General features: G+C 38.3%; 1 protein-coding gene across 1 annotated transcript; it reads left to right on the top strand.

Annotated features, from left to right (window-relative positions):
* The first annotated feature begins 72,756 nt into the window (after nucleotides 1–72,756).
* Nucleotides 72,757–189,706, top strand: PRR16 (proline rich 16). Its single transcript, XM_075727164.1, has 2 exons — nucleotides 72,757–72,918; nucleotides 188,948–189,706. The coding sequence occupies exons 1-2, from the start codon at nucleotides 72,757–72,759 to the stop codon at nucleotides 189,704–189,706; spliced, it is 921 nt and encodes a 306-aa protein (XP_075583279.1).
* Nucleotides 189,707–288,358: the final 98,652 nt, after the last annotated feature.

Here is a 288,358-nt window from a genome sequence, read left to right as displayed (position 1 = left end):
ACCTACAGTTTTGAGTCCTGTAAGTTGGACTTTTTTGGGATGAAATTGATAACACTGCCTTACCTGCAGTTACTGGTGAGCAAAATTCAGATCACTTGAGAGAAGGGCAAAACCTCAGAAAGTACAGTCCTGCTTTTGTGATGCATGCACCCTGTAAAAGAAGCTGCAGTGGTAGAAAGCAACATACGCTTCATGTCTTGGCTGTCCCACAAACTAGTATCACCTTCAATAAAATCAGTACTAACTAAAAAGGAACAAGAACCAACAGATGGCCTGTCATCTTGCCTTTATACCTTCCTCTGAGGCAATGTCTATGGAAATGCTGAAAGGTTTAGAATTGCTGTCTCAAAGTAAAATCTCATGTAAGTAAAAAGTGTAGCAAACAAATGAAGGAGTGAATCTCCCAAGTCCACACAAATAATAAAAGCCTGGGTTCCTTTAGTGTCTGAATATAGGTAAACCATCTTTCCAGTTTTGATTCAACACACTTCTCTTTGAAGCCACCTCTTCTAAAACAAAAATGTACAGACAAATGACTTGTTTGGACTGGTTGGATACTTTTTAGGTAATGTTCCTAAAAAAGGAAGGGATCTGTCCTGGTTTCAGCTGGGATAGAATTAATTTTCTTCCCAGTAGCTGCCACAGTGCTGTGTTTTGGATTTAGTATGAGAAGAATGCTGATAACACACTGATGGTTTAGTTGTTGCTAAGTACTGCTTACACTAGTCAAGGACTTTTCAGCTTCCTGTGCTCTGCCAGGTGCACAAGAAGCTGGGAGGGGGCACAGCCAGGACAGCTGACCCAAACTGACCAAAGGGCTATTCCATACCATATGATGTCATGCTCTGTATAGAAACTGGGGGGAGTTGGCTGGGGGGCAGTGATTGCTGCTTGGAGACTGGCTAGGCATTGGTCAGTGGGTCATGAGCAATTGTGTTGTGCATCACTTGTTTTGCATATTCTTTTATCATTATTATTATTTTCTCTTCCTCTACTGTCCTATTAAACTGCCTTTATCTCAGCCCATGGGTTTTACTTTTTTTTTTCTGATTCTCTGCCCCATCCCACCGGGGAGGGGGAGTGGGGAGAGTGAGTGAGTGGCTGTGTGGTGCTTAGTTGCTGAATGGGGTTAAACCATGAAAGGATCAAAATTTGTATGAGAGAACATGTCTGACTGCTTCAAGAAAGTTTGGATAAACAACTAAATTTAAGGCCTCTACAGTAATTTCTGGAAGTTTCATGCTGAACCTTTTGCATTTTAGTCATTAACTCATGCTTCAGTAGTGGTTATTTGGTTGTTATATTGCATTATCAAGGGGATTATAAAAGCCTTTTGAAACCAGCATGTTCTCCTTTACACTGTAGTAACCTCATCAGTGCTGTACCAATCATCACTAGATTCATTTTTGCCATGGAAACTAATTTAGCTTGTTTGGTGAATTCATAATAACATTTTCCTTTGCTTAGTTTTCTTTCTAAAATGGTGAGTTGCAATGTGACAAACATGAACCCTTGCAAAGGACTTGAGCCTTTAATACGCTGGAGGCTCTAGCTTTATTAGTATTATTATGGGTGTTACAAAAGAACAAATCTTTCCTTTTTTTCAACAGTCACATGAGAGTGAATAATTTTCTCTTCTTGGTGAGGGTTTGTGGAATATGAATATCTGCCTCTATTAAAGGAGCCTCAAGTCACAAAGCTTAGGTTTTAGACAATTCTATATATACACAAAAATATTATTCATTGAGGTTTCTTAGGCAAAAAATCCAAGTGTGAAATTAGAATCTGAGTCTTAATTAGGAACATGAGTCTTCTCTCCAAACATTTGTAAATGTTCAGATTTCTGGGATTGATTTCAGGTTCACTTCTAGATATAAAAATTGTCCCCCCTTAGTAAAGGCTTCTAGATTTGAGACATATGTGTATCTATTTTGCAAGCCCTAGCAGAGATTTTCTTTGTCCAGATGGTTGTCATCACAAAGTACTGGATCAGACAGCAACGCAGCATCTTCTTAGATGATGATGTGCTTTGACCTTCTCTTCAAAGGATATAAAATATTGCTTGATGTTTTATGATACTAATCTATTTCCAGGTCAGAATTTCATATGAGATCCCTTTCTCTTCCATGATAGCAGGACATTTTTGTTCACATAAAGAGCTCATGTTAACAGTTTCAGTCTCTCTTTTTCCAAATGACAAAAAAAGATACTTTAACCAACAGCAATAGTGCACTGTACAAACTTAAATTTAACTGATTTACAAAGAATTAGTGATCTGGCTCTCAGTAAGACGGTATAACAAGCAAAGTGTTCTGTGGAGATCACAATTTATTAAAAGGAAAACATGATCAGTCAAAGACTGCAGCTTCTGTGCCAACCTGTTTTCTAATGAGTCCAGGTAAAAACATGATAAGGTTAAAAAAAGGCTGTGTTTGATGATACCTTCCTTTTGAGGCAGTATACTTGCCATAATTTTGAAAGACTTGAGTAAAACATCATATGTCTTTTAAGAGCAAAATGAAAAGTAGTTTGTGCTTGATAATTACTCTTGCTCTCCAATAATCTGCAGGGCTTGCTCAATCACTTATTTTTAAAAGGCTTGTGGCTAACTTTGGTGTACTTGCAATATATAGAAAATAAGACCTTAGCTCTCTGAGGACCTCAAACTAACCATGGGTTTAGAGATTTTAATTCCCATAGAAAATGGTAAGAGTAAGTGTAGTTAGTTGTATTTCAGATGGAACCTTGATGCCACACAGAATAAGATATTAAAAACCTGTAAACTAACTTTTAGCTAGGTTTTAGGAGTAATGCCTTCCCATAGAAGAAGAAAAAAGTGCCTTCTGTGTCGGTGTTTTGATATCAAGTTTGAAGGAACCTAAGAGAGGAAGTGTCTCCTATCTAGATTGAAGCATTTTCTTACTAATCGCATTGCTGTTTTGGAAACTGTCTTTTTCACCCATTGAGTGAATGGAGCTTCCCAAACCAAGACTCTCCCTCTCCCAGACTACTGTGTATTGGTGTGATTTTTGTGTTGGCAGTAAATGTTAGCTACTGACATGAAATTCATATAGCCCAATGTTGTGCTTCTGTGTGTCCTGTATATCTACCTCACCCATTCCTTTGGCTCACCATTCAGCATCTACAGCGGCATTTCAGTGTATTCCATTCTAGATACATGGTGGGCCCAGTGCAGCTCTTCTGTGATGATTGTTGCTTTACTCCTTGAAAGATCACTGTGCTCCAAAACTTTATTGTTATAAATGTTATTCTGCTATACCATGCACAATATGGCACACAGATGGTGCAGACAAAACCCGTTTAAAAGCTGTATATATCATCAATAACAAGGTGATGTTTCACACACATATAGCAAACTAGATATTGCTGCCACTGTGTAGATGTTTTATTTAGTCTGAAGTTTTCTGGTTTGCTGTTTCCAAACTCTGCCTGTTAATCAGCCCAAAGATGTGCTGCATCTGGTAGTGCATTTTGTGCATTTGGTAGTGTGTGTTGTCAGGCCTTTGTACAAAAGGCTGTCATCTGATGTACCGCTAAGATGACAAAATTATTTGATAGCTTCTGACCATATGTTACTATTTAAACTTTACCTGGTGAAGGCATATCTATCACTTCAGTGTTTTTCCACTGTTCATAATGACTCCTTACCTCTCTAGAACCAAGGTTTCTAAAGCAAAAAATCAGTGACTGCTGGAGCCTCAAGGGCAAAACTTTTACCATATGGCAGCTCACAATTGTCTAGAAAGACTTTTGAGGGTTTCAACACCCATTAAGTTTAAGCAATTTCCACATTATGAAAAATGTATCTAGATCAAGCTCCTTGCTTTCTCTGGGAGTAGCATAGCTGGAGGAGAAAATTATATTGAGTTCTAGGTTTTTTTGTTTGGTTATTTCTTTGCTAAAGGCAATGGGATAAGAATTGGTCTGACTCTATCAAACATGCCATCATGGAACAGTGTTGTTATCAGATGTTATATTATCAGTATATTTTCATCAGACCCAAAATTTCAAGGTAGATAACAAAAGTGAAGTCTACTGACAGCTGTGAATGTGTCTCTCAGATTACCGAAGACAGAGAACACGACAAACCATCTACCCTACTTCTCTCGCAGCTGAAGAGTGCTAAGTATATTTTCACCTGTACCTCTTTTGAGTCTGAAGTTACAGCTGATTGGCAATATACTGTAGCAATCCCTTCTGCCTCTTTTTATAGATGAGAATAATGATGTCTTTAACTTCTGAGACTTACAGAGACACAGGAAGCTTTTTAGTGTATATCTAAACAGTTCTGCCAGTATATTATCAAATTTAGGCCATTTCAGATTTTGATTGCATTTCTGACTTTGTCAAGGAATGGAGATTCCATAGGTTGTTGTTCTGTTAGGAGAATAGTATGAGAGTTAAGAAGTGATTTTTCTTTAAAAATGTTATTATTGACCTCATTTGTTTTTGTTTCATGTTGTTTTGGTTTTTAATAAGTACAAGAGTAGTGTTATAGATTATCACAGTAATTGATTCTTTATCATTATAAATGACAAGATGCCAAATCAATTTTTATAATGTTCGTCATAGCATTTTTTGCAAAGTTGAACTACTATAGCTTCTTCTGCTGAACACCTTAGTTTGTTATTTGACTAGATTTGGTTGTTGATCAAAAAAGCTTCTTTTGTCTCTATGCCAACAGTTCTTAATAGACCAAAGAGAGTCCTGCCAGTATCTGTTCCATCCATGCTCCTGGATCCTTTAGCTTATGCTGCTGAAGTATCACATACTCAGCAAGAGTAAGTGAATCTTAGATGCATCTGATGTTTTTTGCCTTTGTTAGGAGGAATTATTAATTTAACAGGTTGATGCTTTCAATGTTTATTAAATAGCAGGCTATTTTGACTCTCTCTCCAGTTGAAGGATACACAGTAATACATGACCAGTTGCTGAGTTTCCTTTTACACAAATATTGAAGTTTCCCCAGAAGGTTATCTGTTTGATATTTGTGTTGATCTAATGAGTTTATCCAGGTCTCCAAATAAAAAAGCCCTTCTTGTCCCCTGTGTTGTCATGCTTGGTGCAAGAGAATGGATACATGTAGCATAGTCCCTATTTTCAGTACATGCTAGAGAAAGATAACATACACTGCGGGATAGACTTTAGAAATGCTTGACATTGAGTTTCTAATTATGGACTCAAGAAGTGATTGACATAGAATCATAGAATGCTTTGGGTTGGAAGGGACCTTTAGAGAGCATCTAGCTTAAGCCCCCTGCAGTGAGCAGGGACATCTTTAACTAGATCAGGTTGCTCAGAGCCCCATCCAACCTGACCTTGAATGAATTGCACAAAGCTACATCATCATCATCATCATCATCATCATCATCATCATCATCATAACAACAACAACAACAATTTTAAAAAATGGCTGTGATCTGGATGACCACACAGGAAAAAACAAGCTTTCCTTTTTCATTAATTCTGGTTTCATTAACTGCATCAGTGTCTACCCTGTACTCAACCGATGTTAATCTCTTGACATGCGAATTATGAGATCACATTGTAGTTTTATAGTTAAAAAATAATACAAGTTCTTACCACATAAATCTGCCCCAGTCACAATAGTCTCAGCAGATTTCCACTAAAGTGTGCAGTTTAGCACACAGTTTTATTAGCTCTCTAGAACAAACTGTACAGTATAAAAACTACTCAGAGTGCTGATACCTCCCTTGACATTCACCTCTGACCAAGCTTCAGAGTATGCCATCATCATCTGACTATAGAAAGCACCATGGCTGTGATGGTCCAAAACACCATGGTAGTTTTTGACTATCTGCAATCCCTATACCCACCATCCTTCCCACTACAGTCTTCCCCTCTACTGCATGTAGCCACACACTGGAAAAATGAAATTCATGTAGCTGTGACTTTGCCCTGTGGACAGCATCTTCATCTATCCTGCTCTCAGGTTCTGTGCCTTTTGCTGCTACTTCCTTCTTCTCTTTCCCCTCCCCAGGGGGAGCTTAACTGAGGTTGAATTCCTTGAGCTCTGTATCACCTTTTGGAGAGGTTATTCCCAATTGTATCAGGGAAAGGAAAGGCCCTGCACAGGCATTGATTGCAGTGTTTTTTTCACCCAGGCTTGGTTTCAGCTTTAGTCACTTGCATTTACAGCACTTGGAATTATATGCCACATAATTACTAGCTCTTATACAACTATTTATCAGAAATAATTTTATTATACTCTTTGGAATCACAGCAGAGAAAGTGAATGAAGACTAACAGCATATTTTTCTATCCAAATTATTCTCTAGAAGACTCTAAGCAAATAAAAGAAGCAACCTTATTTTGTATAATAATTTTGCCAAACACATACTTGATGTTTCACATATTCCTTACTATTTTCAAATAATACTTACTTTGGTAGATGTGTGCCTCTAACTACCACAGATATAATTAGAAAAAGCATTTAATTATAACAAATCTAATAGTATGCTTTTTTCTTCCCCCTAAAACTGCTTTGCTTGAGGCTATTACTAAAACTGATTAACATTTTCAGTTCTAGAAATTATGTGAATGTCTATTCATTCTTCTGTGTATCATTAGCATGCTCCTTTAGTTCTATATTCTGCTTACTTGAACATTTTTCATCCTCCTGTTTCTGTGGAGTTCTGATTTTGGGACAAGACATCTGAGCACAATGAACAAATTGCAATAATTATTTGTAAGAGTAACAGGAAAATAGCTTGAAACAGCCGTAAAAGGTTCCTCCTTACCCCTGGAAGCAATGGAAAAAGAGTCTGCAGGACTGCAGCTTACACCTAATGGTAAGAGTTGTATCTTGATACATAATTATAGTTTTACAGTCCTCCTCTGGGATAGAGTGCATATCTGCTTGAGGATATAAATTCTGGAGTCTCTTTAGCTGCCTCAGTAGGATGGGGAGAAATGAAAAAGACAGAAACAAACACAAAACTTCAGAGTAAATTCAGCACTACTTGAAATCTTTAAGTCAGGACTGGCTTTTTCTAAAGGAGATACTCCATTTTAATCACGTCATTTGGACCTATAGGGTTGTTCTGTTTTGCTTTGCTTTGTTTTTTGTAAGTGAGGAGTAATTCATTTCATAAGGAAAAAAAAAGAAAGCTAGATACAATAATATGTGTACTCCCCTACTGGCCCAGGAGTAAACACATGAATTCCAGATGTTCAGTGCTGTAACATGCTGATGATTCTGTTTTGTACCATTGTTGTGGTAATATTGATTTTTTTTTCTTTAGAGTGCCCTATTTTGAGTATTGAAAACCTATAATACATTCTTTGCTCCAAACTTAATCTTGGCATATACATTTCAAGTCAGGAATAAGTTAGCTTTTTTCATTTTTTTCCTCTAAATTAGGAAAAGCAATACATAGACATTCAGAAACAAAGCTTTCCATAGCAGAAGTGTTTATTTCCTTTTTTTTCCCTGAAATATATAGGTGAGGTTATATGACAGTACTACTTCCATTTTGTTGCTTAGCTGTGTGAATCCAACTCACTTAACATTTTTGAAACTATAAATCACATTTGTTGAAATCAATGAAATTACTTGCTGGAAAAACTTCATGCAAGTGTGAGGAAAAAAATTCTCCCAGAAAACATATATATGTGCCTCTGTTTCAATTAGCCCATGAGAGCCCTCCCCCAGCACACATTGCTAAATAAGGCATTAGGAATTATTTGCCTGGCTTTATTTGTCTGTATCTTTTTCTTTGTCAATATCACACCTATGGTCACCCAGAAAACTCATGTAAAATTTCAACACTGATGTGTCCTGTTTCCGTGCAGAACGCTATTACAAGGCCACAGGATCCAAGACACCTGATTATCTCAAAGCAGAAACACAGCCATAAATTGGCTTTTTCTACAGTCTGTAAGCCAGTCTGTTGATTTCCTAGATTTCTTAGAAAGTTTCTGAGATGAGCAAGCATGAAGTTTTCAGAAATTTTCTGAGAATATATCATCAGCACAGAATGCTGTACCTATTTTTTAGATAACTTTCTTGGTTAATTAATTTCTTCCAGCAAACTCTTTCCTCCTCTGATTCTGAGTATAATATAGAGATGAGGTCAAATAAAAACACTAGGTTCAAACTTCAGAACAGATTATAACCCAGACATTATGTCTTTATCTCATGTCTACTATAATTAAGCATTTCAGTCCCATAACACAATTTTGGCAAGAAAGCAGCTGAGAACATGTGAAGGCAGTCTTTAGGGAGGCTTTTTCTGCTTCTAAGTTGAGAACTGTGTTAGGACCGTCGCTATCGCAAGTCAGATTATTTGGAAAAGTTGTTTTTAGTTTACAGCTGCTTACAGCTTCTAAATTGCCATACCACCAAGGTGGCAGAGTAATGTAGAGCAGTCTTAATGAAGAGGATAAATCTTGCTCATATAATGTATTTTGTAGCAGATTTTTCTTCTAAGAAGATAATCTTTATGCTGAAATATTACTTAAATTTATGCCTTTTTTTCTGTGTTATACAAGACAACCTTATACAATTTTTTTCTGTATTTAAGGTTCTCAATACTTTACCATATAAATGAAAATCATATACCTTATTTATAAAATCTGCTAATGATATGTTCTAATGGTATTGCTGAGGATGGGTGGTACTTGAGTATATCTGATGTTTCTTGTCATATAATCAAGAGTTCAATGTTGGTAGTTAGACTGAGTTAACATAATGAACAGTTGTTCAAACCGAAACAAATCATATTTGCAAATTATGTAGAACTCCTCATTGCTGTGTTACTTGATTATCTTTCTTTAATATTTGTTCTACTCTTCTCTAATAGAAGTCAAACCACTCCTACTTTCTGGTCTTGGATCTTGGCAATTTTCAAAAATAAACATGAGTTCCAGATGTTCACTAAAACTACAGAAAATGACCGCCAATTCTGTTTGTGACATTGTTGTGTGAGAGCTCTTTTTCTCTTTAGAGACCTCTCCTCTTCCAAGGATTTACAGCATGGTCATAAAATGTTGTTTCAAGCTGCATTTTGCCATATAAATGTCATCTCAGGAACACAATGTGTTTTTCACAAAATATAGGACTATTTGGATTATGTTGCTATCCATTTAAAAGCTTATCTTTTGGATAAATCTTTACTACTTTTTCTTCCCTGAAACAGAGGATAATTTTTCAAAAATACCTAAGTGACTTGTGACTTTCAAGCATCAACCTCTTTTCACTTAAACATTTAGATAGTCTCACAAGTGGCTATTTCAAAATTCTATATATTTTTGTACTTGAAATCAACAGTTACAGAGCATCTAGACTGCTGTCCATTCACAAATATCAGCTAGTATGGTTAACTAGCAAGCAGACAACTTTAGCTAAATTCAAAAGGTTGGAATTTTTGCATTTTACTTCAGCCATGGAAAGATATAAATCTTTCAAGCTAATTTCCTGTATCACTGTAAAGTTAACAGAGCCAAGGGAGGGATAGCGAGAGTAAGAGGAGGAGAGAAAAAGGGGAGGGAGAGACAGAAATCATCCCATCCTAACAGAAACAGAGTGGGTAGTATGAATTTCCTTATGAAGGTGTCTATCTTTACACTGTCTACAGAAGGAGCCAATTTGAATTGTTCAGAACAGATGTGTCTTCCATGTTTCTAATGTCTGTTGGAATGCTGCTTTCTCAACAACAAAACAAGAAATCACACATTTTGAGAATAAAATCAATAGTTAATGAAAAAGTTTGGTAGAAATGAACATTATTAAAAATAGGAGGGGGTTGACTGAACTGATTTTCACAAGTCATCATTTTGATTTGTGAAAATGTTAAGTGTGAACTTTGTTTCTCTTATTGCTAGGTTTCCCCCCCCCCCCCCCCCCCCTTATCCTTTTTTAATCACAGTACAGAAAGTATTTTTTCCAGAAGAACTAGTTTCTAGTTAGAAACACATTTCATCCAGGAAATGGAAGCATCCTCAATCTATTTAGTTCCCATTTTCACAGCATTAGTAGTCAGAAGGAAAAAATTTACTTCAGGCCCCAGCAGATTATACTGTGAATCCTTTAATATGAAAATAACTGTCTCTGGTCACATAGGCATTCCTGGGCTATAGGCACAATGGGCTGGCTACTGTGGGAGTTCCCCATGATAAAAATAGAAATGGAGACCCTAAACTGGTCACATGAGTTTGGCTGACCACACAGCATTTGAAATACATCATATTCTTCTGGCAAGCAACTATTCACCCCACAGACACATTTTTAAAATATATCTGATTCTCTCTTGTTAGGTAATGAGGTCAAACCTCTGCCTGTTTCCACATCCCTAGGTTGAACTACCTCACAGCCTGCTCTTGCATTATTAAACCATCTAAAGATCAAAAGAAAACTCTATTTCTTCTTCTCCTCTACAGTTTTATGGGAAACAAATTTTTGTGTTGAAACACCAACTAGTTCACTTAAAAAGAGCACAACAAAAGGAGTAGATTCTCCCTTATTATTAACTCTTTCTAAAATAGGTACCTACTAATAATACCTGCATATAATTTGAGGTGCACAAAACATGCCTTGACATGCAGAATCCTTGTGTACGCACATCCACCTACTGTGGAATTTCCACTTTTAGGCTACACAGATGGATGGTCTGTCTTTGGACTCAGATGGGTTTTCCTTGTATTTCCACTGGGAAAACTATTGCAATGCATGAGTTAAAAGAGCCCTCTTTTTCAATTTATACTACTTTTTAAGATGACATTTTCACTTCCTCTTGCAAAATGTTGTTAGCTATTTTGGCAGACGCAATAATTTACGAGAGCTGTTGTTGCATAGCTTGTTATCTTTATAATACCAGTGGCCCTATTTTTAGCCTTATTCCAGGGAAGCTGATCAAGATAAGTCATTTACAATTAGTGCCCTTGTGGTCAAGCATGTGAATGACAATCTAATTCTACATGACACCATAGTGTCACAGCTAGAAGATAGTCACTGTAGCTGGGACTTCCAAGTGAAAGGAAGTGGTGAGACTGGAGTCCTCCCGCCTTCCTGTGCTTGTGCACAAGGTTCAGCATAGTGTTGAGGGGCTCCGGGTTACTGCACACTGCGTAGTTACAGTATATGAATGAAACTGTCTAAGTCACCCTATATAAAGGAGAAATCATTAGGGGTAGAAATAATTTATACTGGGTGCATTCAATCTCCTGTAACCATTAATAAAGAGAAATAAGGGAACCTTGCTTCTAGGTGACAGTGACTGGAGGCAGCAACTATGTCTTGCCTGATCTGCATAACTGGGAGAGTGGCACTACCTACTTCCATTGGCATTTGCCAGAGCCATGAGGAACCAAAGAAGCCATAGAAGAAAATGAGAAGAAGAAGTTTTACAAATAAGTCACTCAGCTGTTCAGTTAAACTGACCAAACTGCCATTTTATGTAATTTTTAATATTTTGCTTACTGTTTGAAAATACCTTCATTGGTTTTGAAACATTAGAATTTTGATCTTTTTCCACAGAGATCTCTGCATATTTTCTATTATTTTTTATATAGTCTGAGTTTTCCATCACACTTTCTTAAATTTTTTTAATGACCTTTGTTGGTATTTTAGTTTTTGGTTGGTTTTGTTTGTTTGTTTGTTTTGGGTTTTTTTGCCTACCCTGTTTTGATTGTCAATATAAGCTATGTTGGGCCAGGATCTAATTCAGGATACATTTGTATTTTCATCATATATCAAACATATAACCATTTGAAAAAATCTTCCAATTCAGGTACACCTCTTTGTTTTCATTTATTGCTTAATTGATACTGGGTCCTCATGCTTCTTGAGGTTTGTATTCAGAACAAGTGGGAAAAGAGTTCAATGGAATATGCTAAACTTAGACTGTACTCTTTTATTCTGTGTTGTATGACCTAATTTTTTTTAGCACCTTCCCACACATGAGGATCTGAGGCTCCAGGTGACTCGCCTAAATTCTGATTACCATATAGTATTCTAAGAGAGATATTTAAATTTTCAGTTATAGCTTCCTCCTCCATTAATTAAGGTTCCTAGTCTTTTCTAGTTTCATGAATTTTAAGGAATAATACAGAGTAATCAACATCAATAGTGAAATATTAGTCATACCAAAAAAAAGGATGGCATGAGAATAACCATAAGGCTCGCAGATAGAGCATCATTTAAAAAATGCCACTATATCCCTGTAGCAGCTCCTAAGTGCATAGGTATTTTGTAGAAAAAGGAACATTTCTGAAAGGAACAGTTGAGAGACACAGCCTCTTAAAAGGTGAGAGAAGTGGATTCAATGTTCTTGAGCAGAGAGGTCTGCTTTGAACTTCGGTCATTCTCTTCCATCTTAGGTAGCTATCTTAACCATGATGCTATTGGAAAAATGGGGGTACAACACTAGGTTTGTAGATGAGTGATATGATCTAAAGAGTATACTGCATTAATGAAGAAAAATATACAGAACACTGAATACTTTTATCAAGAATATTTGGTCTTGGGTACCTAACTGTGATATCAACAAACACATGCCTCTGAGAAAGCCCCCAAACTGACATGCAGGTGCTTGGGTAACTTTATTAGCAGAACTTAGATATTTAGGTTCTTTAGGTATCTGAAAGGAAAGCAAAATAGCAATATTGTGGATTTGCCTACAGAATTTTCAAAACCTGCTGTTTGTGCTCCTTGATAGAAAAAAGACTTATTTTGTGAGAAAAATTCATCTAGAAAATAATCAATATCATATGATATTAACTAGCTCATTCTCATAGAGCCTTTCACACTAGTGTGAAAGGACTTGTTGCCAAGAAGCATAAAACTGTTGTTTGTTACCCAGACAACCCTTGTGAGGGAAGATTAAGTTAGTCTTCAAGTCCCCATTAAATTGTCTAAAAAGATTAAAAGTGATTTGTCAAATACATATCTCTGAAATATCTACTAAAGGAGATTTTAAAATATTATAATTGCTGGTAATACCTCACATCCTGCATAGAAATGCCCCTTTTTTTACTTTAGTTGTCATACCAACAAAAATAAAAAAATATCCTACTGCTACTGCAACATGTTCTACTGGATGCTTTCTGGATCTCTTGCTCCCCCATAAAGGACATATGCCAAAAACAGAGAACATGCATGGCAAACATTTATTCCATATGAGAATCCCATTATTTTTAGCCAAGTCATAGGCAACTGCAACTCCAAATTTGTTATTCAAGATCATTTGGCAAATCCTTTACATTGTAAGTTTGTCATGGTAGACAGAGATTTTTCTTATCAGAGTGGCCGAGAATCTCTCTCAATGGTTTTTTTTTCCTCTTTTTGTCACAAACATGCACCTGAGAATGCCAGCTTAAAAAAACTCCAAACCAACAACCAACCCAAAAAAGCTTCAATCATTCTAGAGAGATTTTATGAGGAGTGAGTTTCTTTCCCTTCTTTCTTCTAATGTTCCTTCTAAGATGTTCCCACAATAACACTGACAGTGATATTCCAGAAAATCCATGGGGCCTGAGAAAGCAATTGCAGAATAGAATACAAGAAAGAGTGGATTTAGAAATTAAACCGGTCCAATGGAATACTCTTCTTCATAATTTGTGAATTCATGATTGAAAACCTGGTAGTTTATGAAAACTGCTTGAAGTTACTAGAGAATTACCCTGGCAGCCCAGCTTTTATAGCCCATAGTTTTGCCATATTTACTACTTCTAGTTTTAAGAGGAAGGTTATGTAAAGATGACAAGAGGACTTTTACAAACCAATCAAAACTTTCAGCCAGGTACTCATTCTTCCATTTTTCACTTAATTTCAATTCTCACATATCAAAACTATGCCCATGAAACTGTTTGAGACTGTCATTGCTTGCCTACCATTCTGTTTAAAATGAAAGTGTTACCTTCTATTTTTCTCCTTGAGTATTAAGAGATAAAAACTTGGAAACCCCACAGTTTTGTAACTTAACTAGTTGCAATGCAGCATCAATTTTCTAGAACTTTGTGAATATTTCTGTATATCTGGATATCAGAACTACTTGACAAGTTTGTGGAGAAACTATATTAGAAACATCATGCTATAAAGTGGTATGCTTATTTTCAGGCAGCTAGATCTTTAGATTGTGGACCTCATACCCCACAGGCTGTAGTTTGGCCAGTGCTATGCTGTTTTATACAGTCAATATGATAAATAGTCAAATTGATTGTCCAGAAACAAACTACAGAGACAGTTTCAGGACTGAGTTCAGGGTCCAGAGATATGAGTCCCTAGCCAGTGGTGAACAAAATCATAGAATCATAGAATCATTTAGGCTGGAAAAGACCTTTAAGATCATCCAGTCCAACCATTAGCCTAACATTACCATGTCTACACTAAACCAATTAAGGGTAGACAAATAATTAATTTCATGTTTTCTGTCTTGGTGGCTGCATTATTTTTTAATGAAAGTAAAACTAGAATAGAATCATTAAGGTTGGAAAGGACCTCTAAGATCATCAGTCCAACCATCAACCCAACACCACCATGCCTACTAAGCCATGTCCCAGAGTACCACATCTACACATTTTTTTGAACACTTCCAGGGATGGGGACTCCACCACCTCTCTGGGCAGCCTCTTCCAATGCTTGACCACTCTTTCCATGAAGAAATTTTTCCTAATATCCAATCTAAACCTCTCCTGGTGCAGCTTGAGCCCACTTCCTCTCGTCTTATCACTAACTACATGGGAGAAGAGACCAACATCCACCTCACTACAACCTCCTTTCAGGGAGTTGTAGAGAGCAATAAGGTCTCCCCTCAGCCTCCTCTTCTCCAGGCTAAACAACCCCAGTTCCCTCAGCCACTCCTCATAAGGCCTGTGCTCCAGACCCTTCACCACCTTTGTTGCCCTTCTCTGAACAAGCTCCAGCACCTCAATGTCTTTCTTATAGTGAGGGGCCCAAAACTGGACACAGTATTCCAGGTGCAGCCTCACCAGTGCCAAGTACAAAGGCACAATCACTTCCCTGCTCTATTCCTGATACAAGCCAGGATGCTGTTGGCCTTCTTGGCCACCTGGGCACACTGCTGCCTCATGTTCAGTCCGCTGTCAACCAGCACCCCCAGGTCCTTTTCTGCCATGCAGTTTTCCAGCCACTCTTCCCCAAGCCTGTAGCATTGCATGGGGTTGTTGTGACCCAAGTGCAGGACCCAGCACTTGGCCTTGTTAAACCTCATACAACTGACCGCAGCCTATGGATTCAGCCTGTCCAAATCCCTCTGAAGAGCCTTCCCATCCTCAAGCAGATTGACACTCCTGGCCGTATCTTATAGGAAGATAAGTAAGTCCTATTTTTTTTCTCCTTGATATGGAAACTAATTGAGAGTAGCAATTTGTTTTATGTAAACAATTTTATCATTAACAATAGCAACTTTTGGTTAGTATCAGATTAAGCACAACTAATTTGGTAACTAGTGACATGCTCCCAATTCCCTCACCCATTCATAAATTTGCAGATGTTTGTACAAAATCTCTAGTGTTGGAGCACTTGTGGATCAATTATAGCTACTGTATAGTTATATAGCTCTTATAATTAGCAGTAGGTGCAAGCAATATAGCTATATCTGCTATCATAAGTAATAATAAAAAAGAGATTTCTATAGCTTTTCATGCAATGATCTAAGAATACCTTACAAAAGAGATATCATTGTGCCTGTTTTCTGCAGAAAGGAAAAATAAGTATGTTTACACAGTGTTGCATAGTGCTCTGCTGAGAAAAGGCTCTTAAATTTTGTACATCCAAATACCAGTTTAGACCCCAGAAGCAATGCCATAATACCAGCGCAGAAATCTGCCTAGACTAGTACTTCCAACTCTTCCACAGAACCAATCATTCTGCTGACCTGGTTTAGCCTGCTTCCAGTTATAGAGTTAACTGTTCACAAAGCCCACTGCACCACACAGACTTCTGAAGTTCATGTTTTCTGTAGGTAAAATCAAATGATTTAGTAGGTCTATAAATAGGACTCCTTGTCCATGGCTCCTTCTTTCCTATGTCCCTGTGAAATATGCACAGATGATAGTGAGTCAGCTAAGATTTTACCTTACATTTTCTGAGCTGCCTTTCAGCTTTGTTGATAAAAGCACTGTGGTGGAAGAAGAGAGCGTACCAAAAGCATTCACCTAGTATGAGACTGTAGAGCTTGAATGGCAAAGCACATGAAACTAGTGGAGCATTGTGAAGAGGCTTCTTCAAAGAAACTAACTGAATAATCTGATTTTTGTATTTGGGCTGCATTGACTGAGAAGCCAATGTCTCTGGAATGTACAGAGGATGCTCATTGAGTGTTTGTGACAATCCATAGCTTACGGATCATTATGCAAGCTGTCTGTCAAAAGTCCTTTTAGAATTTTAAGAGTTCTTTTAGTTTCAAAGATTATCATCAGACTGAAACTAAAGCACTAATAGTTCTTCTGAATTTATCAAAGTGAAATAAATCATGTTTATTTTTTCATCTTTGAGCTGTGAATTGTATCTGCACATGTATGTTTCAGTGTCATCTTCTATAGAATCATGATAGAATCATAGAATGCTTTGGGTTGGAAGGGACCTTTAGAGATCATCTAGCCCTGCAGTGTGCATGGACAGCTTTAACTACATCAGGTTGCTCAGAGACCCATCCAACCTGACATTGAATGTTTCTAGGGATGGGGCCTCCACTGCCTCTCTGGGGAACCTGTTCCAGTGTTTCACCACCCTCACTGAAAAAATTTCTTCCTTATATCCAGTCTAAATCTATCCTCCTTTAGTGTAAAACCATTAGTCCTTGTACTGTTACAACAGGTGTTGCTAAAAATATTGTCCCCATCCTTCCTATAGGCCCCCTTTAAGTACTGAAAGGCTGCACTAAGGTCTCCTCTCAGCCTTCTCTTCTCCAGGCTGAACAACCCCAACTCTCTCAGCCTGTGGCTGTGCTCCAGCCCTCGGATCACTTTGGTGGCCCTCTTCTGGACCCACTCCAACAGGTCCATGTCCTTCTTGTGCTGAGGGCCCCAGAGCTGGACACAGTACTCAAGGTGAGGTCTCACCAGAGCAGAGTAGAGGGGCAGAATCACCTCCCTCAACAGGCTGGCCATGCTTCATTTGATGCAACCCAGGGTACGGTTGGCTTTCTGGGCTGCAAGCGCACATTGTTGGCTCATGTCCAGCTTTTCATCTACCAGTACCCAAGTCCTTCTCCGCAGGGCTGCTCTCAATCCCTTCATCCCCCAGCCTGTATTGATATTGGGGGTTGCCACATCCCAGGTGCAGGACCTTGTACTTGGCCTTAGGTGAACCTCATGAGGTTCACACAGGCCCACCTCTCCAGCTTGTCCAGGTCCCTTTGGATGACATCTTGTCCTTCTGGCATGTCAACTGTACCACTCAGCTTGGTGTCATCTGCACACTTGCTGAGGGTGAACTGAATCCCACTGTCTATGTTACTGATGAACATATTAAACAGCACTGGTTCCAGTACGGACCCCTGAGGGACACCACTTGTCACTGGTCTGCATTTGGACATCGAGCCATTGACCACTACCCTCTGGATGCGACCATCCAACCAATTTTTTATCCACCAAACAGTCCACCCATCAAATCCATATCTCCCCAATTTAGAGAGAAGGATGTTGTCGGTGACTGTGTCCATGGCTTTACGGAAGTCCAAATAGATGACATCCATTGCTATGTTTGCCATACTAAACATTAGCTTTGTAGACTGAGTAAGAAGGTCTAACATGATAGGATGTATAGAATAAGTGATTTATTAAGGTTCTTAGATTTCGGCTTAAGGGGTCTCTTATCATGTCAAGTGCAGAATAAGTATTTCAAAGCAACTTGGTTGATTTTTTTGTTTTGTTTTGATTGATATTTCTAGAACACTTTTCTTAAAACAAAATCTCTGCCTTTCTCTGGGTCTGTATTGAAACCTCCTCATCTGAATAAATAACATTTTATTTTGACATCACAACTCTTACCTTTTTTTTTTTTTTAAACTGTCAATATAAGATAGATTAGTATACAACACCTTTCACTATTGAAGCAAATGGATTTCCTGCCAACAGAAAATATGGCATACTACACAAGCAGCATGGGAGTGCTTACACAGCTGTTTACAGGCAGATTCAGCACACAACAACTTGAAAAAGCAGACTGTCCAAACGTAGACCCAACTGCCACCCCTCATTTGAAGATGCTTCTTTTACAGAGATTCTGAAAAGTAGCCCTTCTGGGAATGCTATGAATCCAAGACAAAGCAGAAAAGCTTTGCTTTATCCTTCCCTGTTCCTCAGGATATCTGGTAAATCTTCCATCCTTCCTCTTTTGCACTGCAGTCAGAGCAAGGATTACAGCCTCTGTGTTTGTCTGGTGTTGCTTTTAGTACTAGTCTAGCAGACTGTAAGCTCTTGGGTGGAAAAGGTGGAAAGATGGCAGAGGTGCATGGATTTGTACATGTAAATTGTTCATTCCACTTGGATGTTTGTGGTTTCTATCATTTTTCTGCATTGCAAAACAATGTTTAGTTGTTCATTGTGAACACAAAATCCAATATATATAATATTTATATTTATATTTAGTTTATATTTATATGGCTACTTTAAAGTATTTTTGATCTATGAGGCCAATTCAGGATTCAGTGTTACCAGGTCATGTACCAAAACATCCTGCTGCCTGGTTTCATGGCTCTCATGATCACAGTCTCATTTTCTTTGAGCACTAAATAGGGTGCTCATAAGATAATTATGGTAGGAGCTGACGAGTTTAGTGTTTAATCACTACCTTAGAATTCCACCAGTCAGAGTAAGACTTTAGAGACAGCTGAACTGACTATTCTAGACATACCTAAATCAACATACATACTAAAGGAAAAATGAAATTAATGTCTAGAACAAATCTGTGGATTCAATCTGGAGATGACAGAAAGAAAAATTAATATTTAAAATATGCACAGTTGAATTTAATGAAAACCAGCAGAAAAGTATAGGCAATGGCAAATTCAATCCCATGTTCATTAAGACCAAATATTAACAGTTTTGTGATAAAATATTTTTCCAAAGAGGATGTAGTTAAGAGTCAAATGATCTAACCTTTTCAATAGTATGAACTTTCCATTTGTGTCTAAGTTAGATACTTAAGTTAAAACACCTTTGGAAAATAACAGCATAGGCTAGTTTAACATATCCTCACATGTTTTTGAAAATCACGGCTTATGAGTATTACATATATATTTGTAAAAAGGACTATTAGTGCCACAGAATCTAGAAATAAATCTGGAATACTGAGTAGTAACTCTTCACTATTTTATATCTGCACAAATAGTACCGGGCTTAGATCTCTTTCTCTGAAACCCTGTCAGTTCCTATTACAACAATACAAAGGTCCATGTACATTGTCCAATTGGCTTGTCTTTTCTGCACTTTTATTTGTATGTAATGAATTGCATAACACCTTTGGATAGAATTGTGGTATTTAAATATTCCTGTCCTTTATCTTTTGTGGTTTATTTCTTTTACTTTGAGTTTTTAATTCTATTCTTGAATCCATAATGCTAACTAAGTGTTACTGAACCTGTAATGGTAATATAGACTACAAAACTGAAAAGTCATTTGTCAAAAATCTCCCACCTCAGTAGCATATAGCTTTCTTTTTATGTGTCAGATATTGGTGTTGATTTGCCCTGCAATGTCTTGATGTCAATGCTTATGCTACTGTGAGTAAAGGATTTCAAAAGCTTTTACCCCAGAGAGCCTGCATCATTAGCTTGCACACGCAGCCAAGAATTTGTTGCATCTTCATATTAACATCCTTGCATACATAGGTTATAGTAAGACTAAGATATATAGGTGGACAAGCAAAATTTATAGAGAGTAATGAAAAATATTAGTTAAATTTTAAGATAAATGCCTTTTTCATTTCTTTTTTAATGGATGCAACAGATAAGGGAGGGAAATTGTAGTAGTTCAGTTAAAGGTGGGAGGGATAGGATAAGCTCACTCATTCTTATGTTATGGAGCAACAGTTACAGAAATTGATCAAAGAAACAAACTAAGCAAACGTATGATTGCTGGACTGGAGAAAACACCCTCAGTGGCTAAACACTTTCAAGCGCTGCAAGCACTTCAGACAAGCAAGCACTGGAAGAAAAGCTGGAGCTGGTAGGGAGGGAGATAAGACTCTGATAACCCCTTCATCTTGAACAAGGTTCCTTGTGCAAAGTTGAAAAATCAAACATAATTGCAAAAAATCCTTATAAAATGTCATAACACATTTCCATAGCGTGGATTAATTTTTCACAAACGTCACATTAGAAGAAATTGGTCTATTTCCACAGTTTAGGAATAAATTTCCACTAGAGCACAAATTCCACCACAATTTGGCAGTCATAAACAAGTGCCAAGTTCTGGTCCACCCTTTGCAGATGCATGAGCTAAACACAACTTCAGACAGGAGTAAGAGTCAACACTTACACATCCTGCACAAGGGGGCAAAGAAATATGCCTCTCTCTATAGGATTGTTTAAGTTATATTGAGAATTGTCTTTTAAGGCAGACTCCAGGAGACCTAGCAAAACATTACTTAGTCATTCAGGAGTAAAAAGGAGGTAGGACCTCTTGCCAATCATAGCAAATATGCAAGTAAAGAAAACACTTCATTTTAATTAGTAAAGTTGTATTTGTAACCCTGCAGTTGTTCCAACATGATTAATTCTGGGTCAGATAATTCGAGAATCATCAGTTCACTGCACCATAAAATAAGCCACTTACAAGACAGATTCTTAATGTATTATCAGTTTAACAGACCATAATATAAGAACAACTTCCTCTCCAAAATTATTACTTTGTAATTATTGAGATAACATTGAATACAGCTGAAAATGAATTTTACCACCATTAAGTGAATATTCCCATGGAGTCTTTTTTAATTAATTTACAATTCTTTCTGCTGATGCCTGACTCTGCATTGTCAATTAGTACATACATTACAAAGGCACAAACCAGTTAGTATCAAACTTTGGCAACACTGAATGAATGAAAAATGCTGCTTTGCACTCATAACCTGACCAAAAATGCTAATAAAAATAATGTTATTGTGCATCACTCTTATTCCTAACATTAATCAAAAGAAACCCACAATCATATAGCCTACAAAATTATAGGAAGGATTGGAATTAGTTGGATTTTTGTAATCACTGTACAGGACTGCTCTGTAGGTACAATGTTTTTGTAAGTCCGTTTGTGTCAAGAAAACAATTAAGAATTAAAGGCTATTATTCTTGGTTTTTTCTGCATTTTGATACTTCACAAAGTATACTATCACAGAACCACAACATCAATGTTAACCCTGAAGCTTATTGTCCCCATGGCAATTTTTCTCCTGGTTAAAAATTGCAAAAGACTCTGAATTATGAGATGCCTACTTGTTAATGCACAAGACAGAAGTAACTCATTGTAGGAGTTTCTTTTATGAAGTAGTGAGTGAGGTGCTTTAGCAAGCTACAATATCTCATTCTTAGCAACTATTAAGGATTAGCTTTCATTTCATGTCACATGAATTGTCATAAACTTGGTTGCAACAGAAAAAAAAATTCCATCCCCTACTCTTTCTCCATTTTTAAGTTATCTGGGAGTAAATAATCAAATGACATTCTTTGGAATGTGGGTTACTGAGTGCACAAGTGTTAGCAAGCAAAGATTGTGGATTTTGGCATGTGCCAATATCTCATAATTTATTGTATGGTACCAGTACAATATTGTACCTGTTTCAGTATTGAGTTTTTATTACAAAATTGAGACCTTCTTTAATGAAATAAATAATAAAAAAAAATCAGGCTGAATACAGTTTATGTGCCTTTTAACTATTTTTTATTTTCAAAGATAACTTATTTTCACCTGCTGAAATTCTGGAAACAGGACTAGTTCCAAGCATTATTGATGGTGCCTGTCAAAACCTAGAATCTTTGTCACAATCAGGAAAAGGATATAAAATCCTGTTCCTCAATCTGCTTTCATGTTAGTTTAACAACATTTTCCACTTCTGCTTTCAGTGGTATTGTCTTGGTTTTGGCTGGGATAGAGTTAATTTTCCTCCTAGTAGCTGCCATAGTGCTGTGTTTTGGATTTAGAAGGAGAATAATGCTGATAACACACTGATGGTTTAGTTGTTGCTAAGTACTGCTTATGCTAGTCAAGGACTTTTCAGCTTCCCATGCTCTGCCAGGTGCACAAGAAACTGGGAGGGGGCACAGCCAGAATAGTTGATCCAAACTGACCAAAGGGCTATTCCATACCACATGATGTCATGCTCAGTATAGAAACTGGGGGGGGGTTGGCCGGGGAGCAGAGATTGCTGCTCGGGAACTGTCTGGGTATTGGTCAGTGGGTGGTGGTGAGCAATTGCATTGTGCATCACTTGCTTTGTATATTATTATTACTATTATTATTATATTGTTATTAGTACCATTACTATTTTACTTTATTTCATTTACTAAAATGTTCTTATTTCCACCGAGGAGAGTTTCTCACTCTTACACCTCTAATTCTCTCCCCCATCCCATCGGGGTAGGGAGAGTGAGTGAGCAGCTGCGTGGTGCTTAGTTGCTGGCTGGGGCTAAACCACGACAGGTATGTCAATCAGTCCCAATGTGGAATTAAATATTTCTGAATGAGGATATCTTTCCACACATATCCTTGCACATGCCTCTTTTGATATACCAATGGACCATATGAATTTCATCATATATAATGCATTTACATTTCTGCCTCCCTCAATGTTAGGTTGGTTTTTAGAAAATAATCTTCAAAGACAACAAAGTATCACCAATTTCTTCCAGCCTGAAGGCTACTAGCTCATGCTGAACGATATAGGAAGATTCTGACCGCTTAATTATAAAGCAGAAAGGAGAAGCAGGCTGAGAAAGTACTTTTCTTTAGCTAGATATTGTAAATTCTGCCACACAAGGTTTTCTCGGGATAATCCATACATACCCACATATATTTTACTAATTGCATATATTTAAATTTTTATTTAGTTATAAACATGAGCACAAAATACATTCACCCCTCCTTTTGTTTCTGTAGTAAGGCACAGAGAACTTAGTAGCTATAATAATCTCCTAATGAGTCCATTGAAAATATGTTTGCATTCATGTAAAACAGTAATTAACTTGTTCAAATGTACAGCATTGTTCCCCTAACTTCATCATGACTTTAAGATAAGACATTCACTGCAAATTACAGTGAAATATGTCTGTACATCTGCATATTGTTTTTTTATCTGCTGCCTTTATATTTGTATGACGTTTGGTTATTTTAATGTGTATTGGGAAACTTTTTCTTCCTAAAGAAAGATAAAAGCTCTTTCTAAAATAAGAGCCTCAGAAATGTTCTTCACCACCTCCAAAGCCTGTCATTTTCTTCCCTGACATGTTAGACAAGCCCAAATACATCTCTGATGAAGCTGTCTGGTCAGTGCCACTGGCTTTTAGAATGAATTTGGCCTGATGCTTAAAGAGACATCTTGAAATGGTTTTATTCTGTTCACACGAATGGAAATGAAACAACTAAAAAAAATTATAAACAGATGCCTGGAGTTTAAGAAGAGATTAATTTTGCATAAACTCCTGTGACTTAACATAGGAACCATTCCAACATTTTTAAAGATATAATGATGACATAGGTATAACTCTTTGCATTTAGGAGAGTAAAGGCCTTGCTTTCCATTCAGTAGCTGGCATATCTGCCATTCTCTGGACTGTGTTTACATATACTTTATTTGTCAGGCTAAACCAACTGATGTAACCACCAGGCACACTATATAACACAACAGTGTAAAGAATCAGTATGAGTCCAAAGTTGTCCTTGCTTTTTGGAAAAAAAAAAAAAAAAAAAGGAAGAAAAGAAGAACATTCTAATCTTTTTTATTATCTAGTTTAAATATCAAGTGATTTGACAAGGGCTGGTGGCCACTTAGACGAATAGGAATAGAGGAATACTTTTGCCCCACCATTCAACAAATTTCACTTACACAGTTGTGATGTTACTATTGAGAAGGATGTACAAATGACATGAAGGAGATATGCATATGCTACAGGTACCTAAAAAATTACAGCATATATGCGTAATTCTGTGCATATACAGTTTTTCTATTCTGCCATATTTTGAATGGCACACTTCTAATATTACCAGCCCTGCTCTCTCTGCCTTTTTTGGAATCTTTGAGGACTGTCAGATGTTAAAGATTTCAAAAAGGGCTGGGCAGAACAACGTTTTGACCTTTTCCATAAAAAAGTGTCATCTGATCTTTCTGTTCTTCCTGTTTTGATTTGTAGTAACTGAAGGCCCCTTCAGTTTTGAATTTTCAAGGAATGAAATGACTTCCCCCTCTTAGATGACAGTCAAATAAAAAATACAATTAATTTTTTTCTTCTTTTTCTTATATTTGTGGATAATGTGTTAGCTTTGGGATCTACAAGAAAAAGTCCTAACCTGAATTAGTGGTTATATTGTTAAGAAGAAAAAAATAGATGTTACTGCATTACACTAACTAAGGAGGTGAATTCTGTATGGTATGTCTATGCAGTATTCTGTGGGTAAATACCCACAGTAAGTGTATTAAAACTGACAACTTTATTCAGGCTTGTCTTAGTGTAGCTAACAATAGAATTTGGCCCACAGCAGCAAAGGAAAAGTTGAGAATAGTATTTGTGTGTGACTGTTTACTTTTGGCTTTGAGTAGCTATTATTTTATTGCTGTGCTTTACACCCAAAAGAGGTCTTTAGAAAAGAAAGCTACATACATTGAAGATACATTTTCACAGCAGGCATATTCTGTAAGTATTTATGCAAATGCAGAATAAAGCTGGATATTTTTCTCTTGAATTGGCCCCAAGGGGTTTTTTTTTCACCAGAACCCTGATCACAGTTCATAGCAGCTGCATTAGGAATAAAGCCAAAAACATAGCTGACTGTGGTTTGTAAAGGGTGCATACAGAAATGCTCTCGGCTTTACAATTTCATTCAGTTTAGGATTTGATTCCACATCAGTGACCACTAGCTGGGCACATTGCTTCATTCAAATTGAGCAATGCAAAGTAAATTATAACAGTGCCTCATATCTATTCTGGTACCAAGATATAATAGCCTGATCTGTGAGCAAAAGGAAGACAGTAATATAAGATCGTCCATTTTGATTCGTACTAAAAATCTGCCTAGCAAAGCATTTTGTCTCTGGCAGTCACTTATGCCTTAGGACAGAATATAAAAACTGGGATTATGTACTGTGATATTTCTCCCATCATATGCTTTTAGTAACCAACAATCTCAGGGCTTCCTGGGCCATTCATACATTCATTTCATCATGCTGAGACCCTTCAGGAATTCCTCCCTTGAAATCTGTGTGTTTCTGCTACCCCCTTTCGCTGTGAGCCAAACTGCTCCATTTCACTCCTACCCACTCATTTTTTTAGTAGAATTTGTCCTTCTGGTTGTCCCTTTGATGATTGTGATTATGCAGCTACTGGCAGCACTGCTTCTGGAGGCATAATCTTGTCTATGTTTATTTTTAAGTTAGGGTGGATAGTAGCATGCAGCTAGGAAGATGCATCCTCACAGGTGATCACTGTGGACAGCAGACAAGATTTGGTTTCTTCTATATTGTGAAGGCAAATCACAGCCCATGATGTAAGACGCAACGTGAATTCATAGTTTTTACCTGCTGGAACAACTTATTTAGATCCAAACAAGGATCCAAAGGGTCTGTGTTTCTTGGGTGTCAGGTTTAACTAATGACCCAAGAATGTTACAGCTACCCATCAATTCCAAAAGCCTTAGACAGTGTTTTGCACTTTCTTTACATGTTGGGAAACCAGATAGTATAGTTTTTCCTAATAAATTTTGCAGTGAGTGTGAGGTTGGGTCAAAGGAAAGCAAGGTCATCCTGCAGCCTCCTCCAATCTTCATTTACTTTGTCATTGACAAATAATTAAGTCAGTGATTCTTTCTTCATGAGATAGAAAATTCTAGCTCCTAGAAAGGGTAAATCAGTCCAAGGTATGTGGAAGGAAAAAAACCCAAAAGAATTCCCAAAGAAATGTGGTAACTATGTCAGCTGTCTAGCTATTCTCCACACTCTAATGTATAGAAATATATTTAACAGCAAACATAATATAGTAAAAATTAGTAAGACTACAATAGGATGCAATAGTCAATTCAGAATTCCTGTTGCAGTTGGTGACCATCCGAATAAGGTATCCCACCACTCATGTTCCCCATCTTTTTTTCACTTGTTCTAGAATATGATGTTATCTTTTCTGTGTCATGACGGACGGTAATCAGAGTTTTTTGTCCCTTGTTCTGAATTCTTTTCAGTAGTTAATTCAGATCACTATATTGTAACGGTTTTCTCACCAATGTGAGATTCATTCTGCTGTTTCTCAAAGCGATTTTGTTACCTGGTGTGCAACAATCCAATATGCACACAGAGTCGAGATATGGAAATTTTTTTCCTGTGCTTGATTTATACACAAAACTTACAGAGTTAGTAATTACCATGCTATCTGCTATTGGTCAACTATATTCTAATTAGCCTTACTTGCCATGTTAATTAGCATGCATGAGCCTTACAGGGCGGGGGGGGGAGGAGCAAACCTTTTTGGTCCTAAATTGAGTCAGTGGTCGTGATCCCCCCTGCTGGAATTACCTTTCCTCCAGTTAATGTTTTTTCAACAATCATCCAGTTTTTCCAGCACCTGCTGGGGCAGAATGTTCCCTTTTATCAGTTTCTCAGTAATTCCTCAAGGTCTAGTTGCTCCGGAATGTCTTTGGTTAAAGGATGCTGAATGTTTGTTCTTCTGATTAGGGATGATTAAGTGTCTTTTACTTGCCAGCTCACAAAAACATCTTGGCCTGCAACGATGTTAGCTAAGTTTCGGAGTTAGTTTTCAGCAGTTCCAGTGGGGGTAGGTGATAGATCTTTGATCACAAGCTAAGAGGAGCGACGTTGCTAGGGTTTGGAATAGTAACATGAACACAGCATTTCCGGTTGCTATCCTGAGGGGTGCTACAAAAGAGAGAGAAGAGAAAAAAACCTGTTTTGATGGGGAGAGTTGGAACAGGTTACCCCTTTTATGTTACAGGATAAATCCACCTAGTAGTATAATGTCATGCATAAGTGTTGCCCAGGTGGGGAGATCTCTGTGCCCTAGGACCCCTTCCTGTTCATTAGCAACCTCCCTTATGTTTAATAGGGCATTGAACTTTGTGTTCCTCCTTATCTCATCTCATTTTGCAATGAGGTAGGATTTGAGCATAGCAGGGGCTCCCTTAATTCATGGTTTTAGCATCTCATGATTCATGATTGCTGATATGGGACTGTCAAGAATGCTTGACAGGCAGCTTTTGTAATAGCTGTGGAAAGTTCATTTAGGGATTTAATAGGTATTACTAGAGCTTCTCCTCTCTCCCATACATCAATTCCACCAGCCCAGTATGCCACTCTACTGGTTATGGAACAGGGATCATTCAGAGGCACAGGGCCAGCATTTAAGAAGACACCAGGGCCCCAATATACACTGGCTTGCATAAGCATCATCTCAACCTTTTCTGACAATTTTTGTTTTTCCTCCTTTTCTTTCTGCAACTCTTTCTGTAGTTGTTCAATTTGTAGGGACAGTATTAATTCAGCTGCCTTCCTGCCTTCTATTTCATCCTTTAGATCTTGCTCCCTTTTATTAAACCTTTCTCTGTCTTCGCAGGCAGCTTCTAGGCAGGTCCCTAGCATTTTGCAAATGATTCCCTTTCCTTTACCATTTTTAATATTTCCCTTGTCTACTTTTAGCTGGTTTTCCACAGCTTCCCAATCATTCTAATTTTCATGAGCCCATTCTTCTGAGAATTTGGGACTCAGACTTATTTCATGCATTTTTAAGTAATCAGTGATACTACTTGCCATCCTGCAGACTACGCCAAATTGTCACGAATGCAGGTTTATGAATGCTGCTGATCATGTTAATTTATTGTGAATGAGTGACTTTACACAGTTTAGATTTAGTAGCAGTTTAAAATTTACTTGTAGCGGGATTTGACTGTAATATTTTAATAGCACTCAGTCATCAGTGATTAACAATGTGATTAGACAAAATTGATCAAACCAGTGACTTAGTTACAGATTTGAAGATGGCAAGGTTCACTCTATTACTACATGTAAGTGCATAAAAGAAAATTAAGTTACACTGAGTTGGAATGATTCACAGAGGGATCGTGGGTGCAGGGGATAAGGAGGACCCTCCTGTTGAGTCACAAGGTTCAGAATAGACCCCCTTGCTCTCTAAATTCCTTCTCAGAGAGGAGTCTAGGTGCGGCTAGGTCCAATCTTAGTCTCAGACTTGGTCGATGGTTTATAGGAATAAGGATAATGCAGCACTATAAGACTCACTTTGAAATTAAATCATGCATCTACAGACTACTTAAACTGATTCATACATACATACACACAAACATGAATAGATATATATAAAAATGGTATACCTGTTAAAAATTCCCCTTGAGTTCAGTGAAATACATCTAATGTCTTGGCATTTCTCAATGGGTGAGGGTTGAGCCTTGAGGATTGAAGGGTTTCAGCCCAGGCTCCACTGTCAGTCTTCAGCAATGGACCTCTGGTTGTAGCAACCTTTGAGAGTTTGCTAGCTTTGCTAGCTCTGAGAGGCATCTCGGTCAGAGGGAGATGCTGGTGCAGCCCACAGCAGTCCAGGAGAGCTCAAAGGGCCTCACTTAGGACTGCTGTTTATAGGATTGTGAGATGATTGTCTTTAACCACCAGTAAATTTCCATCTGAGCCACAATTTGGGTCAGTAGTTGTTGGAATTCCAGTAACGATGAAACCGCTCTGTTTCAAGGCTGTTAGGGGTACCTGTCTGTTCTTGCTCCCCTCGTTAGCCATAATACAGAGATTTTAATAAGGACAGGTCTGTTTTCTGCTTCAACCATGTAGGAATTTCTGGTACAGTTAAGGGGTGCTTAATTGACCAACTCATTACACAAAATCTGCGGTCTGAAATTCCTGAGGTCGTAAAGCAGTTGAAGAGAGAGAAAAGGGCGGGTGCGGATGCACCACCACAACAGGATCAGTGTAGTCCAGTTATGATTCAAGCAATGGAGCACACTCTTGAAGACCTTAACTTCTATGCACCTTACATTGTAAGTCTTCATGGCCCTTTGAAAACCAAGAACTGCCAAAGAATCTATTTCATTCTTTCCTTTACTCCTTATTTATGTTTTTTCTCTGGTTTTGCATTCTTTTCAAACCATTTATTTCCAGTGGTGTTCAAGATAATTTCTGTCAAAATATTGTAACATTTGTGATTGGTACCTCAGAATCTAGGGAAAATAATGTAGATGACCAAAAACCAAAGCTCACAGAAATGACAACATTATCTTCTCACTAAACTAACTACATTAGGTCACCAAAAACTGTGTTTAAAACAGTAGAGTGGCTTGTATGGTATTAGCCCTCTTTTCATTAAAGCATCCAGGTCAAATTTACAAATGACAAATTGACAATTTTTAGTCATTTGGGACCAGGTCGTCTCACAAAACTTCACAAAGTGAAGAGATGAAGTGAAGTAGTGGGACTGTCCCTGGTGTAAGGGAGTGCTGGGGCTTTTAACATTGGACCAGAGTCTCTTATGTGATACTGTTTCACACTACTATTTTCATTGCTGGTAAATTTAATATATCTATGTAAAATAATCCTTTTTTTTTCAGGGAACATAAAAAAATTAGAATGTTTCAAGTGTGGTTTTCCTAAACCAATACACAAAGAGAACCTAAGTAAATAGGTAAATTATTATTGCACCTGACTATGCAACTACACAGTGCTTCAGACCTCATTTGGTTGCAAGTAAAGTAATAGAAGAGCTTCCATGCATTTAATTGAACATAAGACCATGATGTTTACTGTACAGCATTACATGTAGGTCTGGACACATTAGGTACCCACCAAATTTTGCTACTAATGGTAGAATTTATTTTCTTTGTTTCTGTTTGTTCAGTCGTTTTTTGTTGTGTACTTTAAAAATTTGGGCTTCATCCTTATGGATATATTGCAAGGTAATCGCTCAAGAGAAGGGGTTGGATTTGGAAACTACAATTTATTGTATCATTATCTGGTGGTTGGTTCCACATAGTGGAGGGTGGTGGTGAAAGTGACATTTTATATATACTAGAAAAAGTTAAAGACTCCATTGCAATTCCTGTACAGGTACAGGATTGTGTTGCAGTCTATTGGCAAATCTACCAAGTCTTGGGAAGTGATTAGCATTCTTGATTCTTGACTCTTTCGTTCAACCAGTTCATTTGTCCTGCAAACCTGCTGTTGTTGCAGACTATATAACACTCTCCTATTTCACTGTCCTCCTTCTCTTTAAGAACTGTGACTTCTTTTGAGGAAAAGACAGTTTGATATGTTTTATATTTTATGGAAAATTACTGCAAAATGATATTCTTGATCCTTCTTGGTCGTGAGCATGGCAGTATTATCACAATGAACATGCTAATCTTTAAGAACTGTGCACTAAAATGGAAAATGAATTATAACTCAAACCAATTTCCATTAGTTAACATTTACTAATTATGGTATTTATTTAGATTTAGGGTGTTTTCTCTTGCTTCTTCATATACAAGGCTATGCAGTGATTCTAGCAGTTCCTCTTTGATCAGTACAATAATCTGCTTGTTTAGACAGTAGAACTGCATATGCTTTGAAATCTATTCCCTTCAATTGCATCACCAGATCCTAGAAGTGCATGAAAAGTTATATAACAGAGGAATAGTATGGATATATTCTAACCTAAACTCTCACTGGTGAAAGGGTAGATAAATAATGTCAACCAAGCAGATTCAGTCAGAATTCAGTTAGAAAATAGAAGTATAAGATAAAAATAAGTAGAAGTAAAATATAAAAATAAGTGTTAGCAAAATTGTTCATTATTTCAGTCACTCTACAGGAATTGTTGCTTATGGCTCCAAGCTTTATTCAGAGCAGTTAACATATCAGTTTTAAAGTGGAACGTCCCACTGAAGACAAATGCTTTCTGTAATTAAGGCCAGAACTGGAACAGAGATATTACATGTGTAGAAACAATAAATTTAGCAAGGTAGCAAATATTTCAATCCTTTAATGCTGCTAAGTATCCTAGTCAATTCATGAACAAAACCTGTTTTCAGCTATTTGGAAGGAACACTTCACACCACTGTATATCAATATGGGTTTAACATTTCAGCTCTGAAAGTTATTCTGTTTTTTCAATGTCAGGACATTAAGTCAGTTCCTATTAAGAATTCTGCAACAATGTAATTACTGTTTTCTTTATTTTGTCTTCTTTGTTTGAAATGGTCTCAAACGCTACAGCAAAATGAAGTAAAGACATAGGATATGAATCAGGTCTTTTGGGGATATGAAACTCTCTGGCTCATGCAGGGAGAAACCCTGTAGCAGAGCCTTGAGAGAATGAATATGAACATGCTGACCTCCTGATGGAATAGAAATTGCATGATTAGAGTCCTTGTGAAATGCAGAGTCTTAGCTAGTTATTCATAACTAAAATCTTCACATTGCCTCCCTTTATACAGTTGCTACTGCACAATTTAGGAAAGTGGTTTCATCTTTTGATTAGGGCATTGGCCCTAATTACCAGCAAAAGAGTCTGAGTGAAACGCTTTGGTTTTATACCACAACTGATGCTTTTGTTCTTGTTGGAGAAGAATTAGGGCTGCTGTGGGTCAGCTGCCAGGTTCCTGTTATTGTTGCATAGACTAGTGGTGCAATTGTTCAGAGATTATAATAAATCTCAGTGTAGACCCAGCTTATGAACCTGGTAGATCAAGAGGATCCTCAGAAGAATCCCCTGTCAAATGAGTCATTGAAAGATGTATAGCTACCTTTCCCTCTGTAATGTGGCAGCAGAGTTTGCCTCTGCTGCTTCCTGTAAATCAATGTTCTTGGCAAGGAGATGGACTTAACATTAATATAGGTCAACATGGAGGAGACGAGCATTGCCGAGTTTACCACAGTCCATTGGAGATCAACATGGCCAAAGTTGGGCATATGTTTGAAAAAGTGATTTAAGTACACCATACAGCTTTGTAACTCAAGGCAATGCATGACCACTGGCCACAGGCCACTCTCTTCCTTTTTATGCATCAGTACAGATGTTCTCTTTTCACCTACTCCTTGTGTTTGTATTTCTTTGTGGACCTTCCACTGAAAAAGATGCTTTATGGTGTTATTGTTTTCTTGCAAATTTCAACAGATGTTGTAGTTCTTACCCTAAAGATACAGACGCTATTAGCAAATGTCCCACTGCCTTGTTCCTGAGAGCCCATAAGGGTAATTTTGTATTTGCTAGGAATCAACATAAATCACAGGTAAATCTATTTTTATAACAAAGCAGCTTTCATTCTATCTTGTATTTACATCCTGATTGTATGTCTTCCACTTATATAATTATTCAAGGTTCTGAATCAAAGAATTCTTTTAGAATTAGCAGTTTCTTCTTCTCCCTTTAAAAAAGGACAGGAAATATTTCTCTCGCATATTGCTTCTGTTGTCAGCCAGCAATCATCACTGAGACCACTTTAATTAAGAAAATCCAACTGTATTAAATTAACTGATGAGCCAGTATCATTTACAACTCTATCTCATGACTAATTCTTTTAGTAAACTTGAAACACAATTAAAATTAAATTTTACAGTGTGTATTGGAAATTACTGTCCAGTATAAACCCTGAATCATAGTTAGAATAAATTAGAATCTGCTTTCCTCATAGGTGGAGATCAATGTAAATTTTACCAATCATAGCTACATTTAATAAGTACTGAGTGACAGCAAACTATACTTCATGGATTTCTACCTCTTATTTGGAATAATTAGCACAGCATGAAATTCTAATGGCTGACTTTGAAAAATTACTACCAGCTGAACAGATGTGTATTTTTACAGTTATATTCTATTGAGAGGGGAGGAGAAAATAAACACACTTCATATAAGTGTATCTGTAAGTTCATAATTATATAGAGTTTTTGAATACTAAAAGTGGTAGGAGTCTGTGCTTTGTTGCTGAAGGTTTGGAGTCAAACTGTGACAATGGACGTAAGAAAGGATTTTGTTGCTTACAAAACCACTTCATTATATATGGGTATAGTAAATACAACTTCTTATAAACCTAACAATTCACGATATTAAATACAAAAATGTCAAACAAGTCAAAGCTAAGTTTGCTATGTTGCCTCACTTTTTCTCCCACTCTATTTTTTTCTTTTCTTTTGCACATACACACTATGAAACTGTCATTAGTTACATCATTGCATAGTCTTCTTTTCCTAAGGGACTTCTACATCCTTCAGAGTAAAGCCTTGATGTGTCAGGGCAGAATGACAGTTGCACCAACATTTTTGCATTAGGTGGTTCAGAGTATTTTAGTAGTAGCTTAGTATTTATTTATTTGATATGCTCAATGTGGAATTTAAATAAATTGGAACCCACAATTTTTCAAGAAATTTTCAGAGAGGTACAAACCTGACAATATGAATGTTAGTCTCTGTTTGGAAAGGTGTTTCAAGAAATCTTCACTGAGTTCTTGAAGGTTAAGAAACTTCTTGAAATGCCTGTTGATATTGCCATGTATGTCTTTGGGAATGAACATGTAGCATTTCTATAATTAATAACCAAACAAAACGTCATTTAACCACCCAGCTAGTTATTTACTATAACAGATTGCACATTTCTTCAGGAAAAAATAAGAAAAAGTCAATTATGTTCCAGAATTTCTTCAGACTAATCAACTGGTAGGATTTTTACATATATCAGGAATGAGAGAATGAAATTTTTAAAATGGCACCCAGTTGAAAAATAGTTTACATTCTATATCCTTCACATTTTCTTGCCAATTAATTGGTTTAAAAACACTTTTGATGTCAGTGTTTATTTTTTCTGGAACACAAGAAGAAGCCCATATATATCTTGCAAATTCACACAGGATCACAGAATTTTTGAGGCTGGAAGAGACCTGTTGAGATCATCCTGTCCAACCCCCCTGCTCAAACAGATTCAGCTACAGCACACATCTCAGGGTCATGTCAGATTTTTAATATCTCCAAGGATGGAAACTCTGTAAGCTCTCTGGTTAAACCTGTTCAATGTTTGGCTATCCTCATGGTAAAAAAGATTTTTCTTACTTTTGAAAAGAATTTCTTGTATTTCAGTTCATGCCTACTGCCCCTTGTCCTGTCACTGGATGCCACTGAGAAGAGTTTGTCTTCCTCTTCACTTTCCTGCACCAGCTACTTATACACACTGGTAACATTCCCCTGAGCCTTCTCTTCTCCATGCTGAACATTCCGGCTCTCTCTGCCTCTCCATCTATGTCAGTTACTCAAAGCCCTTCATTATCTTTATGATCCTTTGTTGGACTTGCTCCAGAACATCCAGGTATGTCACTGTTGAACTTCATCAGACATCTGCCTGCTTATTGTATCTTTAACAACTCAACATCCCCCTGAATGGCAGCACAACCATAAAGTGTGTCAATGATGCTTCAGAGCTTTGTATCAGCAGGCTTGCTGAGAGAGCACACTGTCCCATAATCAAGACCATAATGAACATGTTAAACACTATTGGCTCCCATGTCAACCCCCGGACTACATCGCTAGTGACAGGCCTCCAGCTGGAGATACATTGCCACTAATCACAATCCTTTGAGTCTGGCATTTCAGCCAGTTTTCAGTCCACCTCACTGTCCACTTATGGGGCCAGAACTTTATCAGTCTGTTCATGAGAGTGCAGAAAGACAGTGTTGAAAAACTTGCTAAAGTCAAGATAAACAGCTTCCACTGTTCTCCTTCATCCACTGAGCTGATCATCTTAACATAAAAGTCTATCAGGCTGATTAAGGAGGATTTCCCCTTCACAAATCCATGCTGACTATTCCCAGTAACCTCCTTGTCCTTTGTGTATTTCAGGAGTGGCCTATGAAAAACACTGACCAGCTCACCCAGCACTTGTGGATGCACTCCACCAAGTCCCATGGACCTAAGTATATCCAATTTCTTTAAATGTTCTCTAACCTGCTCCTCCTCCACTGAGGGTAAGTATTCCCTGTTACAGACTTTCCTTCTCGTCTTGGGAACCCTGAATTCAAAAAGGTTGGTCTTACCAGGAGAGACTGAGGCAAAGAAGGTATCAAGGACCTCTTCCATGTCCTTTGCCACTACGATGTAAAATTGCTATTTTGCCATAGCTGATCAGCTAATCTTTTTAATAGTAGCACCTCTGGAAAGTTTTTGGGGTGAAAAAATATGTAAGAGAGAAGAAGAGTATCAGTTAAAAGAATCATCACATAAACCTGTTGGAATCAAATAGAGATTTTGACCCCTTTGGTACAGCAGAGTAATAATTGCTGTTTTAAATGAAGTTGCCTATGGATTTCTACTCTAAACCTTTTCCTAAATATTTCTTTCCATTATTTGATCTTTGCATTTCACTGATTTTTAAAAGCCTAAGGAAGTACCTTTAGAGTATTTCTGAGAGTAAGTGTGGGAAAAAAATAAGGTCTTTGCAACATAAAAAAATGACCTATTTTTGAACACTCCTCTGTGAAGAGCTGAGTCTTGCAAGTGGAAATCTGTCACAAGAATGGCACTTTTTCAAAAAATGGTGGAAGTAATGGGGTTTGGTTTGAATGGGTTATGACGATTTAAATCACATATTGAATTGTGAATCTCTCCCTCCATAGTCTGAGTGCACCAGCAGAATGTGCTGCAGCATCCACCCATGTATGAGTTATATATGGATTAAATTTATCTGTTTTAGCAGTACCAGGAAGGAAAATGCCTGCAAAAGTAGTTTGTGTTTTTGTCAGGAATCAGCAAGAGCAGGAGCTGCACTGTGAGAGGACAGGGAGGTGAGGACCCAAGCAAGGTCATCTGGACAGACCTGGAGGTGGTGGCCAGATCCAACCAGGAGTCCAGATCATAATGCAGTACTACGGTCATGAAGTAGGTGTGAGGTCAAGCTGGGGAGTCAGTGTATAGTGGCAAGACTAAGACCAGATTCAGTGATGCCTGGGCAAGGCCATGGTGACAGGCATGGATGGGATGTCAGTGTTCAGGTGAGGGTCAGGATCAGGATCCCCAGTGAGGGGAACCAGGGTCAGACACAGCCTGTGATGGTCCAGCAGGGCCATGGGGACAGGGACAAGTCAAGGCCGTGCTGGCACATTAGCCTGTGGGTCAGGACTGGCTCAGCAGGGCTCATGGCTGGGCAGGTCAGGGGTGTGGGGAGCTGGAGACCAGCCCTTCTGTGGTGGCACTGGGGCATGGACTGGCAGAACACAAAGGGGATGCTGAGAGGGGGTTCTGGGCCATGGGCAGGGACAAAGGATGTCACAGGGAGGCTGGCAGGGTTGGTAATGCCTGTTGGTACTCTCCGGGCCCTGACTTTTTTCTTCCTTTTTTTGGACTTCTGTAAAACTTGTGATATGTAATATTGGTCACCATCTTCATTAATGACCTGGATGATGGGGCACAGTGCACCCTAAGCATGTTCGCAGACAATAAGAAATTGGGATGATAGATCTGGTGGTCATCCTGCTGTTCAGAGGAAACTTGGCAGGCTGGGGAACGCATCAGATGGAAGTCTGAAGAAGTTCCACGCAGTCCTATCCCCAGGGAGGAATAGCCCTGAGGACCAGAAAGAGGTTTTTACTGAGCTTAGGGACTTCTACTGCTAGGCAGTTGCTAAGTGAGACTTTAGTAGACGGCTACAGTTTGGGTAAAGTCCTAAAGTGCACCTCTGAGGCCCCAAGCAATGTCTAAACATTGCTCCTGCACCAAATCATTTTAATTTTCAGTCAAAAAAAGGCTACTTCCCCACAGGAAGTGGGTAATGAAACGTGTTGTTAGTCAAAGACTGCCTAGGTGCCTTGTCAAGTTTTATTACAGATCGGAATCAGGGAGTCAATTCAATCAGTTCCACAGCAATAAATTATTACAGAATACAGATTTTTAAAGATGCTTAGTTGCCCAGAGACATAACAAGCCCCCAGATACCTTCAAAAGCATCGTCTTTGTATTACCAAAAATACCTCTTTTTGGATCAGCTACTGCTGTCATTATACATAGTGGAATGTGAGTGAAATCCCAGTTGCAATATGTGACATCTGATTGCAATAGCTTGTTTGCTGTAATTAAGAACAGAATTTGTTATATGGCACAAAGAATGATAAGATCATAGTGAGATCCATAAATTTAAGTTTATTAGCCATTCTTTGGGTATTGTTGTAATTTAGATTTTTCATGGAAGTCCAGTTTTAGTAACTCCTGTGAAGGATGTCCTTTTCCAATTGGCAAAGAAGCAAAATCAGAACCATGAGGTATATTTTGCTTGATTCATGTTTGTAAATAGCTGAGATTCATTCTTGGCATAAGAAATAATCAGCAAGAATCTATGTTTTCATCTGAATTATTCAAATTGTTTTCCTTTCAAAAGAGTATTATTTTCTTCTTTCTTCCTTTCTTTTTCTTCTAGGCTGCCACTGCATTTTACAAATCAGGAACAATCAAAACTGATATCACAATAAGCAACACCTGAATATTCCCAGATGATTTTCATTAAAAAGTTTATCTTAAAATTACCAGATATTTTTATTAAATAAAGCTGGTGAATGTTTGTGGCCTATTAGCATTGGATGTTTCATTAGATAATTTCTAGAACTCCATGAAAAATTTAGTATGGCCAGGATGGACAGTGGAAGCACATGTGAACTGCTGGAAGTAGGACATATTGCCTTGTGTCCAAAACCAGCAGATGGTAAGTGATAGGAAGAGGACAGCTATTATTTAGGGCCCAGAAAGGTTTGGCTTCATACTTTGTTTGGGAAAGTCAGGCTATGGTGTGACAAGTAGTGAGCACAGTGTATAAAACTGAAATTTTAAAGAGGTGGTAGCAACATCCAAGCAGATCCAAAATATAGTCACATAAATGTGATAAACAGCTGATGTGATCCACACAGCACCACACATACTGAACTCTTCTCTATGTCCAAAACCAGAAGCCAAATGAATACATGTTATTTGTTTAAAGCTGGGAGTCGATTTCCGGTGAGACAAATGTTTTGCACCACCTTATTCAATGTGCTGTAACCTGTTGAAGAGACTCTCCTAAAAAATACTAGAGGACTGCTAAGGCATACAAATTAGGCATAGGTCAATAGCTTTCCTCTCCATAACCATACTCCTACTCAGATTTTTCCCTGAGTATTGAGCTGAACTGAAGCAGTGCTGCTGGATTCACAAATTAGTCCAGATGGCATTTGTTTTAAAATTCAGAAAGCTGAAAATCTTTCCTCTTTTTACTTATGCATTTCTACAGGCCTCTGTAGAGAATTGCCAACCCCTCACATGCCCAACACCAGAAGCAGGCACAGAGTGCTGTATGTGATTTAGTGCTCTGCGTAATTTAAAAGATTTAAACATACAATGCTATTTTGGTTTTAAGCATTTTAAACTATAGCACTATTTCACACTGTATAAGTTCCTTTCATTTCTTGTTTTTATATCTACAATGTTTTTAAAGAAAAATGTATTCAAATAAAGCATGACTGCCTTTATCAGTTTAGTTTGAGTGCAGCCACTAATATCTACATAAGAATTTTCAGCATAAACTTATGGATATCAAGAGTGAACATTTTCTTTTTGACATAATTTTAAAATCAAATTATAGGTATTTCTATGTAGGTAAGCATGTAAAAATGTATAATATCAGTAAAGTTTATGGCCTGATTTATGGCCTTGACAATCATAATTTCCAAATCACTGGAAAAGAAGATTGTAAAAACCAATCTATTGAATCCTTGACAAAAATGACCAGTAAGGGGGAATAAATAGGTGGTAGAATGAAATTCCTTACAACAGGTGTTCAAATTGAGTTCAAATGTCCTTTGTACATTTAATTAAGGTAGGTCATTAAGAATCAATTGTCAAGGCAATATGGACATGTTTTGGAACTGACAGGTTTCTAGATTTGGAATTACTGTCAGTGGCTTTTTCAAGCTGGAAAAACGAAGCCAAACTAAACCAGATCGAAATATCTTGTGAAAGAGTAAGTACAAAAACCCAACAGAAAACAACCCTTATCTGAGGGTCTTCATTGGTTAAGATTAAAAATCTTTCAGGAATGATTGCTTCCATTTTTGTTTACTAAGGGAATTGTGTAATAAAGTAATCAGAAATGATGTGGCAGTCTCTCTCTAAGTAGTGCTGATGATCACATTTTTGTGTGGTAAGAGCTGTGGAATGAGTTTGTAACAGAAAGGGAGCTTAACAAAGGCCTATTCTGCTAATGTCACTTTGCATACTCCCACCATAAACAACACCACTAGAAACCAAGCCAAGAGGAAGAAGATAGAGTCCAGAAAAGATGAGTCAGGTTATGCTAATGCTGATGTTAATCAGAAATGTTAAAGGATTAGGTATGGGTATTTTTGATATTCACCATGTCAGAAAGAAAAGATGTTGGAGTTGTATAGAAAGCACAGCTAGCACAACAAAAATCTGTCAGTTTGTAGATTTCAGTGATAACATCTGTGTGTGTATGTTTGAAAAATAAAAGCATTATAGACTTGCCCCTCTGGGTAAGTACAGAGATTTAGCTAGACAGTGGCAGTGGGAGGTGCCCTTTAGCAAGATCTCTCAACCCAGGCCATTATCCATGGTCCATAGTACTCACCTCTGCCAATGTCTACAGGCATTGCATTATGGATGTTGGAAGGTACATCCCTTCCTATCTCTTATAGACTTATTTTCCATGAGCTTGTCTAATGCCTGCTTGAATCTGGTGATACTTCCTCTACGACTTTATTTAGGAATAAACTCCAGAAGTTAGGTGCTGTTTGCAAAGTACTTTTCTTTACCTGTTTTAAACTGATTTGCTTCTAGCTTCAATGATTAAACTTTAGTTATTGTAGAATTCGGTGAATGTCACTCACCTTATCTGCTTTCATGATTTTGTACACCTTGATTGTATTCCACATCACAATTCACCTTAAATGAAAAATCCCATTATTTTCAGTCTCAACTCACAAGGCAGTTGTTACATCCTCTCATCATTTTAGTTTTCTCTCTGTACATTTTTAATTGCCCTATGTCCTTCTTGAGATGCAGAAATCAGAACTGCACAGACTACTTAAAATGTGGGTGCCAGAAGGTCTTCTATAGGGCAAAATAATGTGCTCTGTCTTGATGACCTCTAAAGGTCACTTCTAACCCAAAGCATTCTATGATTCTATGAAGCCAAGTATTTCAGAGGTGTGTCAACGTACAGGAACATGACAATTAATGTCCTTTGTACATTTAATTAAGGTAGGTCATTAAGAATCTATTGTCAAGGCAATATGGACATGTTTTGGAACTGACAGGTTTCTAGATTTGGAATTACTGTCAGTGGCTTTAAACTGGAGTTTTGGCAAGGATTACATTATAATTACCTCCTGACTTTTTCTCTTACATTGTACTAGTTTTTTGTATCACTGACTTTGAACCTAATGGGATTTTTTTCCTACTGAGTATATTGCTCTAAAAATGTTCTAAGATTATAACAGCCTACAAAAAAAGTTATATAGTACACTTGTATATTTAAACTAGATATTATGTCCTTACTTTTTTTCACTTAATTCATTTATTTCACCTGGGATAGTGTCATACCAAATGTTTACAACTCTGAGTGCTCAATCAGGGTAGCATATTTTTAGTGGTAGCTGTTATTTGGTATGTTATATGATACTTACATGTTTTAATTCTGACAGGGAACCTCATTGCTAATATTAACAGTTTTGTACAAATAATGTTGTACAAATAATATACAACAAAAGTCTAATTACCTTGCTTTCTCATTTTCATCTACCAGCTAATCTAAAACTCTCACTGATATCTTTGTCAAGTTTCCCATCTGTACTTTAGAACTTCTTCAGTTTAGCTCCCTGTGTTTTTTTGACTTCCCTTGACTTGATTTTTATTAAGACTTCCTCTTTGACAAGTTTCAAAACTACTGTTAATCTTCATCCAAAATCATCTGTGCTCTTCCTTGTAAGATCTTGTCCTTTATTGGCTTACAATATTCTGTCACCTACTGATTTATCTCCAGTCTTTATAGCTGTTCCTTGCACCTGCGCAGCATCAGAAGGCAATTCAATGGTTCTTCAGGCAATTCCTGTAATTTTTCTCTTTAAATTTGATCTAATCTATAAGCCTGAAGTTAGTGAATATCTCTATGACAACAACTTGCGGATCAGCTTCTCTTCTCTCTTCTTATTTAATCTAAACCCTCTATTTGTCTCTCTCACTTTCTCTATTTCTTGATTGGCATTGACAGTACTACCATCCGGCCTATCACTCAAATCTGTAATGTGGTTGTGACATTTCTCTTCAATTTCTAAAGTTTCAAATCTGGAATGTGATTAAAATCCTGATGCTTTTGTGAGTGTAATAACTTAATATGTGGGTGTTATGGATATTTCTTTCCCAAGTAGCCATATGGCTAAAACTCTCCTCCAGACTTTTATCATATTATGTTTCAGTTTTTGCAGCACTCTTTTCTGTGGCTTTGCTTATATGAGTCACAATTCTGCTAGAAGAAGTAATTTCTTAGTTTTTTATTTTCACCCTGTAATCTATGCCTATTTCACTAGTGTTACCTGCTTCTTTTAACTTTTGAGCCCCAAAATCTGTAATTCCTTTCCGTTTTCATCAACTATCACTTTCATGGACTCTGACTTTCACTTGGCTCATAATATCAGTTCATATCATCCCGCTATCTACTTTCTCCCATGCTCAAATGCACCCTTTGGAAACATGCTTAGTACAAAAAGCCACTCAATTAACCCCTCCTAACACTGTGCTTTGTTGTGATAGTTGTAAAATTGCCAGACAACAGTTGAAACCTCTACAGCACTACTACAATACAAACAATATTTTTAACAACAGCATCCTTTAAAAGAATATGCTGAAGATTGGTTTTGTAAGAATGAGCATTTTCTTCTTCTAAAAATAACTAAATTAATTTAGTTTTTCTAATAATTGCCTGTTTTGAGGAAAAAAAAGTATTCTTTCTCTTTAGTTGACTGTTATTTATGTAAATGAACCACTCCTGTTTCAGTATGCACATGAAGTCCCACTTCAAATTAACAGATTACACTGATATAGCTGAGGAAAAAAAATGAGTTCATGAGCCCCTGAATATTTATGAATTCAAAATTGCAACCCCTGTGTGGTGCCTTGTTTGGCTTTTCCCCCATTATTCAGTTCCAAGAATGTTATATTATTGATACTTCTGTCTTGACTTTGAAGCATTTGCAAGTGGAAGAATGTACTTAATTGCACTACTCTGGCACTATACTGTAGCACAAGGAATCTAACTGTATTTGTAGAACAGTGCAGTTAAAAATATGTGTATGGCAGGTCAAAAACAGGAGCTCTAAAAAGAAATCCGTGCAGCCTGGAGGCAAGTGTCTGAAAATGTGATGACACAAAATAAAATAGCCTTGCTCTACACATTAGTGTCCAGTCATTTGTACCTCAGCCTACAGCAAGACCCCAGAAAACATCACATACTTTCTTCAAGTGTTTCGGGAAATGTTTGTGTTTCATTATTTAGAATTATAATCTGATTCTTATTGAACACTAAGATTTATAGTCTGAGATTTATAAATGTGTGCAGTGTGGGGGCTGGGGAGGTTACAATCTCAGCTTCAGCTGAGAATGGTTAAAGAAGGGCCTAATTAGTTCTTCCAGGTGTACATAAAACTGCCGCATGAAACCTTTGCTTATATCTTCTACCTTTACTGCTGACAGTTTGGTTTATCTCTCATTTGTCTAGGTAAAGATGAATGTTGGGTTTATGTTCAATTTTGACCCTGCAGGGCTGGGTGCCTGCTTGCCACTAGAGGTGTATGTCTCCTCTGGAAAATGGCATAGCAACATTCCTACCTAGCCATATGTTTCTAATCTACTGAACAGTCATGTCTGAGATTTTTGCTTATAGAGAAAATTGAATCCTTGCAGAGTACTGGCAAGCTGGTCAGAAACCTTTCCTCTGCCCTGAAAATTTGCTTTCAGGACACTGTACAGGCCATTACTTTGTTATCACCAATCACCACAGCATTTCAGTTTGTATGTAGTCTCTTGAAAGTGAGAAATTTATTCAAGGTTTTTTTTTTTCTTAAAAGGGACTTGTTATCCTTTGCATTACTGCACTGCAAACTTGACCTAGTTTATGGGGATTTGAAGTTAGGTTTCTGGTTTTGTTTAGCTATCAGCCTTTTGTCTAGCACACAGGCAATTTGAAAGGTTTATGTTTCAGACTTGTGATTATCCCAGAAGTTAACCAATTAGCTTTGCAAACTTTGAGAATAGTGCCAAAGATTGGAAAAGTATTCCAGCTCCTACATTTCCTTTCTGGAAGATACTGTAAGAGTAAGGAGTCTAGCAATCTGAAGTCTGCATAAATAAGAGTCTGAAAAATAGCTTTGAATTAAGATTTGATTTAAGAGTCTTGACAAGCTAACAGGAAAAGAAACATCCTACTCTGCCTTATGCAATTACCCTATCAATTGCTGAGTTTTGTCCTAATGGAAATCCATTCTGAAATGGAAGGTGTGAGATGCTGTATCTAGCCTTGACTTTTCTGACCACTGGCATTTGATCATATCCAGCTACAGTGATTCAACCATATCCATCACTGCAAATTTAACCACTGGCTGTTTTTACTTCATCTTGGAATAAAACCCACTGGATGAATCCTTAGGTGGGCCTACTCTAACTTTAGTACCCAATTGATACTTACATCTACAAGACTTATCTTAATCTGGGATTTATTTACTTAGGTCTAATATAACGTGTACAGAGTTTAGTGTTACAGGCCCAAGATTATATAAGTATTCTTATCTATCCTTTTTGAAGACAGAAGAGGGAAGAGGGAAAATATCCTAATGGGGTCATGTTTCTTCTGATGGTAGTTTGAACTCTTATAATGTTTCCACAGTTTTCTAAGCTCCAAATCTTCTACTTCTCAAGAGCTTTGAAAATACAAATCAATTACTAAAGTAAATAGTTTTCTGGGTGATTATTCTAAGAGTAATGCACAGTTCCCTTACAGCTACTCAAGCCTGGCCTTTGATGTGCATAATACTGATACTCACAGGGTTTATTTTTTATCTTCTTCCTCTCCCAGATTCCTAGCATAGGATAAGACTGATGCCATGGCTGTTGTGAGTTTTACTAAAGATTGTGTGGTTTCCTTCTGAACTGCCTAGTGAGTGCTCGGACTATTTAAAGAGCAGGGTCATCCACCACATTCAGAAAAGAACAGCAGGCTTCATTAAAGGTTAAATCTTTTAAGGAAAAGGTTTCGAGTTCACTGATTTGATTCCATATGAAGACAATCTTATGTTCTTCTGAGAAAATACAGTTTATAAATAATTCTTCATGCAGGCAGAAATATCTCTTTACTAATCTGGATGCCTTATTAATATTTTTATCCTATTCTTTTCTGTTAACTGTCACACATAACATTTCTGAAAAAATATGATAGCTGATACTTTGTCTTTGCTTGTGATAACTTGTTTTCATGAGGCAAACAGATACATGCAGCTTTTTATAAACAAGGAATTGTTATTTTCTTTTTTTCTGCTCATGCAGATATTGAGATTATATTCATGACAGCATGGTAATTTACCCCAGGGTGAAATCTTAAAAACTTTTTTGACAACAAGAAATGGAAGTAATATTTGAGGAAAATGGGAGGGTTGTGGGATTTGTGGGTTTTTTTGGTATTTGTTTTAGTTAATTTTATCTAAACCCTGCTGCTGATAACACACACATCTTTGTGCCCCTCTTAGTTTTGGCCCCCAGCAACAGGAGGCCTAGGTAACACAGCCTCACTGTCATTGAACAGAGAGCAGAGGACTTTCAGCTAGGCTGCAAACAGCAGATGTTCATGCATCAGGCCTGGAGAATTTTGTATCTGTTCATAATGACATGTTTTATTGCTGTAATTTTGGAGGATAGAAATCTGGCTGACTATGTGCATGAGTTGGAGAGACCTACGGCACATTTTTGCAAATTAAGGATTATGGTCATTTCTGACAGCTCCCTTAATGAAAAATTAGAGGTTGTTTAGAACCAAGCGGATTGCTGAGCTCTTCAATCCTGACAAGTTTAATGAGACAGGGAGTTGAGTTTTGATCAAAAGGAAGCTGCCCCCTAACTAAAAACTTTTCTTCAACACCTCAGCTTTTTTTGCCATGTGGAAGAGTCATCCTCTGAGGAATACTGTTTTACAAGTCTTTTAGTCAATGACTGAGAGATTTCTTTTTCAAGCAGATGACTTATTTTCCCCCTGAATACATGCCAAAACTATCTGAAAGAGGATGTTTCAGAGGTGTTCCAACTAGGTGTTGATAACTAGGTATAAAAAAGTTTGTTGCTGACACTTTGTCATTATTCCATGATAGCATCTGTATGTTAATCTGTATGCTAGGAATAGACTCCACATGTTACAGTGTCACAGCTTCACTGATAATTACGTTAATATGATGCTATGAGGTGATGAATCTGTGACATATCTATTGATCTCAAAATACATGCAGATTTGCAGAGAGAGTACAGAATTATGTGTATTTCTTCCAAGATTATTTTCTCTCTCAAAATTTAGGATCCCACTGTTATGTGATGATTGTCACTTTCCAACTCTGCCTCCTTGGCTTGCCTCTTTCCATGTTAGGATACTCGTTGACCTGCTTTCTCCAGCAGCCTCTGTTTGCATTTCTTTTGTTTTTTGGGGGTACTAGAGAGAGGTGGAATTTTTTGTTTGTGTTTAAATCAGCGCCTTGCCCTAGAATATAATCCATTTCTTTTTCACAGCTAGCACATGTGTTTTATTATTTATTGGAATCAAATGAAGGACTGAAGGCTCTGAAGGGCTGAAGAAGCACCAAACTATTGGAGTTCCAATTCGTCCTCATTTTTAATCAGAATAATTTCATTCAGAAACAGGGATAAAGTTTTGCTTCTGGAACTGGATTTATCCAAATAGCAGTTCATGACATTCGCAATAAACATCATGCATACCTATGTGTTTAAGTTATTGTCCAAATACGCAGAACAAATGCTTCTTGCTTATCATGGAAAATTTAATACATAATTATTCGTGTTTTGTGACACTGTTGCTCCAAACCAAAGAAAATGATTGAAATTATTGCAGCTGTTGTTTCAAAAAAAGGAAACCAAATATATGCAGTAAACCTTCTGACACTGTGCAATCAGAACAGGAGCATCTACTTGTTAAAGATGCATCTTTATTAATACAACAATTGAGGCTTTATCATGCAAATGCATCCATGTGGCACAGAACTGTAGTAGATTTATCATATATGTAAATTCATTTTTCCATCAAAGCTGCTGCTTTCAGGATGTCATCTCAAAATGTCTCAGAGTTGTCATCTCACAGTGTCTGATTTTAATTTCCTAGTATTAGTGATGTGCTTATGCATGGAGGGTGTACTCAGAGTGTTTTTGTCAAGACTCATATTTATGTCTCTGGTTTTCTGGTTTTGAGTTTGGGAAAGTGGCTGTGGAAAAGTGTCTACACATATTTGCTCCTCTTTTCCTCTTTCTTAACAAATGCTACAGAATAATTCTGCCTGTGCTCACCTTTCAGAAACATCAGAAATTCCAGCTTTTTGTAGGAGTGATACAAGAAACGCCGATGTGTTACAGTGATGGTGCCGGCTCCACAGGACTACTAAGAGTATTTGCTGAAGTTGTCCGGCAATAAATTGAACCGGAAGATTTAAATTTCCCAAACCCTCTGTGTAAGGCAATAATGGCATAACAATCTGGGTGCAGTAGCCTTTCTTTGGCCCCTGAAGTGAAATTCACTGAAACACTCAGTATGACTCAGAATTTAATTCAAAATATAACCTATTATTTATGGTAAATGAATGTCAAAAATGAGTAACATGTGAATTATAGCACCCAAAAAGCCCCTGAATCCCCGAACAAATTAAGGTCAGTCTAACAACTGCTTTCACAACACACGTCCATACAAAGAACAGAGAGGTAAGAATAACATAACAGTAATGACATTTCTTGCATCGGTTTTCTTTTTAAATAATAAGATACAAAATGTGACAAGTTTACCAATTTCATAGGAAGCTAAACCCATGTTTCTTTTGACCCTTAAAATATAGCATCTTCCACATTTGAGGGTTTAAGCCTCAGAACCTGACACAGGTAAAATAGGTGTCAAAAAAGTTTTACTAAGCTAAATGCTAAGACAATGTTCTGACCCCATATATGGGGAGCTAGTGAGCAAACACTGGTAATTAGCTGCCCCAGGAGTCAGAGATCACTGTTAACTGCACAGCTGGGACTTACAACAAGCGTGTATAATGCACGTGGGCTTGGCAGGTGACCACCATGAAGAAGCTCCTTGAATATTTTCCTCTTTTCTTTTCTTTGAGTAATGTTTAACTGTAGATACACATGGACAGCTTGCAGGGTAAGAAAAATAGTGCAAATAAAACCCCACATTTTAAAAATTGGAATAATGATAGTGAATCTATTGAAATTCTTACAGTCAAGGACAACTGAAAAGTGTTTATTACTGTAATAATTTCACTATTACCAAAGGAAATAAATATGCTGTTTGGGGTTGTTTATTTAAATACATTGTCCAGTTTCTTAAATTACACCAGTTTTGGATTCTTCCAGTCCCAATAAATAATCTAAAATAATTTACTAAATTTGAGTTCTAAGAGTGTCTACTAGATGTTGTGACCAGAATAATCATGACAGATACACATAAGATAATAATAGATTTATAACAGTGATGTACTCAGGGAGATTGTACTATCAGGGAGAATGAAAAAAAAAAAAAAGACATTTTTCATGCCAAGAACACTAACTGTTGAATCCTTTAATGTCTGTGAAGTCACCACCAGAACACTGGAAAATACAGAAACACTTTTGTAGAAGTTATAGTAGAAATTCATTCTTTTCAAACTTGAACAGGAAATGGGGAAACAGAGGCCAATGTAGTTAAAAGATATAAGAAGTTAGTATAAGCAATTAGCAGAAGGCTTTTAAGTAACACAAACAATCTGGAAAGGGAAAACATCAGGAGTCATAAAAAAGTTAAAAGACAGAAGACAAAAGGAAGTGGTGAGTGTAGAATTACAGGAGATATTTCAACCACCTGTAAAGATGTCCTTGAATAAAGCATATTTGCAGTGAGCAGAAGGAAAGTAAAACAGGCAGGAAAGTAAAAAATTGACTAGTAAAATAGCTATGGAAAATCCAGCAGAAGAGACAAAGAAATGGCAGATTTCTTAATGTCATTTTGTTTCACAAATGAGAGAATAAAGAATTAAGTGTATTTAAAATTAGGATTGTTTGATCTGTACAGTCAGTGAATTGGTTAATGGGGATGCAAGGAAAACATTTTACAACATTAAAACCTAAGCAATAGAATTTTTATTATTGCAAAAAAATCTTCTCAAACATCTGAATTCGATATTAGCGGATTTCTCTTTGGTCAGTGGTTGTGGTATCTGAAACACTGCCTGCCTTTGAAGATTACACCAAAGAGGACCGTAGACAATTCCTGGCAAATCCGCTCACACTTGAGGAGCAGTAGGAACCATTCTCAGTATAAAGCAAGACATTTTATTGATCCTGCAAAATCAGGGAATGAAAGTATATATTTCCGGTTCCCATTTATTGGCCAATTTCTTCTTAAATACTTGCATATATACAAAGAGCCTGCCTAAAGCAGAATAGAACAAAAAATATCTCCTTTTCATCATGTGATCTGGCAATACTGGACTTACTAAATGTGCCGTGATGTGTGAGGACTTCTGGCAAAGCTAAAGTTGCAGGCAGCTTGTGCTGCGTGACTTCCTCTTCCCCTTTGGATTAAGTAATCAGTTAAAACAATTTGCATAATTTAAATTCATGCTTACAGAGTGTACTCCAGAAATGTCACATACTCAAGCAGTTAAGGAGGCTTTCTTAGGGCGACTACTCCAATTCTGAATACCTTCCTATTCAGAAACTATGCCCTTTAAAAGTTTGCGTTTTCCAGATTTAATCTTCCCATGTTTCCAATTTTCAAGTTTTTCCAGTATGACTATGCCAGTATATTCTGAACACTCTCCTAACACGATTTAAATGATTGTTTACTCCTAAATGGTTCACTGTCAAATCCCAGAAGGTGGAAGTTATTTTTTTTGTTTGTTTGTTTAATGACTCCCATGACCAATGATGCCTATGTATGTACCTTTCACATGCACCTTTCAGACCACATGTGTCTGAAATATATTATAATGTGCTTTGAAAAAACTCAGTCAACTCCAGACATTTTTATGGAAACCAAACAGGTGTATGTTTAGCTGCCAAATGTCATTTCAGCTGACTGAGTTTTGGATTATGAAAGGATGAAGCTGGTTATCATGTCATGTGTAATTCTATGCAGAGCACCAAGCTTTTCAATTTCAACATTTTCTTACTATGACTAAAGACAAACTGTTACTTCATATCTGCACATTCCCTTCTGTTAGACTTACAGGGGAAACTATTGCTCCTTTCTTTCCCTGTAAACATCCTCCAGGAAGGCAAATAAAAGCTTTGATATGCAAGAACTGCAATCCCTTCAAATGTACTCGGACTTTTTCCAAACAAATAACCTTACAGCTGTATCTTGTCTAAGTCTACTAAACTGTGAGATACATTACATTATCCCCAGAAGAGACATACACTCTAAGTCTGTCATCTCCTGATTTACAAAAGACAATTAATTCCATAGAGTTTCATGGACTGAATCATATTTTACTTAAAAGAAGATCTTTTTGGGGTAACTATTAAATAAGTACAATTTTTACATTTTCACAGTCTGGATCTTGTGACAAAATAATAAAAAAAAAATCTAGTCAATAAAGTAACCTGATTGATAAGGAATCTGTATCTTCTCAAATCCCTCAAACACACCACTTTAAGTGGTGATATTTGATATGCAGTGCAGAAGAATTATGTTTAACTGCCAGAAAAATCTTTTTGCTTCTCACAGAGTGATTTAAAAGACTTTTGTACTAGGAGTAGAAGACACAGATAATTCTCAAAATACTTCAAAACTTGTTTTTCTCTGTTGTATTCCTGTGCTTGATCCCAATGCTTAACCAAGGCTAGTTTACATACAGTCTGAAAAGCGTAATAATGGGGTTGTGTCCTGTCATAGGAAACGGGCTTCATGTTCAGTGAATGTCCTAGAAACAGAGGCTCCCAGGATGCAGCTAAACCTCACAGGGCAGGGACCAGCTGTGCAGGTCTGTGCTTTGAACCAGAATTCTTCATTGCGCACTCCTTTCTCCTTTGCAGCCTGGAAATGACATTAATAACATGTGGTGAGTGTAGTAGGTTGTGAGCACTCACATGGTCTAATGTGCAGATGCTGTAAATCTCTGACTCAGTTTTTGTGTAGGGTTCACAGAACTGGAGGCTTACACAAAATCTGACTTGAAATGTTTGAAAGGAAAAATTAGCTTTCTGGCCCCAAGTCTGGCTCCATTGCAGTGGCCTGTACTATAAGCTAGTGCAGAGCAGGTTCCTGGAGGGTACACTTGCAGCATATTGTCTTCTGCAAGGTTAAACATTATGTGTGAAGGGATGGAGCTAAACTTGTTTGATTACAGCCGTTTAGATGTCTGCTTGATATAGCAGTTGATGATAAAGTGGATTTCCTTTGATGTGGATTCCTGCAACTTTTGCCAGGGATTAAATAAAACAAATTAGTTCCATCAAATATTACATGTTAAAGTAAGTAAACCACTGTAATTCTATTGCTAACTGATGTAAGTACAGCTGGCTTTCCATGTCTCTGATTCCTTGGTTCCTTGTGTTCAGATCTGTTGAGTCTGGGATGAATATCTGCTGTGCTATTGTAAATACAACATTTACACTGAAATACTTAATTAAAACAGAATATATTCAGAATACTTCAGAAATAGGGATCCTGAGCAATCTGTCTTTGTGCTGAAAGATTTCTGTCTTGTGTCTTGGAGTGTGAGAACTTTGATAATGTCACTACATGTTTTCACCCACAGGACATAGCACAGTGTGTTCCCAGTCCTGACTCATATCTGTGTGGTTGAACTGGAACTATTTGTCACTGACAGCTGAGATATTATGTCTTTGCTTTTCTTGGAATATCTTCACTGCCATGTGAAGACAAATTGCATGTCTGACCTGAGGGAAACTATCACAATGCCTTTCATCATCTATTTAGCAGCCTTCTTTCATGGATGATTTGACTATCCCTAAAATCATGTATTTTAGGGCAAGTCAGGGGACTCCTCTGCCCTAGACAGTCAATTACTAACCATTTGGGGAAATGGCTTCATATAATATCAGGAAAATACTCATAACATGTTTTTTTCTCCAAAATGTGATCCAGTGTTGTTCCTATCAAAAATACTATTTTCAACTAAGGCAGCATTTTTCACCAGAAAAAAATCATTCACAGGAAATCTTCTGATGTTTTCTGGAAGACAGTGCCAGATGCTTCCTCTAATAGAACATTGCAGTTTACATAAAACCTTCATCAGCCTATTGGTTGGGATAACATCTTTACCCTGAACTCTTTGTTAGTTTTATCCAATCCATCAAAGAAACATTTGTATGCTACATGGTGCTGCTTGCAGTAACTCAATCATATAACTGAAATATATCATCAAAGTGATGAAAACAGGTGCTGGATCTGATTCATAACCCTGATAAATCTTTTTTTAAACATTGCAGAGCTGTAATATTTCATATTTCCATAGCACTTTCCATCCAGAAAGGCAGAAAACACAAGCTAAGTGAAGAATCAGAGGTTAAGTTTTCTTTAAAGCAATTTCCTTTTAGTTTGGAGAAGACTGGATACTTCTTGCCGTATGTATTAAAAAAAAAAAAAAATCACTGGATGATAACGTAATTACCATTTTTATCACTTTTAAATGTAAAGTTTCACTAGTCTTGGTGGCAGTGGAGTCCAGATCATTACGCATGGAAAGGTACAATTTCCTGTAAAATATTGCTTGATTTGAGAAGTGTCTAGAAAGCAGGTTTTTTATATTCTTACATAAGAAAACAAAATCTGGTTTACTTTTACAGCTTTTTCTGCTTTCTGTTAATATGTAGAAAGAATTCAATCATCTCTGGAAGCTTAGAAAAAATGTTTTGAATTTCACTCTGCTCCAGATTTATCCCTCTCCAGTGTCTCCAGAAGATATTATTCTGGGTAGCTGTAGCTGTCTGTCCAAAATATCTTTTTTCTAGATCTACCGTCTCCATTTTTTTTTCTTGTTCTCTCTGGAAACAAAATAGTTAACAAAAACTATACACAAGCAAGAAGTAGTCTACTACCACATGCCTACTATAAGCTCTTCATTCCTTTGCAGAATATTTATTGGACCTAAGATTAATTTGGTGCCTTATCTATTATTTTACTAAGATGCTAAGTTGTTTTGTAGCTCACCATGGATGATCATAAAGAATTGAGCTTGTTCTCTTCCCACGCTCAGTCAGAAGTGACTTGCAGCTTACCATCCATTTCAGCAACAGGTGCCTAAGCACTCTCTTAGAGCAGCAGAGCTTCCTGGCTAAAAGCCAATGGTATATTCAAGTATTCTACCACAAGAAAAAAAAGAAAAAAAAAAGAGAGAAAAACAAAAGAGAATCCAGAGCCCATTTTGATAAGATATAAAAATCCAGTCCCATGTCCTATCTCTACAATTTCAACACTTCAATACTTTTTTTTGCCAAAAAAAAACCCCACCCCAAATACCATAAACAAAAGTCCCTCACTGACCTTTTCCATTTTAAATAACTATTATTCTGCACTAAGATACATTTCCTAGTATAAGTCAATGTATATTTCAACAAGTCTAATAGCATGTAATAATAAAAGAGCAGGATGCTTGATTACTGGATCAACATGTTATTGCATAATAACTTTAAAATATTTTTTTTTGTATTTGAGGTGGATAGAATCTATCCACAGCTTTAAGCATTTCTATGTGACATCTCTGTCAAAATTAGAAAAGTTTCTGTTTATTGATGTTAGTTTATTATTCAGCTAGTCAGACATCTGGAGTGTTAGTACCACATTGTGTTTTCACCTTTTTTTAACAACCGTGAATCTCAAAGACAGCATATTACACAAAGAGAAAGGACCGATGTCTTTCAGATCAGTGAAGCCTCCTCTCTGTTTCATGGACCTGGCATTTATTGCACTGCTGAAGCTTACGTAGCTTATGTGCAAAGACAGCATGCTAATATACTGTCTCTCAGGTCAGCATCAAGTAAAAAGTGTCAGACCTGGAAAGATTAAAATTTTCACAGCCTAGTCAATATGTGCATATGATTCTTAGGCAACAGAATAGCCAGTTTATTCTCTAACTGTACAAACAATCCTTATTACTGCAATTATTCACTAATTCTACCAGGCTATTTGCTGAGTAATCATTAGTGTTCTGCCAAAGCTTCACAAGCTTGAAATGCACATTGAGCTGAGTATAAATACTTCCTCAGAAAAGTTCATCTTTTTAACCAATCCCACTGCTTGGAACACTTACAGCACCATGAGTAGATGTGCTAAGAAAAATAATGATGGCAGACAGATCATACAACCTGCTGACACATAAACAACCTTATTTTTCTTCCTCATTCTATAAATTCCCTACTACTTAGGCTCAAGAATAAATGACCACTGATTTCCATTTGACATCATCTCTTCCCTAACAGACTGCTGCTGTTTTCCTTTTTCATACCCAGTAATTGAACAGGAGTTTTGTGTTTTCTACTCCAAAGAAGAAACGGAGAAAGAAACACTTCATTTGGAGTCACATAGATTCCTTAAAGACAAAAAATGGGCATTCTCTTGAAAGCACAGCTGCTTTTGAGAATGTGAGAATTCAAACTTTATCCCGAAAATTGTTGTTGGTGGGTGGGTTTTGTTTTGGTTTGGGTTTTTTTTTTTATGTTTTAAGTATTTTTTGCCTGAACCTCTTCCTTTTAGATTAGATTTAATCTTGCCAGTGCTCTCCATTGCTTAAATTCTAATATAATTCCTTCTCTCTCCAGAGGCTCTAAAAATCAAAGTAACCTTCTAGCATCAGAGATTTTTTTAAATGGAATTTAGACTATAGGGGAGAAGAAAGGAAGGTACAGTACAACAGTCTCTCCTCAGCACAGAAGTGTTGAATTCTAAAGACTGTGCTGATGGGAAAAAACCCATACAACAGTCTTGATAACTGTAATTTCTGTTTGAGCAAAGACATATGTAACCAAGACAGAGACAAGAGCTCTCTATTTCACTCCATCTGTGATTCAAACTCACTGCTGATTCTGAGGACTATGCAAAAAACCTTCACATTTTTTTTGTCAGTATCTATAGCAGACAGGATTATAAAAGCTTCAGTTTCTAATAAAAAAGGAGGGGAGGGAGACTGATGCTGATATTGGCTGTTCATTTCCTAATTTATTTGTTTTCTATTTCATTTCATGTGTGTGGATTTTACTAATGACAATGATACATGTGGCTTGAGATAGTTGACTTTTGTATATTATTTTGTATTCTTACACTCAGGGCAAAAATCAAATCAATATATGGATTACAATAAGCATTTGTATGAGACAGAAAACCTGCAAAACCTAAAGTTAGGGGGTAAAATTAAGCCACATAAAGTCCCCAAACATTAAATTCCTCACCATTGAGGCATAAGAGAAGAAACTTGTATTTGAATGGGAATTTTCTGTCAATTTCTAGCCTGTCCCAAGAAAGCTTTCACTCTTTCTCTTTTTTTCCATTTACAGGGGAAGGAGGGAAAGTGTGTCTGGTAGGGAAGGATGGTGAATTTTATTCTTAGTGATAAGCAAGTCTTTGCTTTCTTCTGGCTCTTAATCTGCCTACTTGACTAATTGGTGTGACACTGAACAGGTCTTAAGACAAACGGATTGTGAACCTGCTTTGAAGATACTAAAATTGGAAGGGGAAAAGAGGACAGAATCTGCTTTTAATTTCTGGTACTAAAGGAAGAGTTCAAGAAAACAACAAAGAAATTCACAGCTTTGAATTCTGTTGAGTTGCATGGTATTTCTTTATAATGGAATTTCCAATGGGAAGAAATTTCCACCTTTAATTCATCTTTAGCATTCAGGTACTTACTGAGCTTCTAAAAGATACTTCTCTGACTTTCATTTCCTGCAATGTAAATTAGTTTTCTTAATATATGAGTATCTCGTGAGACATCAATTTGTTTTTTAAATATCTAAATATCTTTTAAAACTGGCCCAGTAATACATGTTACTGTGTATTATTCCTTGATGTTTAAAATTCTTTGAGGTACATCCATTATGTGGATGCCTGTTCATCAGTGTGATTAAACTTCCATATTATGCTCATAGTATTAGATTTCTGGGGAACACAAAGCACTGTGAAAACAAACACAAAAATTTTGTATGTGATGCTGTTGATGTGACAGCGTGTTTGAAGGGATCGGTCTTGACAGAAGCCAGTAATGGTCTGAGAAGGTGGGAGCTGCTGAAAAATTAGCTAGTGAAAGATAACCCCTCAGTCTGTGTAAAAGCAAGGAAAATATGAACGTATTTTTCTTGTTCATAAGTTGAGTCAGAAAATATTCTTATTCTAAAGTTACTTTAAAATAGGAGGGAAAGCTGTAATAGAAGGTGTAAATCTAAATGGGTCTGTCTGAAGAAGCTGGGCTTTGTGGTGTGGCCAGATCAATACCGATGCGATGGAAAGTTACCTGAATCTGGAACATATGAGATGAAGCATTTGAATAAAGGTTTGTGAGCTTGTGGGGAAAGAAAATGATGTCTGGCAAGCTTTTAAAATTCTTTGCTAGGTAAGCTGCTGGCTAGTGAGGGACCTGAGTAGAGAGAGCCTGGATCCAGAGCCTGGATTCAAACAGGGCTGAAAGGAGAAACCTGCTCTGGGGACATCAGCAGAAGTCACAGTAAATGACTTTCATTTGAATTCCAGAAACAGTCAGCGTCACTACTGATGGTTGTTATGCCATGATGTTTCCACCAACCTTCCTTCCATAATGTGTTGGAAGGACTTCTGAGGAATACTGTTGGTAACTAAAGCTCCAAGTGGAAAATCCTATGGAGGAAAAGCCAATGCAGTGGCTGTATGTTTTCCCTTTGTTTTATGTGGTGCCACTGCAAGATATGTAGCACAGCTTAAACCAGATACAGTAACTACAGTTTACTGAGGATAAAATACATTGCAGAAAACAAATTTGCAATTCTCCCCTTAAGAAATCACATATGTGTGTTCACACACAGGGATGTGTGACTAGAGTTGAGGGTTGGGTTTTTTTCTGGAACTGTTAAACTCTTCAGGAATTTTAAAACACTTGCTCTCTTCCTTCCATTCCCAGTCCTTTCACTCCCTCTCTGACTTTTGCGGTCACAACAATGCCATTATGCTAGTTTCCAGTAAGTATGACAAACTGTTCTAATTAAGTCATTTAAAACAACAGTTTTATTGCAAACATATGTGAAACCAAATGTGTTCTTAAATTAATTTTCCACTGCTCTTTTGTGCAAATGAAATAGCTTCAACCATTGTAAGTGCAATTTAGGAAAGCTGGAGTTGTTGGAACACACTGTTTTGTGACAAGAAGATGCATTCCTTCTTTATTGAAATATCTGTGCTGGTAACATTTGTTCACAAGGAATATATTTGGTCTGTTGAAGTTTAATTCAACAAACATAAATATTTTACATAATACTGCCTAAAATATTTTAACCTAAGGAATTGGATAACCTGTGACTTTCAAATGTAAAAGACCTTGTCTTGTTAATTCAAGAATTAAAAACATTTTTTCAGTTGACATTTATGGCATGACAAAGCTATTTAAGTATTACTGAAAGGACCTACTAATGTTTTCAGTATTATTTTTTAACATGTTTTAAATTTAACTGTTTACATTTGAGATAATCTGTTTAAATCTGCTTAGTAAACATTTCATTTCTGTAAGTACAGTGTTTGGTGATATAGCTGTCTGAAATTGAGATTCTAGACACAAAAAGCAAGGTTTTATGTAAACAAAAGCTTGTTTAAGTATGAAGTGGAAGCTCAGGAGTAGGTCTGCAAAACTGATTTAACCTCAGCATGGCAGAAATTAATAGAAGGTTCCTAACTCTGCTGTAGAGACTGCTGATTTGGCTTCAGTGATCAAACTCCCTATTCATTATTTAGGGACAGGTAAGCATTTGTGAGGCTCGTCCTCAACAGTTCATTTGCCAGACTGGGAGGTATTTAGTCTTCGTCTCTACTTCTCTCTATAGATTTGCTCCAGGCTACACTTCTCTCAAATAGGAATTCAAAATCTTAACCCTTTTGAAAGAAAGGCATACTTTCAAGATGCTTATCCTGCTTTCATTCACCCAGAGATATGAGAAGCCTCTTTCATTAAAGCTGTCTCTCTGCCTGAGGATACTTAAACCCAATTTGTCCTTCTGGGGCAGGTGTTGGAAGCTAGGTCTTTCAATTTCTTGAGTGAATGATCCTTGTTCTGGGTTTTAACAGAGCTTACAGCAGTTATGTTCTCAAATTCCTAGATTAAATGGGTCTAATTTTGTATGATATAAACAAAACAGGCAGGGTTCCTTCTCTAAAATCAGTATGCTAATGAATGGAGGACATTGGTGACAGGAAAGAGGGAACAATCTTATTTGCTATGTATTCTTATTTTAAAGTGATTGACAGCCCTATCACTTACAGCTCCACACAGTACTTGCGTTCCCAAAGCTACTCTTATTAGAGCTCATAACAGAGTCATCTTCCCTCCCCTCCTCAGCACTCATATCAGAGCTTGCAGCATCTTCTCCTGCTTCAACCCCAAAGTACCAAAGTACCCTTACAGATCTCCATCGGAGGCCCCCAGCTGCCATTTACAGAAACACAGAATGAGGATCCGGTACAGGCTGGACTATTGTTGGGCTTGCCCAAAACATCAACCAAATTAGGTACCATAACACTGTGACTAATATCTTACAGAAGAATAGGCCAACAAAGTTAAGAGGATGGTACAAGCTCTGCAGTCCTGACAAAAAGAGAGCAAGAGAGATACAATTATTTAATGCTTGCTATTAATGCTTGATTGTAAGAGAGAGGTAGTATGATGTGAACTTCCATACCAGACTGCAGGTACAATCTAACTTACAATCATTAATAGCATACAACAATAATTATTGTGGGAAAGGATTAATGAAACCTGAAACAAGATGGCAGATGGGAACAAGCTACCAGAAGCAGAACATCTTGTCTGATTTGCAGACTGTCTACACCTCATATCTATGAAAGCAGGAGACCAAGAATGGGCACCCCCAATTTTTCTATCTATACCAGCCTGTTACTGAGGATCTTTCCATGTGCATGGATGTACAAAAAGGAAGTAAATGCTTGTATTAGGTTGACTGAGAAGTGTTGAATATATTGCATGTGCAGTGCATCACTAATTCCTCATGTGCAGTACACTTGATCTGTATCCTCAGGGCATAAGGTTTACTGTCTGTTTGGCCCACAGATTTATCCATGAGAGATTTTGTGGCTTGAAATAGAAGACGGCTAGAGGACCACTGCCACCAACATCCTTGATTAAGGAATTCTTCACAAAGATACAGATTCAAGTCTCCTCAGACCTTGATATCATATCAGAAATTTCCAGGTATGTCCAACAGTGGAGTGCCTAATTAACTTTAACATTAAGAAGTCAGACAAAGGTGCAACAACAGCTGTTCTCTGAAGACCTTTTGATAATCTAACAGCAGACCTGAAACTTGATCTGTGCATGACAGCCAACAGCTTATATAATATATTTTAATATCTTAATGGTGTTTTACCTCTATGGACTTTAAGGCAACTTTGCTTCATCAAGACAGGTTCCAAAGACATTTGTGATCTCTTCCTATCTGAGTACCCTTTGATATGGGTAGTGAGCACAGCACAGGTCAGAAAACTATTCTGGTAATGGTCGCTTGTCCTCAGCTTCTATCTTTCTCCCTTGTGACAGAATAGACCTATCCAATGATGCTGCTAAATATATGTCTAAATCCTGAGAAAAATGTGAAGAAACAAAAGTTTGAGCATTTTGATGTCAACTCCAAGGTATATGACCTGTGGAAGGGAAACCAGAAGTCACTGTGAGTGAACAGAGGGGCTGTTCTCTGTTTCACAAAGAAAAAGCACATAATCATGTTCCCAGAAGAACCAAAAGGAAACCAAAAGGAAATACTAAGGACAGGGCTGTATCCCATGAGAATAACCAACAGGAGCTCCCATCTGCTGGTGAACCACTCAAGAAGGTATACCATTGTGTCTGTCTTTCCAAGAGCAATGCAGGACTATTAGGATTTAAAACAGTGTTAGACATGGTGAGCTGTTGCGCATTTTGGCTACGAGTGATCAGAGAATTCACTCAAGATGTTGAAGACCATAAAATCTTCCTGACTAAATTCAGATACATTTTTTGCCTCATATGGAAGTGTCCTAAGGAATCAGAGAAGGAAGGTGTGACATTGAGCAGAAAAAAATTCAAGATTCATATGGTCAAAAGGAGGAGATAGTAGTACGATTTTATAGCCTGAAGAGCAGGGCAAGGACCTGCTCCTTACTGTCAAAGCACTGCTCTGTATATTATTCAATATTTGATATAATACATTCATAGGTTGCCAATAATTTTGATTTAAATTATATGCTTTTATTCAATAAAGCTATTAAAGATTATAGCTTAGTCATTGTGGTTGTGTGAATTCAATTTTTAGTGTAGATTAAAATTTATACCTGTGATCAATCTTAATTTTTTTTCTTGATGTGCTATCTCATCTCAACTGAAGATAATGTACAGAAAGTCTCAAAAAATTACCACAATATGGAAACACACAACCTCAAGGTTTACTATTCTCCTTAGGGACTGAAAATTTCATCTGAATGAGAATCAAGTTAAAAGGAACAAAAACAAATAAATAAAATAATTTTGGGAGACAGTAGTACTGTAGTAAGGGCTGAAAAAAATGTCACTCTGTGTCTGATGCAAGAAAACTTTATACACTTACTGAGCAAACCTTTTCAGGTCTTGACTGTGGCAGGAGTATGTTACATGCCAGCTGGAATAAAATACCAGTAATTTGGACAACTTCCAAAGAATTACATGCCAGGATACTGAAAGTTCCAAGTATCCCATCTTGCCATACAACTGAGCCAACACTTTTTCCCAAGTCACCATTTTGTATCTAAGAGAAACAGAAGTGTAAGAATGAAAGTGAGTCTGGTCTTAGCCAAAAGTGAATGAGTGATGTCTATTTGTTTAGGTCCTCATATGGTTCCTATCACTTAGTATTGAGAGTGTCAACCAAATATTTAAGAATACTGATTGGATTGACAGACTTTATTCTCACTTTAGAGACTATTCCTCTCAACTTTCGAACCTATCAGAGTGTGGCAATAACATCTGAAATGTTTGACAAATGACAAAAATACAGACTATCTGTTTAGTTACATACAGCTCCATTTCTTTTATAAAGTTTTAAGAATAAAATATTTTTTAAAAGATGCTTCCTCCTTGCATGAATTTAAAAATAGACAGGTCTTTAAAAGATAAATTCACCAAGCACTGGACTGTTCACCCACTAATAGGGAATGTGAGTTGGGTTAGACCAATCATGAGGCAGATTAGTTTTACCCTACTGATGATGTGTTGTTGCAAAACAAATCTTGAGCTTTAGCATAGCTTGCAAATTTTAAATTTAACACTTCTGAAATTTCAACTACTGAAGCTAAGGGAAAAGACGTTAACAAGAATGTAAATATTCACTTCCACTCATTTCCACGCTCAGACCTTTTGCCAGGTGCCACCCAAATGTGAGTCTGTTGACTCTCAAAGTTCTGTACAAAAACTTGCAAAAACTGGGAATCTACATATGTGTTCTTAAGGACGCTCAGAAGCCTCACTCTGGAAGGTGGAATCAATATCATTAGGTGCCTACTTCCTGCTCAAGCCCTGCCTTCAAGTGCAGCACACCTCCTGGGGTCGGCATACATGTAGCAATAGAGGACTATGCCCCTTCTTTTTTCTGGTGGCCTAAGACAGCCTTAGGCTTCACTGAGTGCTGAAGTTGATCTTCTTTGTCTGTCTCAGTGGATTCAGTACATGGCTTCTGTGTGACAAGGCCTACTCACAAGTCCAGAGGACAGTTTTCAATAGATTGGGGGACTGAGGGGTTTTTGAGCTGTCTTGAAATGTTAGAAAGATCAGTTTCCAGTTTGTAAACATCAGTTAAACAGGAATTCAGGGTTTGTGTGAGTTTGATCCTATAAATCAGAATTTCTTGCTAGGACTTTAAAATCTGGGCTCCAATCTCTCCTCTGGTGTCTAATTGCCACAGGAACAGCACGTACTCCGATGATTAAAACACAGTTATGATAGTAAATATTTTAACAAATACTAAGTAAAAGCAACAGTAAATACAAGAACTTAAAACTCTGAATCTCATGGCTTATCATGTGTATCTTTTGTAAAATTAAAAGTAAACAGAAACTGAGTTACCAAGCCTTCTTATGCCTGATTTGGCAGTGTTGCAGAAAAACAAAGCTGAGTCACCTTACTCCAAATGACACATAAAAGAGCCATGGCAGTTAATTCTACACAGACCCTTTTTGTACCATGATTTGAGATTCTTGCCTTTGTATCTGTATGTATATGAAGTCCTGTCAAAGGCAGTGCCAAATCAAAGAGTTGATTGTTTTATATTTACCTCTGATTGTTGTACAGCTTACGCTCATCTTTCACTCCTTAGCTTGGTGAGTGTGAAGACTTAGAATCTCTGACATGCAAAAAACATTTCAGCTGTAATAAAACTTCTGCACCACAACAACAGACTTTAAGTAATCAGAAAGTCTACAAACTTCAAAAGTCATCACATAAAAGCCAAGGTTTGATAAAAATTTCAACAGTTTAGAATAAATGATCATTGGAGAGGATCCTGGAAATGGGGATGCATTTTTCCCCACTTCTTCAATAAATATCTACAATAATTACATCCTTCCTGTTGCAGAAACATCAAAAATCTTAAACAAGGCAAAAGTTACAAGTTTCTGTTTCTCACTCTACTGATTGAAATTAGATTAATTAGATTAATTAAACCCCTTACACAACCTGCACAGCAGTAAATGGACTTCTGTCTTGACTTGGGTGTGCTCTGTGAGAACAGAGCAGTATCTAAGTACACTCCTTCTATAAATCGGAAGAAGGGATGCTTCATATAACGGACCTTGAGACCTCAAGTCAGCCTTTGGCTCCTGTACAAACAGGATTGAGCATGTAAACCCAATCTTTTTAAAGGAATCTCTCCTTTGTACTTAGATTACTTGCTTTGTGCATTAGAAAATGATTAAGAGACCACTAAATGTTTGGATCCCAAAATCACAAATGCAAGTAATCTCTCCAGCTATTTCTGTAAAACTTGGATTTACATGTGAATTTAAGAGAATGCATAATTGCATGGAAATTAAGGAATGGGATTATAGATCCCAGTGTCTGTGAAAGCAAGAAAACAACTCCCTTGTACTTCACAGAGAAAGAAGAGATGTTCTCAGTAGCAGGCTAAAGCAGGCCAAACTAGCTGTTAACCGGCTAAACTGTTGGCTTGATTGTCCATTTTATCAGATTACACAGGTTTAGGATTGTATTTGCTTTCAATACCTCTAGTTTAAGCAACTTCTAAAGTAGAAGGTCAGTGCCGTAAAATACTTATGGAAACTTTAATCAACACTTCACTCCAAACAATTGGCAAAACTGAGCAGAGTTTTAAGAAGTTTCTAGAGTCCTTTGTAGCTCCTCCTTTGTTGTTTGTTTGTTCATTTGATTGGCTTTTAATTCAAACACTGACAAGGTTGTTGAAGTCACAAATTTACAAAGGTAAATTGCACTAAGGGGGCCTTATTGGGTTTGTTAGACTGATGCATTATTTTTCAAGTGCAGAAAAAGAATGGAAATTATCAGAGACACACAAATGAACATGTTTATATTAAGCTTTCTGATCTTCACCATTTTATCTCTAGATGAAATCTGAGTTGGTGTCAGAAACTGCAAAATGGTGCTAATGACACAAATAAGGTTGTCTTCAAATGTTAAGTGCCTGAGCAATAGCAAGAGCCAAAGAAAATTAGATTGTTCTTCCTTTACTAACCTCTGGGTAACAGAGCAGCCTAAGTTTGCTGTTCCCATACAAACTAATGCATATTTTAAAGCAAGGGACAAAAAAATAGGATTTTCCCTACCTTTCAGACTGGAAATGATATGAGGGAATTTCTTCTCATTCATTGTGCTAACACTTTTTAAAGTTCTTTTCAGAGTAGAGTTATTATATGTAAGATCTTCTAAAGGAAGAATATTCAATGTTAATCAAATTTAGCATTTTTAATGCTAAAACAAATCAGTATAGGAGATTTATATAGCAATTTACTACATATGGTACTTGACACCTGTACCAAAAGTAATTTAGGTATAGTTATTGGCTAGATAGAAGTATTCAGCAATATAATTTTAGAGTGACTGTATGGGTTGAGACCTCAGGAACAGAAGCATATGTGTATTGGTGGTGTGGTTTAGCCCCAGCCAGCAACTAAGCATCATGCAGCCGCTCGCTCACTCCCCCTGCCCCAGTGGCATGGGGGAGAGAATTGGAGGAGTAAGACTGAGAAAACTTCTGGGTTGAGATAAGAACAGTTTAATAATTGAAATAAAGTAAAAGAGTAATGATAATAATAACACTACAATAATGATAATAATAATAATAATATACAAAGCAAGTGATGCACAATGCAATTGCTCACCACCCGCTGACCGATACTCAGACAGTTCCCGAGCAGCAATCGCTCCACGGCCAACCCCCCCCAGATTATATACTGAGCATGACGTCATATGGTATGGAATAGCCCTTTGGTCAGTTTGGATGAACTATTCTGGCTGTGCCCCCTCCCAGTTTCTTGTGCACCTGGCAGAGCATGGGAAGCTGAACAGTCCTTGACTAGCATAAACAGTACTTAGCAACAACTAAACCATCAGTGTGTTATCAGCATTCTTCTCATCCTAAGTCCAAACCACAGCACTATGTCAGCTGCTAGGAAGAAAATTAACTCTATCCCAGCTGAAACCATGACAATTGGGTAAGGCATAAGGTCCTTTTAGCTCAGTAATCTGTGTCTGGCAGAAACAAATGACAGTAGCATAAAAACAAAGCACATCCCAGGGAAACTAAGATACAGAGTCTTCTTTCATAGACAGAAGTTATATCTTTCTGCTAAAAGATAAGATTGGACATACTGAAGACGTGTCACAAAACAAATTTACAGATGTTTAGATCAAACTGTCTCACTTTTTAAAGGTGGCTTGTAGACTGTGGGTCAGGCCTTCAGGTAATATCAGTCAAGTATGTTAGTTATCAGTTTAATTATGGGGGCTTTTCTGAAACTAAAACTGGCCTATTTTTCTCTCTACATGTTACCTACTAATCAAGTGTTTAATGGCTTGGCTTGTCAAACAACCAGCCCATACTTGAATGGAAAAAATCAGTCTGGTCTGGATTCTCTTCCTAAGCTGTTGCAATATTACATCCTGTTTTTAAAAAAAAAAAAACAAAAAAACAACAACATAAAAAGGATTAAGGTAGAACTGCCTTTTGCTGTCACCTGAGTGCTACTAACTTTTCCTGGTGCTTGCTAAAAGATCAAAAACTATTCCACTGTTTTGAAAAAAAACCCAGATATTCAAGGTCATGAAAAAATTAAACCTCTTTCACTGTGTTGGTTTTGTACCTTTCAGCTGGGATTACAATCCAGAGTGCATAGGCCCTAGAGCTTCTTTTTCTGAACCAGTAGCTAAAAATGGACCAGTGATAATTACCAAGGAAGCAAACGGCACACACTTGATTCTGAAGATTTCTATTAGTAATAGTTCCTACCTAGGGAGAAGGGGAGTTGTGAGTTTCCCAGCACAACTGCAGAGAATTGCAAATTCTCCAGAACAAATTCAAAGCTGAGGTAAGCAAGAACACTTTGTTTGAATGACTGGTGGATGAGACACTTGGATACCTACTGAAAATATTACTTCCTTGAAAATACCTGGCACCACTTCTTAAAGAAGCATTAGATAAAATGTACATACCGGTATGTGTCATTGTGCAACTGACATTTTAAAGACAGGTCATAGGTCCTGAGAGACTGCTAGAAATTATGTGACTGATTCCAGGTGAATAGATTGTGGGAATTTGCAAGGAGATTGTTTCATAGAAAATATTGTTTAATATAAAAAGAGCATAGTGGAAAAGCATTAATGGCCAAATTAATAACAGATGACATTAACATTATATGAAAATTAGTCAACATTGAATAATGGAAAGATCACATATTTTCAATTATATTTATCTGAATTTAGGAGTGGAATATGGGAATATTTTTCTACATTTCAGAAGATTTTGACTGGTGCCCCTGGGTGCTTGGGTCTGTAACATTATAGGCCCAGTTCAGCGAGGCTTGGACAGAACCAGCATGTTCTCATGCCATCACTTGGAGAACAGTCAGTACCTCAAGGGACTACTTGGCACTCACACAATCCAGTTGTATGTTCATCAGTGAGTAATGGATCCTTCCCATTTATGTTTCTGGCTTCTTTCTCTTAGTTTGTACCACGGCTTTTAATATAATTTGAATCTGGGGAGTAGGGGAGGAAGTGGCAGAGATTCATTGTCTGTTGATGGATAATTCATCAATCTAAACCAAAAGCCTTGAAGGAGTGAATCTTCACCTTTGCTTTACAGTGTATGACACAGAAAAAATAGTTTTTTAATTGCAGTAGCTGGAGTGAGGTTTGAGATAGAGTCTGTATAAATCCACTGTAGGCCTGAATGTTAAATATTTGCATTTTTGACCTTTGTATACTTGCTACTGTACTCTAGTCCTTTTCCATGTTTGGGTTACTCATTTAATCTGGCATTTTTCTTGCTCAGGCTATTCTGATTGAGGTGCTTTAGGAAAGAATCCAGACAGTGTTTTTCTTGTGTGCTCCAGATGGTTGCAATAACATACTACTGAAGTGAATGCCAGTGGTAAAGGGAAATTCCTCTACAGGAAATACTCTGCACCTGACAGCAGCCGATAGCTCCTTAGGGAAAAAAAGGCACCAATTTGTTAGCTGACAGTTAACCAGTAAACAAAAAAGTAATCTTCGTAAAATTATATTACGTGTATAACTTCCAGTAACTGAGTTTGAAAAATAAGTATAATTAATGACAAATATAAACTGTTGCTTGAGGATTACTGCAGAAACGTATTCAGCCACCATTCTCCTTCCAGTCTTAGCATCTGTTTACTTTTCAGTTTTCAAGAGAAAAAAAAAAACAAAAACAAAAACCTCCTACTCTTTCCAAGCAATTATGCAGAATGTATTCAACAGAGGAAAAAAAAAATAATCTCCCATTATTTCTATATTTTAAAAACATTTTGATGGATATTTGCAAGAGGGGTGCAATAAGCATGGTAAAATGATGTTTTTCCTTCCCTGACCTATATTCTTATTGTTTTTTGTCATATATAATATTCTATTGATTTGCATTAAGACAGCCATTTTTGTTAATTCTCTCCACCAAAAGTATGGACATTGAACTAAGTGTTACTGTGAGAGCAAATACATTTCTGCATCTTTCAAGGATGTGTATGCATATAGTTCGGTTTTCTTATTCTCCTACATTAAATTAAAAGATTTTTTTTTTTTTTTTTGCTTGCCTATCCAGTGGGTCATTGTGGACTCAAAGCATTGCACAGAGAATTACTTACACAATGTTAGAAGCCATTGTATAATATGAATGGACAAAGTTCATGTAACTTGGACAAAGTTCATAATGCCACATTACCTCTAGGTACTTGTGTTCTGACTGAATTTGGTTTTGTTAACCTGTCTTACTAAATCCGTAGGCTGTACTCTGTTGAATTTTACACTGAAAACTGAATTTCTGTTGAATTAAAACAAGTCACAGATATAACTGATACTCATATGTTTTTAGTACGATGCTCCTTTTATTTATCTAGGTACTGAGGGACTCATTTGTGGAAAATAAATAATTTAAATTCTTTCTCTTGTGTACTTTTCAGAGCTTTTGACATTTTTGGACAAATATCACTAGTTAAAATTTGACAGAAAAAAAGCCCACTGCAATTTAGTGCCTGGGGAATATCCCAGATGGAGGCTGGTTCATTTGCTATGATTGTTTTACAGCTCACCAAGGAAGCCTTATAGAACACAAATGGTTCAAAGAGGACTTAGTTTCAGCAAGTTTATCTTCCAGCTAGGTAGTATTTCTTATTTTGCCATGAAGTGGTAATAAATCTTGGGATTTGGCATTCCAATACAGAGACATTATACAGATTTTTCTTTCAACTGTATTAACGAATATGACACTCCATCCTGGGCAGATTGATGGAATTGAACATGAGTTATGCATGGGAGACATTTTATTCATATTTAATAGAGAAATTCTTGCTTTTTTTTTTTAAGTGAGGCCAAAATAACTAAGTAATTTCTTCCCACAACATCACTCAACAAAGGATTTGCCAGATAAGAAAAGTAACTTTTATTGCCACCCTGATCATACACATTACACACAACATGCAATGAAAATAGATTTGGATTCCATAAAACTCTGCTCTACTTCTACCTCCAAAGGAGAATAACATACTCTAAGCTGTCTGTTCAGTTTCTTAAAAGCTTAGCTCCATGCTTAGGGTTCTGCTCTACAGATAATCAGCCCCATACTGTCTTTACCGATATGTAAATCCTTAGGAGAAATATGTGCAGTTTGTGCACTTGACCAAAAGCACGATATCACTGGTTTCATGCTATAAGTATGGTATGCCTGATTTGAAATCAATATCAAGAAGAAAAAGGTTGGAGAAGAAAGACAAGAACTTGGTGCAAAGCGTGGCTTTGCCTTAATGCTGATTTCCGTTATGTTTGCTAGTTACTGTTTGGAAATGAGCCAACTTAATTCAGAAGCATGTAGTTTATTTTGTGAGATCCTGAGATTCTTTTAAGGGAATAACTTTTTGTTTTTAAAGAAGTGAAATAACATAATGGCATTTAATTATACCACACTTCAGAAAGTGCTTTTAATTTTTTCCATTAACTGAAGAGTCTTTCAGCCTCTACCAAAATGAACTACAACTCTATAGTTCGGAGCATAAGCAGCTAGTGTGACTTCCTCAGCATAACTGTTAAGTAATTGTTTAAGAATTAAAAAAAGTACACCATATTCAGTTAAATATGGGAGCATTTTTGAAAGAGAGTAGCCCACTATTCTTTTAGGATAGAAAAGATAAAAGATGAAAACCTGTGTTTAACAAGTACCTGTAATGTAAGTTAGTGGCATTGTTCTATAGATCAACTCATTGTTTTAATTTAACTTATGATTAATTTTGAAGATTTCAATGAATATTTTAATTAGCACATGTCCAATATGAAGCCTGTAGCAACTGAATTAAGCTTTCTTCCCCAATTTCATTTGGGATGAAAAAGACAAGTTTACTATTTCAGTGCTTCCCTATCTTGTACATGGAATATTTCCTTTAGGGACAAATTCAAAAGAGGGATAGAAAAAAGATTACAGTTTTATTTTTCATTCCCAAAATTAGTTATTTCAGCTAGGTATCTTTTTGCTTTGTAAATTATGTAATTTTGCTTGGAAAGTTTGAAAATGTTTAAAAAAAAATCAGAACATTCAGATTAAAAATGTTTTGTTTGACCTAGAAGACTTGGTTCAACTTTTACCTTTGATAAATAGCACAAATCCCAAACAAAATACCTTCAACAAGCAACAGCAAATTAATTTTTAGTTAATCTATCTGAAATACCCATGACTTGGGGAAAGTAGGATGTAGTTCTACATATATAATTTGGAAAGTGCTCATTTGGTTTCTATTCTCGTACAAGAGAATAGAAACTTTCAAGCATGAAAGTTTTATGGTACTGTATCAGCCCCTCCCAAGTAGGTAAGCATTTGGGGCTTTTTATTGTATTATTTTGTGTTTTTAATAAGAGAGAAGTGACTAAATTTAAAAGTTACTACATTTCTGTATTTCTGATATGACTGCCGATTCTCATGAAAAATTATTTCTGTGATTCATGTACATTTTATGATTACTCATAATTTCCTGCATAGTTTCCAACTCTCTTTGTGACTTCACACAAAAAATAAATAGCATAAATAAAACAGCATGATAAAATCACTGCTTTGTGTGTGTGTTCAGTTCATTCTATTCGTAACGCTGGGCTGATACATAGGGTTTTTTTTTTTCCAAAAGGAAAAGTGCCATCTACTGAATCACCAAAACAAAAATTTGCAACATCTTGAGACATTTTCCTGAGAGATGTCCTTTCCAATTACTGATCAGGCCTTACTCAACTTGTGAGCTTTAATGAGATCACAGCTGGCAATGATATGGTTGAGTGCCGCATTACTTCAGTAAGTATTCATTTAATGTGTGTTTTATTTTGTTACGTCGCTTTTTTCTGGATTAAAAAGTGTTAGTGGAAGATCAGTGAACTGCACCTTGAAGGTCTTAAGCTTTTGTCTCCAAAATAACTTTCTCCCCAAGATTTCTGGGGAGACTTCTTGTGCATCCTCTGCATCTCCCTAATGGCCTACAGAGGGCTACTGACTTCCAGTAAGGAGTTACTCTTCTTTTCCCTGAATAGCCACTTGAGGTTTGGTGAAGGTACGGACAGAAAGACTTCAGAAAGAAATAACTGATAACACACTGATAAATAACGTTTGCTTGCAGACACAGAAGCAAAAGAAATGGAACAACTAGTAGATAACTTTGCTATGGGACACTACCTATAAGTTAGGTGAGGCATGGTTTAGCAAGGTATAGCACATTTTTTAAAGGCATAAATGCTTTCAAGACCAATAGGACAATGAACTTTACTCAGGACTTAGAAAAGCTGTCAGTTTTTTTTCAGAGATAAGCAGTAGATACTTGGATGAATACAAAATATCAGCCACTATATAATCCTGCGCAGCTCTTAGAAGAATGTCACTACAAAAGTGGAGGGATTGGTGAAGTGGACATGATTTATATCTTCAAAAGTTTGGGAATTCTCCAAACACCATCCCAGGATTAAGGAAATTTGATAACCACAGGATTATAGGTAAAGTCTTGTCATGACTTAAAACTAACTGATGAGATAGAACAGGAATAAATTTTCCATTCTTAAAGTAAAAATATTTAGCAGTGAGAAGTGCCAAGGCTTTATACAGAGACAATGAAAAGGTAAGTAATTGTGGGGGAAAAATATGTCTAATCATGAGTGATCAACTAGGAGAGACAAAATTTAGAGGGTCTGTAGCAAATCTGGTAGTAATTTTGTGACAATGTTGATTGTTTCTACAGAAATGTAGTAGAAACCATCCCTTACCTATTCAACCCATATTATGTATAGGTATGTACAATACACTGTTATACAGTATCCTTAACTTCTGTCAGAAAATAGACTTTTTTCTCTAATTATAAACTGGATATGTGGTGGCTTCTGCATGGATAATTTCACTGATACCTTTTCATGAATGTTTTCTTTTTTTTTTTCTGTTCATACAATGCCTTTGAGGAATAGTATTCAAACATATTAATTGAAACTTACTCAATAACTTGTGGGCTGCTTTTTTCCTAATTTAGTGGTGACTGCAGTTTGGAAATTCAGACTGTATTACTTAGCTAACTTCAAAAATCATATGATGTTGTTGCTCATACAGAAACAGTTAAGCAAAAAATAACCAGCAGGAATACTTTTAAAAGTCAGTGTTGCAAGAGCTTTTGCTTTGGAGAGATGAAAAAAAATCTACCATGAGACTTGAGGAAAGTCAAGAGGAAAGACATGGGCTCTTCTTGATCATGGTCTCCTTGAAATTGTTTAAAAGGTCTGTGAGACACTTGGGGGAGAAAAAAATTCCTTTATATGCCCACTAACAAATTATTTCAGCCAAACACTGCAGGTTTTATAGTGGTAAAAAGTGGAAAGATAATCACGCCTAACCCAAGACAGTAAGAGGTGCTGTCAGCCCCTGCCTATTTGTATGCCAGTCCCACACCCTTCCTAGAGACAAACGGTTCATCACCAAGTGAGATTTTTACCATGTGCAGACACTCCACTCTGGGCAAGGTTTCTGCTTGTCTCCTCCTGCTTTAGCTAGGTTAAAACATCTCAGGCTGCCAAAATTCTCAGAAGCATTTACAGCATCAAAGTCAGTTGCAACCATGCAGGGTGATCCTTGAAGCAGGGCTTGGCTGCATGCCCTCTTCTTGCTGTTCATAGCTAGTGGGAGGTAGAAATACCTAAACCAATTCCTTTTACCTGAATATGCTGCCTTTTGCAGTAAGATGAAAAGCCACCAGCGGTGAGTGGTCTCTAGCGATCTCTTCCTTTTGCCCCACAGATCGATCTCGGAATAATGCTAGGGAAAGTGTGCGTTCAAAAGCAGCACTGGCTTCTACTTCAGAGAAAGAGACAGGTAGCATATTTGTAAAAGGTATTCTGGCTCATGCAGATTTTTTATTTCTATCTGATGAGATGCACAACGTTTACTTCTCGAATAGAACAGGGTATACTGACCACTGTGTGTTTGCAGGGCAGTATATAGGGGTGGGCAGAGACATGTAAGTGCCTTTTACAAACTTGGCGGCATTTACAAAACACTGTCCTTCCTATAGCCTCCTTACAGCAGCGAAGTCCAAAACGAGCATGCGGCACCCCAGAGGTGCCAGAACGGTTACTTTGCAGTGCAGAGGTGTCGTCCGAGTGTCACCTCCCAGTCATGACTCTTTTCACCAGAAACAGGCACTGTTGACTCCTTCGACGGGAATTTTTCCGTGAGCCAGCCACTAGAAGTGTTTCCTTTTTTTTGGGGGGGGCTGTTTTGGGAGGTAAACATTTTCCTGCGGTACAGCTCGTGCAACCAGCCCCCGCGCCCGGGGACCACCCGGGGGGGGTGGTGGTGGTGGGGGGTGTCTGGGGTGACCCAGCGCCGCGCACTCGGCCCCGCCGGCTGCCGGGCCGGGACGAGGGGGGCAGAGCGCATCTTCCGGAGGAGTCGCCCGGCCTCCCCCGCCCCCCGGGGAGCGCAGGGGGGGGGCGATGCGGCGGGCGGCGGGCGCTCCTCCCCCGGCCCCTCTCGCCGGGGCGGGGGCCGGGGCCGGAGCTGGAGCAGCAGCGGGAGCGGGAGCGGGAGCGGCAGCGGGCGGGGCGAGGCGCAGGCGCGGCGCACGGCGGGCTGCAGCCGGGCCCCCGCGCCGCTCCCGGGAGCCGATGGCAGCTGCACAGCGCGGCCGCCCGGCGGAGCGCGGCGCGGCTCGGCGCCCCCGGCGCGGGATGCGCGGGCGGGCAGGCGGCGGCGGCGGCGGCGGCGGCAGCGGCTGCGGCAGCTCCGGGAGCCGGAGGGACGGGGCCGGGCGGCCGGCGGCCGCCGCGCTCGCCTGACCTGCGTGCCCCCCTGGCCGCGCCGGGCTGCCCCGAAGGATGTCCGCCCAGTCCAAGGGGACCGCATCCTCCTCCTCGTCGCCGTCCGAGGGCCCGCCGTCAGCCTCCAAAGCCAAGGTGAAGGAGCAGATTAAGATCATCGTGGAGGATTTGGAATTAGTCCTGGGGGACCTGAAAGACGTGGCCAAGGAACTTAAGGAGGTGAGAAGCGGAGGGCTGCGGGGGTGCATCCCCGGTCCGCGCCGTGGGGGGCGAGCACCGTGGGCCGGGGGGCCTGCTCCCCGCGGGGCTCCGCTGCCGACCCCAGCCTGCTTTCATCACTTCTGCACCGCAGGTCGAGCAACTGGTGTCCGGGCTGGGCACGGGGCGACCCCCGGCCGTGCTCCGGGGCTGGCGGCTCTGCCTTGCTGCGGCGCCCGGCGATCCGGAACGGGACGGGGCGGCGCAGCTGGAGCCCCGTGTTCCGGCTGCGCTGGGCCCCCCGGGCCGGTCGTGCTCCCCCCGCCTGCGAGGCGGCTGTTCCCGGAGACTTCCCACCTCAGCGCACCGCGGGAGGGTTTTTATTTTTTTCCCCGGGAGGCCGGGAGTGCCTCTCCTGCGGGGTCCCCGTGGGAGAGGAGGGCGTTTGGGGGAGCTGCGGGATCCGCAATCCTGCCCGATCCCGGGCTGCGCCGGGCAGGCATCCCGGCGGTGGAGAGGCGTCAGGAGCGGCTCCACTCCCGCTCCAGAGGGTTTAACTTTTCGGCTGCTTGGTTCAGCCCCACGTTGACCCCCCAGGCAGCAGCCCGGCTCGGGTCTCCCGGCCGGTGAAGGCTGGGGGGTCCCGAACCCCCCGCACCCTCCGCCCTGGGCGAAGGGTCCCTGCCGGGCTCGGCAGTACCGGCACGGCAAAGTCTGCCTCTGCCTCTGCAGGCTGCTTCACCGGCAGCTGAGCGCCCTGTTTATCTTGCCTATCTGGCAACATTGCTTTCGCAATCTTCCTTTTGCCGGTGGCGAGTGTCATCTCCCCTAGGTTAATCTGCAGGCGGAGTGCGATTACCGCGGGCATGTTCATAAGCAGGGAAATGCTGTAGCTGAAGGAAGATAATTTGACTGTCCTTTTGGAGATTTCCACGTTATCTTGATTTTGCTACACAACTGGTCGACAGATGGTTGGATTATGCACCAAAATTCAAGTCCGGAATGTCTGTGCATTGCTTTATAATCCTGTATTTGACATTTATAACAGGCTGTGGTTTTTTGCTATCAAATATTAGTTTTCTATTTTAACAACATTGTCAACAAGTTTCATTCAACAGACTTTTGCCATCTGAGGCAGTCTGAAATTCACCCAGTGCTTTGTATAATGTTGAAGGATGTATAAACACACGGCTCACTAATCACAGCTGTTAGACTTCTTTCTCACCCACAATTCCAGATTTCTCCTTCTTTTTTGAAAATATATCTATAATTTCTCTTTTCCTTAATGTGCTACTGTCTGTGCTTTGTAATTTTTTTGAGGTATTTTGAAGTAGAAATAAACCTTGTTTGTAGGGCAGTTCTTTCAACATTTTAAAGACTGATAGAGCTAACTGGCTTCTGTTGCTGCAGAAGTGCAGAAGAACATTTTCAGGACCTGGAGAGGATGTACTGTGATCTGTCCCGTGAATGTAAATTATTCTCTGCACGTAATCGGTCCTAGCTTTTCTCTAGTGAGCAAACAACATCACTGTAGGTGGAGGTTGTACGTCATCATTTACTGTGGCATGTTTTATCTAAGCAAACTTGTCTGTTCTGGTTGACTGCATCTGTGAAAGAGAACTGGATTTACATCTGCTTGATGGCGAAATGACTTGTGTGGAACTCCTTTTCCAGAGTAGAGTGAAACGTAAAAGGGAAGTTGTAGAGAAATGGTGCTGTAACTCTATTAGGTTACTATGTACCTGTTGAAGGGTGGAAGGATTGCCAAGAATATCTATTTTGAGAAAGTAAAAGTATTTTTATAACACGGATAGTTAAATCTCGTTCATAACCACACATGAGTTTTTGAGTAATGCTTTTCTCTACATATGTCTTACAAAGATGATAGCTGCAACACTGACAAACAAGGGTTGCATATGCAATTATCTGCTTGCTTGCAATATTATCATTATGTGTTAAATACCCTTGACATTTATTTTGAAAAGTCCACAGAAGTTTGCCATCTGAGTACCTCCAGTTGTCTGCCTTTTGTAGCATGGACTAAATCTATAAAAGATCATCTGCAATGTATACCTTTTTATGTGAAAGTGAGGTAATTGATATTATAAGCTAATAATTAGTCTCTTTCATAGGTTGTTTGTAGGTGTTAGAAAGTATTGACAGCTCTTTCATTAAAGCATATATGAAGTTGGTCTATAGACACTTTTGGACTATTATACACAGAAGTATACCTGTGCTTCATTTGTGGTTCCTTACCGTAGGATCAGGCAAAATGATAAATTAGAGGATGTTTGCACTTCCCATTTTCACTGCAAATTGTGTTCTTCTGGAAATGTTTTGGCTATTCTTTTTTTTCATTGGGTGTTTACTGCAGTCCAGCTGTTGTGCTACCACCTTTCTGTTGTTCATTGCTTTTTTTTTTTTAATTAGGAATATAGTATTCTGAAAATAGCCTTTCATTCTTTTTATTACTGTCTTGTTAAAAAGACTTCAATTCTGCTACAATGGTAGGGCATGAGGGTTTTTTTGGTGCAGTTACAGTAATATTTGGTTGTGATACTGAAAATAGGGCATTTGTAGAACACTTCTTTTTTCCTATTTATGTCTATCTATTTGTTACCCTTAAATATAAATTATTTATTTATTTATTAGTTTATACTTGATGTAGCACTTTAGCTATTGGGGTAGACTGGATGTCCTCTCCTAGCATCTTTCAGGCTTCCTTTGTAAGATTTTATATTCAGAGTACTGTCAAATTGAAAGATAGTTTCATTGCTTCAAAGTGAACTATTCTATAACAGTAAGGAGTATGGCTGTACAAGACTTGTATGTCTTGTTACATTTAGCTTGTTATAGTTTGCTTACATTAATGTATTTCCATCTGCCCTTTGTTCCAAAGCTTTTTCTAATTGATGCTTTAACATGTTTTGTATTTAAAAGGGGGGAAGGGAGGATTGGGGTGTGAAATCCAGATGTGCAAACCATGAAGCTTATAAATTTATTGTAGAAACACGTGACTAAATCATGTGGAATAAACCAAGTACATGTTAGGAGTTGCTGTGTCTCAGAAGTGGAACATCTGTCTCTTTTTTTCCCCCCTTATTTATTGGTCTGCTTCGCTTAGGGTAAGGTAACTATAAAAGACCAAGAATGGAGCAGGGGGGTGACTGGGAGACATGTTAGGATGGAGTGGTACTAAGTCCAGAGTCTGAGCTCATGTATGGCTAGATCTCTCTAGGGTGCAGTTAACTAAGGAGAGACTTGGCCCCTTTTGTTTCCATGCTACAAAGAAACACAGGGTGGGTGTGTACCAACAGTGGGATGTGTTTTTGTGCTGCAAGAAATTAATGGATTTAAAATAGATTGAGTGGCGGTTATTTGATGAATATTCCAAAGAAAAATCAAAGGGGTGCCGGAGGGTTGAGTAACATTGACTATTGCTTTAGTCCAGGCTATTTCGAAACTAAGTTGATGAAGCCTTAAACTTTGATTCTCCTCCAGAGGATTGGATAAAAGACCTCTTTCTCTGGAGTCTGTCTAGAAGGATGGTTATTATTAAGTCCTGCTTTGCAGATGATATTTATCTGTCTGGTACCTAAATAATGAGGTGATGAACACTACTGGAAGCCAGAAGATGTGTGCTAATTAAACTATTTTGGATGTAAAATGCATGATCTAGCCCTAATTCTCTGATGACTTCAGAAGGGATTGTAGGGGTTTGTGCATGCACATCTGCGGACAGCAGGGCACAGAGATCAGTATCATCTTAATACTGATACAATTTTTAAGACTTCCCTGCTTTTACGTGTTATGATAATGTTGCACTTTTCTGTAGCCTTGCATTTATTTACAGTAAGGAAATACTTAACTAAATCATTTGATAAATACTTCTTGTAGTAATAAGAATTCATCATGTAGAACAGATGATAACCAGTTCCTGGAAGTTATGTGTGAAATATTTGCATAGCTTTTAATTGGCTAAATACACTTCAAACTTTTATCGAAAGGAAGCAGCTGTGTAGCTATTTCCAATGTTTAGAATAATCCAAAATGGAGGTTGTTGTGGTTTAGCCCCAGCCAGCAACTAAGCACCACGCAGCCGCTCGCTCACTCCCCCTGCTCCGGTGGGATGGGGGAGAGAATCGGAGGAGCAAGAGTGAGAAACACTCCTGGGTTGAGATAAGAACAGTTTAATAATTGAAATAAAGTAAAATAGTGATGATAATAGTAACAAAATAACAATAACAATAACAACAACAACAACAATAATAATAATAATAATAATATACAAAGCAAGTGATGCACAATGCAATTGCTCACCACCCGACGACCGATACTCAGACAGTTCCTGAGAAGCAATCACGGCTCCCCGGCCAACCCCCCCCCCCCCCCCCCCCCCAGTTTCTATACTGAGCATGACGTCACATGGTATGGAATAGCCCTTTGGTCAGTTTGGATCAACTGTCCTGGCTGTGCCCCCTCCCAGTTTCTTGTGCACCTGGCAGAGCATGGGAAGCTGAACAGTCCTTGACTAGCATAAGCAGTACTTAGCAACAACTAAACCATCAGTGTGTTATCAACATTCTTCTCATCCTAAATCCAAACCACATCACTATGCCTGCTACTAGGAAGAAAATGAACTCTATCATAGCTGAAACCAGGACAGAGGTGCAGGAGAAAGAAGCCTTCATAGGCATTGCACATGCGTCAGTAAATTCCAGTCTTTCTGAGTCTATCTCCTCTGCTTTAAATCCTCCAAAAATGTCTTGCTGACAGAACAAGTGAATAATCCTCCCTCATCTAACTGATGTGTTATTTTCCATAAAGATGTGATCTATAAAATTTGGGCATGATTTAACAAATGACGTTTTCTAAGTGATGATGCAACTAGCAGATGCCAGCTCCCCCTCCCCCAAACACCATGACAAAGTTTGTTATGGGGTAGACCACCTGATTCCATAACCAGGCCGGTCATCATTCTTTTAAGAGGAGGTAGTCATGTATTCCATGGTCTTCATGACTGGATCAGGCCTGTAGAAGCATATTAGAATTTCAACACCAATGTTTTCCATTCCGGTTTTGGTTTTGTGTTCAGCTAATGATCCAGATGGCAGAAAGGCACTTCAGGTTTTTGCCTGTTAATCCAGAAACTACAAAACTGCAGTTTGTATCCACCAAGAGGATTAGAGCAGCAACAATCAATCATGTATCAGTACCTCTGATGTGCAGGCAGCAATACAAACACCAATACAAAAGATGTTTTGGGTTCATGTTGCTGCATGAAGGCAAGGGGGGAGGTATTATGGCATAGATACAGAATATACTCTATAGAAACCTAAGAGTATGTAGAACAATACCAAAATGTTTTGATCCTTTCCTTCCCTGCCTTGTCTCCTTTTTGAGGTCTCTCCAGATGTGAAGGACCTGCTGCTCCTTTTGCTAGGTAGTGGCAGTTGAAGGAAGAGGTTTTTGAACATACTTGTTCCTACTGTTCGAAATCAGATAAATGCAGATGCCTTTCTTACATATGGATTCTGGATGCTGCCCCTCTTAACAGTGTTCCTCTCGGAGTCTTGTTTCAGTGGATACACTCTCTGTATATGCAGATCTGGTCAGTGAGGTGTGAGAGGGACTGAAGCTTTCTTGTGATATTTATTGCTGTAGCTGGGGTTGTGGTCCAGTTCAGGCACCAGGACCAAGGTGTTGTATGACTAATGGCATTGCCCATTCCAAAACTTGCTAATCTCTCCAGCAGCAGACTTTTTTTCTGATTTCTTACTGCAGTCCTTAGTGACAAATGCAATCATGAACTGTACCTGGATGTTTATTGTAAGTGCAGAGCATGAGTCATTATGTAAGAACAGCACTGCACAGCAACTTTATTGTGATCTGCCCAGGGGTCCAAACAGGGCCATAAATAGTCATTGCAGGTAACTGAATCATAACTTTTCCTTTCCTTTTATTTCTTGTGGTCTATGAAGCATTTATACAGTTATACACAACAAAAAAGTGCAAATGTATTAAGATAAAATTCTTATGCTGGTAGTGTCAATAAAGCTAATAGAGCTAAAAGGTAACTGTGAACCTTAAAAAAACATGATATTTTAAGATTGTCAGGGGCATTTTAAATGCTGATATATGACAAGATAAGGTTGCTCCACAGCTGATTTGTAACCAAAGCTACCAAGACTTAGTAATTGTGTTGTGTAACACAGTGAAAAGAATAGCTGGTATACATATACAGCATTGCTTATTAAGATCAAGAGGTTTGACAGAGGGAAGCACACTGTCAATTTATGCTAGCTATTTTGTTTTTATAAACACTCATGTCAGCTACTTCATTCCTTTTATGCAATACTAAGCTCCTGATAGTAATGTGTATTGTGCAACCATAAGCTAAATAGAGCATAGATAAATTCAGTTTTCAAATAAAAAACGTACCACAGTAAAAATATGTATCTTTGTGCTAAAGTTTGAACTTCACACAGTCTGTGTGCTACTGACCGCGATACAGAAAACAAAAGAGTGAGGCACAAACTTCAGTCTGTTGCAGTCAGGTTTTGCCATTGATTTCAGTAGGAACAGAAGTAAGTTTAAGGGTGACAGAAATTAGCTTTGGGCTGCTTCATTTTTATTAAAACTTCAAAATTCAGAGGAATCAGTTGCTGCTATGTGTATGTATGAATGCGTCACACAAAAACAATGACTTGGTTGAGCACTATCATGGAAGTTTTGCAGCTTTTTGCTAGTTTCCTCTGGAAATGAAACAATGCTTCTGTTCCCATTACTCACATTGGACAAAGTTCTGGAATAGCCTTCCCACTTCCAGTCAAAAACTACCAGCCAAATTGCTACTCATAGTTGATTTGTACACAACTAATTAATACTCCTCTCGGGGGAGGTGTGGGACAGGTGCAAATGTCCCTGAGTTTAAAGACTAGTTTCCCATAGTGCCGATTTCACGATACCTTTATGAAGAGCACCACTGTCCTCTTCTAGTTTTCATTTCTTTTAGAGATGCAAAATATTGGTGGCTCATAGTCTTCACTGTATATTATACGTGTTCTTTGAAAGGCAGGTGAACTGAATGGTCAGTGACCTCACAGTAGCTCACGTATATCCTGCTCAGGTGTCCCTGTTTTTTTTTCTTTGGTAGAGATTATTGCTGTGAGGCAGAGTGAAGGGATCTATTTTGCATACGTATTACTGTACTTACTACATAACCTGTGGCTGACATTCAGCCATGCAGGTCAACACTAGCATAGTTACTTACACATAGCAAGGGCTTTTTTTCATTCTGCTAGTAATCAGGCTTTTTGTTTTGTTTTGGTGTTTGGGTTTTTTTTGTTTGTGGTTTGGTTTTTTTTAATAGATGCGGTAAATAGCAGCTAATGTACATTGTTTTCTTAAGGTAAAGGTCTTGAGGTAGCATTTCATTCATATTTCGATGCAGGGTGCATATTATCTGTTTTACCAAATCTTTAATATTGTTAGCCATGAATGTGTGATAAGGGCTGCAGGCTATACATGCCTTCTTCTCTCACAGCTCATGTCCAGTGCTGTACATCATGGACTCTGGTCATTCTTGCTGCAGCTACCTGCAATGCTTCAAAATGCCCTTTCTTACTGTACTCAGGGGAAGAAGAAAAGCAGAGCCTGCTTTCACTGTGGAAGGACTGAGAAAATTCTCTAGCAGATCTATCACTACAGCTTCCCTGTGTCAGGCTGTGTGTGTATGTTGAGTGACCGGGGTGGGAGGGCTTGGTGAGCTGCTGGCATTCTGGTTTTGTTTAAAATTACTGTGCGACAGCTGATGGGAGTAGTGAGGAGCAATTGCCTCCAAACAGGAGTAGTGCTGTCAGTTGTTGCTTCTGCAAAAATTACAGTATGTTCATATATCTTTGAAGGTTAACAACTCATCCGTTGTTTCATGCAGCATGTGCCTCATTGCATTATGAAGACTGAGAGCACTGATGTTGAATCATTTCCAGATTTCATTGCAGATTATTTCTCGGTAATTGAAAAATCCTGCAATTTTAAAACACCTTTCAGTTTTTTGTTTAGATAAATCTGCAGTAATAATTTTAGTCTTTTATCCATGATGGTATTATGTTCTTCTCCTTATTGTGGTCTGTTTGCAGTTCTTTCAGTGAACAGATTCAAGGTAGAAGCAGAATAAGACATTCTTACTTGCACTGTAATCATTTGTGTTGTAGGTAAGAGAAGAAGATAATTTAGTACTTCTGAAAATAGTGTGAGAAGTTTATTATTTGCTTGAAGTCAGACCATATGCATGGGGCTCCAGGACTTCGCCGGGGAACCAAAAACTAGATTTGGGCTTTCCATTCAACTGCAGAAAGTGAGATAAGTGCTTAAATTATTCAAAATTTTGGTATCTAGTAACATTTTATACTTTACTGGAGATGGCACTGTGTTAAAACAGGCAGCTTATGTGGCCTGAAAGAAGTAGATTTTGAAAACAAACTGAAAACATTAACAAATGAGCAGTTTGGGCTTGCTTATCCATTATAATTTATTGGTGTGTACCCATGTAATGGTGTCCTTTCTGTATAAAATTAATGTGAAAATGTGAAAAATCAAGGTCAGTATGTCTTTTCTTTACTGCAGTGTAATAAAAAACAAGTTTAATTCTTTCTTTGCATCTTTGTCATTGAGATTTTTTTTGTGTGTGTGATATGCCTTCTGCTTTTTCTTGTCTTTTTCTTAAAACCAGGCAAAGAGAACACTTTTTCAGTGTTAGTTCTCTGAATTCTTGCAAGGGCATATGCTAATGAGAGAGTAATTGTCCAGCTAAATTAACTACTGAAAGTTCAGTAGTTATTGGGCAAATAGTTGGAACAAGTAATATTTATTTTTAAATATAGAATCACAGACTGGTTGGGGTCGAAAGGGACCCCTGGAAATTGTCCATCCCATCCAAGAGTCAACTAGAGCAGGTTGCTTAGGACCTTGTTCTTGAATATCTTCAAGGATGGTGACTCACAGCCTTTTTGGACTACCTATTCCAGTGTTGAATCACCCTTACAGTAAGAACATTTTGTCTTGAGTTTAAGTAGAATTTCCTGTATTTTGATTTGTGCCTGTTGCCTGTTGTCCTCTCATTTACCACCACTGAGAAGAGTCTTACTCCTTCCAATCAAGTATTTATACACATTGGGGGAAGATTTCCTTGAGCCTTTTCTTCTCCAGGCTCAACAATCCCAGTTCTCTCAGCTGCTCCTCATATAACAGATGCTCCAACCCCTTAGTCATCTTCTCAACCTTTTACGGGACTAGCACCAGTATATTCATGTCTGTCTTGTACTGGGGAGCCCAGAACTGCGCACAATACTCCAGACATAGTGTCAAATAATACGGTATATATTCAGTCAAAATTCTATGTTACAAACATTAGCTTCCCTCAATAAATATTTCTTTATCTGAAAACTTTAAATTAGCTCAAAAACGTATCTTCTGCTTTTTCATTAAAGTTGCAGTAATAAATGGTTATGGACTTCTCACTGCCTGTGATCTGAATCTGGATTTTTCTTACTTTCAGACAGAAGAATAAATAACACATTTGCAGTATAAGTCCCTATATGAATATAACGGATGCATACACCAAGGGTTTGGAGCTGGCATTCATAAGTGAGTGCAGCCACTGGAGCATGTATGTGACATTAGGCAGTGATGACAGGAAGGGAGGGCTGCAGCTCCTTCTGCTTTTACAGGAGTGCCGCTCCTCCATAACATTTCTCCATGAAACTATGATATATACCTTTCCCCACCTCCAGGTGAAATTGTCAAGGCAAACCCAATGTAATTACTCAAATCAACTTCGTGAACGATTCAGATTAATTTTGCCCCTCTGCTCCAACCTCTGCAGATGTCAATTTTCACTTTGATTTCTCATCTTTTGTTGCATCATACTAATCCCTCCATTTCTACAAGCCCTTTTGTTTTCTTTTCCTATCCCTTTTCCTCTTTTCCCTCATAACAGTTTCTGGTGCTTCTGCAACTTTATCTACCTCACTGTTAGTGGCTATCAAAATGACATCTGGCTTGTTAAACATGAGAGTGCTTGTCTCTCCATTCTTGAATGTTGTCTCAGGAAAGTCAACATCAAAGTTTTAAGCTTGGTCTTAAGAATTTCAGGTGATTCTGGCATTCATTTTAGTAACACAATTGTTCTCCTCATGCATCTTTCACATGCTAATAGGAGATTCTCCTGTGTAGGATCTGGAAGCATTGTCAGTATTTTTTGCTAGCTCAGTTTCAATCCAGTATAGCAACTGAAAGCTCTGTTGTTTGGATCCCAAAGTTATCTGGGTTGTTATTACAACCAAAAGCATTTTGTTGAAAGTCCATGATAGGTTAACGTTATTTTCCAGCTTTTCAGTTCAGCATCCAGAACATTTAAAATTCACTCTCAAAATACTACAGTACCACTCTCTTAAATAAATGATTTTCAGTTACCAATTACAGTGTACTTTATTTTACTGAGGATTGCAGAGACCATTTGTATGGGATAAGTTTGCAACGGCAGGTAGTCTCTGCTAGTGCTACTGAGTTTTACCTGTGATAACTGGAGTGGTACAGTCTAGGCTTACTTGACTTTCATTGCCTATAGGTAATTTTATGGGATGGTTTTAAGGTTCAGTAAAGCTGTGGCATTTGGGTAGAGAAATGTCCTGTGTATGGACACAGTGTCTGCTAATTTGCATTATTAAGACTAGGAAACCATACAAGCATACATACCTCTGCTGAAGTAGTAACTTTGGTTTCTTGAAATCAAAGTACAGAAGGTAAGGTGAACCTGTAAGACTTACAGAAAACTGGTGTTTGACCAAACTGGGAGGTTTATATTGAGGCAAGAGAATGAGGAGGTTGTGATTGTTAGTTGTTGTTGTTCTCTGTCAATAATTGTTTTGCATGTGTGTGTTCTTCAGATGGTGGTTATTTGATTCTGTCTATTAAAAAAGATTCATAGAATTTCAATGGTTTATTGTAAGCACTTTAAATCATGTGCAAACACTTTAGTTAATTATTTTCATTAGCTGTCTTAAATCTTAGCAAGCAGAGCCTTTGCTGGTGTGATACAGTGTAACCATCAAGGTATTTGACTAAGCTGAGACTTTAAATTAACATGATGAGTGTCACGGAAAATGTAGTGTACGACAAAAGTTGTATGAGACAACAGGGCTGCGCAAAAAAACCCCAACCCCCAAGCCAATATATTGCTACACATAATAATCTTTAAAGTAGGGATGGATGGATGGATGAGTTGCACAACAAAAAGTCACAGTACTTCAGGTGCTGAGAATGCTGAACCAGAAAAAATACCTGCTGCACCAGAGTGAGAATTTTTTATTTAGTACAGACTTTACAGCGTGGCCAGCAGGTCGAGGGATGTGGTTCTGTCCCTCTACTCTGCTCTGGTGAGACCTCACCTGGAGTACTGGAGCCCTCAGCACAAGAAGGACATGGATCTGTTGGAGCGGGTCCAGAGGAGGGCCACAAAAATGATCCGAGGGCTGGAGCACCCCTCCTACGAGGACAGGCTGAGAGAGTTGAGGTTGTTCAGCCTAGAGAAGAGAAGGCTGCAGGGAGACCTTGTTGTGGCCTTTCAGTACTTAAAGGGGGCCTATAGGAAGGATGGGGACAATCTTTTTAGCAAGGCCTGTTGTGACAGGACAAGGAGTAATGGTTTTAAAGCAAAGGAGGGTAGATTTAGATTGGCTATAAGGCAGAAATTTTTTACAATGAGGGTGGTGAAACACTGGAACAGGTTGCCCAAAGAGGTAGTGGAGGCCCCAGGTTTGTCTTTGAGGAAGGTTTGAAGGATATAGTGAAACTGATGACACTATAATGCAATTAGAACAGTGGCTTGAGTGACTTTTTCCCCCTATTTCTTTGGTGATGTACACCGAGTAAACTTAATTTGACTTTGATAGAGCTGCACCATCTTGTATTAACTGGCTTGTTGTTCTCAAGTGGTGCCAGTCATTCTGGAGATTTGATATATGTGTCTGTGTGTGTGAAGTTGGTGTCTGATTCATGTGATTCATGTTCTTCATTTTAGGAGAAATTAGAACCCCAGTACTTGTATAGACAGTAATATCTATGAACTGTAATGACAAGGTTCCAATTCTTTTATCTAAGGGTTAAGTTCATTGCATACCAAGGAGTTATAGTCTAAGATTGATTAAAGCTAGACATAGGTGGGAATTTTACACTTAATGTTAGGTAACGGATGGAAATACCTTTTTAAAAAATCTCTAAAAATGTCTTCTAAATTCTTAAAAGTCCTTAAAAGGACTTTTAAAATCTTCTGTTCACTAGTGAGTCTTTTCTAAGTGTTTGATGCAAGATTGTAAGTATTACAGGTGGCATCCTGGTAGAAAACCTGACTGTATCTTAATGAATGACTGCTGGATACTATTTCTAGGAGATAAACACTTGGCTGTCATTGTGAATCTCTACTTCAAGTTTCTTAGGAATTAAAAAAAAAAATCAGCTCTATCAAAGTTTACTCAGTGTACACAGCCTTAGAAATAGGGGCCACTTTTATAATACTTTCAACAGGTTATTAAATGTACCTAGTCAGTTATTTTCTCTGTAATTTGGTAGTCTGCTGCAAACTCACATCTGGCTTAGAATATAAATTATTTCTGAGTTTGAATGTTTAACAGATATTAGTCAACCAAGGGCATATAATAATATACTAAAAGAAAAAGTTAATAAATAACACTCTTGATGAATTCTTTCTTTAGGAAAAATGTAAAAAACTTTGAATTGATGCTTTGTATTATGGAGTCAGGTGTAGTTAATAATAATCTCTTATGAAAAGAAGGAAGGCTCTATATTTCTGGAGATCTTGTGGATCATTTGCTAAATGTGAAGCATGCTTCTGTTTAGTTTTCACCACTTCTGACAGTGACAACTCATGCTACAGCATTAAAGTCCTGGTGTTATGTGACAGCTTTTCAAATGATTTTTGTTTCTTTTATAGGTATCTTTTGAAAGAGTGGCAAGGCTCAGAGGGAATTTGGAACATTATTGAGCCTTAATTTTCTAAAAATCAAGTTCTTGTTTTAATAACTGCTTGTTTTGTACAGGCAGAGTACTTCTCCCATGTTCATCCATTATTTCTCAGCTTAATTTATTAATCGAGAATGAGGCATCATTGTTATCACTGTGAAATGCAGATATGTCTTCCTTCTATGCATGGCTTCTTGTACATAATGAAACAAAATTGTCTGTTACATAAATGCTAATATAATGCAATTAAATCTTGATCAAGTGGTTTTTATGATAATTAAATGTCTATTTTGACCAGATTAAATTGTTTCCTTGCTTTTCATGTAGTAACTATAGTCTTGCAACACTTTGGTACAATTTTTCATTGAAGAACTTTGTGCTAGACTTTGGGAGGACAAGATGTCAGCATCTTGCTTTGTTCTAACATAGAGCAGTAGCAAGTGTATGTGGCTTTAAGGTTTTCTTCCAATGAAGGAGATGTTCTTGGAGTCTTCAAGTGCTTCCTACTGCAGATTGCCATGTAATGCATATGTAGGAAACATAGTACAATGTTATTGTGAATGTAAACTGTTTAATTGAGGCAAAAAAACCCCAACAAACAAACAAATAAACAGTGACAATAAAATTTTGTTAAAATTTTAGTAGTAGTACAGATTAAGAGGAGGTTTATCAGAAAGTGTTTTCCCCTTAGCAGTACCCTTATCTTTGATTTCCTTCTGCTTCTGATTTTTTCATGGCATTTGTTTGAGATGCAAAGTATACATATGATAAATTAACATACACAGCGCACTGTGGTGTTGTGGCTAGGCTACTTGTGGAACTTGTCTCCTGTGACATAGACATATGCTTTACATAATTTTCTCTGTTCATGCATGTGTGTCCTCTGGTAGAAGTGGTTGCAGATAATGCACAAGGCATCCTTTTTTTTTTTAGGAAGCACATCCTGTTCCTAGCTCTGTAGAAAGAGATTTCTCTGAAGGAATGTTTTTCTTTAAGGACATCAAAGGGGAACAAATTACCTTAGTGTTTTCTGAACCACATCTGAGGAATAATGAAACTTTAAAAGCTCTGTAGAGACTTACAGGCTAAGTAGAAGTATTTGCAAGATGAGATAATGTGGTCCTCTGTATTATTGCAGTGTGTACATTACCAGGAAAGAAATCTTGAAAGTGAATAGTCTACTTTCTTAAATGAGAAGGCAAACATGTTGCATTAAATTTGGCAAGAATTTAACAGTTTCTTTTTTCAAAAGGTTCTGTGTTGCTGTTCTCCAAAGAATACGTTCTGGATGAATGTTGACACTGTTATCATCTTGATTTGCAGACTGGTCTTGGGCCTCTGCTGCTTGTTGTTGCCTTGCGCAACACGATTGGTAGTTTTCACTACAGGTGTGAAGAAAATCATAACTATAAAAAGTAGGAATAAGATTATTTGTGAATTTTTTAAATTCTTGGTAAAACCTCAAGATGTCACAGGTGCTGGAACTGTTGACATAGAATGAAGAACTTGGAGAAAGCACAGGAAGAAAGAAAGGAGGAAAAAGGAGGGGTGCTGATGGTGAAGGAAGGTAGATGGTGGAAAAAAACCCCCTTTGTCTGACAGTTTTTCCAGTTAGAAAAGGACGATGAAATTGGAGTAAAAGACATTCCAGCCATAAACTCAGCTTATGATATTATCTGAAATGTCATGACTCTTCTGTGTGGTGGTCTGTTTTATTTAAGACTAGACTGGAAAGAGCAAACTATGTCTCTGAATCCAGGACCATTGTACGAGAGGCAGATCACGTTTCTTTGTGAGTTTATCTAGCTCCATTTTAAATATAACCATTTCTTTTGTGGTTCTTCTCTTCCTACTGTTCCCAACAGAATAATATTTTATAACAATTAATGTAACAACTTGGAATCTTTTAAAAACTCCCCCCCCCCCAACACCCAGGGTCTTTTGCTAGTGTTGCCACTCAGCTCAGGTAGCTCTTGAATTTTTCTTCCCCTACCTGTACTTGTATGTTGGTACATTAGTAAAGAAAATCTTACTCCTTTTATTAATTTGATAGACTCTCTCTCCATTTGATGAAACAGAGAGCTTGTCTATCTCTATTTTGATTGAGTTAATCTTCACAGAAATCTGTACAATACTGTGGGTGAGGTCTAACCAGAGCTTTGCACAGTGTCGCTTATCTTTACTGCAACTACATCTTTTGCTACATCCTGAAGTTGTATTTCCATTTTGGTGTCAGATTGGCAGCTGACAGCCATACGGTGATCACCTTGTAGACAGAGGGTCTTTTCCACACAGGCCTATGAATTAGTGAACTTCCAGTCTGCAGCACAAAGCTATTTAGTTTGTCCTCATGTTTACAATCTTGCCTGTTGCACAAGGGGGATTTTATTCCACTTTGAAGCATCTATGAGATTTTCTTCATCCCCTGTGTATTGTCTCCTTGCTCTGCTGGATCAGCAGACTTCCTCAGAGCATTTACAACATTTGTGACAGGGTAATTAATAAAAATATTGTATGACATCAGCCAAAGTCTTCCTAAGGAGTTTCATTGCTGTTTCCTCCTGACCCAAATCTACTGCTTTTTGCATATCTAGAAAACCAGTTAACTACAAAGTAATCAGCAATCTGTCCAGAGGTGGCGTTTCAAACAGTATGTACTTAAGTTGTGGAATATCTTGCCACTATACATTATGGAGAACACAAGTTTTCATGCATGAAAGATAACAGTGGACAAAATTAATGAGAGGGAGCTCTCTAAATGCATAGAAAAGCCTAGAAACTGACTAAATTTATAGAATGAAGCACATGTCTCAGGAAAACCCTGGGCCTCAGGTGGCTGTAGCCTGGGAAAGTGCTTAAGGAGACTACTCATTGTGCTCTTCAGCATAGGTTTTTGATCACTGTTGGGGATAAGATGATAGGCTAAATAGAGCTTTGATCTCGTTCAGTATGGCCATTTTTACGTAGTTTGATTATCATAGTTTAGCCAATTTTATTTACTGTCTTTGTTTCTTTCTCACAGGGATTTCCGAAGTTAAGGGGTTTCATTTTAGGTTTACCAGCCTGTAGCTGCCATCCTTCCATTTAAATATAAATGTAATATCATACTTTTTCTCCATCACCTGGTGTCTCATTTGACTGTCAAGATTAAAAAGTCTTGCTACTGGCCCTGGAGATAACTGTGTCAGCATTTCTAGAGCAGCACAGCTAAGCTCGTCCCGTGCTGCTCACCTTGGTGCATTGAGTTTCTGGGCTTTCATTTCTGTCTCTGATGCTTGGAGTTTAATTTCCATTGTCCATCTTGCTGCTGGATAGGCATAACTGATATTCAGTGTAGGAATAAAAGCCAAGTAGTTCAACCAGGACTTGTGAAAGCTAATACAAATTAAAATTTGAGGGCCACCTGTCTTTAAAGTATACTGGCAACCATATTCCTTACTTTTCTTAAGCAAATCTAAAGAATCTTTCACTACTTAATATCAGTCGCAAAGTCTAATTCAGGTTGTTAATTATCTCTTTTACAATATATTCTTCTTGACTGTACAATCTTTATTTTTATGAAGTCTTGGTGGACTGTTCATTTCTGTGTGCTCTTTGAGGTAGATTCTCACCAAATTAGTTCTGGAAGTGAAGGGCTATGATACTTCTGATGGGTTTTATACTTTTACTTGAATAAATGCAGTCCTTCTCTGTATCCAGATTCGTGGGCCTCTCAGTTAACCTTGTTAATCATTCCCTTGTATTCTGTCAACATCTATCTTTTTTGAATTCAAGACCTATTTCTGATTTGTTGTTTTTCTTTTTTTTTTAATTTTAAACTACATGTGTTAAACTACTGCCATTATATGCGGGATTATTTCTGTGATTGCACTTTCTACAGGCCCTGAAAGGTCTGAAATGGTATAATATCTTACTGAAGCAGTGACTAGTTGAGGAGGATGTGTCTGGTTTCATCCTGAGGAATACTTCAGTATTACCATTAACAATAGCAATGTTGCTTGTGTTACTGGACATACTTGAGTTAGGAGGAGATGGGAAGTGCAAATCCCAGCAAATGTATAGTTTACTGGGCAATCAAGCAGATTCTGCAGGTTTATTTGGTCCAATAGGTTCAAAGACTAGTAGTTACCAAACATTTTTATGAAACAATGGTTACACCACCGTAGTGTTATTAAATTATTGTTACAATAATTCCATAACAGAAGTTGAGACTGCAAAGAATGAGCTGAAAAAGGCAAGACACAAAGTGAAGGAAATTGATGTTGGTCTTCAGAGTCTGAGTAATGTCTGTGCGGTCTGGCAAGAAAATCTGCAATGTCAGGAATACAACTTGAGGAGGGATTTTCACTGAAATTTGTCCTTGCTATTCTTAATTTTATTTATTTTCCACCTCCTTTAAAAGCATCCCCTTAGTCACCTTAAATTGCAGCTCTTACTTTCATGAAGGAATATGTCCACTGTGACTTTTCTACAGTCATAGTCTCCTATTGTTATTTATAGACTTACGCATGTTTCTATTACTTTTGGGATTTTTGTTAATATTTTTTTCTTTGGATGTTAGAACATTGTAGTGTTTTTGTGTTGTGCTTCATTAAGAAAGCATATGTTGTGGTTCTGCTTTTTCTCTGCCTGTTTTCTCAGACCATGATTATTCTCCAAAAGCATATTTCAAAATATCTTTTCTCTGTTATTAAGTCTTACAGAAAACGAAGGCTATTTATGTCACTTAAATTCTGTCCTTGTTCTAAGACAAGGTGATACTTCTAATTAACTACCGTTAGGTGTCCTGGCCTGGTTTGTCTTGTGGCAACCCCTTAATTCTCTCAGCAGGCGAGTGGACTTTCCCAGTGTTTCCTGTCTTCCTTGAGGGTTAGGTTTCATCTGTTGTGAAACCATAGCCAAAGGGTAACACCATGTTAGAACTGGAGTGTCTTCTCTAGCAGATTTTTCCCCTCCCCTCTCTCCAGTCAGTAGACTTCTGTTAAGGTTTTTCAGGCTCTGGGAAATGTTGTATCAAGATACCCAATTAAAAGCAAGAGTAATAGCAGCTGAAGATAGCAATTCAAGTGGTGTTCTTGTATGGGGGAGTGACATTAAGCATTTGTCTTTGCATGTTGTTACAAACCTACTCTATCAGTGAAGTAAAATAATGTCTGAAATACTAATTTGCTGTAGCATGCTGTATATTAATGGCAAACGAACACTGTCCAAAATGACTGGGTACATTTTCAAGGGCATAAAATGCCATTCTGAAGAGTTTACTTGGTTTTGTTAATTTAATTTTGCTTTGTTTTGCTTTGCAGATAAACGTAGTGTTACAGATAGTGTAACATATCACTAGGTTGTCAGGTGCTTCCCATTATAAAACACCATCTTCAGTTTTTTGTAACTTTTGTTAAAGCCAAATAGTTCAGACAGAAATATTCAATGCTGAGTTCTGCGTCATGCTAGTATTATTTTTTTAAAAAAAACTTTATTTTAGACCAAGTGGTTGATCTACTTAAGAGTAATAAGCATGGGAAAACTTACTTGTTTTGACCATGCTTGCCATCTTCATGCTTGAAAGCTTTTTCCCCCCTTTCTTTCTCTACTCTAGCAAAAAAGTCTAGCCTTTGCTAGAGTGTAGTTTTTTTATCATGGAAGCCTGTATGACATGACCAGCAGATGTAAATGCCCCCCTGTGAGCTGCAATAACAAGTCGGAGTCCACGACTCCAATTTGTAAGTCAGGAGGACTTTTTTTTTTTCCTCCTCCCCTGAATAAACCATGCCACTCTTCTGACCTAAGTTGGTGAAGAGATGCATATGTGAAATGAAAGGAGAAAATTAAACAGTAGGTTGAAGGCAAACTGGGGTGAGGATGCTGTGATGCACATAAACTGGACGTACAATTTACCTTTGCATAAAGAAAGGTTGGCAGAGGGGGATGGGAAAATGGCTATAAATGAAAAACTGATATGATGATAAGGCTGTGACCAGAGATGTGCATGTTTGAGGGCTCTGGGAAGAAGATGTCAAGTTTGAGAGTTTTGAGCCCAATCCATGTACTGAGGTCCCTTTTCTTCAGAGTGCTGAGTGAAAAGGCTCCCAGGATCTTGTACTCTCTCCCACCCTCATCTCTAAAAGTGTGAAACCCTCTAGTAAAAGGTCCATCACTCTCTCAGATCCTTCATATCATGGCTGTCAATTATCTTGTTTCTTTGTGTACCAGGGGTCTTGTAATGATCTACATGACTCAACTATCAGTATGGTGCCAAATGATGGAGTTGATCTTTTCCCCTGTTTTGGTTTGCTTTTAAACTAGGAGATGCAATGTAAACTTTGGGTTGTATTCTTAAAATGTTTTCTTTATTGGTTTTGATGCAGTTTTCAGTTGCATTTTCATAAGCATTTTATTTGAGGCTCTGCCTTAGAGTATTTTATGATAGTTCATGCTTGCTATGTAATTAGCTGTGTGATAACTATGTCGTTGTAATTATTGGTGTGGTAGCCCATGCCTTATACATAGCATGATGTTCAGAGCTTTTCTGAATGGAGAATTAACTTCCTATTGGGCTTTCTGTGGTAAGTGTCATTATGGTCCTGGAAAGTCTCATCAATGTTTAATGAATTTATTTTAATAATACATTTATGAGGTGAGGGGGTATTATCTCCAGTTCACAGATACAAGAATGGAGGATGCCAAATGTGAAACAGTAGGTACCTCCTTTTTGAGTGTATTAAGCATTTTATGGCTCCCCTGACTTCAGCTGTAATAGGTTTATCTTTCGCAAATCAGATACAAGTATTTCAGGTCAGGAAATAAGGAATACACATCTGCAAGGTAGGTACAATTTTGATGGTGGTGATTTCCTACGGTATCACCAAGCTGTGTGGCAGAGACAGGGGTAGAATCAGGGTATTTTTGAAACTCATTTATTGAACTAGCTACTGGATCATCTCTCCCTGCCCCCCACCCCCTTTTTTTTTGTTTAAGGCACTGTTGCTTTTGTACCTTCCAACACAGTAGCCCAGGGCTCTTTTACCAGATGAAATTAGCCTAGTCTCAGGCCAGCTTGACCTTTTCCATTCAGTCAGGTGGGACTTATGTTGAAAGTACTGTGCAGTTCAAGTCTGGACCATAAAGTATACGTGTTAGGGGCTCCGACTAAAATTGTAGGTGCAATTTTGACCCAGTGACACTAATTCATACCGTAATTTTTAAGCTTTAGGCTTTGGGAAAAGGACACTTTCCAATCTTAATGATTCCTAGTTTTTACTTTCATTATAAATAATCCAGCCACCAAGCCAGGAAACATGAAATTGCTACTCTACCCTTAACTGGTTTACTGGCGGACTTGGTAGTGTTAGGTTAATGGTTGGACTGGATGATCTTAAAGGTCTTTTCCAACCTAAATGATTCTATGATTCTGTGACACTAAAGGGATGTAAAGTTTGTGTTAACTTAAGTGGTTTAGGAAGACTGAATCATATATATATTGAAACCAACATCTAAAACCAAATCCCTGACTGAAATGAGGCCACTAAAAATTCTAAGTTCTGAGATGGTTTATGCAAACTGAATCAACAGCTAGCTGAAGTTAACTAACTGAATTATGAAAAAATGTAATACTGTGTCTATCTGTTAACTATTTTCAGCTGAAGTGCTATCTAAATCTGTATGCATTAAAGAAGAAAATGCCACCAAAAAGCTGACTGTGGTTTTGGGAAGAGATTTCAGCCTTGTATTTTCATTATTCTGTGTTCTCAGACTCTCTTGCAGAACCTTTTGCACAAAGATCTTCTAATGCTCATGTAATACCCACTGATCACAAAGGTGTCAGGTATAAGCAGGTAGCTATTTAAAAGATATTTCAGGATCTGTGGAGTCTAATCAGTCTAATTGTAATTTTTACTTAGGATTGATTAAAGTAACTGTAAACATTAATTTTAAATTTTCTGAATTGCATAGTGTTATTAAATCAACATTTTGTACTACTGATATGAGAAATTATTTTCTCTCCTAGAGCCTAAATTTATATAAATCTCCTGGTTTAAATTTCAGTCCTGTTTTATCTAATTGCTCAAAGAGAATATAATTTATTTGCGTTTAAAAATCAGTCATGCTCTTGAAGAAATGTGCACTCTTTTTACCACAGTAGCTTGATCAATAATCACTTTTAAAGATACTATGACACGCAAAGAGAATCTTTTATTCCCTAATTGTGGATGATCTTGGTCACTTTCAGAAGAAAGGGTTTTTTTAAAAAGAAAAAAAGTAAGTGGAATTTGCTTGCTCCTCATTATAATACGTACTGTGAAAACATACTGGTTACATTTTTCCACTGGAATTTTAATTAAGCAAAGCCATCAAGAAACTAGGGTAGATACTTTTTAAAATTGTAAATTTAAAGCCATAAAACAATAAGCATATTGCAAAAAGGAAATTCTTCCCGTGGGTGAACTATGTAATACACTATACATTGTTTCCATGGCACATTTAACTTTCTTGTAGTGTACTTCTTATGTAGTAAAAGGACACTGAAAATGAAGATATGAATCTTTTACAATATTCTTTCTATCTCTGGTGTTCCCTTTTTTTCCACTGGATACAGCTTCTGGCATAATACACCATTAGGGAAGACACTGTTTAGCTACCTCTACAAAATGTTTTTCATTCCTGAATTGTGTTGCAGCATAAACCCGAAGTCAGTGATATATTTCGTTTCACATTTGTTGAAAGGCTCAGCACAACGTGGAGAGACAGGAGAAGGGAATTTTTTTGATGTTTTTGTTATATTTAGAGGTGACGAATCACTAGGTTATATGTAGCTAAAATTATGCCTAAGTCAGCAGTAGAAACTGAAAAAAGTTGATACTGGTGTGTTGTTGATCTTTATATAGCTTGTGTGTTTTTAGGTTAGGGTTTTTAAGCAAAATGGAGTTTAGCACAAGTTTGATTTGAGTATACTGCTGTCTGTTCTTTATGCACACCTATGCCCAAGTACAGTCTCTGTCTTACCTATTTCTTTTTAACATGGTTTCTTTCAGATCTTCTAGTCACCTCTCTAGATGATTGTTGCGGCGGTGTCGAAGGTCTGGCATGTTCACAGCCCATTTGTCAACTTTTTTGCTCAACTGTTGCTGTCCTTCCACTGAATGTGCATCAGTTCAGATGCTAGAAAGACTATCTTTGCAGTTTCAATAGCTGAATTAGAATTAGTTTTAAATTCAGTGGGAATTGAGCATTGTCATTGTAGCAAACATCAAAAACAAGCTCTGGGTCAGGCTTTAAACTGGCGCTGCAGTAAATTCTTCTTGAAAACCATTTTGACATCTGAAATTGATTTTATGTTTGAAATTAAACCCTGAAGTTAATTATTTTTCCTTGATTGACCTAGTTATAGGTTTTATTACAAGTGTAGTGCACCCAGAAATACCTCCTGACAAAGGATTTTGAAAATGAAATGCTGTGTAATATTATTGCCTAAACTGAGCTCCACATCTATGCACTTGGTTTGACTATATTTCCCTGACCTCACCACGGTGTTGTAAAAAGAGCTGCGCTAAAGATTGTAAAATGCCTATATGTTATGGTAATAGGGGCCATGTAAGTACCTAAGATAGATGGATAGACAGATTACATTAGTGCATTAGAGGGTTCCTTGAGAACACTAACCAGATTAAGTGCCAGTGTTCTCCTATGTAGCAATGTTAATTGCCAATTTTTGGCAGTTGCACAGGCGCTAATTACTTTTTAATAGAACCAATGGATGAAAATTTTCCACTAAGCTTTTATGGATAATTATTGCAATTTTTTTCCTTCCAGGAGCTTGAAAGTTTGCTCTTATAGCATCCATCAGATCTGTCTTCCAGATAAATGGTACCATTACACCATGTGCAAGATTCTGTTCTGTAGCTTTATACCATCCCTGTCTGCTTTTTAAATGATACCATTTAGAACCTACTCCCCGACTCAACAGAGAGTTTATACAAATAGCACATTAACACATTGCTTTGTCTTGTTCAAATGCATCGTGTTTCTACACAGTGCATTACGTAACAGACACATCTGTAGGGACTGTCCGCTGTACTTGGAGCTTTTGAAATGAAGCCTCCTGACCGCACTGAATAAATATACAGGAGTGCTAGGATTTAATGCACTAAATTTGCCAGTGTCTGTTTCTAAAGGTTTCCAGGATTTACTCTTTCTGTGGCTCGTTCTCTCATTATGTATTCATGTTGTGCTCAAAATAAAAAGAAGAAATTGCTGTACGAACGGTCTCAGAAAGACAAGATCCATATAAGATGATAAACTTTAAATCGTGTTAAAAAATGAGTGTGTCATTGCAGCTGGACTGAAATGGTATTGGCATCATCTTACATCACCCTTCTGTCAGCAGTTTGTTACAGTTCATTGGGATTTTAATGTAACACTCATCTTTCATAATACTTCATAAACCAATATGCCATGTCTTCTCTGTGGTAATGAGTTAGACTGAACACTAATGTTTTTGGCTGCAAATCCCACTGTGGCTTCAGTATTCCCTATTGGCTACAGGGTAAAATATCAGGTCTTCAGCTGTAGGAGATTCCTCGAAGGACACGACCTACAGATTTAAAAGGGAATGAGTGTTTGTGTTGGTCAAATTCTGGTAGTTTATCAGAAGGTCCTTAAGATAATACATATATGTAAAAACAAGAGTGTTTTGGTGGGCTGTGGGCAGGGAGGGACAGTGTGCCCCAAATCATCCCCACTATGGGGACTGATGCAGAGTCTACTCAGGTGTGTGTGGGTCCTACGTTCACTCTTGTCCTGCATGTGGCTCTAAAATACCACTCTGACAAGCCTGGTCCTGTCTGAAAGATTACCAGAATCTGGACAAAATTTTTTCGTAGTTTTTCCTTGAAGTGTTTACTAGAATAATTAACCATTAGCAAAAAAAGGGGGGAGCAAATGTTTATATTTGAAGTGTTATTCATAAAACTTTTGTTCTTAATGTTCTATGTAATAAGTTCAACCTATATACCTGAAATTATAAATTACATCATGATATGAAATTATGATTACAGAGTAAGAAACCTGTGTTGTATTTGAAAAAATAATTTAAACATTAGCAATTGCTAAACCTGGTTGAAGCAATGTTTGCTTAGAGACCCATTAAAAAGATCTTTGTAGTGTGTGTGTGTATAAGGATAATGTGTTTATAATGTAGTGTGTGCTCATTCCCTTCTCTAGAGCCATTCAGTTGATTTGCATTAATTGCTCCCCACTGCTTCTTTCTCCTTTACTTTATGCTTGTCATTTAAAAAAAAAAACAAAAAACCCACAAACCAAAAAAACCCCACTCCTCCCCCTCCCAAAATCACCTTTCCCTTCCAGGCCATCTCTTTCCACTGTCCTTGTGACTTGGTGATGGAATAGTCAGTATTACAAACCTTGCTTATCATACTTTGTATGGCATTCATTCACACATTTCAAGGGGTTTAAAACTTCGGCTCTTACAGTTTTAATCATGATGAAAAACTCGTTGTTCTCCTGAAACTTAAATAAATAAAACTCAAAGTTACAAGGTTTGTTGCAGTTTCTGAACTCTTTGCCAGAATTGCAATATTTTAATCAGCTTGTATCGAAGTATTTTATTTGTTTTGTAAGTTATTAATTTATACAGGCACACACAAATGACTAGATGAGAAAGGGCAGAAGCAGCACTGGGAGAAGAGGCTTGCAGGGAAAGGAGAGTGCTCTTAACAGTTGGAATAGGTGGAGGATGGCAGAAACATCATCTGTGTGAAGTTACCCTCAGCATTGGGTGTAACTAAGTTGACTGGTTCCCTCACCTCCTAGTGGTAGAAACTACTGCAGATGTTTCAAACACATGATGTGAATAACCTGTGCAAGACTGTTGGGAAGATGATTAAATCTAAAAAGTGCCATTTTCCAAGACTGAGTAAACATGAAACATGGAGCAGGAAACAACCAACACCTATCAAAACAGGTTGATGCAAGAAATCCAAGTAACACTGAGTACAAGCAATGATACTCCTTATAAGTCAGTCTACAGCTTACAACAACTTAATCCAGAAGTCCCATTAACAGCTGGCTGTTGGTCTAAATGGCTAGCACAGGGAGCAATAATGGGATTGTCCTCAGTTGCTGTCTTTTCTCATAACTTGTAATTCATTAATGGAATATTGCAGAATGCTGATACATGTAGAAGTTCATTCATCAGAACAAAATCCTGACTGTGTGATCATTGTCCACAGTTGGATGTAGTCCAAGGCACTCCCTTCAGTTCCAGGCTCTCAAGTCATGGTTCTTGTTAAATGTTAGAGCTATCCTCCTGTATGTTATCAGATCTGCTGATGCCATTGTTGTGCCACTTCTGCAGTGTGTGGGGAGCAGGAGTACACCAGGAAATTTGATATATACACTTTCTTATTTAAGACTTTAGATGTTGATTTGCTATTAGTACACAATGGATTTTGTGATGGTCTTTGGAAAGTAGGATTCTCTTCTACAGTAAGAAACACTGGACATGCAGAAGGGTCTTAATTCTGTACCATAGACCTCACTGTTTCAGAAACGAGTTTGTCATTTCTTTGAAGCTGGGTTCAAAGGCAGTTCATTCTTAATTCAAATGAAGATATGAAACAGCTTATGGTTCTCAGCAGGAGTGATTTCTTACAGTGATAAACTGCTGCATTTTGTCACACATGGAATTTTAATCTTATAGGTAAAATCAAACTAGATGACAGTGGGTATGTTTCGGTAATTGACACAGTCTCCTAAATCTAAGTCTGTAAAAGCTGACTAGACTCCACCAGCATAAGAAAGGCTAAACAGGCGATGCTAAGTCTAAGGAAAGTCTAATGGTGGTGCTAGAATTGTCTGGGTTTCTGCTAATAGAGAGACCACATTCCCCTTTTCTTTATTAGTGTAAATTTATTAGTATAAATCTGCTTTGTATTTTTTTAAATTATAATTTCAAGTAATTTGAGGAGAAAATAATTAAAAATGTAAAATTGTTTTACAGTCAGAAGTAATCTTTCATCATTCAAAATCTGTGTTCCTCTTTGGTTTTGATGATTTTAAAAGGTATTTACTTGTGGCCTGTTCTTTAAAAGATCCCTAATAGATTTAATTTTCCTAATTTTATCTCATTAGGTGCTGAATAACTTTGTCTCTAGTGACCATTTAGCTGCCTATGATGGATGATTTAGGTTGTATTCTTACTCTGTTTTGGCTCTTGTCTGAGATAAGAGAATTGCAATGGCTTTAGAAGTTTCTGATTTTTTTAATGCCAGTTCAGTTTTAAATAATACTACGACTACCGAGTACATGCTTTATAAAATGTTTTCCCTTTGAAAACACAGTAATTTATTCTAAAATGATTAAAATGCTAGAGAATGCTATTAAAATGTTTTTCTGTGGGGTTTCTTTCAGATATAATTGTCATGATGACACCAAACCTACTTGGCAGCAAAAGAAAACAGGCTTTGGTGGATTGACCTTGGGTGGCTGCCAGATCCCCACCCAGCTGCTATATCACTCCCCCTCCTCACCAGGACATGGGAGAAAATAAGATGAAGAAGCTTGTCGGTCAAGATGAGGACAGGGAGATCACTCAGCAGTTACTGTCATGGGCAAAACAGATGACTTGGGGAAATTAATTTAATTTATTTCCAATTAAAAATAGAGGAGGATGGTGAGAAACAAAGGCAAAACCTAAAAACCCACCTTCCCCTCACCTCTCCCTTCTTCCCAAGCTCAACTTCACTCCTGACTGTTCTACCTTGTCCCCCCAAGCAGTGCAGGGGGATGTGGAATGGGGGTTGCAGTCAATTCCTAATGCTTCATCTCTGCTGCTCCTTCCTCCTCCTGGTTTTCCCCTGCTCCAGCATAGGATCCCTATCATGGGCTGCAGTTCTTCAAGAACTGTTCCAGCTTGGGACCTCACCATGGGATGCAGTCCTTCAGAAACAGACTGCTTCAGCGTGGGTTCCCCCATGGGTCACAGGTCCTGCCAGAAAACCTGCTCCTGTGTTGGCTCCTCTCCACAAGCTGCAGCTCCTGCCAGGAGCCTGCTCTGGTGTGGGCTCTCCACAGGCTGCAGCTTCCTTCAGGGCACATCCACCTGCTCTGGTGCGGGATCCTCCACAGGCTGCAGGGTGGATATCTGCTCCACCATGGTCCTCCATGGGCTATAGGGGAACAGTGTGCATCACCACGGTCTTCTCCAGGGGCTGCAGGAGAATCTCTGCTTTGGCTCCTGGAGCACCTCCTCCCCCTCCTTCTTCACTGACCTTGGTGTCTGCAGGGCTGTTTCTTTCACACTTGTCTCTCCCAGCTGCTGTTGTGCAGTGTTTTTTGCCCTTTTCTGAATACGTTCTCATAGAGATGCCACCATCTTGGCTGCTGGGCTCAGCTGTGCCCTGCTGTGGGTCTATTGGAGCTGGCTGGAACGGCTATGTCTGGCACAGGGCAGCCCTGACCTCTCCTCACAGAGACCACCTTGCAGCCCCCCGGGCACATGCACTCAACACAGAAGTCTTGTTCCAGAAAGTAAATGGAGTGTGCAACAGAAATGGAGTGCACCTTTGATTAATAGGTGACTTTTTTTTATAGAAAGCCCAGATGCTGAAGGCAAGATGTAGTGCAAAGTCCTTGTCATAGCTCATGAAACATGTAACTCTGTTCTAGAATTTAAGTTCCACTAATGACTTTGGAATAGGTAAACCTGTTTTGTTTTGGGTTTTTTTTTTTTTTTGTGTGTAAGGATTCCCTCTTTATGTGCAAAAAGAAAATGGAATCATGTCTCATCAATGAGATGCTTATTTGTTTGCATTATTATAGTGTATTTTGGACCTAATTCAAAGCAATACAGAGGCCACAGGATCTTTCCTTTGCTTTTGGTTTCTAATGGAAAGCCTGCTAGTGAGTAGCTGAATAGCGCAAGTTTAATGTGTGATCAGCCTGCTAGGCTGATACCTGGCAGGTTCCTTTTTGGTGTGATTCAAGTTTTTTTTCCCTGCCCCCTTCAACAGTATTAGTATTATAGCAAACTTGATCATTTTTTCCATAAATAGTTTCTTCCTTGAAATTTGATATAATGGTAAATGGTTTGTTGATTAAAATGTTAATAACACTTTAACTTTAAAAAAAAAAAAAAATCCACAGTACATTAGACATCTTAAGTGTTACGCCAGTTTTAAGTCCAAGAGGGCATGTGGTTTTAGGTTGCCATAGGTAAGGGGTAGGTTTGGGTGAAAGCTTCGTTGCAGCTTCAGAGGGACATTTCAAGTTTCCTTGCAGGAACAATTCATGGCTCTGACACTCAGTAAGAGCACTAAATTGTCAATGCATTGTGATGGCATTTAGCCTGGGAGCTAAGAGACTTCGTTAGGGCATGAAGCTTATTCTGACTTTCCTGAAATGTAAGCTAGTCTCTAGAGATGGAAGATTGTGGTTATTAGTACAAAACTACTATTTTAACAGGTCTGATAGTAATAAGCTGTTAAAGTGAAGATCCTGAACAATATCATATTCAAAGTCTTAAAAAGAAAAGAGCTGACAGCTTACAATAAAGTAAAGAGAAGCAATATTAAATCAGTCCCGTCACACTTGTTACCAAGAAGGTGATTTTAAAATTATTTTTGTGACCCAAAGTGAAGTTGATTGACAATTAACTGATTTGAAAGACCCCTAACATCAGCATTGTAAGGGACAAATATCTGGGGCAGCAGAGGTGGGGAGAACTTACAGCTAAGGCAAAGTCAAAAAAGTACACTGCAGAAGTCTCAGGAATATACAAGAAATGGCAATTATAAACCTTTATGTGTGACTCCTTGAGTCCCTTCAATTGAGAAATATACACAAAGTATTTTATGTTGAACAAATAAGCTGTTTTTCTATTCATTGAATGTGTTTATCTTGTGAGCAGGTGGATGCTACAGCATGTCCTTGGGGGAAGTGTAGATGTGAAGTATTGAAGTATTGCAGGGACTGGGTGGGATGAGAAGTATAAGGTGAAATGGACTTGGTTTTTTTGAGTTCTATATATGAAATATTTTAGTTCTGGAGAAAAAAGCAAAAGTGAAAACAGCAGCTGAGAGAGTCTGTACACAGCTGTCTAATTTTGCTTCAGGGACAACCATAGCCTGCCACCAGGCTTCTTAAGTTTTGTGCAAGTATTTACATTGCTGCTCAGAACAAAATACCTTAGGCTGGAAAGTGGAATAAACTCAGTAATTGGGTGGTGAAGGGAAAGAAATCCACAGGTTGCTTCCACAAGTACTTTGTTATTCAAAATGGTTTATATTATTTGGTTATTTGTCAGGACCATATTGTACCAGATACTGTAGAAGAATATCCCCAGTGGTTTGCGGTGTAAGGATAAGACAAAAATCAATGGTGAGTATTAACTGGAAGCACAGGAAAACAGTATTAATCAATATGATTAGTTCAGCTATGGCTTTTCACATATTTTGTAGGAGGAGATAGAAGGAAGATAATGGTTTTCTGCAGAAATACCCACCCTACCTCTGTGGGCTATCATTGGACAAAGCTCATAAATTCTCACTTGAAAATTTAACGCTGTGGGTTAGTCATGGATACTCTGCTATTGCTGTTCCTGCTGCAAGGCTGAGTAAGAGCATACAGTGGAGGATGGGTAAGGGAAAACAAAACAGCTAATTGTTGGAAAGGTGTTCAAGTAGAGAGGAACCTCTTTCAAAAAGACTTGTTAGGTTAGTCATCTTTGCAACAACATTCTGGATAGTTCTGTATGAGGCAAGTTTATCTTTCTCAAGGCCTGGGAAAAGGGTATTGCCATAATCTGTACAGTTGCTGGTGACTACCCTCTCCCTCAGCAGTCACTGGTGTTTTTCATAAGACACCTACCATCAGAGCATAGCAATGTTTTTTGGGCTGTAGTGATTATGAAAACTGTTTAGTAGGGTGATGAGTAAGAGTGTCCAGCACAATACACAGATGTTATAGATCACAGAGTAACTGCCTTCCTGTACAGCTGCCCTTTCTCTGTCAGTAATCACTCTGTCTTGAGAAATGGAAGCCTATATTTGTCAGTAGCAGCAGAACCTGTCTCTTGAGAGCAAATGATTGCAACACAGCAAGAACTGGATGCTAGAAATGGTATTGATGGCTCGCCTGCTCCCAATTAATTACAGCTTTCTCTGGTGAAGCCAGAAATCCTAGTGGACAGATGACATCACTGCGTCTTTCTTTTTTCGCCCCATTATTTACCCACCACAAAACTATAAACTACATAAACTTGTTATACGTAGTTTCTCCTCTCTCAAAGCCAGCCCTGCTCTGTTTTTACAAAGCAGTACCATCCCCAAACACACCAGTTCCCTTTCAGCACTGCAGCACTGTCAGATTCCCCCAGTTTACAAGCTCCCACTGCAATATCATGTTTTGTGATTCCCGTTTGTCTGGTTTTCTTAAAATCTCCAAACCCAGTCTCAAATGCTGGCATTCCTGGCACCCCTTTCATGGTGGGTGAATGCCGAGGATTTCAAGATTTCTAGCTGTCATCATTGCAGTAGTGCATTTGCTGCAAAGACCTAAAGGGTGTAAAGAGCTGGGCGTAAATATATTCAAATCACTGTTGGAAAAATCTATTTTTTAAGCTATTGTTGTGAATTTCAGGGGCCTGATTTTTTTGTTTGTTTGGTGGGGGTTTTTTCAGCTTCTTATTGAGAGATAAAGATATGTTAGGGCAACTAGCACATTTTTGCACTGATGTCACCAGTTCCTCTTCTAGTGTAGTGCCATACTCCAGGTTTTATGGCCACTGATCTCAGAAGCCCCCCTGCCTTGCCAATAAACAACTCCAACAGGCTGTGAAGAGTTTTTCTGGAGGAAACAGAACAGCTTCTGTCAAGATTATTTTATGAGTTTCAAAGCAGTGCCAATTGGATGATATTGTCAGAGTGGACCCGATCAGATGAGGCAAGAGGAGAACATGCAGCTGTGATAATGTTGTGTGTCATGGTGTATTGGGTTTGTGTGGCAAGGTTTTGGTAGCAGGAGGGCTACAGGGGTGGCTTGTGTGAGAAGCTGCTAGAAGCTTCCCCTGTGTCTGATAGAGCCAATGCCAGCCAGCTCCAAGAAGGACCCGCCATTGGCCAAGGCCGAGCCCATCAGCGATGGTGGTAACACCTCTGGAATAACATATTTGAGACGGGGGAAAAAAACCTGTGCAACAGCAACTGCAGCTGGAGAGAGGAGTGAGGGTATGTGAAAGAAACAGCCCTGCATCTGGTCAGTGAAGAAGGAGGGGGAGGAGGTACTCCAGGCGTTGGAGCAGAGATTCCCCTGCAGCCCGTGGTGAAGACCATGGTGAAGCAGGCTGTGCCCCTGCAGCCCATGGAGGACCACATGCTGGAGCAGGTGGATGGTCAAAGGAGGCTGTGACCCTGTGGGAAGCCCACACTGGAATGGGCTCCTGGCAGGACCTATGGACCCGTGGAGAGAGGAGCCCACGCTGGAGCAGGTTTGCTGGCAGGACTTGTGACCCTGTGGGGGACCCACGCTGAAGCAGTTTGCTCCTGAAGGACTGCACCCCATGGAAGGGACCCACACTGAGATCATGAAAAACTGCAGCTCGTGGGAAGGACTCATGTTGGAGAACCGCAACCCCCATTCCCCTTCCCCCTGCACTGCCTGAGGGGACGAGGTAGAGAAAATCAGGAGTGACGTTGAGCCTAGGAAGAAAGGAGGGGTAGGGGGAATGTGTTTTTAAGATTTGGTTTTATTCCTCATTACCCTACTCTGATTTTACTGGTAAACTAATTTCCCTGAGTTGAGTCTGGTTTGCCCGTGATGGTAGTTGGCGAGTGATCTTTCCCTGTCCTTATCTTGACCCACAAGCCTTTTGTTATATTTTCTCTCCCCTGTCCAGCTGAGGAGGGGACTGATAGAGCGGCTTTGATGGGCACCTGGCAGCCAGCCAGGGTCAACCCATCACACATGGGAAGGAATATTGCATCATCTAAGGTTTCTGGAGGTGGAAGCCCCCTTAATTCTCCTGCTTTCTTGCTTTCCAGCTGTGTATCAGGTTGTATGCAGTGTCTGTTTCAGGAAGACTGTATTTTACTGATCCCAATTTTATAAAACTCTTCTAACATATTGTTGCTGTCTTGCCTATATGAAGGCTGTTATTGTTTCATCATAGTTCTGCAAGTTTAAAAGTATCTTGGTTGTTAATTGCACTCTTGATTTTTTTGAGGAGACTTTTACTGGCTAAGCTCTGAAAGTTCTACTTCGTCGCTGCAGTGGGGTATTACTTTCAGTCAGCTAGCAGGAGAGATATTTAAAGTATATGATATACAGAACTGTATGTCTTCTGGGTTCACTTCTGCGTATGTGCAGATCCGCTGCTCAAATCTATTGCTTTTGCCTTTTGCAGATCAGTTTTGAGGCATCTCCTCCTCTTTATCCAAAGACTTTAAAAAAAACAAAACAAACCAAAAAAAAACTGACTGAAAATTTCCTTCTTGGACAAGCATCAGAAATAAATTATGCTCAGCTCCAGTGAAAAACCAGAATTAATGTAGGGATTAAATTGGCCATTAATGCTGTACCTTGTTTTTTCCTAGACCATGCAGGCATGATTTTTTCCTATGAAGCTTCTTTTAAATTCTTTACTGCTATAAGTATGGCTTTGAGGGGAAAAGTGTTTTTCAGCATTTCAGTGTATTTGCTGCATGACTGATGCAGCCTGATATGACTTATCACAACATGACTTGTCATCAGAAAAAAGCTGAGAAAACAAAAGTGAGTTCCTGGAAGCTAATGCTGAGAAAACCAGTGTTAAGGGCAGAGCAAGAAAAATGCATGCTTTTAAGAACGGCTTCTCTCTTCTCCTCTTGTTCCCTTTCCACTTAAAGAAAGAAAGCTGGCTAATAGAAACTTGCCAAGTAGTAAACTTTTAAATAAGATCATGGATTTGGAAGTTGTTTTCTAGGGATCAGGCAAAGGGAAAAGATGGAGGATACTGCTTTGGCTCTTTTTTGGGGGAGCATTGATCTCTTAATAGAGGAGGAAAGCTAATAATTAGCAAAATAACTGTGAAAGTTGTAGATTTTAAAATGCTATTGTAGTCTTAGTGGTCACTTACAGTAGTTTGAAGATTGGAAGCATTTGCAGTAGCCTAGCCTTTCAGGATTGGGTTATTAGCATTCAATTTTCATTTTCTTTTTGAATTCATTTTCTAAGTTCTGGTCATAAACTTTGTGGAAGTAAAAATAAAGCACAAATCAGAATATGTTCTCTATAGTCATATAGAAGTAGTTGATCATTTTTTACATATTTCAGCATGTAAATACACTGAGGAGCATAATTAGTTTACTAAGGTTGTACTGCTAAGCTCTTGTATGGCAAGATAAGAGTGATAAAGGGATTGCTAACTGGTGTCTACAATGAGTTGAATTCTGTATTTAACTTGGTAAGAATGAGTTTATCTGAATGCTAATTATACTGGAAAAAAAATTGGAGCATTTTCAAAGTTACTGCAGGGCCTCAAAGTGTTTAAGAAGAGAAACTTTAATGCAGTCACAACCCTGTAACATCTGTTTTCATGTTTCAAAGCATAGCCTGTGCCCTAAGTCCTTAGTATTCAATATAATTTTTTCTGGCTTTCAGCTTTTAATGTCACAGTCAAAAGCGGGAACTAAGGTAGGATTCTAGTACAAGGGACCACTAACAGTAAACTGATATGTAATGGCATGACTTCAAAGTGAGTGCTACATTATTTTAGCAAGCTACTTTCAGTTCAGGATGGAAGAGACAGTATGACCAGAGACACAGTGAGTCTCCAAGACCAGCATGAAAAAAACAAACTGCTGGAAAGGAGACCCAAAGAGATGTAGCATGGATTCACTAACCCACAGTATTATATGTCTAGCATACGATCTTATTTTGTGGATCATACAGTGCAGATATATAAAATTTCTCTTCCTTCCAAGAGACAATGGGCACAGGAGACAAATGAGCAGGGGTTTTGGTCCAGATGACCTCTAGAGGTGCCTTCCAGCCTCAACCATTCTGTCATTTTGTGATTGCATTAACATTTGTTGTCACTGGATCCTGAGAGAAGTGAATATTTGAAATGATATTTTGTTTGGTTTTTTGTATTTTTAAAAATTCATGTGCTTGAACTTTACTAGCATGAATTTAAAAAGGAAAATTATTTTTATTACATGTCACTCACCAGCATTTTCTATTTATAAATTTAACTGTGAAGTGTATAATTGTATAATATTTATTAGCTGCCATTCAATTACAGAGGAAGAACAGCAGAAAACTTAAGACATAGCTTAACAAAAGAGTTCCTATATTAGAAATATTTTTCAGTTCAATTTCCTTTCTGTGCTGTAATTTAAATGTGTTATTTACTAGTTAAAAGAATTAAAAGAAATTGGCTTAATATGACTTTATAATCCTTTCTCAAATAGTTCCAAGTGAGTTAATATCCTAAAAGGCATGTGACTCATCAGGAAAAATTAAGAGTCACCTCTTTCAATGGATGCAATTTTTGTTCTGTAAGCATATCTTTTTTTAGTGAAAGCTGCCAGCTGCCTACCATTTTTTAAGGAGTTGTAGTGTATTATTGGCTAATAATTTCCTTGAAGCTTTAAATAGAATCAGAGTTATTAAGTATAAATCTCAGACTGATATTACAGATGGGTCCTTTGACTTACATACTACAAGTGCTGCATGTCAGCTCTAGAAATCTCATTGAACTGTATAAATAAAACAGGATGCATTTGGGCTAATGTTTAGCCAATCTTCTGTAAATGACATGGACAATGTACCTAACTCAAATTTGGGTATAAGGTGTTACTGTCAACAACTTTTGAATTGGGAAGATGAAACAAATTGCATAATGATGTCATGTGGGTGAATTTTTTCATTGCTTATTAGAAACCTGAAGAGGAGTTTCCTAGTGTGGATGTATCAGAGCATGCCAAAAAAATCCCACTGATTTGTTTGTATTTCCAGTATTATAGTAGAGTTTTGGTTCTTTTGCAGCTGGAAGATATGTTTTATTTTGGCTGTGTTGCTGCTTCTTTGGTAGTTGGCAGCTCAGAAAGTTCAGTCAGTTACTCTTCACCCTTATGAACATGTTCCTTTCTGAGCTCTCTATGACTTCTCAGCGTGGTTTTAGCCATCTTAATTTGGTTCTGTGAAATAAGCATCAGCAACATGTCAAGCCAGTGACTCCTGAAGAAAAATACCTTTAAGAGCCCTATTAAAAAACATAAACCTATAAAAATGTGTCACCTAGAAATATTTATTTTTCAAGTATTTTGAAGTGTGATTGTTTTTTTTCAGATTGTATTTTGGCTCTTTGCAGAATATATGTGTGGAAAATGGCTTTTTTTTCCCCCAAAGGTTTCATCTAGCTTGAGTGGGTATAGAAAAGGAAAGGGGAAATGGAAGAACATGACTAAAATGCAAACACATCTTTGAAAACAACTTTAGTGGTTTTACTGGTCCAAGTGTTTTTGCAGAGGTAAACCTCCCTTTCCCTGTCTAGAGTTAATACATGTTATCACATGGCTGGCATTTCTTGTTTCCTCAGTTACCCTTCCTCCCATCTTCCTTGCAAGTGGAGGAGAAACATTTGTTCAGGAAATATTTTTCAGCTTGCTGGAGTGGTTTGACAATTTTAATATTGTAATAAGTAGTGTGTGAAAGCTCAGTTTAAGCACCATCTGCAAGTATATAATTTATTTTCAGGCAGTGTAAATAAATACTCATAGAAGCTACCTATCTTATTCATTTAAACTACCATCTTAGGCTTATCGCTTCCTTATTTCCGTCCTTGTTTTCTTTCACGTCTGCATATCAATTGAGCAATTTGGGAAATGAAAGATCTCTTGGGAGCGCTTAACAAATTTCTTGAATGCAACATTTTTTTTTCTTAACATGACTGACAGTGCTGAATAACATCATTTTTTTCTTTATGGGATTGGTGAATCCACCTCTGGTATGTTGAGATGGTTGAATCCTATCAGTTGCAAGTTCCTGTAACAAGATTATGGGAACCTATTGGTGATCACAGAGTTCCCTTTTTCTGTTAAAATACCATTATTTTTTTCTGTGCTAAGTTTCATTTAAATACATTAAAAAAATGGAAGTCTGAAAAACTCGCTACTCCATTACTCAGAGAAAGCTAAATTATTGTGACAGTTTATCTTGAGGCAGAGATCCTTATGCAAATGTCCTTAGCACTCAGGAGCACAGGAGCAAGATTTCCAAACTCGCAATATACAAGGTGGGTAATTAGGCCTAAAGAAACAGAGTGTTATTTGAGAAGAGGAGAAAAAGGAATCAATTTGGGATACTTTGTGTAATCCCCAAAGACAAAGCTGCTGTCTTCTAGAGAGCCTTGAATATGAGTCCTGGCTATATTCTCCTGCTCTCCTTGTGGGACTTGAGGTAGGCAGCTGTACAATGTATTTCTTTTGCATCCCATGTGTCTTGTCTAAGCTTAACTGATGAACAACATGACATGATGTTCATAAAAACAGCATTGACTTTTTCCAGGAATTCAGTTCTTCCATCCATAGGGAACTGCCTGCCCAGTGCTGGAGAAGATGATGTTGGGTCAGGCTGGTGTTCCTGAGGCTGTCCTCTATGTCTTACCTGCCTGGCTTGGCAGTGCCCTTCAGCAGCCCTAGTGGAGTCTGTTAATTTGGAAAGGGTGCAGTGACATACCCAATCTGTAGGGAGTTGCATAGGGGGCTTCCTATGTGGAATTTCTGCCTTGCAAATCAAAGAGCAGAGCAGACAGACCTTGCACAACATATGTTGAGGGGGGTTCCCAGGTCTCCTGGGTTGCCTGCACTTTTCTCAACACAACTGTAAGCATTATAGTTTTGCATCTTCACAGTGTAAGTGGTTTTGGCAGAAATACTCCAAACATTACATAACATGCACATAAGTAAGTTCTGGTTAGCCTCCAGTTTGCTCCCTGGGCCAGCCAGAGCACTTTGAGTTTACCCAAAACTGCTGCTCTTCATAGACCTCCTGGTTTGCTTGGAAGTCCTGGTAACTACTTCCTGCTCAACTCTAAAGAAGAGTTATAAACCAAGGAGCAGTGTGTTCTATTGTCATTCATAGAGTGCTGTTTTGGGTGGTGTTTTTTTGTTTTTTTTTTTTTTCGTTCTTTTAGCAAATGAAGTAGAATGAAAATTACAAAGATTCCAGATGATATCACTGATTCTTTAATTCGTACGGTATAGAGTATGTGTGAGCAGGATGGTGATGAAGGAAAGTGTTCTCACATATATATTTCTCTTTCAGAAATATGACTAGAGGCAGGTTAGCAATTACAAACTGAAGGACATCTGTCTGTGCTATCCATGTGTGCCTTACTATTTAATCTCTTTGCAGAGTATTGCAGATGTTCAGGGCTTGATTTAGAAGGTTAGAGAGTAAAAGGATATCAGCAATAATTAAAAAAGATTTATTTTCTGAACATTGTTTTTACTTCTTCATTTCCTTCCCTTGACCTTATGTTGGGGATGCTGAATACCTTCCGTTTCCTATTAAGTAAAAGGGAGGCATCTTCCAGATGTTTAGTATTTCTCAAAGCTAGCTATGTGTGATTTGCCTTCTTTTTTTTTTATCAAATATGGTGGTAGTTTCTGAAATAGAAATGTTGATAGTCATTTCGGAGAAGAAATTGTTTTTTCTTAGGTTAATAAGCATTTTAGAGCCTATTTGACCAATGGTATTGAGAAAGAAAAGGGTTTTTAATGCCTGAAGACTGGTTTTGTTGGGTATTTTTTTTAAGGTTTGGGAAATTTGAGATGGCTTTCAGTGAGTTGCCTTTACATTATTGTCATTCTTATCATCTTTTAGCACAACCTGTTTGTTCTTTAAAAAAAAAAATTAAACAACATAAGTTTGCTTATCTTACCTTGATTAAACTTCAACAGGTGTAAAACTAGGGAACCTAGATAAAGTAACCTTTAACTCCCTCCCTTCCCTATTCTCTTCTTTGACCATGAAAAATTAAAAGACTGATTTACCTTAAACTTTTAATTTGCAGGGCTTCACCTGTGCACTGAATACCTAACCTGTTCAAGTATGGGTCAATACCATCTAAAATTCACAGATATTTAGAGTTCAGAAGTGTTCTGATGTCTCTATAGTCTATGAGCATATCCTTCTTTTTGTAGAGTTCATGCTAGAGGGAAGAACTGAGGGGCTCCATTGGTCCAAAAGGCTGTCTGTGGGCCTGGATGATGGGAACAGCTTAATATAGGGACAATTTCCCTCTTGCCTGTTGGCTGCTTGTTAAGGTGAAACAAGAAGCATCTCAATAGAGGGGCTTCCTGAATGGAAAAGGCATTTTTAATCCCTGTCTGTGGTGGGTTGACCTTAGCTGGCCGTTGAGTATCCACCAAGTGGTTCTACCACTCCCCCTTCTCAACAGGACAGGGGGAGAAAATACAACAAGAAGTTCGTGGATTGAGATAAGGACAGGCATATCACTCAGCAATTACCATCATGGGCAAAACAGGCTTCACTTGGGGAAAATTAATTACTTTTTTTGCCAGTTAATAACAGAGTATGATAGTGAGTGATCAAAACAAAACTAAAATCACCTTCCACCCATCCCTTCTTCCCAGGCTTGACTTCACGCCTGACTCTTCTATCTGCTGCCTACGAGTGGTGCAAGGGGATGGGGAATGGGGGTTGTGGTCAGTTCATAACAATTCTGCTGCTTCTTCCTCCTCATGCTCTTCACCTGCTCCAATGTGGTGTCCCTCCCACGGGATACAGTCCTTCACAAACTTTTCCAATGTTGTGTCCTTCCCATGGGATGCAGTTCTTCAAGAAAGGCTCCAGCGTGGATCTTTTCCATATGGTGCAGTCCTTCAGAAATGGACTGCTCCAGCATGGGTCCCCCATGGTGTCACAGGTCCTTCCAGAAAACCTGCTTCTGCATGCACTCTCTACAGCATCGCAGCTTCCTTCAGGGCACATCCACCTGCTCTAGCGTGCTGTCCTCCAAAGGTTGCAGTGTGGATATCTGCTCTGGTGTGGTCCTCCATGGGCTGCAGAGGGACAAACTGCTTTACCATAGTCTTCGCCTTGAACTGAGGTAGAATCTCTGCTCTGGAGCACCTCCTCTCCCTCCTTCTTCACCAACCTTGGTGTCTGTAGGGCTCTTTCTCTCACATTTTCTTGCTCTTCCCTCCCAGCTGCTGTTGTGCTATGTTTTTTACCCCTTCTTAAATACGTTATCACAAAGGCACTACCAACGTCGCTGGTGGGCTCAGCTTTGGCCAGAGGCGGGTCTGTCTTGGAGCCGTCTGGAACTGGCTGTGTCCAACATGGGGACAGCTTCTGGTGTCTTCTCACAGAAGCCACCCCTGCAGCCACCCTGTTACCAACACCTTGCCATGTAAACCTGATACACTGACAAAATGCATCACAAAAGTAAAGAAGCTTCCTTTTTGGTAACAAGTCAGTTGTTTAGAGCATTGTTTACACTGTGACTCAGTTGGGAAATAGACATTTTGGTTCATGGTATGAGAGCACAGTTCTACTCTGGAAAATACTATTATACATGCCAATTAGATACTAAAATTTTCCTTTGTCATTCTTCGTGTCTTATTTTAAAAGTTTATTCTAAAAGACTACTATGTAAAAAAAACCCCACAACTACAATCTTCTGTCTTGCAAATGAAATAAATGAGGTGAAATATGGTGGATTTTAATCACTTGGCAAGGAGGACACTAGGGTTGTCAAACTTGGGAGCTTATTAAATCATTATTTGTAACAGTTTCAACATGGTAATTAACATTTTGGTGGAGCAAAACTCTTCTGCAGGCTAGTAAACTGTCAGCATATACGTTAATGCACATTTAAAGCCATGACAATCCATGTGAATTCTAATACAGAAGAGGCTGTGTGAGAAGTGAATAGATCTTCCTTCCATAACTTGTTCTTGGAGCGGATCTGCTGTACGCTAGTACATCATTATCTGGGTATGCGCAAGAATGGTCTGTGCCCTCTTGTACGTAAAGCAGTTGTTGTGCAGCAGAACCGATGAGATTTGTGGTGAGCAACCCCTTTTTCTCTTGTCATACAAGAATGCTAATAGGAATAGTTTCCAGCCATTTTGAGATTTCAGTTGGATCTACCAACAACAAGCTATCTTGATATATAGTAAACCTACAGCTTTCATTGTTAAACAATGAAAAGTTACTGCAAGTATAGGTGGGAAAGGTGGTAGTGAATTTTTATGGGCGGGGGGTGGGAAGTAAAATGTCCTGGGAGGAAAGAGGAAACTATTTTGCTGTTTCATTGCACTGCACATTCTAGAGGATCCCACAAAGTCTTTCATGGAAAGTTTTTTGTGGGAAACCCTGGGACTTGTCTGTGGTGACAGTGTCATTCATTCTGCACCGCCCATTGTAAGCAATGCAATTCTCCCTTTCCATTTTTCTCTATTTTGTAACCTGCATATCCTTATTAGAAGATAACCATAAGTAGCATTCACTGTTGAAGCCTACTTAAATCATGCTCTGCTTTGCTTCTCCAGCCAGCATTTTTCTCTCCTAGCTCTAAAAAGGATATAGACTTCATAATTGTGCTTTTTTTTTTTTTTTTTTAATAGGAGATGCAATCTGTAAATAAGTAGTACTATTTCTTTCTCCTGGAAATACAGTGTGATTTCAGTTTAGTGGTTTGGTAATATAAATGAGCAAACCAAAATGCCATTTGCAAAATATTTTAAAGTCTTTCTCTTCAGAGTTTGTTTGACACCCATAATACAGATCCAATTTTGTAGATAGATTCCAGTACTTACCTCCCCTCCTCCTCAGCAGATATATTTATGAATTAATTTCATTACTATTTCTTACTTTCTATGTCTTGTTTGGCATGTTACATTCTTCAGAAAAATCTGTAAACAAAAACATTTTGTTGGAGTATTTGTGTGAAAAGATGAAGTATCAAGTCTTAGTCCCATTTGGTTTTTATAAGGCAAGACAGTGGGAAGCTTGGCAAACAAGCATAACTTAATTTGTTTTCCAAGTTGTGAATACCTCTTGAAATGAAAAGACCCACTCTGTTGCAAATCTAAAATTAGATTACATATAATATATTCAAAGCTGACAAAATAAAATTGCTCCATGATGAGTGTCATTTTGTTGATATGAAACTTATTTTTAAATCCTTTTTTTGTGGGCTTTTTTGTTTTAAGTTTTAGCTGGAGTTGAACACCTCAGACCTCTGAGTCCTGTTCTTTGGTGGATTTAAGTATCTTTATCTTAAAACAAAATAAAAGGGAAGTGAGGAAGTGATTGGAAAACTTGATGCACATTCCAATATGTGCAAATTGCTGGATTCTTGACACAGCTTCCATACCCATGAAGATATTCAAACCCAGCAATGGATGAAAGAAATTATGGAGAGAGAGCAGAGCTTCCTGCCTAAACCAGGCTTTTCTGCAATAAGTCTTCTCTGTGTCAAACCACATGGAAGATTTTCACTGATACGTGTATTTTATTTTTACCTCTCCTCTATTTCAGGTTGGCTCACGTGACACTAGAGACTTGGAAAACCTTGGGTCTCTTAGGACATGTTAACTGTGATGCAGGTGCCACAGGAACAAGGTCAAACGAAGTCCAGGCTGAAGGCGGTGTAGTTACGTGATGCTGCACCACTTAGTGTGTCTTCTTGGCTTGCTTTTGAGCCTTCTGGGAATTTTCCAAACAAGATGTAGCAGCTCTGTGGGATGGATCTCTTTGACAGTGCTGATTTAAGCAAAATGTTGCAGTCTTTGGTACACAATAACCATATCTTGCATTCTCTGTACTGCACTAAAGCATAGTTTACTGAGACTGAAAGCACTCAACCCAGTGAGTTAAGTGGGAGTTGAGAAAATGCTGCATCTGGTGGGAGTGTACCCTAATTCAGGCATGGCTATGTGATGCTTGCTCTAGCCTCACTCTTTGTGGCAAAAGAAAATGAAATACAAACATGCCATGTGGGCGATTTCACACCTACCTGTACCATCTTTTTAGACATCTCTTCCACAATATATTTCCTTCGTGTTGATTCATCTTCCTGAGAGTTAGTTTGCTGTTTCATAAAGAGCCACATTGTGAGCATTATTTCACTTAGCATTGGTAGAAGACAAAGAAATTACACATGAACAGGTATAGTATTTTGCAACTTCCTCATTTATTATTTGTCTTCACAGACACTGTTTTTGCGAATGACCTTCTTGTTTATAATCTGATTTTGTTTAACCCTTACATCACTTATCTTAGTTTAAATCTGCATTTGACAACTTGTATTTCCCCAGATGGTTTCCTTTATACCTTTTTGGTATGCTGAGGCAGATATCTGAATGGATTACCCATGCCACAGCTTGAGCATGAGATTGATTTAGGGAGAGAAAGTGGGTCATGTCAGGCTAGCCTGAAAAATATAGTAAGGATTTAAATGACCTGCTTTACCCAGTGTTTTGTTTCACTTGTGATTTACTAAAATAATTCTTAAAATAGATACTACTCAATTTTACCTTTTCTCTAAATGATACCTTTGCCAAGACAAGTGTCAGTTTAGATGAATATTGATATATATATCCCCCCCCCCCCCCCAATTTATTAAGGAAGTGTATCAAATATCTTTTCACATCTTACAGTGATTCTCTTACTTTAATGGCTTGTGTTCAATATGTATATTAAAAGGTGGACTTCCAGTGGGAACAAAGTTCTTGTCCACTTGCAAATATATCTACTTGTATCGGGGACAGCAGTGGTGGCACACACGGTAGCACAGCAGTTACATCACCTAGCACAGCAGATAGACTTACAGCTGTAGCTTGCAGAGCAGACATTTGTCATTTCCTGGTAATAGAGTTCCTCCATTCTATCATTAATTACTTTTCCATATTTACTTTAAATACATCAAAGTATGGACTGCACTTATGACCCAAAAATAATAATACACCAAGCCTCAGTGAACAGAATTGCCCATGTAATGTGTATGGAATATATAGTTTGTATAATTACTCCATATGTGTAGACATGGTATTGACTTATAAATCAGTTAGTACAGATTTACAAGATGTTGTCTCAGAGATGTTATACAAACAAAACAATTAGATAAATGCCTGGCCTGTGTTAGTCTGATAAATTTTAGATCTGTATAAACTCATCTGCATAAAATTTATTCAGGTAAAATCTTTATATCATGTCACGTAATTATATGTGCACACTTATGCATAAGGCACTGAGTTCTGCCTGAAGTAATTGTATTTCCATAGCTTTTTTAACCATTTCTTGGTTTTGTCAGAAACTTGCACAAATAATTTATTAGTAATTATATTGAGGCATAAAACTAAGTTGACTCTGTGCTATCTAAACACCTAAAACAGGAAAAGGAGAGCATCTTTATGCACCTTATGTGCTGTATACAGTGTGTGAGGTTCAAAATACTAGCACAAAATAATTATAATAGAAAAAAGATACTAATGCGTAACTGTATTAGAATGCATTGCATGACTATAGACCTTTTGCTTCTCAGAGTTGGATCAGTGAGGGAATTTCTGTCATGCAGGTTCATGCAAATGTCTCAGAAGAGTGAATAAAGTGCTTGCTCTGTCACTCGCTTTGCACTTAAAAAAAAAAAAAACACAGTTAATAAGAATGACAGAATTTTTAAAATATTGATTTTGGTTTAGGTGAAAGGCAGGAGGTCGCTGTCAACCTGTCTGTGCTTAAACTGGATATAAAAGAAGGTATTTGAAACTCAAATGTTTTGAGAATTAACAGCACACCAGTGCTAGTTCCCTTATTTTTCTGCTCTGCAAAGTGTAATGTAAGTTCTATTTATATTTGATAATAAGGAGTTGTGACTTTTAGAAAACCTGAGTTCAAGAAGGATGAAAGCTGGTATTAAAAGTGGAAGGTTTGCTGCAAATACAGGAAGAAAGGCATACACTTTGAAAGCTGATGTTTACATGTCTGTTACGGAGCCAAGATCATCTTGAGTGCCATCACGTGGCACGTACAGGACAACCAGGTGATCAGGCCCAGTTGGCATGGGTTTATGAAAGGCAACTCCTCCTTGACTAACCTGATCTTCTAGGACAAGGTGACCTGCTTAGTAGATGAGAGAAGAGCTGTGGGTGTTGTCTACCTGGACTTTAGTAAAGCCTTTGACACTGTTTGCAACAGCACGCACCTGGAGAAACTGGCCGCTAATGGCTTGGATGGGCATACTCTTCACTGGGTAAAAAACTGGCTTGATGGCCAGTCCCAAAGAGTTGTGGTGAATGGAGTTAAAACCAGTTGGTGGCTGGTCACAAGTGGTGTTCCCGAGGGCTCAGTATTGGGGCCAGTTCTGTTTAATGTCTTTATCAGTGGTCTGGACGAGGGGATTGAATGCGCCCTCAGTAAGGTTTGCAGATGACACCAAGCTGGGTGGGAGTGTTGATGTGCTTCAAGGTAGAAAGGCTCTACAGAGGGATCTGGACGGGCTGGATCGATGGGCCAAGACCAGTTGTGGGAGATTCAACAAGGCTAAGTGTGGGGTCCTGCACTTAGGTCACAACAACCCCATGCAAAACTACAGGCTTGGGAAAGCTGCCTGGTGGAAAAGGACCTGGGAGTGCTGGTTGACAGCTGGCTGAATATGAGCCAGCAGTGTGCCCAGGTGGCCAAGGGGGCCAACAGCATCCTGGCTTCTATTAGAAATAGTGAGGCCAGCAGAACTAGGGAAGTTATTGTCCCTTTGTACTTGGTACTGGTGAGGCTGCACCTGGAATACTGTGTTCAGTTTTGGGCCCCTCACTACAAGAAAGACATTGAGGTGCTGGACCACATCCAAAGAAGGGCAACAAAGCTGGTGAGGGGTCTAGAGAGCAAGTCCTATGAGGAGTGGCTGAGGGAACTGGGATTGTTTAGTCTGGAGAAAAGGAGGCTGAGGGGAGACCTTATTGCTCTCTGCAACTACCTGAAAGGGGGTTGTAGTGAGGTGGGTGTTGGGCTCTTCTCCCAAGTAGCAAGTGACAGGACAAGAAAAAATGGGCTCAAGCTGCACTAGGGGAGATTTAGATTGGACATTAGGAAAAATTTCTTCATGGAAAGGGTAGTCAAGTATTGGAACAGGCTGTCCAGGGAAGTGGTTGAGTCACCATCCTTGGAGGTGTTTAAAAGACGTGTAGATGTGTTGCTTAGGGACATGGTTTAGTGGTGGACTTGGCAGTGTTAGGTTAATGGTTGGACTGGATGATCTTAAAGGTCTTTTCTAACCTAAACAATTCTATGATTCTATAAAAAAAGCAAAAATTTGCGCTGATGTTTATATGATAATTAATTAACATCATGCTGGGGTAATCATAATTCAAATTACTTGTATGTTTCCTTTCTAACTGCTGTATTCTGTTCTTTTTAATACTTGATGACTTTCATCTAGCCAACAGCCTTTCTGAAGATATTTTTGGTGTAATACTTGATGAAAATAGATCAGTCTTTTTTGTAGAATCCCCTTTGGATTTGTATTTTTTTTTTTCCACACCTCCACAAAGGCTTTCTATGAATTACCTCAAGACCAAGTCAATAGCATGGTACGACATTTTTTTTATTTTATTTTTGAAGCATGTTGTGACATACTAGATGTAATCTGAATTGTAAGTAGAGCTGATTTGAGGAGAGCAATGGCATACAGTCAGAACTTTCTTGACATTAGCACATTGTTTTATTGCAAAATGGAGTGCAGTGCAGAGATTTCTGAGGCAGTGGAAACTCTAATCTGCTATAAACCAGTTGAGTATCACAGGAGAAATCTTCAGCCTAGACAAATCTCTTCATGTAATCATAAAATGCATCTGGGTTTTTTTGTTTTGTTTTGTTTTGTTTTTAAATTTAAAACGATGGAGTTATGCTTTCAGAGGTGGCATACTATTTTGTAAACTGGAACAATACTTCAGTGCCACAGTGATAAGTCTTTATTAAATGGGTAAGATAAAAACAAGCTGGGCATCACATTACACAGTGAAAATCCAGTACTTGTAAGGGAAGTCATTGGCGTGGTTGTTCCTCCTACTGCTGAAGGCATGAAAAGATGTCAAGGAAGCTTCTCCCTCTTGCCAGCACTGAACTAGGAATCACAAATACAGGACAACTGCATTGGGGAAGAAGCTTGGGAGGTGCCAGGTGCAAGGAGGTGCTCGCAGCAGGATCAGCCATAGGGTCAGACCAGGATGCTCAGGGTTTTGTCCTGTTGGGGCCTGAGACCCCCCAAGGATGTACAGCCCCCAGGCAGCCTGTGCCACCACTTACCTGTCCTGCTGGGGAAAGGTTTTCTTACAGCCAGTCCTAGCCTGTCATGCCCCAATTCCTGCTGGTTGTCTGTGTGGCCTGTATTGTAAATGTGTGGCAACAATAATGAAAATCCAGTATTTATATTACCAAGCCCAGGCTATTATTAACTCGACCTAATCATAGAATCATTTAGGTTGGAAAAGACCTTTAAGATCATCCAGTCCAACCATTAACCTAACACTACCAAGTCCACTACTAAACCAGTTAAGGGTAGAATAGCAATTTCATGTTTCCTGGCTTGGTGGCTGGATTATTTTTAATGAAAGTAAAAACTAGTAATCATTAAGATTGGAAAGGACCTCTAAGATCAACAGTCCAACCATCAACCCAACACCACCATGTCCACTAAACCATGTTCCAAAGCACCACATCTACCTGTTTTTTGAACACTTCCAGGGATGGTGACTCCACCACCTCTCTGGGCAGCCTCTTCCAATGCTTGACCACCCTTTCCGTGAAGAATTTTTTTCTAATATCCAATCTAAATCTCCCCTGGCGCAGCTTGAGCCCATTTCCTCTCGTCTTATTGCTAACTATGTGGGAGAAGAGACCAGCCCCCACCTCACTACAACCTCCTTTCAGGTAGTTGTAGAGAGCAATAAGGTCTCCCCTCAGCCTCCTCTTCTCCAGACTAAACAACCCCAGTTCCCTCAGCCGCTCCTCATAAGGCCTGTGCTCCAGACCCTTCACCAGCCTTGTTGCCCTTCTCTGAACACGCTCCAGCACCTCAATGTCTTTCTTGCAGTGAGGGGCCCAAAACTGGACACAGTATTCCAGGTGCGGCCTCACCAGTGCCGAGTACAGGGGGACAATTGCCTCCCTGCTCCTGCTGGCCGCACTATTCCTGGTACAAGCCAGGATGCTGTTGGCCTTCTTGGCCACCTGGGCACACTGCTGGCTCATGTTCAACCGGCTGTCAACCAACACCCCCAGGTCCTTTTCGGCCAGGCAGCTTTCCAGCCACTCTTCCCGAAACCTGTAGCGTTGCATGGGGTTGCATGCATTAAGTGTATTCAACAAAGTTGTTTCTTTGTGGATTGACATCCACATCTATGCATGCATCATTCTCTGTGATGATACTGATGATACTGGTGATATAATTGCAATACTTACAGGGCCACTGTTTCCTGCAGTGAAAACATCACAGCTTGATCTGAGCATTAACCACATCTAGCAACAGGAGTTGACAATGCAAGTAGGATTCTTAGATGTGTTAAGAGGAGGTTTGCAATTAAAAAATGTGAAAATGGTATGTTAGAAATTACTCATTTGGAACACCGTGTCCAATTTTAGACTGCTTTTCAAAGGGGAAAAATAACAGACTTAATAGGCTCAGGTAAGATAGATTAGAATGGCTAGTGCCTGGTGAGATTTACTGCATATGAAAGTGGAGATTACAAATAAATGAAAAAAATAATCAGGATTTGGGTAAAGCATTTGCATTGTAAATACCTATGAAAATGACTGGCTCCTTTTTCTTCTGTTGTATAAAGAAGTGAAATTATTATGTAATAGTATTATTTATCTGCTCTCCTGGTCTGTAACAGCCTCTGCTGCAGTTGGTCACTGAGAAGTGGTTTACGTGCGAGTATTTTAGTCTTAGTATTAAGCTGTGTGACTAGTTGCTGAAGTTTAAAACAACTAGGCTTATCAGTTCTATGATTCATGTCATAAACTGAAGACTGTGGGGTACTCTGAAAAGTTGAGGTGCTCTAAAGACTGGATTTTCCTCTTCTGTTTGTCTGAAGTAGTATGATCAAGTGTGGCAAGCACAATGCACTGTAGAAAGGTAGTGTTATCAACATTAAATCTTTTTTGTATCTTTTAACAACATTGAAAGCACAAATGTAAATTTTAACCGTTATGCCAGTGTTGAGCTAAGTGTCTCACGCTGGCCACCTGCTAGACTTGTCAGGGAGTCCACTTCTGGGCTCTTGCATGTTTTTAAAACCTGTGGAGTCTGTGAAGCAACGCTGGGTGCTGCCTCTGCCTGCTGCAGCCGCTGGCTGTGCCCAAGTGCCTCTGCCTCTCACCTGCAGACCCTTCTGGCTGCCTCTTGCAGAATCATGGGATAACCTATGGGGAGAGAGCTTGGGAGGTGCTGGGTGTAAGGTTGCAGCAAGGATCAGCCATGGGGTCAGACCAGGCTGCTCAGGGAGGGAGGGAGCTTGCACAGCCTCTGGGCAGCCTTTGTCACTGCTCACCTGTCCTCCCAGAGAAAGGTTTCTTTACAGCCAGTCCCAGCCTCTTGTGTTCCTCACCCTCCTGCCATGCCCTGCTGAGAAGAGTCTGGTTCCCTGACAGCCCATCATAGGCAATGGGGGCTGCTGTTAGGAGCCCCTTCTCCAGGCTGAACCAGCCCTGGTCCTCCAGCCTCTCCTCACAGGGTGAGTGCTCCAGCTGTGACCATGTTGGTGTCCCTCTACTGAGCTGACTGTGGTTTATTGACCTTTTTCTCATGGTGGGAGGCCCCAGACTAGGCACAGTATCCAGACGTGGTCTAATGAGTGCTGAGTAGAGGCAGGCAAATCCCATCCTTTGATTTACTGGCCATCCTTCTGTTCATACATCCCAAGATGCAGCTGGCCTTCACTGTCCACTGGTTCAAGCTTCATGTCCAAGCCATTTCTGAAGAATGCTCTTTCCTAGAGGTGCACTGAAGATTTACATTTCAGCTGCTCAAAGCACTGGCGTTAAGCAATAAATGTTGTACATCATATACCAGCACAGCATTATCTCTAGCTGATAAGAAAAATTATCGTAGTGAAAATCATGTATCCTAAACACAACCCCCTTATTCAACATCATTGTTTCCATAAAAGTCTCTGAAGTCTATTGGAATTTTGGGAGGGTGTCACTAGAAAACTTCCTCACAGCTTGAGTTATTGAAGGTATCAACAGAAAACAAACAACTCAGATTTGGCAGTCTTGAGACTTTCCAGCCAATTACCTGGGCAGCATCCACAGTGTCTGAGGTAACTTTTTTGTGTACCTGTTCTGACTCCTGACAAACCAGTGCTTCCCCACCAGGAGCTAACCTATCTAGAGTAAACTATCATTCACTAGTAGTGAAAGGATAGTAGCTGTTCACTAGTAGTCAAAGGGATGCCTTTTGTTGAGATCTCAGATGTTGAGAACTGCTATCACCTTTTTTATCATGAAAGTATTTATCACTTATGTGCCTTTATATAAAAGAAAATGCCTTTTCCCTGCTGCTATGAAAATGTCAATGAATTGGAGTAGTTATTGAATTTGGCTTCATACAGAATTTGTTATCTAGTCAAACAGCTAGTCGTAAAAAACAAACAAACAAACAAACAAAAGAACCAAAAAACCCCCCAAACCTGAGAAATCTGTGGACTGGAGGCATTTTTGGGCTGATGTAAAAAATCTCAGCTTTAGTTCTTATTCTAGAAAATGTCAGATAAGTAGTGTGGAAATCAGTCATTTGCGCACCTTCCCTTCAGTTTTTCCCTTTTGAGATTATTGAAGCCTCTCTGCTTTGTGTAGCTGGGGTTTTGTGCTTTTGTTTGTTTGTTTGTTTTTAAAGCAGAAACGTGATTTCTGCTTTGGGTGCTCTGATTTACAGCTGGTTAATCAGAAAGGTGCAGTACCAGTGTCAGAGAGCTTAGTGGAAAAAAAAAAGAGTAGAAGAAACATGCAGAGTTGCTGTAGTGGAGATCTGATAGGGAGCCAGACCTGCTGATGAGCCAAACCCACTTTGTTTTTAACTCTCTGTCTAGTGCCAAGAGTCACTGAATAAAATATCTCAGTAAGCTATGAAACCCTTAAGAGACAGTTAAGAAATTACAATTTCTGTGCTTCAACAGCTAGCAATAAAAATGCTAAGATAGCCTTTGCTGTCTTTCTTGTTCATCTGAATATTTGAGACATTTTGTTTGTTGTGGTGTTTCTTCTGAATATTAAGATCTTTCCTCTGAATATTAAATACTATTAAAATTGTTGGGTTGTTTACTCTGAGGGAAGCTGACTACCTTTTTTCTAGTTCTAGGAGGATAATAATGCTCATTACTTACATTAGATTTTTTATGTTCAATGTTTTGTTGAGTCATCAATTAAACAGTAGGAGATCCCTTGGTGGAGTTGGGTTCAAAGGATAAATTAAATGCAATACTTAAAAATAAAAAATTGGAATGTAGTATTAGAGTATTGGCAAATTCTAATGTTTTCATTTTTCTTCTGTTGAATAGAGGCTTTACAGCCATGACAGATTCACTAGTTTTGATTTCGTTTCCAGACGTAAAATTGAAATTTTGAAGAGTTTAGCATGGAGAGGATATTTCTAAATTTAGGCTTCCAGAACCACCATCCCAAACTGCATTTTGTTATTTCTTTTATTGACATTGAGATCAAAGTGGTGCACTATTCTGAATTTTACTGTAATTCACATTAAAGACACACAAATAGGTATTTTAATATAATTTTTATATGTAACACAGCCACCTATCTCATCTTGTGTTAGCATTCCCAGATATTATAGAAAATGCGACATTATTTAAATGCAGATTGGTGTGTCTGGTCTGTTTGTCATTTGTTCAAAGGCAGTGCACAACTGAGTTACATGTTTATAAACTAGTTTTGGTATTTCTGTGTTCCATTTTCATATTCAATTCTGTTTCAGTATTTCCATATTTTTTTACTTAATTGTGAGGTTTAAACCAGGAAGTGAAGTGTGGTGGGTTTTTTTTGGTTTTTTTTGGCTTTTTTTTTTTTTTTATGTAGTGAAAGATACCTAAAGTCTTTTCTGTAAACTGGAGATGGCTGCTCTTGAGTAATTGTCAGGTAATTTTCATGTTTGTGACTACTTTAAGTAAAAACAAAGAAGCATATTGTATCTTAAAATTATTTAATATACATATTTATAGCAGTAGTTGATCATATGGATCATTTATACTCAGTTTAGGGGGGGACAGTGATGCATAAAGTGTTCATATCACATTGCAGTATTGCCATTTATGAAAATGTTTCATTTACAAAATATAATGAGTATTTTGAAGCTCTGTGTTGGTAATCCTGATTAAAGTAACATAAGTAGGAAATGACACAAGCTGGTGGTGTCCATTATGCCAGTGTCCATGGTTTAAGGGTCCCTGAGATCTTGTGCACATTGGTATGAAGGTAGTTAGTAGTTGAACTATCATGTTAGTGGTCTGCAAATGGCTTTTATTTTGTCAGTTTCTGCTAAGCATATGTTTCGTGTCCATGAGGGAGAAAGTTTTATAGGATGATTGAAAAATTTTTGTCTATAAGAAAAGCCTCTGTAAGTAACTGAAAAAAACTTGCCAGATAAGTAATCTGTTAGATGTTTTGCAACCATTAAATAAATGTATATGATCTATTAAGAAACGTATTTTATTTTGCAAGAAATAAAGCTTTTAAAACTGTTGCAGTACCTAAGCACAACAAAAAAAGAGGGGAGGGCTGTTTGAAAGTTTGCCTTAATTTATGTTAGTAATTGTAATCCCTGTAACTTCGGAGAAGCTAGGTGTTGAAGGCAAATGGTTTAAATGTAAACTGTAGCATTTACTCCTGTAATTAGCAGATTACACTTTTAAGTTAGATAATGTATTGACATCTAGGTAACTGATTATCGGTGCTGCCTGGAAAAAAAAATCTAGGTTCTGCCATTTGTACTCATCAACTCTTGCAGATACAAAATTCAAAAGATATTTAAAATACTGATTGCACTAAGTGATACAGTAAGAGATAGTTGCTGAGTTATTTGAAAATGTCAGGCTTACTTTAGCATACATGGCTTTTTTAAGGCAATGTTGTGACAATTTCAATCTTAGGACTTGAGTACCTTGGGCAGTGTAAAGAAAAAAAAACACTTAAAATCAGATAGGTTGATTAAATCTCTGTTTATGGGCTTATCTTTATCATGTACTTTGAGCAAAGTTTTGTGATCCTTATAAAACAAGAAACTTCATGACTGAAATCTGAAGAGCATCTGTCAGACAGCGAAGCTGAAGAAATACTTTGGTATGGTAGACACAAAGATTTAGAGAAGATGTAGTGGGAGGGTTTGACTAAACCTCTGTAATATATATTCACTAGTTATGGGAAAGTAGGAAGCTGTTTGAAATAAATGATGAGTTGGAGGTAGGCATTTCAGTGTTTTGTATGCCACCATCTGAAGGCATAAAAGGCAAAATTGTGGTTTGCGTATTGTATGGGCATCTGCTGATTCTGGGGTTTTATGTGACTTTGAGTACCTGGGCATCTCAATAGCTTCAGTATCCGAAAAAAAAATCTGTGAGTTTTCAGATGTGGTGTAGACTTTGTTGTCTGTAGCTGGTTGAACATGAATTTTGCTGTGGATCAGCATCTAGATCAGCATCCTGATCAATGTGTACATACATGTTTAAATAGTGTGAGTCAGGAATACTTCTGGTTTTCAAGGTCACGATGAGTATGTTGGCCGTGTTTCAATTCCCCAGCGGAGTGGCATCAGGGTGCATGCTTGTTGCATCAAGAGGGCTTTGGAAGGTACCCAATTTATCATTGTAAGTCCAGTCACGTTCAGTGCACTGAACTATCACGATTATGGATGCACAAATAATGTAGGCACCTTTTGTCTAGTCGTGTTGCATGAACTACCACGGCCACACTTAAAGCGTCTGGTTGTGTTCAATGAGACCAGTGAATCAAAGCAATTTATTAAAGCAACAGACACACAGGTTCTTTGGATTACCGGCGATAATTTCACTGACTGCAAGGCACATGCAAATACCAAAGCATGGATAACACACATGCATCAAAAGATACAGAGTGACTCTATATAGAGGTTTCTACATTTCCCGGGGAGGCACTTGGTATAACCAAGTGTCCAAATCTTACCCAAAGGCGTCCTGATGAGGGGGAAGAGAGGCCCAGCCTGTCGACTGATCCCAGAAGTCAGAGTGGTATGTAATGGTATCTTCCCTAACATCCCCTCTCTCTTAGGCTAATTTATATTATTTTTTAACTTTCAGGTGGAGCTTGAGTGACTCTAGCCATACATACTGTGTTATGATTGGTGTAAAACTTTCTCGCTTTGATTTAAAGGTATAGGCTAGGAATAATTCAAAGCACAATCTCAGTGAGGAGTGGTTGCACCTTAGAGACAGGTAGGTTTTGGGATGGAGGTGTGTTTTGGTATTATAATGATATTATAATGAGCAAAGTTTACCAAAGGGCAGCATTTTGTCAAAAACATGACAGGTTGTTGGCCCAGGGTCTCATATTATACCCTTTCCTATTGTCCTTCTTCATTCATCCATTGTTTGCCCAAGTTCTCGCAGTGTTCCATTATACTGCACTCTGTTCCTTTGGTAAGTACACCTCCAATAAATTATTTGCCATGTTCTGGCACAGTCAGGACTATACAGGGACTAAAAGCAGCAGCAATAAGGTGACAAATGCTTTGTCTTTTCATGTCCGTAGCTAGACCAAGTCTCCGGGCTTGACGGAGTGTACTGGGGAATCCAAGGGCACAGGAGCTGCCCCGGCTGGGCAGAATGCTTCACAGCAGTCCCATCTGGGGTGCCACACAGACCCTGGCCGCGGTGTCTCCACACCGCTCCACCCTCGGGGCAGTTCCTCTTAGAGCCAACACACCAAGTTCCCCTGGTGTTGCCGGCGTCTAAGGTTGCAGGCCTAGGGAACTTCCGTGAAACAGATCCCTTGCATGCCAGCTGCACTCCACCCTGGAGGCTTCTTCAGTGCTGTGCCTTTCCTAAAATTGTGAATCTAAGTTTAATCTCTAAATCACCTCCAGCAATTACTCTACAATGCTGCTTCTGGAGCCATTACCCCTGAGAAGGACAGCTATGTGCATGGGACAGCCTGCTCTGGCCATCAAACATATGTGGTGGGGAAGCAAAAAGAATTAGCATCTTCAAATTCCTTTATGAGTATCTGAACTGACAGAATATTGTTACACTTCCAAATATTTCTCATAAAAACCCCTGTGTGGTGTTAAGATGATTTGTGTTGCTGAACACAGTAATAAATTAATAACTTAAATTGCTACTTAGCCCTCTATTGGTAAGAAAGTACTTACCAGTTTACTTATTTCCACAGCAACTTCTGGTGTATGAAATATGTACGTGTATTTTGGTGTTGGAGAAATAAAGGTAAGGTGACTGATCTGAATCTAAGTGAGGCCATTAGGCTGTTATTCTTTGGTTTTTGGTGACCTAGGCAAGATGACTTTATTGCAAAGACAGGATTTAGCTAGATTTCACATGTCTCTGTTCTGCCTTTAGCTGTCTCCTTCCCATGAAATAGGAAAACTCCTCTAAATGGTTCAAATTCTGTTTGAATGGCACATGGGCTCATTGATTTTTCCCCTCTATGGGGCTCCCAGAAATTAATAACAGCACCACGTATTTGAGTGCAAGAGCTGAGAAATACATCCCTAGAAGCCAGGAATTCAAATATCCTGTTCAACTCAGTCTACTGAAGTCATAACAAAGTTATTGTGTCCACATAACACACAAGGGACTGGGAAAGCAGATCTAAAAGTCTGCAGTAATTTAACACAACCCCTTCTTCCCTGATCAAGAACTTCATCATTTCACTACAGAGAATTTGTTTTTGGATAGGAGAACTGACCCATTACCCAGGAGAAGATGTAAAGCAACATAAATTCCTTTGAGAACCTTTTCAGCTTCCACATGCTTAGCTGACAGAGCCCTAGTATGAACAGATGCTGTAACAGATGTCGTACTTCTCAGAAACAAGAAAGTTGATGATTTAAGGGTTTCTTGACTGGCAAATATCACTGGCAGAAGATGTAGAGCGTGTAATGCAATACTGTGTTAGCTGATTGCTGTTTATACCCATCTAGACTGCACTTTCAGATTGGTCATTGCCAGTAAATAGGTGATGGGCATAATTAAAAGGAGGTTAGCAGAAATGAAATGCATGAACACCAAACACAGACACATTCATTTCCTGATTTTGAAGAGTCTTGATCTATGTAGGGTATAAAACATCTCCAAAACAAAAAAAAAATTAGGCCGAGGATGTGCCTTTGAAATTCATAGCTGCAGCCAGGCGTAGAGGTACTGCCCTTCTTCCGAAATCTTGGCATTCTCAGTGTGCAACCTTGGTAGTCATAGAACCTTGGTAGTCATAGATCCTAATCTAGCCTGCAGATGTAAATCTCAGTAGTGATGAATGCCCTTCTCTTAGGGCCCTCTTAGTATTATTTGTGATGCAGAGGCAATGGGAAAGACGACCTATTCTTTCTTATGTAACAACAGGGCATGGCCTTACGGACACAAAGCACTGCTGGGAGGAGGTAACCTAGTTTGTGGGAGGCAGGTTTTAAAGAACTGGTTTTCCTGCACTTGAGAGTGCAGAACTTGATTGAAGGCCAATAAGCAACTCTCCATCCAATGAAATTTCCTAAGAGGATGAAACTCACAAAGTAGGGTTGTCACTGAAGTTAGGGTTTGACTCCTTTTGACCAAATTGAAACCTATCTCAGGCAAGTTCAGTCTAAAATAAGCATTTTTTTTTTCCTAAAATGAGAAAGTATATGTTTCTGCTTCATAAATCAAATAGATTGCAAGACTTAAAGAACCCACATTATATGATAACTATATCAGTCCTGGTGACTCACTTGGAGATCCTGCTCAGCACAGACCATGGGGGTACCAGACAGTCCTGCTGTGTTTTACCAGTGTGGAAGGCTGTTTTCTGTTCTCTCAGCTGGTGGACAAGAAGCTGGAAAATGGGCTGTCAGCACCTGAGAGCTAACATTGTAATGAACATTTGTTTAATAGAGAGTTGTGGGGAGTTTGCTGTGATGGGGTAGGGTCTTGGGCTGTTGTTTCACTCTGTGAACTTGCTGATAATGAGAATCAGTTCATCTGCTCTAGCAGATGTGGAGAAAGGACAGACAGATCTTTCCAACTTCAGGGAGGGATGATTGAAAGTCATTATATGTGATATGTAAGACCATAACGCTTGAAGGGAAAAATTCCTATTGAGAGGTACCTAAATGGAACAGAGGTGGTGAATTTCATTTTGTATTTATTGAGGACAAATACATCAGCGGAGTGGAACTATCACTCTGATTTACTGAAGAAAGGGCAATTTTGTCTGAGAGATGGCTAACTTTGTTGATAGCATTTAGGACTAATGATGTGGATGTTCTAAAGCAAACAAACAAACAAACCCTTTGATTTGTTTTTGCAAACTTGATTTTTCTCATGAAATGTGTAAAATTGTTATTTTAAAATGGTTAAAGCATGAACATCTGTTTTAAGAAAAGAACTAAGTGAGAGTGGAGAATCTTTTTTTGTTGGAAGAAATGAATGACTATTTTGTGCTTGCCAGTGCACAAATGTGACGAACGTTTAAAGAAATGTCACCATGTTGTATCTTTGCACCTTTAGCTGATTTCCATGAGTTTAATATAGGGGGTTTTTTTATTTGCTGGTTTCTGAAGGCAATTCTGTTATTTAGTACAAGTACAGAGGTCATTAAAGTAGAACCAATCAATTTATTTAATTCTACCAGTCTATTACTCCTGTTCCTAAGAGCCTGCAAATCAAAGGATTTTTTTTTAAGAAATACTGTGGAATAAAAGAGCATCTTTACACATTTTCTGGTTGAAAATAATTTGAATTTTAAAAATGATACACCGATAACACAACCAGACCAGGTGCTTGCTTTATTTTAAGAACTGTAATTAATTTGGGAGACCACTGATAGGAATTCAGCTGCAGTAAGAAATAACAACATTGCTTATAACTGAGATATAATTTCTTCATGTTCTTCTTCTACAGGTATAGATATATCTGTGTAGAAGTTTAAGTGTTTTTCAAAAAGAAATTAGTGCATTGTATTTTACTAATGAATTATGAATGTTGAACTGAGGTTAGCAATCAGAATGTCTAGTCTGATTCTTCAGCTAGTTAGAGACTCAAAGAGATACATCTTCTAATCTTAATTGAAAAGATACGGTCATTTGGTCTGTTTCAGGTCATTCCTATGAAAAATTCATGTTGAAATTATAGTAAATTGCAAGACATTTGTAGGATGGTGATCAGATTTTTCTAAGCAACCTAACTAGAAATTGAGTGAGGATTTGGTATCATGTGAAAACTTTAATATAAAATTGGAAAAGCATATGTGGGAGAAATCTGACAATGTGGGTAAGTTCTTATTCTTCCTGAAGGTATAAAATGCAGTTTTCTCTTAAAACTGGGAACTGCCCTTTCTGTGTAGCAGAACAAGGTGTTCAAATAACAGCGTTGAAAAGATCTTACAAAATTATGGGAGCCCTCAGTCATTCAGGGTCTCTTCCCCATACAGGACTGAAGTATGGATAAAACTGGTATGTGAGTTGCTGGCCAAACCCAAGCCGATCCTGCGTCCCCAGCAGAGAAATCAGCTGAACTGCAGCTCCATCAGGTGGTCAACGGCAGGAGGCACGGGTTTGAGAGGAACTGGGGCAAAATACAGTTCTTCTATGAACAGACGCCAAAACAGGACACCAACAAAGGGCAGTCAGAAATAATCATGACGTGGAGGAGATGATAATAGTGTAAAACATAAATTGGGTCAGCCAGTTAGAAATACATTTTCTTGGGCTGTTTTTTACATTTTTGCTAGAGTATCCTATTTAGTTTTGATTTTATCCTTAGAGATGTGGCTTTTCCTGTTGAATGGCCAGTATCTATAGGTTAATCAAGTCTGTGCTGAAAATTCAGTCCATCTGCTTCATATATGGAATTTTAACTTTACAACAAGTGAAACAAAGTGTTTCGATCATTTGTTTAACACTATTCACAAACGTCTCTCATGTTTTCCTATCTGTTTTCTCTAAGACACTCCATTTGTCTTGGAAACTTTAATTTTCTTCATAATGCAAGGTCATTGAAATGGATATTTCATTTTGCATTTGCTGAAAAGTCTATATTTAATACAAAAAACCTATTTAATCCCCCCGCCTTTCCCCCCCTCCCAATTCCCAGAAACCAAGCTAGCAACTTTCACAAAGTTAATGAAGGGAGAAAATTTCTAATCTTTATCAACTGCTAGAGTGTGATAACAGGCACAACTTGTGGAATAAGTGATCTTATCCACGTTTCACAACCATTTTCAAAAAGGTGTGTTTTTTGTATCCCTTCTTGCCAGCTTCCAGTCTGTGTGTTCGGGTGCAGAGTACTTAAGAATATAAATGATGAAGAACAAATATTAAAGGAAAAGGAGACTGTCAAGGCATTTTCTGGTGCTTCATTAAAGCCCTCCCTGATTCTAAAAGTGGAACATCTAGGAAAAAATGTATATAGTGCATGCCTGCATCTGAGGTGTGGCTTTAGCTGGAACAATATAGATGCCCAGGTTAGTTATCTGTACCAGCAGACATACTTACTCTTCCTGCCAGACTGGCTAAAGGAGATTGAAACAGCTGAAGGAAGCTTGGCTGAGAAGGGAAGAAAGCTGAGGAGAAAAGCTGCTTGCTCAAGCTGGAAGAGGTGGGGTTTGGCCCTTTATTTTTAGCACAGGACGGAAAACTGCTGTCTGTCACTGCCTCACTTCAACCTGATTGAACACATTGTCCCTGATTAGTAAACCCTTAAATAGCTATGGGCATCTTAGTGGTCTGTATTAAATAAAATTTAAAGATGAGGAATTAAAAATGCCTCGTATCTCCCTCACATTAACACTGATAGTCAAGATGAGTCAAATTTTATTACAGTAAAGCTTAACAGGAAAACATTATTTAGAACTTAGGCTTCTGTTTTCGTAGATAGAAGTTATTTAATATTTGGAAGATGGAAGATGCTTACTACTGACTTCTACCTTTTAAAAGAAATAATTTGAGATTCTCAATTTGACAGAAGGGGAGAGATTTATGTGCACTAGTCTATATTTCTGTCTGTATGCATGATGTCATGATTCACTTTTATTGTTCTTTGGTGCTTTTGATTAACCTTTTAATTAACCTGGTTCTGTTCAAAGAGCATCGGTATTATCTGTCATTTGACTGATGATGGAAGGAAAAAAATGACTTCTTAGACTATGGTTTGAAAAGGTGGCTCAGTTAATTTTAACAGTTAATTTGATACAGGCCATAAACTTCCCAGTTTTTCTTTAGAAAATTGATTGATCTCTTTTCTATTTGGTGGTATGCCCATCTAAACACATTCCACTGTTTGTGATTTTAAATAAAAATTTAAAGTTGTTTTTTACGTTTGATTGCCTCTCAAGATGTTCTGCCTATGCATGTGAGCATTCATCTTCGCAGATGTGGTATAGATGCAACGTCAATGAGTAAGGATATAGCCACTAAAGATGTCACAGATGTAGAGACCTGTGTGCACCATGGATGCTGTATGAGGTCTGGAAACAATTTATTTTTATTCTTCTGTGTTGCTGAAGTGTAAGCCTGGATCTCAGCTTTTGTCGTATCATGTGAAAAAGTAGAGCTTGTATGTGTCCAAGGAGCCTCAGGATCTCTGTGCTCTGCACTGCTACACACTGTAGATAGGAAGCTGCTGCAACACAGAAGAACCCACAGACCTGAGTACTTAAGCTCCTTGTGTAATAATTCAGGAGATTTAGGTACATTTAACTAGAGATTGCAACAATCAACAAATAGGTCAGGGCAACTGAACTGGTCAGGAGAAAATGCTTTTGACACTGCATGTGTTTTAATCTTGCCTCTGATCATAGGCTGGATGTCCAACTCCTTCCTAGTGTGAGTGCTTCCTTTCATAAACAGCAGACGCATCACTTTGTTATAGAAAATGTCAGGAAGTGTATGGGAGGTGGTATCTAAAAATAACAGTGATAATTGCTTTCTGCTGGTGGGAGGTTTTATTTTGGAAGATAACGAAAGGAGGAAAGAATGGAAAGGCTGCAGCCAAGGGAAACCACAGCAGGCTGTAGTCTCCATTTGGTGTTACCTCTCAGTTACTGCAGATATTTTCAATGCTGACTGCTTACATTCAGACTTGATGTAAAATTTCTCAGCACAGATAGCAGACCAGCCTCTGATGAGACTTTTGTGCCATGCTTTGTTTAAATCACCACTCTCCCTTGGCCATTGAGCTGGAGGCCAGATAGTGCTGGTTGGCAGTGAAACAGTTTGCTGTTGGGTGCTGAGCAGCGTTCAGTGCAAAAACCCCAAATGGTACTGAGGAATCAGGGTAGGTTCATTGGAAATGTTGGGGGAGAGAGTAGGTGGAAAACTGGTAGATCAGGAGAACGTGTCCTGTTTTGGTCTGTAGGATTACAGGACAAATGGTTGAGACTAATCTGCACTACTCCAGTGCTAGGAATAGACAAGATTACAGCTATCAACCTATCTGTCTATGTAGCCTATTGTATCTTTTATGTGTTAGTGCCTGAAAGAATAAAACTGGAGAAGTTTTGAGAATTTTGGCTCAAGTGGTGGTATGTGATAGTACAATATAAGACTCCAGTGAGTTGCATGTCTGTTGGTGTTTAAGGATCACTGAAACAGCAAAGCATTTCTTTTCATATTGTTAAAGGTATGTATCTGTTAGTGCACTTCCTTTTGTTAGTCATTATTCTTAGTACCTTTAAGGTGTGGCAAGTCTGCGTATTTATCAACATCAAGCTGTATTTACCAAAACTAGATGTGCTCAAGTTTGAGACACGCTTGTTGCAACATTTGCAGTGCACACACATACCCACAAAATGTTAAAATACATAGCACAAGTAGTAAGATGCAAAATTGTAGGCTTTTTCTTTTTTTTTTAAAAAACCAAATTTTTGCTACTCTAAACTGATTTTTTCAGATCCATTCTGCCCAAGTAATTAAATTATTTAGCTTTCCAATCCTGAAATCAAAAGGGAAATTAAGAGATTATCCTTTCCCCTTTCTGTGCTCTAAGCCTGGATCAGAATTGTGTCTTCTATGAATATCTCAAATGATGTAGACTACACAAAATTCCCAGTTGATCTGGTCCGGTGTTCCATTGCTCTTACTGTTACAAAAGTTTTCTTAATGGAGTCCTCTTTACTGCATTTTAAGCTGATTACTTTTTCTCTACTTGTTTGATGTATAGAACACTTATTCACTCCAGTTTTCTTTGCAGGTGCATCTTGCAGCAGCTTTGGAAAACTGTTCTTGAATGTTCAGATCCCTTTTTCTATTTTTCAGTGTACTGCATTGGAAGTATGCAAGACTGGTAGGAAAGAGAGTTGTAGAAAAGAAAAAAGACAAATATACAGCAGAAAAGCATAAAAAAGATGGTGAGAGAGGGATTACAAGTTTACTGGGTTTAGTGACTGATCATTCAGCATAAAGGATTGGTATTTTGGATGACATCTAGATTAATACTGATTGGAAATTGTTATCTGGTGATTTAGTGAAAGAGCCTAATGATTTTTGTTCCATTTATTGTGGACAGGTGGCCATATCTGAGAATTTGGTCCTTTTTTGGTACATATTTGTTCCCCTTTTGGCAATTTTAATGAAGATAACGAAGAATTGCAGATTAAGACTGAATTGGTGTCTCCATAGGTAAGGATTGAAGTACATTGGCAGTGAAATTTCTAGGGCACATCTTCTGTCTGTGTCAGACTTGTATTGGGCAGAAATACAATATTGTTTCTGGATCTGTCAGTCATGCACCTTCCAGAGGTAATGAAATGCAAGAAATATTCTTCTGAATTAGGTCCTATTCTGACACTCATCCCATTTTTGAAATTTTACTGCTGTAACAGAAATGCCATATGTCTTTTCTAAGATGAAATAGCAAATTTTTCCTTCCTTTTTGCTATGTTAGACAACTATCAGCTGTAGATGTTCTTCAATCTTTTAACATAATATGTAGTATGCAGACAGCCACACCAGACGGATGTATCTCCAGTAAATGCTTCGTTTTGACCCCTCCCAACCTGTGCTTTTTTTATTTTTCACTGATTTTAAAAAATGTTTTCTTTAGCAGATTTATATAGCAAAAAGATGGGAGCTGCCTGCAGTGTATGAAAGAATCAAGTCTTTTTTTATCATTAAGTTTCCATGTGGTTTTCCCATTTTGTTAATTAAAAAGGTCACAAATGAAGACAAGACACAAATGAAGACTAGTGCTCCACATTAAACAGAATTATTTGAGACAGTATGTAGTTATTAATTGCATGGGATTTAGAAAAAATAATCATAGAGAAATTTTTAAAACTTTAAATAGGCATGATTTTAGTTTTTAAAGCTGTGCCTCTGTTCTGGAAATCATTCTTGTTCTCTCTAACAATCTCAGAAGTTATATGGATTTTTTTTTTTTCAAGGATATTAGTCTTTCCTGGCTTTGAAAATGTAGTGTTCTCCTAATGTCACTGTGGAGGTTGTGTATACAGACATGCAAGGAAACAGCATTCTGTTTGTGAGATGTTGACATAAGAATGTGCTTTTCCATCCATTCACTTCTATTCAAACAAAATCATAGCTGATGCAAATGCTTAAGTAAAATTGGTTTCTTATCTACAAAATCTTGGGTTGTCTCCTTTCCTGTCCTGGATTTGGGACAGGGACAGAGAGAAGTAGCAGCACCTAAGGCGTTATGCCCTGCTTCCTGCAGAATTAGTAAGCCCATCGTCAGCATCAAGAACAGAAACTTGAGTTTCAGGTGTGGCCTCTGAAGCTCACTTTGATTTCTGGAAGGAGGAACCCACAACACAGAGCTGCTGCTGGCGTATATTAAGCAGTTCTGGCATCAGACCCGTTGCTGCTTTGTGTGCACAGGAGCGTTGGACAGAGCACGGTGATTGTGCTCTGTGTGAGGCTACTCGGTGGCAAAAATTCTTCGCCTATGTCCGCTAAACCGTTGTCTGAACTGAGCACAATATGACTCAGGCAGTAGTTTTTGACACTGTGGGAGTATGCCAGCTACACGGCAGCTTGTGGCACTCCCATGCTTGAAGGGAGGTTCCTGTCCTCTTCTGTTTCAAATTAAAACAAAGACACCCAAATGAAAAATAGGTTTTATTTTACTGTTTCAGTCTGTGCAGCGCACTTCTGTCTTTTCATTGCGAACTCTTTCAGCTGTTCTGCTGTGATCCTGTACATCCTATGACCCTCTAAGTAAGCTCTTTCCACCAATCTGCCCTGCTTCATATCTGGTGCTCCATCTCTTATAGTCTCTGAATTCAGCCAAGAATCTCCTGGATTGTTTTGAATTTTTTTTTTTTTAGCGAATCTTCTAAAGCCCTCTGAATATAGTCAGTGTAAATCTGCACTTAACCAGGTCAGATATGATAAAATGTTAATACTTCTTTTGGCTTGAAATTTGCAACAGGATTCAAGTGTCTGTGAGGTGATTTCAGGAAACAAGAATTTCAGAGGCTTAATACAGAAATTGTCTTAACTCTTTAGTCTGTCTGCCAGGGTAGGGTAATCTGAGCAAAGACAGTATATAACAGTATCCTAGGGAACTATTTTCATTAGTATGACTTACTATATATCAGAAATAGTGAATATACAGCAGAGGAAAATGTTTCCCTGATATAACATGGCTATCTGTCAAAATTTCTTGTATTATTTAATGCTGTAATACCTTTAAGCATTGATGAAGTCTTGTTGCACCTAAAAGTTCGTTAGGCTGTGAGGTAACTGAGGTTACTGTTTCTGCAAATATCTGAAGATTGCCAGATGCATCTTCTGTATCTTATTGTGGATATAGAAATTTTAAAAAAATGTACATACTTTTCATAGATAAAGAGGCACCATATTCCTGCATAATTTTCTAGTAGTTCTGCACTACATTCAGACCTGGTTTTGGTCCAACGACACCTGTGAAATACAAATATATATCCTTTTGCTAAATCTCCTGTCCAATGTATTATAACTGCTGAAGGCAATTTTTTTTTGGGGGGGGGAGGGGTGGTGCTTGTTGGGGGTGTCATAGGAAGTTGCAGCTTCATTACTTCAGGAACTGGTGAAAGTAGCTTTTTATAGGCATTTGTAGCCTGGTTAGCATTAGAAACTGGGAAAGAAGTTGAATCCATTGAGTTGCTGTAGCTTTGATGAAATCCATTGCATTGTCAGTGGAGACACTTCCTGTTGTAACCCCTTTCTGATATGTTGGGGATTTTGGAGAGGTTTGGGTTTTTTTGCTTGTGGGTTGTTTGTTTGTTTTTGTAAAAACTGCTTTCATGGCTAATACATGATTTACTGTGGATCCAAAATCCTTTATTCAGATTTAGCTGGTTCTTCCCCATCTTGTATTTGTCCAGCTGATTATAGTCTTATCTAGAGTCAGCACATAGTTGGCTTGCATCCTATCTATTTGAGATCAGGTATCAAGCTTGTGATTTGAATTTTACTCCTCTCCTAAAAAATACCCAAGTTGCCAGTGTCTGCAGATTTATAAAGGGTACTCTCCCTATCTCTAAGTTGTTAGTGAAAATGCTGAATGGCAGCAGACCTAAGCCACATACCTGAACAGTCTCATTTGGCCAGTTTTTCCAGTTTGACAGTCACCTGTTGGCAGGTGCTATTTTGGTACTGTGTTACAGTGAACTTTTCTGGTGGTGTAGTGGGATCCCTGTATGAGCTGGTTTGGAGTCTGCAAATACCTGCAGGCAAGCTTCCCATTGGCAGCATGCTTTGGGAGCGGTGGCAGGGTGCAAGGATCACTTTCCCAGGTCTGTCTAGTATTCAGGCTTATCCCAGACTTCAGTTTGTGGGGCAGCAGGGGTGAGTGCGAATGATTTTGTAAGGCACTACGATTGTGGCTGTATTTCTGACATGGAGAAGCTTTCATGCCTTATACCTCTTTGGGGTACAGCCTCTGAAATGGGAGGCCCGCATTGAAGACCTCCTAGAAAAATGAGGAGAATAGCATAGGTATAACTCAGCGGCTTACAGGATCAGTATCAAGTGGGCATTTGTGACGTTGATATATTGTGCAGGAAAAGATTATGCACAAATTATGTAGCACTGGGTGTATTTGCAACACATGGCAGTGTTATGAAGTAGACATTATCTGGATTTTTCTTCTTCTGAGATATCCTAGTAACCCTCTTTCTTGGTTAATGAAAAGTTTATTTTTGAGTTCCTTTATTAGTCTAGTCTCAAATAGGCACATGGCGGGGGGTGGGAGGGGTGGGGGCAGAAGTAATAAAACATTGCTCTATCTGTTGCAGACTGTTTTCCTAACTAGCTTAGGTGGATGACACATGAGGAAAAAGCCAAGAGTTATTGCATCTTTGTGTCTTTCCCATCCATTATACCTGGTACACTGTCACAGAAGCAAATTAAATTTGTTTTGACATGATTTGTTCTTGACAAGCCAGTGTTGGCTATTACTCATCTCCCTCTTGCTTCGTCTGTGTTTACAAGGGGTTGGTTTGACTGTTTCTTCCAGTAATTTTCAGGAATTAAGGGTTTTCAGTAACTCCTTGCATTGCTGTTCTGTACATTTTTAAAGGTAGGTGTTCTTTTTGCCCCTTTCTAGTCCTCTTGGATCACAAGTTTTCAAAACAGTTATTAAAGAGCTATGTCATTAGTGCAGGAAATTCCTTAAATGTTCTAGAGTGATTTTTCATCAGGCCTAGGTAACTCGAAAACCTGTAGTTCAGCTAAGTAGACTCCAGAGTCTCTATCTAGTCTAAATTGGGTTCTTACTCCTTGTTTAATTATATTTATTAAGAATTAAGTATGTTAGCCTTCTCAGGGTCACAAGTTTATAATTTTTTTTTTTTTACTATTGACTAGTAGATAAACTATTTCCTTGTCCTTCTATATTTAATATTCTCCAGGAATTATTTTTTCACTCTATTTACTGTATCCTACATGGCAGTTGTGGATTTTTAATTATTTTTTTTTAAGTCTTTGGCCTGTGTGATTTTATCCATACACCTCTATTGCTATAGCTTTCATACTTACTCATAATTATTTGATCTATCGCTCACATTTTAACAGGGTTTTTTTGATTTTCAGCTGAATAAAGGAATCATGTTCTAGCTCATTTGATTTCTCTTTATAATTTTTTTCCTTGCATTGGGATAGATAGTGCTTGTACCTTTTATATTGTTAAAGAAATTAATAATATTGTTTCATTGATCCATTCTTCCCATAGGAACTTGCTTATTGATTCTCTGAGTTTATAGAAGTTTGTTTGCTGAAGATGATTGACTTTATGCTTAAGTTCCCCCCCCCCCCCCAAAAAAAACCCCAACCCCCCAAACAAACAAACAAAAAAAAAAATGGAAAAAAACCCTGCCCCAAACAAAAGGTCTGAAAGGCCTGTGGAGGCCATCCAGTCTAACACTGTGCTCTACAAATATCTAGTTTCAAAGTTCAGTTAAGTTTCTCAGATGAGGTTGTTTCTTTTACTGAGAATAATGTGTTCCCTGTTGTGTGAGCTGCCATTTATGTTTTGACCAGCTCCTCCCTTTTATTCAGAGTTAAATCTAGCAAAGCAATTCTAGATATTTATTTTCGGTCTTTTGTATCAAAAGTTTCCAGGAAGATGCTGAACGCACTGCCATATTCTTTTTGAAAAGATGTCTTTAAATGGTTAAAATCAAGTTCCACAGTCCAGACAGTTCTATCTGTGGCTCAAGAAAAGCCTTTTCTGTGATGGCTCCCCACTTGCTGGGCTGACTGCGAGTCACTGCTGGATGGCACTCTTTTTCTTCTCTTCTGTCCAGATATTTGGATAGTATAAGATGATGCCTTCTTGTTTCCTGCTTTTCCTTCTTGAACATGCTCTATCCTTCTGTATGAGTTGCCAGACATGCTAATCTCATCTGTTACTGTCACGGTACCTAAATTTCCCAGGTAGCAAGTTTCTAGCATGCTATAAAACACTGCCCTGAGCATACTGTAATCTTAAACCAACTCAGCAGACCGAACATACTCACCTACAGTGATCTGGGATTCACATACTCCTGCTAGGAAATACAGTTTGTCATTCTTCCATGTTCCTCAGCTTCTTACTTACTACCACTTGTTTGCTACTAACAACATGTTTGCAGTGGCAGCCTTACAGAAGCGGAACAAAAGAAAGTACAGCAAAGTGCAGTAGGCAGCTGTATGTTGCTATATCATTTATTTCTAGTCAAGAAAGATTAAGTTATTATTCATGAGAGGCAAGACACTGGGGTCAGACTTTTCTCAGCAGAAATAAATTGTGCATTATGTATGGTTGTCCACCATTTTTGGCAGTAACTACTACTTACCAAGCCAGCTGTTATATTCTTTATTTTGTCACTTCAGTTCATGCTAGAGATTTTTTTTGAAGGTGGAATTGCTGATGTTTTGTGTCAAGGATAAAAAAAAAAAAAAAGCCAAGAACCAAACCAGAATAAGAAATTACAGGCCAGGCACCAAACACCTCTGAGTCCTTACGCCCGTAAAGAAGTCATGAATGCAACTGCCTGATTACATGTATATTCAGATACACAAGTCTGATGTTTTATGGCTAATTGATCCTTTAAAGTAAGGATCCAGTTGGTTGTTAAAATACTTGGTTTATATGCAACTGTTTCACCCTTGAGTTGAAAATACAACCATAGAAGTAGACCGTAGTTTTCCAGATGGAAAATAGCTTTCTGCACAACCAGTATGTTTGTATCCAAATTGATATGTAATGCTTCTGAAGTTATTTTAACAAGAATTGGAAGCTGGCACCAGCACATTTAGCAACCTGATGTCATCGGTGATACCTCAGTAAGAGCTGTCTGATAACCTCTGCTGTAGCAGTTTGCCTTCTTAGCCTGTGGACTGTTAGGATCAGACCAAAAAGCCTGAAACCAAGCACTATTATTGACAACAAATCTTGCAGATTAATTAATGAGTACTGTCTATCATATAAAACAATAAGCATGCATGCCTTCTTAAAAAAAAAAAGATGAGAATATTTAGCTGGACAGACAGTTCAATTTTGAACATTGTTTTTTCCACTTTTTTATATTCTCCAAATTTCTGTAAAGAGATTAGGTTTCTTAGGTTGTACTTATCTACAGTGCAGCCAACCTGTCATGTATTAAATAACTCACATTTTGGTTTTTTTCCTTCAAAATCAGTTTTCCATGTAAAGGTGAAATGTGAAACTTAAAATAATTTCAGATTAATGATTTTTCTAAAGACCAGATAATTGACAAGCTGTGGCTGTACTGATTGCTTTCAAATCTCAGTTCCTTCACTGTAGGTTTCATTGTATTACCTTAAAAAAATGTAGCCATAATTGAAAGAAGGCATGAAGGGTAATAATGCTTGATGTAAATTTCCTTAAGAAATTGTGGAAGACTGAATTAATCTCATGAGTGTTTGAAGCAAATTGTACTGCTTTTGCTAGACAAGAAGGCAAGAAATGTAGCTCATTAGCATAAAAAAAAAATCCTACAAGTAGCTTCTCCTTAGTTATATATAGAATCATAGAATGCTTTGGGTTGCAAGGGACCTTTAGAGGTCATCTAGCCCAACCCCCCTGCAGTGAGCAGGGACATCTTTAACTAGATCAGGTTGCTCAGAGCCCCGTCCAACCTGACCTGGAATGTTTCTAGGGATGGGGCCTCCACTACCTCTCTGGGCAACCCGTTCCAGTGCTTCACCACCCTCATTGTAAAAAATGTCTTCCTTATATCCAGTCTAAATCTATCCTCCTTTAGTGTAAAACCATTACCCCTTGTCCTGTCACAACAGACCTTGCTAAAAAGATTGTTCCCATCTTTCCCATAGACCCCCTTTAAGTACTGAAAGGCCGCACTAAGGTTCCTCACAGCCTTCTCTTCTCCGGGGTGAACAACCCCAACTCCCTCAGCCTGTCCTCATAGGAGAGGCGCTCCAGCCCTCAGATCATTTTGGTGCCCTTGTGCTGAGGGCCCCAGAGCTGGACGCAGTGCTCCAGATGAGGTCTCACCAGAGCAGAGTAGAGGGGCAGAATCACCTCCCTCGACCTGCTGGCCACGCTTCCTTTGATGCAGCCCAGGATACGGTTGGCTTTCTGGGCTGCAAGCACACATTGTTGGCTCACGTCCAGCTTTTCATCTACCAGTATCCCCAAGTCCTTCTCCGCAGGGCTGCTCTCACTCCCTTCATCCCGCAGCCTGTATTGATATTGGGGGCTGCCCCATCCTAGGTGCAGGACCTTGCACTTGGCCTTGTTGAGTTCGCACAGGCCCACCTCTCCAGCTTGTCCAGGTCCCTTTGGTTGACATCTTGTCCTTCTGGTGTGTCAACCACACCACTCAGCTTGGTGTCGTCTGCAAACTTGCTGAAGGTGCACTCAATCCCACTGTCTGTGTCATTGATGATGTTAAACAGCACTGGTCCTAGTATGGACCCTTGAGGGACTCCACTTGTCACCAGTCTCCATATGGACATTGAGCTGTTGACCACTACACTCTGGATGCGACCATCCAGCCAATTCCTTATCCACTGAACAGTCCACCCATCAAATCCATATCTCCACAATTTAGAGAGAAGGATGCTGTGGGGGACTGAGTCAGACGCTTTACAGAAGTCCAGATAGATGACATCCGTTGCTTTTCGTTTGTCCACTGATGCAGTCACTCCTTCATAGAAAGCCACTAGGTTGGTCAGGCAGGACTTGCCCTTTGTGAATCTGTGCTGGCTGTCTTGAATCACCTCCCTGTCTTCCATGTGCTTGAGCATAGCTTCTAGGAGGATCTGTTCCATGATCTTCCCAGGCACAGAGGTGAGGCTGACAGGGCGGTGCTTCGCAGGGTGCTCCTTTCTACCCTTTGAAAAATAGGTGCAGCGTTTCCCTTTTTCCAGTCACCAAAGATTTCACCTGACTGCCATGACTTTTCAAATATCATGGAGAGTGGCTTGTCAACTACATCAGCCAATTCTCTCAGGACTCTGGGATGCATCTTGTTGGTTCCCAAAGAGTTATGTACGTTTAGGTTCCTCAGGTGGTCTCGAACCTGATCTTCCCTTACAGTGGGAGGGTCTTTACCCCCCTGGTCCCCATCTTGTGGTCCATCGACTCAGGAGGGGTGAGGAGAGAGGTTACCTTGCCAATGAAGACTGAAGCAAAAAATTGTTGAGTACCTCAGCCTTCTCATCTGTTGATACTAGGTTGACATTCTTGGTCATCGGGGGGGTACACTTTTCTTAACCTTCCTTTTTTGATTGACATACACATAGAAGACTTTCTTGTTATTCTTTGCATCCTTTGCCAAATTCAGCTCCAGCCATGCCTTGGCCCTCCTGACCCCATCCCTACACAACCGGGCAGCTTCCCTGTACTCTTCCCAGGATACCTGTCCCTGCTTCCACTTCCTGTGCAGTTCCCTCTTGCTCTTTAGTTTGACGAGCATGTCTTGACTCAGCCATGCTGGTCTCTTCCCTTCCTTGCCTGATTTCTTACACCTGGGGACTGAGAGCTCTTGCGCTCTATGGAAGGTGCCCATAAAGATCTGCCAGCTCTGTTCCGTTCCTCTGTCCCTGAGGACCATTTCCCAGGGGGTCTTTCTGACTAACTCCTTGAAGAGCTGGAATTTTGCTTTTCTAAAATTTAGGGTCCTGACTGTACTCCTCGCTTTTCCCATGTCCCTCAGGAGTGTGAACTCCACCAACGCATGATCACTGCAGCCCAGGCTGCCTCCAGTCTTGATGCCACCGATGAGCTCACCTGCATTGGTGATCATCAGGTCCAGTGCTGCACCCCATCGGGGAGGCGTGTCTATTACCTGGCTTAGGAAGTTATCCTCAATGCATTCTAGGAATTTCCTGGATTGCCTACAGCTTGCCATGTTGCTTTTCCAGCAAATGTCAGGGTGGTTGAAGTCCCCCAGCGTGACGAGAGTCTGCAAGCGTGAAGCCTCCTGGAGCTGGAGGAAGAAGGCTTTGTCAGTAGGGTCTCCTTGATCAGGCGGCCTGTAGTAGACACCAACCACAAGGTTCCCTTTGTTGCCTCTGTCTCTGATTCTTACCCATAAGCTTTTGACCTGCTCATGGCTACTCTTCAGGAACAGCTCTTCCCACTGTATCAATTTCTTTATGTAGAGGGCAATGCTTCTGCCCCTCCTTCCTCTCCTGTCCCTTCTGAACAGCCTGTAGCCATCAATAGCCACATTCCAGTCATGGGATTCATCCCACCAAGTTTCAGTTATGGCAATTGGGTCACAGCTTTCTAGTAGCACAGTAGCTTCCAGCTCCTCCTGTTTGTTCCCCATGCTGTGTGCGTTCATGTAGAGGCATTTCATCCGGGCTGTTGGCTGTGTCACCTTCTTAGTGGAACATCCTTTGCTTCCCTTGAGGTGCTTCATGGAGGTTTTCTTCTTGGCTCCTACTACCTGAGGAGCCCCCAGCTCATCTCCGCAAGACTTGGACTGTGCTGCAGTGTCCCTAGCATGCCTCTGGGCAACAGGTTGAGGGCTCATAGTAGCACCCCGTCCCTCTAACCGTTTTGTACCATCCCACAGCTTGTCACAGGCAAGCCTGATATGTTCCCACTCCCCCTTCACATCTAGTTTAAAGCCCTGTCAATGAGCCCTGCAAGCTCCTGAGCAAAGACCCTCTTTCCCTTTGAGAAAGGTGGCTCCCATTTGAAGCCAGCAAGCCTGGGGCCATATAGGCCGTCCCATTGTCAAAACCCCCAAATTTGTGATGGTGGCACCAGCCATGGAGCCATGTATTAATAGGTTGGGTCCACCTATTCCTTCCAGTGTCACCTCCCACAACTAGAAGGAGGGAGGAAAAGACAACCTGTGCCCCAGATTCCCTCACTAACCATCCCAAGGCTCTGAAGTCTCTTTTATCACCCATGGACTACATAGTGCAACTTCGTCACCACCCACGTGGAAGAGCAGTAATGGGTAGTAGTCCAAGGGCCGTACCAGGCTGGGAAGTCTTCTAGTGACATCTCTGACCTGGGCTCCTCAGAGGCAGCAGACTTCCCTATGAGGAGGGTTTGCCCAGCATATTGGATCCTCCGTTCCCCTCAGAAGGGAGTCTCCTACAACTATGACCCATCTTTTCTTCCTTGTGGAGGTGGTAATAGTATGGCAGGTAGGTCTTTCTGGTCTTGGCGACTCCTCTGGTGTAGGTGGATCGACACCCACATCATCCACTGACTGGTCCTCCACATGTAGAACCTCATACCTAATTGTTCAGAGGCACATGGGGAGTCATGGTGGGCAAGGAAAGGGTTCTCTTGCTGCCCCAGTTGTGGACTTGTTTCCACTTGCTGCTTCCCTTTAAGACCCTGCCTACATCCTGGTGGGGGGAGGATACTGGAACCCTTTGATCATGGGCTTTTTCTGGTGGCTGTCCTGTTCAGGTTTCTGGGAGGTCCATGTGTGGTTCCACCAGTCTGTCTCTTGCTCAGACTCCCTGATGCTCTGTAGCCTATCTACTTCCTCTCTTAGCCCTGCCATCAGGCTGAGTAGATAGTTCACCTGATCACACTGTAGACAGCTGTTCCCTCTACTCTATATATGCTTTCTGTGACCCTCTAGCCATTCAGGTATGTGCCATCTTTGAAGTGGGAGATGTTTCTTTGCATCTGCAGCATGCATACTCATCCGAGGGGAGCCAAATAAGTCTTTTTCAAGTGATATTGCCAGTATAATTGTTACAATTCTTATTTGGAAAATACTATGTTCTAAAGTGATTTTTGATATTATGATTAAGCTGCTTGTTGCATACAAATTAAATAGCTTTTTTACAAGAGGGTCTGTGTATATAATACCATAAAACATTATTGTTTATTAGTAATACATTTAGATGCTTATCCAAGGTACAGGACTTCCACTTTTCCCAGCTGATACAGGAGACTGATGTGTTGGCTCATGTGAGAAGCTTGTGCATTAAACAAATGACACAGTGAGAGAAGAACTGCAGTTACAGCATGTCTGTATCTGGAAAAATAGATCTTTTGTCCTATAAGTGCGGCAAAACTTCCAGGACAGTGAAGCATTATAGTTTCTTGCTTTTTCTGTCACCTTATTCTCCAAATGAAGCTGAAGCTCACTACTGGGGCCAGGCAATGGTTTCTGTTGTGTGAGATCTCAGAGCCTAAGAGGGAGGTTAGGAGAGCTTTGCAAATGCCCAGCATGTGGGAGGTGCAGCAGTGAACTGGATGGTCTGGTAGCATGTCAGGCTACCACATCTGCTGCATCTGGTTACTGCATTCAGGGTACAGAGGAAGGAAGTTTTAGCTGGAAATGGCAGTTTGAATAACTTGAAGGCATATGCCAATCTTGGATTGATTTATGATAGAATCTGCAAGCAGTGGGAAAACACATGGTGGGGCAAGACTTAATTCTCTCCCACACCTTGTATCTGCAGCCTCACGGGTTTCACAGGACAGCAGAGCTGCATGGCATCACCAAAAAAAAGTCACACAAAAATATATTGACAAGTTGTTCCTTTATGGTTTAAAATGTGACATCATCTTAATTCTCCTTGTTTTACTCTAGTAGGTATCTAAAAAGCTTCTTGGCTGGCACTAGCTTTAGTTTGGGCTCTGCAAGCAGTGTCACCATACCAGCGCAGAGAGTAGTGCAGGTGCAAAACCCACCCAGTTTTATGTAACCGATTTATTAACCATGGATATGGTTCGCAAAAGTCTGAGCTGCATGTTACCATGGAGACCTTGTTACCAACTTTACTTTAAGCTGGATTGGGTACATCCATGTGAGCTGCAGCTGCAGCAGTAACTGCCAGCAAGGAAGAATACCCTGAAGAAGATATGATGGGATTTTTCATTTTCCTTAATTACGTGCAGTTTTGTCCAACTCCTAAGTGAACAATGATAAAAATGCTTAGCTTCAGTTCTCCCTTATGCTGGGGAGAATTTATGGAGACCCCATAAATTCTGGAATTTCACAGGAACAGGTTGTTCTGCTCTCAGTGACAAGCTGCTGCTGGCACCTCACCTCTGTGTGTCTGTAGTGTAACGTGCTTTTCTGTGCATACCTGGTCTCCTGCAGCTGTGTTTATGAAGAATAATGCTTATTGCACCATGTTTTAGCCTCTGCCTAGTTTCATATGCCTGATTTCAAGACTGGCAGTAGTCATACTGGTTCATACTCATAGACATTATTCCTAGCTGCAGGAGCTTGCCCAAGAACCTCTCTGAATTATAGCCTAAGATGTACGTAGGGAAGAAAGTGACCTATTTTGACTCTCCAGAGGATACTCCCAGCCTTTTCACTAGGTCTATTCTTTGCTTCTTAAAGAGAAAGTTGGCTTAGACTGCCTATAGTAGTATACTGAAGGTAAGTTTGCTTGCTTATTACATAGGTAGGTATTATCTGCAAACTCTTGACCACCTTTTAGAGATGTTTGAAATGCACAGATGAAAAACAGTGTTGAAAAGGTGCAATTGCTGCCAGATTTGTGTGGAGAGGGAGGGAGACCCTACTTGAACTGGTACCGTTTTTCTGTGTGTCCAAACAGCTTTGGACCCATTAGTTGGTGGGGTATGCGTCCTCAGATAGTCCTTTGGTATTTTCATTTCCAGTATCTAGTCTATTGATTGGACTGAATTGCTGATTGTTCATGGGAATACTTACTTTGTATGGCTGAATAGACTTTGGCTGGGTAGTAGCCATTCTGGGTGAGTCACTTGTTTGTTAGCGATTCTTGCTATGTCTTATACAGTAATAAAAGGGTATGTCTTGCTACTTTTTTGCACAAGGATTTGCTCTGCCATCTTGTAGATGTATTTTGAATAGAAAAATATCCCAGTCCCAGTATGACAGAGCATGCTTTTTTGCATAATCTTTTCCTTGCTGAAGGATCACACTTATGTTTAGATTGTAACTGCAGGGCAGTTCTTAGCTGGCAAAGGGCCTCTTCCTTAGCTGTGCAGCTGTCAGATAATTAGTGAAAAACTTTTACAAAATATAGCTTTAAACTTGGCATTGACAAGCTAGCATTTAGTATTGTAATTGACAGCCTCAAAATTAATTTTCAGCCAGGCCCTCTTTTGTTCCCCACACAATGCAACAATTTGGGGAGACTTTTAGCAAGATTGGCTAAAAGCAATAGTGTGTCTGCTCTAGCGTTTTCAACTGCGAACCTGAATTGTGGTTAAATTTCATGTGGTAACTTACCAGTCCAGCTGCCAGTTTTATTTAATGCCTAACAAATTAACATCTTTCAGAAACCGTATGAAGTTCTTCCCCAGATTTAAGAGTTTGGAACCAGGTACCAAGAGAATGACTTCACACAAACTCTTCAAAAACAGTTGTCTTTGCAGTTAGCCCATTCAAAATCAACAAAAAGGAGTCTGCATGAAGTAGCAGAAATAAACTTTGAGGTCTGTGGCAGGCCAGCACAGTTGGCATATATTCTTAACAACACTGTGAAAGTTATTGACACCCTTCCTCCTGTCTGCCCCTTTCCTTGGTGTTATGCTTAACTTCTATCGCCACAGGGTGGGTGGTCCCTAAGGTGGTTGGCTTCAGTTTTGGGTGGGTGGTGATGGCATAAGCAGGCTGTTGGCATGCTTGTCATGTGCCAGGAGTGGTAGGGTGCTGATAGCGCCGGTTTCTTCCTCCTCTTTGCTGAGGGAAGCATGACGTTGTTGGTATCTTCTTCCTTCCTCTGGAGGCTGAGGGGGGCTTCCACCACCCTTTACACCAGGCTCATTTTCATTGGTCTGTAGCTTCACTTTACATCGGAATTTGATGTTATGTGGTGGGTTTTCTGTATGTTGGGTAGTTCTCCTTTGTTCCTTTTGCTGTCCCTAAGAAAAATACTTTTCCCAGTTCCCAGGTTTTCAATGCCATTAACTGATGGCTAGAGAGTTGCTTATAGCCATAGGATCTCCATTGTCATCCTCTACCCCCTCTTATCATACGGTGCCCATACTCCTCTGCACTTCATCTTCATCCTGTGTCCCTGCTTTTGAGGCTGTGATTGTCACACCATGCATTTTTTTTTTATTTTTGCACATGACATCATTAGGGCAGGGTCATAAGTATTTAGTTCTATGCAGTCTAACTGCTTGTTGCTAGTAGCTGTATAAAAAATATGGTTATACCATGTGATTATGCAAAGATAATTAAAACAAAAACAAAATAGACAGAAGGCATCTAGGCTTTTACAGCTAAATCAGCTAAAACAAATGTCTATGCAAGCCAAGACATACTCAGACAAAGCCTGACAAGTCCCTGAGGCCTTTCAGAGTCAGTATGAAATCTATTACTGGCAATAGTGATACTGTAGTCACAAGGCTACAGAGTGACAATACAAAGCATATGCAATGCATATTTCATATGATGAGTAATTTGTTGTATAACAGTCTTAAAGAATTTTTAGCAGTCAGGAGATCTTTTAAATTAGCATGAAAGCTGACTGTGAAGCAATTCAAAAACATGGTGGAGGTAGGATAATAGGAGAAGGGTTCAAAATCTCTGTCTGCCATTTTCCAGCTTGCAAGCCAACTTCAAAGTCAATAGACAGAGGAGATATGCATCATCAAAGTTACGTTTTTATTAAACAGGAAGAACTGTCTCCATTTGATATAAGAAGAAGTAGATCTAAAAAACCTTATTAATATTGGCTCAAACGCAGGGCAGCAAAGGCAAAAGCAGAGTACAGAGTAGAAAACTGAACACAGACTAGAAATGCTTGGAGGCAGGACAGAAGAGGGTGGAGAGTAGGTCACTAGCTTTCAAGCCGGCTTTAGGACAAGATTCAGAAAAAGCTGGTAGTTACGCAGACAAAATCATAGATCTCGTGACTGGCCCACATCTACTGGACCTTAGATATGAGGAAGTTGGGAGTCTTAATGCTACAAAAACTTAGGTGTCGTGGTTTAGCCCCAGCCAGCAACTAAGCACCACACAGCCGCTCGCTCACTCCCCCTACCCTGATGGGATGGGGGAGAGAATTAGAGGAGTAAGAGTGAGAAACACTCCTCGGTTGAGATAAGAACAGTTTAATAATTGAAATAAAGTAAAATGGTAATGATAATAATAACAATATAATAATAATAATAATAATAATAATAATAATAATAATAATAATAATAATAATAATAATAATACTAATAATAATAATAATAATAATAATAATATGCAAAGCAAGTGATGCACAATGCAACTGCTCACCACCCACCAACCAACACTCAGTTTCCCGAGCAGTGATCACTGCTCCCTGGCCAGCCCCCTCCAGTTTACATACTGAGCATGACATCATATGGTATGGAATAGCGCTTTGGTCAGTTTGGATCAACTGTTCTGGCTGTGCCCCCTCCCAGTTTCTTGTGCACCTGGCAGAGCATGGGAAGCTGAAAAGTTCTTGACTAGCGTAAGCAGTACTTAGCAACAACTGAATCATCAGCGTGTTATCAGCATTATTCTCATCCTAAATCAAAACCACAGCACTATGCCAGCTACTAGGAAGAAAATTAACTCTATCCCAGCCGAAATCAGGACAGTAGGTGAAGACTGCATTTACATATTATTTTGTCGTGCTGTTTGGCTTCTTATAATTGCAGCTTAGCCTTAGAACTTTGTGGAATTTCTTTGTTTTTACTCTTTAGTTTGTCTGAAACTGCAGATGAGTCCTAGGGCGATCATTATGGGTGCTCTTCTTTAGAGAAAATGGATCCATAGCTGAAGTGTTTCCTTCTGTGTTGAGAAGTTTAATATGTGGTCAGTGTTTCTAGAATTTTGAGAAAAGTTATGTCCTGCAATAAGAGTCTTACTGTGTGCAGATGGCACAGAGAAAGCCTTGCAGTCATAAGCAAACCCTCAAATGTTATACTCATCTTAGCCCTACATTTCCTAATCCTAAGTAGCCCTATCTTTTTAATATCCTAGAGGGATTAAAAGTATTGATCATGGGTTTATATGTGTATCTCCATTCATGGTGACTTTCAGCATCTTAATCTTCCTTATGGACTTTTTTCTAACTTATTTTCAGCTGCAGTCTTTTCACAAGTGTGTGAAAGCAAAATTAAATTACTAGGTCTCTAGTGGAAGTAATCTTAAGTGTGTCTTGTGTAATTGTAGACTTAATTTCTCTTCATGTACCAAAATATATAGATGCTATTATGACTTCGTGGGGAAGGAGAACCAGAGGCCTTGGAAAGAATAGCAGGCACAGGAATGACCAGGAAATTCCTGTTGAGTGGCTGGGAAATCTTGTATGCTTCTTATGCTAAGTTTGGTATAAAAGAGCAAAACCACCTTTGTTGTAAGGATCCCTGAACCTCAGAGTAGATAATGGTATCACAGGAACAAAAGCGGTACTTCATAGAATACTGTTTCCCATCTTTATATGCATGTGTACTCTTGAAATTGTAGCTTTCTCAAGCAATAGATGTCATTTGTTTTCTCTATGCTGTTTACAAATGCTCAGGATGTTGGGTTTTTTCCCCTGTCTATCCTTCATAACCAGAGTTTCCACACATGTGACAGAACTTGAATATTATTTCACCATCCACTACAAACAGAAGTTCTGAGTTGTTTTCCTCCTACTGTATGTCTAGCCCTATGTTTGTTTGCCTCCTTTTTTTCATTGAGAAGACCAGAATTTTCTTTCTTAAATGAATAAAGCTGTTTAAAGATAGTGTCCTAGAACAGATAACAGGTATTGTTAAAATTACCATTCTCTGAAAGCCTTCCAGTGAAACCATGCTTTCAGTAAAATAGGGCATGTCTGGATTGGGAGGAGCTCTGCTATTGTAGGACAACTTTGCATTCAATAGTACATTAAACCTGTATTTACAGTGTAACAGTGGAACAACTAACAGATATTATGGGAAAGAGCTTATCACCATGGGGTAGGAGATGAAGGGAGAGCAAGCCACGTGTTTCTTCTTTACCTACAGATGAGAATCAGCTAACCAGACTGCTCTAAAGGAGTCACTTTTTAGCCCAAGTATAAATGGGCCAGGCGTACTTATACAAGACAGTTGGTATGACTTAAAAATAAACCTCACACCTCTCATATCTGAAAAAGTCTAAACCAGAACCCTGAGTTTTGATGTGTCTGTATTCTTTAGGTTAGCTGATGTCCTGTGAATTGACTCTTAGTTTGTGCCCCCAGACAAGTTAGACAATTATACAGCAAGATAATTATGAAATTGTCTTCTTTTGTCCAAATCTGTGGATTCTTTTATGGGGCCACAGGACCTTGAGTATGGGTTTGAATCTAATGTAGAAAACAAATTACATTAGTGAAATGCGGTAATATTGTTCTCCATAGGTGTTCTGCTGGTGGAGGGAAGCCTAAAGTCTCTTGACTCCTTCCTATACCAATGGGATGAATTGTGAAAGTCTTGCAGGTGATTCATAATGAGTTTCTACAGGCTGAATATCTTTATTCTGACTTCTCAGTGCTTTTGAGACACCAGTGTTAAGGGTTTTGCTGCTTTGACTCATGGTTTTCTTCAATAAAAACAGGAAGCAGAATCGGAACACAACATACTTATTTTAAAAGGGTTTATTTTCTTTATAAACACCTTCTTAAAATATTGATATGGGGACAATGTTGCAGAACATTTTAAAAAAAAACAGAATATTTCTAAAGCTAACATTTTATGCATGGTTAGATAAATAAGTTTTAGGTTTCTGAGATTCTGGCTATAAATATGCAACATATTTCAAGGAAAGCAGACAGTAATACATTTAATGGTTCCTTGTCTAAGTTCAGGTAATAAAAAGCCTTGTTAGTCTTGTTGTAAGATTAAATACTGCCTCTGAAGTTAAAGACTGGTAGCTCTTAGCTTTCCTCAGGAATTCCTGTGTATACTTTTATCATTTTTCTGTCATTATTAATATCCAAAGTTTAAGATAAATGTGACAGAACTTGGTTATAAAGCTGTGGAAACCAGATATTAAATAAAAATCAGCTATTTAAATGCTGTGAGATCTGAGAATATGTGTAACAGTTTTCCTAAAGATCTTTAAACGTAATTTAAACTTAAGTACCACTGTGTACAGACTGTTCTGAGTGGTAGGGTTAACTGTGAGAGTTCTCCAAATTAGGGATTGCTGGGTTAGAGGTTTAAGAGAATTCAGTGGAAATACCAGATCCCCCGATATCAATGTAATAAATTTTAAGAGTCTATCCTGAATTTTATATGTTCATGACATAACTCAAGAAAAAAATTCTTGACTGTCTCAATATCAGTAAATTGGGAATGATAGAAAATTATAATCAGAGGTGCCAAAACATGAAGATGCCAAGGCAGTCATAAACTTTATGCCCCCAAATGAGCATCTACCAAGGCTAGCAAAGGCTAAAATGGGATAATATTCTAGATGCCATGAAAAAACAAAAGAGTTTTGGAAGGCTAATTACCTTGAAAACTCCACATTTCACATTTTGGCTTATATCAGCTGAAAATGAAGCATGTGCTTTTCAGGACAGAAGATACTGAATCAGAGAATCGGATTGGCATCAGAGAACCTGACCTTTATGAGAGGCTCTGACTAAAGAAAGAAAGGATAGAGCGTATTTCTAGTGGAAAGCATAAATGAAGAAGTATATCTCAGTTGAAAACTCAGAATTTTGTATCCTACCTATTCAGAGTAATTTTATATTGCAGTATTTGATTCAGTTTTATATGTAAAAATTCTTATTTTGAGCACATAAATTTTTGAGGCTGACCTGCTGCATTCTGCTTCTAACTGAAATTACCCAATTTTGTGCCACATACCAGCATCCTGTGAAGCTGTATTAATAGAATCTGCCTGAAAACCATATGCTGTGTTTCAAACTATCTTTTTTTTTCTGGGAATATAAATGGCTAGAGACCTTATAAAATGTGTCTGACAGTCAGGAAGAAAAAATTCAGACTAACTGTCATGGGGCATACTGAAGCTGATCTGTTCAAAACTACGTATTATTTGAATCATGAACACTAATACTGGTTTTTTTTACCATAAATATTAAATGTATTAAAGTGAAAGACATGCAGGCAGTGAAATGAGAAGCAGAAATATCCCTTTTATTTTTCTGAAGAAATCACAAAGCTCACAAATGGAGCACCTGTCAGTGACTTGCATGCATTCACATTTGAAATATAAGGACAATACTTTTCCACTGACTTTTTTTTTTTTTGGTATGTCAACAGTACCTGTAGTTTAAGATTGTAACTGATCAACACTAAATGTTTAAAAATTTCAACACCTGCTGCACCTAGCAAGCTTTGGTTTCTTGAAATAAAAGATTTATTTCTGTCCTCAAGAACTTTTTTTAAGTGCAAAAAGAACAGATGGGTATTGCCATGCTGTTAGAAGTGCTTTGTCTATGACAGTCCAAAATTGCACTTTGAAATTCTGATAATAAGTATCAACTTATCAAAGTAATTTTACTGTAAATTATAGAACATGAACCAGTGTATCAGCAAGATATTTTTAAATACTCAATGCATTATTGATGTGAATTGTTAATAGTTTGGTTTCTGAAAATCTCCAGAATGTACTGAACACAGAAAATCATGCTATTGTAAAAACAAACAAACAAAACCCAAGAAACACTTTTGAAAAATGAAACATAATAATATTACTAAAAAATAGTGAACGGAGTACCAGTGTACTGATGTGTCATTGCTATCCAGGAGTTTGTCTTCAAGAAATCCTTTTGTGGCTCTGCTGCCCTTAGATTACTGCTTTAGGTTGCTGTATCTATGCAGAGAAACTTTATTCTCTGCTCTTCAGATTATATGTTTTATAGGTGAACCTCACTGTATGTCTTTGCAAGCTGCAGTATTTCTTAAAACATAACCTAAATTCCACCTGTTGTTATGGTATTGTGATATGCTCGCAGGTACTGAGCACGTGACAATTAAAGGATTGTTGCTTAGTTATGCAGCATTTGAATCATATATCCCAAATGCTGGCAAAACACGTTACAAACAATATCTAGTAAAGCCATGAAAGCTGCTGAGCATTTGAAATGCTTTTTTTGGCTTCATAATACATCTAAAGGTCTTATGTTCGGTCAGCAGCTCTCTCTGAGGTCTCTGCTCCCGAAAGCATTTTGAAGCTGTAGGAATTCTGCTCTCACAATCACATCTCTTGTACCTGAGGGAGCCTAAAGCTGATTGCTTCTGTAAATCACATTGGTTCTCCTGCACTTGGTGTTTACTGTTGTTCTTTTTTTCCTTGACAAATGCTACTTTGATAAATTCAGTTTGGAAGGCATGCTTGAGCAAGAGTCTTTGTATTTATCACTCCTTTATATACATGATTTATTTTTCTCAAAATCAACTGCTGACGTCATTCCCAGTCTCCTCTCTCACTCTATCAAATTACTCCTGGTAATATACATCAGTTGTAACTTTTTTTTAAACTTAATGCTGGGTTCCAGTCGTATTCAGCTATCTGGAGGGAAGCTGATTTTTCAACAGTATCAGACAATACTGTTGAAGTGGTTAGTAGTGCTGCAGTGTGTGTCACAGCACATCTGGTCTTCCTGTGTCCAGTTTTGGGTGCCCCAATATGAGAAAGATATTGACAAGCTGGACAGAGCCCAGAAGGCTTTCCAGGTGATTGCATGGGGTGTGAGGAGGGACTGGGGGAACTGTGCTTCTTGGTCCTGCAGAGGAGAAGGCTAAGGGCGGGTAGGGGTTGCCTAATGAGTGTCTTCTGCTACCTAATGGGAGGTTTTGAAGAAATTGGAGCCAGACTCTTCTCACACATGCATAACAAAAGGATCAGGGACAACAGGCAAATTGCAAGAAGAGAAATTCTGATCAAGTGTTAGGAAAAGAAATTTTATAGCAAAGATGGTGAGACACTGGAGCAGGGGCCCAGAAGGCAGGGGATACTTGCAGATTTTTAAAAACTCATTTATTAGAGTGAAAAACACATAAGGAGTGTTGTAATCAAACTCAAACAAGAAGTAACTTTAAATTAAAATTTAATTTACTTAGAACTTATTCTTAGTTATCCTTGTTGAGGATCTTTAACAAAGGTAGTTGGACAACTTGTAATAAAATTTTGCAGTACCTATAGTAGTATACTGAGGGACTAAAAGTGCTTATACGTTCTGTGATTGATAGGTCCTTTTCATTTGTTCATGAGGAAGTAACCTTGGTGATGCTTTTTAATTCAACCTGTGGAATCCATGTTCCTTCTCCTCTCTCTTAAAAAAAAAATAATGATTTTTTTAGTAAACCAGACTAGTAACTCTGAAACAGAATGGAGATGGCTGTTGATTTTCAGTTAGGGTTATTAAGGTAGTCTTTCAAAAAAGCTGTATCATAGGAATCTAGTTGAATGCTTTCCGATAAGGACAAAATTAGACCATACTAAAAGGAAGAGAGTATGTCTGAAAGATGTTTTTATATTATCTGCTAATAAGGATATTGGTCATGTGTTAAAAACTTCGGAATATACTCCAGGCATGCAGGAGTTCCTATGCTATTGAAATAAAATGGTAAAGAATTAAATTTCAATATTGAGAGAATGTGATCATTTTGAGGAATAGCAGTACAAGCACACAGTTGAAGAAGATACTTTAATCATCTTAAAATATGAGTCTACAGTCATACTCCCAGACTCTCAGAGATTTTTTCTCTTTAATTCTGAACACATACATGGACTTTCAATTCACAGGGCTGAGAGATAATTTATGGCCTTTGTATTAATGCTTAATTATACTTAGAGGCTACATTGCGTTTCTGTGCCACTGTGCCAGACCACAGAAGACAAGTAAGTAAGATTAAAAAAAGAGGCATCAAGTCTCATCTCCAGTTGCTGTGTGCAGTGTCTTGTCATTAAGCTAAATGAAATAGCATTGATGTTAGAGAAAATTTGGGTGAGTTTCTTTTTTGGGTTTGGTTTTTTTTTTACTTCATTCATCAGGTGAAAAGGAATGTTGGAGTCAGATTTGTGTCCATGACAGAATTTAGACCCCTTCTGGCATTTCTGGGAGCCACTCACTATGTGTTGATTGTCTCTTGGATTCTGCATAGTGGTCTTAAATGAAACTAGGATTTCCTTGCAATGAAGATGAATCTAGCAATCATTTAAAAAACAAGGAAACAAAGTCAGAAATTGGGTTAGGTCCAAGAAATGTATAGTCCAATATCAAAAGCTTTCTATGCAATGTAAGCCTGGGGAAAAAAAAAAAAAAAAAAAAAAAAAGCCCCTTCCAGTCCATCAGAATGACTTTTGTCAGTTTTGGTTGGTTAATGTATGATTAGGTTTATGATTGACTTTAGATGCTGAGTACTTCAGCACTCCTAAGATACCTTCAGATTAACTTGAAACACCTTTTGAATTTAGAGGGTGTGATATGTAGTGGAAGGAGTCTTGTATGGTGATCTGGCAATGAGTGCATTTTTGTCCAATATTGTGACCCAAATTTTATCCAAATTGGATGCATTCTAAATTGGTATATAACAACTGTGCTGGGTAAGGCTATATGCAGCTTAAGAACCTGCCTCCAATGACAGCCAACAGTGAATGTCTAGAAAAGTGATGTTTTAATAAAATTAGGTGAGATTCATCCATTTTTGTTATAAGATTAAAGATCTTTCAGGTATTGTCTATTTGTACAAAATGCTGTCAGTGTTTTCTTCTCAATTGTTCAGAGAGAAAGCCACTGCCATAATATACTTGTCTGATTGGTTTCTGTAGCAAGGCTTAGCCAGTCATGCCTTAACCTTGCAAGGCTTTCTGCTGGTAACTCCATCTCTTCTCACTACAGTGTGAACGAAACTTAGGCTTGTCCCCTGCTATCTTTACTGAGCTCTCTTGTGAGTATCAGAGCTGGTTAGGATCATGTGTGAAATGGCACACTGGATCTAGGTCACTTCCACCCCACTGCAGTGTATGTAAAGGAAGGATGTGCATATAATACCATGGGACACGTTGCTTCTAGCAGTATTGCAGCCCAGTACCATCAGTTGAAACTTACATGGGAACCCTTACATTTACCAGCATTGCTTCTTGAACATTTACTGTTAATAATAATATTAAAACTTGATTTAGAAGAATACAGCATTTAACAGAATTATATTTTAACAATCTTCTGTTCTTACAGCTGAAACAGAATTTCACCATTTCCCAACTTGGTGTTCAACAAGGCAGCATCTTCTGCCATGTTTATGTGAATCCTTTGCAATAATAGTTAAGCAAAACAAAACAAATACCTGCAGCAAGACCCACTGTCTTATACAGGGAGCCCAGCACTGGGCCCTAAACTCCAGATCATCTCACCGGTGCTGAGTAGAAGGGAAAGATCACCTCCCTGGAGGCTGCTGGCTTTCTTTGCTGTAAGGGCACACTGCTTGGTCATGGTCATGGTCATGGTCAGCTTGGTGTCCACCAAGGCTCTCAAGTCCTTTTCTGCAAAGCTGCTTTCCAGCCGCTTAGCCACCTGGCACCAGAAGTCATGAGCTTCCAGCCCCCTTCCTCATGGGACTCCCACCTGGATAATCTTTGGACTTTGCCTGCTCTTCCTTGGTACCTCCAGAGGTTCAGGCCTGTGAAGCCACAGGGGCTTGAAGGAGATACATTCCATCTCTTTTGGGTCACCTCTGATGCTGTCCAGGCTGCTGACTTCCTCTGTGACACAGACAGTCTACCAGTGCTCACCTCCCGCAGGTGCTCTGAAGATAAAACTTCCCTGTTGTCTTTGCCTCCTAGGGTGCTGGGACCAGTACTGGTATTTCGTACTAGTTTGAAGAAAGGTGAAGGATGTGTTTAAGACCCTGCACCTGAAATTTCAAGTGTTCTCCCATCCTCTTACACTTGCATTCTGGCATGTCTAATCTTGTGTTTTGTCATGAACAATAATTGTGAATGCATCTTTGCAAAATTTGACTTCTCTGTGGTTTCAGGACTTTCTCCATTTGTCAGTCTGTGTACTAAGTTAGATGCATTAGTTCTTGGTTTTCTGTCTTCAATTGACATTTCACAGATTTCACAAAAAGCTGCTAAATTTTTTTCATTTTCTGTGCAACCAGAAGCGTTGTTGGTCACAATGTTGGCTATTGTGCAGGCCAAGGAAGTTTTGGAATTTAAAGACTCCTTTCTCAGAAGGGTAACTAAGAACAGGTTGCTGGATGAGAGGAAATGTCAGTTACTCCACCACAGTACAGAAGTCCAGTGGCTATGAGCTGAGAGATCTACTATGGCTTGAAAATAAACTTGCCCATTTATTTAAAATTAAACAGCGAATAGTAAATAATCTGAATTTATATTGCAGCCTGTTTTCCTGTGACATCTGGCTGAAATTAGGTTCTACTCTTCTAAATCCATTTGTTAGGGTAGCCTGCAGCTATGAGAAGAAATTAAAGTTCTTTAATGTTATTTGATGAGAAGTTCATGCCTTTAATTCCAGAGACTGGAATAGCTGACCTCTCTGTAGAGGTCAAATAATACATAATACCAAATAATAAATCATATCAAGGATGATAATTGCTATCATCTCCCATTTATAAATATATATGCTTGCTAACATCGCTAGAAATTTTTAAATTAGAAATGCCTTTTCAGTGAAGAGATTCATGGTGCATTTTATTTCCATGCATGAGAAATTAATTGGGTAATTTTACAATGGCATATAAAGATTGTTGATTCTAATGTAAGGTAAGAATTCTTGGCTTTTGTAGTTCAGTTGTAGTGTTTAATATACTTGAAATTCCAACAATCCATTTTTGTATTCCTGTTTAGTCTGATAGACTTTATATGGGTATCCACATTTCTGAATGCACAGCCAGCTTCTGAGAAGAGGCTGCACTCCTGAGAGGCTCTTTAGCCTACTTTCCAATCAGTAGTATTTTGGAAACCTGAGTTCAAGTACATTCTTTTTAAAAGATTTAAAAAAACCCAAACAAAACAAAAATCTTGCCTTCATACACAATGATATAAGGAAAGCAATGCTTCAGGCAAACTGGGACAATAGGGAAAGACCAGCTCTTTCTTGGGAGGTTTCAGCCATGCAGACATCACATTTGTTATCTTATGATCAACATGATGTGAATAAGGAGTAAGCTGCTCATAAATTCAGTCAGTCCATCTAAGCAAAGATTGTACTGTTTTAAGTTTTCTGTTCTAGTTGTTTGAATATTTCAGTGCTTTTCATATTATTGAACGTGTCACATTTTTCCTACTACAGACCACATGGTTGAAATATCAACCTCCAAGTGTATTAAATGCTGTGTTTCTTGTCGTCAAGCTACTGCGGTGTTTGCTTTCAGGCATAGTTTGGGTATCAGTGATACTCATTGTATGTTTCCCAAATGTGAAGGAAAGTACATGTTAAAGAAACATCAAAATGCAATATTTTAAAGTTTCTTCTTCCATATAAGAGGCAGAGGGACTTCATAGGTAAAATCTGCATTTTTTTTTTTTGATTGCCTTGTAATCTCAGTCATCTTTAGGGATAATGCCTGTACATAGGGGCCAAGGCACCCTGTTCTTCCTTTCATGGAGATGTTTCCAGAAGATAGTATTACTCAAATATGGCATTTCAAATGGAGATGAATAATTTTTTTCTTAAAAGCTAGTTTGCAGAGTGTTTACTAATTCAGAACAAGTTAGGCAAGAAAAGGTGTAGTACACAATTGTAAAAACAATCATTAAGCTTAGCAGATGTGAATTCAGGGTAAAAGGAAATGGTAATTGAGATCACTAATTTTCTTTTTTCCTCTTGCCAATGATACACAGATAAAGTTTCAGGAGGAACACTTTTGTTCCCCTCTGCTGCATAAAGGGAAAGTGGAAAAAGTACAGAAATTGTTTTTATAGACCTGCTGTTCTGTGGCAAGGGTAGCTTGAAACTCACCAGCTGTAAGATGAAGTCTAGGAAGTTATTGCCCTTTCAGCAAAACTGTAGAAGAGACCTGGGAGAGAAAATTAAATGTACTTGATGCTTATGGTGTCTATCTTTTCATGTCATCAACTTGTGTTTCATCAAATTTTATGAAATAGCAGTTTCCAGTAGTGTTTCAAAAGTCTCACCACATGATCCCAGGCCACATTATGATCTCTATAAATTGCTCCTTAGTCCTTATATCCTCAACCTGTAGACCCCCAGTATTTAAAAATGCCCACAATGAAAAATATAGAAGAATAAACTGGGGTGGATGCTCCCTTGATCTTCCCTAGGCACCTGATCATTAATATTCAGCTTTGCTATTTTTACTTTTTCATTTAGATGCATTAGGAAATAGGCAATTAGAGCACCTACATTCTTTCTGTCACAAAATCTAACAAGGAAAGAGTTATGATAAAATTTTACTCCTCTCTAAAACGGTTCTATAAGATCCAGTGTGGCAGGTGTGGTGTTAAATCCAGTAAATCCAGTGTGGTTCATAAGTTTGAGATGGCAGAAGATGCTGCTGACTTGTCAACCTTCCCTTGCACAGCTGAAACTGGCTCTTGATTTGTGGTTACTATTAGTTAAACGGGAAACCATGTAGATTTCCACAAATATCTTATGCAATTTATATGCAAAAACGTATTTTCAGTAATGCTTTTGGAGCTTGATGTGTATGGCTTTTGCACGTGAATTAAAAACCCAAGATATTTATTCAGGGTTAAACATGCTGTATTTAAGTGTATATTTTTAGATATAGGAAATACATAATCACAAAGGGTGAACATTCAGAAAAGTAATTTTGTATGATTCCTTCCTGTGTGTTCTTTTTAAAATCATCCCTAGTACAATATTGCCTTTCAATGTTTCTAAATAAATATTTTTTCCTCATTTCAACTGTTAACAACCTGACATTTGTTTGAAGCAAAGCTAACATTTTTAAGGCCTCTTCTTTATTGCTTTACATGCATGAGCTCCATCAAAATACTATTATTACTAAGGGAATAGTGCCAGTTGATTGTTTCTTGGAATCAGATCTGTAAAGGAACTCGCACACTGCTTTTGCTCACTCTCATAAAAGCAGTGGTTGTTAATGCACTTGCAGGTATTGCTTGAGTTTCTTTATGGAAGAAGAAAAAGGAATTTTGTATTGCTTTGATAAAAACAGGTAGACAGCTGATGCCTTAAGATTAATATGATGGGGTGGGTTTGCCTAATTATGAGTTAGCCGCAGAGATGAGAGTTTTCAACAGTAGAGGGTTCTGTGTTTGCATTACCTTGGAGTAGAGGACAGCATTGCATAAAGTAATCTCTGGATTGTTGTCTGAAGTCTGTTCAAATTTCAGGCAAAGGGTATACTATGCAGAGTTAAAGGGTCTCAAATTGGACTGATTTGTCTCCTTTCAACCAGTGCACTTTATTTTTAAGTATTTCCCTTCATTAAGTAAGAGCTGTCTGAGTGCAATGAGCACAGTGCCTTGGATTTAGATTTCCAGTGTTCAGTTGTTCTGAGGCCTGTTTTTGTATTTAAAGTCTTCCCTGAGAGACATGAAAAATTAGAAACCTGAAAGGAAAGTGCATATTTGAGTATTTGAGTAAATTAGCAAATACCTTCTTGAAAGCAGCATGTACGTGTATCTTAAATTTTGGTATTCCATATATAACAACTTGGTTGATTTTTAAGTAAAACAATTCTTTCACTATTTTATTCTTTCCATTTCCTCCTTTCATTACAGAAAAAAAAGAAGGCAAGAAAATTAATATGTTTTATGCTAAGTCACTTATTCTGAAGGCAGCTAATCAAAAGTGTGTGAAAAATAAAAGCATATATTTGCCTTTCTGTTTAACCCAGAATAATTGTATTCCCTTAAGAAGTGACTTAATTTACATGAGTGAATGTTACAATAAATAAAGAAAATTTACTATAAGTAGTGCTGCTCTTGCATCTGAACAGCATTTTTTTTTTTTTTTTAGTATTTATATAATAAGACGGTCTTCTGAATGCTGGTATTGCAGATGAACTGAAATAGTACATAACTTCATCACAGTGAGCTGCTTGTATCTCATCATGTCTGAACAAAAGTATACTATCAGTTGGTAGTTTTTAATTTCATGCAAATATATTTGATTCTTCAATTTTAACATCTGAAATGTATAGCCAAACATGTTTTTCCATTTATTGTGGTGGACATCTGTCTCTAGGCTGCATGTGCTCAAGGAGAGTTGCTGGTAGGGGCTGTTGGACACATCAGTTAAATCAGTAAGTGTCCTAACATCGTCTTATCTCTTGGCAATGGAGTTTATTTTTTCTTTCTGTGGAAAATGCCAGAAGGACATAATCTGGAAAAGATACTTATCTGCAATTCATCCTAGTTATCTGCAGCTATGTTCCTGCTCATGTTTCATTAATTCCTGTTACACATTTTTACATTTATTCACATAGGAGGACAGTGTGACTGTCCCTTATATGTCCTTAATTATATGTCCCTAATTACCCCAAATACCCAGCTTTATTCAGTAACTGATGGCTCTTCCTTTTTAGGGGAAAGGGACAGGGGATGGTGCATGGTTGGAAGTGAACAGGGAAACCTAACAATTTCCTTAGATCATAATACTGTGTGTGTCTTTTTTTCCCCAAAAAACATCTACGGGAGGAGAACATCTAATCTATTGAAAACATTCAAGTTCTAGTTCAGCTTTTGTAAAGGGTTTTCTGAACTGAAGAATAGTGTAGGAAATATAAAAGAATGACTGATTTTAGCTAAGACAAGAATTCCAGTTGTGCTGTGTCTTGAAATTGGATCTTGATAGTTTAATTTAATACTCCTTATGTTCTGCATTATGAGACTGAGTAACTAATCTTTACCTTGGTAGTGGTGAATAGGAAAAAGATTAGTCACTCGTACTAAGGTGTTGGTGAATATCAGTTTATGATTTGATTATATCTTCCTTCAGCTGTCACTTTTCTCAGCTGAAGAATCTTAGTCTATTTAGGGTTTTTCCTTTTTTCTGTGCAAAAAACATTTCATTGCCTTTGTTGCCCTTCTAGCTACCTTTTCTAGTTCCACTGTGTCATCTTCGGGATGAAGAGCCAGGACTGAGCACATCTGTCCAAATGCATTTTGGATTTATTCACTGACCTCCTGCTGCCAGTAAATAAATTCTTGTTGCAGCTGAACTTCTTTAGGTTCTTAGCTCACTTGGTTTGGGGATTTGCTTGTCCTGTGCTGGGAGCTTCCCTGCTGGATTTCTAACATCTCCTTTTCAGTGACAGAGGAGGGAGAAGAAAGGAAAGGAAGAAAGGGGTAAACGTGTGCAGTTCAGCTTGGTGCAGTTCTACTGAAACATTCAGGGAGTTTAGTGTTCTACATAACATGTATGGTTAGAGTTTATTTGGAAAATAGCTACTGAGATAGTGAGCTTATTCATCTCAAAACAAAAAGTGTGTGGGGGTGTTCCTCTGATTCTGATTTTTAATTCTTACTGAAGGAAAAAATAGAAGCAGCGTGGTGCCTTTTATCACATAACAACTGTTGAAATTTTAGTTATCTTTTTCTTTAGCTGTCCTGGGTAGATTCCAGGCATTGTTGAATGTTCCAGGGGATAAAAAACCAACCAACCAAACAAAAAAAAACAAACCCCAAAAAGCCCACAAGATATAAAGGAAGATTCCACCCTCAGCAAATTTCTGCCACGAAGACCTGCCACACCATGCTAAGCAGTTTTGTGTGGAGGTTTGTCTTAGTGCAAACCTTAGCTATTTTCTAACAAATTGGTGTTGCAGCCTGTCATTCTAGCTGGAAAGCAGCAATAAGGAACACCAAGAGTAAATAAAAGATTAGTCTGAGTTGTCTTTCTTATGGTGGGCAATAATCTATCATTGATTCTGAGCAACAAAGAAATTTTATTCTGGGTTTGCAAGATGAGTGTTTACAGGAAAATGTATGTACTGTTATTCTTAGTATTTCTAGAGATGAATTCATTGGATTTTCTTTTCATAAACTTTCATGAGTAAATAGGTCATTTATAATCACAAGTATTTATGAATGAATAAAATGCCTGTTTGTGAATTCAGTGTGCTGTTCTAAACATGGAATTGCAGTAATTTATTCTGTTACCATAAAAGTAGTCATATAATAATCAACACTGAACTCTGACCTCAGCCTATGGAAATCAGGCTTATTAAGTCAGTCCTGCATAAAATTTTACTGCATAAGATCTTGTTAATGCTTTGTCAAGCTTAGTTTTTAAAAGCCCCAATCTGCTGTGCTTTTTACAAGCATTCCCTCAGCTGACCTCGCTGCATACACTTTTAATGTTTTCTGTATGATGAGATGCACATAGAGAAACACAGAAATCTTTCTAATTTTGTAGCTCTTCTCCAGAGCAGGGGACTTCCATTCCCATTTTCCTGTTTCCTGGGCTGAGACTGTTCACATTCCTCTCTTCTCTTCACAGTACCTGGTTCCTCCTACCTCACTCCTTCCCTTTCTGTTAAAATTTGAAAGGCACAAATGGATTTTTTGTTTTCTGGTGATTATTTAGGTTTATGGTGGTGTCTGCCTCTGCATATACTTAGGGAACCTCTGCAGGTGGGGTAGGTAGCACGTGTGAAAGCCTGGGTGTCCTCCCCAGAGCACCTGCTGCTCCAACCACATCAATATCCCCCTCACCACCTTGTTTGCTCCAAATCTGCTGATTCTTTCCTAGGGCTCATCCAGCTGCCTGGGTCCTTACAAGATGAGATCTGGGAATCAGAACGTGGGGTGCCTTATTTAAGGGGATTCTTATATCTATTTGGTGCTTTAATAATTTAAAGACTTTTCAGAAGCTATTAGTTTCTAAAAACAATTTAGGTGATCTCAGATGATTTAATATGTTGCCTCATTGAGTGCATTATATGTGTACTATACTCTGAAAAGAGTGTGCATCTTCAAAAGAGGGTTTTTTATTTTATTTTTCATTAATGAAGTAAAATAATTTCTGGGAGACAGTATGTTCCCCACCACTACCAGTAGTTGAATTTTTCCTTATGTTTCATTCTTTGTTAATTGGCATAGTTATATGCATTTTATGCTTCTATAGACTATTATTTTGCAAGCACTTGCATGAAATTAACAGAATACTTGATGTTTTTATATATATGTATAATGTATATATTTTAATGTTTTGGAGAATAGGCAGTGCATTCAGTAAGGATGAATGCTACTCTTAAGTGGCTTATTCCTGCTTTTGTAGAATTTGAAAGCTGTTAAAATTCCTCGGATTTGACCACATCCCTGAACATGCACAGCCATGCGCAACTCTTCCTCAACCATGGGGCCTTTTTGGTGAAATGGGCTTTGAGCCTTGTGCCAGCACCCTGTTGCCCCTGTAAATTGCCTGGATAATCACTTTCATTTTCAGTCACCTCACAAACACCATTTGACCAATGAAATGTATTAAAAAGTTAACTTGTGTTTGACTATATCTCCTTCTCAAAGGAAATAGTAATCACTGTTCTGAGTACTATTTAGTCTTGTTCATGTCAATCTTCTCTGACGCCTAAGAAGCTTTGCAGAGAAATAAACCCAGATAATAGTATTTTCCAATATAGTACGAGGCCATCATTTCTAGCAGTAAAAGTACAATATTCTATTGATCATTTTTCTCTCATTCTCCAAGAAAATTATCTAGCCAAACACTTACATTGACAAAATAAATATTTTCACTGGTGTGTGAACTTGCATAATTCCGTGACTTCTTTATGGGCAATTACTTGTTCCTTGAAGGTGAATACAAATAATCCAAGTAATGTGTTATATAAAGCCTTTTACATAGCCAGTCAACTTTCTAGAGCCATCTTTTCTGTCTACACAAAATCTCCCTAAAATGTATTTACTAGCTTGCTTTCTGTAACATAGTATCACTCCCAACACACCACATTCTCATTAAACTTGGTATAAACTTAAAAAACAAAGTTGTGCTGCAGTAGAAAGAATTACAAGTAATTACAAGCAGGAAGAGACATTTTGTGGGTTTTTTATTTTTGTGGAGCTCATGTAGTCAGTCAAAAAATTAATATCTTATGAGAAATAGGGTTTAATGCAAATAGATCTGATAAAAAGAAATCAGAAACAATACTGAGTTTGAACCCAGTAAACCAAGATAATGGAAATACAGCTACTCTTCAGGAAAGTAAAAAAAGTTATTTTGTATATTAAACACAATAAATGGTAATTGTTCAAATTCTTTGATGACTGTTCATCAAACCTATTTACCTGTATTTTGATACAATGTGATTTTTAGGGCATTCAAAAAAATCAAATTAGAAGACATTGTTTTTATGTACTGACCATATTTCTAGACTTTTTCTTATCTTTAAATAGACAGTTCTGTCATTCAGGGCAACCAAATTCTTTTCTGCAGGTTAAGATTCAGAAGTCAGTAAAAACCGTGTTCACAGAATCCTCCCTCAGAACAAATCCTGGGCTCAACCTATGGGGTTGTAAGGGACAAAGTAACTTCTTGTTCGCTGTTCTGTCCCCAAACCTGGTAGACCAATGATGCAAGAGAATGTGCGGTGTTGTTCCTCAGTAGGGTACCAGTTGATAAGGGATATCAGTTCCACCTCCTGGGTATCTCAGGAGAACGAATGGAAAACACAGGGTGGTGGCCAGAGCTGAGGCTTCCAAGGTTGGGGGCAAAAGTCTGCAAGCATTACATTACTCTTGCTGATCCAGCATGAACCCTGGAGACTGGAGATTTTGCCTACTTAAATTTCAGTTCATGTGAATGACTTTTTGATATCCGAAGTTGCTCCAAAGCCACGGTAAAGTCTCCTGCCTTCTTTATGCCTTGATGGCAGCAGAGACTTTCCTAGTGCAGTCACAGCACAGGCCAATGGAGGAGGCTTTTCTGCAGGCATGGCTGTGCACCCTGCGCAGTAGAGACCACAAGACAGCAAGGGCTCCCTTTCGCTGGCATGGTGCTGCTTGATCCATGGCTTTGCTGGCACAAGAGGTCAGGGAGGGGGATACTTGTCCTCAAAGTCTAGCTAACGTGGTTAGGCCAGCAGAACTTTATAGCATGCAGCTGGTCTGAAATGTGATGCCTAGCATTAGAGCGCTGGCTGCAGGGTGGGCAGCACGGGGGGAGTGTTCGGGCATGGCTGTTGCACGAGTCATGGTCCTACCTGACAGATGTAAGTAGTGCTGGTACAGGAGCAGTGAATAAGCTAAGGTGGAGGTTTTGGTCGATGAGGGCTGCACGGTATGTTTCACAGCCACTTTACATGCAGGTCGGGAACAGTTTTTTCCATTTCTAACAGTAATAGATTCCTAAAATCCTCAGGAGAGTTTTTGTTAAGTTATATTTAAAGATTAACATACCTTGTAGAAGTTTTGCTCTTCAAAGTCTTTCTTCTATCATCTTGTTGGTAATGTACTGGCAAAAGAGATTATATGGATATATTGTTAACTGTCTGATTTGTATACTATCATTGCCTTCATATGGCTGTTATCACTGTACGACAGTTTTCTCCCTTCAATCATTCTTCATATTTCAGTCTTTCTAGGTATCAGACATCCAGGAGAAGCAGGTATGATGCACTCTTTCAAGCAAAGATGCATTCTTGCATATTCTTCTTACTGTCTATTAGAAAGCAAGAATTTTGTCTGTCATTCAGTGATACTACTTTGAAGGTCATGACTTGTGTAGCTTTGAAGCATGGAGCAGTATTAGGACAGTCAGTATATTTCTTCTTAGAGTTGGGTGCTGCTAACGATTACTGAGCTTTGAGGAATCTGAATTGTTCTTACACTTTCACCTGATACATGGATGTTGCACATGCATGGTACTACTGAATATGAAAATTTTAATGGCTGGTTTAATATTATCACTGCAGTTACTTTGGTACCTCACAGTGGTGCGATCTGGAATACTGATGTCTTGGCAACCATAGCAATTAGCAAATCTTCGTGTTCAGATTTTATGAACATGAACATAGTAGCTTGTGCCAGCGACCAGAACTCCAGCTCAATGGAAAAAGAATTAATTTTCTTTTATTGCTGCATATTAATGAAGCGATTTTTATTCAGTTTAGCTACAGCTGCCTTAAAAGTTGACCAAAGTAAATGTCAGTTATGCTTTGAACTAATATGGTTTTGGTTTTGCTTTGGCTCAAATGTTCAGTATTTTGTACTGGACCCATGAGTGCAGAAAAGTTGTTTGGCAAAAGCTAACAATGAAAGATCTGAAGAGCAAATAGGTGTCTGAAATGTCAGATACTGAGATCATGAACACTGTTTAATTTTGTTCACATGTTTAACCAGAGCAAGGTGGAGGATTAAAAATAGTGTGATAGAAGTGGACAGTGTAATGGACAGTTGCAATATCTGCAAATAATAGATTTCAAAAGATTTGACAAGGCAATGTGAGTCAACAGAAAAATAGAATTTAATTTGATTTTCATTGAATGTTGCTTCTTTGATCAAAATATTTCATAGCTCATGGTTTGAAGACACCTATGTCTTCATTTTTCATAACAAAAAGAAATGATTTCTCCCCTGACTTCTGAGATCACAAGAATTAATTTTCACCTCCTTTTTTGATAGAATGCACAAAATGAAAAGTTAGAGCATAGTGTCCGGGTTTAGTAAAACATTTGAATGAGCCAATCTGATTTTTTTCCTCTTTCTTTTTCAAAGTTTTAATTTTATTGAGAAAAGGAAGTAGATGTATAAAGGAGTTGAACTGGGCAGAAGGCTGGAAAGAAGTAAAACGTAAAATCCTTTTTCTTTTTTTCTTTCTTACTCAGTAAAGTTTCTGTCTGTTTGAAAGCCAGAATGCTTTGTTCCAGCCATCAGCTGGTCTTACAAAGATAATACTGCTTGCTTCTTTTTGTAAGTAAGCACATTAATCTGAGAGTGAGATATACTTGGGTGTCTAGCCAAGCTGATTTTTTTTAATTAAATTCTAATATATAGCTTTCAGTAAACTCTCCTGGTTTATTATGAATACAACAAATAATTGCAGCCTGACTTAAATATGTATTCTTCAGAAGAATAATTCCTACAGCCTGGATTTATTTATTTATATGTTCATGAATTCTCTTATCTAAACTCTGCCCTTAGAGAGAAGGATTAAATGTAACTCTACTACTGTTAGTAGCAATGGAAAAACTGTATTATTGGGTCTTTTTCCAATTAGGATTCACCCTTTGCTGCAGCCCAGTGAGAAAAAATACAGATTCTTATACTCTGAAGTTCTCTCTTCCACTACATCAGTAAAACCTGTCAGCATGAATGAACATGTTCTCTATCTCCACATCATCTTGGCTCATGGATTCACCTTGTTATTGCCTCCTTTATATCATCACGATGTTTTCTTTATTCTCTTTCTCTTTTTTTTAGATAACAGTGCTACCATTTCAGATTATACTTATTGGTTGTCAGGAACCTAGTTTTATCTGTGGAATCGGAATCTCATGTCAGTGAATAGAAACACATTGATTTAATTAAGAAGGAAACTAAGTCCTTATTTCATTATCTGTAATGTGGGTGTACTTTTTTACAGTAAATTTTTTTTTTAAATCATACTACAGTCACAATGCTTAAAAGATTCAGTCTTTTAGCTGTCATGACTATGTTTTGCCTATTAACTCCCTTTGTCCTAATAATTCTAGAAAGCCTATAAATTGCAACTAGGTAGTCTGAACATAACTGCGCTTTGTCCTTGCTAAGCTTCTGAAAGACCCAAATATTAGCTGCCTCACTAGACAAGGAACATCCTTACTGCTTACCTCAATCACTTTTATTATTTAAATTAAAAAAAAAAAGATGAAAAAAACTAAAAACTGTGTCTTATACTTACTGCTTATTTGGTGCTACCATGCCTACCTAGATCTGCAGGCTGTCCTTTTTCAGTCTCAGACTGGTGCATACATTAGCGTCATGTTATTAGAAGTCCCTGAAGTAGTGAGTCCATCAGTAGGACACTCTCCATCTTTTTTTTTTAATCACTTTCATCTCAGAGACGTAAAGTTAATTTTTTCCAGTTTTCATAGTGAAACTGGTCTACTTAAAGGTCTAAGCAAAAAATCCCAGAGCTAATGCTTCTGGCGTGATTTCCAATTGCTTTTTTTTATATTTATTTTTAATACAAACAAAATGTTTTTCTCATTTTGGAAGTAGCACTCCAGTATTTTTCTTTCATGGTACGTTAAACTATCCTGATTCTGGGATTTATATTTTTGTATGTCAGAGGTGCTAGAAATTTTGAAATCTTTATATACCTGTGCATAAGGCAGCCCACACAATGCAAGCTTATGAATAAGATGAGCAATTTTTATGCTTCATTTGCTTCATTACCTTTCTGCTGTGACTGTTTGTATATGTGGATGCAACATATGTGTATTTTTTTATAATATTTGATGTAATATCCACTTTGAAATGAATGCATGTTTGTGCAGCATATCATTGTTTCTGCTAGTCAGTGAGACACCATACTGGTGTTTACTTCTGTTCATTGGAAAAAATGCTCACTACAGATTCTGATAGTCTTTTGTGGGAAAAAGTAGTATTTTCTGTAATGACTTAAAAACAGTTAATTAAGTTAGAGCTGCATCATCTGTGTGCTGTGTAACCAATGAGTGCATGGGTCTCGGTGCATGTTGGAACTCGGTGCCAGAAGCTGAATGGTGTCTGAGAAGAGCTGTGCTTGCTCAGGTGTGTGAGATTCTGTTGGTTAACCTGTAAGGAAAAGCTTACTTGATGGAGAATTTGGGAACAATTTTATGTCAAGAGATATTTATGTTTTTATTACTCCTAGTTTATAAACAGTTATGGATACCAGAAAGCATTCACGCTTTTCTGAGATCTAGGAAAAAGCAGAGCCAGATAATTCATCGTGTATAATTTAGGTAACCTTGCAAATGGACAATGAACTGGGTATAAAGACATGATAGCTTCAGAAAGTCCAAGTGATTTTGACACAAATTGTATACCACTTCATTAACTTGCTGTATAACTTGCTTGTACTGCATGGAAACTTGGAGCATCAGGCTGGACAGTAATGAAGCAGAAGTAGCTTCGGAGATCAATAGAAAATATGAAAAGTGTTGTGATGGGGCACACATCAGTCTGATACTTTGCTGTCCTCTTCCCTCCAAGCATGGTGATTTTGTGATGGGTAATCCTATGAAAGCTGAAGCTTGAAATACTTCTGAAACTTCATCAGAAAGTTTTATCTCTCAATACCAAAGATAACATGGCTCAACTGCTAAGACAGGTCACTCTGCTACTTTGCTGTTACTTCATGTAGCTTCTTCTCACCCTATATCCACCTTTTGTAGCAGGTTTTATAGGCTCTGTTCCTGTGTGAACTTCAACTCTCCACTCATGCGCGGGAGTATTTAATCTTTCATTTAATGAGTATATTTACTTTTGATTTCTTTAAAAAAAATGGTATTGCTCTCTCCTTGAAATCAGGGTTCTGGGACAAGTGCTTTAAATTACTTCTTAAGAAATTAGGCAGATATGAGTAGTATTTGAATGGAAGCAAGATCTATGACCCCAAGAGGTGCTATGAGTGTGCTGATCAGTGTATGTGAGAACATGGCTTACTGGTCAGGGATGGTTTGATGTGTTCAGAACTGCCATGGGGACATATAGTGTTATGTAGCCTAATATGTCATATACTTACACCTTGCTCTTAAAAATATGTAATTTCCACAAATACTTATAATAGCTTATATCTAAAACATAATTTCCACAATATATAGTTAGATGAAGTGAATTTTGAGTGGTTTTTTTTTCAATAAATGTTCTAGTGTGTATGTTGCAAGGAAATGTTAATGAAAGGCATATTTGAATTTTGAAACATCCACACCTGAAACTTGACTGTAAGTGGTTTATTTATCCTGCTGTAGAGAGAACCTATTAGCCAAGAAAATTAGCCAACAAGATTAGCCAACAGTGTTCTGCTCTGAAATAGTATCGAAGAATAATATTAACAAGTAGCACATATTTTGTGGGGAGACTTGTGCACAAGAAAAATGTAACTCTTGTTCCAGAGTGTACAGGTAAATGGATGAGAGATAAAGAGTAAGGAGAAAAATGGTGTCACATAAAGATGGAGCTCCTTTCTTGAGTTAACACAACAGTTATGTCAACAGCAGAGCTAGAAATTAGAAACAACTGGTCATGCATCTATTTCCTGTGATCTCATTTAAGATAATCTGTAGATTACATATTATTTGAAGAGGTAACAACTATATTCAGTGCAATTGTGATTTTATTTTTCTGTCACAAACAAAAACAGAGATTAAAAATGTTATGAATTATTTCTTCTGCAACACCTGTGATTGGATAGGAACATGTTCAATGACTTCCTGGCGTTGTTTTTTTGCAATATTATTATGTTGTTTTTACACTTCTTGATCTGGAGGAGGGGGAAATTTTTGACCTTAAAAGTACTTGAGGTAAAATCAAGAGCAACAAAACAACCTGCTGTAATCATAGGGAGTGGAATCATCAGTGGACACCTTTTTTTGTAATGGTTTTATCAATGCAAAAAGGCCACTATCATCACTGTCAGGCTAAAAATGTAATTCAGCCCTTGTATGTTACTAACCTAGTGAAAAGAATAAAAAAATACAGTGATCACCAGCTTAAGCAGATATATTATAAATATTTGGTAGTAGGTGTAAAATACGCATATAATGAAAGAAGAAAGAAGAGTTGGGGAAAACTTAAACACTTAACAATGTGATATTTTGCAGAGCTGCTTTTGTCTTAACTGTTCTGACATTAGGAATAGTAGAAATAACTGTGATCCTTGTATGTACATTCAAAGATGTGTTTTTTTTATCTCCTGACACATTCTCTAGAACTTTCTGTTAAGAAGGTAGTTGGGGCATGTCACAATCATGGTGCACAGAAATAAAAAATGAAAATAGACACAGATATTAAATAGCAGTATTTAGTACATAGTACTAATGTCATATCAATAAAGTATTAACTAGTAGTAATTTAAATGTATGGAACTATAGTCTCTAAGAGATAGTTTTCAATAAGCTTAAATGTTATTTAATGTTAAATTTTTCTTATCCCTGAATTCTTATCTTTAATATGTTATATCTAGCCCCCCTCAAAAAATCTTAACTCCTACCAGGAGGATACAAACTACCTAGCTGTGAATAGAGAGTCCTCTCTTTTTGAGCTGCCTAATGTGTCAGATCTTACACTTTTAACTTAAATAAATATAATTGTTTTGACTAAAACTAATAACCTCTCTTGTGTCTTTTAAAAAACTAAATGCAAGTCCATAATGTTTTCAATAATTTTCATTTAAAACTTTAAAATAATTTATAGTACTTACTTTTTCTTCAGGCATTTCAAAATTGTTTTATTTTTCAAGTACAGATGATATTTTTCACAGAGTTTGCAGGACTTTCTTTTATTAGACATATATACCTTTTATCTTAGTATACAGGCCTGTTTTATGGGTTGGAACCCCAAGTATCTACAGCTTATATTTTCTTTGCTAAAAGAGCAAATCTTGGCTCTAACATTCTAGGTATCAGTATTAAAATGTGAATTACAGCTATAAAGCTTGCCTATATAATTTTCTTTTCACTAATAGCCCAAAAACCAAAATGATTATTTGTTCAGTGCCATCTGATTATGTTGTATACAGCAATAGAAGATGAGATTTAAGGTAAAATGTCAATGCATATACCAAAAGTCTGTTGTACGTAAGGTCTTTTTTTCTTGCCAGCCATGTTCTGTTGAATAGTAGGACTGCATTTTTATTTGAAATAAAGCAAACCAAGATGACCTCCATAGGATAGCAGCAGAAGCAGGCACTTGATCTGTCTTCCTGTTGCTTCTCTGTACATCCTGCCAACAGCACTGGAAAAATTCCACTCTTTACATCTAAGGACCACTTCAACATAATAGGTACAAAACATTTCATTCCTGCTGCCACAAGTACTGCAATTATCAGAAAGGGATTGGGAATTATAAGGACTGGATGTGAGGACTCTTCAAAGTGGATTAGTAATGTGGGTGGCAATCAAAGAAATTATTTAGTACTTGAGGGATTGCATAATTAACCTGAGCAGAAATTGTGCTGCTTGCATATTATATTAAAAAAAAGGAGAAAAAGTATTCATGTCTTGTAAATTCCAGAAGACAATGTGAAAGGCAGGTCCAGTTTTCCATAGAAAACTGCTTTTTTTCTCTTCTCTCCATGAGGTTTGGATCAGATTTTCCCCATATTGTCATAGTCACTACAGAAATAATTACTAATATACATACCTTTAAAATAAATATTCTATAGCTTTTTTATCAACATGCTAACTCAACTGAAAATGCTTTGTAGGGAAGCCAAAAACCAGAACAAAGCTTCAAAGGCTAAGTAGCAACAATTCAATTCAAGGCGTGAATCATTTTGGCTTTATCTTTGGTTGGAAATTTGCAGTAGCTGTGCTGAATCTTGACTGCAGTTTGCTACCCTGCATGACCAAGGTAGGGAGTTGCTCACCCACCCTGCAAACCACTGCGTTTTGCAAATCCTTTTGGAAATGGTTTTCTACTCTGCATCAATGCACTCTACTACTGCAATTTCCTGCTGTAATGCAACTATTCAGTTACTGAGGGAAACAGAGCTCTTGAGTTTCACCTTCAGCCTTTAATTATTACTTCTGATAAGTCGTGCCCCTCTCTTGCATTAAAAATAGCAAAAGTAACTACACCCAAGGGAGACCTACAGCGCAGATGCAGAGGCATCTGAACTGAATACACAGGAGAGGGACTGGACCACAAGCAGTAAAAATACAGTGTCGTGGTACTGAGGACAACACCATGTACCATGTGAGATGGCCAAATTCTCTTTTAATAGTTCAGTAGTGTTGGGAGTGTAAGTACATGACAGGCATAACAGGCCCAGCTCCTTTGCACATTGTGCAAAAGCAAGGAAAAACTTTCTGGTTTTTTACATTATAACCTAACCTGATGTGTAACCAGAAATAGAATTGGAACAGCAGGTAATAGTGCCAAAAACATGAGCTAATGGTCTTACGAGCACAAAAATTTATTAGTCATTGCTTGAAAAAACACCCATGGTATTGTGTTTTGGCACAGTCTGAAACAATTACCTCCTTCAAAAGTGCTGGAAATATCTGAGCTACAGATTTCCTGATTTTTTTCTGTTGGGATGATTAATAGTACAAATACTAGATTTGAAAATAGAAGACTTCCCAAATCTTAAAGACATCTTAAAGATGTTAGATAAGCATTTTTAAGGCCTAGCAAATAGAGTGTGTATCTTATTGCAAACATTAGCTGTAAACTCTGCTCCTTCACCTTTGCTCCTTAATTTATGGTATTTGTTTTTTTTTTTTTTTTGATTGGAAGGCAGATAGAAAGCTTTCTTCAAGCTCTAAAATAAGTGATTTTAATTAAATTCAGCTTTAACTATAAAGTAAGCAACGATCTAAGTAAATGTGTAACATTAGATTACGTTATTTACTTTGAATTTTTTTAAACAGCTGTCTTGGCAGTGTTCATATTATGCTAATGTGAATACCATAATTATTGCTAAATCTTTTAATTATGTTATTTAGAAAAACAAATTCTTAGCTACAGTTTGCTCTTATTCACTGTTTGAAATACATATGAAGCTGTACTAATGACTTGAAGGGATCAGATTTAGATATCTGCCTAAGGGAACAAAAGTTTTGACTAGATTATATTGTTATTAGCTTTCTTCAGATAATTAGCATATTGAATCAAAGATGTGGTTTAGGCCAAAGCCATAGACAGCTGAGATTCAATTAACTTTCATAGCATTTTGACATGTATAACGTATATAGAACCAAGGATGAGATAAATTTCCTTATTTTTATATTTCTCTTGTGCACATGTAGCATTTTATTTAAAAGAATCTGAAAAAATGTTGTCCATAAATATTAAGATAGAATATTCTGTGGCTTTCAATTAAATTCCTTAAATATGTTGTGATGCCATATGAACAGAAGTCATTTAACCTGGAGAAACTAATATTTAAAAGGCAACCAAGTATTCATTTCAAACCTACATAGTTCATAGCAATTATTTTCTCTAGTAGCAGGGTTTGGCTGATTTATTACTATTATTTATTAGTCATGTAAGCTCACCATGGGCTGTTAACATCTCCTGTTATGTATTCTGCCCACTACATCCAGATGGAAAAGTCAAACTGAGTCCCAAGAAGCCTTCCCTAGGGTCAATATTACAACATCTTTTTTGTTCTCTCATTCTTGGAACAATGTCTACAGCACACTTACTTCGAGATGTCGCCAGCAGAGAAGGTAGCTTATCCATTTTAAGACCTCTCAGCTGAAAGAGTTACACAACTTTTTAATAATAATCATCATTATCAATAGCATTATTTTTATCCAGGCAGATAATTCAACCTATTGCATAAACAGAAGCTCTTTCTTTCAATGAAACCGTATCAACAGAAAGCATGTTATAGGTATATCTGAAGAAAAAAACCCTATTGCTTCATTATTTTTTCACTGTAAAAAGTAGATGATGCTGTCACTTCATCTAAAATTTGCTTTGAACATTTGATTTGTTCAAATTTTTCATTAGAATTAAACTTAATGGATTGTGCAATTTTGGGTCATGTTTTGGAGCCAAAAGGGATGGTTAGAAATGTGTCTACTGAGCTAAATCCTCTGGTTCTGTTCAGGTCTGTTGAAATGCATTTTAATAAGTGTCCCACAGCTTGGAATTAGCACTTCCAGATTAATGTAAATTCATTGTACATTTCATTTGGGCTTAAATGTGGCTTTGGAGCTGTAACAGAAACAGTGTTGAAATATTAAAATATGGAGGCCATCTAGACTCAAAGTAGTATTTCACTAATAAAATCCTTTCAATCAAAAAATCCACCAGCCCAGCATGTGGTGTCCAAAAAGATATACTGGCTGTTCTCAGGGAACATCTTTTTGGTTTTAGAACAAAAGGATGTCAAATATTTATTTCTGGAGCCTCTTTTAGACTGTCAGAGGAAAAGGAAGGATGTTGATTAATACCCTGCCTAGTGAGGTGATTTATTTAAAATCAGAGAAGTACACCCAGTGCTTAAGACTGGAGTTAACACAGAAGAATTGCACTAGGAGTTGCTTACCAGCTTCTCAGAAAATTCTTTTGGGTGTGCTAAATATTTTAAATTCATTTTCAGAGCTATAATGTTATGAGGGCTTTTTGTCACAATAGCTGTTATTAACGTACCTGAAGAGTGTACCTAGGAAACTATTTGTGTGATCAGTGGAACAGTTTTTTCTAATCCTACAGAGGAACTTTCAGTCTTCATAGTAAGCATTAATAGTTTGGGGATGCACATACTTTAAGGAACTTTTACATGTTGTACACATTAATAGTTAAGAGCTTGGACAAATATTTACCATTCATTTAAATTAATATGATGTATGATTAGGCAAATCACTGTATTTTTAGTCATTATGCACCAATGTTTATAGCAAAGGTTGTTATGTAGGGACTAAAATCTCTTAACATTTTATGGTGCTGCATTTTCAGCTGTTTTACAATACTTTTGTTCAGAAAAGACTAGAAATAATGAGAATGCACAAACTAACCAGTCCTTAGGTTTTGTCAATATGCAGCCATTTTCAGTTTTCTTACCTGTTTTGAGACACAAAAGCAGTAGTAAGCCGCAGCTTCTAAACCGTTAATATAGAAAGATACATTTGGTTCAGAAGACACATTACAGCTCTGGTGTTCTCTGGCCTCTTTATATTAAACAAAAGACCTCCACTGTCAGAGAGTATTACTGAAACATGTACACAAGGGTTCCACATTAATTCTCTTGAGTTTTTTACAGGGACGCCTTTTTGCTTGTATCTACATGCGCATTTAAGCGTTGAATGTTGATTAGCAATTTGTCTTTTAAATCTCCTGATTTGTGCCTAATGAATTAAAAATTATGTATGCAGAAATAGTTGATCAAATGCATATTTACCATGTCCAGCTTCATCATTTTCAATGTTTTTTCTTTAGTTATCTAATAGCATAAAAATAGAGGTCTGCAGTCTTTTTGTTTCCATATATGTAATTTGTAATTCCACAAATTTAGGAGAAAATGTATGGAAACCAAATAATAAAGTAGTTGTACACTCTCCTTATTATAGTCTTACATTAGGTATTTGCAGAGATAGGATGAAGAGTATATTTCAGTGTCCCCACGAAGTAAGTGAGCATTGTTCCATTATTTTCATGAGCTTAAATAGTCACAAAGGCTATATCTACACTGTCAAAATCTCAAAGAGTGCAAAAATAAAAAGAATTATAATTGACATCAGTATAACAATAAAGGGAAAATCAGTTATTTCCTGTTAAGTTGCAGTTTTCTTTGTGAGTCATATGAAATTAAACTTTCTTTATATTTTATTATTTAGTCTTCATTTGTTTCTCCAGTACTTAAAATCCCTTTCTTCTAGTAGTGAGTCTTTCATCAATGTTCAGAACAAGCTGTGCCAGATTCACTTTGCTGCTCTTGGAACCTGTTCTTGAACAACTGTCCGTTAACACCGCTGTTCATAGAGACAGGCATCAAATATGTGATTTGCCATGCTTACACAGTTTTGGTGGCTGCATCATTATGGGCAAGAGGGGGGAGCAAAGGTAGGGCATGACTGATAACTCAGGGTAAAACTTCTTTTTTAGTGTTGAGTCTGCGTTGCAGTTTGTCTTTCAGCCTGGGTAATGAGCTACGTATGAAATCATTGCACTCCCTTACCAGAGTTAAGACAAGTGTCATCTCTCTGTGTCTGTAGATGTGGCATAAACTCAGATTTAATCCCCTTTACTGTTGTGAAATTAACTACTTTCAAACATTGCCAAGTATGAGATGATGCGAGTATTTCACTGGAAGTGTGAAATTCTGTAACCATTCATAAGGAATGCTGACTTACTTCAGTTAATATTTTAGAACAGCTATTTTTTTGTTACAAATATTCTTTGAATTTCCTTTTCTAGAAAGGGATTTTTTAATTTGTTTTTTACTTTATTTTCTCAGGGTTTCTGTTTGTTTCTTTATATATTTATTTTTAATTTTATCAGGGTTCTTTTGTATGTGACATGAACTATAACTGTACTATTCTTTATGTATTTAACTATAACTGTACTATTCTATAATACTATTCTTTATGCTATGAATACCTGCCACATACCTGCCTTCATCTCTCTCTCTGATCTTCCAAGCAGTGTCCCTAGCAGACTTCATCAAAAAGGGTATACAGAGGAATTACCATGGCTGTGTTAAGTTCTTAAAGGGAACAGCGAGAGCAGTTTACTGCTTTTTCTGTTTCTTTTTTTTTTTATTCCTTCATGGAAAAGAAGCCTTTTTCTTTTCAGATTTTGAATATGGGCTTTGCAGTTTGCTTTCCTTGAAATGCTAAGTCAGGATGATGATACTGAGCTTTCATGGCCTTGTTAGATTTCCAAGAGTCCAGCATATTCTTAAATTTCCATTCATATGTTTACGTCCAGCCTAACTTGGTGTTTAGTCTACTTCCAAATGTCAGAGTACAGTTTAGTAAAGTGATGTATTTCTGAATTCATTTCTGCACAGAGGGTGAGGTTGAATCAATGACTGTGTCATGTATTCCAAAGGGTAATACTAGTTTGGTGAAGTTACTAACATATCCTTTAGCAAAAACTTTCTGGTGGCAACAGCTGCATGGGTTTTTTTCTGTTATTTACTGAGTTGGTATGTGTGTAAGTTTGCTTAGGATGGTGTTGAACTTTCAGATACCTTAACACAGGCAAGTCTCACACTAACCTTGCCCTTTGCTGGTGCTGCAGGGTGGGTGACTGAGTTGTCTGAGATGCTACTCTTAAGAGTTGTCTCCTGAAAGCTGAACTTTGTATCTGCCTGGAAGAGTGTATTAACTCAAATATCGGATTCATCCCTAATACTATGCTAGAATATCTTAGCATAAGCAGACATGATTACTTGTATTAATACAGCTTTAGATACAAAGATGTTGCTGGATACACTGTTGTGACAGTTTTGGCTGGGATAGAGTTACTTTTCTTCATAGTGCCTATTTTGGGGCTATGTTTTGGATTTGTGCTGAAAACAGTCTTGATAATACAAGAATGTTTTCATTATTGCTGAGCAGTACTTACACACAGTCAAGGTCTTTTCTGCCTCTCACCGTACCCCACCAGCGAGCAGGCTGGGAGTGCACAAGAAGCTGGGAGGGGACACAGCCGGCACAGCTGACCCCAACTGACCAAAAAGGATATTCCATAGCATATGATGTCATGCTCAGCACATAAAGCTGGGGGAATAAGAAGGAAGGGGGGGACATTTCGAGTGATGGTGTTTGTCTTCCCAAGTAACCATTACACGTGATGGAGCCCTGCTTTCCTGGAGGTGGCTGAACACCTGCCTGCCCATGGGAAGCTGTGAATGAATTCCTTGTTTTGCTTTGCTTGTGTGCACGGCTTTTGCTTTACCTATTAAACTGTCTTTATCTCAACCCACAAGTTTTCTCACTTTTACTCTTCTGATCCTCTCCCCCATCCCACTGGGGGAGAGTGAGTGAGCAGCTGGGTGGTGCTTAGTTGCTGGCTGGGGTTAAACCACAAGAACTGTAAAACTTTTCTAATAACTTATTAGTGGTGGCAGAAGGACTGCTATGTGTAGCCAGCTATTTGAGTCTTTGTTTCCTTGTGTAAGGTTATTACTCTTTGTTCTGCAGACATTTATCATGTATTTGATTCAAAAAAAACAACAAAAAAACAAATTCCAAGATTGAGAGGGCTTGCACAGGTGTGGTTTTGCAAAACAGCTACAGCTTAAGTATTATGCAAGTCCATGAAACACTTTGTCTATAAAAGCTTCTGTTTTTTCTCAAACAGGAAGAGGAATAGGTGGTGTATCCTTATAATGAACATGGGAAAGCACAGGATATTGCAGATGCTAAAAGCTTATATGGGTTCAAGCAGAAATAAGCATGTTCACGGTAGATAAATACGTAAAGGTCTACTTAATGCAAGATCTGTTAAGAAGTCCTTGAGTTAGAAATTGTTTGGGATGGGGATAAGATTCTGCAGAAATATTTCTGTGCGACTTTTCTATTCTTGTGTACTTGCTTGGGCACCTGCTTTTTTTAATTTTTCACAATATTGTGCTAAGTAGACCATTTGTCTCTCCTAGTACAGCTCTTCTAATTTCTTTTTGCAATTTTTTGGCTTATGCAGCTTTATAAACATGTTTCTGGTCTAAATTTGTTTCCATTTCTCCTTGACCTGGAAGCTGTATTCATTGGGGATGGGCAGGGTGGGGGTACAGTGTTAGCTGTGGCAAATGAAAAAGATATGACCATGGATGACTGAAGCTGGAATATAAGCACCTGAGAACAGGGTCTTATTCTGATGTTATGCAGCTTAAACTGTAGAGGCAAATACTAGCTCTCTCACTGTTAATAGGGACCTCCCTTTCATTTTTGTTAGCTCTGTGGTGGTTCAGGATTTACAGGCAAAGAGTTGGTGGGGAAAAAGCTTCGTTTGTGTCCTTAGTTATATTGAACATTCATTTTTGTCAACAAAGGACTAGTAACTCTACAGGAAACAATAAGCTAAGATGATGGGAAGGTAAATAATTTGACAGCTTGTCTTAAAGATTCCTGTAGTAATTACAGCAAGTGAACAATTTCTTGTAGGATTAGAGATGCAATCATATTAGAGCTACTGACACAGCATGTTTGCCAGTTCGTTACTTAAAAGACAGTGTGGCCTCTTTGTGATAGAGCTGATTGATGTTTTATTGTTAATTATGTGTTTCTTCTTCTGGCTTGTCACATACTTAATTTTTGCATGTACAGTGCAAAATTTATCCATGTCAAACTTCGCAAGTTTTGGGAATTGCTTCAGAAATAATGAAATTAAGACATTTTGATTGCACTTATTTGTAATTAAAGAATACCACCTAATTTTGTTCCTTTCTCCAGTAATTTTTTTAGATCAAAGTAAGAAAGCACATACTTGTCCTAGTCTCATGACCTGACATGATTTTGGTTGATTTAAAATCAAGGTCAGTGTCTGTCTGTAACTATTAGTTTTCTAGAAAACTTCCAGCAAACTGTTAAATCAAATCTCATAGCTGCACACTGCTGTGGTGTAGTTCTAAACAGTAATATGTGGATTGTAACTATTCCATCTCAGAATTAATATCACCACTAAATACCATTTCCATTTTGTTTATGCATATTTTTTGGGAGGTGCTAGCCTGTGCAGAAGCAAGTCATTTTAGAAAAGAAATCTTACTCATAAATCCATGTGAAACTTTTGAAGAAATACAAAACAGTGAAAATGGCTGGACATCTTATTTTAATTTGAAGTTCTGTGAGCTTCTAAGTTCATGAATCTTTAAAAGTATAGTACTTTTCTTCTGAAAAGCAATTTGTGGCTTTATTCAAGAGTTGAAAAAAAGCACAACAATTGTCTGTGGTGGACTGCGTGCAGCTAGTGCTTTATATACTCATTGAACATGAGTACCTTACTGCCTTGTTTCCCACTGCTTTTAAACAGGAACAAAACCAAACCTGGCAAAATATTTATTTTAAGGAGATAATAAAACTCTCAGTAGATTACATATGCATTTGCGGATGTGTACCACATAATCACACAAAGAAACACTACAAAAAGTGTTTGTGACTATTTGTAGATCCTCTTTTCAGACAAGTTTAGGGATACAATTAAGAAGTAAAAGAAACTGTTACTTTCTGTGTCATGTTTTAGTCTTATGATTGCCAAGTTAGATTCTTATAATGAGGTCCTGGCATTCAGTAAGAAATACGGAGTTTTGAGTATTGGTCTAATTGAGTTAGGATATTCACACACAAAAGTGCCTTAGCAGAGGAGGTAAAAAACAGACCACACTTGTAAGTACAGCTCTAAACCACAGAAATATTAGGCCAGCATAGGCTGTTTTTGATAATCACAAGACGTTTCCTTGGACAAGATTCTCAGTTGCTTTCAACAAGGACTGCAGTTTGACCTCAGTGGAAAAGTGGTACTTTATGCTAGCTCTATATTTTTAAGCAATTTAGTATAAGAGTTTGATAACATTGAAGGATGGGATTAATTGTAGGACATGTTTGCATTTCAAATTGTTTGCAACTTCAGTGTCTTTGTTTTTCCAATTTTTTTTCTTTTTTATTGGGGGTGGGTAGTATTTATGTCCTTTTAACCTCCTTCATTTGGTAGTACTGATTCATTCTCCATACACTGGTGGTTGCAGCACAGAATTCCTGAGCCTGAATGCACATTAGTAAGGTTTTTTTTTCAGTAGTACATAACTTAATCTTACCTCTGTCTACAACAAGGAGCTTTACATTTTCTTTAACAGTTTCATATGCTGTGTACTCCCAGAGAGGAAGGTTGTCTCCAAATAGTAATCTTTATGTTTCCTAATTGGAATGTTCATAATTAACATTTTTTTCCCAAATTTACTGAAAGACTTGAGTGTCTACATAAAAAATTAAATCAACAAGAAAAAGCAAAAAAATTGTGAATCATACCTCTTAATTCTACTTTGTTGTTTTCTTTTTTTTTTTTTTATTTGGTAAATTGCTGTTAGCTAGTGTTAGTTTTTAAACATAACCCTGCTGGTTTGAGTTTAGGCAGAAATGAGATTTAATTCATGTCAATCGATTGCCGATTCTAAATGGAGATTATACATTCTTATGTACATGTTTTACAGATGCTGTTGTTGATCTTCTGTCTAGTTTGAGCATTACTGGAAAGAAAGGCTTGAGTGTCTACATAAAAAATTAAACAGACAAGAAAACACAAAATAATTTTTAATCTGTAAACTGGAGGTGAAGGATAAACATAATATCTACATTAAATTTATTTTATCCAAACAATTGTTTTTTCTGCTCATCGTGTGGTAAAGATACCCAGTTGTCAAAATAAAATAAAAAAAAAAACCCAAACTCCATCCAAAAGCTCCACACATATTTGTAATGATAAAGTGATGCTATAAGCAGAGATTTGACTTGTTGAATGATTTAGATTTCTGGATAAAATATTTTGTGTCTGTACATGTGTTAACAGACTTTGATTAATTTTTGGGGGTCAGCCCAGAGAAATCCAACTCCATCCCCATGGGGCATCTAATATTGTTGTCCAGTAACAACCCAGAAATGGGCTAGGAATAAGCTGATGTCCTGGTTCATTCAGGAGTGTCACACTGGATCTTACAGAGCTTGAAGCCTCAGGATATTGCTGGGAGGGGTGAAGTGGGCATCTCTGCGGAGCTCAAATCCAATTAATGGCTAAGGAGCTTCTCATGCTATAAAAGGATATCTCCCCCATGCTGGTATGTGTGAATCAAGTCCTGTTTTATTCCAGAAGTGAAAAATGGGCAGATTCTGCACAACTAGAGCAGCTTTTTCATTTCTAAATATGCATTGTGAAATGGAGGCTATTTTTTTCAACCCGCTTGTTTTCTTTTTTTTTAACTGCATCAGTTTCACTGTGTTAGTCACCGGTTCTCTGTTACTTTTTCATCTTATTTGAATTTTTCCTTCTGGGACAAAAAAGGCAAAAGAAAATAACAGTAAACACAATCACAACTTGTAGTGGGAATGAATCTGGACAGATAAACTGTGGTGTTATGTCAGAGCCATTTCTTGCTGGTTTTATGTTTTACGAATGGATAGGTGACAAAAAAATTCTGATGTGTACTACACATTTGCCCAGAGGACAAGAGATAAACTCTGTAGTCATTTAAATTCAAGGACAGTTCATAACAGACTTTCCTGTTACTCTTGAGAAAATTTTTGCACTGTCAGAAGGACAGTTGGAGAGGATGCAAATTTTCTCATCACCAGGGTCTGTCATTTTATGTCACATGAGCTGCATAATTACAGCTATAGCCTCAAAGCACCAGTAGAATATCACCTTTAATGTATCCATCTCAAAATAATAAACTCTAGGTTTTGTTTCTGTAGAATTACATTGCATGGAGTACTTTTATTTTGTACAGTGCGGAACAGGGATGGTCTTGTTGCACATGAGGCCTAAAGCAAAGAAACCATAATTTTTGAATGGTTCCACAGAAAAAAAAAATACATAAAATTATTAGAATTCTTTGTATGTCTTAAAATAACATTAAAATGCATTTTTTTAAAATATTATTCTTTACTGGGAATTTGATACTGGAAATTGTGAGTGAATTTTATTAAGGTAAGGAAGATTTAGTATAATTTTTTATAATCTCCATGGGATTTATCTATAGCTAATTGTGCAATAATTATGTTGGTGGTCCATGGCTGTCTTTTTCCTCGCATGTGTGATGTTGGTTTCTAAGGTCCTGTATAATTAGAAGTACTCTTTGAGGGGGTTATCACAGGGCATAGAAAATAGAAGAAAAGAAAAATTAGGTTCTGTTGGAATAAGTCAATTGCAAAAGAAACCAATTTGTGTTCTTTGCATTTTAACATAGTTTTTATTAAGGAATGTGAAGCAACCAAATATTATCACTTGCTATTATCTAAAACTGTAATATAGGCCAATATACCATCACCTGTACAAGCTATCCGGTGCTCCTGGGTTGAGCATCCTTACGGATATGTCTTTCCTTTCTCTCTTGCCTGCAGCTATTTAACACCTCTTTTTTTGTTTCTTTGCTTGCCAAGGAGTTTCTTTGGTTTATGGTGCATCAATCCATTCTGTGGCTGTTGTAGTTTGTTAAAAGGTTACATACTGGATTCCAGGAGAGGATTCAATAGTGTATTTAACCATATGTAGGCATACCCTAATATTTACACAAATCCGTACTAAACTTGCAGAGGGGTGCTTGAATTTCAGGCTTAGTGCCCAGAACATGACTGTCTTTTCCTTGTTCCTTTAGATTCACTGTTTCATTTTGAGAAGTTCTCTCTGCCTTGGTTTGCGTATGTAAAGTAAGGTGATAATGTGAGTTCTTTGTCCTGTAAACTCTTTCATGCTGTGAATTTTGTATTGTCTTACTACAAATGTAGATCATCTGCCTTTATTCTGAAATTTTCAAGAGTAGTCATAGGCTGTACCCTGGAGGAGATGTTTAGGATCTGACAGTTACTGGAGGTCAACTGTACCTTTCAACTTGTAGACTAATATTTTAAATCCTGATTATATGGGCAAATTAATGTCTGTCTTTTAAGGGTATAATTTTTCTTTATTCTTTATTGGAGAAAAATCAAAATGCTAAAATAGACATGGTATTAGGCCTGGAATAGTGAATAAATGAGTAGTTGTTTAGTCTTGCAGAGAAAAAAGTATTGTATTTTTTTTCAAAGATGTTTGAAAGCTCTCATTCTGAATCATGGTTATCTGCATGGATGCTGTTTTTAGGAGAAGGAAGGCACTGAACTGAATTGTTGCATATGAATTTTTATGAATTTTATATTACACAACTGTTAGCTACAGTATGAGCAGTAGAGGCTAAAGTGCTCTTTCATTCTATGGTGGTTTTGCTTTCATTATTTACTGTATACCACTGGTTTGACCGAGTAAAGAGTTGCTGCATTCAGTAATGACTTTCACTTTTTTTGCAGTTAACATATGGCTTATACTCCTCGAAACCAGGCTTACTTTGAAATCAATAGTATTAGGACCAATTTATTGAAAGCAGGAAGTAGAAATGAAAGTCTCAAAGGGGTAAGAAGGATTGATTCAGTGGCACAACTGAAGGCATCTAGTTTCATTTCAGATATACTTGTGTGCCCCCTCCAGTTCTCCCTCCAGAACATCACAGATCTCCCAAAAGGACCCCAAGCAAGGCCACAAGCTTTTTATTCATACAACAAAGTTAGCTAGTAACATTTCAGCTACTGATCACTTTATGTATACCCTGTGAGGATGTAAAGGATAAAGATCAGTTTTTAAATGTGTGCTTACTTTCTGTGGTGTGTGTTGTAGTTACCTGTAGATTATAACTACAGTTGTTCACCTAGGTACTGAGGAAAATGCAGTTTTCAGGAAGGGCTTTTAATTGTCATATGACAAATTTTCGCTACCTAGTAAAGGCACCATCAGTTGCATGTCCTTTTCAAAATTGAGTAGAAAAAGGAGTCTGGAAGACCAGAAGAGATCTAACATTGTGGAAACTACAAACAGAAATACGGGAGTTAGAGGAAATCTTGGAATAAAGTGCATGAGTTAATAAATGCACGTAACTTTGGAAACCAAGCTACATTTCCTCTTTACTTGCAGCAAATGCTATTTCAGGATTGCTTCAGAGGATCTCAGATCTTAAGGAAAATATTCATAAAGGGAGATAATGCAGTTTAATACAAGAGGGAAGTTACTTCTCAGTACTTTATTTATGTTAAAAAATTGTCAGGAAACTGTACCAAACTTATGAGTGTAGGTTTATAATATCATCTACACAGAAATGCATATTTAAATCTAGACTGTTAAAGGTCAGGGCTAATAGATACTCTGCAGAAGATTTGGATTCACAAGCTGTCATACCGAAGCTAAAGTTAAATAATTCAGCCTCCTCCTGCACTGGAAGGCAAAGCGTAATATTGAAGGATTACAGTTCACTTACAATGATATTGCCAAGTGAACCCTAGAGGGAAAGAAACAGAATTTTATTCCAGAGAGTTTCAAGTTATATTTCTTTTGTATTCAGGTGATGAGCTAGGAAACTAGCCATCCCTATTATTATTTTTGTTGTTGTTGTTGTTATTGTTATTATTATTATTATTTTATTAAGTTGACAAGAAAAAAGGAATAATGTCAAAAAAAATTTGGATGCTTCAGTTCTGGGAAGGACCAAACTGATTGTGGAGAGTGATTTTGTTTGTCAGTGCTTTCACTGGGGCAAGCTTTTCTCACCATTTTCTCTCTGGCTGCTGTACAGGTAGTTGACCAGATTGACACACTGACATCTGACCTGCAGCTGGAGGATGAGATGACAGACAGTTCCAAAACAGACACACTCAACAGCAGCTCCAGCAGCACAACAGCTTCCAGCTTGGAGAAAGTCAAGGTGCGGGGCAGCGCACCGCTCATCAAGCCACCCGCGCACCCATCTGCTATCCTCACCGTGCTGCGGAAGCCAAATCCGCCCCCACCTCCTCCGCGACTGACGCCCGTCAAGTGCGACGAGCCTCCAAGACTGCCTCCTTCGGCCAACCCTGTCAAGACTAATGGTACCCTGCTGCGAAATGGGGGCTTGCCAGTCGGGCCCAACCGCATCCCAAACGGAGATATATGTTGTATACCGAACAGTAATTTAGAGAAAGTTGCGATGCAGCCTCTGATGCACAGACCTGAGAAAGAGCGGTGTCCTCAGCCGGGAGCAAGGGAACGGGTACGGTTTAGTGAAAAAGTGCAGTACCACGGCTATTGCCCCGACTGTGATGTTCGGTATAACATTAAAAACAGGGAGGTGCATTTGCACAGTGAGCCTGCCCGTGTTGTGGGAAAGCTGCCACACCAGTGCCCTCCTCTGCCACCTCCACCACCTCCGCTACCTCCATTTCCTCTGGAAAATGGAGGGTTGGGGATAAGTCCCAGTAATAGCTTTCCTCCTCCGAGACCTGCGACTGTGCCTCCACAAACCGCATCAAAACCCCAGAAGACTATCCTGAGGAAATCAACCACTACAACAGTGTGATGTATGCCACTTGAAACAACTCTGTTTTTTCCTATATATAAACATAAATAGGTAATGAGCACTTTCTACTTGAGCAATAAAAGACCCAATGTATTACTCCCTGTGTCCAGTGAAGTGGCGTAAAAATCACATGGTAAGTACAAAGAGGAATGCTTGTTGATCTTACTTGTATTCACCAAAAAATGTCATTATGGCAAAGAATGGTGAAAAAATATTCATGGTTTAGCTCATAAGTTGTAAACGTCTGTTGCAGTTTCATATCTGTGGCATGGTTTAAAAGACAGTGACAACAAAGTTCAGTTTGAAAATATGGAGTGGTGATTCATGATAGATTTCAGTCTGTCTGACATAAGGGAATAACCATTGCTCCTGGGTTTTGAGAAACTTCCTGTTTCTAGCAAGTACCTTTTAAAATGTCATTTGATGAAGCAAAGCGGAGTACCAGATAACAGCTTTTGACTGAATTCTAGCAAATGCATTTTTCTCTGCCTGACTGTTTGAATGAAGGTATTGTGTGTGGAGCGGTGCAATAGGAGGTAATCATTGGACTTTCAGGCAGCTTGATCTTTGGTGGGGAAGTAAAGAAATAATTGAAAGGTATATTGACACGGCTTTGGAAAACTGAATTATCTCACATTTTGTTTCTCGCTTGCTCAGTGTGCCACAGCCAAGGTGAAGTACGGAGTTTTCAGGTGAGCAGATATAGTCGCATAGTCCTATTTCCACTGCTCCATCTGCAAAATGGTAGTAATATTTTATTTCATGTGCGATGGTGGTAGATTAAAACAACAAAGCACAGGGTTTTTCACAAAGCTTTTGTCTGGGGTAAATCTCTTTGAAGGCAAAGAAAATGTTGTCTAAGGCCTTCAGGGACATCCTCTTAATTCATGTAAAGAGCTTTGAAGTTGAAAAGCTCTCTTCAATTACAAAGCATTAACATGCAAAACAAGACATTTTACATTTTATCACATTTTGATGGTGAACCCAATTAATATTCTTAGTAGTTGAAGAAAAGTTATCAGTGTTTTTAATTATTTTCTGGAAGAACATTCTTTTATTCTCACAAAGAGAATTGTTGGGACCTAGAGTTAAATAACATCCAATCAGTAAAGAAAATCTGATAATATATCTGTTATTTACAAAAGTTGTGCCAAATTAATCTTAAATGGCCCAACAGCATCTCCTTTTCTCAGCTGAAACATAAAATGTACTCTACGACAAAGCAGACAAAACTAGACGAAACAGATTTTTAATTTAAATTTCCATTTACATGCAGTAATAGGTATTAAACTGAAAACAAATCTTCAAGCAGTTTCCCTGCATACACATTATAGTATTTAAACTGAAATAATAAGTATAATCATAACAAAAATTCTAACAGATAAATACCCTTTGAAAACCTTTGCAGTAAACAAAGACTGTATTTTGTGCAAATACACATTTAAGGTCTAAAGCTTCATGTTGTATTCTCTGCGTATAAGTGGCAAAGCAAGGAAATGGTCTTAAATGTTTAATCATGCTTTTCCCAAATGCTTGCCATGTGCTTTTCATGATGCACTTTACATTTTGTATGGTTTGCCTATACTTAATCTCATGAGATCTGTTGCCAAGTGAAGTCTTAGCACTTGCAGCAGGAGGCAGTAACTCGTTCGGCAAGTGTGCGAGATCTTTGCTACTGAAATGAAGTTTCTGTCAGGTGGATTCTGCTCACTCCCTGAGACCCCACAGCACCTCCCTTGCTCACACACTGAAAATTACATTTTAAATCACTGCAGCAATGTGTGGACATATACACATTGTGTATCTACAGGTTTTTCTTTTAAAAAGAAAACTTTTGCTGCCTGTTTGACTTCATCACTACTGTGGAGATCATATACCAACCGTTATAATTTAGTTTGTTTTTTTCCTTCTTAAAAGAGCTGCTGTGTACAAGAAGTTAAGGATAATGCAAAGCAAACATTGTATATTTTATATGAAATAGTTTTGTTTCATCTTAAATTAGACAAAATAGCCCTAAATAATTTTAGTGGAGTGGATCTGCTGCACACATCTTACCTCACTTGGCTCAATTTTTCCAGTATAAACTCATCTCTGATACCAGAGCACAGTATTTCCCCTCTGGATTATGTCCCTGGGCTTCTCAGAGTCTCATGAACATGTTAGTACCTCCAAGTTAGATGCTGTACTCTATGTACGTACATTGATATACATGTAAATTTCAGTTTTGTTGCAGTGTTAAGTTTACAATTCTCAGCTCTGGAAAGTTTTAGTGGTATCTGACTTTCAGCATTTTGTATTCAGTTTTCATATCCAGCATCTTCCACCTCGCATTTTGTCCTCTCTTTCAGAGGCTCTTTCTCATCTCTTTCCCCATGACTCCTGAGTACCCTTTCACAAACTACTGCTCTTTTTTGTGTATTTTCAGGGTGGGAAAAGTGCTGTGCTATCAAACAAAAGATGCAGCTTTTCAAATGCAATGCTGCTTTTGGCCAGAAATGCAGTTTCCAAATGTGAAGGAAATACATTACTTTTCTGCAAAGTTTGCTAACCCAGGCTTTCTTCAATGCACCAAAGTGTCCCAAGGTCTCTGTTAAATCATGCTATAAATGTTGAAGCAATTCTTCTGTTTTAATGGGAGTGTCTCTGGCCTGTGTCCTATTGTAAGGTATTTTTGTCAGTGTAACGATTTCACATTATTAACATGACAGAATAAAATTCAAGTTAAAACAGGTAAACTTACAAAACATGGGAAACAACTATAAGCTTTGCAGCACTGTCTGAAACTTCTAATAAAAATGGCATAAGAAATAATGCAATGTTATATTCAGCCAGCAGTGGTTTTTTACATTTATATTAGAAATGTAATCTCTGTGAAGCATTTTTGAACACCTATAACATGGCATATGTCGTGGTTCAGCCCCAGCCAGCAACTAAGCACCACGCAGCTGCTCACTCATTCCCCCTACCCCGATGGGATGGGGGAGAGAATCGGAGGAGTAAGAGTGAGAAACACTCCTGGGTTGAGATAAGAACAGTTTAATAATTGAATTAATGTAAAATAGTAATGATAATAATAGCAATATAGTAATGATAATAATAATAGTAATATACAAAGCAAGTGATGCACAATGCAATTGCTCACCACCCACTGACCGATACCCAGACAGCTCCCGAGCAGCAATCGCTGCTCCCCGGCCAACCCCACCCAGTTCCTATACTGAGCATGACGTCACATGGTATGGAATAGCCCTTTGGTCAGTTTGGATCAACTATTCTGGCTGTGACCCCTCCCAGTTTCTTGTGTACCTGGCAGAGCATGGGAAGCTGAAAAAGTCCTTGACTAGCATAAGCAGTACTTAGCAACAACTGAATCATCAGTGTGTTATCAGCATTCTTCTCATCCTAAATCCAAAACACAGCACTATGCCTGCTACTAGGAGGAAAATTAACTCTATCCCAGCCGAAACCAGGACAGCATATTTCATACCTTACTGAGGAAAACACAATAAACTAACCAGAACCGGGCAGGAATTGTCTGCCTTTGAAATACAAATGTAGTATCTTTGAGATTATATTTAGTGTTTTGCAAAGATGTTAATACCTGAAAAACTGAAAGGCCAGTAACAGTACTCAGAGCTTTAACTCAACATTTGCCATCATTTCAGCCTGCTGGTCTGTTTTGATTCCCCAAAGGTATTTTAAAATATGAATTGTCCAGATCTAGACTTCACAAATGCAAATAGAAGAAGCTGATTTCTATCAATTTAATGAAGGGAACAAGCTTAGGAAAATGGAAATAGGCAATGAAAATTGCTTAATTTGTAATAATGGCATTGATTAATAAAATCTAGCATATATATGCTGTATAAGAAAGGAACACTAGGAGAGTAAAATCCAATAACAATCCTTTTTAAGGACATAGGGTAAGAACCTTCAAAAAGTTTGTGGATCTTTTTATCACCCAGTAAAAGTCACTGTTCTTCCTTCTCTCTTGTCTTCTGGAGTTATACCTTTCATCACATCATCCATTGTTCACAGAAACAAGAAAAGATTCCAAACCTTCATGTTCCTTTTTTATTATTAAATCAATATTTTATTTAAAATGTTATGTGAAGTAAATGAAGTAGACTATAGCTCTTGTTAACTTCCTTCAGATAACTTGATTATTGATTTTGAAGCAGAGTGCTGCGTGAATTCTTTAATTACTGGAGGGAGCTGTGTTTTCCCTCTGGACCTGATCAGATCTCTTTGCTTCCATGTTCTAATTATGGCTTTCCTTCCAGTGATACCATGAACAGTAATTTAACATGTGGAGATAAAATCATGTTATGGTTGCTGTGTCACTCATGTGATTTAAAGTAGACATGAGTACTGGGCACCTAATTTTACAGAGGCAGCATTTCTCATTCCCAGTTTGTATATATGGTGTGCATGTGTAGAAGCAAAATAGTTATCCACTGTTAAAACTAGTAATAATGAAAGCATCAGACTTAGAGCTGCAGTAAGGTCTTGTAAGTGAGATATGTGCAAAAGCATGTGGTAGGAGAAATGTCTATGGTAAACCATGGTAAGCACAATGTTTAGAATACTTAATCTGAAAAATACTTGGCATCTATTGAATAACCACATTGTATTTTGTAGGGCAACATGTGACATATAGCCTGCAATAGTTACATGCTGCAGCCTAGCGTTCCTGAATCTGTTAGCACAGACCATGCACTTCATAACTGAAGCAGCAGCAGCAGTGCTGGTGTTACAGGCTCAGCATGCTGCAGCACAGTACATACAAACGACAGTTCAGCCTCATCTTTGGTAGCAGTTAAATGGTGATGGTTTTCAAATGGGAAAAACTAGGAGGGATTTTATCTCACTGGCCTGTTTTGTGGTGGACAAGAGCACAAGAGAACCAGTTCTCCCTCAGTCGTAATTTTGGCAAGGTATCTGTAGTAGTCCATCTTGGGATAACTCTGGGGAGAATGTGCAAGTTAATTGTCAATCCTGATTTTAAATTATTTGACATCTGGCTACCTGTTGTTGGTCAAAGAGTTCTCTTGTTAGCTGAGACTGGAGTTGCTGGGATAAATGGACTTGACCAGGTATCCTGCTGCAACCTGTGCAAGTCTGTTACTGTTCTCTGTTTTTTCACATTTGTTCATGTACGGCAAAGTCTCCGTGTTACTACATGGTTGCACAGCTCTGTTAAGAAATTGCACCAAGCGCTGTATCCATCAGCTGGGCTGCATTATTTCAGTGGTGTAAGCAGGTAGGACCATGGTTGTGTTTAGGTTGCCCAGTCTTTTGTGATGCTGAACCTTTGGAAATTTTGAGGCAGAGTTTTCTTATTGTTGAGATAATCAGTCTCCTGCCAGGTTATAAAAGTAAGTTGAGAATCTCTCATGCAGGTATGACCAAGAGGAACTAGAACTTTCCATATTTTGCAGGATTGTTTTTGTTATTGCAGGACTATGTATCTTTTTTTTATAGAGAAATGAGAAAAAAGTCAGGTCTGATCCAGTAAAAGAAGTAGAACGTAAATTGCACCTGATAGCCAGCCAACAGCAGTGCTTCAAACAATGAGTAAGACCAGGACCATTCTGCTGCCTTGCCTGGGGAAGATAAAGAGTGGAGCTCCAGAAACTGCTGTATCTTCTCCTCAGGAGAAGAGTTTTTTTCTTTTATCCTGAAATATTTGATGTGTATACTAAGACTTTTTAAGGAACTGAGCACAGTCTGCTTCACAGTCAGTTGTAAATTATGTTCACAATAAGAAATTGTATTTTATAAGAGTTTTCTGATCTCAGATCTGTCCCTTTATGTTGTTTGCCTGATCTTTTGACTGACTTCTTTTGCAATCTTGCAAGCAATAATAGAAAAAAATAATTTACATAAGAAGGGAAAAGTAATAGGTTAATTAAGAAAAAAAAAGTAAATTTGAACAAATATGTTTAAATATATTCTTCAGGATTGCTTGCATGATGATGGCTACATCAGTCTCAGAGTTTGTTTTTCTTTAAGTAGCGTTATTATCATTGCTTTAAACTTAATCTTGAATCACTTTAAGCATAACAGATCAAGAAAGAAGGCAGTCAGTGGCAGAATTTTTCATAGAAGTGCTTATTTACTTTCCAGTTCAATGTTGACTTTGCTAAGTAGAAGTTATTAATGCATGTCAGTCTCCTTCCTGGATAAATTAGCATGTAAAAAACAGAACATGATGATAATATATTTTGTATAAATCTCTAATGCCTACAGAATATTTTGTTTTTCATTTTTTGCAAATACAGAGATGACTGGAGCTACAAATTGCATTATCTTCTGTCACCAAGAAGTAACTAACATACTGTAATTTTAATGGATGACTGTTTACCTTCAGTTTCACAATTTCAACATGATTACATGGTTCAACTTTATAATGTTAATTTTGGGCTTCAGACCCATGCGAGACAAAACATTGTGTTTAGCAGTCATTAAGACGAACCAGAGCCAACACCAGTGGAAGCTGACTTTTGAAACAAAGCCAGTGTACTTTCCTCACACCCACTGCAAAAGGATTGGTTGCACAATCTTTCTGGTACTACATAAAAAACTGTTTGTATGTCTGGATGTTCCAGTTTCTTCCTTGTTTATAAAAAACATTCCACAGTGACATCCACTTGGGTAAATGATAGATTTGCAAATATTTTATATTAGGAAGTACAAATTCATTGAAAATAATACAAAGCAAAAGAAAAAACCTCGCTGATTCTCACAATACCACGTATTTGCTCTTATCAGAAAACCATATAGCAGTTGCTTCTCAATAGTGTATAACAAGACATGTATGAGGAAGGGCACTTAGGCTAGTACGTAGTAATTGTTACAGATGAAAATGCATTTCTTTCACATTGGACAGCAATACATCTCTCTGTACTGATGAAACGTATGAAGGAAATGGACTGGAGACAACTTCTAAGTTTATCCATATCTGTGTTGACCAGCTTCCTCATACTGTGTTGTTAAACTAGTCCAGTTGAATCAGTACCAAAAAATGAACAGATAACGTGATTTTTGTTTTGCTTGCATTCCTTCTTTTATTTATATTTATATTTATATTCTTTATATTTTAAGACAGTATGGGCCTTTCTGTATCTGTAAGAAAGAGAGGCTTATTTTTTTAATGTATTTAAAGCATGGGACATGCATATGCTTGTGAAATGAGTCTAGCACAGTGGGAGCAGTGAGTATAGTGCAGGCAGAATCAGAAATAGTAAGGCCAAACAGTTCCAGCCATGCTGGAAACAGCAAAATTCACCTGTATTTGAAAATTGCCTCTATTTTATCCAGAAGTTTCAAAGTACAGAGGTTTTGAAGAATATTCATAAACAAATCTGCTGATACCTTAACTTGTACTACATTACTTAGATGGGAAAGTATTTGAAATGCTTCTTTCTTTTTACCTCACTGACTAAATAAAGGAATAAAAGTAACTTTTGCTGTTTAGGATATAACTGAAAAATAACGGGGATATCCTCATTAAAAGTAAGTTCCTGTGCTAGACTTCAAGATAGAGAAATAATATGTTAAGTAGGACTTTAATTATTAGCTGTCAAGTGAAAGTAGAACCCATTAATGAATGCATAGAAAACATGAGATTTAATAATATATAGTAAATAAAGAAGAATGTGATTAAATGCTTTAAATCCTGTCCTGTGGGACAGGAAAATGATAAATTTAAAATGAGATTCTAATGATTTAGTAAGACTTTAATATCTCTGGGACTTGTCTTTTAGTTACAGCATGAAAGAAGGTATGATGCACAGCCACACTGCCCAGGAGGAGCACTGGGAGGCAATGACAGACTTCTTCCTGGAGGAACTGTGTTCCTAGCACTGCAGCATTTCTAGACCTAATGCTAAATCAGATGTAAGGGATGTTATATCTCAGTATCCCTTGCATAGCCAGATATGTCTGCAGATCAGTGTAGTAAGAAGGCAGTGCCTCAGTACACTACATAAAACACAAACCACATAACTTGCTCAGGGCAGGGTTTAATTCTACCAGAATTATATAGTATTTGGGTAGTTTGAAAGTTTGGCTTTTTGTACCCTTCATTATCTTCTCCTTGCCTCCTCTTCCCTTTCTTTCTCCACAAATGCACAGTAGCGTAAGAATGGGATAAAGTTTGCCTTTAAGTGTTTAGCTTTATTTAATGCGGATCAATATTACTAAGATTATTAGATGTGACAATAAAAATGCTTATAAAGGATATTCAGATAGTCGCAGTTCACTTTTAACTAGAAGCATGCCAATCATCCACAGCCAGTGCTAGGAATTGAACAAGAGAGAAAACAATTTACCTTCCCTGCCTTAGCATGCATTGACTGATACCAGACAGCCAGTTTGACTCCCCATGTTATCACTGAGTTTACTTTTAAGCAGATGATTGAAACTAAGGTCTCTGTGGTTGTCAGAAACTAAAGGTGTTGTATTTCACAGATTGAAGGGCTCCTTGATGTGTCTGTCACAAATGAAAATATTCACAGCATTATGGTCAGTGCTTTTGATCCTAAATATTCAGAGCAAAGATTCTGACACCATCCTTCATGCTTGAATATTGGAGGAGAGAAGAGAGTGGGTGTTTTTTATAATCTCTTAGAGCAACGTCAAAAGCTTTCCATCAGAAACCTATGTAGTTTCTTGTCAGAAATGGCCTGGCCTTCTAGACTCTGATTTTAGCCTGAAGACTGAAAGGCTGAGGTTCCCTGGGGCTCTCAATTTCCAACCAAAGTATTGGTAGCTCAGGAGGTCTGTTTTTATAGATCATAGTAGTAAATCTATTAAAAGGCTGAAATAAAACACTTCTTTCCTGAAATAATTTTAATGGTATATTTGTTTCAACTAATTTTTTAATAACTCTTTATTGTTCTGAAGTGACATAAAACTTCTATCAAAATTATATACAAATACTCTTAGCCTGTGTCCAGTCAAGTCTTTCAGGCAGCATATGTCATGGACAAGAAAATCTTACAGAATGACTGCTGAAAATATAAGAACTGTCTTGTGTGTTTGTTTAGTGGAGCATAGGATTGCTTGCTGTTCTCATATCAGCCCTTATTTCCCCAATGGATGTTAACAGGACATAGTGTACAAAATTGGAATTGCAATTATCTTTTTGTATTGGAAATCAAACTCTTTTTTTTTCATCTGTTTCCAAAGAGCTGTAATATTCAATGTGTGGCTTGTGCCAAGCAGTAAAATGTAGGAAAGCAAGCTTTGCATACTCCAAAAGTCCAAATACATGATCAACAAATATCTCCTAAAATATATTCACTGATAGGGCTTAAACATGCTTAGAACTTCACTGGAATGGAAACTAGGAATCAGGTATTTAAAATATCCTAACTCTGCTATTTTAAAATGCAAGGGAAAAAATACTGAATTTCTTTCATTCAGCAAGGTTTCCACTTGTCCAAGTTTTAACCTCTACGTGTGTAATACTCCTGATGGAAATGGTAATGCCAGTCTCTGCCTCTAGAGAATTTGAGTCTAGATTCAGGAAATATCTGATGCCATCAAGCTAATTTTATACTATCTTGATACTAACAAGAAAGCATTAAAACTGGATGGACTGTATAGGGTGCAGTCCTCCAATAAAATATGTTTCTAGTTTAGAGGGACCTAAAGAGATGAATTACAGACTTCTCACATTTAGCTATGTATACAATGATTTTATAGCTCAGTTTTCATTGGTATTGAGGCAAAATCAAGTGGTTTGGAGGACAGATTAATGAATGCTGCTGAATCAGTGTCAAAAGTGGGAACAAAAAGTAAAAGCAACATAAAAATATTTTACCAACTGTCCAAAATGCACAGCTCATTTTAGCTTCACAAGAGTAATGTGTTAAAAATACAAGGTTTGTAACTGCAAGATAGATGGTAGAGGCAGACATACATACTGGGGTCAGCCCTGTGCAACAGAACTAGACGGAGGAGCTGAAAGTGAATGAAGAAATTGACCTTCCTGGGTTTTTCCATTTGGATAGGTGTTGCTCATTTGGTTGCTGTTCCATGATCATTTATAGTTGATGTGCATCTACCAGGCAGCTTTGCAGCTGTACCGCCTTGATCTGGTGCAGGCCTGGTGACATTTCAGTTGAATTAGTCTGTGTTTCTGGGTGTCTCTGTAAGATTGCCATTGCCAGATGCACCAGGTGCTACCCACTGCCTGTTCTTCCCCGGGTGAAGTGGCAGGTCTTGGAAGAGTATCCCAGGCACTGCCGGATCCTATCTATCTGCTGTTTTCATGTCTTAGCTTGGACATAACCAAGCTTCTCATAGAAGGAATAAGACTTCTTAGGAGTCCATTATTAATCCTGGCCTTGCTGTACGCCTACTTCAGAGTTTTTCTTCTGTCCTTCCAGTTGCAGGCAGTGATATTGGAAGAAACAGATGGACCCAGTCTACTAATACATAGCTGTGGGGCTGGTGGCACCACCAGATTTTTAGGTTTTTCAATAATGGGATGGTCTACACAACAGCAGGCCTGCTGGCGTTGGGTAGGATTCATCTTTCTCAAAGGGGGAAGAGGGTCTTTGCTCCTGAGCTAGCGGGGTTGATTGCCAGAGCATTAAACTAGACTTGAAGGGGGAGGGCGGTAATATCAGGCTTGCCCATGACAAGCCATGGGATGGCACACAAAGGTTAGAGAGATGGGGTGCTAGCGAGAGCACTCAGCCTGTTGCTCTGAGACTTGCTGGGTACACTGGAGCACACCTGAAGTCTTACGGAGATGAGGCAGGGGCTCCTAAGGTAATAGGAGCCAACAGGGAACACCGGTGAAATAGAATCATAGAATCATTGATTCATTTAGGTTGGAAAAGACCTTTAAGATCATCGAGTCCAACCATTAACCTAACATTACCTAGTCCACCACTAAACCAGTTAAGGGTAGAGTAGCAATTTCATGTTTCCTGGCTTGGTGGTGGAATTATTTATAATGAAAGTAAAAACTAGGAATCATTAAGGTTAGAAAGGATCTCTTAAGATCATCAGTCCACCCATCAACCCAACACCACCATGCCCACTAAACCATGTCACAAAGTGCCACATCTACCTGTTTTTTGAACGCTTCCAGGGATGGTGACTCCACCACCTCTCTGGGCAGCCTGTTCCAATGCTTGACTACCCTTTCTGTGAAGAAATTTTTCCTAATATCCAATCTAAATCTCCCCTGGCGCAGCTTGAGCCCATTTCCTTTCATCTTATCACTAACTACTTGGGAGAAGAGACCAACACCCACCTCACTACAACCTCCTTTCAGGTAGCTGTAGTGAGCAATAAGGTCTCCCCTCAGCCTCCTCTTCTCCAGACTAAACAACACCAGTTCCCTCAGCCGCTCCTCATGAGACTTGTGCTCCAGACCCCTCACCAGCTTCATTGCCCTTCTCTGGACATGCTCCAGCACCTCAATGTCTTTCTTGTAGTGAGGGGCCCAAAACTGGACACAGTAGTCCAGGTGCGGCCTCACCAGTGCTGAGTACAGGGGCACAATCACTTCCCTGCACCTGCTGGTCACACTATTTCTGACACAAGCCAGGATGCTGTTGGCCTTCTTGGCCACCTGGGCACACTGCTGGCTCATGTTCAGCCAGCTGTCAACCAACACGCCCACGTCCTTTTCTGCCCGGCAGCTTTCCAGCCACTCTTCCCCAAGCCTGTAGCGTTGCATGGGGAGTTTGTGACCGAAGTGCAGGACCCAGCACTTGGCCTTGTTAAACCTCATACAGTTGTCCTTGGCCCATCAATCCAGCCTGTCCAGGTCTCTCTGCAGGGCCGTCCTACCCTCCAGCAGATCAACACTCCCACCCAGTTTGGTGTCGTCTGCAAACTTACTGAGGGTGCACTCAATCCCCTCATCCAGATCACTGATACAGATATTAAACAAGACTGGCCCCAAAACAGAGCCCTGGGGAACACTGCTTGTGACCAGTCTCCAACTGGACTTAACTCCATACTTCAAATACTTCAGAGGAATTAAAGCGTGTTCCTCTAAAAAGGTGACATGGCCAGCAGCCCAGCTGAAGTGCTTGGTGGGACAAATTCCATGACTGTAGTGGAGCTACAAGCTGTTCAGAAGGGTCAGGTGAGGAAGGAGGGATGGAGAGGTTGCCCTCTATGTCAAGAATTGGATAGATTGTGAAGAGCTGCCTCTGAAGAGGCAAGCAGGTTGAAAGTTTTTGGGTAAGAATTAGAGACTGAGGCAACAAAGGGAACCTTGTGGCTGGTGTTTGCTACAGGCCACCGAATCAAGGGGAGCGTTATTGATGAAGGCTTCTTACTCCAGCTACAGGAGGCATTGTGCTTGCAGGCTCTCATACTGCTGGGCGACTTCAACCAACATCTGGAAAAGTAGCACAGCGAGCTGTAGGCAATCCAGGAGACTCCTGGAGTGCATCGAGGATAACTTCTTAAGCCAGGTAATAGACAGCCCTACCAGACGGGATGTGTTACTGAACCTGTTGGTCACCAACACGAGTGAGCTAATCAGTGACATCAAGACTGGAGGCAGCCTGGGCTGCAATGATCACGTACTGGTGGAGTTCGCAGTCCTGAGGGATATGGGTCAGGAGAAGAGTAAAGTCAGGACCTTGAATTTTAGGAAAGCAAAATTCCAGCTGATCAAGGAGTTAGTCAATGGGACCCCCTAGGAAACTGCCCTCAGGGATGAGGGAGCAGAACGGAGCTGACAGGTCTTTAAGGTCTCTTTCCATAGAGTGCAAGAACTCTCAATCCCCAAGTGTAAGAAATCAGGAAAGGGAAGCAACAGACTGGCAAACTGGTAACAACAGATGAGGAAAATTTTGGCTGAGGTACTCAACAACATTTTTGCCTCACTCTTCACTGGCAATCTCTCTTCCCACACCTCTCCAGTGGATGGACCTCAAGGCAGGGACTGGGGGAGCATGCATAAGTCTATGGGACCCAACAAGATGCATCCCAGAGTCCTGAGAGAATTGGCTGTTGTAGTTGCCAGGCCACTCTCCATGATATCTGAAAAGTCATGGCAGTCAGGTGAAGTCTCTGGTGACTGGAAAAAGGGAAATATTGCATTCATTTTTAAAAAGAGTAGAAAGGAGGACCCTGGGAACTACTGCTCTGTCAGCCTCACCTCTGTGCCTAGGAAGATCATGGAACAGAACCTCCTAGAAGCTATGCTTAAGCACATGGAAGACAGGGAGGTGATTTGAGACAGCCAGCACAGATTCACCAAGGGCAAGTCTTGCCTGACTAACCTAGTGGCCTTCTATGATGGAGTGACTACATCAGTGGACAAGGAAAGAGCTACAGATGTCATCTATCTGGACTTCTGTAAAGCCTTTGACATGGTCCCCCACAACATCCTTCTCTCTAAATTGAGGAGATACGGATTTAATGGGTGGACTATTCCGTGGATAAGGAACTGCTTGGATGGTCGCATCCAGAGGGGGGTCAATGGCTCAGTGTCCAAGTGGTGTCCCTCAGGTGTCTCTATTGGGATCAGTGCTGTTTAATATCTTCATCCATGTCATAGACAGTGGGATTGAGTGCACCCTCAGCAAGCTTGCAGACGACATCAAGCTGAGTGGTGCAATTGACATGCCTGAGGGACGGCACACCATCTAGAGGGACCTGGACAAGCTCGAGAAGTGGGCCCATTTGAACTTCATGAGGGTCAACAAGGCCAAGTGCAAGATCCTGCAGCTGAGACGAGGCAACCCCCAATATCAATACAGGCTGGGGGATGAAGGCATTGAGAGCAGACCTGCAGAGAAGGACTGGGGGTACTCGTGAATGAAAAGCTGGACATGAGCCAACAATGTGCGCTCACAGCTCAGAAAGCCAACCGTATCCTGGGCTACATCAAAAGAAGTGTGGCCAGCACATCAAGGGAGGTGATTTGAGCCCTCTACTTACTACTAAGACCCAACCTGGAGTACTGCATCTAGCTCTGGAGTCCTCAGCACAGGAAAGACATGGACCTGTTGGAGCATGTCCAGAGGAGGGCCACAAAAATGGTCAAAGGGATGGAACACCTCTCCTGTGAAGAAAGGCTGAGAGAGTTGGGTTGTTTAGTCTGGAGAAGAGAAGTCTCTGGGGACACCTTACTGCAGCCTTTCAATACTTAAAGGGGACTTATAAGAAAGATGGGGACACAGACTTTTTAGTAGGGCCTGTTGCAATAGGAGGAGCAGTAATGGTTTTAAACTAAAGGGGGGTAGACTCAGACTAGATATAAGGAATTTTTTTACAATGAGGGTGGTGAAACACTGGAACAGGTTGCCCAGAGAGGTGGTAGGTGCCCCATCGCTGGAAACATTCAAGGTTATGTTGGACAGGACTCTGAGCCACCTGATCTAGTTGAAGATGTCCCTGCTCATTGCAGGGCAGTTGAACTAGCTGACCTTTCAAGGTCCCTTCCAACCCAAACTATTCTATGATTCTATGACTCCTCTATGATCGTATCCCCTTGACCTGTGCATATCCTTAAGGATAGACTGTATAATTTTCACACTTCAGAAGGCAGGGACTTGATTAGATGCTGCTAGAAGTTTTTAGTCACATCAGCACTTTTACTTGATGTGTGAAGACAGGAGAAGCAGTTAAATTGTTATTAAGGACTTTGAAAGACATAGTGCAGTGCAGGAAGAAGCAGGCTGGTGCAGACACCTGAAGAAATGAGCTTCTTGGGGCTCATCATAGTATAAATTTTGCCCTGGCTCATGTCCCTGAACAGATATGAATGGTTCCTCTTCAGGGTCTTTTAGATGATCACCCAAAGATACACTGGTGCCATCTTACATGAGCCATGGTATACCCACAGTGATGGTATTGTATAGTGGTAGTATGGTAGCTGATAGTATAACTCTTGAGTTAGATCAACAAATACTTCTTCCAGTGAGTGAACATATCCAATCTTTTACCATCTTTACTAGTCCAAAGCACATCTTTCTAGGAGAAAGTTATTAATAAATTACAGCCATCACAATACCAAAGTTAACAGATTAAAATAAGGATAGGAACGTTTTAGCTATCATGCAAAAAACTCTGTAGGCTTTAGAACAAAGATATGTAGAACTAGGAAAATTGGGAAAAGGTTCTTCACTGAGAGGGTGGTCGGTCACTGGAAAAGGCTCCTCAGGGAAGTGGTCATGGCCCCAAGCCTGTCAGAATTCATGGAGTATCTGGATGATGCTCTTAGTCATATGATTTAGTTTTAGGTATTCCTGCGAGGAGCAGAGAGTTGGACTTGATGATCCTTATGGGTCCCTTCCAACTTGAGAGATTTTATGATTCTATGAAAAACGTATGCTGAGTGGCTACTACAGCCCGCAGTTATTAAACATTTGCAGATGGCAAACATTGTCTGTAAATGCCTTTCAAAGAAAGTATTTAGCACAGAGCTCTTCTGCTTGAGTATGAAAGAGGGTTCACTCTATAGAGAATTAGATTTTAGCGTGGTGAAGTACAGGCCAGGCCACATGGATGGCCACCTGAGTTAGACTTGCTCACTTTAGTGGCTGTATGTTGAAGCAGTAATTCCTGGAGACTTAGTAGTCCCAATGCAAGCTGAACAGCCAAAACAGTGTCTGAGTGCCAAAATCTAGTGAGGCTGTTACTGGAAAATGTCCTTTCCTTATAATCAATCTTCAGAAAAGATAATGCAAATTAAAAATTCAGGAAAAAAAATAAAAGGTATTTCATACTCTTAAAGCTTTCCTGGAAGCTAAAATCTTGAGGATATGAGTTGCTTTATCTTAACAAGTAAAATGTTTAGAAGAAAGCTTATTCATCAATTCAGTGGAAATAAGGTTTCTGACAGCAGAAGACCCATTAAGATAGTAAAAACATAAGGTGCCATTGCCTAAGTTAATAAAATCAGGCTAGAAATAAGCTAAAAGGTCTTCACAGTGAGGTGTGCAGTTAATGGAGCAACTTACTTGGAAAAGTCAGTAACCCAGTAATCCACACTATGAAAAAAATAAAATAAATTAAATATATAATATATAATAAATTAAAAATAAATTAAAATTGGATGTCTCTTAAAAAAGAGACACACTAAGTCGGAGGAAATCACTTTGAAGATCTATATTGGTGAGCAGGAGGGCAAAGTAATTTACCCTACCACTCCCTGTTAGCCATTAAAAGAACTGATACACCTTTCATTGAAAGACAGATGAAAAATACACCTTTCTGATGTTTCCAGCAGGTGCAATTTTGTACTTGACAAAGAAGGGAGATGAAGAAAAATCAGTTAAGCATGCCAGAAGCAATGGAAAATTAAAATGTCAAACTTTGTTTTTTATAAACAGGCACAACTCAGTACAAATTGTACAGAGTGTTAATGAATTGCTTTTCCTTGTACGGTGACTTGAAATGAAGGGGTTGGATACCTTTTGTATACATATACATATATATACACATAGGTGGCTGGGCTTCACCAGTGTGACTGAGGAGAAAATATAACCCAAATAGGAGTTTGAGTTGTGTTTTGATGTGATTGCAGAAATCCTTCTAGTAAAATATGTTTTTTCATAAGAATTAAGGTAAACTAGTGTGCTAATTCTAAGAAATTTATAACTTACATTTCTACAATAAGTTGTCATAATACCAGTAAAGTAATGAATACATAAGGGAGAGCTTCTCATAGATGTTTATATTCTAAAACATAATCCCTGCAGATATGCATGAAACACAGGTAGATTTTTAGCAACAGAGATAGCACCACACATATTTCCATTAATAAGGTAGTAGTCAAGCTTTTTTCTGCTAGGGACTTGTTGGGGGATTTTTTTTCTTTTTATCCTACCAAGTATAAGGAGGAAGTTGTGTATTTTTTGTTTGGTTAGTTTTGGTTTTTTGTTAATCTTTCTTTTGTGGTTCTTTCCATCAAAAACCAAGCAGGGGAAAAAAAGAAAGAAAGAAAAGAGAGGAAAAAAACCTGCTTTTTTTTTATTCTTTATGATATTGTTGTGGTCTAGCCCCAGCCAGCAACTAAGCACCACGCAGCCGCTCGCTCACTCCCTCTACCCTGATAGGATGGGGGAGAGAATCGGAGGAGTAAGAGTGAGAAACACTCCTGGGTTGAGATAAGAACAGTTTAATAATTGAATTAATGTAAAATAGTAATAATAACAATAATACAATATAGTAATGATAATAATAATAATAACAATATACAAAGCAAGTGATGCACAATGAAGTTGCTCACCACCTGCTGACCGATACCCAGACAGTTCCCGAGCAGCGATCGCTGCCCCCCAGCCAGCCCCCCCGCCCAGTTTCTATACTGAGCATGACATCATATGGTATGGAATAGCCCTTGGCCCAGTTTGGATCAACTATTCTGGCTGTGACCCCTCCCAGTTTCTTGTGTACCTGGCAGAGCATGGGAAGCTGAAAAGTCCTTGACTAGCATGAGCAGTACTTAACAACAACTAAACCATCAGTGTGTTATCAGCATTATTCTCATCCTAAATCGAAACCACAGCACTATGGCAGCTACTAGGAAGGAGGGGGAAGGATAGAGCAGCTTGCTGGGCACCTGGTGGCCAGCCAAGGTCAAGCCACCATAACACTGACGCTTACGGGCCTGGCAGTGCCCTGCCAGAGCCGGGAAGGTTGATGAGTTGCCCAAGCCTGGTCTGGTTCAAAGTATCTCAGCAGCTGGACTGCAAGGCATGTTCAGGTCCTGTCTCCTGGCCAGTCAAGCTCAGCCTCAGGGATGCACTAAGAGCTGCCTTCACCACCTGGTGCTCCACACGCCCATATTTCTTCCCATCCAGATCTGCTTAGGCACTTGCATGGTGCACTAAGGGTGGGGGTAAAGCCCTGCTCCACATCACATACTCGCCCCCCTTTCTGCTCCACACTCCCACCTCTGCCCTGAGACACTCCCCTCCAGTGCCAAGAGCAGCTTGTGGGGGAGTCGAGAGGGAACCAAGAAGGAGGCATCCCCACAACTTCTCCATCTTGGAGCAATCAAGTTTGTGCAAGGGGGACAAGGAGGACCCCCTATGAACATGAGCCTGCCACCATCTTTACAGCTCAATGCAAAGTTGCACTTGGCAAAGGGACCGGCCTGCCTTCTCAGGACAGCTTTTCTTCTCAAGGACCAGCTCACAGCTGGGTCCACAACATGAAGCTTCAATGCAGTGGCATGTGCTGTGGTTTGTTGCTTGAGGCATTTCACTGAAGTGTAGCAGCCCTCCACATGCCAAAGGTATTGGCTGCCCTTTCCTGCTGCCGTGGTTTAGCCCCAGCTAGCAACTAAGCACCACGCAGCTGCTCACTCACTGTCCCTACCCCGATGGGATGGGGGGGAGAATCAGAGGAGCAAGAGTGAGAAAAACTCCTGGGTTGAGATAAGAACACTTTAACTGAAATAAAGTAAAGTAGTAATGATAATAATAACAATATAATAATAATTATAATATACAAAGCAAATGATGCACAATACAGTTGCTCACCACCCGCTGACCAATACCCAGACAGTTCCCGAGCAGCGATTGCTCCCCCTGGCCAACTCCCCCCAGCTTATATACTGAACATGATGTCATATGGTATGGAATAGCCCTTGGGGCAGTTTGGATCAACTATTCTGGCTGTGCCCCTTCCCAGTTTCTTGTGTACCTGGCAGAGCATGGGAAGCTGAAAAGTCCTTGACTAGCATAAGCAGTACTTAGCAACAACTAAAACATCAGTGTGTTATCAACATTCTTCTCCTACTAAATCCAAACCACAGCACTATGCCTGCTACTAGGAAGAAAATTAACTCTATCCCAGCAGAAACCAGGACACCTGCAGAAGGCTAGGCCATTACCATTGCTCAGGAAGGTGACTCTGCAGAGGTATAAGGCTGGACAGGGTGTTTCCCAGACTCCCATGTCCAGCCACTTAGCTTTGTGAACACAGTGAGCAGAGCAGGAGATGACTGCAAGGACTTCAGCTTCAAGGTCACAGCAAGACTTTGGATGACGTCCTCTGCTCACGTGAGCCCTGGGGAGGGAGCATGGCTTGCAGGAGGAGTACCCGAGCCCTGGTCTGAAGGGGGGCTCGCTAGATCCTAGTGGGGAAGGGCTCTGCTGGGTTCCTCCAGGCTGAGAGCGCAGGCAACATTGCCCTCAGCTAACGAGCCACCTGGCTGCTTGTGGCGCAGCAGGAGAAGGCCCTGGCCAGGCCCAGGCCGTGACCTGACCCTTGGCCCTGCCGTGGTGACGCCGGGAGCCTGCTGCAGAGGGGCACAGGGAGGGAGCCCAGCAGGCTGTCCCAGCTGTGCCCAGGGCATGGCCACCAAGGGCAGGGACAGCCCCCAGCCCTGGGCACGGGGACCGCCTCGGGGCCAGCGCCCCAAAGGCCTTCCTCCCGTGCAGCCCTCCCCTGTGACACGGGGGGCCCGCCACCTCCACGTCACAGAGCCTCCACCCGGCAACGCAGGAACGCAGCGTCACGTGGCCGGGCAGGATAACAGGGGCATCCCCCCGCGCCCCGCTGCCAGCCTGCCAGGCCGTGCCATCGGGGCAGAGCTGGCCGGGGGCCACCCCGCGGCATGGGGGAGGGTGTCTCTGAGAGGGGCCAGTGGGATCAACTGGAGAGGCTGAGGGGGGAAGACTCGAGGCTGGACGAGGCTGCTGGAGGGTCTCTGCCGCAATCCCAGCTCCTGGCAGGGCCCCGTTCAAAGCTGCATCTGCTGGATGGAAATCCTGCTTCATCCTTCCTTCGGGGAATGGAGACAAGCTCCTGGGGAGAGGAGAAGCGCCACAAATGCCTGGAGGTGCCCACGGCTGTCAGGCCTTTTCAGCTGGATAGCCGTGGCAAAGGTTGGCTCGGTGGCCTGCCAGGACCATGGGAATGCATTCTTGGTGCTTGAGGAGCCCTGCAGAGCTCGCCGTCCTCGTCCCCTGCGGAGCCAGTGGCAGCGGCACTAAGGAATGGGCTGCAAAGGTGTTGCAAGGGGTGTCGGAGCCAGCACCTTCCCCAGTGCTTTGGAGCGCGCGCTGGTGTCCTGCTGGGCACGGGAAGGACTCTCACCCCCAAGGCTGATCTGTCTGGGGGCTTTTGGCCACTCTCGGAAGCCCCCGAGGTGGATCTGGGCTGCGGGAGGGAAGGGGTCGGGCAGCGGTGGCGTCCCTGGTAGGTGTGACCACCCCGCGGGGCCGGGAGGCAGGTCTTGCTCGCATGCTCAGGGAACAGCCCATCGCCAGCTCTGGGGTCAGGAAGGAATTTTCCCCCCCGGGGCAGATTGGCACTGGACCCCGGGGGTTTTTTGCCTTCCTCTGCAGCATTGAGCACGGCCTCTTGCCAGGGCTCCTCTGGGCCATTTTGGGTTAGTGCCTTCCTGCTGCTCTTGCAGCACCAAGACGCCACTGGTGCCCTGGGTCTCCGGTCAGGAAGGTTTTCCTCACCCTTGCCCCAGGACAGACTGGCCCTAGTCCCCAGGGTTTTTTTTTCCTTCCTCTGCAGCATTGGGCAGAGCAAGAAGATGCCATGGGTGCCCTGGGTCTGTGGTCAGGAAGGAATTTTTTCCCCAGCAGAGACTGGCACTGGTCCCCTGGAAGGTTTTGCCTTACTTGGCCACATTGAGCACATTGTTTTAATTTCATATAGTTACACATTTCCCTTTATTTTATTTTGTATTAAAAAGACTAAGTAAAAGGAACACTGAGCACAGGAAAAATAGTTTTTCAGGAAACTTTCAGTATATGTATGGCTTGACTATAGAACTATATACTGTATAATCTCTTATTTGTGGTGCAATAACAAAGGCTTTTCAAAACTAGAGCTGAATCTTCCTTTTCTAAATAAGGGATCTGAGGTCAAATTTGCTTTAAAATTTTTCAACATAGGGCTGGCTGACTGACCATCACCACGTGATATATGAGGTAAGCAAGTAGTTCGGGGTTTTTTACATCTGCAGAGGAACCTCACAAATTACACTGAATATAAGCAGACAGAACACGTGATTTTTGGTTACAAGCAAGTGTAGTTACTATTTGATACTACTGTACACACTGCATTTATAAACAACACCGCATTGTTGCTGTAGCTAACCATTGTAGACTTATATGTAGGTGGAGAGACTAATAGTGAATATAGTCTTCCTCACAGCTTTTCTTTTTGATGGCTGGTAGTAAACAGCAGCATGAGCCCCAGAGAATTCATTCCTGGCTCAATTTGGATCCACATAAAAGCAAGCAGCAGTGAGACGCAAAGGGATGATGAGGAAGAGTGCAGGGAAGGGATGATGAAAAGCAGGTTTTCCCTGCCTTGTTTCCCCAGGAGGAACTGAAAAGGAGAGAAACACAGATATTGGGTGAACAGAACAGCTCAAAGGCACATGGGATTTAGTGGTTCACCTTACTCCTTAGTTTCTTAGTTTAGATCCAACTTACTGAGGTAACTTGTTTATCACTTGACATCTGTTTCATGTGATGTACAACAGTGAAAAGTTTGTTTGGCCTCTTTTCTTTGGAAACACTTTTGGTCATTTCTCGTTATTTATTCATGCCTTTCTGAACCCAAGAGCTTAAAGTGACTTAAGTTATCAAAAAATAAGAATTTTTGCCTACTCGCTTTTCAGCATTTTGCTTACTGTCAGAGAGTTTTTTGGCTGCCCAAACTGTACAGGTGCCACATTCATTTTACATTAGAAGCTTTTTCAACATGTTCAGTAGCAAGTATTTTGGCATAATGTTGAAATTTTAAATAATGTGTTTGTATGCAAGCAAATATTTAAATGGAGCTAACAAAATATTAGAAAAACTAGGAAAAAATGCTTCTTTGGTCAAGGTTTCAAAATATGAGACTTCTTTCCTGGCACATCATTTTAGAATGCTGCTTTTCAAATTTATTTGTAAAAGCCAAAACTCCAACTTGAATGAAGGACCTTGCTACTGTTTCAAGCATGAAAAATTTTAAAACATTTATAGGCATTTCTCTGTGTGCCTATCTGTACATAACAGTGTCATAGCAAATAACTGCAAGCTTGTGCTGTTATTTCTTGCCCTAATTAAGACATAACATCATATTGGGTGGTTATGATTTGAGTCTTTAATATCTGTCAAAGGCACAAGTTGTCTGGATCTGGGGCATTGCTGAGGGTTACATTTGTTTGCGGGGTTGCTGAATGGTTGGACTGGATGATCTTAAAGGTTTTTTCCAACCTAAACAATTCTATGATTCTATGATTGCAACAAGTACTGCACAGTTGTCTCCTAGCCCCCCCTCCAAAGGTCCAAATCTTAATTTACAGCACAGAAACAGCGTGGAAGAAACAGACATTACGGGGGAAAAATGACCATTGTCAAAGTCATTCCATGATGTTGCAGGGCTGAAAAGGGGAGAGCTTTGGAGAGAATGAACAGGCAAGATTAAGAGGCAATGAAAGGAAGGACCTCATTGACATGCAAAGCGAAGGGTGAAGTAGAGGTGAAGATGAAAGGTTGAAAGAAGGATGCAAGAACAGCAAGCTCACCTAGAAAATATTCTGACTGCATCATCACTGTCTGATATCCCAGCTTAGATTAGTTTTACAGGTAATGTCCAAGTGGCTTCTTCACAAAATTTCTTTACTGAAGGCCACATGACATGAGATGACAAAGTGTTTAACATTTGTTGTTTTTCTATTTAATGTGTAAGGAGTGGGCAGGGAACATTAGCTTTAGTTCCACATCTTCATGTGTTTGCTACTTTTTTTATTTTTTATTTTTTTTAATTCATATAATGTCTGGAGGTCCTTGTGGCTGAACAGGAAGCTTTTCTTTTCAACTTTTCTGACTAGCATAACCACAGGAAAATTAAGAGCATTGCTGGGATTTCAAACAGAAGTAGTGCAGCATGAAATAGGTAACATCTCATAAAAGCTGTAGAGATGGTCCTGGGAGTAATGGAAATTACAGAAGTACAGATGCATCTTATAGAACATGACAGTTAAGAGGGAATTGCATTGAAATGTCATTTTAAATAGCTTAGACAGAAATTAACCCTCTGAACAGACAAGACCAAAACCATCCCTAGAGCCAGTGGCTAGATTAGTTACATCAGGGGTGAATTGGGCCTACTGTACTGATGGTATTATATAGAGCTTGAAAAGGGCATGAAAAAAAGAAGAATTGGAAACATGTCAGAAAGAATTTTTAGAATCATGCATTTATGAAGTAGCTACTGGGCAAAGCAGTTGATGAAAAACATGAGGGAACAAGAACGGGGGGAGAGAGAGACAGAGAGGGGAAAAGGAGATTGACATTTCTTAGTAGCTGCTTCAGATAAAAAAGATCTGTGCAGGTGAATTCTGATGTCCCTAACAGTTCTTTTTATTCAATGTCATACTGAGGTATAAAGTGGCAAAATTAAAACCCATTTAATACTTTCTCTTAAAATCTTGCTTTGTGTATCAGTCAAATTATAGAATCAGAATCATAAATTGTTTGGGTTGGAAGGGACCTTGAAAGGTCAGCTAGTTCAACTGCCCTGCAATGAGCAGGGACATCTTCAACTAGATCAGGTGGCTCAGAGTCCTGTCCAACATAACCTTGAATGTTTCCAGTGATGGGGCACCTACCACCTCTCTGGGCAACCTGTTCCAGTGTTTCACCACCCTCATTGTAAAAAAATTCCTTCTATCTAGTCTGAGTCTACCCCCCTTTAGTTTAAAACCATTACTGCTCCTCCTATTGCAACAGGCCCTACTAAAAAGTCTGTGTCCCCATCTTTCTTATAAGTCCCCTTTAAGTATTGAAAGGCTGCAGTAAGGTGTCCCCAGAGACTTCTCTTCTCCAGACTAAACAACCCAACTCTCTCAGCCTTTCTTCACAGGAGAGGTGTTCCATCCCTTTGACCATTTTTGTGGCCCTCCTCTGGACATGCTCCAACAGGTCCATGTCTTTCTTGTACTCCAGGGCTGGACATAGTACTTCAGGTTATGTCTCACCAGAGCAGAGTAGAGGGGCAGAATCACCTCCCTTGACCTGCTGGCCACACTTCTTTTGATGCAGTCCAGGATTCGGTTGGCTTTCTGAGCTGTGAGCGCACATTGTTAGTTCATGTCCAGCTTTTCATCTACCAGTACCCCCAGTCCTTCTCTGCAGGTCTGCTCTCAATGCCTTCATCCCCCAGCCTGTATTGATACTGGGGGTTGCCCTGATCCAGGTGCAGGACCTTGCACTTGGCCTTGTTGACCCTCATGAAGTTCACGTGGGCCCACTTCACAGCAATTGCAACATTCAGCATGTGCCAGGTTATTAAGATTATGGAATTAATTTCATAGCCACTTTTTGGACCTCCAGCTTGAAAAAGACTGTGCTCACGGAACTTCAGGGAAGCTCACTGCTTACAGAGCTTACACACTGCTTACTGAGCCAAAGCAAGCCTCTGATGCTTGGAGACTTGTTACAGGATTACTTCTAAGGGGTACTTACCAATGACTATGGTAAATAAAGTATCTAATACTGATACTTGCTAACACAGGTCATCAGATGGCACAAATGGGAGTCCAGCTTGTGTGTCCTTAGTAAGAGTAAAAAGGTTGGACTTGGCGGTGTGGAATGTCCCACAGGCAAACTGTGAAAAACCATGGGGGAAGGGAGCCTTGCTGGATTGAGGGGATCCTCATCGCCTTTCATGGAAGACATTAGAACTGTGTATATATAAAATATCTGCCTACCTGAGTGCATGCATGTGTAAAATACATACATTTGGGTATGCATAAAGACACGTTGTACTGCTTAGGAAATTATAGATGTGGAAATACCAGGGTTTAGCCTACATATAAATACATATAAAGTATTTATACGTAGATATACTTTAAAAGACAAATGAGGGGCTTTTGAGTTAGAAGCTATGCACCTTGTCTTCAGATAGGGCAGTTTTATGTAGCAGTTTCTGAAGAACAGATACATAAGTTTTCTACCAGTATTTCTACAGATCTCCTAAAACCAAGGTTAAGTAACCTTAGTATCACTTCAAATACCATTCTATTTTGAGGGTCTGGTAGTAAGATAGAGAGACTTATATGTCCTGTTATTTCTCTTTTTCACATTAGTTTGAGTGCTTGCTTTCATACTAGCCTTTGTATAAAGTATACCTTCTGTAACCATGATATTCCTCCAGTTCTAGCAATGTTTTTCCTTTTTGTAGGGAGAACAATATAGACAGATGCCATTTTCACCAATAGCTCTTGATTATTTGTCACCAAACACAAATCACCAACTACTGGTAACCCAATAGAAATTGTACCTTTTCATTTTTTAAATTACTTTATTCTCTACCTTTCAATTTTGGGCCATTCTGGGTAAATCATCACTATTTAAGATGACCCAGATTGTCCAAAATGGGACTGAGACTTTCATATATATTTGAGGCTATGTGCCCAACTGCCTGTGGTGACAATGTGTGAAATGTTTATTCCTAGATAATGTTTCTGATTAGACTTAAAACAATGTTTGCTGTATCCAAGTCTTTTGCCATTTAAACCACATTGTAATAATCTAATAAAAGGAAAATTACTCACAAGAATGTCAGATATTTTCTGTAGGGACAGAAACTTCAGCATGAGGTATTGATTCAAGGATTCTATGCAATGGCAATGACCAGTTATATAAAAGTATCATGTGGATTCTGAGGTTCATACCTAGTGACAGATCTGTCTGTGTATAGGTTAGGAGCACCAACCCCTAGTAAGCTGAAACTCGAACAATTCCATGGTACTTCAAGTAACTCTTTGATAGCAGGAGAATATTATATGAACTTAACAGGAGCTGCTTGCCTGCTTAGCTGCTTAGACTCACACCATTTCAAAGCTATTTCCAGGACTGATCTAAGCACTAAATGACATACCAGATAACCAAAAATGTAATTTAGTGGAACTGAGATTTCTGCTTTTCATTAGACAAGGAAAATTGCGTTTTGATCATTAAAATAACACAACTGACAACATTCAGTGAAATTGCATGTATGATTTGAATTTTTGAAAGCTAGGAATATGCTGGGAGTAAAATCCTGCTGCTTTTTGCACTTTCAGAGGAAATAAAGCCAAAACCACCAGATATTCAATGTGTGTGCATCAACTGTGTCACTTCCCAACTTGTTGTCCTGTCTCTGATGATACTGAAGAAAATGGGTTTCGCTCACCTTGGGGAGGTGGTTCTCAGCTGGTCCTCCTCACCTGTGAAACTTCTGAAGACCCTGAAGACTTTGAATGGTTTATTTTCAGTTGCTATTCCATCCTTTTATAGTTTAATTGTTTGAAAATTTATATCCATTTATTTTATCTTTGAAATGAGGACTTTTAAAAATTAGGAGCATTTTCTACATAAATTTATGGTATATTTTGACTGGATATAACAATTTTCATTCAATATAGGCACCTCCTGTTACCATTGTTTGCTTCAAAGTTAATAAAAGTATCATTCTGGTTTTCCAGAAAGAGAGACTTTTATTCTGGAAATTTATTCTTGGGGTAGCATTCATTGCTTTATTTATTTTCCTCAAAACTACCTCTTGAAAGAAAGGGATATGAAGTGTTAATGTTTCCTTTTGTACTTTGGACTTATGGTTGCAGACTGCGAATACTCATGGGGAGGAACAGATTCTATATTTTAAATGTAGTTGAAACCTAATAATAAAGCAGTTGAAAATATTGCAAAGATAATATTATTATTTTGTTTGGGGTTTGGGGTTTTTTTTTTGTTTGTTTTTGATTTAATTGATTGGAGTTGTTTGTTTTGTTTTGAGTTTTTTTTGCTGGAAGTTGTTATGTAGCAGTGTGTAAAAGCAGTGGGGCAAATTGGAGGCTGATAAATGAATCCATAGTTTCATGTGTTTTTTCCAAAATATTGCATGCTCCAGTTAAATGTCCAACAAAGTGGAATTGCAATTGACCCACCATGAGTCACACTAAAAATATAATTTAATTTTATAATAATTGCAATGTCAAATCCATGTGCTAGTCTGTGCCAGAATAATATTTTATATTCACTCTGCTGTGCTGTAAAAGTTGCTCAAGGTTTAAAGCCACAAGTAACTGTGCCCTGCTATTTTGTAATCACACCCTGCACTTTGAACAGAGCGGTTAGTGACTGTCTTTCATTGTGAAAATCCTTTCCACTGTAGAGTCTGCAGTAAGTTTTGGCCTGTTGCTTTTATATGTTAAGTAGTTCATGGCTATAGCTCAGGGCAGCCTTTTGATCATAAACCTGTAGCCAAATTCAGCACTGGCAGAAGCAGGCAAATTTTGCCTCTGTAAGAATAACCATTTATACAAATAGTGCTTTTGGTCCATTAAAACCATGAGACCTATACACAACTTTCCCACAATTTAAGTGTTCCTTGGCTGTCTTGTAATACAATGGGAAAGTCTCTTTGAGCTCTTGAAGATTAACTACAGCAGTTTTCCTCAAGTTCAGGTACCTCCTATCAGTTGTTCACCTGGTCTGGTTTAAGAACATTGCTTTTAAATATTTTTTTATGCCTGCTTTTTCTGAAATTTTAAAGGCTTAATATAAAACTGTTTCCTCAGCCATCTTTAGACAACAATGAATCCTATTTGAAATGCTGCTGTTAAGCAAAATTTCACATTCAGTAGGGTAAACTAGTGCAAAATTGCATTTCTAGAATTAAGGTGAAGATCAATGACATTAGTTAGATGTACACTCACAAAAATTTTCAAAACTGCTTCTTTTAAAAAAAATCAAATTGTTAGTGTCTTTAAAAAGGTTAATTCACAGGAGAACATAAATAAACTGTTTATTCCACTGCCTTTGTGACAGAAATCTTAGCTCTGTGCACAGTTATCAAAACATTGCTTCTTAAGAACTATTATTATATTAAATTATCTTTTGAAAATGGAGCCATTCATGTTATAGGCTCTGTCTGGAACAGCTTATGTAATAATTAGGAAAAAGGGGCTAAATTGTATCGTTGGGGAATGAGGTGGTAAGGTTTTAAATTACTTAAGTAATAAATTAAGTATTTCTTGAAACTAGCTACATTCAAATGCCACATATTTCAAAATATTTGAGGCAACACATTTGAAATCTGCAAAATAAAATTTTGACTGTGTTGTTTGTTTAGACAGAAAGACTTCCTAAACAGAGCTGTCAGAGTAAATCAGATTTTCCTGTTTAAAGAAAACTCTTCAAGCCTGCAGCACAGTTCTTAAGTCTGAAACATGGAAGTCTGCAAGCATCTTGTAGAATCACAGAAAGGTGCTGCACATCTGTATTCCACTGCAGAGTCATTGGGAAGTGGAGGGGAGCTCCTCCTAGGTTCTGGCCACTGACAGCAATTGCATAGGGTACCCTGCTGTTCTTTCCTGACAAAATATGCACTGGCAAGTCTGTAAGAGATTCTTGTCCAGAATTAAGCCAGACTTTTCTGGTGTGAGTACACACAGATTTGTAGTGATCAAGTGATCTACACCACAGAAATTTTTGAGATTAATTCCAATAATAAATTAATAAAATGTAGTGTCTGTTCCACCCCACCTGGAAAGATTAAGCCATTTTTGATAAATTCATAAACTTTATTATACTGCTTTATCAAAATACTCCTTCTTACAAAGTAGATTTACAGTGATTCACATACACTGTTCTGGACCGTACAGATTTTTGTCAGATACGCAGTTCTCCATGGTTGTAAGCAACATATTGCTGATCTAAACCTCATGCAAATTTGTAAATTACCAAGGCTTGTACTATTTTGCATAGAAACAACTCACTTCCATCAGTGGGGTTTATTCTTCATGTTCATAGTTTATCTCTATATTTTATTGGTTTGGGTTTTTTTTTATGGTTACCTACTATATAAAAAGAAACAGTAAAGGAGATACCATATAACTGGTATTGCTTTGTAATGCAGACTGGTAGATATATCTTAGGTATTTTCATTTTAGAGATGAAATTCCTATATCCTCTGAAAAATTTCAGGGATACAGATGTATTTTGAAAAATACACTGAAGTGTCTATTCTCAGAACACAGATCTGTTTACAAATGCACGTAACAAAAATGAAAGATATGTTGGGAATTACAAAAGTGTATACATTTCAGGGATGTAACTCCACTTGATACCTTTATTTTGCAAAGACAGCCTGAAACTGGACTTGCTACAGTATCTAGAATAATTTCTGTGCCAAATACCTGTTTTTAAAAGACACAGGAATAATTTTGCATTTCACAGAGTTACTATGTTTTTCTTTTTATAGTTTACTAACATCTCCAAAATAATGTTGCTATAAACAATTTTTCTTCTTGTATTCTCATGTGAATTCTACAGAGATCTGTGTTTCTACTAAAAATTGTATTTGATTTGCTAGAAAATAATATTGTAAAGAAAACATATTGGTACCATGTTAGATGTCTGTGCTTGTAAAGTTTACTTCTGCTCGAGCACCACCCCCCCACCACCCCCCCAAATTATGTTGAAGTTTATAATCTGAGGAAGGAGAAAATTTAAGTAAAGGGGAAGGAACAGCAAAATAGCATAGTGAGCTGTGGGTAGAGAAACCATGGAGAGTGGGTGGAAAACAGGCATAACTAAAAGGAAAGGCTAAAATTTTGTCTCTTTCAGCTGTGTGTAGTTACAGGTACAGCATAAGTTCAATCAAGAATCATGCAAACATTTCAGCATAGACAGTGAAGGAATCAAATAAGCAGGCTACTTACTATCACAGACAATTTTTTTTGAAGAGTAGAAGAGTAGATTTTTTTTTTTGAGAATAGAAGAAAATGAGCATGTCATAAGAGCCTTTAGCATTTTTTCATAGCAGTAAGTTAAGAATTCTGTTGTGAATAATAATCATATTCAATTCTGAAAAGGCTTCCTCTTATTGCATATCCTTCAACAGTAAAAAACACTGAAATCATATTACTCTGACCTGGTCTAACTATGAAGTCTGCTCTGCTGTGGATTGGACTCGACCTATTCCGTCCGGCTTCAGTTTTTCTCTGATTTTGTTATCTCAGTGGTTGGAGGTAACTAAAATGATCTGAAGAAATTGGCTTGCAAAGTGGCTGCCTGTTACGGCATCCATCAAAAATGTGGAGTTTCACTAATGGACAAATACTACTAATAATGTCTAGTTTAATCATGAAATTCTCTCCAGAAGATATGTTTGAGATTGTTAATATATATTTTCTAAACCACGTTTTATGCCTGGTTTTGCTCAGAGATTAATGTACCGTGAAAGGTAGGTATTGATGAATGTTTATGCCATGGGCTATTTCAGATTTAGCAATCTGGAGAAAGCTGTATTAGAATTCTTTCATGTATGCAGTGGTTCTGGATGGTTTGGTCTTAATTTTCTCGAATTAGTTGAAAAGTGGCAAGAAGATGAAGTGTATGTTTCTGTGACTCTGAATTTCCATCATAAATTTGCAGACCATTTCAGTCTTTCTGTGTTAACACTGAGTATTGTCTGAAGTCATGTTTAGCACCATTCTTATTCCTGCTCTAAGGATATCTGCTCTAAGTATATGAGTCTGTCCCTTCAGGCTGTTCACTGAATGCTTTCCACAGTTGATTCAGTCTTACCACCACCACATACATTCTTAATTTTGTTGCTTTGTGAATTGAAATGAAAACACCATGTTGCTGTATCATTTGTACTATATGTGACTGTTGTTTATAGTTGGAGAAGAGAGTATGACCATCAGAATTTTCATTAGTTTCAGTGAATGACACTATCAGCGGTCTCATAATTTAACATGCACTTACTTCATTGAGTTATTATGTAGTAATGTTTTCGAGCATAATCATGCCTTTCTTTCCATTCCTTAACACACAAGCCTACGAACGTGCCTTCTGTCACTCCAGTATTCATTGATATTGTCAGTGTACTGCCTGTAAATGCTCTGGCCCATTGAATCCATTTAGTAGTGTGCTGAGTTAGTGACTGGATGTGGTTTTTGAGATGAGTGCTACATAGGAAGTAACTTGGTCAAAAAAAGATGCTTTTTTTCTGGGTTATTTTTGGCATATAAGAAATATTTCCTGTTTGAGTCTACTAATAAAAGTTGCATAGAATATGAGATTGTCATATCAGTATACAGGGTTTTAGCAAAATATCATGTGTCCATTTAAAAAAACAAGAAACAAAAACCCCAGCTTTGCCTATGTTGGAAACTTGTGGAACACATGAAGTTACATTTCAGTTATTCACCTCTCAGTCCATTTGTTTCAATAGCAATTCAATGTTTTTCAAAAGTGTTGGACACTTAGAATTACTTTGCAAATATTACCACTGCGTTCCAGTAGCACCAGTAGGCATTGTTGACTTGAATACCACAGGCGGTAAAGAAACTCAGTGATGCAGTGTGTTCTTTTTACAGGTTATTGTAATTTTCTGAATTAGATCTTGTAGGATATATTTTCATTAAAGTATTCATTTACTTTGCACTTTCATTTGCCTTGCAGAGAGAGAAAATCGCAAGTGCATAAGATAATCCCAAAGTCAGCGCATTAAATGTTCAAGCTAGATGAAAGGTTGTGAATTGAGGTGATTAAATTACTATAGACATCAGCTCAGGCTCTTTACATGTACAAATGAACACAAATAGGTAGACATTATGTGAAATCTCAACACTCGATTGCTTCCCAAGTCTCTTACTGCAGTAACTTGATTGACATGAAACCTAGTTTCTGAGTGCTTCCCTAACCTGGACTCTTTTTTCAGGGGTTCAGTTACCTGGAAAACTTATGCAGAAGAACACCCAAGGAAAAGATTAGCTAGCATTTTCTATTGCTCCCAACTATAGGAGTATGTTTCTTTTGTCTTTCTTTCTGTCTATCTATTTAGTTATTTATTAGTGGTCAGTAGATCCTGCAAGTGTATCAAACTGGGAAATACTATTTGCTGTCTTATATTGCTATATACCAAAAAGTCAAACATTTGCAAGAAATACTAATCTTCCTTGTGTCTTGTAAATGCTCAAGAAATTACCAGTCAAAGCAGTCAAGAAGAATACAAAATGGAGGAGGCAAAGATATGGATGATTTGGGCTTGACTCCATTATGAGACTGTTGTTTTGTTCTGTTTAGTTTCATGGGGTAAATTGCAGTGACTGTGTTAGGACATCTTATGTGTCTGTGTGACAGCTGGTAGAACTGTTATGTCTGTCCTTTTTTTCATTTTAGTTTTTGGGCACTGCACAGGTACTGTAGGTACAGCAGGTAGTGAGGATAGACTATGCCTCCTGGGAGAAGAGCAAAGGGTGCTGCAGAGCAAGACATTTGGGCATGTGGGATGGAAATTTTGGAATGGGCAGAAAACATTTAGCACTGTTGCACTGGCAGACTCCAAGGAAGACACATTTATAAAAAAACAAAAAAAGTTATTTTTTTTAAGATTATTGACTTGTAGGAAGCCATCAAAAATGCTAAATGTAGAGCAAGCCTGGAGGGGCATCCTGGCCAAGGCGAGATTTGTTCAAAACCATTTTCATTTTGACCCAGTCTCACACAACAGATCCAAATTGCCTTTTCCAAATGTTACCTTATTCCAGGGGCCCTACTGAAATCTAACATTAAAAATTGGAAGATCTTTTGGTGTTTGAAGCATATTCAGTTTTAGGAAGATGCTGGAAAATCTACCTGAAAACTGCCTCCTATTTCATGTCCCAAGAGAGCATTTTTGCTTATAATTTCTCTGCTTAGTGCCCTAGGGTAGCTGTCAAAATCCTTTTGGGTAGCACAGTATTAGGATAGAAATGAGGAGGGAGCAAGTCTGTTTTTAGTATAAAATGTGTTTCGTTGTTTATAATCCTCTTTCACTGGAATCCTCCCATCACTTGTAATGAGTCATTACTGCAGTCATGCTCTGTCTTGCTCAATGACTCATGCATTATTTTCTGCAAAAGTTGCATAGTTTCAGAAAAAGCAATGGGGGAAAATCCCATACTTAGACTAATTTGTAATTTGGAATCATGGTTGTCCTCTAAATAGAAGACTGGGGTTAAAATCCAGTCACAGGAGGGAAATTAACATGGCTTTTCTCACTACTAGAAGGAGATTTTAACATTTTAAATCTGCTTTAATCTCTTTTTTCCTCTCTTCTCTCCCTTCCCTCTCTCTTCTATGTGCCTACTGTGGATGCATTTGAAAAAGAAAAAAGGGTAATCAGTTCATTTTGAGAGAAACCTGCTCTGGTCAGTTTTTACTAGGAGAATCTATGTTCACAGGGAAGTTAGGTACAAGAATGATTGTTTCTGAATTCCAGTCAACTGTGAATCTCAGCTGGGCAAAGTGGCTCAGCCCTGCAAAGCGTGTTTGCATATCTACAAAACCCAAAATATGTAAGGTTGGAAGCTGCAGCTTTTATTAAGTAAAGGCATCTCCAAGATTCAGTAGTTACTAAACACACGTATTTCAAATTAGTAATTTTGAATTTTGTACTTGTGTTGTTTTCTCGGCATCTGTGCCATGGGGTTTAACTTGTGGCATGTTCTAAAGGTCTAGATGAACTTCAAATGACTCTTCTAAGATAAACTAGTGGTTTTGTACAGCATCACTACCTGAAATCCTAATAGCCTTTGGAAAACTTCAGATATGTCTAGAAACAAAACTCAAATTATTTCCTTTTTCTTTTTGCCATTCTTCACTTTGGCACAGCAATGTTCCTTGCTGCTCAGTTTTACTGGAAGTGATTGCTTTTTCTTGAATATTTGGCATAGTCCAGTTGAAATTACCTTGCATGAAACATACATTGCAGAGATTATACTTTCAGTTGTCTGATAATTTATACCTGCCTATAAAAGCAAAACTGAAGTCATGATGTGACATTATGTTGTCATATACTATCTTGTGTCTTCAGAATTTTAGTTCAGAATGTGTGAACAATTTGCTTTCTTTAGCAGTGTTCAGCAATAAGAGTTCTTGTTCTGGATATTAATTTCAAATTCCCTGAAAATTGTTTTGATTGGCTTACACCTGTATTTTTATATGTACAATCAGTACAAATTTTTCCTAAAGACTTATGATGAAAATTAAAATACAATTTGGCCCGAACAGATTTTTTCTCCTTCTGTCTTCTGATATATTTGAGTTCCCCAGCAGTTACATGTTCCCCCACCTCAGCATAACACAGCTGTGCTGTATGCTTTTGAATGTGCAAGGATTCCTCTTTGCTGTGGACAGCTTTCTTTTTTGTACCTTGGTAGTAATATTACATACAATTCTAATGTCATGTGTATGATTTAATGGTAATAGCTCTATTCTGGTCACCTCGTTGCATCTCTTTCCTGTCCTGGCTCACTGAAACTGAAGGCTGGGTTTTGGGAAAGACAGTGCTCAGATGAACATTGCTACCTTCAGTTGATGTCATACCCAAATGATGGCTTCATTCTTTTTACAAATCCTATCTGCTCCCAGAGGACCCTCCAGCCCAGTGTCTGCCCAGTGCTGCTTATCTGGCACCATCATAGACAGATGGGATAAATGAGTGCTGCCGGGGCCGGTTCTGCAGCTCATCCCTGCAGGTGAATGCTCTTAAAGTCTATAAGGTACCCAAGATTTCTCTCCACATACCATGTTGGCAAGATGAACAGAGAATTTTGCCTTGAAGTACTTTGTATTAGAAATCGCTGTGAAAATACTGTGCAACATTCATATGGCTGCTGCATTCACCTCTGTGGGGCCCAGAAACCTTTCAGACTGTGCGCTTGGGTCCTGAACAAGGAGCTGATCTTGCAGTTTCCTTCAGAATAAGTTGTAGGATGACTTTTTTGCCTTTCGGAGACTTGGGGGATTAGTGGGAAAAAAGTGGATGGCTGTTAGCATGTAAATGATTTAGCAGTTTTCTCATTGCAGGATCACCAGTAGGAGTAAGAATAGCACATAGGCTTTCCTTCCCTTGGGAACCAGCCAGGTCAGGTAGAAAACAGTATAAGGAGTGGTTTGGGGTGTTAATGGGGGCAGATTTAAGAGCAAGTCTGGTCACAGGAGTGAATTAAGTCTGAGCAGAGATGAACTTCAGATTGTCCACATTTCTAAGTTCTTATGGATAAGGCTGTGAGAGGAAAAACTTCCAGAATTCTAATTACTAAGAAAATAGTTTAAAATAAAGTATTTCTTTTCAGCTCAGAGCTAGTTACATGTGACACATTACTTGTCCTCCATGTGTCTCTAATGCAGACAGATAAACATGTGGTTCGTAGCCCAGAACATCTCTAAAAAAGAGGCGTGGTGTAAGGTGTAATGTGTAATGTGACACCAGCTGTATAAAATGTAGGCATATGGTGTAAGTACAAACCAATTTCAGCCTTGTGGCCATGATCAGAATGGTATAATTAAAAAAAATTATCTGTTAAGAAAATGCCTATTATGAAAATGTGAATGATTGAAGGTCAAATATAAGAAAACAAGACATTTTTTCTGTTGCTATACTGATGGTCACAAATGATAACATTTACTGAGGACTATAGACATGTTAGTATGCCCATGTGTTCTTTCTGATAGTACAAATCTTGTGTGATCTACAAATTCTTATCTTCAGACATGTTGCTAGTACTTCAACTAGTTGAAATTTATCTTTTACAGAAATCTCATCAGTAAAGTAAAAAACATAGTGTCTAAACAGAAATACAATTACTGGAAAGTTTCAAGGTGACCAGTGGCTCTTTTGATACTCAATCCTGATAGATGGCTTAAGCAAATATAATCATTTTAATATTTGTTTTGAAAAGTCCTACATTATCTTCATATTATCTTTAAAATGCATCAATATAATTGTTAGTTATGCATTCAACAGGTTTTATTGAAATGAAGTAGTGGATGAAGAAAATATACCTCTTGAAAGTCCTGTGAAGCTTGTTATAATTAATCTCAGTAGGTCAGTTGAAGCTATAGAAAGTAAGTTTAAACCACTGAAATTTTAAGTAACCTAAACATTTCTTAACTAAACCCTGAGTTAAATATCAAGGCATCTATTTCAACCCTTTGCAGTTATTTGCATTTAGATATTCTGTAAATAAATTATTAAATACATAAATTAAATACATTATTTAGCAAGTTCTGGCCCTCTATTTAATTTGTACAGTGGGTACAAAATGTGATGGCTTTATGAGTTTGAAATACACCTTAAAGTGGTTAATGATGTATAGTCATTAACATCTCATCTTATTTCCTATGTTCAACCTAGGATTATTTGCTATAACCTTTTTAAAATTAATGGATAACTCTTTTCTGCATTAGGATTTGAGTATGGCTTTTTTATGTATTTTGTCTAATAACTAATGCTGTGCCATGTGACACCAAGGCACAATTGCATTGTTACAGCAAAAGAACTTTGTGCTTTAGAAAAGAAACAGATTTCTGTCCATGTCCCAGAAGTTAAAAAAAAAAGAGGAAAAAAATACCAATACTTGCAAATAATATTTTTAAATCTTATTAGAAGTGTGAAATATATATGGATTCCATAATCCACAGGAATGTTACTGGAGCATAACCTTATATCTTTTTATTTCTGTATCTCTTTTTATTTGTGTTATTTAAATTGCAGCAGGGCATGTATTTTATAAAAGAAGAAAACAGAGTATTCCACTAATTTTCTTCCACAAATCTATTATTGCTTTGAGATAGAACTGAGCCATGAGAAACACTGTAAGTTCATTATATTGTAATGCTTGTGCTATAGAAAACTGTCATGGTTTCAGAAACTGTAATAGATCTTACATGCTTAAATAAAACAAGTTTCTGAGTGCAAATCAGCTGCTGACTCCACACAGCATCAGCACTGACTGCAGAATTCTTCAGGAGCTGTGGGAGGAAGCTAGAGGAGTGTCTAAATGGCATTTCCAGAGATCCTTGAGAGTCCATTAGCAAAAGGAAGGTTATGACAGAAAATAAGAGACGGTGTATTACTGGCTGTGTAACTAGGGAGCGTTATAATTTTGTAAGTTATTAATGAGTAGAACTGTAGGAAGAAGGCACGTGTATGTAATAGATAGGGAGCATGCTCTTCTCTCTGAAGCTTCATTGGAACAGTCAACAGGCATTGAACAGTGTAAGAGCAGAGGACTGAGCAGGCATGTAGAAAACACAGTTAGTATGATTAAGAAATTGAAGAGAAGAGAGTTGAGTGACTATTATAAGTGCTAGGAACGCAGATAGCTAGCAAAATAAAAAAGAAAATATCCATTTTTTAAAAGAAATTTAGTATAATTTTAGCATTACCTAAATTTACGGTTTGCGTAACTGGAACAGTAAGTTCTGAGGTTCTCACCTCCCTTATGGGTGACAAGTCTCAATAAAGACACAAATACCTAGGTTTAGAGTAAGTCATTCTAATGTTAGAATCATAAATGCCTATGGAAGTATTAAAGTCCAGAGAGATGAAAAGAATAGAGGTGAAAAAAATTTTATGGGCCCATCTGTACATGAATGTTTTTTAACAGTGTCTGAATCACTCTTTAGGAAAAGATCAGAAATATTGGAGTACCTCCTGGTCACTCAAAGTAGTCATGGGACATTAGTGGAAAAGATCAACAGGTTGGCAGGGTTTTAGGAGTATCAATGTACATTTCCATGGAGAGAAAATTTGCATTTTTCACAAAGCAAAATAAGAAGCATTATGTGGCCACAATATATTTCACCTCTGTTAAACAACGCCTTGATGGAAGTACTTCAGTAAATACCGTAAGAAATAAAATGACAAAACAGTACTCATTGTTATATGCTGGGGATTTTTCAAATGATCTTTTTCCCAAGTAAAAGCGTGTACTATAGTTAAAGTTCTCCACCCTGGCTGTGAGTCTGCCTGCCCTCACAGGAGCTGAGACTCGCCAGGCAGGTGGAACACAGGATGCTGTTGGGGCAGGAATGCTGCCCCTCAATGAGCTGTTGTGTGCATACCCAGCAGTGGTGGATATAGACACACTCTTCGTTGTCTAAGAGACAGTGCAAGTCACCACTGTCTCTACCATGGGGTTATGTCTGCAACTTGCATGTAGTTTCTTTCTACATCTTGCTGATATAGATATCCTGCATGTGGTCCAGGCTATACTGCCAGCCAAGTTGCAGGGCTCATGTAGGTGAGTAGGTGTCCACCTAGTGTGAGACATCACCATAAGTCATAACAGTGGAACAAACAACAGATAGGTGCAGTGGCCCTTCACACAGTCACTGTATTACAGTCTTGTTTGAAAGGTGCAAGTGAACTGGAAATACCACATGGAGTATAACTGATTCAGCAGTAAGAAAGATTAAATTATATGATTAATACATAACTTTACTTCTGTATCTTCCATCAAAACCCATCAATTTAACACAGTAAGGTATCACAGAAGAAATGAAATTAAAAGTCTATTGTAAGACTATTAAATCAAGTGGTGATTATTTCAGTTGATTAGTGTTTGGAAATAGTTTTTTTGTAAGTACCCAGGTATTTTTGTAAGTACTGAAATGTAGCCAATATTTGTATGAATAAGTATGATTTCTCAGTATAAGCTAGATTTTAAGTTTACTAAAAATTTGTCACCTTAGGGGACTTTTAAGCATAGTTTTCTTAATTGCTGAAAAATTAAATAAGAAATTTAAATGTTATTAATCATGATTACTGTACTGGCTATTTCTTATAGGATCCAACATTAGGAATTACATTTTACGTAATACAGATAACATAAATAACCTCCTTAGATTTTCCTTCTAATTCCGTCTCAGTTAACAGGCCATTATTTCAAAATCCTCTTAAGCAAAGGGGTTTTATCTGTTTAATCTTGTAATTTTCTGAGGAAGAACTTTGTGGTATTGTTTTGATCAAGATCAAGAGCATATTGATCCTCCTCCAAAAGCTTTTATGTTACTTTTTTCCAATTGCCTATTTTTTTAAAGGAAAAAAAAAATCCGAGACACCATCATCCCACTTTAGTTTTTGTACTGCTACTATTTGACAGCTGCAATAAAATAAAATTATTACTAATTGCTTCTATACATAGATTTATTAAAGAATTACTATCTGAACAGAAGATGACTTGTATTTAAATTTAAACCAAAACCTCTAAAGCAGAAACCACATTTTAGTTATTGCTGATGCATTCTTATCAGTTACTAGAGTATTCAGCTAACTGTTAATCAGTTCACACTTTTTGAACTTTGCTATTTATGGGAGCTGTTCATGAGGTAAAGGAGGGAGGATGATACATGGAAAGAATTATTCACCTCTAATCTCTACTGAAGAAAACTCTTGCATGCAAGATAATTCCCTTTTCTAACTAGTGTATATTTTGACTTCAGCCCACAGGCAAGATAAAAGGTTTGCTTTTTTTGGTTGCTATCTGTAGATCTACTGCTATATTTCTATTAACATTAGAAACATGAGAAATATAGCTAACACAGTACTGGCCTGAGCGTCTGAGTCATCAAAAAGAAAAGGAAAGGTGGCAGTTTTACTTTTCCGCTATCATCACCATCTGAGGGGGCCGCTAGGCTGCATTATTTCAAGCAGTGCAACCCAGCAGGGCCCAAAGTGTTCATTTGTATCCATCCTATTTAATCCTGTAACTCTGGGGGGAAAGCCAGTGTATTTTGACTCACACTGAAAGTGAAATGTGGACTGCATATTTGTATGGCCAAAATAACCTAAAATCTGTCATTCCTTTCAGCATTTAGATATTCTAGCTGACACAAATCCAGTTGTTTTTCATTCACTTGTAAATAAAGCATGGGACAGATGTGCTAGACTTACAAATTGCTGGAGAAGGAGATGGTGTTTGTAGACTGCCTTTCTTTTGTCCTCTGTTGCTAGAGATAAGAGAAATCCAAACTGAGTTGCATCCTCTGCCTGAGGCATTTTGAACTCGCAGCTGCCCTGCATCTGAAGCATGTTTTGTGTTTCTGTACAGAGCAGTATGGCTTCAGCTGCTCATGACTGCACCTCTAGCTTCTTTGAGATATTGGTAGAGGAAGGTGCCACAAGAGAGGAGAGAGTGAGTGCTGGAATGGTTGTTGTATTTTGGAAAACCAATAAGCACTACACTGAGAGGACGGAGTATCCCTTTTTCATCTACTGTATCCCATGCTAGAAGGATGGATTGAACTCCTCTTCTGCAGCCTCCACAAACACATATGCCCTTCAGTTTTTCTGACAGTTATGGATGCACTGCCAAGGGCACTCCCTGGTTTGTGGCATCACATCTAAAGCCTCCTTACTGCCTGCAGTTGCCCATAAGGGTTCCTCCAAGCTCTGAGCTGCTGCTTCTGCAAGTGTGACCATCAGCCAGGTTGTGCTTTGTGTCAGCTTTCCCCCTTTCTCCACAGCCACAATTATGAAAAATGGCACACAAAAACCTCACCAAATTCTGTCCTCCTGTCCTTCCTTCTCAGGTCCCACACCAGAAGCTGACTTTTCCCAAGCCACAAAGAGGGGGTGAAGTCTTCTGACTCTTTTTAACTTCGCCCTTCATCTCCCCATCCCTCATATTCTTAATGACTCATGATGCTCATTGCAGCAACAGAGGCAGCTGAGTGTCTTTTCACCTGCCCTCTGATGCAATATGTTTAGACATTACTTAAAATAGTCTAGAATTTGGTTCTCGAAGAAAAATAAATTCACAGTTATACTGAGACTTTTAATAGAAGATTGCAGGAGGATGCAGCTAGCAATTTACTGTTCAGCACATACTCTGTGTTGATGGGAGGAGTGGTAAGACTTCACTCAAAATGGAGGCTGGTGTTGTGGAAAAAGGCTTTTCAGAAGTGAGTTGTCAGCTTGTCATTTGTCCATTATATACATTGCAGGTTTGACATGCTACGTGAAGATTTTGTTACATCAGCAATGAGTTTTCAGCTGATTGCTGACTTACAGTTGTGATTACTGCAGTGATTTATATACACACATGCTAAGAGCTTGTTATGTTTCTTCCTGTTTTTTCTGTTTCCATGTTTTCTTATTGGAAAATCACTATGACACAGGTAAAACAGTTTACAAAGGTAAATTTACTATCTTTACTTTTAGTGATGCTTACACATTTATGCCCTTTTTAATCTAGGGAATATATTTTGAAAGTTAAGTATTTCTTTGTAAGCAGTAAGCATGTACTTCCAATTATTGATACGGATGATTCAGTTTATTATCCCAGTTTATTGTTCCAGGACACATTTGTGGCTATGAAATATAAGTATCGGAAATAAAAGCAAGCTGTTCCAGTTGTCTTCACTTAAAAGTTTTTGTACTGCTCTTGATTAGAGGCTCCTTTAGGCAATAAGAGTTAAGAGGATTTTAGTTCATTTTAAAAAGGAGAAGTGATACTAAGGATTAATATATTTTTCAATATTAACAGGGTACATTATGACTGGAACACAGCTGATTTTCAACTATTTGCAAGGCAATTATCCAAATTATGGATTCAGTAGGCTTTCCTTCCTCTTTTGCTTCTGGGTACATTGCTTTGTCACACAATGCTTAACACAAGGTGCATGCTGTCATTATCAGGCTCTGCTCACTGATGTCTAGAACTATATCTGGTCTCTACAAAAAATTTCAAAAAAGTTAACCAAAAAATGAATGTGTGTTTTAATGACTGAATTTACTTGAATTTTATGGTATTGAATTTTTTGTTTTCTGATATCCGGCTCACTGCACCATAAGGGCAACTGAGAACCCACTGTGTAAATTCCTTTATCTAGTTTTGTTGGAGTGACCAAATTGCTGCTTTTCACAAATGTGAAAAGGACTGTCATGGTTTAGCCCCAGCCAGCAACTAAGCACCACACAGCTGCTCACTCACTGTCCCTACCCCGATGGGATGGGGGAGAGAATCGGAGGAGTAAGAGTGAGAAAAACTCCTCAGTTAAGAACAGTTTAATTGAAATAAAGTAAAATAGTAATGATAATAATAACAATATAATAATAATAATAATATACAAAGCAAGTGATGCACAATGCAATTGATCACCACCTGCCGACTGATACCCTGACGGTTCCCAAGCAGTGATATCTCCCCCTGGTCAACTCCCCCCGGCTTATATACTGAGCATGATGTCATATGGTATGGAATAGCCCTTGGGGCAGTTTGGATCAACTATTCTGGCTGTGCCCCCTCCCAGTTTCTTGTGCACCTGGCAGAGCATGGGAAGCTGAAAAGTCCTGGATTTAGCATAAGCAGTACTTAGCAACAACTAAACCATCAGTGTGTTATCAGCATCATTCTCATCCTAAATCCAAACCACAGCACTATGCCAGCTACTAGGAAACTAGGAAGAAAATTAACCCTATCCCAGCTGAAACCAGGACAATAAAATACATTTCATTTACCCCATTGTCATATTTGATACAGCAGTGTCATATGTGTCGGTCAATTCTCCTTTTCCTGAAAGCTGTCCCACCATAAGTTGGTGTTTTGAACTGCTGATATGTGGCTAGTGCCTTAGATGGGCACTATTGTCTGGCTAAACTAACGCTGGCCTTCTTTTTGGATGTTTTAGTATTAAAAGGAAAGAAGGAGCACAGGAAAAACTGTAACTATGAGAGATCAAAGATGATCTACTTCTCCTGGCTTCTTTTTTTTTTTTTTTTAATCTTTCTGATAGATAGGTGGCAGTTTATTGTCCTCCAGACTCTTCCAGGGACTGAATGAGATGGCCCACAGAGCTTCTGGGGTCTCATGTATTTTTCAGTTTTATTTCTTGTATTGCTACTCACTCTTACACTCTCTGTTCCATGGAAAGCAGAGAGGGACACTGGAGAAGTCACTGGGGACATGCAGACACCTCTCAGAGCATCTGCAGAAGCTTCAAAATAATGATGATTTCCCATGACTTCAAGAGGAGAGATCACCTTCCCATGCAAGGTCACAGCAGCAAACATAGGTTTGTGTTAAGCATTGGGATTATGTGTAAGTGATAATTTACTTTGTTTCAAACACCAGAAACTGAAAGTTAAGAGACTATAGGGTAGAATGTGAAGAACGATGGTGTACAAAATAGAGTAAATTCAGAAAATCTGAAATTTGTGCATGTAACTTTAACTGTAACCATAGACTTTATAAGATTTGGGAATCTTTGCTCAAGATTAAGTACATTCTTCTAATAATTTTGACTCATTCAGCAAGAGCAAACCATTTCTGGAAGAATTGATTACAGAAAACAAAGCCAAGTGTCTGCTGTATATCATGACAGATAAGACAGTCCATCTTACTTGAAAAAGAATTAAGAGTGATTTTTGCCTTCTGTCCTGTGCAGAGGAAGAAATGCTCGAAAAGATGTTTCAAATATGCAGAGGACCATCTGTGACTTATCTGAAGAGCTGCAAACTATCTCATTTTGAACTGTGGCTTGGAAAATAACATTGGAGATTACGTTAGCCAACTCGGTGCACAGTAGATTCAGTGCTTCAAACACAATTCCAATCCACATAGCCCAGAGCATGTGCTACTGCTCTGATTGGAATCAGGATTTTGCACCAGGCTTTCTTATATATCTGAATAACTGATTTAGATAAATAGATCCAGAGGTTTTATTCTTGTTTTCAACTTCAAGGCAGTCCATCAAAATGACTAACCTCTTCGGTGAACAGCTCACAGAATTTCTGGCCCAATAGTTTGTGGTATTTTATTGGCCAGACAAACAGTGTATTTGAGGCCTGTGCTTGAGAGCAAAGCTCTCAATTGCACATTTTGCCAGTAACCTTTCCCTGAACAGCATTAGCAGGAGAGTGTAATGGGCTGTATTTGAACTCTGAGCTGCTTTTGTTGGCCCAAATATCTTTTTTGTTAAGCAAATCACTCCAAAGCCAGATGAGCATGGATACTTGTGTTGAAGCAGGGATGGCCAGCAATTTTCAGTCAGCAAGCCAGTCTGCACTGGCAAAGGTCTTGAGGTTTGCAAATGTTGATTTTTGAAAAAAAAAAACCAAACCAAAACCCCAATCAATCAACCAAAACAAAAAAAAAAAAAAGGATTTTATGTTCATTGTGACCCAAGCCTTTAAGCGTATTTGATGGGCGTTATGAAAGGCCTAAGGCAGAGACGCTTTATGGCTTTGAATTTTTTCTATAGTAAAGACATCTGAAACTGGGATAGATTGTTGTCTGCGTAATCGTCCCCTTTTTCTGCTGGAGCTCACCACATGCTACCTATGCAGTCGAAGTAGTTTTTTACTACATTTTTCGCATGTGTAGATTTTGATAGGGATGTCTGTGCTAATAATTGAGAGAAATTAAGTTCCTTAAAGGCTAAGTGGAGGTAAGATTTGTTGCTGAGCCTGTGTTTGACTGTCCCATCCAGTTGTATATAACATTATACATCAGTAGGGCTGGATGGAGAAAAACAGTGATCATTAAATTTGTCAAAAAGTATTGTTTCATTCAAGTCTAGATTTCTGGCCATTCAGCTTAAGATGGTTAAACAGGCTACAGAAGTAAAATGACCCATGGCAGATCTGCAAAATAAGAAGCAAAAATGTTGATCTTTGTTTTCTTTGCCTTTTTCCAGAGAGATCCCAAAACTGTGTTTGTTTCAAATATAGTGTTATGTCACACCAGCATAACAGAATTCTGGAAGCTCATTTTTAGGCTTACTCAAAATAAATAAAAAAACATCATTCTAATGCCTAAGAAAAAGATTAATACTGGTATTTCTGATAAATTGATATTTCTGCCTTTTAAACATCAGTTGCATATGGTTTGATAGGTTTGGAGTGGTGGATAAGTGGGAATAAGACATCTAATAAGTAGGTTTCAAGAGAGGATGTACAGGAGCATCTCTTGTTTTATATAGAGTTATTTGAAGAAGCTGTTGATACAGAAGCTGACATAATTTAAAAGGAAAGTTTGCATTGAACCATTGTATATTTGCAAAAGTTTTAGCTTCCTGTGTCTTTTTTTATAATCTAGAAAGCAAGTACATTCTAGTAGAGTATGTACCACTTCACAAATGAAAGCTCTTTACCAAAGTTTACATTAATTGCATTTGAACATTCCCAGAGAACACATAGTGCTTTCCGTAAGGAGATCCTTTCATACATCTTCAATGTAAATATCATGTCAGGTTGATCTCTTTCATGCATATTGTTGCTGAAAGTACAAGGCATATGAAGATTCTAGGTAATTTACTGACGCTTAGCTATGGGTTTTTTCACCTTCCAATCTAACAATATATTCAGTTACATTTTTAGAATATCGTTTGCTGTTTCCATTCAATTTCTTCCAGGTACAATGATTTCCTCGGGAGCTCAAGAATGTAGCTGGTTAAGTCTTGGTAAATGAATGTGTAGAAGTTTCAGTATTTTTCTTTCACAACGCATGAAGTCTCAAGCAGTAGATGCAACCCTTTCTGTTGTGCCTTGTGATGGAAAAGGGCTGCAGCTGGTGGTCAGGAAGTCTTCCAGTAGGCTGCTGAAGTGTGGAGACTTGTAGTAAACACTGTCTCATTGCTGCATGGCCTCATGGCCCCTCTTGCACCTATAGGCTTCTGTCCAAGATTCAGCTGTGAGCTACTCAATAATGTCTAGCAGCTAAAAATTCCTAGCTACAAAGACAGAACCTCCCAGTGTCCAGAAGCATCTTTTCTTTTGTAAAGAAAAAAAAAATTGAATTTGAGTATGTTGACTAACCAGAATAGTAATGAATCATTATGAGCCTTTAGTCACATTGGCTTGTTTAGGGAGAACAGGATAATGTAGTGTTAGTAATCTCTGTATCTCTGCTGGCAGTGAAATTAATTTTTTTTCTTGTGTGGCAAAATATTTGTGCCAAATGATAAAGGAAAAAGTAAATCCTGTAAAGCATTTGTTAACAAACAGCATGTTGTCAGCTAGAATCATAAATTATTTCATCCCTGAAAAGGAAAACCTGCAGAAAGGCTGTGCCAAAGTATTTACAGATATTTTCTGATGTCTTTTAAGTCCTTTTGGCTTGCAAACTACGCCTAATCCTACCAGGCTGCTGGATTGCTTGGGTAATTTGAAATAGCTGAAAGATCAGTAAATGTCAAAAAAACCCAGAAATATTGATAGTTACATTGTCTCCTACATGGCTCCTTTCACACATATACTTTTTTTTTTTTTTTTAAATAAGCAAGTGGAGGGCTGCCAGCTCACTTAATATCCATCCTTCCTAGCTCCAGGCTGAATGAGAAAAGGTTACACCTGTCAGCTGGAATATTGTACTCTGGGGAGAATGATTTTCAAACCATTCACATTTCACTTTAAGACATGTATTATACAAAAACCTCTAAACACTAAAAATTGAAACATGAAGCTCGTAATTTTTAAATAATAGCAGATGCAAGTCCTTTAAAACATTTAACTATTCTGTGTGAACTTTCAGTTGTCCTGAGACTAATGTCCCTTTCATTGATTGATAAAAGCTTTTTACCATTGGCATGTAGGTTATGCCATATACTCAAAGAAATTATTTTTATTCAGTGAGTGTAGGTTGACAGGGATTTGTATTATCATCCCATTTTCTGTTATATAGTCAGCTTCAGGAATTGACTGATTTAGAAGTAAACCACAGGAAATGTGAATTTCACAGAAAGGACACTGATACATATGGTGTATGGGGTGGTGGTGTCTTTTCTAACCTGTCAGACTGTCCATCTCTTAGTTTCTGCCAACAACTAGAACGTAGGAAGGCAATGATGTCAAGGTCTTTATATTAAGCAAAGAGGTAATAGATACAGCACTGACAGGAAAATTCCTGGCACTAGATACCGGATGGGACATTCTTTGGCAACTCATTGCAAATGCAAAGCTACTTCATACTTAATATTTTTGTTTCATTATTTGCTTGCTATGGCATTGCCTGTGTTAAACTAGATAGATAAAATTTGTAACAGACTCCCCAAGTGTGTTACTAGCTAATTTTTCACTAGTCATTAGAAATAGAAAGTTACTTCTGTTAGGGACTTAGCTGTCTTTTGCATCTCTTTCTTTTCCTAATCTTTGTTCTACCTCCATTTGACACATATGTGCACTCAAGCTAATTCATGACATTTGCTTTGACTCAGCATGAAAAGGAGGGCAAAAACAAGGGCAAAAAGATTAAAATAGTATCACATATTATCTAGCTTTTATGTTTAAAAGCCTATTTTTAAATCAAAAAAATGCAGTAAGAATGAATACGTGGGTTCCCTGGACCATATTGTGTTCCATATCACTGTAGAAAATTCTCTTTGCACATCTCATGTGCAAATCTCATTTGACCTCGGTGCTGGGAAAGATTATGGAGAGGTTCATATTAAGTGCGCTCAGCTGGCATGTGCAGGTCAACCAGGGGATCAGGCCCAGCCAGCACTGGTTCATGAAAGTCAGGTCTTGCTTGACCAACCTGATCTCCTTCTATGACCTGGTAACCCGCCTGGTGGATGAAGGAAAGGCTGTGGATGTCATCTACCTGGGCTTCAGCAAAGCCTTTGACACCATCACCCATAGCATTCTCCTTGGGAAGCTGGCAGTTCATGGCTTGGATGGGCATACTCTTCACCGGGTAAAAAACTGGTTGGGTGACCGAGGCCAGAGAGTTGTGGTGAATGGAAATAAGTCCAGTTGGCGGCTGGTCATGAGTGGTTTTCCCCAGGGCTCTGTTTTGGGGACAGTCTTGTTTAATATCTTTATTGATGATCTGGATGAGGGGATTGAGTGCACCCTCAGTAAGTTTGCACATGACACCAAACTGGGTGGGAGTGTTGATCTGCTGGAGGGTAGGATGGCCCTGCAGAGGGACCTGGACAGGCTGGATCGATGGGCAGAGGCCAAATGTGTGAGGTTCAACAAGGCCAAGTGCTGGGTCCTGCACTTGGGTCACAACAACCCCATGCAACGCTACAGGCTTGGGGAAGAGTGGCTGGAAAGCTGCCTGGCTGAAAAGGACATGGGGGTGTTGGCTGACAACCAGCTGAACATGAGCCAGCAGTGTGCCCAGGTGGCCAAGAAGGCCAACAGCATCCTGGCTTGTGTCAGGAATGCTGTGGCCAGCAGGAGCAGGGAAGTGATTGTGCCCCTGTACTCAGCGCTGGTGAGGCCGCACCTGGAATACTGTGTCCAGTTTTGGGCCCCTCACTACAAGAAAGGCATTGAGGTGCTGGAGCGTGTTCAGAGAAGGGCAACAAGGCTGGTGAAGGGTCTGGAGAACAAGTCTCATGAGGCGCGGCTGAGGGAACTGGGATTGTTTAGTCTGGAGAAGAGGAGGCTGAGGGGAGACCTTATTGCTCTCTACAGCTACCTGAAAGGAGGTTGTAGTGAGGTGGGTGTTGGTCTCTTCTCCCAAGTAGTTAGTGATAAGATGAAAGGAAATGGGCTCAAGCTGTGCCAGGGGAGGTTTAGATTGGACATTAGGAAAAATTTCTTCATGGAAAGAGTGGTCAAGCATTGGAAGAGGCTGCCCAGAGAGGTGGTGGAGTCATCATCCCTGGAAGCGTTCAAAAAACAGGTAGACATGGCACTTTGTGACATGGTTTAGTGGGCATGGCGGTGTTGGGTTGATGATTGGACTGATGATCTTGGAGGTCCTTTCCAATCTTAATGATTCCTTGTTTTTACTTTCATTATAAATAATTCCACCACCAAGCCAGGAAACACGAAATTGTTACTCTACCCTTAATTGGTTTAGTGGTGGACTAGGTAATGTTAGGTTAATGGTTGGACTCGATGATCTTAAAGGTGTTTTCCAACCTCAATGATTCTATGATTCTATGATTCTGTCATCTCAGATACAGAGCCTCAATTTGGGAAAGCAGCAGTAGGTCTTAGGTTTACCTAGCCATGCATCCCCACCCCTCAGATATTTAGCAGAAGAATGCTGCAAGAAGCAAGTTTTTGCTTACCACTAGTAATGTGGGGTTCATTTGTTTCTGTGTTTCAAGCATATAGAGAACCCACAACAAGCATTAAAACTCTCTTGTTTTCATGTTTGTGCTTGTAGGTTCAGTGTTTCAAAGTATTTACATTCTGAAGAGATGAAGAAGAAATCTGTAGGGAGCGAAAAGAACAGTCAAATAAAATGCTGTTAACTTGTAACATATAGATTAAAAGTATTGCTCAGATCTCAAAGGAAGTCTGCAGCCAAACCAGAAAGTGGACCCAAATTTCCTTTTATATATTTAAGTGCCTCATATGCAACGCTAGCTTTATGGTTTAATTATTGTTCACTGAACACTCAGCATAAGTTATTTCGGTAATCCCTCATAAGTACTACCCAAATACTTTCTGTATTAAAAGACCTTATAGCTAAACAATTGATATCTACTATTCAAGAATCACCACCAGACATCATATTGTCTGTCCGTACATCAAATTCATTTCCATAGTATCACTGGCATATCTTTTCTAGGGATGTAACTAAGCTGATGTGTGACTACATCTGTACAGCCAGACCCAATCTATTTTTCACATTGGTTGCTTAGCTACTGCTGTTGGTACAACTGCAGTGGCCACTTGAACTGTGGCTTTGGATGTGACCTGGAAAACTGCAGTCTGACTGGTTGCATCTTTGTGGATATTGTCCAAGATCTGTCCTGTACCTAACCCAACTCAGTAGAAGAAAGAGAGAATTAATATATATACACGTATGTTATATGTATACATATACATTGGATATATCAATAATGCATAAATATGTATATGTTTATATTTACATGTATGTGTATATAGTCTATTACAGCCATTGATAAGCAAGTATTTAACTGTACTTGGCCTTGCTTTTTAAGCAAGTCTACGTCAGAAGCCTAACTGTAAATGAAAATTAGGAAGATCCACGCCTCATTCCTTTAAAATGAAAGTTTGAATTTTTTATCATATTCTAGCACAAAAAAGCTGATTTCCTCTTCTTGATCATTTCTTGCTTTTTCTGTGTATGTTAGTCAAATACAAGATAAAATGTAGTCCACAGCTAATTTTTTGAGAAAATAGCTTTTCTGGGAGGTAGAAAACTTGTATCCTAGAGACAAAATGAAGAAAAAGCGACGCTCCTAGAAATATTTTGTGAGTACTTGTCTCATGAAAGATGTATTGTAACATATCAAAAAACTAATGAAAAAATAAATAGGTTTCCTTGGAATGTATTAACACTTAGCATAACCAGTTCTGTCTTAAGACATGCTTTAAGATATTGCCAAAACAGTTTTCTAACATCTAACTGGATGAGTGACCAAAAAGGCAAATGAAAAGAGAATAAGTCATGAAAAATGACCTGATAAAAATGTTTCTAAAGGTTGAAAATTTATTGTCTCAGCCAAAAATATGTCTGAGGAATTTTAAAAATGCTTATTTATATATCCTTTCTGTACATGCTGAGGAAGTAAGGTCTTACTTCTCCAGTTAATTTTATGTATACTTCTCTTACCAGACAGGATGCCCCTGACCAGTGAACAAGGCTGCAAGTGTTTCCCAGGATACATCATCAGGACTTTTTCCAGTGCCATTCTTCCCCCTTTTAGCATTTTATAATCAGTTTTGACATTTTTGGCATTCATCATGACAACCCCTAATGTAGGCTATTGACTTCCATGGTGTCAAGATATCACCTGGTAATTTTGGTTGCCTAGATTTCAGCTATGTTGGAAACCAGTGGTATCAACAAAAAAGGCTTAATTTCATGTTGTCAGTCCCACAGATTGCTTCTTTCAAATCTGAACTGTTTGGGACATTCTTGAGACAAAGCACCACAGCAGTTCATAAGTAAAAAACCAGGAAATTTTATGAGTTTCATATATTGACAAGCATGATGCTTCTGACATTCACTGCATGCTTCTGTTACCATTAATTTTTCATCATAAAAAAAATTATTTTAGACTAGCTCTCAGAGCTGGTATTCCTATAGTCTTCATTTTGTTGTACAAACACACAAAGACAGTAAACTTCTACAAATACATTATTTAAGCAGTGTGAGTTCAGTTGGAAAAGTGTATTTAATAAATACTTTCATCCTATACTCTCTGTCGACATTTACAAGTTTCTGTTTAGGATTATCTTTATAGAATTATATATAGAACTGATTTTAGAGAAAGCTCTAGAGATATCAAAGCTGGAACAACAAAGGACTAATAATTACATTAAGGAAGTGTTGTTAGACTATCAAAATACTACAGTAGAAGCTAATACATGCTGTCAACATATAAATTAATTATAGTGTCTAGAGGAAAAAATTGAAAATGTATAAATTTAGATATCTTGATTTTTCATGCCCTTTACAACCTCTTTCAAAGTTTTGAAATAAAAAGAAAAACTTCCAACCAGCAATTGGCAATTCTTATTTGCTTATTGGCAGATAAATTATTCACAGACTGAAACAGTAGGATGAGGCAGTCACACAAATAATTATTCTGAAGCTTCTGAGGAAAAAAATTAGGAAGGATTGCAAAGAAGGGTGGTGGTGGATTTCTTAACATTCCGTGTTGTTTAAATCTGGTTAGTTTAGTTTTTACAGAGAAAGATGTCTCAACAGTGCTATACCACAGAACACAAAAATGCTAACATTGGCTTATATGGAGCAGCTGAGGGAACTGGGATTGTTTAGCCTAGAGAAGACGAGGCTGAGGGGAGACCTTATCTCTCTCTACAACTACCTGAAAGGAGGTTGCAGTGAGGTGGGTGTTGGTCTCTTCTCCCATGGAGTTAGTGATAGAATGAGAGGAAATGGGCTTAAGCTGTGCCAGGGGAGGTTTAGATTGGACATTAGGAAAAATTTCTTCATGGAAAGGTTAGTCAAGCATTGGAAGAGGCTGCCCAGAGAGGTGGTGGAGTCACCATCCCTGGAAGCATTCAAAAAAACGAGTAGACATGGCACTTCGGGACATGGTTTAGTCTAGTCTACCCTTGATTGGTTTAGTGTGGACTTGGTAACGTTAGGTTAATGGTTGGACTGGATGATCTTAAAGGTCTTTTCCAATCTAAACGATTCTATGATTCTATGATTATATAGTTAAAATGTTGATCAAGAAATAAAATGCTTGGTAGAAGCATTGTTTTCACATTCAGCAGGATTCCTTTAATCATAAAAGATATACAATTTTCTCTGAAATGTCCTGGCTTCTGACTGAAGCTCTGTGTCTTCTGAAATCCATTATTTAAATTTATCCCTAAAAAAAAAAAAATGCACCAGGAGTCATGATGGGGATTTCTTGGACAATAGCAACAAGCAAAAAAACCCTCTACCAAAGTATTCCCTTCCCTTTCAATAATTCTTTCTTCTATTGAAGGAATCAGCATAGTAATGCATCTTATCTGAAAGGAGTAAAAAACCTAAGGTAATATAGATAAAATAGTCTATATCTGAATCTAAATATTTCTGTGTCTTTCAGGTATAACTAACTGAAGCAGATGTTATTACTATTTAAACAATATCTAGAAAATATGTGCACTGTGTTTAGGAGGATTTATTACTATGTGTTTTTTCTTTTTTTCCTTAGGAACTTTTGTTATACTCTTAAATATGTGAGTACAAGTAATAGCTTGGTATGTGCTCTGACTGTTAATGCACTTATGACAGGTAACAACAGATGTCCAAATTATGCTGTCTGTGCTAAAATAGGCCAAATAATGGAGATTTTAATTAGGCTAGTCTTTCAGGTGCTTTTATCAGACTCTTAAAATTATGTGGAAATTATATAGCTTAGTATTAATCAAGTAAATCTCTCTTCCTGAATTGAATGTGAAGTGCATTTCCAAGTTTTTTTCTCCTTTTTCTCAATAAAAGGCCCTAGACCCAGCACAGAAAGTTGCATTTAAATTATCCTTTTCTGTGATCATTGGCAGTCACCACTGCACTCATCAGTTCAAAGTTGATGTCTTCTATATAATTTGCTTGATGTCTTCATATCATGGCACTATTGAATCAAACTGCATTTATTATTCTTTAAATACTGTAAGTTGAACCTGAGTATCTCTGTATCTGAGTATCTTTAAAACAAAATTTATTGGTTATTCAGCTAAGGTTGGATAAATGTCCCCTCCTATCATTTTCCTGTTTCGTACCAAACCTGTAAATCACTGTTCAATTGATGCTAACCAGTGTATGCATAGCTATCCCATATGTCTGAGGGGAAAGGGTTGTTCCCTTTAGCAGTCTATTCCCTTAATATTTTCAATCTGCAGTGTTCCATGTAGCACTCTGTGCAGTGACACTATGATCATGGCCATGAGGAGGAGGAGGATGTCATGGTGGATTGGACTGGACTCACTTGCAGTTTTTAAAACTGTGACAAAGAGAAGGAAACAGAAGGGAGTAGATGTTTTTTGGGTAATACTGGCAGAGAAGTAAAATATAATTTTTTGTTACAGAAGAGTAGGTATCTGGTTTTGAATGGGGAAAACAATGACACTGCTTTCTCTGAGTCTCTGGTATTTGGAACTAAATACTGATGGTGTAGAAGGAAGAGAATAACCCAGTGATCCTGCCAAAGTAATGTAAGAGAGGAGAAGGGATGTGAGTGAAAAAAATGGTATTCCATAAATTGTCTGAACTCTAGCTCCCTAGTAAGGTCAGGTTTTTTCACTGTGACGATATTGACAAGGTATGGTGTAATGAAGGGATTTTGTAATGATGAAATAAATAAGGTGATTTGCACATAAAGCCTCGCTATCAAAATAGTAAAAAGTATAGAATTAAGAGCTAGACAGTTCAGGATAGGAACCTGTAATTAGTAGACACATTTCTTTTTAATGACTGGCTTCTCTGTGCCTCACTTCTTCATGTGTACAATAGTGATCTGTAATTACAGATTTTTTTTTTGGAGGTGCAAAAGGAACTGCTTCTTCTGGTCTTAATGCAGGCATTGCCACCTTCTGAATTTTTCACTGAGCAAGCGTAACCATAATCTTCTAATATGAACAAATTCTTTATTAATGTGGAGAGGTACATCACATTTTTCACAGTGATGCAGTTTGTGCTTTTTAGCAGAGATATCATAAGCAAAAGGCGGGCTTTTCTTCTTTGTTAGAATGTTGATGAAATTAAAGTGGATGTCCTGTGGTTGTATGACTGGGAATGAATCACTGTGTGTGTTAATGACTGAATAAGATGCTAGAGAAATCCAGGTATACCTGATATACCAGTTACTGGTTTTGTGGGCATGATACTGAATATGTTTATGAATTGTAACCCAGAAGAAAAGAAAAAAAATATATTGCTTTTTGTGACTACAGCTGCTCACCATTGTATCATACTGTATTCAGAGTAAGTTTGAGGAACAACTGTTTTCTGACAGAGAATAAATACTATTCGTATTATTTCCATTATTATTATTGTTGTTATTATTATTACTTTTATATATATGTTTATTGTACCATATTCATCTTGGTTCATGAGCATTAAGCTGATTTCAAGGGCAATACCATCTTTTTTTTTGTGATTTTTATGATGTATTAACATACAGGAATCATTAGCCCAAATGTAATTGAAGCCAGAAACTGTGACAGCTGAAAAAGGGTTCTGTGTTTCTAGTGATATGAAGACTGTCCTCACTTAAAAAATAAGCTGCTAACAGATGTTTAGGGTACTCTTCTTTTTCATTAACAATGTGAGCCAAACCCTTAATAGTTGACCAGGAAAAAAACTTCCTTCCAGGCTAATTTTATCATTAATTTATTATACCATGTTTGCTAGACTGTTGGATTACATTGGTCCAGTGTTACAATCCTGAATGTTAATTAAGTTTCCCTGAATAACTGATATTTTGTTTCAGTTGTGGGGAAAAAATAAAAAGGGTTCACAGTACACCAGCTTCAGATTCTTCTTTTTTCCCTGCCAAAGTGAAATTCTGTTCTACCCCTTGACAATCTTTATCAAATTGAAGCATTCCAGTCAATATGAAATAAGAGAAAATGTGAATGAAGGGCTAGATTCATAAAACTAATGGCAAAGAAGTAATTCCCCCCCTTGCAGTATGTAGCTCTGGGTGTAAATTACCAATAAGAGGAAGTTTTCATCCTTTTTCTCAGGAGGTGTGAATTTAATCATTTAACCTAAGTTAGTGCCCTAGGTACCAAAAGGTAAGCATCCCAAGGTCTCTCTTTTTGATACTGCTTTATCTTGTCTAATAAATAAGTAAGGAAATTCAGTGAGTCAGTGAACCTCAGCGCTAGATTGGCACATTATTCTCTTTCACTGATTCTAGGACTATTTTAGTGTTTTATACAAATTAAAGCAGTTTCACAAAAGGGAATGTGAAAGACCCAAATCAAAATTTTATGTACTATCTTAATGATTAGGAAACTTACCTGTCAGGTGAGAAACTTCTGCAGAACTCAATTTCTATTTAATTTGAGAACAGGGATTAGAATCCAGATTCTCAGGTGAAATTAGACTTGAGTTCTTGGAGTTTTTTTTCAAATGCTTAATGCGTAGGTCTTTATTTTTAACAACTCAGGAGTTCTTGTTTCATTCTGTGCCCTAAGGCATGTTGTTAAGCTGAATTGTTATGTTAGGTAGGTTAAGAAGACTTATTCTTAAAAAGAATAATTAAAAAATTATTAAAAATATCATAATTTCAAGATTCCCATATACTCCGAGACCTAAGATAGAAACAATCAGTTTCTCAGGTGGCATAATACAATGTAATTCCACTGAAGTTAAACCCATTTACCCCAGCAGAGAACCAAGGCTTGTATCAATAATAAAGTACATCTATAAAAAGTCAAGTTTCAGAATATCATAATTCTTTCAACTCTTGCTTACATGAAAAATGGAACAATCATTCAAAATTCTGGTTTTTTCACTGTTAACTTTGTCTATTTAAAGTAATATTTTTATAACTTTATCCTTGTCTTCTTTTTAACAGCATCTTCAGGCTTGAAGGAATATCTATATCTGGAGGCATGTCAGTTAATTCTAGCATATCAGATTCGTCATTGTGACTTCTTGCAGGCCAGATCTGAGAAGTAACCAGGAACCTGACCCTCTGTGGAGAATGGAAAAGCCCTTCAAGTCAGAGCACAACTGATCATAAGTGTAATCTGCATTGACTCATCTTTCTCAGATCTCACAGCTACAAGCTGAGTCCTGGCAAAAGCCACAGCCTTAAATTCCATTTAATGGGAAAGAAGAATAAAGAGGACTAAATGTCTTGCCCCATTGCAGAAACTGCTCTCTCCAAGCCTGACACTTGAGTTCTGTGCTGAGCAACCAGAGTAACAAACAATGAGTTTTTCATGGGTCCAGCCAGCATCCAAAAATATTTCAATATGTAGCCAAAAGGAGAAATGAAGCACTTGGGTGATAGCAGAAAATGAATATATTTGATGTAACAGAGGAATGTTACTGTCTGTGGGGAAAGAAAACCTCTGTCATCCCTTGTACATACTCAAAGCCATACAGGAGCAGGGCATCAGTGATGTTAAATTGCTTAAAAGGATGCTGTCTTCTGTCCTCCACCCAACTTTGAAGAAGTTCAGCTGTTAGAGATTGCATCTCAATGCACTTCTAGTATTTGCACTGTCACTTCTGTTCAGGGTAATGATGTGCGCCACCATTTGCACAGATGGCCCCGGAGTTTTTTGACCACAACAAGCTATATTTTGCTGGGGCTCCAAAAGGAATTAAAAAGTTAGAACTGAAGAAAAACATTTGCGCTCTCTGTCACTATGGGGATCTCTTCACAGAAAGGACTATGGTCCTTTCTTAGGTTTAAATAAATACATGCATATACATACATATATATATATGTATATATATGAAAAAGCATCAACATGATAAGGTGTATTTAAAAAGGGGATATAATCTTTTTTAATAGTATCCATTTTTTATCATATTAGCAGCCAAGAAATTTAGTCTATTGAATTATACATCCAAAATGTTCCTATTGAACATTGACATAGTCCCAGTTACTGTTAAAGAAGTCATTTGTATTATGTATTTGACATAAAATTTTTCTAGCCATTTGTCTATACTTCATGGAGAAATCTAACAGACAAGCAGCATTTTCAGTTTATTTTTCTAAATAAATGTGGTGTTTATATTATTTGCAGTCACTCATTTTGGCTGGTTTTCATTATCTCCAAAAATGATTTAAAGACAGAACCAAAACACAGGAATTGTTTGTTTGTGTTAAGCTGTAATGATTTGCTGACTGAAAGCTTTAATATAAATACTGTAATTTGTAAAATGATGAAGTATATTTATACAGGCAAATATGTATGGAAAAAAAGAGGAGGTATTTTAACTCTTAATTTCAGAACATAGTTTATTTTAATATCCACATGAAGGAGTCTAAATATATAATGGAATAGATTTTTTATTATCAGTGAGTTTTAGCAAGTGAAGATTTGAATGTTTTAGAATGAAAGGAATGTAGTCTAACAATGGTGGTTTCCAAAATTATACAGAGACTTTTTGTCAGCTGTCTCATTTTATCCAAAAACTGCTTTAGTTTTTTAGGGTTTGGGGTTTTTTTGGTGTGTGTGTGTGTTAGGGCTTTTTGTTTGTTTTTTTGTTTGTTTTAGCAAACTGACAAGGCCATGAAGTTGATACTATTTGATCATAAACAATTTGAGAAGCTACAGAATAAGAGGTTGTTCCTTAGAACAATCTATAGTTTACAGTTAAGAACAGTTGTTATCCATCTACTGCAGTGTTTTGTTATTGAGTTACTAAACATTTCAATGCTAGAGCTGTTTTGAATAAAAATATATTTTTTCCTTTTTTCTTAGTCCATCAGCCTGTGTGTAATTTTAAGAGAAATGTAAAGCATGTGATTCCCAGTTCACTTAAAACATTTATCTTAAATCCAGTCACATGTATCTGATTTATAAAGCTGAATAGGTTTTCCTTTATTTTCATTGTTTTATGGAACCTATTGAATGCTCACTTACAGAAAAATGATCTTTCAAAAACAAAAAATGGAAAATTCAAGCCTTTTTTAATCTGTGGGTTAACTTTGTAAAGGGCAGATATCTTAAAAATGTGTTGCTCTGCTCTAATGTACTAACTAGTGTATGTGTGTGTGTTTGTGTGTGTGTGCACGCATGCGCACCCTTACCTGCTGATGAGTGAAATGCCAGCTCTGCTGAAGTAAGTGCCACAAGTCCTGTTACTACAGAAGATGATCATGTTATTGTATTTTTTGGAGAAAGACCTGAGCTCTGTCTTTGCTTGTGACTCTGAAGCCATAAATAGCTTTTACAGTTTGTCAGGAAATCACAAAACGAAATGATTAAGTGAATGTTAGCCTCCCTCATTTGGGAAAACTTGGGATCATCTCATGGTTTGACTCTTTTTAAAGAAAGTTAGTGGTCAATTTCCACTGGTGCAATGGATAAATGAAACCTTTGTATTTGTTAAAGAATGATGGCTGTGTTTTGTTCCCACACATTTTAGCTTATGGTTGGCTTACAGTCTTTTAACTGTGAATTCGTTTCTGTGTCATTAGAATAACTTATTTGGACACACAACTTGCATGGGCTTGGTTTTGCTCCCTCTTTGGATAACCTGTATTTTAAAATTGGAGAGCTTAATCTTTGAGACTAATATTCAGAGTTGTTTAAAGAAGGGACAGCATTATCGAAACAATAAGAAAATTTCAGAATGATAATTTGAGCACTTCCATTATTATCTAATAATAATATTTGGAAAAGCTCTTATTTTTGTGAACAGAATGCATTCATCTATATTTGAAAATAGCCCAATAAAAATCTAGTAAAATAATTCGTTACTACTTGCAAATACTTTTCTGCTATGCTGAGTTCTAGATCAGCTTGTGTGTGAAAATTTTATTGTACAAAAACCACCTGAAACAAAGCACAATTTTCATTAGAAAAATACAGCAGATATGAAAAATAATGACCTGGTCCCAGGAGTGGTTTTACACAATGTGTGTAATGCAAAAATAATAAACATATACCAAAAAGTAGGCCTAATTTAAGTGACAAATGTAGTTGGAAGAGGACACTGCAAATCATGGTTCTCATCAATCACATGATGCTGTTTACAGCTCTGCATTAACTGGGGTTTCATGCTGGAAAGTAAATTTCAGTATGTGTGCACACACACATGGGCTCACATGTATCGTCTTATTCTGCTACCAGTGACACGGGGGTAAATACAGATTTCTTGATTTTTGTAGATTTAAATAATTAAAACTTTAGGTAAGTTTTCAATAATGTGATACAAATTGAGCTCATGTCTGTATACTATGCAGATACTCCCCTGACATAACAATTCAACACAGGATGATAAAACTCTGTTGGAATTTCAGAAATTGTTGGCAAATAATTAGCACTGAAATATTTTTTCATAAAGTTGAATACCAGCGGAGACAATTAGATTATCTCATTAAACAGCAAAAAATTTGTGGTTTTTCCCTTATCTGAGGCTAAACATTTTGACAAGACCAACAGAACTTCTTCCACTAAGGTGAGATTATGGTGACTGATGGGTCCTTTTGTAGGTTTATTAGTGTTGTGTATATAAGAAGTGCCTGCAGAAGTGGTTCTAGAATACTACAGTGTTTCATTACCTGCCCCCTGAAAAGCTATCTAAAGCAACCAATCTGCTTGAAATGACGAGGCGTGCAAAACAAAAAGCTTCCTGTTCTAGATGTATCTGCGAGATATACATTCAGCACTTGAATATTTTTAAAGACAAGGACCACCATCATTCATGAGAAAAATAGCTATTTTGTAAAGTGGAAGCAAAAGATTGGAAAAATCTGGTGATCACCATGATATTCTAAAAGCGTCCCTCGCCTGGTACAAACAATCACCCCAAGAGTCAGATGGCATGAATATCCCCAAGGGACAGATTTTTTTCTCTGATGGGATACGTGCTCAGTCCATAGCAAAGCTCTCCAATAACTTTGTAAATAAAACCTGCCCACAAGATAACCATGCCAGTTTTGGTGTGGGAGGGTATTGCCTGGGGAGGGATGGGAGGAGGGCAGCAATGGCCCAGCCTGGGATTTCCCGCTTAAGGTAGGAGGCTGTTACTCAAACATCTGGCAGAACGAGAGCCCACTGAGGGACAGCTGCATGGTAACATGCCTGCTGACTGTGAGGTAGCACATACCATCAGGTATCAGGGCCATCTGCTAGCCAACACAGAGGAGGAGTCAGAGGACATGGACCCTCTGGGTGTCTGTGGCAGAAGAAAAGGAGATGGGAGCTTCTAGGGCAAAATTTAGAGAATGTTAGGAAAGAAGCTGTAGGCTTAACATGATCTAAATCCCAGGAAGACCTTGTGAACTACCGTCCTGTCAGCCTCACCTCTGTGCTTGGGAAGATCATGGAACAGATCCTCTTAGAAGCTATGTTAAGGCACATGGAGGACAGGGAGGTGATTCAAGACAGCCAGCATGGCTTCACCAAGGGCAAAGTCCTGCCTGACCAACCTAGTGGCTGGCTGTGATGGAGTGACTACATCAGTGGACAAGGGAAGAGCTACAGATGTCACCTATCTGGACTTCCGTAAGGCCTTTGACACAGTCCCCACAACAGCCTTCTCTCTAAATTGGGGAGATATGGATTTGATGGATGGATGGTTTGGTGGATAAGGAATTGATTGGGTGGTCACATCCAGAGGGTAGTGGTCAATTGCTTGATGTCCACATGGAGACCAGTGACAAGTGGAGTCCCTCAGGGGTCCATACTGGAATCAGTACTGTTTAATATCTTCATCAGCGTCATAGACAGTGGGATTGAGTGCACCCTCAGCAAGTTTGCAGATGACACCAAGCTGAGTAGTGCAGTTGACATGCCTGAGGGATGGGATGTCAGCCAGAGGGACCTGTCAAGGTTGAGAAGTAGGCCCATGTGATCCTCATGAGGCTTAACAAGGCCAAGTGCAAGATCCTGCAGCTGAGACGAGGCAACCCCCAGTGTCAATACAGGCTATGGGATGAAGGGATTGAGAGCAGCCCTGAGGAGAAGGACTTGGGGGTACTGGTGGATGAAAAGCTGGACATGAACTAACAATGTGCGCTCACAGCTCAGAAAGCCAACCGAATCCTGGGCTACATCAAAAGAAGTGTGGCCAGCAGGTCAAGGGAGGTGATTTGAGCCCTCTACTCTGCTCTGGTGAGACATAACCTGAAGTACTATGTCCAGCCCTGGAGTACAAGAAAGACATGGACCTGTTGGAGCATGTCCAGAGGAGGGCCACAAAAATGGTCAAAGGGATGGAACACCTCTCCTGTGAAGAAAGGCTGAGAGAGTTGGGTTGTTTAGTCTGGAGAAGAGAAGTCTCTGGGGACACCTTACTGCAGCCTTTCAATACTTAAAGGGGACTTATAAGAAAGATGGGGACACAGACTTTTTAGTAGGGCCTGTTGCAATAGGAGGAGCAGTAATGGTTTTAAACTAAAGGGGGGTAGACTCAGACTAGATAGAAGGAATTTTTTTACAATGAGGGTGGTGAAACACTGGAACAGGTTGCCCAGAGAGGTGGTAGATGCCCCATCGCTGGAAACATTCAAGGTTATGTTGGACAGGACTCTGAGCAACCTGATCTAGTTGAAGATGTCCCTGCTCATTGCAGAGTGGGGTTGGACAAGATGACCTTTCGAGGTCCGTTCCAACCCAAACTATTCTGTGATTCTGTGACAACTTATGGAGTGGCTGAAAGGGAAAGGTCAGTTTTTGTTGACTGCTTTTAAGTACCATTAGCTTTTTGTGGGTTTAAGAATGATTTATTTAACAAGTGTCCCCAGCAGGAGTTTGACAGTACTGGTGCAGCAGACCAGAATCTCTGCAGTGACCTTCCCTGAGTTACTGAGCAGCTGAAAGGGAATATTTTCATGTATAACCACAAAAATGGTGTAAAGAGAAGGTTCATCCTTAAGAGGAACCAAGGACACCTTGCAAATACAGGAGACTGTAAAGAAGGGTTGACACTTAAGTGGAGATCACAAGTGAGTCTAGCTAAAGAGTGGGAAAAAGGCAATAGATGGAGTTGAGCATGTGGTTTGAGATAACACACGTACTGGGGGAAAACTGTAGGTATGAGTTGGAAGGACAAGACTGAGTCTTACAGAGAAACAGAATGACACATACGTTACAATAAGTTTCCTTAGAGGGCTGCTGAGACTAAATTACTGATTTTTATGGACTGGATAGTTGAGACAAGAAGCAAAAGCCAGGTGGATGTGGTTAAAAATACTTCAGCTGAATATCTCTCTAGATTTAATATCCTTGCAGGGCTGCAGAAGCCAAGAAATCTCCCTAAAGTTGTGCTCAACTTCAGAAAGGACAATTATAAACAAGGACTCCTGTAAGGAAGAATCTGGAAGGAATGACTAGGAGAGTTCAGTCATGGCAGGTGAATAGCACAGAGACTAAGATATTGTATTGAAGGCAAAGAGCAAATACATCCTGTTTAGCAAGAAAGGCTTGAGAAAGGGCAAAAGGGAGACGCATGGCTAAGCAGCAGGGTATCAGAGACTGCTGAGAGCAAGAAGAAATCCTTCAGAGAGCTGAAGATTTTTAAAGAAAATGTAAGGACTGTAAACTTCTTAAGACTAGATATAAATTTAGAAAAAAAAACTCCACAGCAAGGCAAATCAAAACAATTGCAAGATGCATAAGTGATTTGTTAACCAAAATTTCAGGAAACATAAAAGTTAAGAAATCCTATTTCTACAATAGCAGCAGCGGGAAGTCTGGCAGGGAGTCTATAGCACCAAAAGATAAACAGGGAAAACAGAAGCATTTAGAAGAAGTTACAGAAACAAAATTGCCCTAACATTTTAATTCTGCTTTTGCTGTAGAAGGGTTTTGGTAGATACTCACACATAAATTTTTCTCTATGGGGAAACTTATCTGAAGTCATACTTTGCCAGTATGAGGTGGTACAAAACAAAATGAAGAAAATATCAAGATCAGGTGGTGTACACCTAAGATTTTTAAAGGCACTCATGAGTTCAATAGTCAAAATGGTAACTGGTGTGAAATTCATAGTTTAAAAGTATTTCAATAGCTTTTGAGATACGAGGTTGCACATATGTTGCCAATTTTAAAGTGAATTTGAGGGAGGTTGAAAGAAGAGTATAGACCAGTAAGTCAGTACTGGGCAAATCAGTTGAAACTATAGTAGAATAGAATCGAATAGAATCATTAAGGTTGGAAAAGACCTCTAAGATCACCTATTCCAACCGTCAACCCAACACCCCCATGTCCACTAAACCATGTTCCAAAGTGCCACATCTACCCATTTTTTTAGCACCTCCAGGGATGGTGACTCCACCATCTCTCTGGGCAGCCTATTCCAATGCTTGACCACTCTTTCAGTAAAGAAATTTTTCCTAATATCCAATGTAAACCTCACCTGATGCAACTTGAGGCCATACTTTTTTTTTAAAGAGCTAGAAGGTATTTAGCAGTGTCAGTGTCACCAAAAACTGCAGGAAACAGTGCAGCTGGCTAAGAGGAAAGTTCCTGCATTCATAAAAAAAAGTTAAAATATGGGAGAAAAGGGTGATATTTTATGGTCAGTTTTCACAGTGGACAAAGACCATGAGTGAAGTTCCATGGGACATGTACTGGGATCCATGCTTCTCAAAATATATATGAACATGTGAATACACTGGAAAAATAGTGAGTAATTATGTGGTAAATTTTCTTATCATACTAAGTTATTAAAGGTATTAAATATGAGTGGCCTGAATGACTGGTTATTAAAAATTAATTAAATTAAAAATGGAAAATGAAATTCAGTGAAGATAAATGTACACTGATCTATATGAAAACCAATTTTTATTTCACATATTTCACTTAGCTTTGTTATTTAGCATTTACATATTTCTATGAAAATGTCAGTCCTGTGCTTAGAAGGTCACAAAAATGCAAGTGTGCAGTTAAGAATTATTATGAAAGCAACAAAGAAAATGAGTGGATATCATTGTATCACTCAATAGATGCATGGTAAGCCATGATATTTAACTTTTTAAATACTATGTGCAGTTCTGATTCTCATCTGGGAAAAAAAAAAAGGATGTAATCAAACTGGAAAAGCTTCAGAGAATGAATGACAAAGGTAGTCAAATGGTAGAATTAGATTCTGTCTGAGGAGTGACAGCAGGCAATGATTCTGCTCAAAGGAGACATGTGAAAGGGAAGTGCAATAGAAAGTGGTAAAATCATGAGTGGCCTCAAGTGTGCAGTGGTAGGGGACATGAAACAAAACTATCTGCAAGCTCAGAACCAACAAAAAACTGGTTATTTAAGCAATGTTGGGGGAAACTGTGGACTCTTTCACTCAACACGCTGCATACACTTAAAGTTTATGGGACTCAACAGAGGTTGTGAGAAGCAAAGCGAAAATAGTCATTCAGAGCTATTAGATGAAATTACACCATTTTTGGCTCAACCATTACCCATTAGTATCAGGGAGTGTATCATGATGATGAATTTCTACATGCAAGTTTTTGATCAGTCAGCTACTTTTGTGGCCCAGCTATGCCATTTACATAAGATGAAACCCTTGGTCAGAAAATTCGTGTTTTGTAATATTTACTGTGTACTTTATAGAGGTGCTGTTATTACTCCAAACAAATTGACAAAACTATCCAAGAGTGTTCATACGGAAAGCACAACAAAAAAGTCTTAAGACAGGTAAGGGATGGTGTTCTGAAAGTTATGTCATGATTAAAAATTCACCTATGTTTTAGTTCATTAATCTGTTGCATTGATGTTTAGGTACTGCGGTTTAAATAATTAAGTAATTGAGATGAATAATGCCAATAATAGTAGTAGTAATTACTTAAGAGTAATTAAGAAGAATAATGCCAAGCAGAGAGGCATGCTTCAGAAAGTAAAATGTTCCTTTATTAATGTAACTTACAATCTATTGATTAGTGTTGATTATATATTACTTCACCATAAATGTGTGTGTTATTTCTTTCCTTAATTTTATCACTGGAATAAATATACTCTACTGATAAATGCAGTTGCATTGTAAGTTGTGAATAGAAACCATCTGAATAACCAGAATGAGGAGCTTATAATTTACAATCAACGTGTGTTCACGTTGATTGGACAAACTCCCTTTGAATTACCTGCATTTGAATAACTAGAGAGTTTGTATGTGCTTACACCACACTGACAGCAGTTGGGCATGTAACAAAGCCATTCTTCATAGTGAAAAATTTACTTAGGCACTTTAATTTGTTAGAGTGATTCACAATTAAAATGAATCTTACCAGAAAACATAGTCAACAGAATTGAAAACCTTTGAAATTAGTTTTGAATGGCTAGACCAGATAAGATTCTAAAATGAAACAAAATCTGTATGTAATGTGGAATGTAACAGAATTTATTTGATTTGGCCTATTATTTGTTTCCATTTAAAGAGATTTTGCAACAGCAATTAATAGGTTGTACAGAAATAATTGTATAATAAGATTTTTTTCATAGAGAAAAATGTTTTTAAAATGTAGCTGGGAAATTCAGTAAATGATTTCTATTAACTATAATTTAGTAGGTACAATATTGAATATTCTTGTTTATATCACTGTTACAGTTGTGGTGCTATTGCTGAAACAAGACAACACATTTGGTTTTAAAACTGTTTTTCATCTATCTATTCTGAAAACAAATGCTTGATTTTTTTCCCAGTTCCTTTATAAAGCTATCTGCTTTCATTTTGGTAACAGAGGCCTCTGTTCTGTTTATTCCTCTGTTTTCAAACTACTGTTGTCATGTGTGACATTATAAAATTAACTTAATTCATCTGTTGGGAATTTGTTGCATGTTGATCATGTGCCCTGTCCTTTTCTCCGAGAAGCAGATATTGCAGATTGGTCTTGTGTTAACAGTTTAAAGTGGTTTGGACTGATTTTATCTTATGGAAAAGTAAATACTCGGTATTTGTGTGGAAAACTTAACTAAAGGCATTGTCTTTGCTGTAGGCTATTTAAACAGACTTTTCTAAGAAAACACTAATTTAGAATATCTTAGGAATGGCTGAGAAGTGTTTCCATATACCTGGTTATGGCTTGGTTCCATTTGAACTAATAATGTGATGTTTTGAATGAAATTAATTGAACCCAATGAAATCACCACTATACAACTAACCTGTTTTTAGTTTGCAAAATTTTTACTTTTCTGACAGGGTAGAGGATCTAAGCTCACATTAACACAAAGCTCACATTAACACAAGGTTCTAATTAAGATTTAAAATTTCTTCATCTTTTTGTATTGTATGCAGAGAAGAGAGTAAACAAAGATAAAATGCAGAGTGGCAAAAGGGAGATCTTTATAAAAGTAAAAAGAAAAGAAAAAGGTAGGAAAATTCCATTTGTTTTGGAAACATGCAGTCACAAATGAACTGAAAAAGCATTGTAAGACCCATAGCTAAAAGAACTAAATTGTGACATGGAGAAAAGTAACAGGAAAGTTCACACTGAGTATTAGGTTCCTGGAACTGAGGCCTGCAAAGTGTGAATTAATAAATGTAAAATATAAAACATATATCACTCTGCCTTCAAACTTTCAAACCTTCACAGTTTGGGTAGCTGTGTCCACAGAGAATCCAAGGAATGATAAAAATGTTGGTTAGAAGGGATTTCTGGATGTAATCTGTTCCAGTTTCCCTTTGGAGGTAATCAACCAAAGCCTTGCCTTCAGAACATTCTCTAATGGTGTGTCCACACTGTCTATGGATATCCTGGTGTAGCGCTGCACTGTGAAGAAATTTTTCCATACATACAACTTGATCTGTCCATCTTGCACTTCAAGGTCACTACCGCTTGTATAGTCCCTTTTATATTGTCTACTACTGCTGCAAAGAGTTTAGCACTGCTATTTTTGCAGCTGTACTTTAGGTATGGTCCTTAGCTTTAACTTTGCCAGACTAAAAACAACTCAGCTCACTCAACCTCTCCATGTCAGTCAAGTTTTAGGCTGCTTGTAGTCCTCTGCTGAGTATTCTGCAAAGTTCATCTAGCTCAGGGCAAGAGTATGTTGTTGGCCTTGTGGGCAATGAGCACCCTCAAGTCCTTTCAGCCTGGCTGCTGCTCAGCTAGTCAGTCCCCATCAGTCACAGCTATTCCACAGCTATTCCACCCCATTCCACCCCAGGCGCAGAGCTTGGATCTTCTGCCTGTTAAGCTTCATGAGTCTTCTCTCAGCGCAATCCATAAATTTCCCAAGATCCTGGTGGCTTGAATTTTTGCCATTCATTATGTCAGTCATGCCTCTTAACAAAACATCATCCAGAAATTTGTCAAGTTTGCATTCTGTGTCGTCAGCCAGGTCCCTGATGAAGGGACACCAGCACTGATCCCATGCATCATCATGGAAGTCATTAAGGCTGGTGGAGCATGATTTGCCATTGGTAAGTCTGTGTGTATTGATCCTGACAACTGCCTTGTCTTCCATGTGTTTGGAAATGAATTCCAAATGTCATCTGTGATCTTTCCAGTGCCTAAGGTGAGGCTGTCTGGTTTAGGGTTCCCTTGATCTCCCTTCTTTCTTAAGATGAACATAATGTTTGCATTTTCCAGTTGTTGAGGACCTTTCTTGATTACTGTGATTTTGATAGATGACAGTAGCCTTGTGCTCACTTCAACCAGCTCCTTCAACATCTTCAGGTGAATTTGATCTGGTATCCTGTACTTAAGTAAGTCCAACTTCTTTTAAGTTGTGCCTAAGTTGTTGATCTCCTGTCTGCCCCTTTCAAAACCAGGCTGAAACATGCAAGTTAAAAAGTAGGCTCTGTCTGCAAAGTCTGAGGTGAAAAAAGCATTAAATAATTCAGCTTTTTCCATATCATCTGTCAGTCAATTGTCTCTCCCATTCAGCAGCATTAATTTTCTCTGAACTTCCTTATGATACTAGCGTACTTGTAAGAACCCTTCTTACCTTTTATATCCCTTACTAGTTTTAGCTCTAATCAGGTTTTGGTCTTCATGATTTTTATCCTTAACAGCATAAGCAATGCTTTTATAGTCTTCCTTTGTTTCCTGTCCTTGTTTTCACCACCTGGTTTCTTCTAGCATTTCCTTAAGAAATTTTCTGGCCTTTGGTTTAAATTCTGGTCTTCCCGCATGAAGGAGTGGTTTGTTCTTGACCTCCAACTAAGTTTTCTCTAAAAGTCAGCTAGCTATTCTGGGTGCCCCTTGTAGGAGATTCCAAGGGGATTACCCCAGCAATATTCTAAATAAGCCAAAATCTACCGTCCTGAAGTCTAGAGTCCAAGCCCATGACTTACATTCTCAGCCTTTCTCCAAATCTTGATCTCAGTCTTCTCTCAGTCACTGCAACCCAAACTGCTGGCTGTGATCACATTCACAACCATTTCTTCCTCATTGAGCAGCAGGTCAAATAGAGTATTTCCCTGGTTGGCCCCTCTAGTGTTTGCTTTGGGAAATCATACGCAGTGCGCTCTAAACACTTCTAGGGTGACTTTAAGAATGACATTGCCTGTTCAGCAGATGTCCAGATGGTCAAAATCCTCTATATGGACCAATGGCTCTGATCAAAGGATTCCTGCTAATTGTCTGTAGACAGTCTCAGAGATATCATCCTAGGTGGGCTGTAACAGACCTCCATCACAACATCATCAGTGTTGCATCATCTTTGACCTAGACCCGGAGAGTCTCCACAGACAACTCCTTTGTTTCACACCAGGTGTCTGCTCAGTCAAGGATCTCCTTTACATAACACACATCTCTGCCTCTTTACTGCCTACTTTTCCTCAGCAGTCTTCAACCATGTACTTTGTGAAGACAACCAATTCAGTCTTCTGGAAGCAGCAGTCCTGTGGAACTGAAGAGAACAAGAAGTAATTGCCAAATGGCATGAAGACCCATTCAAGCTGGATATGAAGAGTAAGTTTAGGACAGAACAGCATTGGAATATGTCTCACAGTCTTAATCTTTAGAAGTCTTGAAGCATACAGTAATTTGACAGGAAAGATTTATGCATGGTTGTTCAAGCAGAGAGGCAGGAGAGTGACCTAGATGACTTTTCTATAAATGGGAGGGAAGCTGTCAAATGGCATATGAGGCTGGGAATTTGAATACTACTGACTTAGTAATCAACTGGGAGCAAGTAATATGGTAAAAGAAGGTGGGTGAAAGCCCAAGAGTAAATGTGGAAGTTACACTTCCGATGTACTTGTTAGGGTTTCAGAGAGCTGTGTAGTGCTTATTATGGTGCACGTGAATATTACAGAAGCGGCTACCTGACGCAGCAGGATGACACAAGCAGAAAATATTTGGTTGTCAGATTTTATAAAATATATAGAAGTTATAATCAAAACACTGTAGAAAAGCTTAAAAGAATGTGAAATTTGAAAACATTGAGTATTGCCTGTTCTGCTAAATGAAGATTTGAGACCAAAATAATCTGTCATGCAGGCAAGCACAGAACCACTTTGAACATGTTATCTGAATTTGCTTTTAATTCCTTTGTGCTCAGCCCATATGCATATGAAAGTAGATGATTATCTGTGTGGACAAAATCATTATGAAGGGCAGAAAAAAATTAAATTGCTTGGGACTTTGTTATCACTTCCACTTAATCTGGATGCCAAGCAGGGTGAAAATATGTATGTCCTGCCACAGGTATAAAGATAATTTGTTCTCACTTTAATTCTACTTTCTGTTGACAGCATAATGCAAAAGGTTTTACTTAAATGAAAATAAGGCCTTCTCTCCTCCTCACTATTGTTTTATTCTAGTCAACAATGAATTGAGTAATTAATTCCGTGTTTGACTACTAGTAGGATAGCTCCTGAAATAAAGAACAGGATCAAAGGTTCCTGGGAGGATCTCAGTGAGATGTGAGTGGGGAAAGGGATGAGAACAAATAATGTTTATTTCTCATTATTTGAGAGATCTTATGGGAGAATTAGAATTATCTGCTGGATATACACTGGCACAAAGCATGAGGAGATAGGAAGCTGATTTAGATTACACACTTAACCTTAAATTAACTGAAGCTACTTAAGACGAATCCTTCTTTATTCAAGAAGATCACTGAAATAAGTTTTGACCAATGATTCATGGTCATGTTTAAAAATAATTTAGTAATTTATGGCCAGATTCACTGAGCATAAACAGTAAAGGTAACAGATAAGCTCGCTTTTACCAAGACTTTTGTAAGTCATAGTTGAAAAATTAATTTATTGTTATGGCCTTGTCATATTTGCCATAAACAGAAACCACACTGATGCTAAAAAGAAAAAGTTTACCCAGATAAATAGAAGATAACAACCTCATAGCTTCTCATCTTCATTAGAGGCCAACAAATATTACTAGTTTATCATCTCTACTTGCCTGCATTAATATTTAATAGGTCTTCTTTCTAGAACCTACCCTAGCAACTAGTATATTTTTCCTTTGGGGATCATATTGACAAAGCAGAGACACAGACAGATGTATTTATTTAGAATATGTAATTTAAGTGTGAACATATCTAAGCAAAAAGATGTCTTCAAAATCTTTTCAGAACCCTATTAGTATGAAACGGGCATTGATATAATCCTCGAGGGATGATATTTTAATTTTGATTGAAACAGGAAATGCAATTTAATGGTGTCTCTAAGGTCAGAAAGATTGGGGCTCCGGGCAGAAACATAAAGAACATAAGGAGTTTCAAATGCATGAACTGCAGAGGTAATACATTCTGTTCTCATACCCTCTACACTCACATCTTTGATAAAAGTGTACTTATTACATAGATGTAGAAGGATAAAGACTACAGACATCACCTGCTGTTCTCCTGCTGTGTGTTCGTGTACTGCTTTGTCTTCATAAAAACAGTTTACCAGCGGTGTCTATTATTATTATTATTATTATTATTATTATTATTATTATTATTATTATTCATCTTGACATGTTGCCTACTAGGGATTTAAATATTATGATTTCTTAAACTACTGTTTATTTTGATATCTGAAATCTCCTTTAATCCTCTAGTACAAATATATTGAAAGTTTTTTATTTTCCTGAAATCTTAAGTTCTCCAGTACAAAGAACACTTGGACCAGCTAATGGGAGTGGCCAGCTTTACCCACATAAATTTTTGTCTATTATTTTTGTTTTGGTATTAATCAGATCTCAGGTTCTTTTTTGCATGTATGCATTTTTTATTTAGTTTTCTTTTTTAAACCAAAATAAGCTTTATTTGCTCAACCATTTTGAATCATCTACTTCCCCATTAAGAACTGGCCACCAACATAGCATCATGCCAGCTTTTGTTACACTAGTATTTAATCTTTTTATATAGATGTATATTTATACAAACATATTTTGTGCTGGAGTAGAAGTTGCACAAAAATACAATTCTAATGTTTGAAGCTTTTAGATAATATATTACTGAGAGCCACAAAGATTGCAGGCACAGAGCTTGCATATTTAGATACTTTTTTTTAGTTTTAGATGAAGCAGTTTTGACATTTATCTTCATTGTCATCCTGCCAAGGGCAATTCATTTTGTTTAATATCTTGCTGAAGAATGGAATGACAAGAAGTATTGGAATCAAGTATTAGACATGATACATACTGTAGTAAGGAGTATTCCTTGGGCAACATTAATGAACCAATAATGTTGTAGAGGACAAAATTTATGATGACTTTCCTTTAGAATATATAATTTTTTTTTTTTTTTGGTCCATTTCCAATATCCAATCTAGAAATGATGATAAGGGTGTTTATTGAGCTTTCATGAGACTGCAGTTCCAGAAATAAATACTTCTCAGGGAGTGCTTGTATATTAATCATGATCATCTGAAGACATAATATGCTCAATGTCATTTAGAATTGAGAGTCTCAGTATAACTGGGAAGCACTGAATCCCTGGACATTTACTCCTTGGAATCCATAATTGTTATTTCTTTGATAAGGATGCTTTTTGGAGCAATGTGATTAGTGAGCTAATGACATATGCAAGCCACTTAAAAAGAGGCATTTTTAGCACTGCTAAAGCACTGCTAAAATGTTGTAAGTGGCAAATGAGACAAATACGAAAATTTATTTTTTGAACACATGAATAAAATTTTACTTTTGCTGTAAATGGCAAAATTCTAGTCTCATGTAAGTACTGTAACTTCCTTTAAAGCAAACACAGGGACCAACAACTTATTTTCTTGACTTCTTGGCTGGCTTTCACTCAATTTCATTTTTCCCCAGATCAGTGTTCTGCTGCTTGGAAATCTGTGCTACTATATACCAGGGAATAGCTATCGTAACAGGCCCCTATTTTACTTAGTGCCTTAGGATCCAACAAAAAGAATAGTGTCTGCTGAATTAGACTAGAGTTCCTTAGAAGATCCCTTAGAAAATTTTTTTTTCTTTTCCCCCACGACTCTGACTGCCCTACTTTCTAAACTGTGTCCAAAGGTCTCCCCTGAGACTTGAAAAAGCCCAGAAGAATAATGGCAGCTGAGTCTCAAAGCACCAGCCATATTTCTTAGATCCTTCATTATAATGATCACTAATTTGTGTCTTCTGAAAAGTTCTTTTGGAGCTTTTTTTTTAGCTTGCAAGTCGAAAAGAAGAAAGGAAAAGACAGGGAAAAAAAAAAAAAAGAAAGAGAGTGCCTCTGTATGGACAAATGTTGTGCCCTTAAAAATTAAGCATGACTCAACATAATTCCTGCAAGACTGAATGTGTTTCCAAACATCACAGTTTCATGTAGTTTCAAGATAAAGAATCAGTCCATAGAATCATAGAATGCTTTGGGTTGGAAGGGATCTTTAGAGATCACCCAGCCCAACCCCCCTGCAGTGAGCAGGGACAGCTTTAACTACATCAGGTTGCTCAGAGCCCCATCCAGCCTGACCTGGAATGTTTCTAGGGATGGGGCCTCCACCATCTCTCCAGGCAACTTGTTCCAGTGCTTCACCACCCTCATTGTAAAAAAATTCTTCCTTATATCTACTCTAAACCTATTCTTCTTTAGTTTAAAACCATTGCTCCTTGTCCTGTCACAACAGACCTTGCTGAAATGATTATCCCCATCTTTCCTATAGGCCCTCTTTAAGTGCTGGAAAGCCACAACAAGGTCTCCTCACAGCCTTCTCTTCTCCAGGCTGAACAACCCCAACTCTCTCAGCCTGTCCTCGTAGGAGAGGTGCTCCAGCCCTCGGATCATTTTTGTGGCCCTCCTCTGGACTCCCTCCAACAGGTCCATGTCCTTCTTGTGCTGAGTGCTCCAGAGCTGGATGCAGTACTCCAGGTAATCCAGTCCAGAAGGTATAACTTTCTGATAGCTAGTAATTATGCATACAGAAAAGACATGTCTTAAATAGCACTTTCAGTAACTTTTCAGAGGCTAATAGAAGGTCAAATACAGCTCATATTCCATATACAAAATTTTCCTCTGCCTCTAAATCCACATCCAGTTTCTCCAGAGCATGTTTTCAGGTCTCACATACTGGAATCCAAGAACCTCACGGAAACCCATAAATCATTTGGCAGAAATAAAGCTTTAGGCAAAGGTAAATTATTTAACAGTATTTCAGAATGATAAATGTGAAGACAGGATTGAAAATTACATATATATTAACTAGGGTCTTCCATAGACATAGAAAGAAACCTCTGTATTTGAGTCTGAGAAATAAAGTATATTTTAATACATGAATTCAAGATACAGAATGTGGCTGTTTCAGAAAGGGGCCATAGAAGCCAGAATACACAATGAGGTGCAATCTAACAGAAATACTCCACTCGGGAGCATGCCTTATATAGGGGTTACAGTATATGAATTCCAGGTACATATGGAGTTTAGATTACTGCTGTTCTTAATCCAAGGTCTCTCCCTATTGTTAGGTATCTTCTTGTTTCTTTTATACCCCTTTTCAGAATGATTCCTTCAAGTCTAAAGTCTCTAATTCCTTACTGTTTAATTCAGCTGATGGTTATTCTGCCATTTAACATGTTCAATTTTGTGTATTCAATCCACATACACACTATTTGCACTCACATTCTTCTTTTGACAGATAAGGTGGTGTTATCCAGATTATTTGCCAAGGGTGGGCCCTGCAGGTACCCCTACAATATACTGGTGAAAGGAGTGTCTTGCCAATGCTCAAACATTTTCCTGAAGATAGAGACACTGTCTTGAAGACTTATTTCTTGTAAGAACTAAACAGAGAATATTTCTTGGGAAAAAAAAAAAAAATACACTACTTCTGTGGTTACGTCCAGGATGTAGAAAACTTGGTTTCAGATTTTTTTCTTGCCTTCTAAGAAAAGTGACCAGGCAGCAGGGAGCTATTTCTTAGGAGATGGGAGATCTTTGAGACAGCTTCACTTTGTACAAAACAAATCTTTTTGAAAGAAAAAGAGATTACACAGAATTTCCTGCCCAGTGACACCTGCTCTCAGGAGACAGATTTTTATACTAAACGGTCCTTTGTGTCTAGTGCAGTAAATTTTGGCTACATTTTTGAAACATGGTCCTTATTTATGTAACAACAGTCTGCTCTCCTGATGAAGATTGGTTTACTCATAAAGCATATGTATCACACATACCTGCAATGACCTGGGTATTCTAAGCACCTGGCAGTGGAACTGGCTGATGCAGAGTCTCAAAGAATACATGCAAGTAACTGTTACGTCTCTGCTTCCCTTGCTCTAACTTCCTTTATCGAAACAAGTACTCTAAGTGATAATTATGAAGGCTCAGTGCTGTCACTAAGCATTCACTGAGTAAAGTATGAGTTTTATTTTAGTTTGGTGTAATATTGTTGAGTGGGTCAGTTTGCTAACAGCCTTCATATAGGGCAGATCTAAAAGAAAAAGTAAGTCTAAAATGAAGCCAAATATGAAAACGTTCATGGCTTCAAATACCCTGAATATAAAGGCTTTGACTCCATGCACACAGGTGTGTATGTAGAAGAAACTAAATGGAAGAGCAGTAACAGCATCCAGGAAGAGAATAGGAAGACCACCTTAGGCAGCAGTGATGTAGGACCAAGTGGAAAAAGTAATTAAATGAATAAATTTCATTTAGAATGATAATGAGGAGACAGAAGGGGAAGACAAGCCTGTTTGCATGAACAGAACTTTTCTTTAGTCTCAGTTCCACCAGAAAAAAACCTGATGGCACCATCACATTTATTTCTTACTTAAAAGCTCTTTGTTTCCCCAGTGTTTGTTTACAGGCTTGGGTTCTTTGTCTAACTTAATAATTATTGCTCAGTTTAGTTTGGTGTTGGGCCTAAATATACACAGCTGACTTCAAAATTTATGTACTATATAGGAATTAGGCTGATGGTTTCAACTCAGTAGGGCTACATATATGCTGAAGGCAAAATATATTGAATTTTATGAAGATGGCTGTGCTATTATTGCTTGAAAATAAATCAGTACTAATTGCTTTCTCATATTCAGCTTTCCTACAATGACAGCTAGATGCCAGATTTTATTATTCTTGTGATTTATTATTCTTGTAATATAACTCTAAAGTTGTATTTTTAAATGCCAAATGAAAGAGAGGAGTATCAGAGGAAGAGCAATCAGAATCACTGATTTTGTAAGACACTTGCACTCATCACTAGTACTTTCTTAGCTGGCAAAATACCCCAACAGCATTTTAAACCATCTTACAACATAAGAGGTGGCTATTCAGGAAGTACTGACTCCATCTGTCTTAATTAAAGAAGCTTAAATAAGATAAAGACTGAATCTCAGGTACCTAGATATAAAAAGAGGATAAGGAAATACTGGGTTGAAGAAAAAACAACTTCTGGCTTTAGCTTTGTTGTATTTATACCATCAAATATTCCTTTACTTTGTTCTTTACAAAGTGCTCAATATTTTATCACAACTCTAAAAGTAATTTGACTTCAGCTGTTCCAAATGCACACAGAAGCCTTCCAGCAATATAGCACCACTAAGTAGTATGTCACTCTATATGCATCATCTTTAAGAAACCATATATATTTGGGTTTATGGGTAACAGTTTAAATTTGACAGAACTCTGTGCCCTGGTTTGTTGGACATCAGACCCTTGATGTAAATAAGAACAAATTCTCACTATTCCAGAGCTTGTTGTCGGTCTACCGTCAAAACAACTTCATGGTACATGACAATATTTGGAGACTAATTTTATCACGATTAATTTTATTAAGTCATATTGGAATGTGGATTAAAACACCAAGATCTTTCTCTGGTGTAGGTGTTGACAAGTGTAAAGTATATAATTGTTATTATCAGTTATTTTGCAAATTAACTTTATTGTGAGAATTTGGAATTTTTGAATATTTACAAATTACCCTCCAGGAAAATAGTTATTTTCCTCCATTCCTTTTGATTCTATATAGCCAGTTCCTTGTAAAGAAAAGCCTTTTATTTTTCCAGGTCCTGTTGGATGAAAAATGTCTCTAAACTAATAAAGTTTGAGCCCTGGGTTATTGCTGAACTTTATCAAGTGAAAAGCTTTTAATCAAGAATGCATTTTGCTCAGCTTCATCAAGATAACAGCTACATACTAGCTGCAAAGTTACAGCATGTAGTATACCTACTACACATTTGGGCATGTGAGTCAGGTTAGGAATTTAATTTGCAGACTATGTAGAAATAAGTTCTTGTCTGCCTGTCCACTTGACTGAATGTTGGCTATCTTGTGAATCTGTTTTTGTCTCTGGAAGACTTTCAGAATCATCTCCTGATTTTGCCTTTTTTAAAACTAACATATCCTGGCAGTAATGCACAGCTATAAAACTATGTCTAGGTTGAACATGAGACAAAAGAACATTTGCTTTTTTGGATCAGTGGCATTCCACAGTCACTGGGAGATTTGGAAGCAGGAGTCACTCCACTGGAGCCCCAAATAATGCACCATCTTGATGGTCGAGGACATGCATGTTTTATTTCTAGTCTACCCTTGATTGGTTTAGTATGGACTTGGTAGTGGAGGTTAATGGTTGGACTGGATGATCTTAAAGGTCTTTTCCAACCTAAACGATTCTATGATTCTATGATTCTATTTTGCCAAATAGTTACAAGTGCCTTCAACAATTCTCAACAGCATAATCCCAGATAATTATTTTACTTGGTGGCTATAGGAAGCAAAAAGACTGTAATAAAAATGGCTTCATTGACCTGAATGTCAGTGATATTTTGATGACAGTGTGTACCGAAATATCTTGCACCTATGCTGAGTAAAGTAGGTAAGAAAAGACTAGCTCAGAGAAGAATCTGTACTGACTACCTGTAAGCCACAGGCAGCTATTAACAAAGAGCTCTAAAAGGCTTATGTACCTCTTGTATCAAATGCATGCCTTACAGATTGTTTAAAGGGTGGGTTTCTTTCTTTCTTGGTTTTTTTTTTCCCCCTCTTTTTATTGAACAAAGTGTTTTCAAGCAGTCTGACAGTGCCATTAATACTGAAATTATATTGTGTGCAGTTGCAAGGTATTTCTTAAATGCACTAGTCCACTAACCTAGGACATCATCATCTTTCTGTTAAAAAGAGTATATTTCATGTTAAAAACCCATTATGTTCTTACGTAAACCTTTTGGTGTAATAACATCAGTTATCTTTTCTTTGGCTTTGAGCCCTTAATTTCTCTAACAGATTATTAATAGAACTGCAAAATCATATCCCTCTGCAGAGAAAAAATCTGAAAGCATAATGTACTGGTGACTTTGCAGTAAGTGTACAATGGAGTTATAATAAAATCTGTCATCTCAGTCTGCAGCCAAGATACTTTGTATTACCATTGTAATAAAAAAAGAAGCAGAGACAGTTGCTATGGTGTGAGAGCATGAAAATCAGCCTGTGTTTTCAGACAGTGTACTGTTTTTGAAATATCATCTCATAGAAGTGATCCATAGAGTATTTTCTGGTGTTTTGTGCAATGTTATCTCATTATAAGATGCTGGCATGTTTCCTGGATTTCACCTGCTGAACTGCATTTTAAGATAGCTTAAGCAATGTAGAATACTTGCTTAATATTCCTTTTAATGTTAAAAATTGCTTAGCCATTCTGAAGATACAAATAGGAAAAGGACTGTCCATCAAGTATTCTCCCTTTTGGGATCTGAACTGTCAAAAAAGGCCTTTGCAGTTTGCCACTACCATATTTATAACACATGAACTTTTTCTTTCTTACTTAAAAAAAAAAAAATGCTCAGCACTTCCATTTTGGTGTGTACTTTATGAAATGGTCTATTTCACCAAAATGAAAGTGTTTAAAATGCTTCTTTTCTCCCTGAGTACAGAAGCTTCAGAACAGGATACTGGCAAAATGCTTAAAGAAATAAATTACTTAATAGCCATCAGACTTGTTAAAAGGATGAATGATTCATCCCGATACACACCATTTCTATCAGGTTATGAGTATGCTTTGGAAAGAGTTCTTATTGACTTCTAATTCTGTAGTTGTTGAAGTAGAGGTTTTCCCAGATATATCATCAACTATTATTCTTGGGAGCAAGGAACTTCTGCACCCCAATTTTAACTCTGCTAGTGGTTATGCTGTTCATTTTGTATATCAACATACAGCAGCTTAGCTGGCAATATATAATATGACTGCAGCTTTTCAGCATTTTGGCTGCTAAACACTGATCACAGTATATTTTCTGCCCAAACAGTTTTGTTTATTTGGATTCTGTGTAGTCACTAAGTCTCCTGGAGTAATGTTCATCCCAAAGTTCAAGTGTCTGTAGAATGCAATTATTCCTCATGGCAAGGAGTTGGAACACTGCACCTAAATTCAATTTTCCCCAGTGTTCTAGTGCTTTCAGGCCAGGGTGAAGTACAACTTCATTCACTTACAAGAAGACCGAACCAAAATGTTGGGACTTAGCTGTTTTGGTCCTTTCTGTTAAAATAGCAAATGAATCTTATAATGATACCATGGGTTTCAAAATAATGTTAAGGGCTAGAAAGAAAATTTGTTTTCCTTTCTTATTTATTAGTAGGTGTATTTCAGTGAAGAATATTGCTTTTGAGACTATTTTACATCTTAATATGACCTAAAACATATCATTCTGGAAGTTATGTTTAGCAGGAATGAAGTAAAAGTGATGCTGTTGTATCTGTCTTGCTTAGGGACCAAGCATATTGCCTGTAATCAGTAAAATGAGGCTAGTCATCCTATTGAGAGCTCTGAATAGTTCTCTTATTGTAGTAGATGATATGCTATATGCCAGGAGGGCAGGGGATGTGACATAGTAAGGGAGAGGGCATAGGAAAGAGCAGCTTGGCCTCCATGAGTTGTCACAGTGAATTAGGTAGCTGGTCCTGACTTTGTAATCAAAGGCCCTTCATTCCCATTATTTTTATGCTTTTCAGCAAATCAAGCAGAACAGGCATTAGTTCAGATTATTTTACTTAATGTTTGATCTTTTTAATCCAGATGTGTTTACTTCTGGTTTTGGGTTGATTTCAATGTAGCAGCCAGCCATGACAGCTTAGATAAAATCCAAACCATCTGTTAAATCTCTGCCTAAAACACCATAGATTAAAAAGCAACTAGCAGTAATTCAGAAAAATACAGGTCTGGCCCTCTAAATGACATGCTAATCTGTGTATATTTGAGTATGGTTTTAATATTTTTATTGAAACCTTGAGAGAAAAACACACATATTGTTCATATTCTTCATCTATTGTTTAAAGTCTGTCTCCACTGAATCAGCTTTCACATACAGATTCTATGATTCCACAGGTTATTTTATTTTAGTTGAACTTTATGTTCTTCATTTGGTTTCCTGCCTAGTTCCCTGAGGAAACAAGACCTATGAAATTGTGTTATCTGCCTCTGTGTTTCACTTTTTGAACTCTTGGCCACTATTAGCCAAATCTGACAAAAGGCAAAGGGCCCAATGATGTGAAGTTTTCAAGGCCCATAGAGAGAGAATGTGACATTTGTGTCACTGTCCAAAGGTATAGCTCAGCTCCGTCCTGGGATGCAGCTGAGGCACTGCATGCCACAGCCACCTTGCCAGGCAGGTAGGGAAGGAGGTGGGAGTACAGAGAAACAAGACAGGCATCCTTTGGAAACTACTTATTACTGGTTTCTCTACCTAGGAATCAACCTGTTTCCTAGCATTGCAAATTTTGAAGGTTGCAGTGTGACTATAATTCAAATAGTGCATCCCAAGAGAAATCAGGCTGGCAGAATACCAGTATGTTTTGGTCAATACAAATTAACCTATGCCACATTTTTAAATTAATTTAATTAACTTTAATTAGTTTAATTAATGTAATTAATTAATTACAGCATCTAGCCTCTTTTTTATTCACTGAAGTCACTATTGTTTCAACATTAATAGTAAGTAGAGAAAATCCTGGCATGTAAGTCAAATTGTTTTTTGTCCTATAAGCAAACAAAACAATTGCCAGAATTGTGTGATGTATTGTACACTTTTTAAACTTCTATATCAAAACACTGCAGTGCTCAGATGGAAATGAAGGCAGACTTGTTCAGTGACAACGTCCTTATCGTGCTATTTCATTACCTATTTCTATTCCTTTAGCCAAGTTGCATAAAATCAGTTCACATAAAAATAATAATAAAATGTATTTAAGTTTCATATGATTTCTTTTATGAAAATATCATAAGAGAAAGCCTAGGTGGGTAGGAAACTGGAAGGGAAATAACAACTAGAAGTTATTTATATGGTAATTTTCCTTTATGTGAAGTATATTTTAATGTAATGAGTATTTATAAACAGTGACTTGAGATCAGTTCATAGATATTAAATTACATGACGGATCATGCCCCAAATTACCCTAAATTATACTTGGAGTAGCACTGAGGACCACAGAGATAAACTGATAGGTTTTTGGGTAACTTAGGGCACAATTTAACCTATTTTTCTGTAGCAGGACTATTCATTATAAACACAATTTTCCATAAATCATGTTGGACTTGCAGGCTACATTTATCTGATAGATATATACATAATCCCAAAGAAAATGAGCTATAGTCTCTGAATTACAACTGAGCTACAGTGGTGCAGCAAAATAAGATATACCACATTCTGCAAGAGCTTTTCACACGGTAAGTGATAGAAATGTATGAGGTATAAAAAAAGCATTCTGACCAAACAAACAAGATTTCAAGTAGCAACCAATGCAAGATTCAGGGTTACAGATAACACTGTTAGCTCCAAGGGGGGAGAGAAAAAGGAAGATGATGAATGCTGTTTTGTCACATTTTTATGCTGTATTAAATATTTGAAGGCATTTAATCACAATGTTGCAATACTAATGTATTGAGGACCCTTTGCCAACTCAAATTCTTTGCAGCTCTAGGAAACTGTGTCAAATATCAGAAATGTTTCCCAGATGTTGAAGTCTGAATGTGACTGGTTTGTATCAAATTAGATGCCAACAGTGTTCTAGAGGAAACTTGTGCCTGAGTTAATTTGCTGCCAAAACTAAGTTTAACTGAAAATCCTTTGATCAATGTTATTGAACTAATTCAGTATCTGAAATGAATGCTTTGTATCTTTCAGTGGTCTGTGAGAAAATAAAATTGTGCAGCATGAAATAGAAGTGCCAGAAGAAAACTGTACATTGTAAAGTGTCGCTTCCAGCAGTACAAGTAGTACAATATAAATACAGAAGTGCATTTCTCCACAGTGTTAAACAGAGAGTTTGGGCTCTCAAAACACAGCTGAGCTTCAGCTTAATAAGAATTGCTTGTCCTATAAAGCCACAACTAGCAAGTCTGTATGTACCAGTACCTGCAAGGAATGCTGTTGCCTTAGGAGGCCAACATGATGCTGTTTTTCAAATAAGCGACACATTATGTTACATGGTTAGTTTATGTCTTTCTGTCATGACTGACATCTGCATCAGCTTCCTTCAGTGAGAAAGGTGGAAAAATGGAAAAAATGCCTCTGGCTTCTTAAAAGATGGGGTTCCTTACCTTAAATGTGGGTTAACTTGATCACTGGGAAGGCATCATGATGACAACTGTAAATTTGTGTAACAACAGAGGGGGGAATATCAGTTTTATTTCAATTAACATCATGCCTACTTCTGTGTGCGTATTCATTTTGGTGGGTTATTTGCTACTCAGGTAGTCATTAAAGGACAAGGGATGGAAAAAAAGAGAATAAGCTTAACAGAGTAGAAAAGGGTATATTGCAATTTGGCTACAGGACAGGTAAAGATTTTTTTTTTTTTTTTCCTTCTGATTTTAAATGTAGTATCTGTGTTAGACCACTACAGGTCCTCTAACCTAGAATACAGAAGATTAGGAAGTGTAGAGAAACTGACAATGTCAGTGAGGGCTTGTGCAGGGTATGGTCTTTATCTGCCTTAACGCTAGCCTGGAAAGCACATGGCAATATAAAACAGAAGCCCTAAGGTGTCAGTTGCAATCTAGGTTAAATCTAGACATGGTGCAGAGATGTTACAGTTCTGGAACCCTGTTGAGACTTGGGGATTATTAGTTCAGATGTAATTCTTGAGTTAATGTGCATTTCCTGAGTCTAGATCTGATCTGACATGGCATTGCTTTGATCTGTGTGGATTTGCTAGTTTAGGATTCTGCAAGGTCAAGCACTGAATCTGCAGCAAGTGGTCCATCACTTGGCTTGTAAAATAGTCAAGAGGATAAATACCAATGCATGTTTGCATAAAGAATGGAATAAACCAGCAAACATAGGTAAGATAATTTGCATATAAAATTCACTTGTTTAAAATCTTTTCTCAGAGGAGTGTGCACCTTTTGCCCAATAGTCACACTTTTTATTTTAAAAAGTTTTTACTGTGCCTCCACATTCCAACTGCTGTCCATAGCATTTTCAGGGAAAACTTTTGGAAATGGCACGTCTCTGGGGACTGCAATGTATTACAACTAAAAATCGAGTAAAAATAATCCAGAGACACCAATGAAGACAGTCTTGGAGGAAGGGCATGGATTGCTTTCTCAAGGAGAAACTGAAAAGTAGATCTGTCATTTCAAAGGTATGTACACTGGAAGGAACAGTCTCAGATGGGTCATCCTACCCTTTAGGCAGAGAGATACCCAGGATCCAATTGTTTTGTTGGCTTATTAGGAGATGATATTCAGTAACACATGGCAGTTTTATTTACTGACACCATTACAAGCAGAACAAGGTACTTGGGGAAAAAATTCAGCCAAGGAAGAGGAACAGCATTCCAAAATACACAGCTACATTTTTCAATAGCTGCTTTTGAAATGCTCATGTTCATTTTGTTATTATAAGGACACGCATTTCTTAGTTCTGAAATGTATAGAGAAGAATTCTCATTTTGTGGAGTATTTACAGGTCTTGATGCAATCGTGGAACTCTTAAGAAATTACCAAACTTACAAATTGTGACAGAAATTAACAAAGAAAGACAAAGTTTTGTCTGCTTAGAAAGCTTAGGAAAAAAGTTTAACTTCTATAAACTGTTTAAAAATAGCTACCTTCTACAAAAGCCTGTAAGAAATATTTACCATTTCAGTAGAGTTTGTTTCATAATTTTAACTAATCAAATTGGGAATATAGTTCCTTTAAATTCAATTTCAATACCTACAAATTGACAAGAAGGAAGCTAAGATATGCATGAAGAACTGTCTCCTTCAAATGGAAGAACTACTTTCATATGACAACCATTACTGCAAAATAACACTGAAAATAATGGTGTACAATTAGAACAAATATATGTTTATCCTTGTTCTATGATACATTTACAATCCCAAGTTGGCTGAGAACACAAAAACAATGTTTCAAATCATTCATCAAATTGAACAAATTACAAAATATTTTAAATAAGTCCTGAAAGACTAGCTAAAATAATCTCTTTTTCAGCTCTCCCTTTCCCCTTGCTCCACATGCTTTATACCCACCTCTTGCACTTTTCCAGCAACGAGGGTTTTGCCTTTGTCGCTGTAGCAGCTTGACCTCTGTTCACAGCAGTCAGCAGAACCCCTCTGACCCAGATCTGTGCTCCAGTCAATCAAGGACACTGTTGCATTTGATTGCGGTTTTAGTCAAAGTAGAAACAAGCTGTGTGACTCAGTAGTTAAGACTGGTCTGAGAATGCCTTAAGTAAAGCTAGTCCAGGAAGAGCTCCAGAGTTTGTAAAGGCTGATAGTAGAAGACGCCTCTTCAGAGACCAGTGCACACATCCAGCTATCACACAGGTTGTGGTTTCAGGTGTGAACCTGTTGTTAAGACATCCTGAACCAGTTTGCCCAGCTCTTAGTAGGTACTATATTAATGCATAAAAGAAGTGTTGATATTTACAAGGTCCTTAAAATGAACAGTGGTGTATTTTTATTTGCAGCAATCTTTGGTAACATATACAAATGGCTGTGTTCCACTTGAAGGACAAAAATGCTCATAGAAAACTGTTTAATAGCTAGTTCTGTATTTTTCTGTCACAGATTTTCTTTGAAGACTGTTTTACCACTATCAAAAGAAAAACCTGCAGAATATAAAATTGTGCAATTTTTAAAATTCAAGCACAGAAATGTTTGTGCAAATCCCGCCCTTCCTTGGTCTAGGCATGTCAGAAGTAGACTGGCTCTTTTCTGAAGAGGTTTTGTGAGCAAATCCCTGAGGGTGGATTTTCATAAGATGACTTGTGCTAAATTAACAGCTTTTCTACACTGAAAGATGCATGACCTGTTTTCTTTTCTCTCACCTGCCCACCTTACTTTACCCTCTCTGTGGCACTTATCCGATCACATAATAACTTGATTCAGCTCCCCAAGAGAGCAGAAAACTAACTTGGCAAGAAAGGAATAAAATAAAACATTCTCTATTGGGCTGGTTATTTTAGTTCACTCTGTGATCAGAAAAGTAGCAAAGGCAGTCTCCTCCCATGACCCCCTCAACTCACTTGAGACCCCACCAGCTTTCTTCTGGTGAAGACTAGCTGTGTTCTCATATTTAGCATTGCATATATCGTCAGTTCTTGTCCTTTACTTATATCAGCCCTGAATTAGTTTTCTCTTCTTTCCCAGCTGCTATTGTGACACATAATTCTCTCACACACTTTGCTCTTTATTTATTTAACATACTCCTATCTCAGCAAATCCTTGTCAGTGCTTTCCTTATGTTTGGTTTCCAACAGCTTTATATCTCAGTATTATTTAAAACATTAATATTTAGTCTGAAGAGATGGTAAAATGTGTCTGAGCATATATTATGTATAAATCCATTGAAGTTTTACACAATTTCTGGCTACAACACAGGTTTAGATTAATATTAAATAAATCAAAGGCTGATTCATTTTCAAGAAAGATAACTGCCAAGCTGACTTGGGTTAGAAGTTTTGCAAAGCTTTTTGGGAAAAAAAAAAAAAGCAAAACATGATACAACTTGCTGTTATGATACAAAGCAGATTTTTTTTTTAAAAAAAGCAATAACAGTTCAGCAATGGATTACTAAGTTTTCCAAAGACTCCAGCTTTGGTTTCATCATTGAACTCACTGACATTCACCCAATACTGTCCAGCAAATAATGTCTAATTTCTTTTACCACTCTGAGCACATTTTTTTGCTTTTGATACAGGAATGGAGCCTCTGAAAGCCAGGCTTTAGTTGTTTGTGCCAGACAGAGGTGAACAGGGATTGCCAACTGCATGATGAGTGATGCTGTGGACGGTGCAGGCCAGCAAGCAGCAATGAGATAGTGCCATCTGGGCCCCAGTGTGTTCTCAATTTTGTTTGCCAGGACGCGGGTCAGCCTGGGTACCTCAACCTGCAGTCCACCATCCCATCTCCATCCCCACGGGGCCCTGTCAGACTTGGAGGGGTGGCATGCAGCCAGGCCCTATCATGATGGGGAGAAAAAGGCTTTCCTTGGTGCTGAGAGTGAGGGGGCACATTTCTGGGACCTCATAATCTACAACTGGTTGCCAGGCAGCTGTTCAGAGTGGCTTTGTGTTGCCTGCGTTGCAGGCACAGCCATATTTTGTCTTTCTTCGTGTCTTGCTTTCCATGGGCTGGGATCAGCAAAACGCTTGTTTTGAAGAGCTGACTTCAAGGGGATGATACTGGCAGATGTCCTGACTGCTGGGATTTTTGGTATATAATCTTTCTCAGAAGCCTGCCTCTTTCTTCATTTTTGTAGTGAGAGGGGAAGTAACTGATTAAAAAATAACATGTAAGTAAGAACCAGGAAACCACACAACTATGTGAATTTTTATCCCCTTATTCATCAGTATGTGATACTATAGAATAATCAAAGCTGTGAAATCTACCAGGCTTCATTTGTTTAAGATCCCACATGCGAAAGAAAATCTCACATTGTATTTTCAGGAACAATGTTTTTATTTAAGAAACACTTTGTATCTTGAGATTCATATCTTCAAGAAAGGCAGGAATGGTTAAACTGGTGGGCTTTGCAACCTGAAAAAACAATACTTGGACCACAAGTTGGCATTATTCTTGCAGAAATACCTCCTGGTTTAAAACTTTGGGGAATACATCTGGTTTTGCATTAGCCACTTAAATATGCAGCACTTTTTAACAGAGTTGCACAGATGTGTTGCGCTTGTGGGTGAAAAAACAGAGGTAGAAAAAATTTCTTCTTGGGGTTAAAAATACTGAAGGCAGCTGTGTATTCAGTTTTCCTAGAAGAAATCTAAGTTCTCATCACACATACAGAATGGAGAGCTACTCCACTGTAGAAAACTGCATTGTGTCAAACTACAAGCAATTCTTTGGGTAAGTGGATTGACTGAATATGTTTCTTGGAGCTTTGTGAAAAACTAAGTTTTCAGCTTATTAGCTAAACAAAGCCTAACAATAATTCTAAAATGTATTTCTGATTGACTTAAATTTCTTCAATATATTCGAGATCAAGGAAAACATTTACAGATAATCAGAATTTTAAAAAGCTCAATTGCAAAGATTATTGCAGTGTAGTTATAGATTATATACATATACTCAAGAAGCTAAGTCAAAATTCAACTTGCAATTTAAGTTTTCACACATTTTATGTCTTGAATGTTATCTTAGTAGTATTATTTATAATCATTGGCTTTTGTGTGTGAATTTCTTATGGCTCTGACTGTTCAACCTTGAACTATATTTCAGTTCATTCCCAAACTATCTGTTTTTACCCATGTTGTCACTCTCTTGCTTTCATGCTGAGAGATTATTATCTTAAATATTTTTTAAATGAGCTTTTCTTATAACTATCAGTCTTCTCTTCACTCCTTTCAATTTGGCAATAAATTTCTATGCACCAAACCATTCAGATTCTCACATTAAACAGTTAAACAGTGGCAACGACTTATTAAAAGAGAACTCTATGGAATATTAATTCAGGGTTTAAGTTACATTGAGGTCCTTTGATTTCATGTTTCTGCAAAAATGTCTCTAATTTTCTGTCTACACACTACCTTCAGAGAATCCTTTTCCATGTCCCTCTTATTGACTACCAGCTATAAGAAATCAGAATGAAGGAATGATGTATAAAAAGCTGGAACAGCCTGGGACAGTGTGCTAGTGTAGCAAGATAATGGATAACATTTATTAAGTAGATTATATGTAACAATTCAATATCAGGGGACTGATTCTGATGGCTCAGAAGGCTGTCTTCCCTTTTATATCCTAACACTTTTCTGACCTTCTGCTTGTGATTGTCCTTTCTGCCAATTTCTTTGTGGATAGCGGTTTGGTTGGTTAGGGTTTTTTTTTCTCCTTGATATTTACAAGTCTGCTCAGTTTAGAATCATCTACAGATTTGATTGAAACAGCTTTCTGCATCCAGGTTTATTTAATGTCTTCATTAATGCTCTGCAAGGGGATTAAGCTGTTTCAATCAAATCTGTGGCACTCAGCATTATGGCTTTAGTCTTTATCCTTGTTTATCATTTTTTCTGGCCACCACAAATGTTACAAGGAAGTAAACATTTTGTGCAGTAAAAAGAATTGAATAGAAAGCACAGGCTATTTCTCTCATGGCTGAATAAATTAAATGAGAATTAAAAAAAAAAAAAGATTTTTTTTTAAATTACTTGTTTGAAGGATGACCTCCCAGAAAGGAACAGGCCAAAAGCGCACCACAGGGGGCAGGAGGGGAAGAAGCCTGAATAGCAGAGTTAGTTCTAGAAACATATCTCTTCCGCCTGATAAGGCACCACTGTAATCCCTGAAAGTTCTTTGGTTGTCTTAGGGTGAATATCACTGTAAATCATCATGGCATCTAAGCAAACATAATGTTAATCTCACCACTGTCATATATGTCTGTAGAGCTACAAACACTGTGAACCATATTATCCATGACAGTCTACTGAGAGACAGTCTAATTTTTTAATGGAGTAATTTACAAAATCTATGGCAACATAATTGTGATGTCAGCCAATCTATCTAAAAAGGCCCTCTGAAAATCAACAAACCCTTTTAAACAGCTTATCTAGTCTACCATGCTGCAACAGAGCAATTCAGAATACGGTATTGCCTCCTAACTTCTACAAGGTTATTACTAAGGTGAGTGAAACTTTCAGAAGTTGAACCTGAGAAAAACATAGTCATTTTCACACACTCATGTTCATGTAACTACATGGGGCAGTTTTATCCAAGTAAATAAAAAGGATAATGCCCATAGTAATTTCATCTTTGCTCACACTAGACTCTCTATTGGCATGGGAGAGGAGACTCCTTTGTGCAAGGTAAGTGAACAAGTTGCAATGTATTCATTCAAAGGTTTTCAATTATGACACAAATAAAATAATATTTTTGGTGATGGACCTTACACAGAAGAGCTATTCTGGTGAATCTCAGGTATATTAGTGGTTTGTGTAATATCTTGTATTCTTTAGATGTATTAAAACACTCTGAAAGTGATGGATTAAAGTGTGTATGTCTGTAAAAGAACTCAGTTGTAAGAAGATTGCTTTGGCTTTAAAAAACGAGTGTTTTCTGAGTTTGTTAAGAAGAGATGCAGTCTCTTCAAATTCTGTCTGAACAACAGGTAGAGGTAAATGAATCTTGGTTTAATATGTCTTTTGAAGCTGTATAGACCCAGTACAACAAACTTCTTTTCTTTCCCCCCATATCTACTACAGCAACATCAGCAAGTTAAAGACAAATTAAAATCCTGGAGTGCAATTAAACTAAGCTGAAAAACTAACCTTGACATTTGGCCATACTATTTGCTCTGCAAGTAAATCATCTTCAAACATTTATCCTAAGGAAATTGGCATTGAAAATAGTAGGGTTTTTTTTTTTGGGGTGGGGGGAGGGGTGGGGGGAGAGAAAGGTTGTTTTTATATTTCTACAGAATACAGAGCAGGAACTGAATCACTGAATTAGCTGGTGGTAATGATTCATGTTATGAAGGGAAGATTATCCTAGCCCACTTCTTTGGCCTATTTCCATTCCTCTCTCTCTCACACACACATACACATAAGTATTGGGTATAGCATATGAAGACTCCTCTGCACATTTGGTTTGCACTCCTTGCAAGGGCATATGCCCACTTTTTCTGTCCATTATCTGATTATTTGTGAACAGCTGAACTCTATTGAATTCACTGTTTGATGGCCTCTTCATGACCTTGTATGGCAGAAGGGATTTGAGGTCTATGTCCCCAAAAGAAAGATGACAAAAAAAAAGTGGGGGGGAGTGTTTTAGGTATTAAGGCACAGAATCTGAAATCTTCAGTTGTGCCTAATTTCCACTGAAATATTTAGATTAAAGTGTATTGTAAGCCTTAAAAAAATATAGATCTAAACAACACATCTGCAAAAGCATTACACTGTAATCTTCCAGATTTCTTATGCTGTAATGCATACTTACCGTGAAGATTACCAACTAACTCAACAGTGGCTAGGAGGTGGTGGGCTAAAAAATTCCAAATATTTTGTCATTTTTTTCTTTTTTTTCTTAATGAACTACTTCACAGCCTGGTATACAGAAATATGTTTTTCAAGTAGATTATCTTGACAATTTGCATGTGTATAGGATCTTCTAACAAAATTAGAGCCATTGCATACTGTACAGATTTTACCTAGTTTTTATTTTATGTCAGCCACTTGTAATTCCAGAACTATAGTCATGCTTGTCTTTTCTTTTTCTTTTTTTCCCTCTCTTAAAGAGACATAACCCCCATTTGGGTAAAATAAAGTGCTGCCCTCTTCAAGAAGAGATATCTAAATTCCACATGGTATATCTTCTACAGATGCCAAACTGAGGCTAGTTTCATCATTAAGGTAGTGTCTAAAGCTGGATTTGTCACTGCATATAGGTCTTTTGATTTTTTTCATTATACTTGATACCTACACTGTAACTTCAACCTGCGTATGCTGAAATTCTCTTGTCAAAGTTGCATAACACAAGCAAGACTGTTGAGAGCATCCATTCATGGCACTAACAAAGCTTCAGTTGTGTCAGCAGTAGAAGTGAAAATGCCACAAACTCAAACCTTAGCCTCTGTTGTTCTGTAATTCTTGTGAAGTGGTTAGAATTATCTGAAAGATTTAAATGGATCCCCTTTCCTCTTTATAGTAAGTTGGGAAACTCAGTTGTTAGCCAGAGTAGTTAATTCTGGAAGTTTACTTGGAAGACTGTGCTTCGGAGAGAACAAAAGGAAACCCTGAAGAAATCTCAATAGTTGTGCAGAAATTTCTAATGCTCATATGCCATCCCTTACTGTGAACTTGCAAAACTGCTTTGGGTGTGAGGTTCTCCTTTTCAAAAATAATTCAAGCAATTGGAGAATTTTATATGTTGGTCATCCGTATGAGACATAAATTGAGTCTACTAAAGAGCCAAACAGCCTGCATTCTGCCCTTTAGTCGTCTTGTCCATTCATACGAGCCAGAAACTCATATAAATAACTTGGCAAAGACTTGACTCAAAATATAACACAGCTGTATGTATTTTTACACATTCTGTTTTAGGGAGATAGGAAAGAAACAGCTTGTATTTTCAGAGTCAGTTAAAAAGTAAAGCTTCCTAAGAGAAAATCTAGTGTATTCCAGTCCATTTATTGTGATTTAGCTTTTTATATAAGGGGAGGGAACATAATATTTTCAATAGATGTAACACATTAATTCAGAATCTTTGCTTAATCTCCTGAAATGTGAACCAGCTTTTTGGACATTCATCTTTTTGGTAAGGAAAAAAGGGCTGTTCCTCAGAGTGCATAACAGACAGAAGAAATCCCCTTTGTTTCAGTGTGAAACTGTAAGGTACATTATAATAATAATGAGAAAAATGTTGTGAACTGATCAGTTATCCACAGTACTATTTATCTAGCAAAATAAAAATTAACACAGCACAGTTACTCACCAGACCAAAGACAGTAAAATACAGAACATTGAGTTTCATTAGGGTCATAGCAGACATGAAAATGCCAATGTTAATGTAAGTAAAAGTAAAAATACAAAAAATGAAAATAGCTTCATAGGATGCAGTTTGTGTTGCCTAATGCCAGTGTTCATAATAATGCGAGTAGATAGGAAAAATTTAGTAAATAAGTACAATGGAAAAAATGTATGAATTCTCCTCTTATTTTCTCCCAGTGATTTCACTGGGGCTGAGGTACCTTGCTGGATAAGGGTGCAAATGTAATGCAGTCCAGTATATATAGGTGTGGAAAGGTTTGAGCAGAGAAGTGAAAAAGGTGTGGGTCTCAGGGTTAAGTCCCAGAGCTGTGCAGACAACTCAGCTGCTGAGTGAGTAAAAAGCTCTGGTGATATCTGTGTTCTGATTAATCAGGCTGTGTTTATCCTCTTGGAGGAAACAGGTCGAATGCTCCCATCATAAGAAGCTTAACAGAAAAGCATATTAAGTGAACCACATAGGGGAAATCAAGACTCCCAACGCCAATTGGTGCAAACTGAAGTAAGAAGTGGGCCACTGCTGTCTGCATTTCAGTAAAACACCTATTCCATTCCAAAATCCCGGAGGCTGAATAAAAGCAGTTTATTCAGAGAGGCCCTGAGGCTGACTCTAGACTTTTACAGTTGCAGAGCTACATGGAAAAGGCCAATGGTTCCTTAGAGGCACATTTCAAAGAAATTCAGGATTTATGCACACGAACCTTATTATTTAAAGTGCAAGTTCTGCTCTGAAAGTCATTGCATAATAACAGCACACAGTAAGAGGACTTCATATTTATTATTTCAAAGCATATTATATGTTGAATATCAGCTGTGCCTAAGTATTCGAAATACCTTCTTATGACCAGTTATCTAAGATGCTATCTTTCCTGCCTTCCTTGGTAAGAAATGTGTAGCTGGAATTAACTAAAAATTTTACTGATGAAATGTATGCCAAGAAAATACTCTAGCAAGCTCTTCATATATTTCATTGACATGGCTGAACAAAAAGACTGAAAGCTAGCAACATCTTTCTATTTCTCTTCCCCAAGAAAAAAAACAAGTGTGAACCTGAATATTTATCAAGAACAAATTAATGCAACATTTCAAGACTTTATTTCATACTTATCTTATTTGGTTTATTTTTATTTGCATTTTCTCCCTTTTGTGTACAGTGCTATGCTCAATAGGCTGATCAACAGTCCCTGGACTCCTAACATCCCTAGGGAGTTCACACAGGGCAAAATGAGTGCAAAGATTTGTTTAGGATATTGAACTCACCAAAATGCTTCAGAATCTGTGAATACCAAACTTGGTTTGGTTATCAAACTGTACTGGGTGTTCAAGATGCCTAATAAGGACCTGGCTGTGTATTTGCGGTGGTGACAGGTAAAAAATCAGCTTTCACAGCGGGGTGTTAAGTACTGATTATGCTCTAGAAACCTCATGCCTGCAGCTTTTTCAGAGGAGATATCTAAAAAAACAGAAGTGAAATAATTTGATCTTATTATGCTCCAGGCACTCATGAGATCACACTGAAATGTTAAATCTGCTGACTGGAAATTTGCACTAACTGACATAGATCTTCTTGTTCAGAACACTTGTTTGTAGAGAAAAGCTAAGATTTTGTTTTGGTCAAAGATGTACCAAAAACAAGTGTGAGACACAAATACTCGTGTATCAATGTACATTTGGGATTCAAGGGAAATGAAAAGGAAGCTAAGAGAGCAGTTAGAACATGGGTGTAGGTGTTAACTCATTATATCTTATGTCTCCTCTGTGAAAACTGATGATGAGACTAGCTTAATTTGAACCACTGTTAGAATGTAATATGATCTCTCATGAGATTTGCACTAATAAACACCATAATGTCTTGTCTGCCTGGAGACATAGTTTCCCTCAGCTTATTCTGCTTTGAGTTTGTATTATGCAAAAAGGAATTACGAAGAGCAATTTTGCAGTTTAAAAGCTCACAAAGCTGTTGTATGAAAATGCAGCTGCCCCATGCAGTCCGACATCTTTGGTCAGCTTGCATCAATTGGAAGCATTTTTTTCCATAAAAAAGTGAAAACATGGACATGCATTGGCAAATACAGAGATGGCTGATGGAAGGGACAACAGTTCACAGGCAAGTTACCACAACGCACAGCAAATGTTGCTGATATTTTAGAAAAGGTGACAAAATCTGTTTTAGACAAGGTCTCATTACATTTTGACATGGCTGATGCAGAACAGTGAAGGCCAACACTGGCTGCCAATTTTTATTTCATTAGCTTTCTCAAAAAATTCTTAGAAGCATAATTCTGAATCTCATGAGAACAATAATAAAAAAAAATCTGTCTTTGATTTTCTGTCTTTATTTCTTTATTTATTTCCTTCGTTATTTATTTCCCAGTAGCATCATGCTTTGGAAAGTTAGCAATCTGGCTGTAGAAGTAGGGTGGTTTATTTGCTTGAATTTGGCAAGGGTAACTTGTAGCTGATTAGTTTTATGTGAAACAAATAGCTCATTCACTGTCTAGCTGCTAGTATACTGTGCCACACAGATCAAAGACGAGTTAGTAGTGGACAAAATTAATCATCAGTGTTCTTTCGACATAAGGTATATGCAGGTGTCTTTATCACAATGACAAGTAAATAAAACTTGATCCAAAACCCAATGAAGTTGATTGGAACATTCTCATGGAATACAGTGAACTCCTGATGCATTACAACTTCTGAATAACCTTTGTCTGTGTGGATTCTGCATATCAATTAAAAAAAAAAAGCTGGTAAAGAAGAATAATTGAACTACATTTGTCTGAGTGTGAATCCTGCACAAGCACAAATTCAGCAAGAAAGGAGGTATGATTATCTTGAACTCCACAACCACTGCGTAAGTGGTAATGAAATTTGCCTGGAATAAATCTCATGTATTTTTCAAAGATAGAATATAACATATCTATTCATAAAGATCTGAAACTAAGCAATGTAAAAAAGCTAATCATTCAAGTAATTAAATAATTCCATTTGTGGTACAAATATGGTTGTATATCATAAATACATAATAGCATATTACATATAAAATAATACTTTATATCAGTGATGTAAATAAAAGAGACAGCAATTTTTTGTTACTCTTGTTTCTTATTAAAAAAAATATGGAAAGTGAAACCTATTATTATTTAGTGGAATTACCTGTTATTAAGCACCCCAAATTTTTACTCCTAACTAGAGTAGCACAGTATAGCAATTTTTGCTTTACAATCTTTTTGAAACTGAATTTGTTTATAATTGCTGTGAAGTGGTTTCATGCAGAAGGTATTTGAGAATTTTACCCTATTCTTTCTTAAAAGTTGTATACTTCCCAGTAATCATTATAATTATAAACACCCACATCATTACCACTCTGAGAAACAGTATTTTTTACATCAGGAGCTTCTCCACATTATACATTTGCATATTTACAGTTGGCAAATGACAAAGAAGGAAAAGTATTCATTCTGACATTCTGACTATAGAGGAAAATCCCTTTACCCATTCATGAAATGGATAAGGTTTCTCTGGGAGGTGGCAAATTCTTTCCTGGTTCCTGCAATCATCTAGCAGAAATGCAGAAAGCGTGTTACTATGACATGAATAAAAACAGTCATAGAAAGTAGAGAGAGATAAAATGGGTGCTTGAGAATGTGTAGATGAAATGAGAGAAAAAATACAAAAGTGATAGCAGAACAAAAGTAGAACAATGTAAAGTTCAAAGAAAATTATTACTGTTAGGTTTCAAATTCCACATGGGCTTACACGGTGGGATAGTAAGAAGGTCAGCAACGCAGCAGAAGGAATTTTATAAAAGTTAACCACTGGCCATGTTATTAGTAAGAATACTGAAACCTCCCTTAAAATTTATGACATTTTATTAAAGCTATTGTTATGTCTCCAAGCAGTTCCTGAGATCTTTCTCTTTCCAGCAACAGCTCTAGTTGTTAAGGGACAACACATGATTCGCCAAATAGGTCATACATCAAGATATGCTACATAAAAACATAATCTATGGTTTGTGGAGCAATTCACTATCTTTTTACATGCATTTCCTTATTTTTGCTTAGTAGGTAACAGAGGTAATGAAGATAAATAACATTTTTCTTTTACATATGAGCACTCAACAAATTTTTACTTAGTTTTAGTTAGTTACAGAGAAAAGCAGAGTTCAGTCAAGATTTCAGATACCATCCTTGACTTCAAAGATGCTGGGCTAATTATCTTATTATGGACCCTATTCTTACTAAATATTTGCTACTTCTAATCAAAATTTGAAGACCAGAATTAAGCACACACAAAAAAAGAAAAATAATATGGGTGATGATGTATTGCTTTGAACTTGGCGCTCACCTTAGAATCAATGTTTGCACTGACCTTATGCCTAACATTATCATTTGTTCACAAAACCAGGGAAACTTGCTATGTCCATGTCAAGCTCGACCTGTTCGCTACCATGTTTAAAATTAGACATAACCCTGAATCAGGCCTACTGATTAGGAAAATGGAGTTCAGTGAAGTCTGGAACCTCATTTTTTTAATTCCTTGAAGCAGTGGAGACATTTTGACTTAGACTGGTTGCAGTTCACTTCTAATTAACACGTTTAAAAATTGCAACCATGGAATGTTTTGATAGAGTTGCTTGCCTTCATTTGCATGCATCATCAGATAGTAAAGGACTTAGGTAATAAGCAAGACATGTGACTTGCAGAATATATAATCACTCATTTTGAAAAGAATATTTACAAGATTAGAAATTTGGGGGGTTTTAACAATCTTGTTTCTTGGGTTGCTTAACACATTGCAGGATTAATTCTCATTATACTAATAGCTTGGTAAGTACATTAGGTTCCTTTGAGTTTGCTTTTACTTTTGAATTCTTATTAATTTTTATATTCTCTTATTTCCCAAATTCATTCTAATGTTAGAAATAATCTGTGAGAGTTTACATAGAAATTTGTATCATGAAGCACACAACAATTACCCATTGGTTTTGGCTGTGGAATGCATGTTTTCAATTACTTTCCCTTTAAAAAAAGAAAAAAAAAATGGCAATTAATTCAGGTCTTGAAGTCTAATAAAGTATTTTCTGATATTGGTTCATAGAATCACAGAACATCCCAGGTGGGAAGGGACCTCAAAAGATCTCCCAGTGCAGCCTTTCATGGAAAAGGGAGTCCACATGAAATTAGCTACCACCTTGTCTAATCACATCTTGAAAAACTCCAGCAGTGGGGACTTCATCACATCCCTGGGGAGGTGTTCCAGTAAGTAATTGTTCTCACTTTAAAAAAAGTTCTTTCTTCTGTCAAGATGAAACCTCTCCCAGTACAACTTGCACCCATTTCCCCTAGTCCTCTGCATGTGGCTTCTTATGAAGAGAGTGCCTCCATCCTCTTTGTAGCTGCCATTTCAGTACTGGAATACTGTGATGAGGTCCCCTGGAGCCTTCTCTTTTCCAGGGAGAAGAGAAGTAAGTTTCATTCTTTCCTCATAGGGCAAGTTCTATAGCCCTTTTATCATCTTCTCTGCTGAGCAGAGTGGGATGATCATGTGTCTATCTCTGCTAGTAATGTCCCTGCAGATGCAGCCCAGGAGCCAGTTTGCCTTTGTTACTGCAGCAGCGCACTGCTGACTCATATTCAGCTTGTTGTCCACCTGGACCCCTTCAAGCAAGGCTGCTTTCCAGCCACGCTGATCTTTATGAATGATGAAAAACACCAGTTGGTGTTGGAAGCTGTCAATTATTAAGGGTTTCTTTCATAGAATCATATAGTTATAGAATCATAGGTTGGAAAAGACCTTTAAGATCATCGAGCCCAACTGTTAACCTAACACTACCAATGTCCCTAAGTGCCACGTCTACACATCTTTTAGATACCTCTGGGGATGGTAACTCAACCATGCTTCCCTGGGCAGCCTGTTCCAGTGCCTGACCACACTTTCAGTGAAGAAGTTTTTCCTAATATCCAATCTAAACCTATCCTGCTGCAACTTGAGGCTATTTCTTCTTGTTCTATCACTTGCTACTTGGGCGAAGAGACCAACACCCACCTTGCTACAACTTCCTTTCAGGTAGTTGTAGAGAGCAATAAGGTCTCCCTTGAGCCTCCTTTTGTCCAGGCTAAACAACCCAGTTCCCTCAGCTGCTCCTCACAGGGCTTGCTCTCTAGGACCCTCACCAGCTTTGTTGCTCTTCATTGGACACACTCCAGCACCTCAATGTCTTTCTTGTATTGAGGGGCCCAAAACTGAACACAGTATTTTGCAGCCTCACCAGTGCCAAGTGCAGGGCAAAATGAAAGTGAGAACATAATGCTCGTTTGATCTTTTTTCTTCAGAACAGAAATAGGAAGGTGGAAGAACCAGGTGACTACAGAAGCTTCCAGAGATCTGGCACTGTCCTCATTTTGAAAAATTACAGAATACAAGTTAGTGAACTTGAAAACAGCAGGTTAGATTTTCCAGATAGGAGACTGGTCCCATGACTGCTGGAATCTAGCTGAGCAATATAATCCAAAATACAATACTGATGTCATTAACAAAGTAGCTGCTGTGGTTATCCCTTGTTGGCAACCAGGCACCACACAGCTGCACACTCACCCTCCTCCCTGGTGGGATGGGGGAGAGAACTGGAAGGGCAAAAGTAAGGAAACTTGTCAAATGATGTAAGAACAGTAAGAATAACTGAATAATAATAATAATAATAGAATAATAATCCTAACAATAATAGTAATAATAGAATAGTAATAAAAATTGTAACAAAAAGGAGAACAACGGGAGAGAGAGAAACAAAACCCAGGGAAAAACAAGAGATGCTACCGCTCACCACCGGCCAATGAATGCCCAGCCAGTTCACAAGCAGCAATAGCTGCCCCCCGGCCAACCCCACCCAGTTCCTATACTGAGCATGACATCATATGGTATGGAATAGCCCTTGGGGCAGTTTGGATCAACTATCTTGGCTGTGCCCCCTCCCAGTTTCTTGTGTACCTGGCAGAGCATGGGAAGCTGAAAATGTCCTTGACTAGCATAAGCAGTACTGAGCAACAACTAAAACATGAGTGTGTTATCAACATTCTTGTCATCCTAAATCCAAACCACATCACTATGCCTGCTACTAGGAAGAAAATTAACTCTATCCCAGCCAAAACCAGGACAGTAGTATAAAACTAAAGGACAGTTTGAAACTTAATTTTGACTCAATAATAGAAGTTTCTTAGGATTTGTCAAAAGTGACAGGGAATGCAAGTTAAGATTTCTTACAGCATGTGACATTTGTGAGTAAAACGGCAGCTAGAATCAAATATTATAGGTCCACTGAAGTTAGTTAAGTTATGCATACAGGTTTTGTGAACCTGAGTTCACAAAATTTTTTAGAACTGAACAATAATTTTTTTAAAATATCAAATTCTACGATTTTGAGCAAAAAAGGGAAGTAATGTGTCCAAACTTCATGAGTCACAAAGAGGGATGGAATGGAGGCCAGTGCCAATTACCACTCTCTCAGTCTCCAGTGATTTTTGACTTGAGAACTTTTTGAAGTCCTTGAAGTTTTTTACTTTAT

This window comes from Pelecanus crispus, chromosome Z (assembly GCF_030463565.1).
Source record: "Pelecanus crispus isolate bPelCri1 chromosome Z, bPelCri1.pri, whole genome shotgun sequence".
NCBI classification, from domain to species: domain Eukaryota; kingdom Metazoa; phylum Chordata; class Aves; order Pelecaniformes; family Pelecanidae; genus Pelecanus; species Pelecanus crispus.
The sequence above is the reverse complement of the archived record's forward strand: the minus strand, read 5'-3'. Positions and strand labels throughout refer to the sequence as shown.

Excerpts from the sequence above, each read along its gene's own strand:
- PRR16 (XM_075727164.1), top strand. The coding sequence starts at position 72,757 with ATGTCCGCCCAGTCCAAGGGGACCGCATCCTCCTCCTCGTCGCCGTCC. Across the intron at positions 72,919-188,947 it reads TGGCCAAGGAACTTAAGGAG|GTAGTTGACCAGATTGACAC; the intron begins GTGAGAAGCGGA and ends GCTGCTGTACAG.